This window comes from Ictidomys tridecemlineatus, chromosome 3 (genome assembly GCF_052094955.1).
Source record: "Ictidomys tridecemlineatus isolate mIctTri1 chromosome 3, mIctTri1.hap1, whole genome shotgun sequence".
Classification (NCBI taxonomy): Eukaryota; Metazoa; Chordata; class Mammalia; order Rodentia; family Sciuridae; genus Ictidomys; species Ictidomys tridecemlineatus.
The window spans coordinates 52,014,786-52,295,961 of record NC_135479.1 but is presented as its reverse complement, the minus strand read 5'-3'; the positions used below and the strand labels follow the sequence as shown (position 1 = coordinate 52,295,961).

At 44.8% G+C, this 281,176-nt stretch overlaps 12 protein-coding genes, 1 long non-coding RNA gene, 2 other non-coding genes and 1 pseudogene across 69 annotated transcripts in view; 7 read left to right on the top strand and 9 right to left on the bottom strand.

Moving 5' to 3' along the window:
• Positions 1–7,155, bottom strand: part of Gucy2d (guanylate cyclase 2D, retinal) — a 15,991-nt gene extending 8,836 nt beyond the window's left edge. Inside the window, exons 1-9 of one of the 2 annotated variants that reach the window (XM_078042854.1) lie at positions 7,037–7,155; positions 6,786–6,854; positions 5,969–6,678; positions 5,584–5,888; positions 3,203–3,554; positions 2,616–2,700; positions 2,220–2,322; positions 1,701–1,802; positions 262–342 (exon numbers count right to left, since the gene is read on the bottom strand). In XM_078042854.1, coding sequence (XP_077898980.1) covers positions 262–342; positions 1,701–1,802; positions 2,220–2,322; positions 2,616–2,700; positions 3,203–3,554; positions 5,584–5,888; positions 5,969–6,678; positions 6,786–6,854; positions 7,037–7,113 — 1,884 coding nt within the window. In that variant the 5' untranslated portion in view covers positions 7,114–7,155. Of the gene's footprint in view, positions 1–261; positions 343–1,700; positions 1,803–2,219; positions 2,323–2,615; positions 2,701–3,202; positions 3,555–5,583; positions 5,889–5,968; positions 6,714–6,785; positions 6,855–7,036 lie in introns of both variants that reach the window. The other variant, XM_013361764.3, reaches the window with a different exon arrangement.
• A 44,423-nt stretch (positions 7,156–51,578) lies between these two features.
• Positions 51,579–67,850, bottom strand: Cntrob (centrobin, centriole duplication and spindle assembly protein). 11 transcript variants are annotated; one of them, XM_040269401.2, is made up of 20 exons: positions 67,604–67,847; positions 66,661–66,799; positions 65,354–65,442; positions 65,019–65,100; positions 64,390–64,546; positions 63,729–63,845; positions 63,394–63,510; positions 62,963–63,061; positions 61,601–61,837; positions 61,106–61,252; positions 57,806–57,939; positions 56,971–57,096; positions 56,513–56,675; positions 55,156–55,414; positions 53,937–54,091; positions 53,607–53,670; positions 53,288–53,458; positions 53,047–53,179; positions 52,044–52,116; positions 51,579–51,782 (listed from the first exon to the last, which is right to left on the bottom strand). In XM_040269401.2, the coding sequence occupies exons 3-20, from the start codon at positions 65,439–65,441 to the stop codon at positions 51,678–51,680; spliced, it is 2,427 nt and encodes an 808-aa protein (XP_040125335.2). In that variant the 5' UTR covers position 65,442; positions 66,661–66,799; positions 67,604–67,847; the 3' UTR covers positions 51,579–51,677. The 11 variants fall into 11 exon arrangements, 10 of the variants coding, with proteins under 10 accessions (XP_040125335.2, XP_005332888.2, XP_021587055.2 ...); XM_005332831.5 differs by having other exon boundaries at positions 65,358–65,442; positions 66,661–67,848; XM_021731380.3 differs by having other exon boundaries at positions 52,064–52,116; positions 65,358–65,442; positions 66,661–67,848.
• Positions 67,851–67,982: 132 nt separating this feature from the next.
• On the top strand, positions 67,983–69,570 carry Trappc1 (trafficking protein particle complex subunit 1). Of its 2 annotated transcripts, XM_005332830.5 has the most exons (4): positions 67,984–68,223; positions 68,379–68,449; positions 68,770–68,908; positions 69,198–69,570. In XM_005332830.5, exons 1-4 carry the CDS (start codon positions 68,125–68,127, stop codon positions 69,324–69,326), a joined length of 438 nt encoding a protein of 145 aa, XP_005332887.1. In that variant the 5' UTR covers positions 67,984–68,124; the 3' UTR covers positions 69,327–69,570. The 2 variants fall into 2 exon arrangements, with proteins under 2 accessions (XP_077898979.1, XP_005332887.1); XM_078042853.1 differs by lacking the exon at positions 68,379–68,449 and having other exon boundaries at positions 67,983–68,223.
• A 154-nt stretch (positions 69,571–69,724) lies between these two features.
• Positions 69,725–77,863, top strand: Kcnab3 (potassium voltage-gated channel subfamily A regulatory beta subunit 3). Of its 2 annotated transcripts, XM_005332829.4 has the most exons (14): positions 69,725–70,720; positions 71,962–72,005; positions 72,093–72,130; positions 72,363–72,442; positions 74,639–74,683; positions 74,769–74,813; positions 74,997–75,040; positions 75,216–75,302; positions 75,574–75,659; positions 75,805–75,925; positions 76,010–76,104; positions 76,190–76,310; positions 76,500–76,588; positions 76,866–77,863. In XM_005332829.4, exons 1-14 carry the CDS (start codon positions 70,479–70,481, stop codon positions 76,941–76,943), a joined length of 1,215 nt encoding a protein of 404 aa, XP_005332886.1. In that variant the 5' UTR covers positions 69,725–70,478; the 3' UTR covers positions 76,944–77,863. The 2 variants fall into 2 exon arrangements, with proteins under 2 accessions (XP_005332886.1, XP_040125336.1); XM_040269402.2 differs by having other exon boundaries at positions 71,962–72,130.
• Positions 71,721–76,015, bottom strand: LOC120884191 (uncharacterized). 2 transcript variants are annotated; one of them, XR_013436327.1, is made up of 3 exons: positions 75,460–76,015; positions 75,191–75,293; positions 71,721–73,895 (listed from the first exon to the last, which is right to left on the bottom strand). It is a non-coding gene; the product is annotated as an uncharacterized LOC120884191 (long non-coding RNA). The 2 variants fall into 2 exon arrangements; XR_013436326.1 differs by lacking the exon at positions 75,460–76,015 and having other exon boundaries at positions 75,191–75,319.
• On the top strand, positions 73,765–73,883 carry LOC120884653 (small nucleolar RNA SNORA54). Its single transcript, XR_005727075.2, has one exon. It is a non-coding gene; the product is annotated as a small nucleolar RNA SNORA54 (small nucleolar RNA).
• Positions 77,864–84,163: 6,300 nt separating the features above from the next.
• Positions 84,164–87,257, top strand: Rnf227 (ring finger protein 227). The gene is made up of 2 exons (XM_005332828.5): positions 84,164–84,970; positions 85,042–87,257. The coding sequence occupies exons 1-2, from the start codon at positions 84,457–84,459 to the stop codon at positions 85,095–85,097; spliced, it is 570 nt and encodes a 189-aa protein (XP_005332885.2). The 5' UTR covers positions 84,164–84,456; the 3' UTR covers positions 85,098–87,257.
• Positions 87,258–87,867: 610 nt separating this feature from the next.
• Chd3 (chromodomain helicase DNA binding protein 3) lies at positions 87,868–114,250 on the bottom strand. Of its 15 annotated transcripts, none has more exons than XM_078042820.1 (40): positions 113,961–114,250; positions 109,323–109,435; positions 108,691–108,861; positions 108,339–108,463; positions 106,803–107,086; positions 106,462–106,592; positions 106,166–106,316; positions 105,741–105,934; positions 105,204–105,437; positions 104,827–105,030; positions 104,017–104,228; positions 103,200–103,331; positions 102,744–102,843; positions 102,142–102,333; positions 101,789–101,989; positions 101,347–101,484; positions 100,910–101,031; positions 100,579–100,752; positions 100,310–100,451; positions 99,957–100,088; positions 98,967–99,084; positions 98,629–98,753; positions 98,208–98,439; positions 97,716–97,882; positions 96,538–96,715; positions 96,050–96,115; positions 95,379–95,464; positions 95,088–95,221; positions 94,222–94,366; positions 93,887–94,049; positions 93,306–93,427; positions 93,048–93,180; positions 92,836–92,937; positions 92,516–92,641; positions 92,047–92,155; positions 91,724–91,856; positions 91,166–91,407; positions 89,978–90,141; positions 89,604–89,730; positions 87,868–89,130 (listed from the first exon to the last, which is right to left on the bottom strand). In XM_078042820.1, the coding sequence occupies exons 1-40, from the start codon at positions 114,229–114,231 to the stop codon at positions 88,890–88,892; spliced, it is 6,336 nt and encodes a 2,111-aa protein (XP_077898946.1). In that variant the 5' UTR covers positions 114,232–114,250; the 3' UTR covers positions 87,868–88,889. The 15 variants fall into 15 exon arrangements, with proteins under 15 accessions (XP_077898946.1, XP_077898947.1, XP_077898950.1 ...); XM_078042821.1 differs by having other exon boundaries at positions 92,516–92,638; XM_078042824.1 differs by having other exon boundaries at positions 105,741–105,916.
• LOC120884671 (small Cajal body-specific RNA 21) lies at positions 94,638–94,776 on the bottom strand. The gene has a single exon (XR_005727093.1).
• On the top strand, positions 113,305–140,856 carry LOC144376168 (uncharacterized). Of its 3 annotated transcripts, none has more exons than XM_078042851.1 (3): positions 113,305–113,878; positions 115,716–115,801; positions 140,656–140,856. In XM_078042851.1, exons 1-3 carry the CDS (start codon positions 113,320–113,322, stop codon positions 140,779–140,781), a joined length of 771 nt encoding a protein of 256 aa, XP_077898977.1. In that variant the 5' UTR covers positions 113,305–113,319; the 3' UTR covers positions 140,782–140,856. The 3 variants fall into 3 exon arrangements, 1 of the variants encoding a protein (XP_077898977.1); XR_013436324.1 differs by lacking the exon at positions 140,656–140,856 and adding an exon at positions 133,317–133,508 and having other exon boundaries at positions 113,723–113,878; XR_013436325.1 differs by lacking the exon at positions 140,656–140,856 and adding an exon at positions 133,317–133,508 and having other exon boundaries at positions 113,723–113,878; positions 115,716–115,818.
• On the bottom strand, positions 136,045–140,177 carry Cyb5d1 (cytochrome b5 domain containing 1). Its single transcript, XM_013361758.4, has 4 exons — positions 140,018–140,177; positions 139,839–139,915; positions 139,484–139,702; positions 136,045–138,841 (listed from the first exon to the last, which is right to left on the bottom strand). Exons 1-4 carry the CDS (start codon positions 140,175–140,177, stop codon positions 138,611–138,613), a joined length of 687 nt encoding a protein of 228 aa, XP_013217212.1. The 3' UTR covers positions 136,045–138,610.
• On the top strand, positions 140,761–141,563 carry Naa38 (N-alpha-acetyltransferase 38, NatC auxiliary subunit). Of its 2 annotated transcripts, none has more exons than XM_013361759.4 (3): positions 140,761–140,896; positions 141,049–141,232; positions 141,404–141,563. In XM_013361759.4, the coding sequence occupies exons 1-3, from the start codon at positions 140,816–140,818 to the stop codon at positions 141,514–141,516; spliced, it is 378 nt and encodes a 125-aa protein (XP_013217213.1). In that variant the 5' UTR covers positions 140,761–140,815; the 3' UTR covers positions 141,517–141,563. The 2 variants fall into 2 exon arrangements, with proteins under 2 accessions (XP_013217213.1, XP_021587047.1); XM_021731372.3 differs by having other exon boundaries at positions 141,049–141,302.
• Positions 141,564–142,113: 550 nt separating this feature from the next.
• On the bottom strand, positions 142,114–143,210 carry Tmem88 (transmembrane protein 88). Its single transcript, XM_005332824.5, has 2 exons — positions 142,939–143,210; positions 142,114–142,762 (listed from the first exon to the last, which is right to left on the bottom strand). The coding sequence occupies exons 1-2, from the start codon at positions 143,146–143,148 to the stop codon at positions 142,493–142,495; spliced, it is 480 nt and encodes a 159-aa protein (XP_005332881.1). The 5' UTR covers positions 143,149–143,210; the 3' UTR covers positions 142,114–142,492.
• A 226-nt stretch (positions 143,211–143,436) lies between these two features.
• On the bottom strand, positions 143,437–165,042 carry Kdm6b (lysine demethylase 6B). 18 transcript variants are annotated; one of them, XM_078042839.1, is made up of 24 exons: positions 164,891–165,042; positions 158,141–158,253; positions 153,322–153,484; positions 152,886–153,036; positions 152,653–152,794; positions 152,392–152,490; positions 152,072–152,291; positions 151,889–151,981; positions 151,624–151,785; positions 151,345–151,539; positions 150,903–151,256; positions 148,612–150,815; positions 148,392–148,518; positions 148,185–148,290; positions 147,117–147,322; positions 146,944–147,008; positions 146,789–146,863; positions 146,543–146,691; positions 146,289–146,403; positions 146,015–146,202; positions 145,732–145,873; positions 145,128–145,254; positions 144,868–145,038; positions 143,437–144,764 (listed from the first exon to the last, which is right to left on the bottom strand). In XM_078042839.1, the coding sequence occupies exons 5-24, from the start codon at positions 152,787–152,789 to the stop codon at positions 144,741–144,743; spliced, it is 4,959 nt and encodes a 1,652-aa protein (XP_077898965.1). In that variant the 5' UTR covers positions 152,790–152,794; positions 152,886–153,036; positions 153,322–153,484; positions 158,141–158,253; positions 164,891–165,042; the 3' UTR covers positions 143,437–144,740. The 18 variants fall into 18 exon arrangements, 16 of the variants coding, with proteins under 16 accessions (XP_077898965.1, XP_040125330.2, XP_077898961.1 ...); XM_040269396.2 differs by having other exon boundaries at positions 153,322–153,444; XM_078042835.1 differs by lacking the exon at positions 164,891–165,042 and adding an exon at positions 162,689–162,895 and having other exon boundaries at positions 153,322–153,444.
• Positions 165,043–165,584: 542 nt separating this feature from the next.
• On the bottom strand, positions 165,585–275,098 carry Dnah2 (dynein axonemal heavy chain 2). 7 transcript variants are annotated; one of them, XM_040269373.2, is made up of 88 exons: positions 274,961–275,094; positions 271,800–272,069; positions 269,322–269,383; positions 266,530–266,700; positions 258,257–258,485; positions 256,669–256,779; positions 256,268–256,506; positions 254,858–255,049; positions 254,036–254,193; positions 253,517–253,604; positions 252,930–253,135; positions 252,354–252,483; positions 251,708–251,890; positions 250,389–250,603; positions 237,370–237,516; positions 236,018–236,174; positions 235,447–235,686; positions 234,969–235,157; positions 234,144–234,291; positions 233,477–233,669; positions 231,836–232,036; positions 231,593–231,749; positions 230,856–231,030; positions 230,199–230,362; positions 228,972–229,133; positions 228,764–228,867; positions 226,841–226,997; positions 226,624–226,706; positions 226,327–226,507; positions 225,800–225,938; positions 223,723–223,940; positions 223,361–223,462; positions 222,864–222,989; positions 222,441–222,551; positions 221,920–222,108; positions 221,042–221,145; positions 220,757–220,946; positions 219,856–220,036; positions 218,964–219,091; positions 218,468–218,620; positions 218,065–218,190; positions 210,531–210,749; positions 210,236–210,353; positions 209,881–210,017; positions 209,139–209,276; positions 208,889–209,047; positions 206,763–206,915; positions 206,468–206,559; positions 205,939–206,137; positions 205,568–205,792; positions 204,384–204,488; positions 203,067–203,255; positions 202,785–202,870; positions 202,520–202,650; positions 202,213–202,362; positions 201,732–201,899; positions 201,346–201,506; positions 200,955–201,094; positions 198,926–199,058; positions 198,689–198,828; positions 196,269–196,479; positions 195,951–196,067; positions 195,645–195,786; positions 194,835–195,004; positions 194,584–194,700; positions 183,672–183,836; positions 183,029–183,154; positions 182,547–182,695; positions 182,407–182,473; positions 182,128–182,278; positions 181,732–181,880; positions 181,419–181,552; positions 181,124–181,268; positions 180,779–180,978; positions 179,140–179,266; positions 175,987–176,173; positions 175,644–175,792; positions 175,359–175,542; positions 174,983–175,173; positions 168,662–168,853; positions 168,312–168,496; positions 167,841–168,069; positions 167,619–167,770; positions 167,379–167,493; positions 166,533–166,709; positions 166,362–166,436; positions 166,042–166,192; positions 165,585–165,912 (listed from the first exon to the last, which is right to left on the bottom strand). In XM_040269373.2, exons 2-88 carry the CDS (start codon positions 272,053–272,055, stop codon positions 165,758–165,760), a joined length of 13,620 nt encoding a protein of 4,539 aa, XP_040125307.1. In that variant the 5' UTR covers positions 272,056–272,069; positions 274,961–275,094; the 3' UTR covers positions 165,585–165,757. The 7 variants fall into 7 exon arrangements, 4 of the variants coding, with proteins under 4 accessions (XP_040125307.1, XP_040125308.1, XP_040125310.1 ...); XM_040269374.2 differs by lacking the exon at positions 166,362–166,436; XM_040269376.2 differs by lacking the exon at positions 195,951–196,067 and having other exon boundaries at positions 196,350–196,479.
• Positions 272,646–272,722, top strand: LOC120884660 (small nucleolar RNA SNORA40; annotated as a pseudogene).
• Positions 275,099–281,176: the final 6,078 nt, after the last annotated feature.

The following is a 281,176-nucleotide window of genomic DNA, read 5'->3' as shown; positions in this document are numbered from 1 at the left end:
CTTGCAGTCTATGAAGGAGGCAGCAATAAGTCAGGCCATAGGTGAACATATAACTTATGTATAAATTAATGTGTAATTTATCACATATAAGTTGTGATAAGATTATCAAAGAACTAGTGCCATGAGACAGAATAATGAGAAATCTGCTCTAGAGTGGAAGGAACACTTAACTGAAACCCACTACTGTATGCTGCTGTAAAGAGAAGGCAAGAAGGGAGGGACTGATGACCACCCTGCATCAATCATAGGATCACCTCTTACCTTGGAGAAGGCTGTCTTAGTTGCTGGGCGGATGGCTACATGATGATCCCCTGGGAATTTCTTTAGCCAAACCCAATCTCCCTGCAGAAGAGAGGATGAGGTTAGGGAACTCAGTTTCCTAAAGCCTCATGATACATTTCCATTGCCCACTGTCCCAGAACACATCTGCTATGTGACAGCATCAGAAGCAGGAGTTTGATATCTGTCTATCTGCTTCTCAGCCAGTTAGATGAAAACCCACCCCTAGGTGAGAGAGATGCAAAAGACCTATACAGTTGTCCTCCCCACCCTAGACGCACCCATTAAGTGAACTGTTACAAATACAATGTCACTGACATCACCATCCCTTGCCATGACAGAGCATCATGCTTTGAGTCAGGCATCTGGGCAGATGAGGCTTTAATGTAAACTATATGGGAGGGGTAGGGAGCCTCCTTGTCTTCAACTATTGGCAGGCTCGGTTCCTAGCATGTAATTCCTGTGGCTGCTCAGAGGGTCCAAGCTTGATTCAATGATCTGCTGCTATCATCTCAAATGAGTGAGGGGTCTCTCATACTTATTTTGTCCTGCATCGTGCAAATTATATAAGTTTCCCTGACTGTTGGCAAGGAATTTGAACTAGAAGGGAGTTGTGAGAGTTTGGCATTGATCCTTACAGAGCACTTGGAAATAAATGTGAAGACATTTTTAATTGTCACAAAACTGTATTTAGTGGATAGGGCCGGAGACAAGAGAAACTAAATATTCTTCAAGGGAAAAGGTCATCCTGTGCAACAAAGAACAACCTGTCCAAAAGTAGTGCCTTCTCTGAGAAATGATCATGATGGTCTCTAGGTGACATAGTAGGAACTTCTGCATTCTCTCCATGACCTGGAGCTTGGGTGCTCTAAATTTCTACTCTCTTTCTGATTAGTTGAGCTCTTTCTAGGCTCCCTCTGAATCTTTTCTCAGTATCTCTCATCCAGCCCATCATATTCAGATTTCCTGGCCTCACAGTGTCCTAATGTCCTTTTGTGACATTCTTACTTCACTCTAGAGCTTGCTGTTTCTGAGTCTGATCTGAATTGGATGGGAATTATGAGGGGGCAGGGCCAAGGGCTCCCTGGCCTCAGTGGCCACACCAGCCTGCATGCTAGTCTCAGCACACTGCTCAGCAGCTCTGGCCTGCGGTCACTGTGTCTGGCCTTTGAGGAGTCCTCACTTCGATCATGACTAAGGGAAAGTCCTGCAGCAGAGAAGATTCCCAGATGCAGAATCAGGTCTGGATTGAGGAATCCATAACCTCTCCCCAGGTCCCACTTGGCCTCCCGCTGCCTGGAGTCTGCAGGATTTGACATGACTTCATGCCTCCCTTGAGAATATGCCTACTCTCTTCCCAGACCTGAGCACCTTTTCTCACTTCCCCTTCTGGAGTACAGCTCATCCTGGCTCATGCTCACCTCATAGAGGCCAACGTTTGTGCTGTCTGAGGGCTGGCTGCGGATGCTTCGAATGTCTGCCGTGCTGAAAGCAGCCAGACTGGATCGACTCCCCTGGATCATCTGGGAGGCAGAGGTGCAAAGAAAGAGTCAATATACTCTGACCCCAGAGTATATTTTAAACCCTTGGATTGAGGTTAGGCTGAGTTTTGTGAATTAAAGAGGGGAAGGGAAGAACTTTCAACGAGGGAAGATGATAATGATAATACTTCTGAAGTGCACAACACTTTACAAAACAAATATATTCATTTTCTTGTTGCACCTTCACACCACCCCAGGAAAGTAGTGAGGACAGAGGCTGTCACTCCTATGGCACAGATGAGGTTGCTGATCGCCAGAGCTCAGACCTCAGACACAGCTGGGGCAAAAATCAGGCTTTCTTCCTGGGGTCTGGGAGTGGCTGTGATGAGGGCTGGCTCAGGGAAGGGAACAAATGTATAGGGAGAAGACAGTTGGTTCCTGGCTCCCTGCTTTCCTGACCTTTCGAGAGCTACCCCCATGCGGATGGAGGAAGGTGATGTCCTCCAGAGACAGGATGATCTTGTTGGGGCCAGAAACCATTTGGATATGAAGGAGCCGGTGCCTGGTAATGGAAAGAGGTCATACTGGCAAAGAGGGCCAGTTTCATCTGAATAGGCCAGTAGGAATTAGGATGAAGGGATGAAGTGAGCTCAGGGGAGGTATACTGGAGGGCCGCCATCCCCAAACCAGACATTTCCTTGGGACTCTGCCAGCCCTTCAGGATCCCTATCCTCCCGCCCCAGGAAAAATCCTCCCCTCTTCTACTCTTGAGTAGCTGCTGTCTTTGCTGCACAATTTCATCCCTGGCAGTGGAGAGCCATGATCACGTGGTACTTACCTGGCTCCCCTACTCACCTCACACAGTGGGCCAGGAAGATCCCAGCAAGCCCCATTCCTACCACCAGGAGGAAGCCTAGAAAGACAAGAGCCGGCTCCACTCCTGAAGGGACAACAAAAGGATGGTTACTCAGGACCTTGGTAAGAAGAGGTTCCCTTTCGAATCCTGGAGTTCCAGGAAATGGGGATAGTAGCTGGGACAGCCTCTAAGGAAAGTCACGGATTCCTCCAAGTCTGGAAATGCTAGAAAATTTCTCAGAGGGCTTTCAGACTAAATGAATCAGGGCTTGAGCAAAGGGATCCTGAGCAAGTCTGGGCTTGGAGGAGGGCCTGGAAGGGTCAGGAAGGGCCTGAAAGAACTGAAGGGCAGGGTTGGTGCTCAGTGATACAGTGATTGCCCAGCATGTGTGAGGCACTGGGTTCGATCCTCAGCACTACATAAAAATAAATACAATAAATAAAGGTATCCTGTCCATTTTCAACAACAAGAATATATATATTTAAAAAAAAAAAAAACCCTGCAGGGCAGGAGTTCACTCTCTTTCACAATTTTGTGGACAGGCTATACTGACTGTCCCAGTGGGGGCTGGGATGCTCGCCCTCACCTCCATTGCAGACAACGTTTGGCTCAAACCAGCACCAGGGATCTGGCCCTGGAGCGGAGCCTCCGCGAGGGAAGTGCACTGGGGTCCCTGCAGAGCGCAGGGAGCCTCGGTCAGGGTCCAGCACATAAGTGGTGAACAGTCGGTTTCCAGAGGCGTCCGTGTCCAGCAGTACATAGGAGGGCTCCTCGGTTTCTCCTAGGGTCCCACAGAACCCTGGGACTGGGGCATTCCCGACGTGCCTGGCTACGGCTGCTCCAGATACCCAGCCCCCACCGGCGGCTGCCCGCGCTCCCGCCATGCCCCTTGCCAACAAGAAGACCGCGTCGTAGATGGTGCCAAACAAGGGGGAGACCTGGAGAAGGACAGCAGGGACTCAGATCTGGAAGCCACAGCCCACAGATAGATGGGAATTCACCAGCCCCGCCTATTCTCTCATTGGGCCCTTGGAGCCCGGCCCCTACTGACCAGTTCCCATCTCCTAATTAGTGGTTCCCCTGAGGCTCTCTCTTCCTCTCTCCCCATTGGCTGTCCCACTTGGTCTGTTCCTCTTTTCAGGACTTGGGTTCTTCTCTCATTTTTGGTTGCTTGTAACTCTCCATCCCCTCTAGTTCTGTCCTTTCCTTTCAGTTGGTTGCCCTGCATATAGTTTTAATCTTATTATCTACCATTCACACAAAAGCCTTCTTTCCCATCCTTTGTTTGGCTTCTATTTCCTATTTTCCCCCTTGCTTCCCCTTAAGGTTACCTCCTGATCTCATCAGGCCACTCTCCTATTGACAGTTCCCATCTCTCAGAGTGCCAGACACTGTGAAAAGCCCTAGAGATACACTGGTATATGAGACCATCTCTGCCCAGAGAAAATTTTCATCTAGTTAGGAAAACAGACATGGTTGTGAAAGCAGTGTAGTGAGTAGAGGCAGGAGAAATCGAGAAAGCTTCCTGGATAAGAATGAGGGTCTCTAACTCATGTGGTGAGGTAGAGCAGGAGGCTTCTAGAAGTAGTGGCCATCCCTCAGGGGATGAATCATAATCATCCAGGGGAGGGATGGGTAAAAGAGAGGAAATCACAGCAGCTCAGAAGAAAAAAAGGACATATTTCCAAAATCCAAAGTAATTCAGCAGGGTTGAAGTTCACAGAAGACAGAAGAGAAGGGAAAACACAAGTTCTGATAAACCTTGTGAAGCAACCTGCATCTATATAGGAAAAGTGTCCCCAACCCAGGCTGGAGAAAGGGTACCCAGAAGCCACTGTGACATGCTAGAATTTTCCAGATTTCTAAAGCTTGATCTGGTTGTTGGGTGAAAAGAAAAGGCCTGAGCTAGGTGAGAGTTGAAACAGAAACAATTTAGGAAGATTATGTTGTAAGATTTGGGCCAGAGGTGCTATGGCTTGAACCAGAGCAATGATAAAGAGGCTGGAGAAAGTGAATGGATTTAAATGACCTTTAGACTAACTTCATGTCTAGATATGGGGTGACAAAGTGAGAGGAATCAGGGAGACCTTCTTGCATCTGGCTTGAGCAGCTGGTGGAAGGTTTTGTTACTCGCTGAGAACTGAAGAGTTTCCCTTCACTTTCTTTGCCCCTCTTTGTTGACTGATTCTCCCTCCATCCCATCTCACTCTCATTCTCTCATCAATTATTCTCATCCTCTCTATCCATTGGCTACTCCAAATCCTCTTGGGAAAGACTGGGGACATTTGTGGGGACTATTTCAATTCCCCTTGACCCACAACCCTCTCTGATGTAGTCCCTTTCAAGTAGGGTCTTGGTGGTGGTTGACTTCCTGCAATTGATATCTAAATTCCCTTCTATCTCAATGGTTTCTAAACCTCCCTTTGTAATTGGGGTGGATCTAGATGGTCTGAACTGGAATTCTGGGAACTCAGAATCCTGAATATGAGCTGGATGTTGAGAATAAACTTTGGATCTGAATATGGGAGCCCTTGGCTCCACCTGGGGATCTTTCTGCTCTTGCAAGATGCCAAGGCCCTCAAAAAGTTAAGACTACCAGATGAGGTCCTAGAGGAAATACCTCCCATGTGGGCATGAAAAGTTGAACACCAACCATTTATTGTGTTTTGTGTATTAAGGTAGTGGTGGAAATGGGTTTACTTTGAAGCATACTGGAAATGATTTTGCGCTTTAGAGTTTACTCCTTGGAGCTGGGCTTGAGAGGTCTCATTGCCTATTCTCTGGAAAATAATTCCCCATATAACAAGATCCCAAACAAGACCAGAGGATCTATCTACATTACCCAGGAAATTCCAGAATAGCTAAAGCACCTGTTCTCTCCCCATTGGCTCCATCCTCCTTTCCTCACTTTGACTCTTTTCCTGGCCCCTTCCCTCACTCTCCTCCCTTCTTCCTTGGCCCATCTACCTGCTGCAGATTGAGGTCAGGGGGCAACTCCCGGTGCTCTTGGGCTCTTCGAAGGCTGTCCAGCACACTGCCTTCGGAAGGACAGTGGCGGGTGAGGGTGAGCACAGCATCATGGGCCCTGCGAAGCTGGGAGCTGTTGGCCAGTGGGGCCAAGGCTTCTGGGCCCGGTGACAAGGCATAGTGGAGTGTGTCGAAGGGCAGGAAGACCAGGGAGCCATCAGCCAGGCCCAGCTCCTCTGCGGCTTCCAGTAGATAGCGCTGCTCCTCTCCACCCAGTAGCACCGAATGCATCACCATGATCACCACTGCGGACAGGTTTGACTCCCTGAGGTGCCCAGCTGCACGCAGGACCCACCATCTCCCCGTACCCCGCTGGAGAACCTACCTCTGACCCTGGGCCCGTCCCGGACCCTCTTGAGGGCCTCCCGGGCTCCAGACAGGTCGGAGGGCTCAATGGAGGTCACCAGCGTGACCGGCAGGCCCCGGGCCCTGAGTGCAGTGGACAGAGAGCGTCCCGCCTCCACCCATAGGTCCTGAGGGGCTGTCACCAGGGCCACGCACGCCCAGCGGAAAGCTCGAAGGAGGACGTAGAGAGCATCCGCCGCGGGAGTCACGGCAGGGGCAGTGGTGCCCGCTGCCTGCGACCCAGGGCAACCCCAGGGCAGCAGCGCTACCCCAGCCTCTTGCGCTAGTAGCTCCGCGGGCCGGCAGGCTGCAGGGTTCACCGGTCCCACCAGGCCGGAGACGCGGCTTAGCGCGGAGGACACAGCCCCCAGCGAGCCCGGCGTCCGGCATGGCTCAGGCAGCAGCGCGACCTCTAAACGAGGGCCGCCTTCCCGAGCAAGGTCACGGTTCAGGCGGGCGGCTGCCAGAGCCGCGGCCAGGTCCGGGCGGGCACTGGCAAAGATGGGGTCGCAATCCCAGGGGCCCAGGACCCCCACTTTGAACACCGCGGAGAGGGCAGAGGGCGGCGGGAAGAGAAGCAGGAGCAGGAACCGGAGCAGCAGAGGTCCGGGCCAGGGCAGGACCCGCGGGAGGCTTGGAGGGGACCCATCGCACGGCGCAGGGGCGCAGAACCCGACGTCAGGAAGCCCCCTGGTTAGGAGGGTGCACGCAGTCATTGCCAGCTTCTGTGAGCACAGACCGAGCAGGATGAGCAATTGAGACCCCCCCGAAACTCTCGTAGGGCTTTCCCTGCAAACCTGTTTCTGAAAGCCTGCTTTGAGAAGTTCAGAATATCAGGTGAGGTGTCTCTGCTTCCAGAGCCCCTTCTGCAGACAGACGACTTAGATGCGGGCCAAGAGCAAGTCCTGGAAGCCCTCTCCGGCCTTCCCGCCTTTCCATTCCCAACTTGTTTGCCCCTCCCGCCTCATCAGGGCTGTCGGGGGTCGATGGGGACACGCCCAAGCCCTCAGTCCTGAGGAGTAGGTGTCTAGGGGCATTTGCCACTCACCGGAAAGTCCGGGGCTCGGGCCCCCCGGGTGAGGGGTCACAGGGTCGATCCCCCTTCTCTCTCCCCTGCCATCCCATCCCAGGGTGGGGGTGTGGGAACAGCCGGCCAGAGCCCCTAATCTCCCCAAGCTGATTAGGGGCCTTTAATCAGTCAAGGAGGCGCTGACTAGTGGAGGATGGGAGCACCTATTGCACCCCTTTGGTATGGGATCTGTCTAGCTTCCAGGCAACCTGAAGTTGATTAGTGTTAGTCATATTGGCAGGGGTCGGGGTTGGGGGTAGAATTAGATCCCTATCTCACACCACACACAAAATCAGTTCCATGTGAAACCAAAAGTTTTTAAATGATTCATTTTTTCGATCATCATGGCAAAGATTGGGTCTGGTAAGAATCATCTGTGGGTGCTAAAACTAGGTGAAAATGTTGAGGAGGGGCAGAATATTTGTCTGGTGTTTCCCTACAGATTGCTTATGAGTTGGACAAGAGCAACCATTGTATAATTACAGCTCTTTTGTGTGTGTCCCTCTCTCAGAGTATAACGTCTATAGGCAGTTGATGTCCATATGTACCTTATTGATTCATTCGTATCACCTGGACAAATTATCGGCCCATTTCTCCATTTTCCCCATTCTACACTGCCTGTCCACACCCTTCCAACTCATAAGCAATCTGTAGGGAAACACTTTAAACTTATACTTATAAAAATGCTGTAGTAAGAGAAAAAAAACAACTGATATAATTGGAATATGGATTAGAAATTTCCTAAAACTTATCAATGTAAATTTATGAAGTTAATAACTACAGTAGTTATGTTAGAAAATATCCCTGTTCTTGGACAATACACACTGAAGTATTTAGGGATAAACCATCATAATGTATGGAACTTACCCTCAAATAGTTCAGAGGAATATTACATATGATATATAATATGTTGTATAGGCTGTATATTTATAAACAAATACAATAAAATGTTAACAATAGTTGCTTAAGGCCTCTCTAAATTGCTGAAACTGGCCTTGAACTTGCAATCCTCCTGCCTCAGCCTCTGGAGTTGCTGAGATTATCAGTATGTGCCACCACATCCTGTAACACTTTGTAAGTTTACAGTTCTTTTCCAATAAAAAGTTGATAAAAATTTTGTATCTGGTCGTGGTGGCACACGCCTATAATCCCAGTGGCTTGGGAGGCTGAGGCAGGAGGATTGTGAGTTCAAAGCCACCCTCAGCAAAAGCAAGGCACTAAGCAACTCAGTGAGACCCTGTCTCTAAATAAAATAAAAAATACGGCTGGGGATGTTGTTCAATTGTCAAATGCCCCTGAGTTCAATCCCTGGTGTGTACACACACACACACACACACACACACACACACACACACACACACACAAAGAAAATTTAAAAAGAAGATGTTTGGATCAACTCAGGTTAGGAAAGGAGTTCTTAAGACACATAAAGTACATGTCAGAAAAGGAAAGATTAATACATTTTAAAACATTAAAATTTAAAATGTCTCAAGCCAGGTGCAGTGGTGCCTGCCTATAATCCCAGGTACTTGGGAAGCTGAGGCAGGAAGAATACAAATTCAAGGGCCAGCCTGGGCTTGATTTGCCAACTCAAAATAAAAACAAAAAGACCTGGGGATGTAGTTTAGAGGCAGAGCTCTTTAGTAGGATGCCCTTAGGCTGTGAATTCAATCCCAAGTACTGAAAAACTGTTTTTTTAAAAAAATGTTTTTAGGGCTGGGATGTGGCTCAGCAGTACAACACTCGCCTAGCATGTGCAAGGCCCTGGGTTTGATCCTCAGTACCATATAAAAATAAATAAATAAATAAACAAACAAATAAATAAATAAAATAAAGGTATTGTGTCCATCTACAACTAAAAAATAAATATTAAAAAAATTTTTAATCTGGCACAAAAAGCACACGACAATGAAGAAACATAAGCTAGACCAGAAAAAAATTTGCAAAACTCTAACCATGGATTGGTATAAGCACTCTCTGCTTATCTGAACCTATAACTATCTATATCTACCTGCATTTACACCTCTATAAAAGATAAACAGCTCCGTATAAAAACAGGCAAGGATATGAGTAGCAGATCAAAGAAAAATCCTAAGGAAAATGCTAGGCCTCGCTATTAAGCAAGGAGATGCAAAATAAAACAACAAAACAATGAAATAACATTCACACCCATCAAATTGGCAAGAGCAAGGCAGTGTGATAATATCAAACTGTGGAAACACAAACTCTTAGATATTAGTGGTGATAATGTAAATTGGTGGGCAGTTTGGCAATACTTAGCAGAGGAGAAGCAACCTCACTTGTAGGAATCCACCCAGGAGAAACTAACATTTGCATATGAGAAGAATTGTTCAAGGAATCATTAATTCATTCATTCAAAAAATGTATTGAGAGCTGAGGTTGTAGTTCAGTTGTAGAGCATTTGCCTAGCACACACAGTACTGGGTTCAATCCTCAGTACCACTCAAAAATAAATAAATCAAATAAAGGTATTAAAAATGTATTAAATTTCTCATTTGTGACAGATGATATTCTAGGCTATAGGATACAGCAATGAAATAAAGAGTTAAAAATCTCTGTTCTAGTGAGGATCAATGATAATAAGCAAGATCTGGGCTGGGGTTGTGTCTCAGTGGCAGAGCCCTTGTCTCTCACATGTGAATCACTGGGTTTAATCCTCAGCATCACATAAAAATAAATAAACAAAATAAAGATATTGTGTCCATGTATATCTAAAAAATTTAAAAAGATATCTATAGATAATAATCAAGATCAAAAGATAAAATATATAGTGTGTATGATAAAGCATGAAAACGTTAAGTTTTGACAGACAAATAATTGCTATAATTGGGGGATTTTCTGTATATTCAAAATATTTTCTCATTTAAATTTTTAATATTTATTTTGGTACCAGGGATTGAACCCAGGAGTGCTTAACCACTGAGCTATATCCCCAACCCCTTTTTATTTTTTATTTTGAAACAGTGTATTACTAAGTTGCTTAGGGCCTTACTACAATTACTGAGGCTGGCTTTGAACTTGAAATCCTCCTGCCTCAGCCCTCTGAGCTGCTGGGATTAACCACCAAGCCTGTCTAAAAATTTTTAATTATTTTAAAATAAAAAGTAAATGTCTAAATTGTAATGGAGCCAATGTTCATTTATAGAGTTCTGTGATTTTTACCTTCCATAGGATTATTTCCCCACATCTGCCCTCTCCTACAATGCCTCTTGGAATCATGAAAACTCCACCAGATCTTCCATTTCTCAGATGAGAATGAGGCTCAGAGGCTGATTTGGCTAAATCAGTAATCAACCAATTTTCCTCTAGAGTGTATGCACTGACAGATAATGTAGATAAGGATGAAGAGCAGATTTTTAGACATTTTTATAGTAAAATATATTTAACATGAAATGTGCCATCATTACTATTTTTAAGTGTCCATTTCTGTGGCATTCACTACATTCACTTTTTTGTGCCCCCAGAACCACCATCTGTCTCCAGAACTTTTTCATCTTCCCCATCTGCAATTCTGCAACCATGAAACATTAACTCCCTGCTTTCCCTTCTCCTCATACACTGGTGACCATCACTTTTATGTCTTTACGAATTTGACTATTTTAGATATATTATGTAAGTAAAATCAGACAATATTTTCCTTTGCTATCTGGTTTATTTCACTTGGCATAATGTTTTCAAGGTTCATACCACATTGTAACATGTCAGAGTTTCATTGCTTTTCAAAGCTGAATAATATTCCATTATGTATGTATATCAAATTTTATTCATCCATTCATCCACCACTGGGGTTACTTCCACCTTTGGCTATTGTGACTAATAGTGCTATGAACCAACAGATCTCTGAGTCTCTCCTTTTTGTTCTTTGGCGCATAAATACCCAGAAGCAGAATTGCCAAATCATATAATTTTTTTTTCCTTGCAGTGCTGAGGATCAAACTATGATTCAAACCATGGTCATGCTGGACAAGCACCCTACCACTTGAACTACATCCATAGCCAAATAATTCTATATTTGATTGTTTGAAGAGCTGACCTATGGCTTTCTACAATGGCTGCAAAGTACAATCTGTCAAATCCTGGTCCTCAGGCCAAGGTTACACTGACAACTTCCACATACTATGTGGCCCCTCCCTTCCAGGGTTGCTTATCAGAGCTTGCATACTTCTTGTCCGTTGCCTGCTAATTTGTATTCCATCTGTAATGTACTGAAACAAAACAAGCCCTCTTACATAAAGGGCGGCACCAAATCTTAAAGTAGCAGTCACTAGAGTTACCAAAGGGCAGAATTATATTTAAATCCAACTTCTATAAATAACCTTAGCTCCAGCAGAGTTTCCTACTCAGGAAGCTCCTGTTTTCTCTTTTTCTTTAGATGCAAAAAGAAAATGTCTGTCTCTCTGGGATTCTCAGTCTCTCCCCTGGCTCAAGAAAAATCATGAAATTTGGAGGAGTTGACAGAAGGGGTAAGAAGTTTCGGTTTGTAAAATCAGTGCAGCAACATATAAGGAAAAGTTATTTTTTAAGTTTAATGAGGTGAAACAACGTTTGGAAGAAACCAGTTTGTCCTGAATCTCAAGAGTAGCAGACAATTCCTGAAGAGTGGGGACAGGGAGGGTCTGATTCTAAAATAAACAAATAAATAAATATGGTTCAAGTTAAATTAGAAAGGGGTACTGAAGCAAAAATATTGGGTGAAAGCCAGGATTCTACTAAAGTGCCGTTGGTAATTATTGAACGGTGAGGAAGGAAGCTGTGGTTGTAGCTCAGTGGTAATGCGCTTGCCCAGCACGTTTGAGGCACTGGGTTTGATCCTTAGCACCACATTAAAATAAATAAATAAAAATAAAGGCATTGTGTCTATCTACAACTAAAAATATGTTTTAAAGAAAGAATATCAAGGAGGAAAGATATATCATTTCTCCATTAAATTAAAAATGCCCAGCATGTCCAAGGCCCTGTAAATAAATAAATAATTTAAAGTTGTTTTCATTTATGATTATAGAAACAACCATATCTTGTACTAAAACATACAAATTTTGTAAGTGAAAAAAAAAAAAAAAGAAAAAAGAAGAAAGACCAGACTTCAAGGTCACCATCATTAGCAGCTTTTTTGAAGGCACATATGAAGCCTGGAATGGTGGCAGGCTCTGTAGTCCCAGCTACTTGGGAGGCTAAGGCAGGAGGATCACTTGAACCCAGAAGCCTGAGGGTAGCCTGGATAACAATGGGGAGATCTTGTATCAAAAATCAAATAAAACGCATACATGAGAAAATACCTCACTATATGTACTGCTTTACAAATTTTTTCCTTCCTTAAAAATGTTTTATATTTGTTTTACGAAAATAAAAAATATAGTGAAAAGTTCCTCCCTCCCTGTCATCTCAGTTTCCCTGTGAGGAAATCACCTAAATTTGTATCTTTTGGAGGTTCTTCTGGATGCACAAGAAAATGAGGGTGCATTTTTTTATAGTTTCTTTTTTACATTAAAGGTAACATCATTCTGTACCTTGCTATTTTATTTTACCAATACCTTGAAAGTTTTGCTTCTTGTTTCAGAGAGAGCTGATCATATGTGCATAGTATTCCATTGAATAGAAACATTATAATGTGGTTAACCAATTAATCTTTGTTATTAGCAATATTGCTCCAGTAAATAACCTTATACAGACTTCATTTTGCATGTGTGCCATTCATTTGTAAGGCAAAGTGCCAGGGTAAATACACTGTAATTTGCAGAGATAAAGTTAAGTTGTCCCCTGTAGGGATTATAACAATATATACCCCAAAAGCAATAACTAAATTATTACTTTGGCCACAGACTGGTTACACAATGCATTTTATAATTTTTTTTCAATCTGATATCTGGGGGGTGGGGAAAGACATATCCAAAACACTAGTTATCATTATCATACTCTTGAGATTTTTACTCTTGCATTTTTTTTTGCATGAATGAGTCTGAACATGTTTTCATGTTTGCAGTCTATTCACATATCATGTTCTGAGAACAGCCTATTTGTACCTTTTGCTCACTTTTTCTTTGGGTTCTTGGTCTTTTAAAAGTTTTTTGGGGGGAGCACTGAGAATTGAATTCATGGCTTTGCACAGGCTATGTGAGTGCTCTGCCAACTGAGCTATATCCCTAGTTCTCTTTTAGAGCTCTTTATATGGTCAGAGAATACACACTTGCTGGTATGATCCACATTTTGTTTTGGGGGGGGGATGGTGCTTGGGATCGAACCCAGGGCCTTGTGCATTCAAGGCAAGCATTCTACCAACTGAGCTATATCCCTAGCCATGATCAACAATTTTTTTTCTAGTTTGTATATATTGTTTGTTTAAAATGTGGGTATGTTTTTCCAAGCTTGTTTTTAAATGCAGTCTTTTAAAATTCTTAATTGCCTTTTTGTATTTTAAGACATTAAAAAACTTGAGGTTATAAACCAATTCATCCTGAATGTTTCCTTCAAGGGCTTCTAGTTTCTTTGGCCTTTACTTAAATCATGAGCCCTTTGGAATTTATCCTGAAGTGAGACCTCAGGTATGAACTCAACTTTGTTTACTTCTGGCTGGCTTCCAGTTATCCTACAATTGTTCATTGAATTAACTATTTTTAGTTAACAAAGAGAATTAGCCCCTGCCCACCTCATTGTCTCCTTGCTCCTCCTTCCCAGATCTTTCTTGCTATTCTTTTTTTAAAATTAAAAAAGAATTTTGTTTTTAGTTGTTGTTGGACCTTTATTTTATTTTATATGTGGTGCTGAGAATCAAACCCAGTGCCTCACACATGCTAGGCAAGTGCTCTACCACTGAACCACAACCCCAGCCCCTTTCTTGTTATTCTTGTGTGTTAACTTTTTCCTTGTTTTGGTGGTACTGGGGATTGAATGTAAGACCTCAGACATGCTAGGAAAGTACTCTACCCCTGAGCTACATCACTAGCCCCTTGTGTGTTAATTTTTATTTTGCATCATCTTTATGATCAATTTCCCTAGTTTTTTTTTAAAAAAATCACTAGTAATTTGTTATTATGTTAAATTTAAATTTAAAAATTCTTATAGTTGTAGATGAACAACATACCTTTATGTTATGTGCTTATTTTTGTATGCAGTGCTAAGGATCAAACCCAGTGCCTCACACATGCTAGGCAAGTGTTCTGCCACTGAGCCACAGCCACAGCCCCTAAATTTAAAAATTAATGGAAAATTTTTTATAATAATAAATCTTTCTATGCAGGTATATAGCATATGCTTTTCATTTATTTACCTATTTTTCTATCCTTCTGCAATGTTTCAAGTGTTTCTTTAAATTGGTTTAAGCTTCTTGTTATTAGAAGGTATTTTATCTTTTATAGTGCTCTCATAGGTTGTTTTTTTCTGTTATATTTTCTAAATATCTATTAATTGTTAATTTGTATTTTTCATTTTACAGTATGTTTTGGACATTGCCTATGTTCTTAGCTATAGATTTACTATATTTCTTTTTTTATTTATGTATTTTTGAGTTGTAGGTGGACACGATATCTTTATTAATTTTCATGTGGGGCTGAGGTTTGAACCCAGTGCCTCATGTGTGCTAGGCGAGCACTCTACCACTGAGCCACAATCCCAGCCCCTGACTTCATTTCTTAAATAGCATTTCCCCCACTTGAATGCATATAAAGCATGGAATATAGCTATGTGATGAGAAAGTTGAAGGATCTTGAGATGGGGAGATTATCCCAGATTACCTGAGTGGGTCCTAAATGTAATCACAAGTGTCCTTATAAGAAGGAGGCAAAGGGAGGGCTGACACAGGAGAAGAAGGCCATGTGACATGGAAACAAAATGCTCGGCTGCTAGAGAAAGAACTGCAAGCTAAGGAATACGAGGAACACAGCTCTAGGAGCTGGAAAGGACCAGCCAATGCATTCCCCGTAGAGCTTCCAGAAAGGGCACCTTTTGGACCTTTGGCTTCCAGAACTGTAAGAGAATAAGCTGTGTTGTTTTAAGCCACCAAATTTATAGCAATTTGTTATAGAAGTCATAGAAAATTAAATGCAGGTCTTTCTTTAGTTTGTGCTGCATGTCACACCTGAAAATATGAACTCAAATCTAAAGTGACAAAGTTGGACTTACAGGCCATCAGGAAGGATCTCATCCTAAAAAATGTCAATATACCAAATCATCTGACATCAAGTCCCCAATAATGGGGCACATAATTTTTTTGTGTGTGTGTTTGGTACTGGGGATTGAACCTGGGGCCCTGTGCATGCAAAGCAAGCATCATATCAGCTAAGCTATATCCCCAGCCCTAATGTAGCACATTTGAGACTCAGTCTTCAATGTTGCATTTCCAGAATTTTGTGTATTTTTTTTGCTTCCTTGACAACCGAACACACAGTCTACAGGATCCCTCAGCTTAATCTAGCAAACACCCTGCTATTGGGAAACATTTTTACCTTTGACTCAATTATATAACGTTAGGAGAATTTTGCTCTCAGTATTCCCATTTCCCATAAGATAACTATTTTTGAATAACAGCAAAACAGGCACTGCTACATACTTTCCAAAATGGAAAATGAGGTTGGTTGACAGAACCACTGTGGGAACCTTCCAAATATTTATCAGCTAGTGTCCAAAAACCTGAATTCAGCATGAATTGGATGCTCTAAAGTTAATGAACCTGAAGGAAGTTCCACAATTAGAGATGGCATCCAAGTAGAGGAACCAGCTCATACAGTGGCAGCCATGGAGGGAAAATCTCCATCAAAAGCTTGTGTTGGCAGATTCTGGGTCTTTCTTATTGGTCCAGATTTTCCATAGCCAGGTATGCAGAAGGTGTTCAGAAAGTGCTGGCAGAATGTTACCAGGCTACCTTGCAGGGGGAGTTTTTGTCCAGACCACAGGGCTGGGGTGACCTCATACTTAATTCAGGACGAACCACATCTGTGAAGCCTCATCTGCATCTGGACCTGAATTGGTTGCTGAAACCCTAGACTTTGAGTTGATGCCATAATAGGCTGAGACTTGTATTTTCTTGTGGGAGGAATGTGAATCGTTGTGACCAGAGGGCAGGCTGTGGCAGATTGTATTTTCTAAAGCTGGCCACAACACTATCCCTCATGTCACACATATGTCCCACAATGTGATTTTGGCACTCTGCCTTGGGAAGCAATATCTATGTCCCATTCCTTTGAATCTAGGCGGGCCTTGTGGTAATGGCAAATGTGATGTCATATGAATTTTTAGGCTAAGTCATAAATGCCACCATGCAAAGCAGTCTGAAGACCCTGAGGTTGCTGTGCTGCAAGGGAGCTCAAATTAGACAAAAGAAAGAGGGAGGGAAAGAGAGAAGAGGGGCACTCTGCAAGTTATTGTTTTGTTTTGTTAGTTTTGGGGTACTGGGGATTGAACCCAGGGTCTTTACCACTGAACTACATCCCCAGCCCTTTTTATTTTTTATTTGATACAGGGTCTCTCTAAGTTGCTTAGGGCCTTGCCTCAGTTGCTGAGGCTGGCTTTGAACTTGCAATCCTCCTGCCTGGGCCTCCCAAGCCACTGGAAAGTTGCATTAAGTTTTCCAAACATTTAGCTACCAAAAAAAAAAAAAAAAAAGATTTAACCAGCACACTCAGATGGACAGACAATGAAGACTCCTTATCCCTACAACTAATCTTTTCTTCCTTACTTTCTCATGAAAGTGACAAGCAGAAGAAAATATATTAACTTGATAATCTGCCTCCTCCAGATTAGATGCTCTCTTTGATGCTCTTCTGGTTTGAAACTTCCATGAGCTCCCACAATACCCACTTGATGGTTTCACCATATCAGGAGTTCCCAATTCTAAACCAAGAAGGGAACATAACATATGGCCCTGATCTCTCTGACCTTCTTCTTTCTTTTCCCCTGTGTTTATCAGCTTTCTCTTGCTATGATAAAATATTTGAGAAAATCAACTTAAAGAAGGAAAGATTTACTTTGACCTATGGTTGAGGTTTCAGTACATGATTAGCCCTTCGGTAAGGCAGCACATCGTGACCCAGGAGCGTGTGGCAGGGAAGGCTGCAATGAGAAAGCAAACAAAGAGAGACAAGAAGGAGCTGGGTAAGGGCCTGTCCCCAATATCCTAACTTCCTCCCACTAGGCACCACCTTCTAAAGTTGCCACCACCTCCCAATGGCACAATAGGCTGCTGACTAAGCCTTCAACCCATGGCCATTGGGTTGAAAAATCTAAACCATAATACCCCTTTCTATGGCCTCCAGGACCTGAGGGGTTGGGCTTTGCTCCCTGAAGAAGCAGACTTCAACTCTTCCTCTCAGCTGGCATTTCCCCCCATCTTACCCTTCTCTTAGGGGCTCCATCATTGCCCTTCAGCCCTGAGGAGAACTGGAAGGGATGTTTTCTTTACATTCTGCAATAAACACTGTGCTTTTGAGTTGATGCCTGATTTATCATACTGGGGCCGTAGACGGTTTGGAAATAAGACTTACTAAAGATGGAAATAATTATAAATCAAAATAGGGTCCTCAAAATTTTTCTAAGAGAGTTCTTGGCTGGTTGGTTGGTTTGTTTGGTACTGAGGATTGAACCCCCCGGGCACTTTAGCACTGAACCAAATCCTTTTATTTTTTATTCTGAGGCAAGGTCTTGCTAAGGTGCCAAGGATCTCCTTAAGTTGCCCAGGCTGCCCTCAAACTTGGGATCCTCCCGAGTCACTGGGTGCTGACTCCTAGGCTGGTGTTCTAAATCATGATGTATTTTGAGTAGATTCCATTTCATTATTCTCTGCTTCTATTTAGTTTCTCTTTATAGTCTTTATCTTTCTTTCTTTTCTTTTCTTTTTTTTTTCCTTTTTATCATTAGGTTCTGAATTCCCAAGAATTCTTTCTTGTTCTTTGCTCCTTTTTGGGGGGGAGAGAGCTTGGTAAAATACACATAAAATTTACCATTTAACCATTTAAAATGTTTTTTAGTTGCAGATGGACACAATACCTTTTTTTTATCTATTTATTTTTATGTGGTGCTGAGAATCAAACCCAGCACTTTGCATGTGCTAGGTGAGTGCTCTACCACTGAGCCACAACCCAAGCCCCCATTTAACCATTTTTTAGTGTACAATTCAATGGCATCAAGTCACAATTTTGTGTAATCATCCCCACTATCTATACCTGAAACTTTTTCATTATCCCCAAGAAAATCTCCATATCATTAAACAATAACTTCAGCATCCCCCCAACTCTTCAGCCTGGTAGCTTTTATGCCACTTTCCTCACTATATGTTTGTCTGCTCTAAGTTCCTCGTATAACTAGAATCGTGCACTATTTGTTCTGTGTCTGGCTTATTTCACTTAACATAATGTTATCAGGGTTCATCAGTGTTGTAACATGTTAGACTCTCATTCATTTTCATGCTAAATAGTACTCTATTACATGGATGTACCACCTTTTGTCCCCTAAGTTTTTTTTTTTATTAATGTAAGGTGCTCCATTAATATTAATGAGGATATGAATTTGCATATCTTGCATAAATTTCCCTGGAGGTTGTTTTTGAGTGATCGTTCTTCCTTTTCCATTTTTCCAGAATGTTTGATGGTCCTTACTTCTGGCGTGGTTCTCCACTGACTGTTCACAGTTGGCGGTGGAGGTGGAGGCTAATGGTGTTAGAAACTTTGTACAGATTTATTTGCTTTCTCCATCCGGCCCTCTCCTCCCATGGGGTTCCACAGCGAAGGGCTTGGTATCTGGGCTGTCAGCCCTCTGGATTCTGGGAGAGCACTGATAAACTCAGTTTTTCTGCAGAGACCAGATCAGCCATCAGGGGGCGCCCCGAGGACAAGACGAGGATCGGCCTGGGCTCCAGTTGCATTTAGACTTAAGGGCATCTGGGACTAATCTGCCTACTGCTTTGTGGAGGACAGGGTGGTATAGGGTCACTCTCGCCCACCTCCCCTCCTCTGACCACAGTGGGTGGGCTTCAGACTGGTCTGGTACTGCAGGTTCCGGAAGTAGGGGTTGGGATGGGTGACTGGAATTTACAAGGTGCTGCGCCCTTTCTTCTCTGGCTTCTGCACCAGCCTCCGCAACCTTCTTCCCATGACTTGGTGAAGGAAGGCCAGTGCGATGGCTCCATCACTAAGCAAGCAACAGTGCTGCTCAGAAACCCTGCTGCCTGGGGTACTTGGACCCCACTCCCAGACCCGCTTCTCTGCTGGGAAGACATTTCCACCTTCTTCCCGGGAGTCCCTCAGGTGAGCGCTCAGCCTACAACTGCTTGATTTTGCTATCAACAAAAACCAATAAATTTCTAGTTATGAAAATTATTTCTTAATATTCTAGTGCATTCAAAACCCACTGTATGATTCTGGTATATATTTCATTTGGGATTATACTTCTGAACTACAAAATATCTAAGAATGGGCTGTGTCCAGGATTATAAATAAAAGCAATTACGGTTTTTTAACTAGGAAAGATGTTCTAAATTGACCTAGATCTACTACATAATAGACTACAGGGACCACACGCTGGATTAAAATTAAGGCCTGTTATCTAGATTCTTTAGAAAAAAATTTCCACTAGGGGGAGCTGTAGACTATGTCTGAAGCTTTTTCCTTCCCTACCCACCCATTTCTTTGTGGTGTGAGTGTGTGTGTGTGTGTGTGTGTGTGTGTGTGTGTGTGTGTGTGTATGTACCTGAGCAAATTGAACCCAGGGAACTCAACCACTGAGCTATATCCCCAGACCTTTTTATTTTTTATTTTGAGACAGGGTCATGCTAAATTGCTCTAGGTGACCTTAAACTTGTCTTCCTGCCTCAGCCTCCCAAATTGCTGAGATTAATAGGTGTAAACCACCAGGCCCAGCTGTTTCTTTTCTTTTCTTTTCTTTTCTTTTCTTTCTTTCCACTTTAAAATGATCTGATAAATTCACTGAGAGCCACAAGACCAACTAGACTTAAGGTAGAAAGCTTGAATGGGTAATGGTAACTGAAAACTTAAGTTAACCAGATTCAGGCATTGACAACCGCAGGTCTGTTAGGGGTTTACCCTCCTCTGTTATCAGATTTAAAAGGCCCTCCTCTCAGTGGCAAATTGGCTGCTGCAGCTTTGGCCTCCCAGCCTTTCAGACTTAAATCCAAGAGGCTCCAGTTATCTAATGGCTTTAATAAAAATATAAGAATTGAGTGTCTTGATTCCGTTTGGCCTGACTTTGGTTAAGCCCATCTGTCAATGGGCTAGGGATGGATTGACAATGTCTGGGTCTCATGGGGCTGAGGGTGGATCCAGTTTAATCCAGATGACAAGGGCTGAGACAAAACTTACAGACAAAACCAGTCTCTTCTACTAGAAGCTGGAGGAATAGTGCTAGGCAGTCCTTTGGAAACAGGTGAAAGAGAAGAAAAAGACCCAAAGTAGACGGGGATTGTGGGGTGGGGGGAGAACGAGGAGGACGAACCGATTTCAGGATTAGTTTCAGATAGGAGAGACCTCTCACTAAGCCCTTGTGATGAGCAGCAGCCAGCCTGAACTAATAACTTCAGAGGTGGGGCAGTTCCAGGAGATGGCACAGTTGGGGGCTGGTCCTTAGACGGGGTGACTGATGGAAGTGGAGGAGAAGGCAACCTAAAGTGGCTGGTTGATCATGGGGATATTGAAGTCACAAGAATGAGAAGCTCTTTATGAAATCTAAATACAGATCAAGTATTCCTGATAAAAAGTTTAGCATTAGTGTTGACATGTAAGTATAAAATTCACCCTGGGTTTCAAAGACTTGGTATGAAACAAATGTAAAATATAAACAAAATATAGTTAAAATCAGTCTCAAAAAAAAATAAGAAGAAGAATGAGAAGCTCAGCTGGTGTGGTAGCCCATGTCTATAATCCCAGCAGCTCTGGATGCTGAGGGAAGAGTAATCGCGAGTTCAAAGCCAGCCTTAGCAAAAGCGAGGTGCTAAGCAACTCAGTGAGACCCCGTCTCTAAATAAAATATAAAATAAGGTTGGGGATGTGGCTCAGTGGTGGAGTGCCCCTGAATTCAATCTCCCATAACAACAGCAACAAGAAAAAGAATGAGAAGCTCAAAAGCTGATGAAGAGGATGTGCACAGCTGGGTGTGGTCGCACACACCAGTAGTCCCAGCCACTTGGGAGGTTAAAAAAGGAGTATCACTTGAACCCAGAAGCTGGAGGCCAAATCCTTAAAAAAAAAGGCCCGAGGGTTTAGCTAAGTGGTAGAATGCTTGCTAAGCATGTGCAAGGCCTTGGGTTCCATCCCCAGCACAAAATAAAATAAAATAATAAAAAAAAGAGGAGGGAGGAGGGTGTGCTGTTCAGTCAGTGGGCAATGGATGATCGTGGTCCCCAAGGATGGTTGACAGGGGGAAGAGATGAATGGCATGCCCCTCAAAGAAGTACTGGAGGATGAAGAGGACACTGAGCCCAAATCTCCCCTGTCTGGGGTTTGTGGAGTCTGAGAGTTGTCTCTGAACAGAGTCAGATCAGCAATAAAGAAGAAGTAGAGGGAATATGTTGTGAGTAAGAACGCAGGAGACACTTTTAATAGAACAGATTAAATAGACCTATTTATCTCCTGTCTCCCCAAACCCCACTAAAAGCACAACAGAAGGATAAAAATTAGGCATAAACCCACAAAGATAAGAAGAATGAGGGAGGAAATAAGAACAGACCAAAGGAGTGAGCAATCTGGAAAGTGGGGAGAGGGTGGATGGCAGAATCCCATGTTTTGTCTATTTATTTCTAGCAAATAAAATACCACAATATTGAGTGGCTTTAAGCATTTCACGATTCTGTAAATGTGCTGTGGTCACCTGGGCACTTCTGCTCCACATGGTGCTGGCGGCGACTTCTAGGATGGCTCACAGACATGACAGGCAACCGGTGCTGCTGTTCCCTGACAGCTCAGCTGGGACAGTGATTTAAAGACTTCTCTACTTCTCTGTGTAGGTGTCTCCATGTGGCTTGGGCTTCTTGAAGCATAGTAGCATAGAAATTAGCCAATGGTTAGCCAAATCCATTTCTTTCTCCAGGCCAATCATTTTCCCAATACATTTGATTATCCATATCAGTATTATCACAAGATCTGTTCACATAAGATGTTTGAATCTTAGCAACAAGGTTAACATTAACACAAAATTAAACTGACAGTAGATATAACCTGGAAAATCATTGCTGAGCAAGGGCTTGCTGCCCAAGCCATGAAGATCATATTGTGGCATAATTTTTTGATCATATTGTGGTATCACTTTTTGCAGAAAGAGTTTTGTTCTAAGTCGACTAAAAAGAAGATAGGAGGCATGCTCAGATCTACCTCCTGATCAGCTGTTTGGCCAGTGGTAAAAGGAATTTATTTCCAGACTTCCAAATGGTTCCAACAGGTTCTAAAAGCAGCACCCATCTTGGCCACATTTGGCTTTACCCCTTCAGGCCTCTGTATAGTTAAGCTAAGAGACAATGACATCACACGCTCTGACCTTTTTGCGAGGTGTTGTTGGAGCATTGGATGTCCCTAATTTCATGCCCATTTTTTTTTATTCTTTTACAACCATTCTTCTCTCCATTTATATCCTACCTTTTCCACTTTTGAAGGAGATGGTAAGTTTATCTGCTATGCAGGTCCAGAATGCTATTGGCTATATTATTCTAGCAAGTGTCCCTCTCAGTCCACTCCCATCCCTTCAGTATAATTGATGCAGGTACAGAAATAGATAATCACCTTGAATAGAGGATGATAGCTATATTCACTGTTAACCCCCAATTTTTCCAGATGGATAAAGACACAATCCACCACTGGGCTCAGTGGAGAACACCTGTAATTCCAGCAATGTGGGAGGCTGAAGCAGGAGACCCTGTCTCAAAAAAAAGAAAAAAAAGAAAGAAAGAAAGAAAGAAAAGATAAGAAAAGGATTGGGATGTGGTTCAGTGATAAAGCATTTCTAGGTTCAATCCCCAGTATCTTTCCCCCACAAAAGACACAATTCACCTCATTTAGCCCTTGGAATTCTGAATTTTAAAACTTTATGGTTTAAAGAATAATTGCAAATTCTCACCTTGGAATCATCCCTGTTTCTGGTACCCACAGTTGCAGCCCCAGTCTAAAAACCACTTCATCTGGTTCAAAAAAAGAAAGTAAGGTGGGGTGGGAAAGCATTGGGTAATTGTGTCAGCACCCCACCACGCCCTTCCCCCAGATCCCCCAGAGAAGTGGAGGAATCCATTCCTTGGCCTCATATTGAGGGCGAGCACATACTCACAAATATGTATCAGACTTCCATGCTCTTATCTCCTCTTATTTTAGACAACAAATGCTTCAATTTTTTATTCTAATTCCTATCAAGCAGAGCACAGTGATGCACACCTGTAATCCCAGCTGCTTGGGAGGCTGAGGCAGGAAGAGCATGAGTTCAAAGCCAGCTTCAGCAACTTAATGAGACCCTGTCTCAAAATAAAATATAGGGCTGGGGATATGGTTCAATCCTAGCATGTGCGCGCGCGCCCGCGCGCATACCCACACACACACACATACACACAATCCTATCAAAACATTACTCTGAAGATGAAAGTGTTTTCCATGGTCTGAAGAAATATGACTTGACAGTCTAAATTAGTGTGGTAGTCTCTATTCCAGTCCTTTTGTGGTATTTTAAGCATTTGCATTTACCACTAGGCATGCAAAGCCTGGTCCAGAGTGAGTGTCTATTCTGTTCAAGACCCATTTATAACCTCCCTGGGCTACTGGAATCATCCAATTTGCCAGTTATATGCAGGCTTCCCCCAGAGTTCTCTACCATCTCTGTCTCTTATTGGTAGACAGGCTGTTTTTATTGACATTTTGTGCCTGAGAGAGTGCACAAGGCTGTTCAGATTCATCCCATCTCTGTGTTGCTCTAGTTCTCCCTTGGCCACTCATTTTGTGGACCCAGGTGGCCATCTCAAGCAAGTATAGCAGAAAATCCACTGCATATTCCAATTACCTTCTAGTCCTGGATGGACTTTCTTCTGATGAACATTTACATGTCCTACTTTAGTATTGCTCTTAAATTTCCATAGTAATTTTCCTTGTGCCTTGCTTCTCATGAGGATCCCCTTTCATAGTCCACTTCCCATTGCCTTTCTGCCTGACCCTATGGCCAGACCATTAACTACTACCCATGAGTTGGTAAAAGCTCAAATCCAAACATAGGGCCAGACAGTATGCATTTTGGCCCACAGAGCTGATTTGTTTTTACATTCTTTCTTTTTTTTAATATTTAGTTTTTAGTTTTAGGTGGACCCAATATCTATATTTTATTTTTACGAAGTGCTGAGGATCGAACCCCATGCCTCATGCATGCTAGATGAGCACTCTACCTCTGAGCCACAACCCCAGCCCCTGTTTTTGCATTCTTTAATCAAAGTGATGATCTTCCAAATAGAATGCTGTCTGTCCACCTTGGAACTCCCTTCCATAAATCAAGTAGCTTTTTGTTGGCCAACAAAGAGCTGTTCATAGGGCATCGCTTAAGTGGACTAAGTGGCTATTAGATCCAGCAGAATCTGAGATGGCTCTAAAGTTAGCCCTCAGGGGAAAGAGCATAACTGCTCTTGAGCAACTCCTTGCACTCCCATGGTGGTGTGTTCCTCTGTAAAACGTTTCCATTTTGTGGTGGAACTATTCTGGGCACTTTCCTTCCTGTTACAACATTTCCCTAACAGCACCCAAGACATGGGTATTTCAAGTTTTGAAATTATGTCCTTCAATTATACAGGCAGTTTCAATCCATGCCCAATAGCAAGCTTGTAACTGTCTCTCCAATGGAAAGTTTCTGGTTTAAAATCCCAGTGGTCAGGGCTGCAGATGTGGCTCAGTGGTGGAGCGCTTGCCTAGCATGTGTGGAGGCACTGGGTTCAATTCTCAGCACTACATATAAATAAATAAGAAAAAAAAAGGCCCATTGACAACTAAAAATAATAATACAAAACAAAACAAAAAAATCCCAGTGGTCATTGCTGGTTGGTGCTTTTGCCATAGCCCAAGTCTGATACTGGTTCAGATTAACAACCTGTGTAGGCTTGGAAAATTTTTATAGGTCATGCCATTTAGTATGATCAATAGATATTGGCAAAAGGGCCTTCTGTTTTACAATGCTAGGTAGGGAAACTTTCCCAGTCAGGCACTTTCAGCTCCATAATACCACCAAGTAAAGGAGACAAAACCACTTCATATAAAGTATGTCTAAACATTTCAATTTTCATCAAACCTTCACCTTAATCCCATCAAATATTATATTTCCATATCCTCCAAATCTATCTACAGCCCCCATTAGGATTCCCCAACAGGTTGGAACCATAGTATGTGGATTTCCATGTTCAAGAGCCCCAGAAATCTCTCTTCTCCATTTCCTGACCATTTTACCTGTTTGTGTATATATGGTCTTGGGTCCCCATCCAGGGTCAGGCTAAAGGACTGAGGCTCTTCAAAAGTCCTTTGCTTGATTAGAATGTGGGGTCATGTCTCAAGCAATTCAAGGTCAAGTTTCTCATAATCTTTATCTTCTGGCTTTTCAAAATGCTTGAGACTAGGATAAATTAGGCAGATTTGCTTAGGGCCCCTCAAAGTTGGGAGACCAGCAGGGACTCCCATTGGTCCACCCAACTTCCAAGAGTACTTCACTAAGACCTTTGTTGTGACCCCATCAAGATCTGCATGCTTGCTTGCTTGCTTTATTTTTTTATTTTGGTGGTACTAGGGATTGAACCATTGGCCTTTGTACCTACCAGGCAAGCGTTCTTCCAGAGAGCTACATCCCTAGCCCTGCTTTCTTTCTTTATTTTGCTACTGAGAATTGAACCCAGGAGCGCTTATCTGCTGAGCCACACCCCCAGTCCTTTTTAATTTTTATTTTGAGACAGGGTCTCACTAAATTGCTTAGGGCATTGCTAAATTTCTGAGGCTGACCTTGAACTTTGATGCTCCTGCCTCAGCCTCCCTACTCTCTGGGATTGCAGGTGTGCACCACCATGCCCAGCAATGTCTTCTTTATTCATACCACTTCTTAAGAACCATTTAATGAGTCCATTGACTCTCCATTTTCTCCTTCCTCATCCTCTTACAAATCAGTCTTTCTTTCCAGTTATTTCAGCTTAATTTTCACTATCTGTAGCAACTCCAAGATTAGCAATTATAACTCAGACTAGTTAGAATCCAACCTTGGCTTCAGTAAGATCTGCCCCAACACTCTCCCTTCATTTTAACTATTTACAGAAAACAATAACCAAAAGATTATATATTTGTTTGTTTCTTGTTACTTTTCATTTTCATATATACTCAGTATGCCAACTACTCAGGGGTTAGATCCATCATTTCTAAATTCTGTTACTTTTACCTCCAATTGCTGACCACAGTGAAGTTACATGCAGTTCTATAACATGGGCAACTAGCAATAAAAAAATTTAACAACCCTCACCCTCTCATCTTTTCTCTTTTTCCAAACCACATGTTATAGTGAGTTAGAATCAATCCCACTTCCGATGCCAACTGCAAAATTTAAGCCAACTGTACGGTTAGAGGAAATAGTCCCCACACAAAACTGCCCTCACCTCTGACACTGCTTGCAAGTTTGAGGACTTCTCAAAACCACTGTGTGTGTGTGTGTTTGGAAAAAAAATAGTTTATGCTATTTGTATGAGAAAGTCAACAGATAATTTCTAAAATGGAAAAATGAAAAAAAGAGCAGTAACTGCATATTATTTAAAATTAAGAAAATAAATACTAAAAGAAGCTACTAACAAAGACCTTCCTCTGTGTGGCAGGCCTAGGCAGGAGGAAAGGACAGGATGGACTACTCTTGCTTTTACCATGAACCTTTTTTTTAATTTTTAAAGAATTTATTTTTATTTTAAAATATTTTTTTAGATGTTGATGTTGTTATTTCATTTGTTTATTTATATGTAGTGCAGAGAATCGAACCCAGTGCCTCACACTTGCTAGGCAAGCACTCTACCACTGAGCCCCAGCCCCAGCCCATGAACCTTTTGTTGTTGTTGTTCTCGTTAGTTACATATGACAGTAGAATGCATCTTGATACATCGTACATAAATGGAATATAACTTCTCCTTTTTCCAGTTGTACACCATGAGCCTGTTAATAGTTTGATTAAGTGAATGACTAAGTGAATGCCTGACCTAACCATAGAAGTCATTTTTTAAATCTATGTTGAGAGGTTTGTTTACCATGTTCAGTATTCTAAAGGCCATATCATGAAGATTTGGTGATGGGTGAGTGATGGGTAAGAGATGGATGCAGTGGAAGGCTGTATAGGGAGCAAGGAACAAAGACCAAAAAAGGAGAGGGAAGTTGGTGAGAGGAGCCACAGCTCAACTGGATTTCCATTTGCCCTGAGCAAGTCATGATGGTGGCCAAGCATGGGAGTCATGAATTTTGACCAGGGGGAATAGAAAGAATTTATGGAGACTAGGACTCAGAAAGACCCTAAAGAACAGCTTTTTCATAGATAAGGGGCTTCCAAAGATTTTCCAAATCTTTTCAGTTAGACTCAGGTGTTGCCAGGCTAGGGAGATGACAGCTGAAACAAAGGACAGACAAGCTACAAAAATCAAACGCAAGAGCTTAAAAAGAAAAATCTATTAGCAATGAGGAGGAAAGACTAACTTGCATACAGTGGGAATCCCTGGTAACCATCCTTTGTCATAATCCAGGATAATTTTTTTTTTTGAGGGGGGTACAGGAGATTGGACCCAGGGACACTTTATCACTGAGCTATTTTTCATTCATTTTATTTATTTTTTGTTTTGTTTTGTTTTGATACAGAGTCTCATTGAGCTGCTGAGACCAGCCTCGAACTTGCAATACTCATGCCTCAGTCTCCCAAGTTGCTGGAACTATAGGCATGCAATATCGCTCTTGGTTCAGGGAGATTTATTTTTATAATCATGGTATCGAGTCATTAGGAAAGTTGATTTATGTTCAGTGGGCTCTGCTTTTAGGACAGGAAGTGTTTTAGAACTATGTCCATTGCAAATGGCTTAAATTATTTACAATGTGTTATCCTCATTTGTCTGGACAATCTGCCTTTTTTTTTAATATTTATTTTTTAGTTTTCGGCGGACATAACATCCTTGTTTGTATGTGGTGCTGAGGATCGAACCCGGGCTGCACACATGCCAGGTGAGTGCGCTACCGCTTGAGCCACATCCCCAGCCCCTGCCTTTTTTTTAATATTTATTTTTTTAGGTGTAGATGGACCCAACACAATGCCTTTATTTTTATGTGGTGCTGAGGATGGAACAAGGTCCCACCCATGCTAGGCAAGCACTCTACCGCTGAGCCTCAATCCCAGCCCCCAATCTGTCTTTTTTTCCTCCTAGTTCCCTTAGGAATTTCCCTTGCCCCTTTGCCCCTGAGTGCAAGAATTGCTCCTCCATCTCCATGGGTCTCCCTAGCCTTGCCAGGACTGAACAAATCAGTTCCATGTTCTTTCACCTTGATATAAAGCCATTCAGTAAGGGCCACTCTCTGGCCTTCCTGGTCCTAAATGACCAAGATGCTGGAGCTAAATACCATGCAGAACCTGTAACCCACTCAGCTATAGGGTGATCAACTTTCTGGATAGCACCAGGCCTCACCTGATGTATACTACCTGGTCAATGATAAAGACTTATTGCTGAAGAGCTACTTTCCTTAGAAATCAAATCCAGAGATTATTTCACACTATTCACTATGAATCATTAGACAAGTGAATTCATTCTCTGCTCAGGTCTTAGGTGCCCTCATTTTTCTGAAAAATAAGAATACAGAATTACGGGGCTAGCGATGTGGTTTACCAGAGCACTTGGCCAGCATGCATGAGGCCCTGGGTTTGGTCCCCAGAAACACACACACAAAAAAAAAACAAGACACAAAATTAGGGAAATTAGATGATTCTTAAGGTTGCTTTCTTCCCTAATATTGTCAGACTCAACTATTCCAGCCATGGACTCCTGAGTTCCTCATCTGCCTTCCCCACAAATGGGGGATGAGATTCTTCTGCCCTTCTTTGTGGACCATCTCTAAATTTGAGAATCTTTTTTTTTTTTTTTTTTTTTAATTTTGACAGGGTTTTGCTAAGTTACCCAGGCTGGCCTTGAAGTTGCAATCCTCCCAGCTCAGTACTCGAGTAGTTGGGATCACAGGTGTGTACCACTACTATGTGGCACACATATTTAGCCCACTATGTGACTGGACTGTAATCTGTTCAACTGCTCCCTCATTACTTGATACTTGGATTGTTTCCTCCCTTTTATTATGACAGTGAATGAATGAATATCTCTGTACTTATGTCATTTTTTGCATGAATCTGTATCTTCTGCACAAAACTTAGAGATGCGTCTTTCAGGCTGCACCAAAGGGAACAGTCAGAGAGCATTTCCCTAAAGCCTCACCAATGGAAAAAAGTTGTTAGGAAAAAAATGTGTCTCACTAGAGTTTTAGTTTGCATTTCACTTCTATTCATGTGCTAAAGTGTGTGTGTGTGTGTGTGTGTGTGTGTGTGTGTGTGTGTGTGAGAGGGGGGTGGTCTCGCTGAATGACTGGTATTCTCCTTCTTGTGATTGGAAGAGGCTCTGTCAGTGACCTCCTCTATATTGCCCCCATCCTCAGTAGCAGAATGTGTCTTTAATCGTAGGCAGTAGGCGTGCCTTCCTGCAGCCCCAGGGGTCCAATTACTCTCACCTGTCCTTGTAACCCTGCCCCTCCTGACCTTTTTTGGATGGAACTTTCTAAAGAATGAGAGTCCCCCCAATAAAAGCTCACTTCCAAATGTCCTCACTCTCCCATTTGGGGAGCTTGAGGCGGAGAATGGAGGAGCCGTCCTGAAGCTTGATTTAAAGGTAAAGTGTGTGTCTGCATTTTAATTGGTATTCAGGAAATTCACAAGAGCAACCTTAAGTTCAGCTGCCTGTACTGGTCAGAGGCGGCACTTAAGATATATATTGAGGTTGTGGTTGTGGCTCAGCAGTAGAGCACTTGCCTAGCACATATGAGGCACTGGGTTCAGTCTTCAGCACCGCATAAAAATAAATAAGTAAAATAAAGGTATTGCATCCATCTACATCTAATATAGATATAGATATAGATACATAGATATAGATATAGATTATCTCACCATGACCTTTGCTTGTTTTATTTTTTTAATTGAGCTAATATTTTTTTCTTAATTTCTTGAAGCTCTTTGTATTTTATAAAGTAAGCCCTTGGTCTTTGTTATGAGTTGTAGATGTTTACCCTCAGATTATTGTATGTCTTTTGACCTTAAGTGTAGATCCACATTAACAATTGTTCAGAAATATGGCACATCTTATGTCTCCTTTGCCCAAATCCCCCAATGGTAACATGCTAAAAAATGATAATACAGTATATTTTTGCCACACAGAAAAAAATTTGTTGTTGCTGTTAATTTAGTGGAATTAATCAGTCCTTTCAATTGTAGCTTCTGGATTGACAGTTACTGACTCCCTTGCAATACTTATGTCACCAGTAGAGGGAGCCATCACTTCCGTCACTCAGTTTAGTAGGGAAATACCTAGAGATGTCCTTTTCCCTGAGAGGGGTCTCTCCCTCCAGCATGACTTTTGCTCCCCGCCCCCCCCCACACACACACACAGAGCCCCCACTCGTTGTAGCTCCATGCTCTGGACTTGGCCCTGGCCTGGGTGGTGCAGTTTCTGGTGACACAGACAGCTCAACTCAGCTGAAGATGGCAGTGCTGAGAGCTCTTGGGAAGGCCTCATGTGCCTGCCTCTAAGCCCCTCTGGCCCATTAACTACCCAGTCAGGGCCAGTTAACTGGGTAGGCAGGTGTGGGCAGCAGTGACATTGCAGTGCCCTGTCTGTCCAGAATCTCCCGGGCTTGGGGCAAACCTCTCATGGATGGTTCTTCAACTCCACAAACTTTGCTTTCCTTCTCGGTCCTGCTTTTTCTTCTCACTCTGGAGTCAGGGGCTGTGAAGTCAAACTCATCCCCAGGCTTCTATCGACCACCTGTCATTTCTGCTGCTTAAGCCACAATTACCGGGCTTCCTACACTTGACCTGTAATTGAATTTCCTTGGGAACTCAATGACAAGATTGATTCAGCCTAATTGAGTCAAAGATCAACTCTCCAAGCCATTCATCTAGTCCTTGTTTCTGCCTGGGGCTCTCTGGGCCAGGGCTGTGAATTTCACAGTGTTTGTTTAAATAGTGAAGAACCCAACTGACACCTTTTAAACACCTTCAAAGGATCCTATGAATGCTGACCTTGTTTTTCCCCCCTTTCCCTCTTCCTGGCAGCTGAGGGCAAAGGAAACTTCTGCTGTTAAATTTGTATTCTCTTCACACGAATGTTCAAATGCAATTCTAAGAAGAAGAAAAAAAAATCTAGACTTCAAAAACAAGTTTGGAAATGAGTAAAAACATCAGCTTCTAGGAAGTTAGCAGCTTGTTCTTTTTAAAATTTTTCTCTATATGACTCAATAATTAAAAGACAAATGGGGGAGGGAGGGATGGGGAAATGTTGATCAATGGGTACTAAATTACAATTAGTGGAAGTAAGACGTTCTGGTGTGACTTTAGATAAGGACAGTGAGTACCGTATATTTTAAAAAGAGAGATGAAAGGACGTTTAATGTTTCCACCATAAATGATAAGTGTTTGAGAAAATAGATATGTTTAACCTTATTTAAATATTATGCAGCATATGTAGGTATTAAAACATCACAGGGTATCCCATATATATGTGCATATATATATGATTTTTATGTTTTTATGTATCACTTAAAAATAAATTTGAGGGCTGGGGTTGTGGCTCAGGGGTACAGCGCTTGCCTAGCATGTGTGAGGACCTGGATTTGATCCTCAGCAGCACATAAAAATAAAATAAATATATTTTTAAAAAATAAATAAATAAATTTGAAGTCAGGCATGGTGGTACACTCCTATAATCCCAGCTACTTGTGAGGTTAAGGCAAGAAAATTGCAAGAATAAGGCCAGCCTCAGCATAGTAAGACCCTCAGTAACTTAGCAAGATCATATCTCAAAATAACAAGAATTAGGATGTAGCTCAGTGGTAGAACAAGCCTGGCTAGTCTGTGTGAGGCCCTGTATTCAATCCCTAATACCTAACAAATATATAAATTCAATTAAAAATTAAAAATATAAATGACCCAATTTTAAAATGAGCAAAGAAGCCTGATGGGTTGTTGCATGCCTGTAGTCTCAGATACTCTGGAGGCAGAGATGAGAGGATCACCCGAGTCCAGGAGCTGGAGACCCATCTGGGTAATATAGTGAGACACTGTCTCAAAAATAAATAATAATAAAATGAGCAAAGAATCTGAATAGTCTTCTAAAGAAGGTATTTTAAAAAATGGCCAAAAATCACAGGAAAAGATGCTCAACATTATTAGCAACCAGGAAAATGTAAATTAAAACCACAACAAGATATCATTTCACAACCACTAGAATGGCTATCATAAAAAAGACAAGAACAGGTTAGAGCAAAGTTGTTGAGAAATTGGGACCCTTATATGCTGCTGGTAGAAATGCAGAATGGCATAAGCCCTTTGGAAACAGTACAGCAGTTCTTTAAAAGGCCAAATGCAGTTACCATATGACTCAGGTATTGTAAGCAAGGTATGTGTATATACACAAGAGAAATGAAAATATACTCCACATAAAATACATACTTATATTTAGAGTAGCCTTATTTATAATAATAGCCCCAAATTGGAAACAACCCCAAAGTCCATCAACTGATGAATGATAAGTTTGAATTTCATTCATTATAAAAGATAATGAAGATACAGGCTACAAGATGACCTTGAAAATATAATGTTATGTGAAAGAAATCAGACATAGAAGACACACATTGTATGATTCCATTTACATGAAGCATCCAAGATAGAGAAACAAAGTAGATTCTAGCAAAGCCTGAGGAAGTCATGGGGATGATGGATAAAGGGTGTGGGGTTTCTTTTAGAAAGTGTGAAAGTGTTCTAAAACACATTCTGGTGATGGTTGTGCAACTCTTTGAGTATATTAAGAAACTTTGAAGATGGATGTGGTGGCGCACACCTGTAATCCCAGCAACTCAAAAGGCTGGGACAGAAGAATTGCAAGTTCAAGGCCAGCCTCAGCAATTTAGCAAGATACTGTCTCAAAAAAATAATAAAAATAAAAAGGGCTGGGGATGTGTCTCAGTGGTTAAGTGCTCCTGGACTCAATCCCTACTATGCCCCCCACTAAAAAAAAAATTAATTGAACACTTTAAATAGATAAATTATATGGTATATGAATCACGTTGCAAGATGGCTGTTAGGGGGAAAATAGTTAATGCCAAGGGAGGACCTTTCCCAGGAAAAATCTCAAAACAGAAAAACAAAACAAAAAATGATGAATAACAAGTACTGAAGACTCAGGCCCCTCCCAGACCAAGGATTCAGAGTCTGCATTTGAACAAGAGCCACAGGCAATGTATTCACAGTGAAGTTTGAGAAGCACTGGATTAGACAACATTCTACTGTGGAAATTTTAAAACTATTTTTGCAACTTATATGAGTGCAGTAGACAGTCTCCAAAGAATAAGGCAGTTTTTGGGGCTAGGGATGTGGCTCAAGCGGTAGCGCGCTCGCCTGGCATGCGTGAGGCCCAGGTTCGATCCTTAGCACCACATATAAACAAAGATGTTGTGTCTGCCAAGAACTAAAAAATAAACATTAAAAAAAGAATTCTCTCTCTCTCTTTTGGATGGTGGTAAGTTCAAGGCCAGCCTATGCCCTAATCAATTTGGTGAGACCCTGTCTCAAAACAACAACAACAAAAACCAGGGCTGTAGCTCAGTAGTAAAGCACCTCTGGGTTCAGTCACCAGTAATAAACCAATAAAACAGAAATAATATATAACCAGAATGACTGTACTATTCTGAGGCTGGACATCTGAATTTGGAGGCCATGCTTAGTAAGTTCTATAACCAAGTAGTAATTATGTTGTATGCCAAGAACCAGCGACTTGTTTTATTGCCTAAATTTAAAACCTCGGGGCTGGGGATGTGGCTCAAGCAGTTGCGCGCTCGCCTGGCATGCGTGCGGCCCGGGTTCGATCCTCAGCACCACATACCAACAAAGATGTTGTGTCTGCCAAAAACTAAAAAATAAATATTAAAAATTCTCTTAAAAAAAATAAAACCCCTTACTGTGTCTTTCCGGCAGTTTTCCAGTTCAAGATATCACCAAAGAGGCTGGGAGTGTAGCTCAGGAGTAGAGCCCTTGCCTTGCACGTGTGAGGCCCTGGCCTCAATCTCCAGCTCCTTCATAAATAAAATGAGAATAGTATAAAAGATAGAAGAGAAAAGGGACAGCAGAGGAATGGGAACAGCATAACAACCTAAGTGCCAGAAAAATAAGTGTTCAAACCATGTATATATTTGGTACCAGGGATTGAAACCAGGGGCACTTACGCACTAAGCCACATTCTCAGCCTTTTTTTCTATGTTCTTTACAGTCAGGGTCTCGCTGACTTGCTTAGGGCCTCCCTGAGTTGCTGAGGCTAGCCTTAAACTCATGATCCTCCTGCCTCAGCCTCCTGAGCAGCTGGAATTACAGGCATGTGCCATGATGCCCAGCCGTTTTCAAACTTTCTTAAACAAGATGTTAATACTATCCACATTTGATGAACCTCTATCAGCAGTGCCTGTAAATAACTGATGAGTAGAAAATAGAAATGAAAGACATTTATGAATGGAAAATATAAATGAAAGACAATTCCAAATAAGTTCCAAATAACCAGGGAGGTCTGGTTTTTTCTGCCACCAGATGAAGCCAAGACTCAGGAGACAGAAAGATGAGACTTAGAAGGAGTTTTAATGGCAACAAACCAGCAGATAGAAGATGGGGGGTTTTGGTAGGAGTGCATTAGCCACGGTCACAGGTACACAAGCTTATGTGGGGAGCCCAATTTTAGCCATAGCCTGGTGGGTGCAGAAAGCAATGGTCCTTAATTCCTGCAGTGATCATTTCTCTTGACTGTAGGTTTTCACGTTGGTCCTAGGTCACTAGGTGTCCTTATAAACCTAAAGAAAGATGACTGATAGGGAAATCATATGATGGTGGTGTTCTCTGATGTTTTCCTTTATTCTTCTTTCCAGGCAAAGCATCAGGCTTAATTGGTTAATTATTGGGGGAGTGAAGTAAAACAGAAACTGTGGAAAAGCAGTCTTACTAGACCTAGAAGCTTCTTAAGTCATTCACTGGCTTCAAAATCAAAATACTAATCAGTGCCTTATTTTATTTTTTAAAATATTTTTTTACTTGTCAATGGACCTTTATTTATTTATTTACTTGCAGTGCTGAGGATGGTACCCAGGACCTCACACATGCCAGGCAAGCACTCTACTACTGAGCCACAACCCCAGCCCTCAAGGCCTTATTTTAAATATTTGAGAACCAAAAAGGTCAATGAACTGTCAAAAAAATATTCCATTTCTGATCACAATAAAAACCTTTAAATACCTGTAGAAAAAATAATTAGAAGTGTCCAGGACCCATAGCAGTAAAATTATGAAGCTTTACTAAAGAAAAAGGATTTTAAAAGTGGGGCGAAATAACAAAGATGAGAGAAGCATCATCGTGAAAATAAACATTCTCCCAAATTAATTGGTATCACATCTTATTTTTTCCTGATGCTTTCAGTTGTTATCTCTAGCAACTGCAAAGTGATTTTCACTTCATTTGCAAAATATGATAGTTTTACTTCTTCCCTTTCTTTGTGTATCTCTTTCTCGGATAACTTTGTCAGAATTTCTAGAGCTAAGATAAATAAGGAAGACAATATGGCCTTGTTTTATTCCTATTTTCCAGAGGAATAATTCACACTTCTCCATTAAGTGTAATTTTGACTTTTGGTTTTCAATAGAGTCCTTTTGTCATGTTAAAGAGGCAATCTTTTATTGCTTTTAGGAAGAATTTCAATGAAGAATCCCCTTTGGGCATTTATGGAAAAATCAGAGGCATTTTTATAATTTTTCCAATAATATTATTGGAAATATCATTATGCTGACACTTGAGCTTTGGTGGTGAAGAAACTAGAAATGGTTAAAGCATATGTTCCTTTTAAAATCACATTCTATTCTGATTGCTAAAATCTTATCTCAATTTTTTACATGTCAGGTAATTCATGACATTACCACTTAAAACTACTTTTATAATGTTATTCTTACTAGATGTGATAATCAAAATCTGCTTCATCTGGGCTGGGTTGTGGCTCAGCGGTAGAGTGCTCACCTGGCATGTGCGAGGCCCTGGGTTTGATCCTCAGCAACACATATAAATAAAATAAAGGTATTGTGTCAACTACAACTAAAAAATATTTTTTTAAAAAAAACTCTGCTTCATCAAAGAAACTGAAACAATTTAGAAAGAAAGGTAATATCAATAGCAACAAAAAATTTACACCCACCTTGCTAGGAAAAAAGAAAAGAAATGCTAAATAAAACCATAATGAGATACCCAAATTGACAGCAAGTTTTAAAATAATTCCAGTTCAGATAAAAAGGATACTTTCCTTGCACAGAAGTATAAATCAGTACAACCTTAAAATTTTATGTACGTAGCCCAAATCCAATAAACTCAGGAAGGGGAAAAAAGATGGTCAGATATGAATACTTCTTGATTTCTTCTTTCTTATACTTTCCAGATTTTCTACATATATAAAATATTTTCCTTTCATAATCAAAATGATGCATAGTCAGATTACAAACACAGTGAAGCACTTTTGCACATCCACCAGAATGGATAAAACAAAAAGAAATAATATTAATGTTGGTAATGATGGGGGACCCCTGAACTTATTTTATTTGTTTTTGGTAATGGGGATTTAATCCAGGGGTCTTTCACCACTGGGCTACATCCCCAGCCCCCCTTTTTTTACTTTACTTATTTTTTTTTTTTTATTTTGAGACAGAGTCTCACTAATTTATTTAGGGCCTTGTTATATTGCTATATTGCTGAGTTTGGCCTTGAACTTGTTGTTGTCCTGTCTCAGTCTCCCAAGTCACTAGGATTATAGGCATGTGCCACTATGCCAACCGCCCCTAAAATTCTTTTTTTTTTTTTAATATTTACTTTTTACTTATAGGTGGACACACGTCTTTATTTTATTTTCATGTGGTGCTGAGGATCGAACCCAGGGCCTCACGCACAGTAGGCGAGTAATCTACCTCTGAGCCAGAACCCCAGCCCAGCCCTTAGAATTCTTGACCATTAGTTATAGGTGTATAAATTGGTTCAACTACTTTGGAAACCCCTCTGATAGTTATTTACTAAATTAAACCTAGACCTACGAGCAATTTCACTTCTAAGTCTATACTCAGCAGAAATAAGTGCACACATCCACCAAAAGACTTGCGCAAGAATGCTCACCACATGCTCACACAGGTTTATTTGTGATAAAAACTTTAAACAATTCAAACGTCTGATGAAAAGAATAGATAAGTCTGGTACATTCAGTCAAACACAACCCTGCAAAACAGAAGAAGGAATTCTGAATATGTGTAACAAAAGGAATGAGTTTCACAAACATGTTACAACAAAGAAGCCAAAGGCAAGAGTGCATATGGGGGGACTGGGGTTGTGGCTCAGTGGTAGAGCCTTACCTAGCATGTGTGAGGCACTGGGTTCAATTCTCAGCACCACATAAAAATATATAAAATAAAGGTCCATTGACAACAACAACAAAAAAAAATTAAAACAACAACAACAACAAAAAAGAGTACATACTGGTAGTTCTTTTAAATTAAGTTCAAGAACAGACAAAAGGGAGCTGGGGTTGTGGCTCAGTGGTAGAGCACTTACCTGGTGTGTCAAAGCACTGGGTTTGATCCTCAGCATCACGTAAAAATAAATAAACAAAATAAAGGTATTGTGTCCATCTACAACTAAAAACATTAAAAAAAAAATACCGACAGAAGTATTCATTAGAGAAGGTAATGGTGGTCATCACTGAGGGGTGGGTGAGCCTTAAGTGAGAAGAGATAGCAGGGGACTCTGGTTGCAGTGTTAGAAATGTTCTGTTTTGGTTCAGACTGGCTACTTGGGCGTTCACATTTGCAAAAGTTTATTAACTTTATTTTAAATGTATACACTTCATGAAAGTTATTCCTCAGCAGAAAGAGGAATTATGAGACGTATTTACTCCCCCCACACATACTGGAGATTGAGTCCTGCCCGTATGCATGTGATAGGCAAGAGCTCTATCACTGAACTACACCCTCAGCCATTTTTAAATTCATTCATTCTTCTAAGAATTCTGTATTCGATGCTTCAGGGAAAAGGGGGCACATCTGAACACACTAAAAAAAAAAAAAAGATAAAAATCTTGCTGGCTTATATACTTTCAAAGTCTAGGCCCTGTGGAAAACAGGAAGGAGTTTGGCCACCAGTCGGCCAGGGCAGGGCTCTCCATTCCCCACACGGAGGAGAGAGGGGAGGGGAATGTGTGCAGAGTGCCCTTCACCCTCACACCAACATCTGGCTGCTCAGGGACAGAATCAGAAATCCCAGATACGTTTGGGGGATTGTTGGGGTGAAGGGCAAGAATTGCAGAGAAAAATTGGTTGGTGATGTGCTCAGACCAGGAGCCCAGTACAGAGGCCCCAGGGGGCCCAGGGGGTCTAGCCTGTGAGAAATCCAAAAGGGCCTAAGGAGCCCCCTAGAGTTTCCTCAGCACAGAGGGCAGCTCAGAGGGCCACAGGAGCAACAGACGGTTTTCCCAGAGGATGTGGAGGTTTGGAGAAGAGTCACCAGCCTTGAAGAAGGCTCTGGGATGGGAACACAGCACAAGCTGTAGCAGCACCTGGGGCTCCAGCGGGGATGGCGACTGGAGGGTGATGTGATAGCAGGCACATTGGGACAAGCTGGGAGTGTTACCAGAATAAGGTCTGTGTTGCTGGCTGTTCAAACAAGAGTCAAACAAGAGTCAAACAAGAATCAGGTTTATTAAAGGGCCAACCCTGAAGAAGATGGTGGAGCTATTGTTCTCAAAGCTTCATCTTCCAGAACTCAAGGACACAGAGGGTTTTTCTTTAGAGGGAGAGGAGGTACATGGAGACAAGGGGCAGGCATGTTGAGCATGGTCTTCATCATCCAGAGCATGTCTCTCCTTTGTTTTTTTGTGTGTTTTTCTCTGACCTGAGCGCCACATCACAGTGGACCTTGACTTCCTGCAGACTAGTTCCTGCATTTTCTTAAAATAGACATGATTTTTTCTACAAGTTAAAGCTCACAGCAATGTACTTGCTTTGGTGTGTGTGGTGCTGGGGATGGACGCAGGGGCCCATGAATGCTGGGCAAGCGCTCTGCCACTAAGCACATCCTCAGCCCTGTGGTGTTCCTGCTTTGTGTTAATTGATGCGTGAAGACTGAGAAGGGGTGGTACAAAGGTCGCCAGATGTCTGGGATCTATGAAATCTAAAGAAAGTTTATATAGCACTTATCTTAACCATTGGGATGCAGCTTCTCTTTTGAAGGTAGAATCCTGGCCAAAGGGTTGGGGTATAAACCTGTGAAAAGATTAGAGAAGCCTGGCCTGGTAACGGTCACACACCTGTAATCCCAGCTACTCCAGAGGCTGAGGCAGGAGGATTGAAAGTTCAAGGCCAGCCTGGGTATTAATAAAACCCTGTCTCAAAATAAAAAATATGAAGGGGTGAGGGTGTAGCTCAGTGGTAAAACATCCCCGGTTCAATCCCCAGTACCAAATAACAAAAACAAAACAAAAACCCTGTCTCAAAATAAAAAGCACTAGAGGTGTTACTCTGTGGTAGGGTGCCTGCCTAGCATGCTAGAGGCTCTGGGTTCAATTCCCAGTACTGTGGGGGGGGGGGGAAATAATGAGATACAATTATAGGGAAAATGTATGATGAGAACTACATGCACAGAAAAATTACATGTGTGCATGTATTAAAAACTGGAAGATTGCCATTCTGATTGGAGAGAGATGGAATCTCAATGTAGTTCTGATTAAAAGCAACAACAAATGTTGGCAAGGATGTGGGGGAAAAAGTACACTTATACATTGCTGGTGGGACTACAGATTGGTACAACCACTATGGAAAACAGTATGGAGATTCCTAATAAAACTTGTAATAAAATCACCATTTGACCCAGTTACCCCACTCCTCATCATATACCCAAAGGTCTTAAAATCATCATACTAGAGTGATGCAGCCACATCAATGCTTATAGCAGCTCAATTTGTAAACTATGGAACCAACCTAGATGCCCTTCAGTGGATGAATGGATAAACTTTAGTATATATAAACAATGGAATATTACTCAGCCTTAAAGAAGAATGAAATTATGGCATTTGCTGGTAAATAAATGGAACTGGAGAATATTAAGCTAAAAAAAGTAAAATAAGCCAATCCCAAAGAACCAAAGGCCAGATGTTTTCTTTGATATGCAAATGCTAATTCACAATGGGGGTGGGTAAGAATAGAGGAATTTTGGACTAGACAGAGGGGAATAAAGGTTGGGGTATGGGGGTAGGAATGATAGTGGAATGAATTGGACATTATTACCCTTTGTGCATATATGAGTATGTGACCTGTGTAACTCTACATCATGTAAAATCAGACAAATGAGAAGTTATATTCCATTTATGTATGATGTGTCAAAATTCATTCTACTGCCAGGCGCAGTGGTGCACACCTGTAATCCCAGTGGCTTAGGAGGCTAAGTGAGGCAGGAGGATCTTGAGTTCAAAGCCAGCCTCAGCAATGGCGAGGCATTAAGCAACTCAGTGAGACCCTGACTCTAAATAAAATACAAAATAGGGCTGGGATGTGGCTCAGTGGTTGGGTATCCCTGAGTTCAATCCCAGTACCCCCCCCAAAAAAAATGCATTCTACTGACATGTATAACTAATTAGAACAAATAAATATATTTTAAGGGGCTGGGGTTGTGGCTTAGTGGTAGAGCACTTGACTAGCACATGCAAGGCCCTGGGTTCAATCCTCAGCACCACATGAAAATAAATAAATAGAATAAAGGTATTGTGTCCAACTACAACTAAGAAAATATTTTATTTATTCACTTTTTTTAATGTGGTGCTGAGGATCAAACCCAGGGTCTCCCACATGGGGGGCAAGCACTCTACCGCTGAGCCACATCCCCAGCCCTAAAAAAATATTTTAAAAAATATATATGTATATTTAAAACTGGAAGAAAATATGAATCATCTATAATAAATAAGCTTTGTAGGAGAAAAATCAAGTTTTAAAAAATCCAGTTAATAATGATCAATTGAGCTGCTAGGCTGCATACTTAAAGCCTGTAACACAAAGCTAAAGAATACAGCCCTGTTGTAATCCTAGTGGCTCATCCAGAACATACATGATACTTAATTTTACATCAACTTGTGTGGGCCAAGGCACCTATTTGATCAAACATTATTCTAGATGTTTCTGTAAGCATCTATGAATTTCTTGCTTAGACTTGGGTCCGATACCCAAGACATCTCATCATTTGTGTGCAAATATTCCAAAATCTGAAAAACATTCTGAAATCTGAAACACTTCTCAAGCATTTTGGATAAAAAATTCTCAACTTATACGCATGTATGTATGTACATATTTACATGCACATTTGAGATTAACATTGAAATCAGCAGACTCTGAGTAAAGCAGATGATGCTCCATAGTGTAGGGGGGGCTTCGTCCAAATGGTTGAAAGTCTTTCTGTGTAAAATATGAACTTTTCCAAGCAAGAAAGAATTCTGCCAGCAGATAGCCTTTGGTCAAACTGCAACTCTCTGTTCATATACAGATACACACAAACATACACAAGACACACATACATAATATGTATACACATAGAAGATAAGAATTCCTTATCCAAAAGTGTTTCCAATTTCAGATCTTTTTTTTTTTTCAGATTTTGGGATATTTGCATACATGTAACACAATCTTGGGTATGGGACCCAAGTCTAAACCTGAAATTCATTTATGTTTCATACGCATTTCTTTTTTTTTTTTTTTTAAATTCATATGTGGTGCTGAGGATCAAACACAACGCCTCACATGCACTAGGCGGGTGTTTTACTGCTGAGCCACAACCCCAGTCCCTCATATGCATCTTATACACATAGGCTGAAGGTAATTTTGTGCAAAATTTTGTGCATGAAACAAAATTTCACGATGTAGAATTTTCCGCTTATGGAGTTATGTCAGAGCTCAAAAACTTTCAGATTTTGGAGCATTTTGGATTTCAAATTTTAAGAGTAAGGGTATGCACACATGTGCATACGTGTGCGTGCACACACACACACAAACACACTCACACCTGTTGGTTCTGCTTCTCTGGACAACCCTGATTAATACACCCTACAAATACTCATCTCCCCTATTTATCCTCACTGAAGATCCTCCAGGTTAAAAGAAACCTTAACAAATTGCTGCACACACTTAATTTGTAGCTGTTGTGAGTTCTTCCAAGAGAGCACAGACTGCCTACTCTGAAGAGGTAACAGTACAGCTACCGGTGCTGAGGCCTAACCAGCTGGTTGGAAATCCTGGCATTAGAGCCTAGAACCTGCCTTAAATCATTTCCAAAAGGAGACAGTAAGATATATTCACTAAATCTTCCCTATCCATCATGATTATTGATTTGTTGTTGCTGCTGCTGCTGGACATGGAACCCAGGGCCTCTCAAATGCCACCCAAGTGCTCTGTCGTGGAGCTATATCCCCAGCCCTTACATTGTAATTTTTAAAGAAAATCCCAGTGAATGGTAAGAGTCAAATTTAAACAGTGAAAAGCAATATCAAATGAAAAAAGAAAAAAATCCTAGTGTAAACTGATCAGAAGACAAAGGAGGCCCAAGACACTGCCTTTTTTTTTTACTCCTGAAATGTCAAAAATAAATTTAAATAAATAAATACAAAGAGAATAATAAAAATCAAACTTTAGATGAATTTTTAAAAATTTCTTTTTGTAGTTATAAATGAATGGATGCCTTTGTTTCATTTTTATGTGGTGCTAAAGATCAAACCCAGTGCCTCACACATGCTAAGCAATTGCCCTGCCACTGAGCTATAAAAGACTCAGCCCTAGATGAATTTTTTGATAAAAATTTTTGATGAAAATTTCAAACTTTTACATTAAGAAACAAACAAACAAGGATTGAACTCAGAGGCACTTGACCACTGAGCCACATCCCCAGCCCTATTTTGTATTTTATTTAGAGACAGGGTCTTACTGAGTTGCTTAGTGTCTCACTTTTGCTGAGGCTGGCTTTGAACTCTCAATCCTCCTGCCTCAGCCTCCTGAGTCGCTGGGATTATAGGCATATGCCACCGCCTCTGGCTTCACCTTGACTTTTAAAAACACACCCACAACTTAAGGTGCTACTTGTGAGAGAATTTGAAAATTAAAGGTCAATAGTTTTGAAGACTGTCCCACAGTTTTTGTGTGTCTCATGTTTCTTCATCACTGAATTCATATTATGGGCCTTAGACAGGAATATTGAAGAGATTCTGTCCATTGCCTCAGCACCCTATCATAGCCTATAATTTAGATTTGACCCATTAATGATGAGGTTCACTTAGATCACTTGACCAAGCTGGTTCAGACAGAGTTCTCCACTGTAAGATTACTCTCTCCCCATCATAATTAGTAAGTACTTTGTGTACATGGTAGGGGGCTTTATTTTTATTTGTGTACATGGTAGGGGGCTTTATTTTTTATTTGTTTGTTGATTGATTACAGCACAAGGAATGGGACCCAGGTCTTTGCACACGTTAGGCAAATGCTCTTTCACTGAGCTACATCCCTACTGTTCCCCCTAAGGGTACTGTAAAACATGAAAATACCCTTTACTTTATCAAACCATGAATTTATTAACATTTATATTCATAGGGACTCCTGATTTCTTATTTTTTTCAATGGAGTAATGCCTTGCTATCACGATTTATTTTGAAACTCAAGTTGTAGAGCTGGCTTCTGTGATATTTTGCCAAGTCCCTATCTTTCCTTGAGCATATCCTTATTTTCCACCTTGACATGATTTTCCGGGCTTATCTTATATTTTCCCTAATGGGAAGTAAGTCAGCCATTTTCCCAAGGAGGCCTGCTTACCATTTTTTTTTTTTGTAGAGAATGATATTTAGATCTGGATGCTAGGAGTCTTCATTATTAATGGTGTTATTATGAGTTGAATTATGTCCCCCTGAAACTTGTTGAGATTCTAACTCCCATTCCCTGTCTTGTGACATTATGGTAGTCCCCCTCTTGTCCACAGGGGATGTCTGAAACTACAGTCATAAACCCTGTACAGACTATGTCTTTCTTTCCCTATGCATATATAACAAAGTTTAATTCCTAAGTTAGGCACAGTAAGAGATTAATAACAATAATAATAACAATTATAATAATATATGATATTATAATAAAAACTGTGCAAAGGTTCTTTCTCTCAAAATACCTTTGTGTGTGTGTGTGTGTGTGTGTGTGTGTGTGTGTGTGTAACTGGAGATTGAACCCAGGACCTCACAAACACTCCACCACCGAGTTACATGCCCAACCCCTCAAAATATCTTACTATACTATACTCAGCCCTTTTTTTCTTGTGATGATGTGAGACGATCCTATGCCTTTTTGAGGAGATGAAATGAGGCAGTGTTACCCTACTACCTGAGTCACTCGAAGCTAGGTGTAGTGAGACGCACCTGTAGTCCCAGCTACTTGGGAGGCTGAGGCAGGAGGGTCACTTGAGCCCAGAGGTTTGGGGCCAGCCTGGGGGATCTTAGTGAGATCCTGTCTCTAAACAACAACAATAAAGAGTTACTTATATTATTTATTTCTGGAATTTCCCTTTTAATATTTTTGGACTGTGGTTAGCCAAGGATAACAGAATGCAGAAAGTCACACTGCTGCCAGGTGTGGTGGCATATGTCTGTAATCCCAGCAGCTCAGGGGGCTGAGACAGAACAATTGTGAGTTCAAAGCCACTTAGTGAGGCCCTAAGCAATTTGGTGAGACTCTGTCTCTAAAGAAAGTATTAAAAAGGGCTGTGGATGTGGCTCAGTGGTTAGGCACACCTGTATTCAATCCCCTATGCCAGAAAGGAAGGAAGGAAGGAAGCAAGCAAGCCAGCCAGCCACACTGCTTATAGGAGGGGTTTACTGTATTTGGAAATAGTGTTTTGTAATCAAGTAAAGATGAGGTCATACTGGATTAGGGTCAGCTGTAAATCCAGTGGATGGATCTCCTTATGAGAAGGTCATGGGAGGATACAGCGACATGAAACATCCGATGATGGAGGCAGAGATAGGAGTGATGCTGCTATAAGCCAAGAAACATCAAGGATTCTGGCAACACCAAAAGAAGCCAAGAAGACACAAGGAACATCATTCCCTAGAGCCTTCAGAGAGGGCATAGCCCCTGCCAGCACCTCAATTTCAGACTTAAGTCCTCTAGGACAATAAGAAAATAAATTTACTCAGGTTTTAAGCCACCCGTGATACTGTGGCGGGGGGGGGGCGGGACATGGAGGAATATTACTAAAGATTATGTGAATGTATGCACACCAACTTATTTTACCAGTATTTCTATCTCTATATACATTACCTCTATCTCTATACATTGAAGACCCTAAGTCTACATAGATGTGTTCAGTTCTAATGCAACACCAGAGTTCATTATAGTTTTTACCTTTCCATATCTGTAAATTCTATATCCCATAATGAGAAACCTGGCTCCCATCATTTGCCATCCATGTGTCCATGTATTTGATCCATCTTTCATGGGTGACAATCTCCACCACATCCTCCTTCACACAGCTGCTCTGACTCACTCTGCCCATGCTCAAACACATGGCCAGGTCATTCTGCCAGAGGGACATTCTCCTCAGAGCCTGACCATACGTGTAGGTCCCCTCCTTACCCTGCTCTGGTTCTAATACCCCAGGCCACACTGGACTGCTACATCCTGGTTTTGAAAATATTATCTCAATAATACATTGTGGAATTTTCTTCTGCAATCTGCATTTTCCACTCAACATTATTCTTTTTTTTTTAATTGGTTCTTTTTAGTTTCACTCAACATTGTTTTAGCAAACTTCATACACGTTGATGAAAAGAAGTTTAATTCATCTAGCGTTCAGTCGTGGGATACTTCATTTCTCTGTATGGACATTCCATTGTTTGCAGGTTTTTGCTATGACATCTCTGTCATCTGAATAATTGTCCCTTGGTGCACACTCAGGCAGGAATTTTTCTAGGGCACATCCCTGGGGATGAATTCACTGCATTATAGGGTGTGTGCTTCATCACATATACTAGGTAATGCCAAAATGTTTCCCAAAATGGTCTGATTCTCTCACCAGCTGAACTCAAGTAGAACTTCTATTGCTCAGCATCCTCAGCAAGACTTGATACACTTAGATTCTAAAAATGTTGCATGGTGTGAAGTGACAGTTCCCTTTGATTTCCATTGCCCTTGTTCTCCTTCCTGAGCATCTTTCCCCATGTTTCCAGGACATGAAATACCTGTTGATGTCTCTCCCTTTTAAATCTTTTGTTAAGCCAATACCTTTTTATTGAGATTAATTATACTAAAAGTGACCTATTTTCCATGAATTTTAATACACCATTTAAATTTCAATGTGTCGCTTATCCTAACAGTTAACATAGCATTATGTTAATTTATCATTTGAAAATACCCATAAATTCAGTGTCACTTAAATATATTTTAAATATCATTTAACAATCATTTGCATTGATATACTGCCATGAAAATGATTATGCAATCTGTGAATATTGGTACTATCATTTCATGTTTTCCAAGTTTGCATTATATTGCACAAGCAAGGATCTTACCATATATTAATAAATGCAATAATGAAGAGTATCTTTACCCTAGAAACGTTACAGAGAATGCTTCCAACATTCCCCATTAAGAATGATGTTTGAAGTCCAGCATGATGGTGTACTCCTGTAATCCCAGCAACTCAGGAGGCTGAGGCAGGAGAATCACATGTTCAAGGTCAGCCTTAGCAACTTAGTGAGGACCTAAATAACTTAGTGAGACCCTGTTCTCAAGAAAAATGGGGGGGGGGGCCACTGGGGAGGTAGCTTAGTGGTAGAGTATGCTGGGTTCAATCCTCAGTACAAAAAAAATAAATTAAAAAAATAAGATTCTTTCTATTTCTCCTGGCTAGAAGTTTTTGTTTGTTTTGAGATACTGTAAGTTAGTTATGCCAGGGCCTCATGCATGCTAAGCAAATGCTCTACCACTAAGCTACATCCCCAGCTCTTTTTAATTTTTACTTTGAGATAAGTCCTCACTAAGAAGTCTGGTCTCAAACTTGTGATCCTCCTGCCTCAGGCTCCCGAGCAGTTGGGATTCCAGGTGTGCATCACTACTCCCAGTGTGAGGAGGGTCTGGGGTTTGCTTTTGTTTTATAGTCATCAGTAGTCGCTGAGTTGTATCAAAGGGTCTTTCTGTAGCTCAGATGATCATATATTTTTCTCCTTTAATCTGTTAGTGAGGTAAATGTGGTAAATAATTATAACTGTAGGCTTTCCAATGTTAAACTACCTCATATTTCTGGGATAAATACAATTCACTCACACATGCCTGTGTGGGTGTGCTCACAGGCACACACACCACTGAGGGACCAAATTCTACAAATACCCTTTATCTGAAAAGCAAGTGTCCCATTTAAATTCTCATGTTCCTGCATTTATTTGAGGCATCGATTTTGCTGATTTATCAACATATTTAAGATTTTGAAAAAGTAATTTTTATCTTTTATTTTTTTTACATTATTTCAGCAGGAAGGTCAGTTGGATTTTGTAGATTCAACTTATTGTGAGAAAAGTGCAAATTCAATTTCCCTTATTTTCTAGAAGCACAGGCATGCATTAAAAAGTCTGTCTTAATAATGATAGGATATAGGCCTAGTATGTGAGGCACTGGGTTCAATCCTCAGCATCACATAAAAATAAAAAACGTATAGTGCCCATCTACAACTAAAACTTAAAAAAAAAAAATAACAATGAGATATAGATATAATTTAGGAGGGGACTTTGAATTATCCATTCAACCATATTTTCAGAATCAAAATTTTCTAATATTTATCATTTCTAGATATTTATTGTCTAGTAATTTTATTTATCATTACTAGATATATATTTATTGAAAACTATTCTTTTTAAATTTTCTTTATTAACATATTTTTTTAGTTGTAGGTGGACACAATGCCTTTATTTATTTTTTTTAAAGAGAGAGAGAGAATTTTTTTTTAATATTTATTTTTTTTTTAGTTTTCGGCAGACACAACATCTTTGTTTGTATGTGGTGCTGAGGATCAAACCCGGGCCGCACGCATGCCAGGTGAATGCGCTACTGCTTGAGCCAAATCCCCAGCTCCTTTATTTTTATTTATTTATTTTTATGTAGTTCTGAGGACTGAACCCAGTGCCTCACACATACTAGGCAAGCTTTTTTACCACTAAGCCACAACCCCAGCCCCTAAAACTTTCTTTTTTATTGTTTCTCTAATAATTTATATACTTTGTCCCTTCTAAACCCCAAATCTTTGTGCTACAATTTCTTCTTTTTCATACCAATTTTCTCTTCTCCTTGAGAATACTGGTTAAAATTGAAATTTTTTGCTTTTTCCTGCACTAATCCTGTTGTGTAGGGGCTAGTTAGTTCAATCCTACATCTTTGCTAATTTGTCTGTTTAATGAATTTTTTTCATTAATCACTCCCAACAACTGGCATGGATTATCTCAGCAATTACTAATTTTCAATTTCTCTAAAGGAGGTCCCCACCTTCAATAGGACAGACTCCTATTGTCCACCAAGGACTAGATTCTGAGGAAGGCAAGGCCCCTTTAATTTGACCCTGAATTATTTAATTAGACTCAGAACAGGCATAATAGGATATAGATTCATAGTGTTTCATATTGATAAACGTTCAGGTTTTATTTCCTTCCACCTAAACCCGAGGGAAGGGGAAAAGGAAGAAAAGATGAAGGACCTAAATAACTTAGTGAGACCCTGTCTTTGTTCTCATATAGTAATAGCTATAGGTGCATACAAAAAGACACATTTGTGAGTCTTTTGCAATCAGATGTGACCAGGTGACCAAGGTTTTGCCAATGAAATACAAGAAAAATGGATGTGGGGCATTTCCAATGGTGGGCTTTAAGACATTGAACATAGCTCCTTTTCCCTGCTTATCAGATGAGAGTTCCACATGACATGACAGTGATCTAGGCAGAGCAACAACATGGAAGGAAACAGGTCTGACCTGACCATGTGGAGAGTGGCTCCCCCACTATTCTGAACTGTAATCAGGGAAATATACCTTTTCCAAAAGCCGCTGTGCCTCTGGGTTTGTTACAGAGATCAGGCTTCACTCTAATAGATTACACCCTTTTGTATGCCTTCAACTCCAGCCCAGACATGCCAGTGAGAGTTCTCAGGCGACAAAAATCCTATATCAACACCATTATCTACTCTGAGAGAAACCTGAGCATTGAGACTACACCCATTTCCTCTGCATGTTGAGTTTTTTCTCTTGAAAAACATTATTCATTTTCTTATTTATGTTTGCCCTCCTCAGAATATTCCTAAAATGATTATGGAGCTAAAACCTGGTGGACTTCTTGGCTATGGGTTTTCTCTTCCTACCCAGACTCCAGGAAGTTATTCAGTGAATAAAACGAACAGTTAATACGAGTGCAATATATACATTAAAAAACCAGTTGGATGCAGTGGTGCACACCTGTAATCCCAGTAGCTTGGGATGCTGAGGCAGGAGGATCACAAGTTAAAAGCCAGCCTCAGCAACTTAGGAAGGCCCTAAGCAACATAGCGAGATCTTGTCTCAAAATAAAATATAAAAGGGGATGGGAATGTGGCTCAGTGGTTAAGCATCCCTGGGCTCAAATCCCTGGTACCAATAAAGTAAAATAAAATAAAAGTTGTCTGGTTATAATGACCTCACAAAATAGCCAAGTCAGCACTGTGCTCTTTTCCAATTTTTTTTTTTTAAGAGTTGTTTTAGGAAATATTCTCCAGATTGTGCTTCACATCAAGAAAAATGTAGGGCATGTTGACAATGGTGGCAGGCTAGAATCCAGGACATAATAAAAATGAATTGGATGCTCATTTTTCCAATTTAAAAAAAATGGTAGAAAGCCATCTCTTACCAATGACAGGGTGCCACAAACCAGCACACTAGTATGTACGAAATACCATTAAGTTGATCAAACCAATTGAATGCACTTGTGGCAAAGAAATGGAAATGCAAAAATTGTCATAGACAGGTATGCAGTCAGGCTCAAAAAGCCCCCCAAGCCTGTGCCACTCCTGTTCCCATTTGCACTATATGAGTCTATATCTTATTATGTCTGTTCTGAATCTAATAAAATAATTCAGGGTCAAAATGAAGGGCCTTGCCTTCTCAGAATCTGTGCCTTCTCAGAATCTGTGTCAACTCTATACTTCAAATACCCTTGGATTTGCACACTTCTCATCACCACCACACCATGATCCAGAGCAGAAGTGCTGCCATGTCCTGAGGCTTCATCTTTCAGTTTAATTGAAACTGGACTACGTGCTTTTCAGTGTTTGTTCCTTGAAGTTGGGGCTCTTAGTTTCATGTAGATGTTATCTTCTTCTCTAATGTTATTTTACTTTGTTGATTTTTGTAAGTGTTAGAATGGTTTTAGAAACATGGCTTTTTTTTCCCTTCATGCCAGCATTCTAGTCTTTTAGACATGTTTTAAAGCAATTGAGTGAAAACTTGCCTGATGGCTGGAGCAGAATCTGCCAAACTGAATCCAACTATTGTCACCTGGAAGACTTACCTGCTCTTAAGACACCTCCCCTGGCTGAGTGCAGAGGCCCATGCTTATAATCCCAGTGGCTCGGGAGGCTGAGGCAGGAGGTTATGAGTTCAAGGCCAGAGTCAGCAAAAGTGAGGCGCTAAGCAACTCAGTGGGACCCTGTCTCTAAATAAAATACAAAATTGGGCTGGTGGTGTGGCTCAGAGGTCAAGTGCCCCTGAGTTCAATCCCCTATACCAAAAAAAAAAAAAAAAAAAGAAAAAAGACAGCTCCCCTATCCCCTGCAACAACCACATTTTTACTCAAACTTTTTATACCATAATTTACTCTTTTATTAAAAATTAGGGTTTTTTATGATATTAAAATAACACATAGTTGTTTTAGAAAACTTGGAAAATACAAATATATATAAAAAAGAATAATCCATAATTCCACTTCCAACTAGAATTAATCATGCCATAAATTATAAACACTGAAATTTATAGTTCACTCAAACTTCTAAAATCTAGTCATGGACTGTCTTCTTCCAAAGCATGTCTTTTCCCATAGGAAATAAAATATAAATATATGACATAAAAAAAAACCATACTCAGAATAAGGTCTCTTTACAAAAGTAGTTTCCTACAAAAATCTCCATTTTCCAAATTCCTCTGAGTTAGACTCTAATACAGACTACTGCACATTTATTAAAATAACAACGAGAAGAGAACAAAACAGAGGAAGAAAGGCAGGAGCTCATCTCCAGACTCCCCCCCGACTCCTCATGCTACCACTTTTCTTCCGTGCAGGTTTTTCAGTCTTAGGGACTGCAAGGCGGCGAGGGACAGCCTGGGAAGGAATCTGAGAGTTGGGGAAAAGAGAAGGAAAAGTCAGTGTGATATACTCCCAATCCCCCCACCCCACAGAGGAAAGGCATGGTGCACAGAGAGGACCAGAAGCAATCACCAAAGGGAAAAGAAAATCTATGCTCTAGCAAGTGGGAACTGGGATTGGAGGGGCCAGGCAAGGGGGAACTGGAGCCAGCCAGGGAGTATCAAGAGCTGAAGAAACTGGGCAGTGAGATATCTGCTCTCCCCTGGTCCCTGCTGGACTTGCCCTCACCTCTTTCCGGGGGATCTCACCCAAGCGGGAGTCTGTGTTTCTTCTGGGGATATTCTCCCCTCGGCCATCAGTCCTGCCACACACATCAACAGTATGAAGATGCAGGAGTTATCCCCCCAACTCTACCCAACAATGGATGGAAGAAATACTCCCCAGTCTGTCTCTCAAGAAGAAATATCAGGCCAGGTGTGGTGGTACACACCTATAATCCCAGTGATTCAGGAGGCTGAGACAGGAGGATTACAAGTTTGGGGCCAGACTCAGCAATTTAGTGAGGATCTAAGCAACTTAGTGAGATCCTGTCTCAAAATTTAAAAAAAAGGGGGTGGGGTGGGGGGAGGGATGTGGCTCAGTGGTAAGTACCACTGGGTTCAAAGAAGAAATGCCAGATGTGGTAATGCACACCTGTATTCCCAGTGACTTGGCAGGCTGAGGCAGGAGGATCACAAGTTCAAGGCCAGCCTCAGTATCTTACTTAGTGAGACCCTAAGCAACTTAGCAAGACAAATGTCTCAAAATTATATGTGTGTGTGTGTGTATTTATGAGACTGGGGATGTATCTCAGTGGTAGAGTATCCCTGGATTCAATCCCCAGTTCCAAAAAGTGAAATAAAATGAGAACAAATGCAATGAAGCTGGGAATCAAATTGGAGGAGATATTAGTGGAATCAAATAATAAATTATATTAGATAAGTAAAAAATCCTAGGATTCTGAGATTTGAGCTGCAGGGGAAAGAACAGGAAAAAAACTAAAGTGCAGAGACATGGGGAAGAGGGTTTTGTTATTGTCCTGTTTTCAGTAAAGAAAAATGTAGTAGAAAGGAAGAGGTAAATTAGAGGTGGGAATAGTGAGAGAAGATTTGTGTGCCTTTGTCTCATCCCTCACTTTCCTCCCCAGAAAGGAACGGAAGACTCTATTCAATAAACAATATCCCCCTGCCTGATCCATCTTCCTAGTGCATATTCCACCCCCAAATCCCTCCTCCTCCCTCCCAGGCTGTACCCGCTGTTTTCCAGCCTCTTCAGATAGAGCAGCAGGTCCTCAGCAGGCAGAGCCCCCCAGCCCCGAGCCTGGTACAGTCGTAATAGCTGAGACACCTCCATCAGCTGGCCTGACGAGCTGAGACCATCCATACCTGTGAGACATGTCAGTGATTGTCATAACCCTGGGACACTTCTTCTAGGATCTCCCTAAGAATCCAAATCTGGGACTTTCTTTCTCTGACAAAACATGAACAGCTTACCTCTCTCTGGGGAACCAGTGCTGGGACCATTGCCTTGTGAATGGGATGAGGGAAGCTCCTGGACCCGGAAAAGACTAGATGCTGTGGCTAAGGGGACTTTAGTTTTATGGACAGGGGGTGGAAGGCGTGGCCCTTGTGGAGCTTCCTCCCAAGATTGGACAGTTGGAGGACCTAGCAACAGAAAAGAGATCCATAAATAGAGAATGGAGCCAAGAGCCAAAGGAGTTCTACCACATAGTAGCTCCTCAACATCCATCCTAAATCACTAACACCCACCTGTCCAGGTCCAGCCCCAACCTCCTTGAGGGCTGGAACTTACCAGACTTAGGGAGCAACGGGTCAACAGAGGGGTTCTCACTGCTCTGGGGTACTGTCTCCAGCAGCTGGGGGGATAAGACAGTAAGGTTCCCTAGGAGACTGATAAAAGAGGGAGATACCTAGGTATTGAGAGAAGTAGAAGCTGCTGAAGTAAGGGCTAAGGCTTAAATTCTAGAAGAAAATTATGCACTGGGGATGAGAAAGACTGAGAGAATATGACGATGGGACAAAGAATTAGCCGTAAAAACTGAAGGAAGCCAGAGTACTGGATTCCCAGAGTGGGAAAGGAAAGGGAACAAATAAATAAGGTGGTCTGGGTGGAATCTTTTACCTGCTGCAAAAAATTCTTGAGGCCCTCCAGCTGTGGAGGAGGTGGTAGCCCTTGCTTTGCGAAGCCATCCCCATCGGATCCAGGATCTTCCTCAGGAAATGGCCGTTCTGCTGTGTGATCGGGATGGAAGGCCCCAAGGGCAGAGAAGGTCCCAGCTGTAAAATGAAATAGGCATGCATGGGTGCATGTGTGTGCTAAGGGAGAGGGGCCGCTCCACAAATGAACTCACCAAATCCTCAGAAGAAAAGGGCTTATTAAACATAAGAAGTACATCACAGCAAGGAGACAGACAATAGAAATTTAAAAGAGCTGGAGTAAAAAGGGTCAGAGGGGCCTGGGAGATAGTACAACTGTATTCTAAGACACAAGTGTAGACAGAAAAAGAAAGCAGTGTGGCTCAACTCTAGATAAAAACACCATAAACTCCTCAAAGAACAGAAAGAATTCTGTTGCTTCACCAGAACATGTCCCTAATCTTTTGTTACTATTATTATTATTGATACATAATTTAAAAATTATAATAAATTCATACCTCATTCTTCTGTTTCTTATATTTTTAGTTGTAGATGGATACAATACTTTTATTTTATTTTATGTGGTGCTGAGTATCGAATCCAGTGCCTCGCATGTGTTAGGCAAACATTCTACCACTGAGCCATAACCCTAGTTGTCCTGTTTATATAACCCAGGACACCTCTAACCACAGATGACCAAACCTGGGGTGGACACCCACATCCAAGGTCAGCCAATACAATGGAGGGCTACCAACCCATCCCATGGCCTCTGTAAATAGGACTTAAGAAGCTGATGCCAGTGTCTCTGTAAATGTCTAGAGCCTGGCTAGAGTCAGTGTCAAGGCTGGCCAACCCATGTGGAGGCCAAGGGTAAGAGGAATGAGAACCTTGAGTAATTTATAAGAGATTGTTGGTCTAGCAGGAGAAGGAGCAAGTGTGCAGGATGAAGCAGAGTCAAGAGACTATAATAGGGAGAGCACCCCTATTCCCAATACTAGTTCTCTTTCAGTCTAGCTACATCAGATTCCCATGAGATTGCCCTCTCTCTATCTAATCAATGTGAATGGGTTTCTGCTCCTTATACTTAATGATTATTAGGTTGTCTGGGAAACCAAATGTTCAAGTCCCAGCCAGAAAGAAAGCTAGGTAAAGAAGGCCATTCTGTGCATGAAAGGGGAACCCCAGTGACTTCTGTCCTCAGTTACCTGTGGGTGGAGTGAGATCTGGTTTGGGCTCCAGGGGCTGGAAGGAATGCTGGCTCTGGAAAGGGGGGCCCAGCAGGAGGCTAAGATCCGGGGAGGGGGTGCAGAGAACAGGAGGCACTCCAGACAGTTCATCCCTTGTTTCCCTGCTCTGCTGCAACACTGGCTTCAGGGCCACAGCTACAGAAGGCATGGTCCACATCCTCCTCTCTCTCTTCTCTGACTCTGGAAGGCCAGGACTACAGGGTCTGGCAGAAGGAACCTGGCCAGGAGAGAGGCAGAAACAAGAATCAAAGCCCAGTGGGTTCAGGGATGAGACATGGTTCAGACACTTGAACAAAATTATAAACTACTTCCTTAAAAGAAGATTGAGTAACATCTATTCACTTTCTATCAGTTTAAACTGTTTATTTTGGATTTTATAATTATTTCTACAGATCTTATGTAGTTAACAAAGACATATACTGTATTTTAATGATATTTACTATATACTGTTTACAGATGTAAAATATAGAAAACAACTTTATGGTCATCAATAAGCACTTGGTTGAATAAAAAGTTATACAGCTGTAGACATAAGGCAACCATTTGGGATGTGGGGCAAGCACAGTGGGTACAAGGAAGGATGGGAGATGCTCAAAACACCAGTTCAGTGGTTGCTTCTTTGGAGGGGACTTGAGAACCTGAGGCACAAGGTTAGGATGGAGATTACTTTTCATCATCATATATCTTTTTTTTTTTAAAGAGAGAGAGAATTTTTTTTAATATTTATTTTTTAGTTTTCGGCGGACACACCATCTTTGTATGTGGTGCTGAGGATCGAACCCGGGCCGCACACATGCCAGGTGAGCGCGCTACCGCTTGAGCCACATCCCCAGCCCTCATATACCATTTTATTGAGTTTTTATTTTTATCATGTGCATATGATTACCTATTCCAAAAAAACATTTTAGCTAATAACAAAAATTTCAAAATTAAGAAAAGGAAGTAGGAGATGCCCACATAAGAAGGGCTAAGGGGAAGACTCCCTACTCTACTGTAGGGTAGGACTTAGCAACAATTTTTAGTCCTTACTCCCATAATTCATTCAGCTGTCATTCCATCATATGAGTATTGCATATTATTCATCACCTCTTGGTACTAGGAGAAGACAGTTACGTTCAATGGAATGGGTTTAGTTCTGGGTGAGCTATGGCCATAGCAAAAAGGTTTGTTTTGGTAAGACTTTTGGAAAAGTTCACAGATTTTTTCCCCTGTGATGTAGACCTTTCTTATGATTTCCCTTGGGGGGAAGCTAGACTTCCATAAATGGAATCTAGAACACAACCCTGAGAAGCTTAGCTCACAGGGCAATGCCTACCGGAGGGTTAGGAGGTGGAAGGGTAGTGCCGAGCAGTTGGTTGGCCTCCTCCCAGTGGGCCTGCAGCATGGCATGGAGCCGCTCCACCAACTCCACCCTTTGCTCCTCCAGCTGTTGGTTCCCACTCTGCAAGTCCCGCACTCGTGCTTGCTCCCGTGCGAGTCTGAAGAAAAGAAGAGAGGGTGACTCAGGGCTTCAAGGATGCACACACCTCATAACCCAGGTCTACCTTCCATTCTACAAAAATTTTTCCCTCTGCTTCCAAATGCCACCCTCTCCTTATTCTATCTGAATGAAGAGTTGGAATAAAATGTCAGACATATGAAATTCTGAAAGGTGTTATGCCAATTTAGAAGACAGCAAATCTACTGAGGGACAGCTCTTTATCAATTCCCAGCCTGGGCTTTACTAACTAGGAAGGGACTCAGGACTAAAAGAAACATTCCAGGGACCAGTACCTGAGTTCATAGTCCTGAGCCACCTGCTGCTGCCGTTCTTCTCGTTCTGCCATTTCCACCTTGAACTGAGCCAATTGAGTAGCCAGTTCCTGCTGGTGCTGTCCATTAAGATCCTGCAGCTGCTTCCTAGGAGAGCCAGGGTGAGAAAAGGAGGGATGAAACTGGAGACAGAATAAATGATCATGGGCTGGGGATGTGGCTCAAGCAGTAGCGCGCTCGCCTGGCATGCGTGCGGCCTGGGTTTGATCCTCAGCACCACATACAAATAAAGATGTTATGTCTGCCGAAAAACTAAAAAATAAATATTAAAAATTCTCTCTCTTTAAAAAAAAAAAAAAGAAGAAGAAATGATCCATGAAAAAAAAGACAAAATATGTGCAAGAGAGGGAGAGGTGAACAGCCACAGTCAGCCAGCCTGGCCACAGCACAGAAGAGATATGGAAAAGCTGAAGGTCTGAAGATGGGCTCCCCAGAAACAGACACTGCAGTGAGGATTTATGGAGAGTGATTTATTTAAGAAGTGTTCCCAGAAAAAACTGGTAGGAGAATGAGGTGCAATCCCATGGAACAGCTCTATATATAGCACAGGTCATATCTCAGCATTGTCCCAACAAGAGAGCTGAACACTTTCTAGTCTGGCACCCTGGATGAAAGTCCCAGAACTTCTGACTCTCCCTGAACATCTGATGCAGCACTCCAAAGAGTACTGAGGTCCTGATTGAGGGGAGCAAAAGTACACTGGGGCCAATGTTTGGAAAATGGCAAAGACCTCTGAGAGAACATATGGGCACAGCACTAACAACACCTGCTGCAGCATACAGTAAGTCCCAAGTACCTGTGATGCTCCCTGAGGGAGGCTGCTTGCCGTAGGTTGCTCTCCTGAGCCTGAGCCAGCCGCTCAGTCACCCGCTGCTCCAGCTGCACAGCCAGATCTGACTCCATCTGGATCCGCTGGCTCTCATACCGGGCCTGTGATTCAGTAAAATAAGGTGGGATAATAACTCAATTCTGTTGAGCTTAGAAGAGAATCTAGGATATTATGTAGACAAAATCTAAGACCAACTCTCCCCTCACCTGCATAAGGGATGAAGAACAAGAATTTTGCATTAGGAGTAAGAGGCTTTCTTAATAAACTATGCATAGCAAAAAAAAAAAAGCAAAAATGACTTTGGACAAAAGAAACATTTTATTAACCCAAGGCAATGTTTGACAGAACAAATAAATCTATGATATACATCTGAGATAACGTATATAGTACCCCTAGTACAGTACTTGAAACTCAGTAGGCACTCAAAGTCAGCATCTCTTTCTCCATAAGCAGTCAGTTTATAATTGCTATCTCCATTTTCTCACAACACATTCCTTCTTCAACTCACTGAAATCTGATTTCTGTTTCAGTAGGGTTTAATTCTAAATTCTATAGTTTTCAATTCTCAGTCTTTGTCATATATAATCTTACTGCAACTCCTGGCACCACGGGTCTATGCTCCCTTCTGCAAACTTTCTGCCTCAGCTCTCCTTATACCACTCTCTCCTAGTTTTCATTCTCTCTAGAGTCTTAGATGACTGTTGTGCCTCCCATTGCCTGGAAAGGTATCCTTCATCCTCTTCTGCCATATGCTAACATTACAGTTGCTGATGATTTTACTTACACATACATGATAAACTTTAGCATTTAGGCCAGATTTTTGCTACAATTTTATCTTAACACTTCCTAAATCTCCCCCTTTTATTTTTTATTTTTTTGGTGCTAGGGATGGAACCCAGAGCTTTGTGCATGTTAGGTGAACACTCTACCATTGAGCCACATATCCCCATCCCCATAAATCTCCTTTTAAAAAATATATATATTTTTTGTTGTAGTTGGACACGATACCTTTATTTTTTTATTTTTATGTAGTGCTGAGGATAGAACCCAGTGCCTCACACATGTTGGACAAGTGCTCTACCAGTAAGCTACAGCCCCAGCCCATTAATCTCCCCCACCTTTTTTTTTTAATATTTATTATTTTAGTTTTTGGCGGACACAATATCTTTGTTTATGTGTGGTGCTGAGGATGGAACCTGGGCCAGACGCATGCCAGGAGAGCGAGCTGCCGCTTGAGCCACATCTCCAGCCCTTCCCCACCATTTTTTAATATTTATTTTTCAGTTGTAGGTGGACACACAATATCTTTATTTCATTTTTTTTAAGTGGTGCTGAGGATCAAACCCAGTGCCTCATGCATGCTAGGCAAGCACCCTATCACTGAGCCACAACCCCAACCCCTGTAAATCTCCCCTTTTAACATAGACATTTTATTTAAGATTTAAGCCCATATACTAGTAACCAAATAATGAGTTAGACACACCTCAAATAGACCACACCCCAAATTCAGTGCATTTAGGTGTTTTTCTTTCCTTTTTTTTTTTTTTTTTTTGGTACTGGGGATTGAACTCAGGGATGCTTAACCACTGAGCTACATCCCCCCAGCCCTTCTTTCTTTCTTTAATAGAGATTGAACCCAGGGGTACTTTAACACTGAGATACATCCCCAATCCCTTTCATTTTTGATTTTGAGATAGGATCTCACTAAATTGCTGAGGCTGGCCTTGAATTTGTAATCCTCCTGCTTTAGCCTCTCAAGTTGGGATTATAGGTGTACACCATGGTACACAGCTCTACTCTCTTACCTTCTCTTCCTATTATATTTCTTGCCTTAGTTAATGGCACCTCTGCCTACCAATATATACCTGAGCTATGTGAAACCTGGAGTTGTCCTTGGCCCTTCTTACTTCTTTACTCCCTACTGGTCATTCAATTTGACTTCTTGACTTGCTCTCAAAAACCCATCAATTTGCTCTTACCACACAGTTTACACATAAAAAGAGGTCCATAAAGGCCAAAATTCTAATTAAATGTAGAATTGAATATCCTGACTTCCAATTCAGTGCTCTTTGCTCTTCAATATTGTGTCTTCACTAGACTCTGTTCAACTTTTTCCTCCTTTCAAGGGATAAGAAAACTACAGCCCAGCCCTCCACTGCCTGCTTTGTAAATAAGCTTTACTGGGACACAGTCATGCTACATGTTTACAGAAGTATCTACAGCTACTGGTGTAACAGCATAGTCAAGTGGTTGCAACTGAGACAACACAATTCACAAAGCCAAAAATATTTACTGTCTGGCCCTTTACAGAAAATTTGCCAAGTCTTGCTCTATTAAATGACAAGGGTCTGTCTATTTTGGTGACTTTAAAATTCAAAATAACACTATGTGGAAATTACTTTTCCAAGTTTAATTATATCTGACAATTTGTGGTACTATTCTGTGCCAGGCCATGAGCTGTTCTGGGACTTTCATAAGTAAATAAAGGAATCATTGCCCTTCTGGGTCCCTAGCCTACTCAAGAGGAATTAATACAAGTTATTCAAGTAATCAGAGTTACACAGCAGACTGTTAAGATTGGAATCAGGTCTCTGACAAAAGCTTTCATCTGCTCTTATGGCTGGCCATTAGGTGAAGTGTCATCTCTTTTAAAATAACATGAAGTTTTGTTTTGTTGTTTTGGTACTGGAGAATGAATCCAGGGATGTTTTACCACTGAGCTAAACCCTTTTATTACCTCCAGACCCTTTTATTTTTAAATTTTGAGACAGGGTCTTGCTAAGTTGCTGAGACTAGCCTTGAATTTGCAATCCTCTTGCCTCAGCTTCCTGAGTTGCTGGGATTATGTATCTGGCATTCCGAGGTATCTTAAATAGATTTCACTCTATTCAAGTCAATTTTCTGCTAAAAATAACACTAGGTCAGTCCGATATTGTGGGAAACCATCACTCAGTGGAAAATGGCCCTATACTTTATTTTTTAAAATTTTAGTTGTAAATAGGCATAATAGCTTTATTTATTTTTATGTGATGCTGAGGATTGAACCCAGTGCCTCACACATGCTAGGCAAGCACTTTACCACTGAGCTACAACCCCAGCCTGGCCCTGTGTTTAAGATAGAACACTATTCACACTACCTAGAGACCACTGATGGAATGAATCCAAAATACCTGCAAAAAGATTTTCTGACATGACTACTGAGAGGTACTCTGCCTCAGACCTACTTCTCTCAACCAGAAAAATCCTCAAGAGCCCTGGGCTGCTGACCTGCACCAAGCTCATTTCCAGCTGCAGTGCATCTCTCTCTCTCCGTGCTGTGTCTAGCTCCCCTTCCAACCGCCGCACCTCAGACTGTACCAATGCCAATTGCTGCTGGGCCTCTCGGGCTGCCTGGGCCTCCCTCTGGCTATTCCCCTAAGAAAGAAAAATCAAATGTAAGAATATACCTCACATCCTATCTCCTGGTTACCTCTACTCCCCAATTCATTATCCCAGGCCCTAAATAAAACCCAATTTTTCTCTCTCCTCCCATTTGTCTTATTTCCCATCCTTGTTTAATGTTGCTCTTCAGTCTTCCACATATTTGATATTCCCAGCCCTTCTTGCTAGCCCTATACTCTCAAGCCTGCTTTCCATGTATAGCTCTTCACTTTCCACCCCGTCCCTCTGTCCCTATTTATAACTCATATTCTGGCATCCCAATCCATCCTATAAATTTTCCCTTCATCTGTTCCCATTCCCCAATTCTTCTGCTACTTTTACCTTCTCCCTTTCCAGCTGTGCCTGGCCTTCCCCCTGCAGTGCCTGGTAGCGTTCCTTAAGCTGGTGTTCCTGCTGGGCCCAGGCCTGCCGCTCTTTTTCTAGGGCAACCTGAAGTGCATCCAGCTTTAGATGCTCATTGAGTTGCCCAGCCCGAGCCTCGTCCAGTTCTTCCTGCAGGGCGCGGCACCGCTGCTGTTCGACCTCCAAGCTCAGGGTCAGTCCTTGCCTCTCTTCTTCCTAAAGCCCCAGGAGAAAACCAAGATCCCTAGTAAGCCCTTAAGAGATCATCAGCTTGCCACTGCCACCTCCATAAAAGGTGCCCACTAAGAATTATGCCCATTAAAAATATGACAGTTGACAAGTTCACAGGATTATAATATAGTAGATAAGAACTCCTGTCCTAGAGTTCAGTAGACCTGGATTCAAACCTCAGTCTGAATCATAGTTCTAGCATTCATTTATACTATGTGTTCTAAATCACATTATTATAATCCTGTTAGCTTGTCAACTATTATATTTCTAATGGATATAATTCTGAGCAGGCACCTTATCTACAAAATGTAGATAACAAAAGGGTCTGCCTTGTAAGGATTAAAAGAAAAAGAGTATATATGTAAAGGATTAGCACAATATCTGGCACACGGTAAGTACTAACACTTAACAATTACCACCACCATCATCAAAAGGAATTCCACAAAGATTAGAAAAATCCAACCTCTAGTCAGGAACCAACCAAACAGCAGCCACCATCAGCAATGTCAGAAGTGGCCTAAGTTGGCAAGTGCCAGCCTATTGGTAGCAAGTATTTATGTGTCACAAAGCACCAAGTTCCAAACATGACCATTAACTCACATGGGCAATCACCTGATGACTTTAGTGCTAAGAAACTTGAGTCTCATCCCAGACCCTTTTTGGTTATGCAGAGATTTACCAAACTAGCTGAACAAAATCATCTAGAAAACTTCTGAAAATGTTCCAATTCACCAACCCACAATATAACTACTGAATCAAAATCTTTGGGGATGGGTTCCTGAAATCTGTATTTTAAAACAATTCCCCAGATGTGGCTTAGTGGTTGAGTGTCCCTGAGTTCAATTCCTAGTACCCGTCCCACTCAAAAAACAATTCCCCAGATGATTCTAATGTTCTAATAAGGATACCATTTGCATCATCTCTCAACCTTACTTGGTGGCAAAGACTTTTTTGGTAGAATACCTAGCAGAACTAGTGTTCTAAGGAACACAGCTTGGGCAACACTACCCTGGTGCAACTCAAGTTATAAACTCCCATAACCCACCAATAGCCCATAGTGCTCTAGAAGTAACAGTCTCCACTGGAATTACCCTAGCCCAGTCTTCTCACCAGTGCCTCTCTTTCCCGTTGCTGCAATCTGGCACCTTCCTGCTCACGATTCAGGGCCTCCAAGGCCTCAGAAAGACTTTGTTCCAGGCGAGTTACTGTCTTCCAGGGAGAGAGAAATACAGGACAGAGGAAATGAGGAAAATCTCTCTATACTGTGCTTCAAAAAATCATTAACAATATAAACTTGAAACTTCAGCATTAACTAAGTGACATGAGGGTCAAAGAGGAAACTACACGGTGTGGGGAAAACTGAGAGGCCAACTGGGATAGCAGAAACAAAGAAGGTAGAAGAAAGAGAGGGCAAAAAAAACTGTCAGAGCAGCACTACAAGACAGAGGTCCATCTGTTGGGAACTCTTTACTCCAAAGCTATTTATTTCCATCTAGAATCTGTGACTTAAGTTATAAAGCCATATGACCCAGGTCATCCACCTCCTGCTGTTTGCCTCTAGTGAGTTCTGCTGCTTGGCGTTCCTCTTGAAGTCCTCGAAGCACTTCTGTCCGTTCTGCCTCATGCCGGTTCCAGCCCTCCACCACACGGGCCAGGGTCTTGAGAAAGGCAAGTAAGATAGAATTTCAAAATAACTTTTTTGTCCTCTTTCCACCCACAGGGGCAGGGTCAACAGTCATCTTATTCCAATGGTCAGTAAACCCACCCCTCATCCTAACTCTCGGCATGCATAAAAAAACAAACCCTAACCTCCCTTAATTACTATTCCTTAATGATCTCCATGGACATACCCACCCGCCTTTTGCTACCCTGGCACCTTGTCCAGTTGCTCAATCATGATATCTTTCTTGCGGTCAGCAGCCACAGCCACAGCTAACTGCTGCTGTAGCTCTAGCACTCGGGTCTGCAGGCTCTGAATGTGGCGCTCACAATGCTGGGAAGGAGAGTGAAGAGTCTGGGTATTGCTTATCCTTAGCACCAAACTTTCTAGTTCCTCTATAGAGAAATGGGCTAGAGAGAGGGAGCCTAGGTCCCAAGAACAAAATACGTTTGGAGAGGGAGAATCAGTAATTCTAAAGCAGGAACCTTGAGGCCTAAGATTTCTAGTACCTTATAGGTTTTTCCCTTTCCTGATCTCCTGAGAAAAATTTCCATAAACCTTTTGGCAGAGGTATAGTAGTACACACTACAAAGCACAGTAAGCTCCTTAAGGAGCTCATCAGACATAGTGATTAAACATAGTAAGGATAGTGGGCATGGTGGCACATGCCTGTAATCCCAGCAACTCAGAAAGCTGAGGCAGGATTTCAGGTTTAAGGCTAGCCCCAGTAATTTAGTGAGGCCCTATCTCAAAATTTATTTAAAAAAATTTTTTAAAAGGGCTGGAATGAAGTTCAGTAGTAAAGTGCTACTGAGTTAAATCCCTATTACCAAAAAAAAAAAAAAAAACAAAAAACAAGGAAGCCTTTATATCTCACCTTGCGACGGGTATGCTCTGAGTCTAGTGCATCTTTCAGCCCCTGAAAATCTGGGGGATTGAGTGGGGGCCCTGGCCGAAGGCTAGTATATCGAGGAAACAACTCCTCCAGGGCCTGGGCTGAGCTGGATGGAGATAAGTCCTGCAGGGGCCGGGTGCTGAGCAAATCAGATAAAGAATGTTAGGGTTGGAAATGCCTTTGAGATCCACTAGTCCTACAATGACAACTTATAAATAAGAAAATTGAGACCCAGAAAGGACAAGAGGCTTCCCCAAAGTCATAAAGCTACATAGTGCTAGAGCCATAAATAGCAAGCACATTAGCCTATGATTCACTCTATAATGCTCCTTCCTCTATCCACACTCTCTGCAGTAACCATCCCAGCAGAAACAAGCTAACTGTTCTGGAAGAAGAAGGGCTGATGTTAAGAGACAGCCAGGTAGTAGGTGGTGGCTGCCCAGGTGCCAGAGGGGAATAAAGGAGAGGTCAAAGGTAGGAAAGAAAATATGAAAACTGAAAGCTAAGTGACTTCTTTCCTAAGAAATCCAAAAGCAGTCAGGAGAGAACTAAGAAAGAGAACACATGGATTCCTAGTAAACACATACAACAGGAGGACCCCAAGAACTCACTTGAGTAAGGTAGCTGTGCTGTCACTGTCAAAGGAGTCTTCATCTCGTCTCTCTGAGGCAGCACCTGAAATGAGGGAATCCCCTGCACACAGCCCAAGGGGACCACATAGCCAGGGTCAGATAAGGATCAGAATAGTGACTATTTGAAGAAGAAGAGAGGAGAGGGACTTCCTTTCTACTTCTGCCACTCTTCACCCTCTCCCCCAAAGAACAGGTGCCTTTAATCCTGAAATCTCTTGTCTCAGAGGTCTCAGTTTGCACCCAGTCTTTCTCCTCTAGTTTCTCCTACCCCTTACGTCTAGGCTGTCCTTCAGAACTGTATGGAAGGGGTTTACTCACGATAGACTGCATCACGTGAGGTTTGGAGCATGGTCTGAAGCTGACCTCGAACACTTTCCATCTCAAAGATATGCTTAGAACCATCCTAGAAAAAAAAGCCCCATGGAAATATAACCTTATAATCTACATTCTACCTACTGTCAGGGTAAAATTTTTATTCTAGCACCAGGAAAATCTAGAAAAGTGAAACCAACCCATAAGGTCTTAACCTTTCTTTTTCTTTCTTTCTTTTTGGTTCAGGGATTGAACTCAGGGCACTCAACCACTGAGCCATATCCCTGGCCCTATTTTGTATTTTACTTAGCGACAGGGTTTCACTGAGTTACTAAGCACCTCGCCATTGCTGAGGCTGGCTTTGAACTCACGATCCTCCTGCCTCAGCCTCCCAATATAAACGTGCGCCACCATACCCGGCATGGACTTCTTAAATCTTGAGTCAGAAACCCAAAGGCCTATAGAAACCACAAAAATTCATGCAAATGAATAAAGTGGGTACATGTAAGAAAAAGGTAGTAGAAATTCTTGCTAACTAAAGAGCAAATGCCCTAAAAGTCATGTAGCTCATAGTTATCAGAGTTCAAATTCTGGAAGTCCTAACCAGTCTGTACATTGATTATGACATCTTTTCTATCCAACACAAATACCTATTTTCTTTATAACAGATATAATTGATTAAACCATGATTCAGGGGATTTATATGCCAAATTTTGATCCATACAATCAAAACAGTACTGAGCTGGAAGGATCTTAGCATATTTTGCTGCTATTCTTAAGTACCCAGTTCCCTCTTTGGACCAAGAAACCTTATCCCCATTCCCATGTCCAGATACTAGTTATAGGACACCAACCTACCCCACAGTGTGCATGTCTCTGATTTAAAAAATAAACAAAAAATAGGGAGCCAGGAGTGGTGGCATATGCCTGTAATTCCAGCAGCTGGGGAGGCTGAGGCAGGAGGATCTCGAATTCAAAGCCAGCTTCAGCAAAAGCAAGGTGCTAAGCAACTCAGTGAGACCCTGGCTCTAAACAAAATACAAAATAGGTCAGGGGATGTGGCTCAGTGGTCGGGTACCCATGAGTTCAATCCCCAGTACCAAAAAAAAAAAAAAAAAAGGGAATTTTTCATAATTTCCCAAATTATGTGTTCCATATCATTGCCTGCCTCATAAGCATTTATTCCCAGGAACAAGCATGACTGAATATGTAGTGTAAAGAAAACTGAAATTCAATCAACAGAGCTAACTTGCAATCCCAAGGCTCTTGTGTCTAGTACCTTTGGGGTTCCTAAGACACACCTCCTCACCTTTTTCTTCAAGTTGTTCTCCAATCCCAGGGACAAGCTGTGACTCAGCTCTTGGGCCAAACCTTCTAAGGCCTCATGAGGAGGTGAGGAGGCAGAGGCTAAATACAGCTGGGCTCGGGCTGTGGCCTCCGCTTGACGGCTGAGTTGCAAAGAAGCATAGAGTTGGGAGGTCACCTCAGAAGACACTTGGTTCAGCCCAGTGGGTTCTGACGAATCACTCAGGAGATCCTCTGGCCGGAGAGGTGAACTGGGTCTGGTAGCTGAGGTTGCCATAAGTATACATAAAAAATAACCGGTGACAATAGAATGCTGAGAACTCCTGGTTCAGCTTTGAGAGAGTCCAATGGGAAAACTTCCTTGGAGAAGGAAGATTTGGGAGAAGGAAGGAAGACTCCTTGGTGGATCCCGGCTGAACAAGGGTTTCAAGGCTTTCTGGTCGGATGAAAGATTTCCACCGTTTCTAGAGGCCATGGAGAGGGTAAAAGCATTCCTTTTCCCAGCTCCTGGGAATGGTGGAAAAGGAGGGTGCAGCACAGGGGAGGTAAGGACATAAGACCTACAGCGAGGAAACAGCACCACTGCAGCTCCTCTTCGCAGCTAGAGTGCTGGAAGCTGCAGACCAGTTTCGGCACAAGTTATCTCTAGTCAACTGGGCTCTTAATTCTCACACCCAGAACGTGCAAATTGAAAGGGACTCCAAACCAGTAAGGTCCAATGTCTATACCACAAGAGCTCCAGTCTCGCCCTTTGTCCGTCCCCGCCCACTTCACCTGTTCTACCCAGGGTCAGTTGCCTTGTATATCTCCTCCAATCCCTCCTAGAAAGTCAAAGAGAGGATCCCTAGAATCACTCACAATTGCCCCAAAAGAAACCTTGTGAACTTTCAGTCACACTCTGAAACATCCCTAAAAAGCATGTCGCACTTAAGTTTGAGTTCCTTTACCGTGACCACCCGATTCCGACCACTCTCCGCGACTCCAGTCCTCAGCCCCCAACTTGCAAAGGTGGAGAAAGGGACTGTGGCCCTAACCTGAGCCTGGGTTGGAAAAGACCAAGGTCCCCCGATTTAGCGCGGTCCTCCACGCTCAAAACCGTTGGCAGCCGCCGGCCGCCGCCCCGCCTCTTGCCTTAAGAACGTCACCACGCTCGCAGAGGCTCACACCGCATTTGAAGTCTGGGAACCTGATCGCGCGTGCGCAATCCTGGCGGCCACGGATTGGTTGATGGAGGGAGGCGGGGTCTGATGAAAGGTGTTGAGGCGGAGTTAATGCCCCGGTTTTGCAGTTAGAGCGCCCAATGGGGCGGGGCTGCTAGGAAACCGGAAGTAACTGCACCACGACTCAGAGCAATTCCGGTGAATCCGGGGTTGGAGTCTCCACCTAGTTGGAGGGATCTGCGGCGGAGAATCCGAGCCTACTGAGTGAGAGCGGTCCTGGAACGAGGTTTACAGTCCCTGTCCTGTCGATGACTGTCCACAACCTATACCTATTTGACCGGAATGGAGTGTGTCTGCACTACAGCGAGTGGCACCGCAAGAAGCAAGCAGGGATCCCCAAGGAGGAGGTGATGAGATGGCCCCGGCTGCAGTCCGGGTGACCTCGCACCTCCAAACGTACATAGTCCCAGCCCAACCCCTCTTCTCCAAATCCCGGCTGATTCTCAACCTCCACCTGGTCTCTTCCGACAACCAATACCTAACTCTGTCCCTCTCCCTCTAGGAGTACAAGCTGATGTACGGGATGCTATTCTCTATCCGTTCGTTTGTCAGCAAGATGTCCCCGCTAGACATGTACGCCGTGAGAAGGAGGGCTAGTATTGGGAATTTGGGGGCAGAGGGGCTTACTTTGTAGAATGAAAGGGAGATTGGCTCCCAAAATGGGGAAGAGAAATTAGAGAAGCTTAGAACAAGAATGTTGAAGTTTGCAGGAAGGGGAGTAGGGAAGTGGTGAGGTGGTGAAGAGGTTGGAGGTGGGGGCTAAACTGAGGGGTGGAGATGGGAGGTGTCTACTCAACTGGGTTCCTACAAACTGTATGCTTAAACAAGAGGGAGTCGACTTTGAAGGATCAGAAGTATTTCTGCCATCTTTAACACCCTCCTCATCTCTGCAGGAAGGACGGCTTCCTGGCCTTCCAAACTAGCCGTTACAAACTCCATTACTACGAGACGCCCACTGGGATCAAGGTTGTCATGAATACTGACTTAGGCGTGGGATCCATTCGAGATGTGCTGCACCACATCTACAGCGCGGTCAGTGTCCCCTTGAGGGATCCTTTCATCAGAACCCCTTAATAGCCACAGACAGAAACCCCCCAAAATCCCTCAAGTTTCCAGCCCTAATCCTACTGTGTTGTACATCTGTTGAATTTAAGAGTTTTCTCAGAGGTCTTTAGATCCTTAGACAGTTTCTCTTAAGGGAGGGCTTGCCTCCCAGTCTTGGTTCCTTGTGAGTTCATACACCCTTGAGGTTATACTACATTTGGGGTTGAAAATTAGAAATGTCCAGAAAGCCAGGATTTTACACCGTCTTTTTCCACAGCTGTACGTGGAGCTGGTGGTGAAGAATCCCCTATGCCCATTGGGCCAAACTGTGCAAAGTGAACTTTTCCGCTCCCGGCTGGACTCTTACGTCCGCTCTCTGCCGTTCTTCTCTGCCCGAGCGGGTTGAAGCGAGCTACTTAATTCCTCAGGAGAATCTGAACTGCTTGGGGCCCTTCCTAATTTGTGGCCCCCCGCTGTAAGCCCCTCCGTCTACCCTCCTCAAAAGCAAAAGCCCGTCCTCCATCCCGTCCCCTCCTCTTCACAATGAAGCCCACAGGAGTCCCTATATCTCCAACTCGTCCTCTTTCCAGTTTTTAACCCTTATATGACTCCACGAGAAGCCCAGAATAAACTTTTTGTCACCTTCTGCAGCCTGAGCATGTCTGTTTGAGTGGGCCGCCTGGTCCTGCCCCAGATAAAAGCAGAAACTAGGGCGGCTGTACCCATCAAGCCTGCAAAGAGGTTTTGCCCAAGGAATTTTCAATAGCCGCACTGTTGACACTTTGAGCTGGAAATTCTTTTTTTGTGTTTTTGTAGGATTTTAGCCGCAACCCTTTTTGCTAAAGGGTACTAGTAGTGGTACATCCTTCCCCACCCCCAGTCGTGACAATCAGAGTGTCTCCAAACCTTGTCACATGTTTCTTGGGGGACATATTCCTCCCGACAAAGAACCACTGAGTAGAGGGAAGGCTGACATGCGTCGGGTCCAGAAAGTATGGCAACTACGTGCCTAGGATGGATCTCTCTTCTGAGCACACGGAATAATCAAGTCACTGAGCCTTCAGCAGGCGGGGCTCATGCAGATGTGCCCCTGGTCTGGCTGGGAGGTGGGCGGTTCTATGCAGAAGAGGGGGCGGTGCCTGCATGTTGATAAGCTGGGCCGGCTGCCGACGCGGCTGGGAGCCCCAATAGGTCCCGCTGCGGTTCCGGCTAAAGTGGCATCCCTCTCCCGCCACCCTTTGTCCCTGGGTCCCCACCTTCTGAGGATCGCCCTTGATCTTACCCTCATCCACTTCCTACTCCCTGAACAGCTCCCCCCGTATCTGAATATCTCCACTCCTGGAGCCCCCAGCGTTTCTCTCTTCCCGCCGCAAACCCCACGACCTCCAGCAGCCCGCCCCCGCGGGCCCGATCTGCCAGGCGGCTCCCGCCGCAGCCACCTCAGCCTTCCCGCTCTCCCAGGGATCACCTTATTACAACCCCAGGTGTCCGCGCTGGGGTGTCCCTGCTTCTTCCTCCTGTCCCCTCAGAGCCCCCTCCCTCGCCCTGGCCAGCCGGCATGCAGGTGTCTATCGCGTGTACCGAACAGAACCTTCGCAGCCGAAGCAGTGAGGACCGTCTGTGTGGACCCCGGCCGGGCCCCGGGGGCGGTAATGGAGGGCCAGTCGGCGGGGGGCATGGGAATCCTCCGGGGGGTGGCGGGTCCGGCCTTAAGGCCCGAGCCGCTCTGGTTCCCCGACCTCCAGCGCCCGCTGGGGCCCTGCGCGAAAGCACCGGCCGAAGCACTGGCATGAAATACAGGTATGGGGTGGCCGGGCAGCCTGCCCATTTGCTCCCGGTTCGGGACCCCTACGGCGTCCTTGGGATGGCCGCCAAAACCCTTTCAAACTTTGGTAAAAATGTTCCTTCCGGTCACTGACACTCTCTTACTTGGTCCTTTTCTTGTTCTCCATCAATACTCCCAACAGGATCAAGTTTAGCAAGGTTGAGTCCTGTCAAACCCAGGGGATGCTCCTGAGTTTCCCTCCTTACCCCTAGGAAGGTTGTGGATGCACGGACCTCCAGGCTGCGCCCCCTTCCAATAGTGTCCTTGGGTCGGTGTCCTGGGGAGAGGAGGGAGGGAAACGACTTCTCACTCTGGCCTGCTCTGAGTGTCTGACCCAGATATTGCCCCCACCATCCCCGAGAGCTGGGTTTCTTTTGACCTCTCAGGGGTTAGGAAGGGGAGGGGACTGGGGCCTGTGGGAAGTAAGGACTACTATCTTAAGTCCTCAGGATAAAGGACTGGTCTGGATGGAGGGCGGGCTTAAATTTGACATTATCTTAGAGAACTGAGAGACAGGGGCTCCTGATTGGTAGTGAGTAGAGGTCACTGATCTGACCTGGCTTTGTCACCTGAGTAATCTCATACCCTCCATGTGTCTGTCCCAATTGGGAAATTGAGCTGACTACCTGGATGGGACCCCTTGGGAGGAGAAATGGGCTCACTGGTTAGGAGATAGTCTCCACAAGACAATGGGAGCTGAGAGATGGAGAGGGGAAGAGGCTTTCATGTCACATTCCCCGCCAGGTCTCCTGTTATGTCTTTGTGGGTATAGCCAGAGACCCTGGACTGAGTACCTGAACTTGACTTGGTTTACCTCTGCCATCCTGGAGTCAACCTAAGCATGCCACTCTCTGAAGGGTCTGTACTCACCACAACTATCCACATTCCCTGAAACCCCCTACTCCACACATCCCACAGATGATTCAAATACAGGCAAGAACTCACCCAGAAGAAAGACAAACCAGACAGCACATCTTCAATACGATAAGAGGGAATAGAGGCATCCAGCCATTTATTGTTCACTTGTTCTTTTAATAATATTCTTAGGTAATCTGCTATGGTAAGTACTGCCCAATCCCACAGGCCTACTGGGTCTAGTTTCTTTGGACTGAGACACCTTGAGGGCTTCTCAGTCTGGAAGGAAAGGAGCTGGGGGCTGATGACCTAGGTTCATAATGGAAGAGCCAGTCTTTCCCTCTGCTTCTGTATCCTACAGGAATCTAGGAAAGTCTGGTCTTCGAGTGTCCTGTCTTGGCCTGGGTGAGTCAGAACAGGAATTAAGGGAAGGGGGCATTCTTTCATGGCCCACTTCACACAGTTCTCATGTATTTGGCTTCTCTCCTGCAGGTACCTGGGTCACATTTGGTTCTCAGATCTCAGATGAGGTATAAGTGATGGAACCTAGAAGCAGGGTGGGGTGGTGGTAAGGAAATCAGAAAAAGGGACCTGGGAAGGGGTTTGAACAGCAAGCATGGGGAAGGAGGGATGTGAGGCTGGAGACTGCAGAAAAGGGAAAGAATATAGAAATAAGGGATGAGGTGCCATGGGTTGGAGTACAGCAAGGGAGGTTACTGAGGGGCAATGGGTGATCTTCAACTCTTTCTCTCACCTTCCTAGACAGCAGAAGATGTGCTGACAATTGCCTATGAGCATGGTATAAATCTGTTTGACACCGCTGAAGTGTATGCAGCAGGAAAGTAAGGACTGGGGAGAAAGAACTAAGTTACACTTGGAAGGATGAGGGAACATCAGGGTTTCTTATTTCCCACTAAAGAACTCTAGGATTTCTGGGAAAACTAAGGTCCAGCCTTTCAGGACATGGGCCCCCAAAGCATTATAGGAGTTATAGTCCTAGCATCCATCCCTCTCTAGCTTACAGGCCAGTAGGCATACTGTGTAAGTCACATTAAATAAAACTAACAAAATTTTTATCTTGAAGGAAAAAAAAAAACCCTAACAGCTAGGTGCAGTGGCACAACCCTGTAATCCCAGCAATTCAGGAGGCTGAGGCAAAAGGATCCCAAGTTTGAGGCCAGCCTCAGCAACTTAGCAAGACCCTGTCTCAAAATAAAAAAAATGAATGAGAATGTAGCTCATCCCTGGGTTTTACCAGTAACAAACAAAGAAATAAACAAAACCCCAACAAACATATCTTGAGTATCATTATGTACAACTACATATGAACTACAAAGTTGTATTTTCATCAGGCCAAATAATATACCTGTGGCTTCTCACTAGGAATAGCCAAAACCTAGAATGCCTATTCTGCCTCTTCTCCATCTTGCAGACCCTTTTGCTCATCTTTAAGACTTAGCCTAAATATCAGTTTCTCTAAGAAGCTTTTATCCAACTCCCTAAAATTGGTCACCATCCCCTATAAGCTTACTGCCTTCTGACACAATTAATTACTGGTTTAACTATCTATATTTTCTGCTTATATCAGAGGCTTTTCCCTCCATGGAACTTGTCTTGCTTTTCCCCAACTCCCTTCACAGAGCCTAGCACAGAGCAGGCATTATTCTGCTATAAAATCAACATGCTCTCAAAAAGTGCACAGTGTAATCCCAGCAGTTTGAAGGCCATGGCAGGAGGATCGAAAGTTCAAAGCTAGCCTCAGCAACTTAGTGAGGCCCTAAGCAACTCAGTGAGACCCTGTCTCTAAATAAAATACACACATAAAAAAGGGGCTGGAGATATTGCTCAGTGGTTATGGGCCCTTGGATTCAATTCCCATTAAAAAAAAAAAAAGTACACAGTGGGCCAGATATATAGCTCAGTGGTAAAGTATTTGCTAGCACACATGAAGCTCTGGGTTCCATCCCCAAGGCCAGCCTCAGCAACTTAGCAAGACCCTGTCTCAAAATTTAAAAAATGAATGAGAATGTAACTCAGTGGTAAAGTGTCCCTGGGTTTTACCAGTAACAAACAACATTGACATAATGTGTATGGTCTAAGTGGTTACAACAAAAAATACAGGAAATCAAACAATAGTAAAACATTTCAGTAAGAGTTCACTCTATTGCACTGTTCGTAACACGTCAGCCTGGTTGTAGCTGGCAGATTCCATTTCAGTGCCACAGCATCTCCAGCAATACATAACTGACCAGTGGCTTTCAGTTTCAGGTCTTGGAGTCAGTGTTTTATGAGGTGCTGTGGGTTAAAAAAAAAAAAGAAAAGAAAAAAAAAGAGTTCACCATAACAATTTAAGATTTGGGCTAGGGTTGTGGCTCAGTGGTAGAGCGCTCGCCTCGCATGTGCAAGGCCCTGTGTTTGATCCTCAGCACCACATAAAAATAAATAAATAAAACAAAGGTATTATGTACAACTACAACTAAAACATTTTTTTTAAAGAAAAGCAACTTAAGAATTGACACAAATTAGCTCATAATTATGTGCTAAAGAATTGTGTAACCAATTCAAATGAAGCTAACAAGAAGGACTGATCCATAGACTGTGGCCATCAGAGCACCTTCTATGAATGAGGCAGAATCTGAACTGAGCTTAGAATGAATGAGGCAGAATCTGAACTGAGCTTAATGGTGGGAAGTTCTGAGAAGGGGGAAGGCAACCCAGATGGTTGAAACCAGACAAGGCAGTGTTCTCCCTAATTCTACCAGTCTGTTCCATTTTTCCTCATCCTATTCTTTCCCTTTAGCAACCCACAATAGGGCTTGATACATAGTTGATACACAAGAGGTATTTGTTGAATTGATAAATGAATATTGTATGACTATACCCCTAGCTCCAGAAGCCACTCTTATTTAGTCCAAAAGAAATTGAGAATCCAAATGGGCTTCTGTTTTTTGCTTTACAAAAGAGCAAAAGGTGGGGAGGAGGGGAAAGAATTGATCCACCTTGGAGAGATCAGTGTCTTTGCATTGTTTTTCTTCCAGAGCTGAAAGAACCCTAGGTAACATCCTCAAGCACAAAGGATGGAGGTGAGACCATGTTTTGGAGGGTTTCTGGGGACATGATCATCCAAACATCCTTTACTTTTTGCTTCTCCCATTTCTCTTTTGCCAGGAGATCAAGCTATGTCATCACCACCAAGATTTTTTGGGGAGGACAGTAAGTGACTATTCCACCGTGACTGGGGAGAAGTGTATGGGGCGGGTGAGGACTGCTGTCCCATACTTGCTATTGTAGGTTCCAGTCCTGCCTGTGAGGACTCATGCAATCCTCATGACTCCAGGCCAACCCTGGTCCCCTATCTTTGTCACACCTCTTCTTTGACTTACCTTTTTCCTATAGGGCAGAAACTGAACGAGGCTTAAGTCGCAAACACATCATTGAAGGTGAGAGTTAGAGACTGGGGAAACTCAAGTGGATGGGCATAGAAATCAGAGGAGTTGGGAACATTTTCGAAAGCTTTGAATTGGAGGCTTTAGGTGGCCATGGCAATGGGGTAGTCAGAATTCATAGGAATCAGAAACTGAGGAACTTACCGTTTTCTCCTCACCCCCTCCTAAGGCTTGCGAGGATCCCTGGAACGCCTCCAGCTGGAATATGTGGATATCGTCTTCGCCAATCGCTCAGACCCTAACAGTCCTATGGAGGGTAAAAGTACCATTCCCAAACCTGATAGCCCTTCAAAACTGGGCACTTCCTTAAACCCTCAAGAAGTTAGCCCCAGCTCAGAAGGCCTCCCACACTCCACAGCAGAAGCTTAGACTCCAGGACTTGGACAAGGGAGGGAGGTGGAAAATAGATATACCTTTTTGGCTGCATGGAGATACCTGGGGGGATCTTGGTAGGGCAGGCAGAGGTCTGCAGATCTGGTAGATTCTAGGGGTCTAGCAGTGAAGCTCTTCCTTTCCTGTGTGCCTAGAGATTGTGCGAGCTATGACCTACGTCATCAACCAAGGGCTGGCCCTATATTGGGGGACATCCCGATGGGGGGCTGCAGAAATCATGGTGAGTCTGTGACCCCACTTCCCCCATCCCAAAACTGGTTCCCACTTTTCATATGGCTACTCCAGACTCCACTGCACTGGAGGAGGAAGTGAGGAAGAAAATGGAAAGGGTATTCTGACTCCCATGTCCTCTCTACCTCACCCAGGAAGCCTACTCCATGGCCAGACAGTTTAATCTGATTCCTCCGGTGTGTGAACAAGTGGAGCACCACCTATTTCAGAGGGAGAAAGTGGAGATGCAGCTGCCTGAGCTCTATCACAAGATTGGTGTGCAGCCCCATATCCCTGCCTTTCACTCAGCCTCACTTGTGGCCTAGGTACCTTTCTCACACCCAATCCTCTTGCTCTTAGGTGTTGGTTCAGTCACTTGGTCTCCTCTGGCCTGTGGTCTCATTACTAGCAAATATGATGGGCGACTCCCTGATACCTGCAGGGCCAGCATCAAGGTGAGATCTGAGATGGTGGAACTGGGGCCATCTGGCATGCTATGGGTGGTGGTAAAGTCTTTTACTGATACTCCTCGTCTTCCAGGGCTACCAGTGGCTCAAGGATAAAGTACAGAGTGAGGATGGCAAGAAACAACAAGCCAAAGCCATGGACCTTCTGCCCATTGCTCACCAGCTGGGCTGCACTGTGGCCCAGCTTGCTATTGGTGAGACACTGCCAGTCCTGGACCCCTGTCTTCTCTTGAAACCTCAAACCCCTGTCTTCTCTTCAAACCTACCCTAAGACTGGTTTGTCCCTAGGAATTACCCTCTTCTTCAGAAATACCACTGAAACCAGTGTGCTCACTCATCCCCATCAGTTCTTTTGTTTTTGTTTTTTCCTCCTCTGGCTCCAGCCTGGTGTCTCCGCAGTGAGGGTGTCAGCTCGGTTTTGCTGGGGGTGTCCAGTGAAGAGCAGCTGATGGAACACCTGGGCTCACTACAGGTGAGTTTGGAGACTAAGTGGCAAGGTTCATCTCTGTCCCCTTCCCCAGGAGTCAAAGCTACACTGTCCAACCCAGAATAGCCCGATGAAGTTAGCCACTACAAAGTCCTCACTTTGCAGGTGAGAGGTCCAAGATGACAAAGTGCGGCAGGGTCACAGCTGTGACTTGCTTTTTGCTAATGGTCCCTACTGTGGTGCTTCCTCGGGTCTCTGAACCTCTTGACTTTCCTCAATACCCGGGATGTACGGCCTTGTCCACCACCCCATTCTCCTCCAGGTGCTGAGCCAGCTTACACCGCAGATGGTGATGGAGATAGACGGGCTCCTGGGGAACAAATCACATTCCAAGAAATAGTCCCTGGGGAGTGCAGAGACTCAACCTGATGCCGCTGCAACCGCCCAAGAATCGCATCTCCGCAGCCGCCCCTTTACTCCACCCCCGTATCCCTCCACCCAGCGGCAAGAACCAGGGTAGCCCCGCCCACTACAAATCTGGCTTGAGTAGCGATGCGCATGAACAAAGCCATATCCTTCCGCAGTGGGGCTTGAGAGAAAAAGTAATCCGCCCACCCCGTGCTGCGTCCTTTTTAGGCCTTCTTCCTAATCCTGGGCATGAGCTATGGGCGTACACTCTCTGCCGTTTGGTCTCGCTCCTTTCTCTCTTCTCCCTTGTGCCGGGGCTCAGGAAAAAACACGGCAGATGCAAGAACATGCAGAGTACCTCAAAAGTGACCCTTGAAATGTCATCAAGGGGTAAGGACCTAATAAGTGAGTTATAATGTTACCTGGGACATAGGAAATGTGGTTTTACGATATTCCACACAAAGGCAGCCAGGCTGGTCCTGGCTGGAAGAAAATGAAAATCTCTGGGAAACCAGAACTCTACCTCCCAGCTCGGAGGTGCAAGACTTCAATCTAGAACTACTGTAATACCTTGTTCTTGCAGCGAGGGGCCAGAGTGGGGAAAACAGTGACAGCACCGGCAAAAGCAGAGGGAAATTTGATAGCAGATGTACAGTGTGATCTGGCCAAAATTGCCCAGGTGGCTCTTGGAAAACAAAGTTGGGTGGTCCTCTTGCATTAATGATAGTCTTTGGGCAGAGAGATGGGGCTGACAAAGACCTGGGAACAAAGTTTTGAGCCTTGAGCTGGACTTCCTGTCTGCCAGTAGAGGACTGTAGTCTTCCTCCTGCAATAACCCTAAAGCAATAATGATGGCCTATCTTCTGTAAGATTTCCCAGGGAACTGTAAATAAAATTTCAGCTTGATCCTCACAGCGTCTGAAATTGCAGGGGATGGAGGGTAAGGTTTTAGCCTCACATATATGGTCCTCTTGCCCTCTGTCATTAGAAAACTCTCAGCACCAGTTTTCTCTTCATTCAGCTCAATGATGCAGGAACGCGGCTCCTGGTCACTGCTAATGAAAGACTTAGGCTCTAGGTACCCCAGGCATGGGTCTTAGTCCTTCCTTTTTTAGCGCCTAGTGATCTGGCTTCCTAGTTTTGTTGCTCCTCTGGTTGGCCATTCATCCAGAATGAAAGTCAGTTGCCTGACCCTCTTGCCCTTTTTGTGTTTTTAAAGTTTTATTAGTTATACTTTTTACTTGACTTGTACTTCTTTCTCACCCCGTACCCACACATCTAAAGAACTATAAGAATAGTTTTCTCATTGCTAAGTAAAAGACTGTTCTGAAGTAGAGGCTTCAAGAGCGGCACAGCGGTGGCACACATCTGTAATCCCAGCAGCTCAGGAGGCTAAGACAGAAGGATCTTGAATTCAAAGCCAGCCTCATCAATGAGGAGAGGCTAAGCAACCCAGTGAGACACCCTGTTGGGCTGGGGATGTGGCAACCCTAAATTAAATCCCTGGTACCCCCCACCCCTCAAAAAAAAAAAGATTTAGTGGAAGAGAGGTCAAGTGCAGAGAGAGGGAAAGAAGTGTGTGTGGGGGGGTGTATTTGTGTGTCTTTGTACTGTATATTGATCTCAGGAGTGCTTTACCAGTGAATTACATCTCCAGTCATTTTTATTTTTTATTTTGAGACAGGGTCTTTCTAAATTGCTAAGGTTGACCTTGAACTTGAGATCTTTCTGCCTCAGTCTCCTGAGTTGCTGGGATAATGGAAGAGTTATCATTTTAAAAGGAAAAAAAAAAAGAAAACCAGTGATGTGAGGGTAAAAGAAAAGCAGAATCAAATGGTGTGATGTCAGATACTGCTCCTATTTTCTTCCCCAAAGGACTCTGATTTCCTGGAGACAGAAAGTGGGTGGAAAGTTACAACCCTCAAAGATCACAAGGCAGAGGAGGATGAGATCTGCCTTCCTTAAATACAACCTCACCATCTCCCTTCTATCCCCCTTCATCCTGCCTTGATCCTGAAGCTGGGAGCACAGAGTAAAACCTATTTCCAAAAGAGAGAACCCAGGAGCATGCCATTTACTGGATTAGCAACCAACAAGATCAACTAATTAATACTTACATCCACCCCTATCATCTCCCACTCATTTTGGAAGACTGTGGAGGAAACAAAGAAGTAAAATGTATGACTAAACTATGATTAGTTCTTCTGTAACAAACACACAAGAATTTATCAATTCAAAATAGTATTCTCCTTAAATAGTTCTCTTGGAGAGTTATGCATTTCTTATAATGTTGCCTACCCCATTGCTGAATACATTTTAAAATTCCTCTTAGAATTGCTTTCAGAGGCAGTTTAGAAGCCCCTTGGTGGGGGGGGGGATGCCAAAAATAAAAACCTTCCTTTACTGTCATACCTCCTATGTATATAAACATTAGCCATATTTCTCACCCACCTTATTCATGAATTTAACAAGTATTTGTTTATTGAGTTCTGCTATAGTATGGCACAGGACACAGTGGTGAACAAAACCAGACTCAGAACAACCGTTGTGCAGTTTACTGATGGGAGAGAGAAACAATCAAATGACCACCAACCAAATACAAACTTCAGTTGTCCAAAGTCCAGAGGGGGAAAAGAGGGGAGGGATGAGGGGAATAGCATACACAAAGGCCTTTTGAAGAAGGGAACTTGCAAGCTGTGTTAGCTTTTCGTTGCTTTGACAAAATGCCTGATTAAACAAATTTAAGGGAGGAAAGATATTTTGGCTCACGGTTTCAGACTTTTCAGTCCATGATCACTTGGTCCCTTGCTTTTGGACCTATGGTGAGGCAAAATATCATGATGGAAGCATACTGGAGAGGAAACTCTCATCTCATGGTGGTCAGGAAGCAAAGGAAAAGGAAGGGTCCAGGTCCCAATATCCCCTTCAATGTCCCTAACTTCCTGTTATAAGGCCCCACCTTTAAAGGTTGTACCCTGATAGCACCTCCAGCTGAGGACCAAGCCCTTCAACACATGAGCTTTTCTTTTTTTTTTATTGTTGGTCGTTCAAAACATTAAATAGTTCTTGATATATCATATTTCACAGTTTGATTCAAGTGGGTTATGAACTCCCATTTTTACCCCGTATACAGATTGCTGTATCACATCAGTTACACTTCCATTGATTTACATATTGCCATTCTAGTGTCTGATGTATTCTGCTGTCTATCCTATTCTCTACTATCCCCCCCTCCCCTCCCCTCCCCTCTTCCCTCTCTACCCCCTCTACTGTAAATCATTTCTTCCACTTGTATTATTCTTCCCTTACCCCTCATTTCCTCTTGTATGTAATTTTGTAAAACCCTGAGGATCACCTTCCATTTCCATGCAACTTCCCTTCTCTCTCCCTTTCCCTCCCACCTCTCATCCCTGTTTAATGTTAATCTTCTTCTCAAGCTCTTCGTCCCTACTCTGTCCTTAGTTACTCCCCTTATATCAAAGAAGTCATTTGGCATTTGTTTTTTAAGGATTGGCTAGCTTCACTTAGCATAATTTGCTCTAATGCCATCCATTTCCCTCCAAATTCTATGATTTTGACATTTTTTAATGCAGAGTAATACTCCATTGTGTATAAATGCCACATTTTTTTATCCATTCATCTATTGAAGGGCATCTAGGTTGTTCCACAATCTTGCTATCGTGAATTGTGCTGCTATGAACATCGATGTAGCAGTGTCCCTGTAGCATGCTCTTATTAGATCTTTAGGGAATAGACCGAGAAGGGGAATAGCTGGGTCAAATGGTGGTTCCATTCCCAGCTTTCCAAGAAATCTCCATACTGCTTTCCAAATTGGCTGCACCAATTTGCAGTCCCACCAACAATGTACAAGTGTACCCTTTTCCCCACATCCTGCCAGCACTAACACATGAGCCTTTCTTTGGGTGACATTTAAGATTGAAACCATAACACAAGTCAAAGGTTTCCAGAGCCCAGGTTTCCAAGGCAAGAACAGAAGAAAAATGTGAGGCATGGGTGGAGTCGGAACACACAGAGCATTACAGAGCGCTTTAGAATATCTTTATCATAAGGACAGCAGGAAAATCTTTATATCAGTTATCTTTTGACACACAACAAATCACTCCAAAATTTAGTGGCTTAAAAAGTTATTTTTTTCCATGATTCTGTGGGTTAGCTGGGAGTTCCTTTCTGTTTTCACCTGAGTTTGTTCATGAGGCTGTGTTCAACTGGCTGGTTAACAGCAGAATTCCAAGATGGACTCATTAGCATGTCTCATAGTTAGCACTGACTCTTGGTTGGGGCACCTCTGTTCTCCTCTACGTGGCCTCATCCACCATTGGTCTAGCCTTACTTCCTTGCATGGTCTCAGGGCAGCCTCCAAGGAGACAAAGACATAAGCTGCAAGACCTTGGAAAGACCCAGAATGTACACATCACTTCTGCCACATTCTATTAGTTAAGGCTGATCACAAAGCCAGCCCAGATTCAAGGTATAAGGAAACAGACCCCAATTTTTGAAAGAGAAGCGGCAAAGCTGTGTTGCAAAGGAAATGGGGGCATTAAACTATCACATTAAAAGATTTTAAACAGGAATGGAAGGACTATGTGGTAGGACATGATTGAGTCTGACATTTGTAAATATCTAAAAGCCTACAGAGGCCGGAGTGCTTGTGGATAGACTGATTAGGTGGTTTTTGCTAAGGTCTAAGCAAGAGATGATGGTATGGGATGGGAATGGGAAAGATGGTAGAATGAATCAGACATAATTTTCCTATGTTCATAGATGAACAGTGTAACTCTACACCATGTACAACCACAAGAATGGGAAATTATACTCCATGTATATATAATATGTTAAATTACATGATGGGCAGAAGGTGGCAATTAATAAGTAAATGGATTAGAGAGATGAATTTAAGCAGCAAAATGACCCAAGCTTGGCAATGGATCAATAAAAGAAGGTAAGGGAAAAGGAGGTGTCAAGGGTAACACCTTGGTTTTTGGAGTTGGGTCAAGGAAGGGTTGGGAAACACTAGAAGTACTAGCTTGATTAGGGAGATAATTACTTTGTTTTTTGTTTGTTGTTTGATTTTTTGGTATGGGGATTGAACCCAGAGGCACTCTACCACTGAGCTAAATCCTCAGTCCTTTTAATTTTTTTTTTTTTGTACCAGGGATTGAGCCACATCGCGAGCCCTATTTTGTATTTTATTTAGAGTGCCTCACTTTTGCTGAGGCTGGTTTTGAACTTGCAATTCTCCTGCCTCAGCTTCCCCAGCCACTAGAATTATAGGCGTGCACCACCGTGCCCTCCAAGTCCTTTTAATTTTGAGACAGGGTCTCAGTCTCATTAAGTTGATGAAACTGACCTTAGACTTGTGACCTCTCATCCCAGTCTCCCAGGTCGCTAGGTTTACAGGCCACCACACCTAGCTATCAGTCTGAATTAAAGATAAACAAGAAAGGCTGTGGAGCTAGCAATGGGATACATAAATCTGGAGCTTGGTCTGTTGACTGTCAAAAAAATTGGGAATATTTATATAATAAAATCTACCTTAAAAGACTAAGATCTGGGGGGAGGGAGGAGTGGAGGTTCACCAGATTGGACAGGGGAAATGGGGGGGAGGGAGAGGGAATGAGAGTGGGAAAGACAGTAGAATGAGACATAATTTTCCCATGTTCATAGATCAATACATGAACAGTGTAACTCCACACCATGTACAACCACAAGAATGGGAAGTTATACTCCATTTATGTATGAAATGTTAAAATACGTTCTGTCATGTATAACTAAAAGAACAAATAAAAAAATACAAGAAACTAAAATGAAAAAAAAGACTAAGATTTATCACCAGTTGAAGATATTTAAAAACGTGAGGCACACCTTTTCAAAGGGTAGTTCCAAAACGTTTTGAATTATGATAGCATAAGTAGATGGAATAAGTAGACAGGTTCCAAGTGACCATGAAGATAAAAAACTCCAAAGTTCTGAAATGTTTGCTTAAAAATAATGGTATACCTCCTCACAAGACTGTCTTCTAGGTTTAAACAACTTAATGAAAAAAATAAAACCAGCTCTACATTGTAATAAGACCATAAATACCTTGGGTGGAAAGAAGCCTATCTTGTATTAACCAAATATAAGATGCATGTTGAAAATATCTGGTATTGAGAAGTGAATATAGGTAGGGAGCACACGATGACAATAATAATAGCTAATGTCAGGTGCAGTAGCATAGCCTGTAATCCCAGCAACTTGGGAGGTTGAAGCAGGAGGATCACAAATTCAAGGCCAGCCTCAGCAACTTAGTGAGGACCTAATCAACTGAGCAAGACCCTATCTCAAAATAAAAATATAAAAAGGGCTGGGGATGGGGCTCCGTGGTAAAGTGTCCCTGGATTCAATCCTCAAGGCAAATAAATAGCTAATACTTGGTATTTACTATGCAATAAGCACCATTTTAAGCCCCTATTTACACAAACTTTTCAGTCCTCACTATTGTTATCCACATTTTGTAGACGAGGAAATCAAGATCCAGAGAGATTACTTGCTCAAAGTGCTGCAAATGCTGGTGGAGGGTAGGGTTTGTACTCACGCCAGTTGTTTAGAGGCTGAGTTATTACTCTCTCCAAGAGAACCTGGGAGGTAGGTCCAAGAGAGCAGTGTGAGGAGGCAGCTGAGTGTGGGTGCCACACAATGAAGGAATGCAGGTTGTGAGTACCATGTCCTGTTTACCTGGGAGGAAGTCAGACTCCTGAGTCAGAAGTCATGTTGGATTGTTTTGCTAGAGCCATCACACTGTGTGGGTGTCCAAGCCTGGATACTCTGGAGGGTACAGATTCCCAGCATTCCTAAGTCTTAAGGTCCTGGAATCTAGATCCCTCTCTTAGGCTGAGAAGTGGGTTGAACAGTTTGGGGAGGATGAAATTTGAGAAATCAAGTCTTAACAAGAACAAAGGGAGGTCCTTTGAGGGCTGAGACACTGGGTAGCATCCATGCAGATATCCAGGAACCCACTACAGATTGGCAGAACAGGCACTATAACTGGCTTAGTAAATCTGTTTGAGGAGACTCTTGAAAGAGGGAGTAACTTAAAAATAAGGCTGAGGGACCTTTGATGCCAGTGACTGAAGGCAAGAGTGCAAGAAGGGGCCTGGGGAGTTGCAAACAGTATAGTTAAAGAGTGCTGGCATTGTGCTGGAGGTGAAGAAGTTCGCGTAGGGGACAATGCAAGGTGTGCCCCCCAGAATAATCCCCACACCTCCTGGCCCTCCTCCCGTATTCCGCCAACGCTGGCATTCCGGGCCTCGCGCCTCCACCGCCCCCACGCGTGCCGCGGAAGGGAGTGGCCACACAGCCACCTGACGCCTCGAGGGCAGAACCTCACTATTAAAAGAGACGAGAGGCCGCGGCGCGGGCCCCAGGACCGGACCCGGGCCACAAGAAGGTTCGCTTGCTCTGTCCACCGCTGAGTGAGCGGCACCCTAAAATCTGTGGCGGGTACGATGCAGCTCCTAGTGAGGGTGCCCTCTCTTCCCGAGCGAAGCGAGCTGGACTGCAATATCTGCTACCGGCCCTTCAACCTCGAGAGCCGCGCGCCCCGTCGCCTACCTGGCACAGCGCGCGCCCGCTGCGGCCACACGCTCTGCACCGCCTGCCTGCGCGAGCTGGCGGCGCGAGGCGAGGGCAGCGGTGCGGCCGCGCGCGTGGTGCGCCTGCGCCGCGTCATCACGTGTCCTTTCTGCCGCGCGCCCTCCCCGCTTCCGCGTGGCGGCGTCACGGAGGTCGCTGTGGACCCAGGCCTGTGGTCACGACTGGAGGAAAAAGCGCGGGCTGCGCGCGAGCGAAATGAGGCGGGGAGCCTGGCCAAGGAAAGCGGCGAAGGAGAGGCAGACGACGAGGAAGAGGAGTGCGAGGAGGGGGCGGGCCCTAGAAGCGCAGGGTGGCGCGCTCTCCTGCGGCTCTGGGATAGGGTCCTGGCGCCCGCGCGCCGCTGGCGGCGTCCGCTGCCTAGCAACGGTGAGAGCAGATCCTGGGGGAACGCTAGGGTTCGGTTGCTTCCTTCTGCTACTAAATCTTCTTTCTCATAGTGCTCTACTGTCCAGAGATCAAGGACATTGCCCACGTGACCTGTTGCACGATGTAACCGAGTAACAGAAGCTATGGCAGAAGAAAAGTGGGAGCTGCAGCCTCAGGCGTGCTTTAGTACAGGGGACTGATGTCAAGACTACCCCCTCCGATCCCGGTATTGGCACGTGATGGAGTTGAGCCAGGGCAGAAGGAAACGCCTTGGGAGATGTTGATGCTGAGCTGGGAGCCTCCTAGACAAACTCGCCCCCATCTACTGATTGCCAGCATTACATTTTCAGGCCCAGGGATGATATAAACAAAGCCTACATTGCTGTGGGAAGAAAACAGACTGTTTTCTTAGCTGTGGCTTTGGCTTTTGTCCAGGGCCTCTGTGGTGTGTGGGAGCAACAGGTCCCATTTTAGCAGTTGTCAATGGTTTGAATATTTTAAAAAGATGGAATGAGAAAGAGGCTAATTTTCATGGCATGTTAATTTCACTTCTCTGGCATGTAAGGATGTTGGTATGCCTGTTGTCTCCCTACTCCTAGTCTGTTCCAGAAATTACTGAGATGCCTCCCTGCCTATGAATAGGTCCTTGCTTCATTTCACAATCTCTCTTCAGTCTGCTAGGGCAGGTATTCGACGGGCTAGAGCACATCATATGAGACACCTAATTAGGGTTTATCAAGGGTAGCTCAATAATAGAGCGCTTGGCTCGCACGCGTGAGGCCCTGGGTTCGATCCTTAGGACCATATAAAAATAAATAAAGATATTGTGTCCATCTACAACTAAACACCTTTTTAAGAAGACGAAAGGAGAGTCATTTGGTAAAATCATCAAAATATAAACTTTTTATATTATCTGTATTTTTTATAGTCACAGGGACACCCTGGCACTACTGAAAAAAAGGTGCTTTTATAATTTTAAACTTGTGTCCTGTAATGAAAACCTTACCTATTGCATGCTGTGAATGCTATTTTATTACATACCTATAAATATCTTAAGAGTAGAGTCATGGTCAAGGACCGGCAGTGTTGGTGTCAGTGTGGAGCTTGTTGGAAGTGTAGAATCTCAAGATCCCAAATTTACTGAATTAGATTCTGATTCTGTGTGATCTGTGCGCATGAAAAGTTTAAGAAGTATTGGTCAAGATCCTAGACACTCTTAAGATATCGTCTGTGGACAGATGATTTAAAACAATCCATATACTATCTTATTGAAAGGTCTAAATATCATTCTATTGCTGAAGAAGCTATTGTATTACATTTTTTTCTGAGTTATAAAATGTGAACTTAAGCTGGGTGTGGTGGTTCGTACCTGTAATCCCAGCTACTCAGAGGCTGAGACTGAAAGAGGTTGAGACTGAAGGATGGCAAACGCCATCTACTCCACCTCAAAAAAGTGATAAGTATGGATCCTGGTTGTTTAGCTTTGTCTCTAAGCTTTATTATTATTGACAAGTTGTGAAAGTATGCATTTATTTTTAGACTAGAAACTTTTTGTGTGCTACTAGGGATTGAACCAGGCACTCTACCCTTGAGGTACATCTCCAGCCCCCCCCCCACCTTTTTTTAATATGTTGAGGCAGGGTCTCACTAAATTGCTGAGGCTGGCCTCCTCAGCCTCCTGAGTCACTGGAATTACAGGAATGCTCTACACCTGGGTAAATCTCCATGTTCCTGGATTTATTTTGCTTGTTTTGCAGAATTGGGGATTGAATCCAAGGTACTTTACCTCTGAGCTACATCCCCAGCCCTTTATATTCTGACAGGATCTTGCTAAGTTGCTTAGGGCCTCAACTTGGGAATCCTCCTGCCTCAGCCTCTCCAGCATCTGAGATTACAGGTATGTGCCACTGTGCTTGGCTTTTAAAAAATTTTTGATTTTGAGACGGTCTTGCCAAGTTGCCAAGGGTGGCCTTGAACTTGTAATACTCTTGTTTCAGCCTCCTGAACTGCAGGGATTATAGGCATGCACACTACACCCAACTAAACATGTATTTGGTATTTTCCTGTTCTTAACTCTCAGTTTAAATGTTCCCTTTTTTGAGCACTATTTTCCCCATCCTTTGTAACATATTGGATTTTTCCTTTTATTTTCTCATATTTCACATTTTATGGGTGTACTCTACTAAGTAGAAGCTACATGGGAGCCTTGACTAACTTGTGACTTTTATCTCCAGGGCCAAACACAGTGTTCATGTACAGTAGATATTCAATAAATGTTTGTTGCATATCTCTTATTTTTTGAAATAGCCTTAGGAATAAAGGGTTTGGCCTTGCTCAGCTTCTGAAAGCTTCTGTTAGTGAACAATACATGCCAAGGTAGTGTCTTAGCAGTTCACATCTCTGGCACTATTGCAGGTCTGACCCCTAACCCTTAAAAACAACAACAACAACAAAAGTACCTGTACTTCATATGAAATTGAACCTATGGAGCTGTAGTGACCTCTACTGACTCTTACGGGAACTAAGCATTAAAGGGAAGAGGATGATCAAAGGACTTGAAGGCAATTTTGACTCCTTGTCAGGCACTCCTCCCACTGTACCTCTGTCAAGGAAGCCTGCTCCCTCTCTATACTCCATTGAAGCCACAAAGCCACACAGGGATCCTGCTCACCCTCCTCTACACTGAGCTCATCACACAGCTGACGTTGGAAAAAGGGTCCAGTTTTAGTGAATGATTCAGAGACAAAAATGAGGTAAAGGAAAGTCACAAGTTAAAAAAGGTGGGGGCGGGGGAGAAAAAGACAGATGATACAAAATGGCAGAAAGCAATACTTTTTTTTTTTTTTTTATCCCTTTCCCACCCAAGAACTCCCTCAGCCAAAATAACAGAGCACACAGAAAGGAAAGTATAATTTATATGTACAACCAATAAACCTGATACAGAAGAGGGGACTGGGACAGACCAGGAGTGGGTGTGAAGAGACTGGGAAAGGGGCAGCAAGAAAGTGAAGGGGCAGCAATGAGGAAGTGGGAGGTTCGCCATGCAAACTGCCACTCCCCAACCCCTCCTAGAAAGGGGGAATGCCCACATCTCCCTAGCCTGCCCTCCACTATGTTGCTCTGGTCCCACAGGCAAGGTAGTCCCCTAACTAGGTCCCCCTGCCTGGCTCACTCACATTTAGTCTGTAACCAGGCTTTGAAAAGGAAAGGTAAGTCCCTCAGGAACCTGAGTGGCAGAGTTGGGGGCTGCCCCCATGTCTGGCCGGCTTTTTCTCTCCCCGCCTTTCTAGGTTACCTGGGTTCCTAGATCAGATTGGGGAGCTCCTCTTTGGCTTGAGGGAGTATCGCCCAACCATTACTTTCTTTGTGGGGGTGGTCCTTGGTACCTAGGGAGTGGGGTAAGTTTCCCAACACAAGATGGCGGTACACAGGAGGTAACTGAGCCAGTGAATGGCGCCTTTATTCTGAGGCTGAACAGCAATAGACTCCCTCCCTCATAGCTGCTCCACCCTTCATTTGGGGAGAGGTAGGGGAAGGTAACATGCAGCCACCCTTCCTCTTCCCTTCTCCCTCCCAGGACTCATTTTCATTCCTCTCTAAAAGTACCCCTCCTCTCTTTGAAGCTCTTCTTCCCACAAAAGTTCCTAAAGGCCAGGCAAGGCTAATCCCCCACTTCTGCAAGAGGTGAAGCTGATATGGCAGAGGCTCCATCTCTTTCCTCCTGACAACCATTTACTGGGAAGCTGTGTATATTTGGCAGTGGGGGGGATAAAGGTACTTGGAAGACCCAGCTAACCATCTCCCACCCAGACCACTTCACACCAGCACAGCCTTTAAAGCTTGGTGGGAAAGGTGTATAGGGATGGAAAGACAAGGGTCCCTTCTTGAAGAGAGGAGTTATAGAGGGGCAAAGGGGCTTTTAGCCCAATGGCGGCCCAAGGGGTGGAGAAGACGGAGAACTGGCAGCAGGCCCCAGGGCCTGAGCAGGGGGTCGGCCTCTGGGACGGGGCCTGGGTGAAGGGCAGGCCTGGGATCCAGTCAGTCGTCTATACAGATCACCTCCCCGGCTCTGGGCTCCTTCCGATCCAGCCCGTCTGACACCAGTGCCCCCACCATTTCCTTCTCCTTCTTCACCAGCACTGGAGGGCCGTTGGTGGCGGCTGTTTGGAAAGGAGTAAGGAAAGATCAATCCCCACATTGCTCTCAAATGTTACTTCTGAACATTAATATACTCTTACCACTACCACTTCCCAATTTTCTTAGGTAAGGGTGGGAAGACCAGGGCGAAGCTCCCTCCCTCAGATTCTCCATATGACTGAATGCATGTTCCAACTCTCACTCTATCCCTCTGAATTCATGTTCACTTTCCCTTGAGGTAACCCAGATGGAGGAGGCTGGTATGGGAGATACCAAGCCACAGAACCACTAAAATACTGGGTGAGGTTTTTTGACAATGGGGACAGAAGAAGAGTTAAGAAAGGGATGGGTAGAATGAAGCCCGGAACAACTCCATTCCCTGGTACTGGACACATGCAAGGAAATGAGATAGCTACAGCAGGACAAGGAAGCTGAGCAGGGATGAGGCTTGGCAAAGAAGAAGTGGGAGAAGCGGGAATTAGAAGCACCAGCTGACCTGTGATGAAGGACCCTGCAGGCATCTGGCTGTAATTGGCGCCTGCGGCAGCCAGGGCCCCTACGGGTGCGGCGTTGAAGGCCGCCCCGTACCCCGGAGGTGTGGCGTAGGGACCCGGGGGGAAGGCCTGAAATAGAAAGCAAGCTGAGGTTAGTTAATCCATAGTCTTTAAGAGGAAAGATGGATGTATGGGAACAAAAGCCACATTCCAGAACTACTGAGGGGTGTAACACAGGCAGGGAGACTCACTCAAGGGTGAAGACTGAGGTCTAGCAGGTGGTTTTTCCATATGGTATAGGATTCTGATGGAAGTGTTTGTGTGTGTGAAGGAGGTGCACCGAGAGGGAAAACAAGTTAGGGGGAAAGAGGGTTACCGGTGTGGGGTGAGGCTCCGTGCCCTTGCTGGCCAGCCGGCTGAGGATGCTGCGCTCGGACATCTGAAGGCGGGCTGCGATGGGGGGTATTCGGGACAGCGTGGCTGGCAGGCGGGTCACATCCGCCTTCATGTCGCTCAGCAACTCCTCCAGCTGGTTCAGAACTGGGGCCCGGGCCACGGAGAAAGAAGGGCAAGAGAAAGACAGGGAAAGAGAGAGATGGAGCCAGGAAAAGTGACAAGGAGTCAGATGGACAGATACAGTCAGAAAAATAAAGAGGAAGACACAGACATCAAAGAACCAGAGACAAGTGACAGAAGCAATAGAAGAGAGCAATAAAAAAGTAGACAGAAAAAGAATGACTCAGGAAAGTGTCAGGAAAAAGAGAGACCAGATCATCACAGAGGACAGATGGAGAGAAACAAGAAAAAGGAGAAATGGGAGAAAAGAGAGGTAGGGGAGGATATTGGAAGACATGGGGGCGGGGAGTTGTCAGAACATCCCATACTGGAAGAGTGAGGTTGGGGGATTGGGGATGATGGGGAGGAAATAGTCAGGAGGTGTGGGAGGTGGTCAGTGGTATCCAAGGTTTCAGAAATCCAGGTTTTAATATGTAAGGGGAGAGGAGGTTAGAGGGTCAGCATTATAGATTCCATGAATAGAACAGGGATCAAAGGGGCCAGGAGTCAGTCACTATACCAGGCAGGATTAGATGGTTAAAGGGCTTTGGTATTTAATCTATAATCATCAAGGTAAGAGGGTATGGGAAAAGGGTTGAAGGTCAAAGGGAAGTTTCACAGGGTCAGAGGGTGGATGGGTGGTAATTTCTGCCTCACAGGGTGAATATGTGAGGGAATATGATCTGTGAGACAAGAACTAAGGACCTTTGTGGTGTATACATAGGCCAAGACCTCAAGTTGGATGGCATTAGCAGTATGACAGGTGTGTGAAATTCTACCACACAGGAAGAGGCTCTACTGTGTAGACAAGACACGCAACCGGAGGAGTACCTCTGGTGGGCACTGACATGACCACTATCAGGCATGGAAGAGGGCTGACTTGCACAAGTGCTAAAAGCTAAAAACTAAGGGGTCAGGGATAGGGTTAGAGGTCAGAGGGGGATGGTTCAGAGGGTAAAGGGGGTCAGAGGGGTGGGAAGATTTTGAGGGGTGCGGGGTGAAGACTTACGCAGCGTTGTGGGCCCTCCCCCGCGCGGGGCCGCCGCGGCCCTTACCCTTGTGCAGGACGGCGTTGGCCGGCTTGTTCCCCGCCAGCGACTCCTTGGAGAGGTGCTGGTGGCTCTCGGCTAGGCACTCGGCCTCGGCAAAGCGGGCGTGGAGGGCCATGGCGGGGTGCGCCGGCTCCTGTGACAGGTTCAGGTAGGCCGCCCGCCGCAGCTGCTCCTCGATCACCAGCGCCTGCTCCAGGAGCTGAGGGCACAGGGTTGGGGTGAAAGCAGGGCTCTACTATTCAGAGGTGAGCAAGATGATGGACCAGACACAGCACTGGAGACCCATCCTCCCTCACTGCTGGACCAGGGTACCTGCTGCTCCATACTAACTGCAACCCCAGTGTCAACCCTGATTCAGACCTCAGTCCCCAACACAAAGTTACACTTTGGAATTGGCCTCAAACTTTGCCACAACCCTCAAAGTATTAACTTTCCTTCCCTGCGTTCCAATCAGATCTGGTCCCAATTTTGACCTGTTTCTCTTCAACCCTATTCCTTTCTTCCCTTGTTCCCACCTTGAACCTCCGGGCCAGGAACTTATTTTTCATCTCCAGAAAGTTCCCCTTATTGGCTTCAGTTTTAAATGGTTCATTAATAATGGCAAATTGAGCATCATTCTGGATGTCCTGCCACCGTGCATAGCCGTGGCTGTTGATTAAGGAAAGGGGACCATCAAGGAATTTAACAGGGATGTTTTGGGCTATAAATGTTTTTTCCTTTTGGTCTGATCTTCCGAAGTGTGGTACAAGCCTCCCTTCCCTGTGTGTGGACTCATCTCCTCCTGTAGTTACCCTCTCTCCTGGTTAAGAGAACCTTTGGTACTTGTATCAAAGGATACAGGACAATCCCAGCCAGAAGCCAGTAGTCATGTCTTCGGTGCCAGATCTCATTGAGTTTCCCAGAGGAAATAGCTGCCCGTTCTTCATTCTGCCACAGGGTATGAAGCTCTGGAGGGGACAGCAGACAGAGGCATCAGGGGTTTGCAAACCACATCCTTCCTGACAGACAGGTATAGATGAGAAAATGAAAAATTATAGAGTACTAAAGTCTACTTAGGGGGAATGAATAAAGCTGGCTTAGAAATGAGGAATAAAATTGATTATGAACAAAGTCATATTCTAAGATTGAGAATAAAGGTGAGATTAGAGACGTGTGGAGTTTGGTAGTACACTTAGGAAGACTTAAAGCAAGGATCAGATTCAGCATTCACCATTTTAGAATTAAAAGTAGCTTCAGGCAAAATGAGAAACCCTAGGAGGTTGGGCAGATCCCAGTGAGAAGCAGATACTAGGAAGAACCTCTCCCACCTGTGAAACCACCGTCAGCAATATTGAACATGAACCGTGGCTTCTCCACCTTCTCCTCACGGCGCCCGTTGGACCTTGGCTCATGAGGCCCAGGTCGAAGCTCCCGGTCCCCTTTTATATCTTCTGCTAGGGCAGACAGGGCAAAGCTCACACCTCAGGACACCTCCTTCCAGTTCCCAAAACTACTTACTACCTGTACTGTACTGGCCTTTCCAATAGCTACCCACCCAGGACCCAGGCCATTTGGTCTCCCAGACTCCACCTCCCCTGATCCCCTCAAGGACCCAAGCGTCCAAGTGTCCAGTCCTTCCACCCATTACCTCTCTTGCCCAAATCCCCTGTTTCCCCCTCCGGCCTCTCCCTGTGTTCCTGTCCATCCAACGGCTTCTCCTCCCCCCTTTCTCCTGGCGTCGACTCTGTGGCTGTGGGAGGGGGCAGGGGATAGGAAGGATGTCACCTTCATTCCCCTGACACCAGAAAAGGGAACTCCCAAATTCTAATCCTCCCATCACCCTTAGGGCCAAGCACCCACCTGACTTATCTCTGTCCCCTCGGTACCCAGGTTCAGGCTCCATCTCTCCAGGCACTGGCACTTCATCCTCTAGGGGAATCTTCCTTGGCTCCAGTCGCTCCCCAAGTGATGGGGCTGGGCTTGGGGCATCAGTCTGGAGGAGGATAAGAGAGTCAAGATCAGCCAGAGGACTGACTCCCAGGTACCTGGCTACTAAGATACATCTCCCAAGACCCTTCCTCCCCTCTCCTCAGAGGAGAGGATAAAGAGAAGGCATACCTCTGTCTCCATCTTCTCCCCAATTTTGCTATTCTTCTCTGGCTTCTCCTCCTGGTTGCCAGCTTCTTCCTTATCAAGAGGTGTCCTTATGCCATCTCCTTTCTCACTTGGAGCAGGAGTAGCTATAGGAGGAAGGCAGAACAGTACTATGGTTTGGATGTGATTGAAGTGTCCTCCAAGGGTTCACATGTTAAAATTTAATCCCCACTGTGAGGTACTAGGAGGGGGGACACTTAATCCAACCATGGTGTGTAGAGGAGGATCTTTGGGAAGTGATCAGGATTAGGTGAGGTTATCAAGGTGGAGCCCCATGATGAATCCTAGGGACATGCACTCTCTGTCCCCTCCTCTGTGATGTTTTACCCTACCTTGGGACTGTGCCAGCAAGAAGGCCATCACCTTTGTGTGGCCCTTTGACCTTGGACCACCATAATCATGAACTCAAAACTCTTTTAAAAAGTTAGCCATAGGTTTCCTGTTATAATCATGCAAGATTGACGAATACAATGAGGAAAGCAGGGGTTCCATCTCTGACTCTTGACCCCATCTCTCTCTCTCCTGCCACCTGGAATCCTGATTACCAGGTTTAGAGGTGCAAGGACTATTGGTAGCAGAAGCCTCAGGAGTGGTGGGAGATGTTTTGGTAGGAGAGGAAGCTCTAGAAGAGCGCTTGGAGTCAGCGCTGGGATCAGGCATCAGCTCCGGCATTGACCAGCGCCCATTGATGTGCTCAAATTCCTGTACCTGGGGAAAGGTTATTGTAGAGACAGGGGTTAGCTCCAGGCACTAGACAAACAGGATGCTCTGGTCCCTTCTGTCTACAACCAGCCTGAGCCCATAATTTGAGGACAGAAGGCAGAGGAAAAACAGAGTCTAAGTGGTTGCCCTGATTCTTAGGGTGAGGGAAGATTGATACCTTCTTCTTGACAAGAGACATGACTCCAATGCGGGTCAACACCTGCTGGCGACTCAGTCCCTCCCGAGGGACTCCATCAGCAAAGGTTTCAGAGCCATCTGCACCAGGCTCACACAAATGGCGCATGAACAAAGACACATAGGCCCTGAGGAGGATGGGGGTAGGAGGAAGGTTAGGGAGACTTAGAAAGGATTTAAGGCACAGATTATTGAACCCCTAAACCCCAACTCCCCAGGTACCTCTAGGGCTCTCATCCCCATGGGGCCTCTCAGCTCTCAGCCCTCCAAATCCTAACTCTCCTATTGACTTCTCTCTCTGTATATGTATCCTGGGCTTTGATACTTTGTTCCTGGGCCCCATCAGTCAGTTATTCATCCTTTCCACCAGCTCCTCCTGCCAGGTTATCATGGCCAAGTAAATGTGAGGCTAGGCCAGCCCAGGCGAGGCGCCTTCCTTAAATACCTCTCCCATGAAGGAGGGTGCCTGGCCCCTCTATTCTAGGCTCAGCTGAGGGGAGGTGGTGTAGGCTGAGCCCACCCCCAGGAAACTGAGCCAGGAGACACAGCATGGCAGGGTAAGTGGTGATCAGGTGAGTAAGATAACATCATATGGTGGCCCAGAAAATCAAAGTAGGGCTGGGGATGTGGCTCAAGCGGTAGCGCGCTCGCCTGGCATGCGTGTGGCCCGGGTTTGATCCTCAGCGCCACATACAAACAAAGATGTTGTATCCGCTGAAAAATAAATATTAAAAAAATTCTCTCTCTCTCCCTCTCTCTCTCTTTAAAAAAAAGAAAAAAAGAAAATCAAAGTAATACCCAAAGTTCTTACCCCGTCAACTGAATCACCCCTGAATCACCCATACTCACTTGAACTCCTTCTCAGTCTTGCCCCTCAGGTCTCGTACCAGCCACTGTGTGGTGAAGGCATCCTGTGGCGGCATTCCCCAGCGCATCACAGCATTGAGGAAAGCCTTCCGCTGACGGGTGTTGAATCCCAACACCTGAGGATAGAGCAAGAAGGCAGGGGTTATAAATGACCAGGTTTTAGGTCTTGGTCCTTTTTACTTTAGTGATCCAGACCTCAATTTTCAATTCTCTCTCCCTGCAGCCCTCATTCTCTCCTTAGAGAATACACAGGAGGCTGGGCCCAATTCTCACCTCAATGTTGCCCCCAACTCGAGCCAGCAGTGGAGGCAGGGGCTTGTCCTTCTCATTTCGGAGCTGCCTTTTTGACTGTCGACGTCCTGAGGATGGGGGTGACCCTGATTAATAGATCTACCTCCTCTAAGACTCAGACCTCTTCCACACCCCTTCCCACAGATTGACACATAGGAATAGTTGTGTCACATTCATTTCTAATTTTCTTCCAACTACTTGCAGAACTATCAACCCAGTAAATCTAAAAGAATCAAGTCATGTCAAATATTTATTTGACACAGGCAAGATTCCTTCTGGAAAGGTAAAATGATGTAACCACTTTGGGTTATTTATTTATTTATTTATTTATTTTTGCAGGGGGACAGGGTGTTGCTATGTTGCCCGGGCTGGCCTTGAACTCCTGGGTTCAAGTGATCCCCCTCCTGACTCAGCCTCCCAAGTGACTAGGATTACAAGCATGCACCACCATGCCTGGCTGTAAACTCCAAATTTTAACAGTGGGGAGATTATCAGCATTTTTTCCTTTTTGCTCATCTGCAATCTAGTTTTTCTACCCAAACCCCCCCCCCAAAAATAAAAAAAGCACTTTTATTTGTTCAAAAACAGTAGGCCTAAAAAGAAAGTTGGGAAGTGAAATGGGAAGAGCTGAGGGAGAAAGGAAAATGTGCCACCTTCAGGACGCTCATCAAAGTCTTCATCTTCCTCCTCTGACCCTACTGAGTATTCTGATTGGTTATCTGTGAGGGTAGAAAAGACTCAGTGGTGACTCCTGGATTAGCCATGCTGGGACCCTTTTTGCTTGGATTTCTCCCCTCCACCCTGGCCTTAGCCCTCATGAGACACTGGGGTCACTGCCCACAGCCTGACTCTGGGTCATGTATCTTGAACTATTTGTATTCACTATTTGGTCCCAAGGCATCTTCTGCTCCACCACCCTGCCTCCTGCCAAAGCTACTATAAACAACCCACTGGTAGTTAAATTGCATGCCAACCCACCTGGCCTTTGGGTAGTTTCTACTGATCCTTCCTAACTACTTTCTCTTTCTGCAGGAAAAGACCCTGACTTCTTGACTTCTCTTTCCCTCTAAGCAGACCCAGCCTCCAAGTTCCTACTCATCATCTCTTTCCTTCTCATCACCTGCATTGGTGCAGTCCTTACCTTGGTCCTCCTGAGCAGCATCGTTGTAGTTGACTTGCTTGCGAACCCTTTTGCCCTTGCCTAGGTTCCGGGCGAGGTCTTCCTGCTGCTGCTCATAGTGATGCCTCAGCAGCTTTTCCCAGTAGTCAGGGTCTACATTCTCCTCCTGTTTGATGATCTCTCGCTCGATCTCCTCAATCTGAAGGGCAGCAGAGTAAAGGCTGGCAGTCTCCTTCCTCACCAGTCATTTGGCAACATCAAAAGCCCTACTCTCCTGCCTCAATCAAATCCTGCTTGCTGCTCCTAGATCCCTTTCTCAGCTCTGCTTCAAGTTTTTGGACATCAATCATTTCCTGTATCATTTATTCTATGCAAAGTACTTCTCCTATCTTTTTGTTTTTTGGAGGTACTGGGAATGGAACCCAAGATGCTTTCCCACTCAGATACATCCCCAGCCCTGTTGATTTTTTTTATTTTGGGTCAGTCTTGCTAAGTTGCTCAGGCTGTCATTGAACTTGCCATCCTCCTGAATCAGCCTCCTGAGTAGCTGTGATTTTAGGTGTCTGCCACTGTACCTGGTTCTCTGCCTCTTTTAGCCCTCTTTTCTAACTTCTTCTATACTTCCATCTTCCTCCTACATTGACTCAGGAGATACTCTCCTAGGTTTACCAGAACTTTCTATGTCCAAGTTTCTCTCCAAAGTCTGGTTTAACCTATTAGATTAATAATCTGTTTGACAAAAGGCCAAACATTCTGTCTGAAATGTGGAAGCTAATACACAATGGGTGGAGGGAATAGAAGTTCATTGGATTAGATAAAGGAAAATGAAGGGAAATAAGAGAGGTTGGGAATAGAAAAGACAGTAGAATGAATCAGACATAATTTTCCTATGTTCATATATGAATACACAACCAGTGTAATTCCACATCACGTACAGCTACAAGAAGGGGAAGTTATACTCCATGTACGTATAACACGCAAAATACATTATAATGTCATGCACAACTATAAAGAACAAGTAAAAAAATATTTTAAAAAAAGAAGTTCTTTGAGGTTCACTATTGCTCTTTGCTAGAGGCTAACATGAGAGAATAAATAAAAAAGAGCAAAGGAGAATCCTACTTCCAAGGTTTGGTGAAAGGACACTGCCCTTGAAAGACGACCTGTGATAGACAATGCCTGGCCCCCAAACCTCTCACCTTGTCTTCTTCCCGAACAACATACTGTGCCACCTTGAAGGAACTGAGATACTCATTCATGTTCTGTACATCAGTATCCTCAGTTGCATCCTGGTTCCTGTCCAACAGCCGAGCAATGGCCTCATTGTCATAGTGGATCACACTGCTGTCCTCCTCTTTGTTCTCCCCTGGTGGGGATGGGGAACAAAAGAGAACTTGGGGTTCCAATCAGAAGCTCAGGCATCACCTTTTCAAAAATGGAGAAAAGGATATACTCTGGGGGCCCAGGAAGGAAGGCTTTTTTTCCTGGAAGCAATGTCAAGGGGTTTTTCTTTTGTTTGTTTAGGAGGCTAACCCTCTTCCAAGGACCACTAGAAAGAAGACTCTTCTTCCTTCACAGGCTACAGAGGAGTATGCTTTTCTCCCAGGGTGGGCTGAAGTAGAGAAGTGCTCAAAGGACCTGGCTTCACGGAGAAGGGGCTGGCTTCAAGGAGCTGCAGAAAAGGCTCTCACCTTCATTTTCATCTTTGAATAGCTCCTCAGTGCCAAATTTGAGGATGTCATCAAGCTCCTGCTTGGACATAGACCCTGCCTTGGAGCCCAGCCCGGGCCGCACCACCAGGTGTGTCAGCATCATCTTTCTCTTGGCTACCTGTGTGATTCGCTCTTCCACGGATGCGCGAGTCACAAACCGGTAAATCATCACTTTGTTGGCCTGGCCGATCCGGTGAGCCCGGCTGAAAGCCTATAAGGATGAGAGAAAGCAGGGGTGGGCCAGGGGAATGGCAGGGAGAAGCTGCCACATGCTCGGGAAAGGCCCTCTCCACTCCCCAAAGAGGTTTATTTCTAAGCCAGCCCACAGCATGATACACTTTTCTGTGAACCCACATCTCCTTGTTGAATGGCACAGGGGCTCCAGGATGCAAGTTCCCACCTGGATGTCATTGTGGGGGTTCCAGTCAGAATCAAAGATGATAACAGTGTCAGCAGTCGCCAGATTGATGCCTAGGCCCCCAGCTCGGGTAGACAGGAGGAAGCAGAACTGTTGGGCCCCAGGAGCTAGGAGGTGAGAATTAGGAGGCTAGGTTTTTCCTGTACCCAGTATTCTGTCCACCTGCTGTAGATGTTCCTTGACTACAAATGACTATGACTCCAACTCAAAACCTAAGTGTCCAATATCCCCCTGTACCAGCTCCCCTTTTGTCCCAGGGACCTGGCACAGGTTTCTCAGGCCTTACACACCCACCAGCAACTAAGGGATCTCCCTCTTACCATTGAATCGATCAATGGCTTCCTGCCTCAGGGCACCAGTGATACCACCATCAATGCGCTCATATTTGTAGCCTTCGTAGTCTAAGAAGTCTTCTAGCAAGTCTAACATTTTGGTCATCTACAGCAAGGGAAAAGGAAGGAGTCTGAAATACCAAGGCGGTGGAATGGGCCAGTCTCTTCAAACTATCCCTTTACTCAAATTTGACCCCAAGCTTTACACCTGAACTCCTGCCCTGTCTTAAGCATACCGAGTGTATTTCCTCCTCCTATTCCCAGCTGCTCACTATTCTGCATTCTTGCCATATTCTCTTGATTAAAGACCATTTCTACTAAGACAGGTTCCCTGAGACCTAAGAAAAGGGTACATAAAGCTGGATGTGGTGGCACACACCTATAATCCCAGCAACTCAGGAGGCTGAGACAGGAGGATTGTGAGTTAAAAGCCAGCCTCAGCAATAGTGAGGTGCTAAGCAACTCAATGAGACCCTGTCTCTAAATAAAATACGAAATAGGGCTGGGGTGTGGCTCAGTGGTAGAATGTCCCTGGGTTCAATCTCTGGTACCAAAAAAAAAGAAAAAAAACACAGGGTTCATAAGATTTCTAAAAATCTGTACAAAAATGATATAACTGTATGTGCAGTTTTCTGGAGAGCAGAAGTGTAGCTTTCATAGGACTTCTAAAAGGTCTTTGTTCCTTGACCCCACCTATCAAGAAGGTTAGGAAATAGCACTAGTTCCAGAGGCCTCCTAGAGGCAGATGGCTCCACCGCACCCTGCCCCTAACCAGCTAAACAGGAGCTGGACTCTAACTTCCAAAAGCCTTAGGAACATGGACCAGAAGCCAGGAATGAAGTAGCTGTGCTAGGCACTCTTATGGGTAGAATCTCCTAATCCATCACACCATAGCAGTCATAGAAAAGACATCAAGAATTAAGGTCTGGCTAGAAGGGAGGAACAGAAAGCAGAAACAGAACAGAGGGGATGGGTCACCTGCGAGAAGATGAGCACTCTGTGTCCTTGTTCTTTCAGCTTCCGCAGCATCTTCTGCAGTAACATGAGCTTCCCTGATGATTTAATAAGTGCTCCACCCTCATAAGCCCCACTGGGAAGTTTTGGGGACTCCTGAATAGGAAGCAAAAGGAAGAAAGGGTCAGGAAACATGCCTCCTTATCCTTAGTGTGCCTGGAAAGCCAGAAACCCAAATCTACCCCACCTTTCAAATTCCTACTCCTCAAGAATCAATTCTTTGGCCTTCTGGTCTAGTTCCACCCTCATGCAATATGGTCTCTCCCAGGTTTTCAGAGTATTAGCCATTTTATCAGTTCCCTGCTCTTTGTATCTACCATAGCAGCCACAGGAAAGAGGTATGGGTGATTGCAGCACTTCTTAAGATCCATCATGATGTTAAGCAGTGACACTTGGTTCCCACCGCCTCGTGAATTCAAGGCCTCAAAATTTCGAGTCAGGATGTATTTGTAGTATTTCCTAAAGACCAGGTCAGGGGCATAGAGGAGATATATAGAGGAAGCAATTATGATATTGTATTTGGTCATTAACTCCTGGAAAGCTACCACCAAATCCCCAACCCCCAGTAGCCTGCTTTATGTCTCACTTCTGCATGGGGCTCAGCTCCACTCGAACGATGAGTTCTGTCTTGGCTGGCATGTTCTTAAAGACATCTGCTTTGAGCCTCCGCAACATGTGAGGTCCCAGCAAATCATGCAGTTTCTTAATCTGGTCCTCTTTGGATATGTCAGCGAACTCCTCCAGGAAGCCTTCCAAGTTGCTAATAGACAGGAGGAAATAAGGAAATGAACAACTGTCAAATTCTTTGACCCCAATCTCAGGCTTTATTCTCCAATCTCCATCCAAGATTCATTCTCTACCAGTTCCTGAGCCTCTGTGGCTTTCTCTATGCAGACTACCCTTAGTGAGCAACTTACTTAAACCTCTCTGGGGTGAGGAAGTTTAGCAGATGAAAGAGTTCCTCCAGATTATTCTGCAGTGGGGTTCCTGTCAGTAGCAACTTGTGATCTATCTTATAGCCATTGAGGACCCTGAAAAACTAGAAAATGGGGCAAAAACAGGCAGGAGAAAAGGCTAATCAGTGACAAATGTTTGATCCACCACATTGACTGTTCCCTTCCCCCAACTCCTGTTTCCCTCAAAAATCAGAGGACATAAAAAGAAAAAAGAAAAAAAAAATCAGAGAGGACAAATCCTTAGTCTTCTCCCTCCTCTAGGCAAGACTTTCCCTGAGAAGTTCCCAGGAACTCTACCTCCCAGAACTTGTTTTTTATTTGTTTCATTTTGTTTTCAAAGACCAAGGCAAGTTGGAATCCACAGTCTCAAATTTCTCAGGTCTGGGACTCTCACTCACCTTGGACTGGTTGTTCTTGAGTCGATGGGCTTCATCCACCACAAGACAGGCCCAGCGGATGGAGCCAAGAGCTGCCTGATCAATGGTGATCAGCTCATATGATGTCAGGAGAACGTGGAATTTCACCTGTGCCTCCCTCTGCCAACACAACCACTGCATGTTCAGCTGCCACTTGATATCCATGCACCTATACCTCCAGCCCTCATTCTTTACTCAGATATTCTGTGCTCCAACTTGGGACCCCAAGCAGAGGTCACTGAATATGATCCCTAAACTTTTACCCACCAGTCCAGCACACAGATCCATGGGGGTCAGAGGCATGAGAATAGGTGGAAGAAAGGATAGAGAAATGCAAATGGAGAATACAGGAACTAAATTACTGGTTGAGGTATAGAAATGACAGATCTGAGGGTCATAAGAGATGTGAGGTAAAGGGGCTTACCTTCATCTTAAAAGCTTTCTTGCCGCCTTTGATGGCATTGTCCTCAAAAGAGAACTCATTCTCACGAATGATAGCCCGGCTGTCCTTGTCACCCGTGTATGTCACCACGTAGAACTTGGGTGCCCACATCTGGAACTCCCGCTCCCAGTTAATGATGGTAGAAAGTGGGGCACTGACCAGGAAGGGACCTTTTGTGTGGCCCTAGGAGTCAAGGGTGGGGAGCACATTAGTCTAGGCTCCAGGGTATACAACCCAACCTGCTATCTGCTATGTAAGTCCATCCTCCACCCCTCTTCCCTATTCTAAACTAGGTCTTAGCCCAGTTGCCCACTTAGAGGCCTAGAATGTAGCACCTCCTTATAGAGTGAGTAGAGGAAGACGATGGTTTGAATGGTCTTTCCCAGCCCCATCTCATCAGCCAGAATTGTGTCGGTGCCCTGGGCCCATGAAAAACGTAGCCAATTCAGCCCTTCCAGCTGGTACATGTGCAGTGTTCCTCCAGTAGCTGTGATAAACCGTGGCTGAGTCTCATATTTCACTGTAGGCTGTAGAGTCAAGAAGTCAGAAAGCTCAAGGGAATAGTCAGGGCTCCTCTGGTCTTGGTCTTCCCCTCCCTCTCTGGCACCAGTATCAAGTTGGATTATAATTCTCTCTGTTATGTCCTGAACTTATCAAAGTTCTAATCTTTAATTCCTCTCTTCACTCCTTAAAACAACATGCAGCAGCACCATGAGGAAAGGCTAGATGGTACAAGAGCCCTACTGGGCTGCTATCTATAGTAGCTCTCACTCTTATGCCAAAATTCCTAGCCTCTCTCAAGACAATGCTGAACACCGAGAGAAGAGCTACTATTCAAAGAAGTTGCTAAAACCCTGGGAAGCTGTGTCAAGAGTCCCATGAAAAACTTCAATCACCATGGCTCCAGAAAAGAGAAAGGCCAGCTAAGAGAACTTACATCATTAGTAGGAGAATTGGGAGGCCCGTCACCCTGCAGTTCCTTCTTCTTCTTCTTATACTTGCGGGGTTGGGCAGGGTCCTCCCCCATAATAAGTTCTCTGGGAAAAGAATATGTCTGAGTGAGGCCTAGTCCTTGAAACCCCTCCCATTTTCCTGAACCCACTGTTCGTAACCTAGATTTTCTTGTATTTTTTTCTCCCAGTCTCTATACCATCACTTTTTATACTTCACCCTGAAAGCTAACCTTCTCCACTCCCAAGCAACTTCTTACCTATTGCTCAGGACAGATCTTATTTCTGTTACTTGTACTGGCTGTTTTCTGACCCCACCCAAACAACCCAGCCCAGGTGGCCACTTCCCTAAACTCTAGCTTGGCTGTGTCTCTACTTCATCCTCATTTAGCTTTCAGGTGCCATCCTTACTCTCCCTCTAATCCATGACCTGGTTCCCTCACCGATGTCTCCAGTAACTTTGCTTATGGTCTTCATATTCAGGAATGTTCATTTCGTCTTCTTCCCATGTGGACTGGTCATAGGGCAAGTCCCTCCATTTCACAAGATAGTGGTAATTCCCTTTTTTATCCACACTGTGTAACAGGAGGAAGAAAATAATCACAAAGAGCAAGAAGTCCTGATAAACACAAGTATCAACAGACATGAAGCATTTGTCACCTCACCCTCAATGGCAGGCCAAAGGAAGGGAATTCAGAATGATTTAAGTACTATCCTAATCTTTTAGGATGGCAGGTAAATATCAACTTTCACAAAATATTCCTGAAGAATCCTCCAACCTTCATTCTTCCAATTAGTATTTACTGAGCATCTACTATGTGCCAGGCACTGTTCCAGGTACTAGATCCAGCAGTGAACAAAACAGACAAATGACCCTATCAGAGAGCTCACATTCTACTGGGAAGGCAGCAATGAATATATAACATAACATTAGGCAGTAATAAATACTATGAAGAAAAAAAGAATCTGGATGAACTGTGCTTCTCGTGTTTCATTTTCTTGCCCCCATTCCCAGACCCATGTGGGAATCTCTTATGCTATTGGGAAATTAGTGACAGCAAAGACAAATGCTGGGCTGGACTTTCCTCCTGGGTTCTCCTACCCCATAGAGGAAGCTAGGCCAGAAGGCTAGAGCTTTAGCAGGAGTAATCAAGTTTCATTCAGTCACTTAGTCTATTAACAGACATTAACACAAGATCATCTCCACAGTAAGAACAGTATCATATCCCAGATTGGCCTTCCCACAGACCAAGGACTCACCTGTGGTTGATGATTCGATGGACAGTCATCCACTCTGGCTTGATGCCGAAACGATAGTACTTCTCCTCCATCTCTGCATAGTGTGGATCTTTCACCTTGCGCTTGTCACTCTTCCCATCATCCTCACCAGAGCCATAATCCAGGGGCGGAGGCTCATCCATGTCGTTCTTCCGTTGGTAGTTTCGGTACATTACCAAGTGGAAGATTTCCAGCTGATGCACAGAGAGAAAGAGAAGAGATAGTTCCAACATCCAGAGAGGACGAAGGGTGACAGAGAAAAGGCCTGCTGGGAGAAGAGAATGACTTTAAAAGAGAATAGATGAGCAAAAAAAAGCCAATGCCAAAGCAGGAGAACAAATAAAATGAACAGATGGAATAGTCAGAAGACAGGGCCTGGGTGGGGCCAGGAAGAGCAAAACACAGGCAGAGAATATGGTTATTAAGAGTGTGGATGGGCTAGTATAGCTCAGGGGTAGAGAGCTTGCCTAGCCTTTGCCAGGCCCTGGGTTTGAATCCAACACACACACACACACACACACACACACACACACACACACACACACACACACAAAATCGTGGAGATTGATAAAACATGAAATTAAATAAAGTGAAGAAAGGCTATTTTATCTCTAAGGAAAGAAAGCTAATGAAAATGAAGAGAAAGAAGACTGGAAACCTATGAAAACCATGGAAGTTGCAAAGATATGAGAACAGAAGCCTAAAATGAAAGAAAACAAAGGAAATGGAAGACCAGAGTAGAATGGCAATAATCAAGGTCCCAGAAGAGGGGCAAAAGAAAGGCTCTTGTACCTGAAGCTCCTTGGCCCAGGAACAGTGCCAGTAGGATAGTCCTACCCACTTGACAAAAAATTCTCGCTCAGATCTGCCTTGAAGAGGGCGGGGGGGTGGTACATCTGGATTCCCATCTGCCTGTTGAGGGGCTGGCACTGCCACAGGTGGCTCCCCCCATCGCCAATGCAGGATCTTCTGCACACGACCCTTCAGCACTGGACACTTCAAGTTGGACACACATGAGAAAGAAGAAAGGCAGAAAGAACCCCTTGTTAGGAGAAGAAAGGTGCCAGAAGGGGAGGGGGCAGAGAAAGGAAGACCTAAACATCTGGGCCCCAGAGAGGGACAAAGGGGTCAGGCCTCATGGTAAATGCCAAGAAGGTGGTTCTACTCACTGTGCATCGGGGACACAGCCATTCACCATTGGGGATGTCAGGCAGGGGAGGGTTCAGGCAGTGGATGTGGTAGGAGGATATGCAAGCGTCACAGCACAGGAGCTCCCCACCATCCTTGCACACACGGCAGTACTCCATGTGATCATCCTCTTCCTCCTTCTCCCCTTCCTCCTCTCCCTCCTCTTCATATTCTTCATCTTCCTCCTTGGCCTCCCACTGTACCCCCTCCTTCTCCTAGAAGGTCAAGTACAGACATAAAGGAAAGGATTAAGGAGTGAGACTAGAGAATAGAGGCAAAAACAGGATGCCTGAATCCTAGAAGTGCAGAGAAGACTGGTGGAAACTAAGGAATAGAACACCCCAATTTCCAAAAATGTTGACTATGGGGGCAAAGAGATGGGGGAAAGCACCCAATTAGGATCCTGGATGCTGAGACATCCATTACTGAGGAGCCCAGGCATTTGGGGGTGAAAAAGAATAACTGAAAACAAGAAGGAAAAAGAGGTGGGTGGGTTCCTAGGGGCATGAGGTACTCACACAGTGGGGGCAACTCCATTTGCCCTCAGGAGCCCGGTCAAGCTCAGGATCAAGGCAGACGAGGTGGTAGGCACGAGGGCAGGTGTCGCACAGAATAATTTCCCCACCCTGCTGGCACACCTCACAGTAATCCTGGTGATCCGTCTCGTAGCCATCAACCTCCTCCTCCCCGGCCACTGCAGGACAGCCCAGGACTGTCATATACCCCAGTGAAGGCAAGGGGAGAGAGAGAGAAAGCACAAGCAAGAGAGAGAAAAAAGGGTATCCAGGGAGGAGGGAGGGAGGGAGAGAGAGAGAGACACACACACACACACACACACACACACAGAAGAGTTGAGTAAGAAGTCAAAATTGGAAAGAAGAAAAATGGCAAAAGGAGGGAAAAAGGCAGAATGACAGACTCACACAGAATAAGCACCCCTTACCCTTCTTCTTTTTCCTTCCTGGCCGGCCTCTCTTTAGTTTCTTGGTGCGGACAGGGCCATCAGGCCGGCCTGAAGCACTGTGGATACTGCCACTGTCCAGGTCTGACTCCTCAGCCTCTGGTTCAGGGCCCTCATCACTCTGAAAAACATACTGCCGGTGGTTGTCAGTGAGGCAGACTTAATTCCACTCCCCTCCCCAGGCCTTGGGGTCCCAGGTCCAGCTTCCCTTGTAGACCTGTCTCTGGACCCTAGCCCTTGATGCCCAGGTATTTAGCAGAAACTAAGGGGTCACTCACCGAGCCTCCCTTTTTCCTCTTGCCACCAAGAAGCCCTAGTTTGATTTTAAGTGGTGCCATCTTCTTTCCCCGAAGCTTCTTACGTCCATCAGGCACTCGGGGGCTCTTACTCCGCCTCTTATGGCCTGGACCTGAATGAGGGTAGAAACGAGGAGAGAGAAACCAGAAGTCATAGCACATCCTGGTAAACAAAGGTCATGGGGATTACTCTGTGGGCTATGATTTCACTAAGACCCTCTTTCTGGAAAATGTTTTTCTTCTAGCAACTGGGGCTGGGAAGGCAAGAGTTCTAGGCAGTTTGGAGGGTGGAGTGACAGTGGTTGAATAAGTGCATTTCCTACCTTTGCCCTCTTTGGTTTTGGCTCTTCGGATGGGTGGGGGCTGGATATCAGCAGCAGGGGGTGGTGGAAGGGCAGGGGGTCCAGAAGGTGCTATGGGGGTGGCTGAGGAGACAGCAGCTGACACCTGCTCAGCCACAGCTGCTGCTGCTGCTGCTGCTGCCGCAGCCACAGCAGCTGCTGACCCCTTAAAGGGGTTGTTGGCGCTGAACTCTCTCCACTTGGCCCCAAGGATGGTCATCATCTTAGACATTGGGATCTTAGGATTCTTCTTAGCAATTAGGGGCCTGTAAGTATAGAAGCAGAACTCAAACCCTTCACAGATGGTCTAGGAATACTGCCATCTTCCCTCATCAATAGTCTGTAGGATTTCTGGGTGATAAAAATATAATCTATTAAGAAAAAAATCAATTTAAATAATAAATAAGTGAAAGGAAGTTTAAAAAAACAGTAAGAAAAAAGCAAAATAAAATTTCAAAGCCAAAAAGAAGCTAAAAAGAATAAAGTAAAAAAGAATAATATAAACTCAAATGATTTACTTCTGTATACTATTTCACAGTTTAAAACACTTTTATATAACATCTCATTTCATTTTCACAATAATTCTTGCTATAATTCACTGCATTATACTAGTTAAACTCATGGAACCTGAAAAAAGGTTCCAGTAGGAAGGAGTCTGATAAATGAAGATTTAATAAATAAGCAAAGGAAATTCTGGAACACTGATGGCCACATTGTTCTGCTCTGCTATAGGGTGGTTAAGCTCTGGTAAAGACATATGTGGCCCTGAGTGACAACAAAAGCACCATCTTTAGCAGTAAGGTAAGTGAAACTTTACTAAAGACAGCTATCAGTTAACACATCCTGGGGCTAGATACCAAATGTACTGGGCTTTGTACTCACTATCCCATCAAATCCACAGATTCCTGTCAGTAAAACCATTATTATTCCTATTTTACAGGTGAGGAAACTGAGGATCAAATAAATTAAGTTACTTGCCCAAAATGAGACCAGGGCCTGAACCTCATAATTGCTTCCAGGATAATAATTTCTGTTAAAAATGCCTCCTTCCCCAAAAGACTATTCTATACTTTGAAGGCCATTGTAGCTTAGGCCCACTGGCAGCAAAGCATTCTCCATTGTTACTGGGACTTAAGGAAGATGCAGAGACTCGATAAATGACCAAGGGAAATTCTGAAACAATGATGGTATCTCCCAGAATGAGTTTAAAGAAGTCATAGAGGGGAAAATGGGAATGCTGGGCTAGGAAAAGACTCACTATATTCTGTTGCTAGACAGTTCCCTAACCTAGGACTGGAATCATGATCTCTGTCCCTCACGCCCCTCAGTGAAGTATTCTTAACTGGAATCCTGGGATACTTAGGAGTCCAAGAATGCCTTGAAATTACGATGTGAAATTTTGTGAGCATGGGCTGAGAATTTCTCTGGAGAGTAATTTCTTTGCAATGATCAAATTCCAGAGGGATTCAGGACCTCCCTAAAATTGTCTGTTCAAGAGGACTCCCAGTTCCATCCCACCTCATGAACTGGCTGAAGGCTTTGTAGTTGGTGAGTGTGTGGTAATCCTCCTCAGAGAACACATGCTCCACATCCTCCAGGCCCCAGGTCAGAAGTAGAGTTGCTGATGACTTCTGTTCCACCTGCTGAGTAGGGGGAACTTCAGTGAGGTGGGCACTCCCCGGGCTCTCTCCTGGGCCCCCACACATGCCTCAATACTTACCTACCAGCTTCTTGCTCCCTTCTCTAGTCCAACCCTATCCCTCACAGACTACGCCTCAGGGAATTCCCTTCCTGCTCATGCCTGTTTCTCAGATGTTAGATATGCCTCTCTAATGCTGACTACTCACCCTTGCTCTCTAATCCTACTCACCTTTTGGCCCCCATCACCCTCCCCCTTTTTCCTCCGCTTTGTCTTCTTTTCCTTTTTTTCTCGGTGCTTCCGTCTTCTTTTCCGACCTGGTCCAGTTCCATATTCACTACCCCCACTCTCTGACTTCTCCCGGTACTCATCTCGCTCTGAGCCAAATTCTTCCTCACTGTCCTAGAGAGAGAAATAAAAATATCATTTATTCATCCTTACGATGTGCCAAGAACTGTTCTTAGCACATTACATTTTATTTCCATCTCCACAACAATTGTATAATAACTGATTCATTGATCCACTTTACAGATGAAGAAACTGAGGCACAGGGAGCTAAATAAATTGCCCAGGAAGACAGAGGGGTCTGAACTCAATACAGTTTTCCTCCAAGACTGCTTCTGTTGGATGTTAGGGCAAGTCACATCAACAATTATCGGGCTCTTCACCAGGTTGTAGAGAGTGAGGTTAGGGTCCTAGATCCAAGAGATACAAAGTAATGGGGTGTGGGGGAGTGTGAAAGGGGTCAAGCCTCCTTGACTTCAGGACACCTCCCTACCTGGATAATCAGGAAAAAAGAAAATGTGATTCTCTGGGAAAGGTCCCTGAGGCTTGCCACAAAATTAGGAATCCCTGTCACTTACAAGTTTCTTGCGTTTGCGGGGTTTGCCTGGCTTGTTTTCCTTCTGTTTCTTGGGTCCTCGCTTTCTCTTCTTCACACCCAATGCTGAAGGCAGCAGCCGAATGTCATCCTTATCTTTGGAGCAGAGAACATCAGAAAACATAAGCCTCTAGGTTCCTAATCTCTAAGGCCCTTCCACACCCCCTTCCCCACTGCCTCAGTCCCACTCTCTAGGAACTGGGCATTAACTCCTCCAAACCTTGCTGCCTTTCACTGGATGCAAACAGAGTGTGTTGAGTACTCTGGGATGCTCTGGTTCTGAATGGGAGGTCAGGGGTCAGAAAGGAAGAACGCCAAACCACTCCCTTCTCTCCCCTCCTACTAACAAGGGACCAGGCTCCAGGCCACGGGCTCTGACTGTGGCAGGTCCTTTCAGTCGCCGCCAGGACTCCTCCTGCCTTCCCCTCACTTCGCCAGCTGGCATCCTGCCCAGGAACTGGGGGAAGCCATGCCCAGCTGCTGGCCTGGCCTGACCCCAGCACTTGGAGTGGGGAGACACAAGCTGGCAGCTCCCTAAGCCAGATGCTGAGAAGGGAGAGCCAAAGGTGGACACCTGGGTTCTCACACTAACACCCTGGGGGCTGACATGCTTTTTGCCAAGAGGGAGGCCTCTATTTACATTTCCTGGGATAATCACCGGCATCTTGTCACCCCAACATAGTCCTAGAGGAAAAGAAATCCTCAGCCAGTCATTTTCATTTCTTGCCCACAGGATCATAGTGTCTGCCTGCATTCTAACCAGAGAGGAGGAAATCTCCAGAATTCCCTTAATGACTTGAAATCTGCTTCCAAATCTATTCCCATATTCTTGCTCCCCTTGAGAACCCAGGGGCTGCACCCTTTATCCCCTGATTTTACTCTTCCCCTCTATTCTCTGTTCCAGACATCCTGATCCATCACTATACAGACAACCTAGGAGTCCAAATGAAACAAAGATATGGGTAGACAGAGATGCCCAGCATTTGTGTTCTCCAATGTACACACACTCACGGGCACAAATCCAGGAGTCAGCCTGTACCTGCTTCTGCAGGTCAAGATCCCTGACTCTCTCACCAGAAGCCTCTGTCAAGTGGCCCTGGGCAGGTTCTTCCCTGATGTCTCCTCCACCCTATACTCCATGACCCCTGCCAGTCTGCTGAGGCTTGGGAGCCAGTGTTGCTCCTAAACAGGAAGACGATGTGCCATACAAACTGATGCCACACAGACTGGGCCCCTGTTAGCCTCTGGCACCTAAGCACTAGACTAACCAGCCAGACCTGTCTTGTCCAGGCAGAGGCAGCTGCTGCAGGAGGGGAAAGCCTGGGTTTGGCCCAGACCCTTGCTCTAGGACACACAATCCTCTTTCCCTCAACAGCAAGGAAAATTAGCCACAATTAACAACCAGAGGCCTGGGTTTCCATTCCCTCAAATTCCTGGCACCTCCCTCCTTTCACACTACTTTTTCTCCTAACTCTGGCAACCTGTGTCCTCTTGCGCTGAACCAGGAGGACACTCTAGCACTGGCTGTGGACGTGAAAGGGGGCTGCCTGCCTAGGACCAGGGTGTGAAAACCGAGGTGGGGGATGAAGGGGGAACTGTAGTAGGAAGTCAGGAGGACGCCAGGCTCCCCTGAACCCCAGGGACTTGGGTTAACACGAACATGGAAACGGAGGCTGCCGGGGCAGTGGCAAGGGCAGGCCAACTGGCGAAGGATCAGGAAAGTGGCCTGGGTCACTCCCAGCTGGGGGTGGGGGCCCGCACAGCCTGTGAACTCCACTACCCCCCCCCCCCGCGCAGCAGGAGGTTCCCGAACTTGGACGGACGTCCGCGGCGGGGAAGGCAAAGGAGAACGGGCGAGGGGAGGCAAGGGAGGGTAATAAAGCAAATCTAAGTCCTAACCTCTGTCTCAGCAGCCACTCAATGCTGGCCTGGAGCCCAGACTCTCCCACATCCCAGCTCAGATCTCGGGAAGGCGGGGAGGGAGGGTGGAGCCTGGCTGCTCAAGCCCGGGGGAGGAGCCTGCGCGAAAGCCTCGCCTCCCACCCGCCCCTCTCTCCTAATCTCACCATCAATCTCTCACACATATATTTATTTTTTCTCAAATTCCCCTCCCTCCCCCACAACGAACCTCCATAATAGGTCTGCTGCACATGCGTACTGCACGCAGGGGGTGGGTTTGTATTTTCAGACCTTTTGCAAAGAAACTACCAGAATTTTCCGCACCACCCACAATCATTCCCCACCCCCACCTCAAGGAATCACATCTATATATTATGTTATATTATTTCTCTAGACTTGCCAGAAGGGGGAGGGAGAAGAAATGAGTTTTTTTGGCTTCCTGCTCCCTTCCCCCACCAACACGAGTGCTATTATTTTAAACGTTTAACAATGTAAGGAGACTGGAGCGAGGGGGAAGGGATAAAATTGGTCTTGAGTAAGAATGTAAAACAAAATGGTGAGAATCAAAGCGGTCGGACTGAAAAACAATGGAAAGCTCTCAGATGTACAAATTCATGTTCCAGAAAAGGATGAGGGAGGGCAGCCTGAGCAGATCTCCTCTGAGGAGGCTTATTCTCCCCACACTTAGGTAGACAGAGATAATGAGCAGGCTAAAAATATTTTCCCAAAGTTTTACCTCAGAAAGTCATCTGAGGGGGTGTATCTGGGTCACTCATTTGACTCGGAGGGCTGAAAGGGAGATAGCATTGCCCAGGGAGAGAGGAGAGGTGCAATTTCACTTTAGATGTAACACTTTAAAAGCGTCTGACGTTTCTTCACGATTCAGAAAGCAAAGAGGGAAAGGGGGAGGGAGTAGGACACAAAGACCCATCTCAACCTTAGATTCTTTCATGCGCCCCCCTCTCTGAAACCCAGATCCGGGATCAAAAACACCCAAATACCAGATTCCAAGTTCAGAATACAAAATAGGTGAGGGCTGCTATTCCCCTAACTCACCTGACATCCTTTCTTTCCCTCTTTCGGCACCTTGCTGGAGGCAACCCTACAGGCAACCCTTTCCCCACGACTCTTTTATTTCTTTTTCCTCCTGTGAATTCTGCCGGCTGGCTCTCTGGGATAACTTTTTAAAAACTTTTCCCTTTATAATATAGACAAGCCTGGGGGCACAGGGAGACTTTAACCAGTCTCCATTAAACACACACCCCCACCCACCCACACAAGAAAGCACTCCCTCACTGCCTCCTCAAAGGTTGCCTCAACTAGATAAGAACATGTGCCACATAAGCCACACGGATCAATATGACAGTTTTACAAAGAGCATGATGGTAGACGTTTTGAAGTCTGGGGCATCTGTACTGCTCTGCAGTCCCCAAGCAGCGGGTGCAGACACCATAAGGCTCACCTATCCCAAGGAAGCCCCAAAATCCCTCCACGAGGAGGGTGGTCTGAAGGGAGCCACTGCTGGGCTCCTGATGCCAGGCAGCAGTCTATCTCCATCACTCCCGGAGAGTGCCGCCCAGAGCGCCGGGTGACTTGTCATTCAGGGAGAGGGGTGCTGAGTGATGGTCAAGCTGCAGACCAGCTGGGTGGGCAGGTTACGCCCCCCCCAGCACGGTCAGGGTGTGGGTGGTTTCGGCCAAAGAGTGAGTGACAGTGAATGGCAGCCACGTGAGAGTCACAGCTGGGCAGTTCGGCCAGCCCAGACTGACAGGAGAGGGGGAGAGGGGGTCGCACTTGACACAAAAGAGCCCGAAACAGAACAGAGATGAAGGGGGTGGGGCCGGGGACATCTGGCTCCCCACTTTCCTCTCGTCCCCCAATCTTAACTGACTCTCACGATCCCCCAGCTGGGGAAGTGGGGGGTAGCTCAAGTCTAACTCCAGGAAGTGGTCTGAGTGGAGTGTTGCCGCTACCTGCCTCGAGTCATCAGCCGCCCACATGTACGCGACCCCTTTCCCGCGTGCCACCACACGCCCCAGAGCTGGAGGGCACCGAAGTCCCCGCAGGTGGAAAGGGGTCCGATGGACACTGTCATCTTTCTGCCGGCCCAAGTACCGAGTGGAGTGGGGTGGGGGGTTTGCGCCACACCACACATAGAAACCTCACCCTGCCTCGGTGCAACCCCACCGGGGTCGCAGCCCGCGGGGCGCTCGTTCGGCCGCCCCTCCCCCACGCGCCCCTCCCCCCACGCAGCCGTCCGGCCGCCGGGGTCTCCGCGGTCCCTCGCTCGGCCAGGGAGGGGGCCCTGGCTTCGCCTCGGCCGTTTCCTGCCTACCCCCTCCCCGCCGAGGGTAAAAAAAAAGATCTCCTCCTCCTCCTCCCCCGAAAGCCGCGACCGAGTGGCCCGGTCCGCGCGCGCAGCTCGCGCCCAGCGCTCTCCAGCCCGGGCGGCAGCGGCAGCGGCGGCGGCGGCAGCGGCAGCGGCAGCGGCGGCGGCGGGGGAGGGGTGCGGCGGGGGAGGGGAGGAGGCCCGGCCCCGCGGCCGCCGCCGCCCGGACCGCCGGGACCGCCAGGACCGCTGCAGAGCGCCGGCCCTAGACGGTGGCCCGCGCCCCGGATTCTCCTCGGCTCGGCCGCGCGGTGGGTGCCCGGCCCCCCGCCCGGCTTCGCGCGCCCGCGGCTCCCACTCGGGCTGGGGGGGGGAGTCGGGGCAGCCGCTTACCTGGCGGCGGGGGCGGCGGCGGCGGAGGCAGCGGTGGCGGCGGCGGCGGCGGCGGGAAGAGGTGGCAACCGGGGGGGCTGTGGCGGTCGCGGCCCCGGTCGTGGCCCGGCCCGCGCCCGAGTACTCCCTCGTCGTCCTCCTCCTCATCGTCCTCGTCGGCCGCCTCCACCTCCTCTTCCTCTTCGTCGCCCTCTTCTTCCTCCTCTTCTTCCTCCTCCGACACCACCATCTCCTCCTCCTCCTCCTCCTCGTCCCTCAGAGGGGAAGCCATCCTGTGGCTCTGGCCCCCCCACCACCCCCCCACCCACCGCCCGCCCGCCTCCCCCACCGCTACCACCTCCTCCTCCTCCTCCTCCTCCTCCTCCTCCTCGGCGGCGGCGTCCTCCTCTTCACCGCCTCCCCCAGCCCCCCAAACCCCCGGGCCACCCCCCTCCAAAACCCCCACCCTCGGGGCCGCCGTCTGAGGAGGGGGGCCGAACCACCCCCAAAAATGTTCTTGGAAAATTTTGAGGAGAGACTTTTTTCCCCCTTCTCTTTCCTCCCAAGAGAACAAGAAAGGGGATTTTTTAAAAAGAAAAAAAAATTATATATATATATATATATATATTTATATATATATAAAAGTTTTCGACTTCTCTCTACCCCCCTCTCCGTTGCTTTAAATATATTTAAATTCTGAGGGGGGCGCTCAGAAATATTTCTCAGAGCTGAGGCACTAAGATGGCCGCCTTGAAATTATTTTTAAAACAACCCCCCCTCCAGCACCGCCACCCCCTCCATAAAGAAAGAGAGAGGGGGAAAAATCCCCTTTTAAAACAAAATGGCTGGCTTAATATTTCATTTTTCACCCCCCCCCCATTCTCCTCCCTGTTACACCCCCATCTCCAACCCTCTACCCAGAAACCCACAAATTTCTTCCTTTTTTCATAACTGATTAGTGCACAGATTAATAGAGATATTTTCCTTGTGTACTGAAGTGTGTGTGTGTGTGTGTGTGTGTGTGTGTGTGTGTTGGGGGGGCATGAAGGATTTCTGCATAAAACAAAAATGGCTGCTGTGACTAACTCCCCCCCTTATAAAAAATATTTGGGGGGGGCATTAATCAGTACTCATGCTCAGTCTGACATCAGCATAAATTGTTAAAGGTTAACTAGTTAGATACTAGTCCAACTAGATTGAATTTTTTTTCTTTTCTTTACTAGTCTCTTTCTCCCCACCTCCCTTCTCTAAAGAAAAGCTTTTTTTTTTTTTTTGAATACTTCAGAAGGGAGTGGTTTGATGTGAAGGTTTTTTTTTCCCCTTCAGGCATTGAAAAGGAAAAAGATGAAATATATGTTTATATATAACTCTGTTTCTACATACCTCATTGAAGTCAAAATGCATTTAATTGTGTACGTATCTTTTAAATGAGAAGCGGTACTGAATATTTTTCTTATTTCTTTAAAAAAAGTGACAGAAATCCTAGTGACTTTTGGGGGAGAGATATGAATAGATACGATGATTGAGTTTTTTTTTCAAAGGAGTCCATGTTTGATTCTCCCCTTTGCCCAGCCTTTTCAGTGATTTATAATTGTGGTAAATTTTATCTTCACTTTTTTTCCCTTTCCCTCAGCCTCCCCTCCCCAAGTTGCTAGCATATAAAATTAAGCTGACTTGAGGAATTAATTTGGGGCTAAATAGAACAGATTTTTAGAATAAAGGGGAGAGATAAAGTCTGAAGATTGTGAAATTATTTTCTCTTTTCTCCTGTTTCAGTATATTTCCCTTCCTCCATGATCTCCAGCACTGATAAAGTAGAAGAAACTGAGGTACCAGGAAAGAGAAAAGTAACTGGGACTGAGGTAGGGGTTACACTCAGGTATTTTTGTCTAACTTGCTAACCCTTGGTTTCCTCTACCCTAGTGTTTATTTTAAATGTGGTATCAGGAATCAGATGGACAGTTGAAAAGGAGTCCAAAAAGTAGCTTTCTCAAACAGATTTGATCAGAGAGGTCTAGACATAAAATACAGCTTGCCAATGAATGGAGCAAAGGAAGGAGGTGAATTAGCTTTAATTCTACCCTTTTTGTACCTCACCTTTTTCTTACTCTAGTTTTCTCCCATTCTTTTGATCTCACTTTGCCCCTCCCTTGCTTCCCATCCCAGGCCAGTAGAATAGTCTCTTTCCTGGGCCATTTCTCACCTCTGAAATATAATTGCTGGCCCCCAGCCGTGCTCAAGAGCACAGCAGTCAGAAAGCATTAGTGACAAGGGAATACAATATAAATTTTTGTTTATAAAGCTAAACTAAAATGTTCATTGTTGATATCCTACCCCCCTCCTACTACTGTACCTTATTGAACATTGGTTCCCCCTTTTTTCCCTAATAATTTGAACTGTGAAACTCTCTTTCCTATGCTCCCAAATCATTCCTCTTCCATTCAATTTAGCTCTCTTGTCCACTCTCTGATCTCTGTACTAGTTCATCTGGGTATCTCCTTTTTTCTGAGTATGGCTTTTCTATGTGTGCATCTTTATTGTTTGCTAATACTGTCTGTCTTGCCTTTGACTCTCAGTCTCCATCACCTGCAAGTGACTTTCCATCTCTGTCCTCTGTTTTCTTCTGTCTTCCTGTGTCATCTCTGTATATGGCTCTTCCTTGTATGTGCCTGTCTCCCCCTTTCTGGTCCCCTCTATATGTCTGTGGATCAAACCAAGGTCTAGAAAAAGTGTCTCCGTGTGTGTGTGTGTGTGTGTGTGTGTGTGTGTGTGTGTGTGTGTTGGTGGGGGTACACTATGCATCATGTGGTACTCCACAAGTCTCTCTGCCTTGGGTTCTCTCACTCTATGCTGAATCTCTCTGCCCGCCTGCCACATGTGGCATGATCTGCAGGTGTGGGTGGCTAAAGGTGGCCATGTGCATCCCTATGCAGGCCTTCATCATTTTTTCTCTTGAGTGTGCTTTATATACAGATTTTTTAATCTTCCTGATTCTCTCCTTGTCCATCTGCCCCTCTGCCTGTCTGCATCTCTTTCCTGATCTTTTTTCCTCCCTGCTGACCTCTTGATTTGTCGTCTTCTATCCTTGTTTCTGCCTGCCTCTTTACCTGCTTGCTCTTGTTATGGTGTCTGCCTGCCTGCCTGTCTGCTCCTTCCTGACTGGCTGGCAGCCTTTTTCTCTCTCTGGTTGTCTGTCTGCTTCTCTGGCTGTTTGCCCACCACTCTCTCTCTAGCCATCTGTCTCCCCGCCTGCCTGTCTCTATCACTTTTTTTAGCCTGCATCTCTTGGTTTGTCTACTTCCAGGTCCTGCTATGGCCATCCCCATCTTGGTTTGCCTCTTATCTTGCCCTTCTCCTTGTTCCTATTTATCTCTTTTCATCATTTTTCCTTGCTTCCCATTAGTTCTGTCTTCTTGCCTGTCTTCCCTACTTGCTCTCTGTTCTCTTACTGCTTATAAAGCCTGTATCTTTTCCCTCTTTCTGTTTATCACCTCTTTCTCCCTTGACTTGCTTTCTGCCAACATCCCATGAAGGGGGATGGTCTCTCTCTTCAGACTTCTCAGTAACCCCTTCCTCCAAAGTCTTACCTGCTTTTGTATCATATCCCCTACCCTGTCTTCTCTCACACTTGCTTCCATTTCAGTCATGTCTTTTTCTTTCTGCTTCCTAGACAGGCTGCCTACCTCAGTCTTTTTGCCATTCCCCTAGTCTCTATTTTCCTGCCTTTTTACTGTCTGTTTGATAGGCTCTTTCTTTATGTCCACAACCCTGCTTGCTTTTCTTTCTTTTTTTGTTTTAGTCCGATCTTCCCCAATCAGCTTGTGTGTGTATGTGTGTGTGGTGTTCGGGATTGAATGAAGGGCATTGCATGTGCTAGGCAAGCACTCTATCACTGGACTATATCCGCAATACATTTTATTTTTTGAAACAGGGTCTCATTAAGTGGCCCAGCCTGGTCTCGAACTTGAAATATTCTGGTCTCAATCTCCTGAATTGCTGGGATTACTGATTTATGCTATTGTGCCGAGCCTCAATTAACTTTTGAATAGACATAACTGTGGTATGAAAATGTAAAAGTATATAACTAGCAGTGTGCAAAGTAAGCCTCCCATTTATTCTCTCCCTGGCCATGATTTCCTCTCCCGAGAGGCAGCCACTATGTCACATTTCTTGGATAATGCCTGAGAGAAGAATCTATACATACACAAGTCTACTTGGTTTTGCTGTACTCCTTATGTTTTTTTTCCAGTTTTGCTGGATGCTCCTTCCTAACTTTACGTGACTTGCCACCTCTTGCCTCTTGTCTTTCTGATTCTACTTTATGGAACTTCTGTTTTTGATTGACTGTTGCTAATTACCTGCTTTTACTACCAGTACCAAAGGAATTCTTATAAAGGTCTTGTTCTCTCCTGATCTCCTATTCTACTCTACATAATTGTCTGGAAACACACTCTTGGTCTCTTCATTGCTGAAGTATGTATTAATTGAGAAAAGAAAGACATGAATGCATTAAATGAATATACTAAAAACTACCAGATAAATAATAGTACAATTAATAAGTACAGATAGTTTGTAAGCTGTGCTTACACACAAATAGACAGTGGCCTGCTCTATCTTTCCTTTTTATCTATATGAATTCTATGAAGTCATACAAATCTAGATCCTTTGAGAGTTTTGTACTATTTTGCTTTGGTACTGGGGATTGAACCCAGGGGATCTTTATCACTGAGCCACATCTCCAGGCCTTTTTACTTCTATTTTGATAAAGGGTCTCATCAAGTTGTCCAGGCTAGCCTCAAACTTGTGATCCTCCTGCCTCAGCCTCCAGAGTATCTCAGATTACAGGCATGTGCCAGCTCCTTTTAGGTGGTTGACTTGGGCCTATCCCAGAAGTTTCTTTCTCCTCATCTCAACAGCTTTGCTCCTTATTAAAATTTCTCCTTTTTCATCCTTCCTTCTGGATCTTCTCCCATGCTGCCTTAGAAACATTATAACTCTTTAGCAGGGAGACAAAGACTCAGCTTCTAACCAGGTCTCTTTGAGAAAGATGATAAGACTTTACAGGATATACTGTTCTTTCATTTCTGCTTATTTACTGTATATTCCTGAATTCAACTGTTTTAGCCTCTTTGTGTTGCTCTTCTTTCTCCCCCCACCACCCCTTCTCTTTTATTTGTTTGTTTATTCTTTCCTTGTATCTGTCTTGGTCTTCATTCTAGCTTTTCCTTCTGATTGGCTACCTCTCCTCTCTTCTGTGTGACTGACATATATCTCTCCATCACCCTATCTGTCTGCTGGATTCTCCCTGTCTGCCTGAAATAATTATAAGGCACTCTGTTGTATAAAACACTATTATCACTTTGTCTTCCTTCTTACCTTATAGTTTTCTTCATCGGTGTGTCTTTCTTCTCTCTCTTCTCCTTTCTGTTCACTTGTCCTTTGGGACAAGTGTTTCCCTTGGTGATCTTGCCTTCCTCACTGTGGTCATTTTTTTCTGTCAACCTGTTTTTCTGTATCCTTCTTCTATACCTGGTCAGTTCTTCTGTCTTCCCTTCTGTGTTTCCAAGTTTCTCTATATTTCTTTCACATGTCTATGCTTATTAGGTCTTTTATCTATACCTGTATATCCTACTGACTAGCTGCTTGTCTCCCTGCCTGTCAGTTTCAATGTAGGCATCACTCTCTGCCTTTTTCTGTCTTTCTGTATTTAAAAAAAAAAAAAAAAAAGACTGACTTTTTTTTAGCTGGGTATGTTGGCACACACCTGTAATACCAGTGGCTCAGAAGGCTGCGGCAGGAGGATTGCAGGTTCAAAGCCATCCTCACCAACTTAGCGAGGCTCTAAGCAACTTAGTGAGACCCTGTCTTAAAACAGAGAAGGCTGTGGATATGGCTTAATGGTTAAAAACCCTTGGGTTCAATGCCTGGTACCAAAAAAAGATTTTTTAAATTAAATCCAGGGCTGGGAATGTAGCTCAGTGGGTAAAGTGCTTGCCTTGTGTGTGTGAGGCACTGGGTTCGATCTTCAGCACCACATAAAAATAAACAAATAAAAAATAAAGATATTGTGTCCATGTACAACAAAAAAATAAGTAATTAAATCCCTATGATTAATGGATAGAGACTTTTTTAAAAAAAATAGACTTGTTAAGGTGAGAACAAGGAATTCAGATATGCAGCTATCAAATGCAAACCAGAAATTAGATGCTCCCCTGCACACATACAAAAGGGAAAAAAAGGAAAAACACTGAGGGGACTCCCCATCCAATAATATTATTATGTAAAGAAAAATCAAGAAATTTATTTGGATTAGAAATTATTTTTCCCCAGGAAAAAAAATATATATATATGTAATATCATATATATGTTCATGATGTTATGAATACCCTGAAGTCTGTGACCTCAGGTTAAAATTGATATAGGAAACTAATAAGTAAAAATACACAGAATTGTGCTCATACAACATGTAGATTGAAGTATTAAAAACACTGTAATCTATGATTTTCCAAATATGTTACTGATAATAATGAAAGGCATGTAAATGCTCAGGATATTTTAGACTCAATCATGGAATTATAGAAATGGGGAGTCATCTAAATCATTGGTTGCCACTTGTCCTTTCCCAAAAGCCTATCCTTTATTCTGAAATTTTTAATTTCTTCTATATAATTTCATGTAGGATAAATATATAACATGCTACATTTAGCATATAATAAATATATGTACATATATTTTTATGTTACATATTCTATATATCATATAGGTATTATATATATGTACACACATATTTATAAATTAACAATTACATATGCACCCAAACTTTTATAATACTAAAAATGTCCTTTGAAAAGTAAGATAGATCTATATGGAAGAAGGTCCGTGAGTGGATTTTAGAGAGCAAGAGAATGGCTTTAAAATTTTTGTTTAGTTACTTATTACAATAGAGGGATTTGAACCCAGGGGCATTCTACCATTGAGGTACATCACCAGTTCTTTTATTTTGAGACAAGATCTGGCCTGCAACTTGTGATCCTCCTCCCTCAGTCTCTTGAGTAGCTGTGCCACCATACCTGGCTGAAAATGACTTTTTAATATTTCCTATACAATTTGAAAATTTTTTCAGACTATATTTACATGTTTTATAATTATAAAACATTTAAAATATCTTTTTTATGAAGTAATGATGATGAGTATGTGTGTCAGGGTTTTGTGGTTCTTAATGTCCTTAACACAGTGAAAAGTCAGGAACCCCACATTGAGCACTCAACCACTGAACCACATCCTTGGCCCTTTTTTATATTTAGAGATAAGGTCTCACTGAGTTGCTTGGGCCTCACTAATTTGCTGAGGCCGGCTTTGAACTTGTGATCCTCCTGCCTCAGCCTCCCAAGGTGAAGATTACAAGCATGCATCACAATACCAACCCAGCTGATGAATTTTTCTTTAACTTAAATGAATTTTTTAAAAGTAAATTTTAGGGCTGGGGCTGTAGCTCAGTGATAAAGCACTTGCCAGGTATGTGTGAGGCACTGGGTTTGATCCTCACATAATATTTATTGTATCTATCTACAATTTTAAAAAAAGGAAATTTTATATTAATGGAAATAATATCCATAAATCTTTTATTAGATTTGGTAATTATAGCTTCCTGATTTATTTTAAATTACAACTAATTATTAAAATAAAATCAATAAAAATTAAAGTGGGGCTGGGGTTGTAGCTCTGTGGTAAAGCACTTGCCTTACATGTGTGAGGCGCTGGATTTGATTCTCAGTACCACATATAAATAAATAAAATAAAGGTCCATGGACAACTAAAAAAAAAATTAAAGTATCTTCCATGCTACCCATACCACATTTTTAGGTTCAGAAATTGGGGCTTAGATATTGATAGGATTGCCTAAGATCAATTATTATTAGTTAAGGACAGAACCAGGACTTGAATCTATCAATTGCTATTCTAGTGTACTTTGTATTATATACTATATGACTTCTAAGTCAATAGGATGTCCTATGGTTTTAAAGGAAACCAAAATTGAAGGTCACCTTGTGTTACTATTATTAACTTATAACAGTTATATCACAGAATTGGCAAAGGTCAATTTAATTGTATTTATTATACTTTTTTTTTTTCAGTAGTGGGATTGAATACAGGAGTACTCTAGCACTAAGCTACACCCACAAATCTTTTTAAAAATTTTTTTCATTTTGAGGCAGGGTCTGACTAAGGTGCTGAAGTTGTCCTCAAATTTGGGATCCTCCTGCCTTAGACTCCCACAGAGCTGGGAGGTATGCACCACCATGTACAGTTTATACTTACAAACTATTTTTTTGACACAGGATTCCACAACTACTACTACTACTACTACTACTACTACTACTACTACTACTACTACTACTATTACTACTACTACTACTTCTTCATCGAATTTTTTTTTTTTTTGGTAGTTGTAGATGGACAGCCCTTTATTTTATTTATTTTTATGTGGTGCTGAGGATCAAACTCAATGCCTCACGAATGCCAGGCAAGTGCTCTGCCTCACTGAGCTACAGCTCCAGCCCACAATTCAACTTCTTACCATCTATTCTCTTTTGTCTTTTTGTAGTTCTGGGGATTGCACCCAGGACCTAGCACATGCCAGGTAAATGTTCTACCACTGAGCTATATCCCTAGCTCTTTTAGAATTTTGAGACAGTCTCACTAAGTTGCCCAGGGTGGGCCTCCTGCCTCAGCTTCCCAAGTTGCTGGGATTACAGGTATATGCTACCACATCCTCCTTAGCACCTACTTTTGGGAAACAGTAGATGTTTCTCATCACACTTGTACATAAAATGACATGTGCAAAGATGTTCATTATAACAGTGTGTAGCAAAAACTTCTGAACACCCTAATAGTAAGAAATAGCTAAGCAAACTACACAACAATCATGAAAAATGAGTTACACCTGTATATATAAATAGGGTCAGATTCTTCAATATACAGTTGCATGGAAAAAAAAACAGGCTACAAAATAGTATTTACATTATGATACTTGATAATTTATTTGTGTTTTTAAAAAATTAAAAACAATTCTAAATATTTCTAGAGATATGTTTTTATTTATAAAATTGCCTTTTAAAATTCTGAAGGTACACATATCAAAGATTTTTAATTTGTTAATTCTGAATTTTTACAATGAGAAAGTTTAATTTGTGTAAACACATTTAATTGATCACATTAGCAAATGGAGCTAAATGAGATAAAAAGTAGTCTGATTTCTCTAAAGAAATCACTCCTTATTAATCTCTGGTCCTTTGAAGAGAAAAACATGTAAGCAAAGTATAATCAGTGGATATACTGATATGCTTTTGAAAACATTAGAGAAGTTCCACTTTAAAGACTAATTAAAGTATGAGGAGGAAAAGGAAAGATATAGAAAAAAATATATATATATATTTATAAACATGATGCCATTTGTGAAAGAAAAAAATATGTGAATATCCACAGGGTGTACTTAGAAGAATATACAAGAAACTATAGTAGTTGCTATTGGGAAGGTAAATTTATTTTTTTATCTTTTCAAGCAACTTGAAAATGTTGTCAAGCAACTTTTTAAGTGACCAAGAGATTGGCTGGGTAGAGGGAGGAGATCAGACATAAACACAAAAAAAGCTAAATATGAATATGTGATTTTGATTATTGCTATGGGCTGTAAAATCTAAGTGTTTGGAGAAGAAATCTTGCATGGGGGTGGTGGGGTGGAGAGTAGAGGGAGTCAGTGAAGAACTTTCATATGTAATTGTGTTTATGTTTGAAGTTGGCCCCAAAAGATAACTAGGATCTATATAGCAGACAGGAAATGCAAGGGCAGTCTAGGTTGAATAAGAAAGCATTTAGCAGGTGGCATTGGAAGTCATCTGACTGGAGTGGTAATTTCATAATAGAAAATTATAGTAGAGTAAGAATGTTGGAATATAAAGTGAAGAGTAGAGGCCAGAACCTTGGGGGAACTTTGAAAGATGGAGGCAAGGAGGAGAAGAGAAACAAACCAAAGAAAAACAAATTGTTAGGATAAAAGATGTACCAGATATTGTTACTATAGAAGAATAGAAACATAGCTTCCAAAAGAAAGACAGGATACTTGCTGCCAGATGCTTCGTGGAAGTCAAGAACAATACAAACTGACTATTCCTCAAAAATTTAAATATTGGCCAAGTATGATGACACATGACCATAATCCCAGCTACTTGGGAGACTGAGGCAGGAAAATCTTAAGTTCCAGGACTCAGTGGTCCAGCAACTTAGTGAGATACTATGTCAAAATAAAAAAATAAAAAGGACTGGGGTTGTAGCTCAATGGTAAAGCACCTCTAGATTCAATCCCAAGTACCACAGGGAAAAAAACAAAGTTACCAAATATAGTCTGGCACAGTGGTACACACCTGTAATCTTAGCGAGTGGCTCAGGCATGAGGATCCCAAATTTGCATCAGCATGGGCAATTTAGCGAAACCCTGACTCAAAATTTAAAAACAAAAAGGGGTTAGGGTTTTTTTTAGCTCAGTGGTAGAGCACTTATCTAGCATGCACAAGGCCCTGACTTCAATCCCCAATACTGGCTGGTTGGATAAATAAATAATCCAAATATATATATATTTTATCACACACACATACATACATATATACACACACACCAGAAGAAGGAAGAGAGTATGAATAGGAGACAGTGGTCATGAAGTTTGGTAGTCCCAAATAGATATTGTAAAGTAATATATAAAATTGACCTGGAATCATCACATCACATACCTGAGTGAATCTAATTTTTTATCTCCAGGGTTACTTCCACATTCCCCCATCTTGTATAAAAAGCTTGTATTCCTTGAAGGCTCCTGCAGTCTAGCTGTATATTCCTTAATCTCTCTCCTATACTGTCAACCACTTAACCTCCTGACCATTCCTCTTATTCACAGAAGATACTGGCTTAGTTCTGCCATCATCATGGGTCGGTCACCTTAGGATCCTATATGAAAGATCCTTTTATCACCCTCTCAATTCCTCGAATCCCTGATTTCCAGAGACCTTATTCTCCCTCCTACTTTTGTATCCCCAGCCTTTGTACCTACCTATTTTGTAATATTAAATTCAAGCCTCCGCTTTGGCTACAACTTTGTATTTTTCTAGCTCTCTCGTTTACTTATATCTCACTATTCCTGGACCCCCATGAGACATTCTATCTGCTTAACTCTTAATTTTCTCCTAATTATTTCTCCTCCATTCTGTCTTCACCTCCTTTCCTGTCCAGTTTATTTTTTAAAGTATTTATTTTTTAGTTGTAGTTGGACACAATACCTTTATTTTACTTATTTATTTTTATATGGTACTGAGGATCGAACGTGCTAGGCGAGCGCTCTACCACTGAGCCACAACCCCAGCCCCTCTTGTCCAGTTTAAAATCCATGGTCTTTCATTTCAACAACTCTCCCGCCAGTGCTGGTGCCCATTTCTCATTTTCTTTCTTGGAAACCCCTTGCCTTGGTGCACTTCAAAGTGCTGTGGAAGAAAATACCGTAACCATTCGGACTAGTATCCCTGCTCAGAAAACCTTATTCCAAATCAGTTTCCTTTTTGAGTCAGTTCTCCACAGTGACTTATTCAAATTCTTGAGGCTTCTTCCTTATACTCATTTGATCTTAGTCAAAAGGCTATGTTTTAGTCAGCTTTTTCTCACTGTTGTGACCAAAAGACTTGAAGAAAAGTTTATTTAGGGGGCTCACAGTTTCAGAGTCTCACTCCATGATAGCCAACTCCATTGCTCTGGGCCCAAGATAACTTAGAACATCAAGGTGGAAGATTGTAACAGAGGAAAGCATGTCTGAACAAGACCCCTGAGAAGCACAGAGAGAGTTCCACTCCCCAGGGACAAATATATATTCAAAGGCACCCTCCCAAAGACCCATCTCCTCCACCCTGCCTATAGTTACCACCCAATTAATCCCTATCAGGGGATCAATATACTGATTAGATAATGTTCTCATAACCCAATAATTTCACCTCTGAACTTTCTTGCATTGTTTCACACATGAGCTTTTGGGGGGTACCTAATATCTAAACTGTAACAGGCTGAGAAATGATCTCTTTCTTACACTCAAATTAGGAGTCTTATCTACTTCCAGGAAATAGGAGGAAAGAATGAGAGCAAGAGCACAAGTGAAGGGATTAACTTCAGACAGGTCAGAAGGGAAGAAGGAAAGGACAAACATGCATATTGTTAAATATATAGATTTAACATCAGTATTTTGAAGGAGTTCTCTTCTGATTAAACAGCTATATTAAAAACAAAAATTTAAAAGAACTAGAATGTGACATAAGAAAATATTTTCCTGGAGGTAAAAATGTCTTAAACTTGGGGCTGGAGTTGTAGCTCTGGGATAGAGTGCTTGCCTCGTATGTGTGAGGCACGAGTTCGATTCCCAGCACCACATCTAAATAAGCAAATAAAATAAAGGTCCATCAACAACTAAAAAAAAATTTTTTTAAAGTCTTAAGCTACAGGGCTGGGGATGTGGCTCAAGCAGTAGCGCGCTCGCCTGGCATGCGTGCGGCCCGGGTTCGATCCTTAGCACCACATACAAACAAAGATGTTGTGTCCACAGAAATCTAAAAAATAAATATTTAAAAAAAAAAGTCTTAAGCTACATGAGTAACAGCCATAAAGGAAAATACTTTCAGATTTACTCAATAAAATTAGCTGGGCGTGGTGGTAAATACCTGTAATATCGGCTTGGGAGGCTGAGGCAGGAGGATCATGAGTTCAAAGCCAGCCTCAGCAATGGTGAGGCGCTAAGCAACTCAGTGAGATCCTGTTTCTAAATAGAATATAAAATAGGGCTATGGATGTGGCTTAGTGGTTGAATGCCCTGAGTTCAATCCCCAGTACAAATAAATAAATAAATAGATAGATAGATTTACTCTATACAAAACATCACAAACAAGGTTAAAAGAAAAACCAGGAAAATATTTATACCATTTATGACAAACTGCTCATTCAGTAAGTAATGTGTGCTTTAGAGAACTTGGAGGTAACAGAAGCAATTTTAGTTTCTTTAAGCAAAAAGGGATTTTATGCAGGAAGTTAGCTTACAAAATTGTTGGATAGGCCAGAGAAGCACTGTAGTCTGGGCTTCCAGAGTGAACAGAACATTGCAAAACTGACCCACCAGAAATCTACTTCCTGTCTGTGCCACCACACTAGCTTTAGTGTTTGTTTTCTTGTTGAAATAAAGACTTCAGATAAATCAAAATATAAAGTAAATAAATTATGTGTAAAAAAAATGGATGATGATTGCTATTGGGGGATAGGTACTGGGGATTGAACCCAGGGGCACTCAACCACGGAGCCACATCCCCAGCCCTTTTTTGTATTTTAATTAGAAACAGGGTCTCCCTGAGTTGCTTAGGGCCTTGCTAAATTGCTGAGGCTGCCTTTGAACTTGTGATCCTCCTGCCTCGGCCTCCTGAGCTGATGGGATTATAGGCATGTGCCACCACACCCAGGTATGATTGCTGATTTTTATGAAGTTTTACTTCGAAAGTGAAATACCCTAAGTAAGTACTTAATATGTACTAACTCACTTATTCCTTCCAATAACCTTGTAAAATAGAAATTATCAATCTCCATTTTGCAGATGAGGAAGCAGAGGTAAAAGAAGATTAAATAAACTGGATTCGGTGGTAAAAATCTGTAATCCCAGCTACTCAGGATGTGAAGGCAGGATTATCACAAATTCTAGACCAGCTTGGGCAATTTAGAGAGACTCTGTCTCAAAACTAAAGAGGGCTGGGGATGTAGCTCATTGTAAAGTGGTAAAGTGCCCCTGGGTTTGATTCCCAATGGCCTCTTCCCCATCCTCAGAAAAAAAAGAAAATTAAACATCTAAGACCAGAGCTACTAAGAGGTAAAACAGGCATTTATATACCCAAACTCATGGACCAGGGTAAGCCTGAAGAAAAGGTGAAAATTCAGATGATATGATAACTCAAGGATTGAAATGCTATTGTTAAAATCACAGGAATTGAGATAGAAGTTGGCTTTAAGGGGGTAAAATGTATTTGTTTCTAGATGTCCTTAGCTTGATATGTGATGGGTTTTTTGTTTGTTTGTTTGTTTGTTTTTGGTAGCAGGGATTAAACCCAGGATGCTCTACCACTGAGCTACACACCCAACCTTTTTTATTTTTTTATTCTGAGATGGGGTCTATCTAAGTTCTGCTCCTCCTGCTGCAGCCTCACAAATCACTATAATTATAAGCATGCTGCTTAACATTGCCTTTTAACAACTTCTTGATGTAGGTTGAGCTCACATCCCTAATCCAAAATCTGAAATGCTTCAAGATCCAAGAGCACCAACATAATGTCCACAGTGAAAGGTTCTTCTTGTGATGGGTCACAGTCAAAATGCAGGCACATTAAAAATATTTTATCAAATTACCTTCTGGCTATGTGTATAATGTATATATGAAACATAAATGAATTTCATGTTTAGAATTGGATCCCATACCCACAATGTTTCACTAGTGTATTCAAGTATTCCAAAACCTGAAAAAATTCAATATCTCAAATGTTTGTTTCAAGCATTTGGGATAAGGATAGCCTAGGTTTCTCAATAGCTGGCCAGTTTGAAATGTCTTGCTCTTTCCATCTATTGTCAAGCCATAGTAGTCCCAGTAATATTGCCCTGACACTTTTCCCACTGATTACTCTTCAGATTATAGATGTGTTATAGTGCTAACCTGAGCTGTCATCCTCTTGCCCTCCATTTGCTCTTGGCCTTTTGCTACTATCTAACTTTCTATGTAGGGAATTATATTAATTTCAGACTAAATTTGATATAATTCCTAAGTTAAAATCAACTAATGTTTTAAAAAGATTCTATGTCCCCAAACTTCTGAAATATGTCCCAGAGCCAATAATGAAGCTACCCAATCTGTCCATTAGAGGAAGCGTTGGAGCTATACAGTCAGAGAGATAACCAAGCTCTATACTTACTAACTTTCGCCCTGGGAAAGTTGTTTATCCCTTAGGTGTCAGTATCCTCATCTGTAAACCAGCCATCCTCACAAGGTTGTAGCAAGAATTAAATGAGCTAACTTACATAAGGCATTGGGCATAATAAGGCACTTGATAATTGGTAACTATTATTCTAAACAATCAAATTTACCATTTAGCCATTTCTCACTTCAGAATGATTCACTTAAGATGACTACAAATTGAGAGGACTCACAACCTGGATTATATAGCACCTTAAACTGGAAGGAGCAAAGAGGCTGACTTTAGTTACTCTTGTTTCTTATAGTTAGCCCTGTTTCCTTGCTTTCTCTCACTTGGTGTGACATAAAACTGCATTTTACTTGACTCAAATTTTCTCACAGAAATTCTAACTGAAATGTTAGTCACAGACATGGTCTACTAATTTTTTAATCATGATAGATGGACCTGAATGCTGAATGTTACCAAATCTCAGGAATTTCCAAGGGAAGTATTTGTTACTAAATAGTGATTAACACAAGGAATGGGAAAGAAAACTAAAACTGGTTAGTGGTAGTGTCTTTTCTAAGGATGTTTATAGTGCTGGGAATTTTACCATACTTTATCTCATTTAATCTTTTCAACAACATTATAAGAAACTTTCATTTAGGGTGAACATGTCCAGGGTTATGTCTATTGTCCTTACTGTTACCTTCTATCATCCCTATTTTATGATTGAAGAAATGGAATCTAATGAAAGATTGGTATTCTGTATATGTTACAAAACTCTCTTCTGCAGTTGGGTTTTTAGATTCTCATATCCCATGTGTATCTTATGCAACTATAGCCTAACAAAACCACCAATGATCTACTATTTGCTAAATCCAGATACTCCAGTCATCATATTACTATTTAACCTCTGTGCAGTATTTCACACTTTCCCTCCTCTCAAGTATTCTCCCTTTAATTTGCATGGCATCCTTTTCCAGTTTCCCTGTCACTCTCCAGCTCTTCCCTGTGAGTCCTCTTTTCCTCCTCCCCTCCCTTAGATATTGTTTCTCCTAGGTCCTCTGCTTAGATCAGAATTCACTTTTTTTTTTTCCCTTGAGTAACAGATATTGAACCCAGGATCACTTAACCACTGGGCCACAACCCCAGCCCTTTTGTTTTTGAGAAAGGCCCTTGCTAAGTTGCTGAGACTGATCTTAAACTTTCGATCCTCCTGCCTCAGCCTCCTGAATCACTAGAATTACAGGCGTGCACTATGGCACCTGACCCATACTGCATTCTTGAGATGATCTCATCCAGTCTTTGGCTATTATAACTATCTGCTAACAATTCCCATACTTGTAACTCTGACCCAGAGCTTTCCAATCCCAGGGTTTGGACATGTGTACTTTCATGTCCCAGAATATAAGGATATAGCCAACTAAAATTTCATTTTTTCATCTTCCAGCATTCTCCTTTTCTATCACTGGGCTCACCATCCTCTCAGCTGCCCATACACCTGGTGTCGTTCTTGGGTCTTCCCTCTCTCTCAGTCTTCTACCCAATAAATTACCCAGTAACTTTGGTCCATCTTCTCTGACCACTACCACTAACCTAGTTCCAGTTGCCTTCATTTGTCCCCAGACCTGAAAGGGCATCAAGCCACCCTGTCTCTACTTTTTCCTCTCCATTCCATCCCTTCTTGGCAATGTAATTAAGTCACTTTTTTTTTTTTTTTGGCGGGGGGAGGTGGTACTGGCAGTTCAACCCATGGGCACTGATCCACTGAGCTAAAACACAACCCCTTTTTAAATTTTATTTATTTATTTATTTTCAAGACAGGATCTCACTAAATTGCTAAGGCTAGCTTCAAACCTGTGATCCTCCTGCCTCTGCCTCCTGAGCTACTAGAATTCCAGGTATATGCCACCATGCCTGGCTTCAAGCCACCTTTTTAAAAGGCAAATCTGATTATGTCCTCCCTACAAAATCCTTAAGCCTGATTGAATACTTTTAAGTATTTATTTATGTATTTATTTTGTGGTGCTGGAAATGGAACTCAAGTTCTCATGCAAGATAGGGAAGTACTTCAGTTGTATCCTTTAAAAGGGTGAATTTTATGGTTTGTGAATTATGTATCAATTTAAAAAAAAATGACCTGGTTTGGCTTTTATATTCCTCATTACCCCCACAACTGGCCACATCCCCCTCCTATTTGAGCTTACATTATCACCTCTAATGTTTCCACATGCTATTTATTCTCTGCAGGAAGCACTCTCTCCCCACCTCTCTCCCTTACCCTCCTCTTCATTATTTGGCTAACTCCATGCCCTTTAGCTCTCAGTTTGAGAAACCTCCCCAGAAAGCCTTCCCCAATCCCCCTGAAGGGATTAGGTGCTCCTGCTGTGTACCTTGAGGCATTTCATACTTGGCTCTTCTATAGTATTTATTACATATTTGCTCATTCTATGGAGAGCTACTGAATAGCTGCTCTGGGATGGGCAGTGGGCCAGGTGCTAGGTTTTGGTGGCAAGTAAGAGCCGTCCTCATGGAGCTTACAGTCTAACAAGGGAGGAAGATGGACATTAAACAATTATACTAAATGTTTTAATTATAGTTAAGATGTTTCAGAACACTCTTGAGAGGGTATGACAAGAAATGTGACACTATTTGAGGGATCAAGGAACACTGTCTAGGAAAGTGAAATTTGTTTAAGCAACTTTAATAGGAGTTGACCAAAGGAAGAGTGGAAGGTGGAGTGTTCCATGCAGAGGAAGAGCATGTGAAAATGCTCTGACATGAAAGAGCTTAGGGGAATTTCAGAAATGGAAAGGCCAATATAGGAGACCAAAAAGAGCCTAGAAAGCCAAATCATGCCAGTCCATGTGGAACATGATAAGAGTTTCTATTTAAGAGAAGTACAAAGCCTTATAAGGGAAGTTTAAAATTCCCCTTGACTACTGTGTAAAAATGGAAACAGGGTAACAAGAGGCTCCCCAGTGTCTCAATCTCCCACCAATCTGTAAGCTCTGTGAGGGCAGAAATTGTGTTTTACTAAGTTCAGCACCGTGCCTAACAAATCAGAGAGTTATTTTAATGAATAAATGAATGATTGGGGCCAACATTCCAGCTTAGGTTTTCAAGAAAGACCATGCTCATTTCTCAAAATCCCATTTACCCTATATATAACCCTGCAAAGACCAACTCTTTATCCCACTCTAGACTGGCTTAGCATGTACCTCCTTTTGTTTCCAGTGTATCTGTGATAGATTGTATTTTCCCAAACTGGCCAAAATATCTCACAACCCATCTTCCAGTGCAATGTTGATACTCCCTACTGAGAAGTGAAGTCTTATTCCCTCTCCTTGAATCTGAAGTTAGGTCATATAATTCATCTTCCTCCTGATTCTCTTAGGTAGCTCACTCTTAGAACCATGCAGTGAGGAAACCCAGGCTTCCCTGTAGAGACCCACACGGAAACAGATAGCCAACATCAAATTTTTAGCCATGAGCAAGCTATCTTGAAAGTGCATCTTCTAGTTCCTAGTGATATACCCCAGTTTACAATTTTTGGAGTAGAAAAGCTGACCCTACCAAACCCTGCCTAGTTTCATTAGTAAAATAAGTAATGATGGTTGTTACCTTAAGCCACACAGTTTGGGGATGGTTGCCTAAACAGCAATAGGTAACTGAAACAGCATCCTACATTCAACACACAGTGATGTGATACAACTCAATGGTTAGGTAAATGGGCTACAACTACCTTTGTTCAAAGCCTACTTCTATCACTTTGTTGCATGACTATTGGTGAGTTGCTCAACATTTCTGTGCTTTCGTACTCTTTTGTCAATATAGTACTTAAGTTTGATGAGAGAAGTGATTTAGTACAGGTAAATGTTTAATGAATATGTATATGAATACATATATATGTGTATGTATAAATGTAAGTATGTATAATTTTTAATACTAAAATGATCTTATCTGCTTTATTGTTCATCTCACCAGAGTATAAGCCCCAATAAAGTAGGAACCTTGTTTGTCTGATTCACTACTATATCCCCAGTACCTGGAACATTGCCTAGCACAAAGTGCATATAATATTTTTTGTCAATGAATGTATGCATAGCACTTTTCACACTACTTGTGGAAGATGTCTCTGGTTCCTATCTATTCTCTCCTTCCAGAGTAGTAGATCCTGCTTTTGTTGTGAATGTCAAGAAATACTATCCCAGATTCCTTGGAATCTAAGGATCATCATGTTATGAGTTTTCTATCAGTAAGATATAGTCAAAAGTCTGCTAAGGATATCTGGGAAATTTTTTGCTGTCTTAACCTAAGTATTACCCTTTCTTCTGTCTCCTTTCCCTCCTTCCTGCTTTTAATACAGGCTAAAAGTAGAACAGCCAAAAAGTTTATGAGCATGAAATCAAGATGGAGAAATAGGAGATACTGATGATCTAGTGAAGTCACTGTTCCCACTAACTGCAGACTTCTAAGAAGACACTTAGCAACCCTTTGTATTTAAACTCCAACAGCCAGGTTTCTGTTACATGTAGCTAAATAAATGTTCTGTTATGGAGTCCTATCTACTCTAGACCAATCATTAAGGACAAGCCTATGCATTTTATTTACCTTACTATTCTATAGGAGAACCCAAAGAATTTATCAGCCCAGAGCTAATTCAATATACAGATCTCTAGCTCACTTCACATAGTGACACTGGTTAAGTAGCAAGGCACACTACATTATCTACATCTCTTTAACTTGAGTTCAACGTATTTCACTGTGTGTATGTGTTATGTGTACCATTCATTCATGAAACAAGTATTTATTTATTGCCATTCTATGCCAGACACTATGTTGCTACAAGGAATACAAGGATGAGTTAGTCAGGTAATTGAAGCTGGATGCCCAAGCTCCCACTAAATAGCAACTCCCCAAAGGCAACAGCTGAGCTGCTCTCGATAAGGGACAGACTCAAGTCTAGCAGTCCCAACCATCTTATTCCTCATCTCATTCTTTACTCCTATCCCTACTTCACTTATTCACACATCTGCTTTTTTATTTTAATGTTTTTAGTTGTAAATGAACACAATATCTTTACTTCTTTTTATGTGGTGCTGAGAGTTGAACCCAGTGCCTTATACAGCTAGATAAGCACTCTACCACTGAGCCACAACCCCAGCCCACACTCATCAGCTTTTTTAAGTGCTTCTCATGAGCATAGAATACCCATTACTAAGTTAGCATATGTTTGTATTTTGAATGCCTAACCTTCCAAGGTAAGGATCCAAGGTTTTAAACTGTTTTCTTGGCAACTAAGTCATGTGCTCTTGCTAATCTATCATTAAGTGGCTGTTCTCCCAATATCAACACACTTGTATGCTGTCCTGTAATTCAGCAGCAGTACTGGATATTTTAACCTTATCCCAATGTCATGATTGGGTATTAACAGTCCAAAGCCCAAATGATGGATCCTTTCTCTCGCAACATGGCACAGTTAGATCAAAATTTGGAACTGTAGTAAAACACTTCAGATTAGTCATTAACTTATCCCCAAGGTTAAAAGTTTTAGGAATTTCTGCCATGGAAACACAGCAGGTATGACACAGTTGAAGCAGACCATTGAAACAGGTACCAGTGATTCTGGGACCACATTATATTGTCATTTTTTTATATTTTACTTTTGGAGGCTCTTTAAATTTTTGTTACTGTGTAAACTGTTTTTAGGGGCAGAAAGCTAGGCCCTTTTGAGAGTTGATGGAACTTATAGTACTCTTCTCCAAATAAACACACACACAACATTTAGAGTTTTAAGGATTAAGAAATTACCTGTGATTTGCCATGAGGATGGAAACCTTTTCTATACCATCATTTGGCTTATCATATCCTGTTTACATTTTTTTTTTTTTTTTTTTGCTGAGGATCAAATCTAGGGCCTCATGCATGCTAGGCAAGCACTCTATCACTGAGCCACATCCTCAGCCCTTTCATATGTGATGTTTGATCCCAATGAATAGGTAGGTTTTCTGAAATAACCTGCTCTTTTTTTTTTTTTTTTTGATACACCAGGGATTGAACCCAGGGGCTTTTGACCACTGAGCCACATCCCTAGCAGCTTTTATATTTTATTTTGAGTCAGGGCCTCACCGAGTTGCTTAGGGCCTGGCTAAATTGCTGAGGCTGACTTCAAACTCAAAAACCTCCTGCCTCAGCCTCTTGAGCTGCTGAGATTACAGGTGTGCACCACCATGCCCAGTACATATGCCTTTTATTATCCCCCAGGAATGTATGTGTATAGACTCTATGGTTGTAGGAAACATTTGTCAAATGAATCTTTTGAAGCTGCTGCTATTTACAAAGTCAGGCAGCTTTTAACACTTCTGCCCTACCTCCCTCCAACACAAGAGATCACCACAAGAGGACTTGGACCCTACTCTCATGTTCTATTTACTTTCAAGGTTTTAGGTTCAGACACATCTCATGCAAATATCCACTCTTAGATATTTAGAGAACAAAGTGGTGTGTAGTAGAAAGCCTTATACAAAAAGTAAAAATAAATGCAGTCTACTATCATAAAAATTTGTGGATTTTTTATTCCTTAACTCTGATACCTTGCCCCATATGTCACACACCTATAAATAGGACCCATATTCACCCTTTCTCAAGAGTTACTTCTCAAACTACACTCTCTTCCTGACATGTGCTTATGGGGAAAATTTTAAAATAAAGAAAATTCTAATGCTACCAGAATGGTGCCCATGTAGTTTTTCCTTTTTCCCCCTGATCTTTCCCTCCTGCTACAAATCTCCAAGGGCCACCTTCAATGCTAACTTGTTTGAAACCTAAAGGGTTTTCTTTTCTCCCAGAGGCTTTCCCTGACTCTGTAGGCAATTGCAGCCACCTGGTGGCCATATGGGAAAAGGACAGATTGAGTGTCCCAAAACATCTCTGGTGAGGAAGAATTCAAGGAATAACTTTCCTCTTGGGTATATGGGAAGCAGGGAAAAAGAAACCTGTGGATAGAAACTATTGACACTTATTATATCTCTTGGTTCCATCATTGCCTCCCACCCACTAGTCATTACAAACAGATTAATTCCTTGATATCTGAATTCATTCAATCAATATTTATTGAACAGCAACTATGTACCCAGCAATGGGAATACAGCAAAGACAAAATATATAAGATCTCTGCCTCTATGAGCTTACAATCTAGCAATCAGCTGGTAACATCTATAATTTTACAATAGTTATAAGAACCTGACAAATTGAAGGTGCTGAGAAGATTTAACAAAAAGTCTAGATCTATATTGAGAAATCAGAAAAGGACTGCCTGAGGAAGAAACATTTAGGATGAGCTAAGTGGAAAATGGAAGGGTGTGGTGAGCAGAGAGAACAATCTTTGTGAAGGCTTTGAGGAAAGAAGATACTTTATGAAGGCCAGCCATGGTGTCTGAAGCACAGGCAACAAAGAGGTATATTATGAGACACACAAGGTAGGCAGGGCCTTATTTATGCAGAGTCTTTTAAATTAGTATTTTATTCTAAAAGCAAATGGGAGCCACTGAAATATCTGAGCAGGAAAGTGAGATGTTGAGGTTTGTATATCACTCTGATGACAGCATATAGAAGGCAGAAGTAGAAATGGAAGGACAGATTAGGAAGTTTTCCCAGCTGTCTAAACAAGAAGTGTTGGTAATTCAGAGAAAAAAAGATAGATTCCAGTGATATTTATCAGATAGAATCTACTTGGTGAGTGTCTGGGTATGTGAAGAAGGGTGTGTGTTTCTGGCAAGATGTACTAAACTAGGATACTCTGGAAGAGGGACAAATTTGGGCAAATTAAGCACATACCATAGGCACAGCCTTTGAAGCTGGCAACAAGAGGAACAGCATAGCTTCGATTCTCAAATAATTTAAGGTTTAGTTGAGCAAACAAGATACATATGAGATCATTGCAGAGTTGATTAAATATCACAATTATTGATCCAGATAATTCAAGTATTCTTTCATTCCATAGGACTAGATTCTATCAATCCCAATGAATTCAGAAACCTGAAGCCAATAGGGATAACCCCACCTTTGTTCATGCTTCTCATAGCCACTTAGAAAACTTCTGTGCAACCCACCCAATGTCTCTAGAGACCACCTTCCTCTGAGCTGGGTTCAGAACCCAACCAGGAAGATGTACTAAACTCTCCTTGGTTCATTTTTGCCTGCTGCTACCAGTAAGTTCACCTCTCCTCCTCCATTTCCCTCCCCTGCTTAGGTTACAAGGGGTGAAATCTAGCCATTGTTCCTGGTTGGTTCTCTTTTGGTCATTGGGAATTTGTCCACCTTACTTAGTTCTCTCTTCACATGTCCCCTGTCAAGTCACCTCTTTTGGAATTAGAATCTTTCAAAGTCAACCCTGTTTTCCTCACCTCCTCTAAGTGGAAAGGTCCACAGGTGAAAAAGATGCCTCTGTTGTGCTCCCTCACCAATATAACCCAATCTACAGGCCCTTTTCCTACTCCAGTTTTTCTAGGAGTTAATAAGTGCCCACATCTTTGCCTCAAAAAAGTCAGAAGAGAAATTTTACTATGGAATGAACAAGAAGCAGCCTCAACAGCTATTCCTAAAGAGGTCTTCCTGGCTTACTCTTTGCCTCTGGTGTACTCTGCTGATTAACTCTTTCCCAACACAGTAACTGCTGACTAATTAATAGGCCTACAGTTTCTTATTGTGCAACAAATTCAGGACAAATCCAAATACCAAATACTTGGTCAGAGGTAGCATTTTAAAATGTTACCATGAAGTTAAGAGATTGAGAACAGTCCCTTTAGCCTTTGGAGTTGGGAAGACTTGGATTTGCATCCTGACTCTAATGGTAACTAATATCTCTTTGCTAATGAACACTTCTAAGTTTCAAAAGTCTTATCTGGGAAATAGTGTTAATAGTATTCACTTTATGGGGTAGTTGTAGTAAAGAGGGTGAATAAAGTACCCATTATAATATCTTGACTGGATTATCTGATGACCATTTATTTCCTTTCTTTCCCTTGGGTTTCAGCTACTAAATACTTTTCTAAAAAGACAATAAGGGGGGAGGAAGTGGGTAAGTGCTAGGGAATGATAATAACCTAATTACATTGTTATATTGTGTGCATGTATGTAACAACAAATCATCATCATGTACAACTACAATGCACCAACAGAAAATATGGAAAGAAAAATTTAAAAAAGAGACTAGCTAGGTTTTATGGTCAATGACAGTCATTTCCTACTCCTATCTTTGTAGATCCCATCTTTCTACAGCCATCTCATTTCCGCCATTGCCGAAAATGTTCCTCCACCCCTCATCCTTGTGTAGGATTTCGTTCTCTTACTATCACCTTCTACCTGAGCTCCATTTACCTCTTCTCCCCTACAACTCCCTATCCAAGATACTGTGCCTTCTTGTGTCATCCCTAAAGACTAATTCACTTCTAGCGTTCTCCCTAATTTTCACAGAGCAAATCAGAAGGGAGCCGGAGAATAAGATTCATACTTCAGAAGGTCACGAGAACTACAGTCCAGATTCCAAAGGGGAAAGGAGGTCTGAATCCAAGCACCCCACACCCTCACCTCTTTTCCTCAAGGACAGAAAAAGGCAAACTCAAATTATGTCTTAATCCAGACAAGCACACATCTCCTTTCCTATAGCTCTGTGAGGTCATCACTGAAGTAGAGCAGTATTGCAGGTATGTAGTGTGTACCATCCATTTTGAGATAGTCAAATTCTTCCTCCTCATCCTGGATCCCATTCTCTTCCAGGGTATGATCCATGTTCAGGGTCTTCCCTTCATATTTCCACGTGTAGCTGGCAGCATGTGCATTATAGGGAAGATAGCGGTGTAGGATTTCCCACATTGACTCCAGAGCCCCCACCTGGAGAACATGGAAGCACCCACCTCCAGAATTCTGGATGGAACATATGCTCATGTACACACACACACACACACACACATATACACACACACACACACACACACACACACACACACACACACAGAGCAAAGGCCAGGAGCCCAAGATATACAGAGCTAGGATCAGAATGCCTCCTTTGGCAGATAGTAGCTTCAGGCACTCCACAGTCCCAGAAATAAAGTTGGAAGTTTCAGCATGCAATGAAGGGTGCCAAAATCCTGTCATCTTTATGGCAAGCCACTTCTAACAAACAGATGACCCCAAAGGGTCAAAGCTAGTGTCCTCTCACTTCATCCTTGGCATAGAATAGTCTTAAGAGTCCAAAACTGTCCCAAACAGCCTGTAGGAGCTTCCAAGGACAACCATTACTAAGATGCTGCCCTGGACTTATGAAGGAATGTCTTGTACCCTGTAACCCAGACACTCCTAGAATTCCCAACCCTGGAGACCTATGTGGTCTGCTTTCCTCAGTCACCTCAATTTAAAAGAGAGAAAATTCGGTTCTCACCCAGTTATGGCAAACTGATGGCCTGAAGATCTCTTTGGAGATCTCCTGAAAGTATCAGTTCCTTCTCTAACCTGTCCCCAGGCACCAGATCTCACCTCCAGTATGTGCTGCTGCGACGTGAGAGTGTTAATGATGCGAATATTCCGGGTCTTGGCAGACAGCTTCCCCACCTCGTACTGCGACCCTTTCCACCAGGGATTCCCAAAATCATTGGCCCAGTCCGATCGGGGCAGCTGAGGTGGGACGTGCACGAAACGGCCCCGCGGGGTGCGGTACCTCAGGCAACCAGTCAGGGGATCTATGTGCTTGCGGATCTTTAAAGAAGGGTTTGAGTTTGGGGTGAGGCTGGGCGCGGATCCTAGCCGTTACTATTTCAGATTCCAGCTATTTCCCGCTTTTCCTCCCTATCACCGCTTCCCCCACCAAACCCCATGTTCCAACAGAACTTACGTCTCCGGTGTTTGGATCAAACCAGTGGCTGATGTCCTGGCCTGCAACTTCCACAATGGGTTTCAGCAGCAGGTTCCCTGGGAAGGAGGAGCTGTTGTCAACGCTGGCTACCCAAGAACCAGCCCCGCCTACCTCCACCCCACACACACCCCAGTCCTGGTCCAACCTGTGTCCCTTACCCTTGTACTCCTGAGCCAATGGCGTTAGGTCGTACACGTATCCCAAGTAAGACACCCAAAGGTCTTCGGGCTGGTTATGTCTGGCCACTTCTTCCGGCGTGAAAAAGCGACGCTGGAAGCCCTCAAACTCTGGCCCAGCCACTAGGCCCCGGCGCGGCATGGCTCTTGCTCTATCGGGCACTGGGTCTCTTGGCTGCTTCCTCGCTCCTCAGAGCACACACACATTCTCCGCGTCCAGGAGCTAAGGTGAGCGCGTTTACCCGCTCACATGGAAACCATTGTCCTTTCCCGGCCACCGTCCACTGAGATTAAACACTGTGAGGGCGAGGAAGGGCTTGGTCTGTGCGAGCTCACGGGAAACGTAGTCTGATTCCGACATCGGTCACATAAACATTGAATAATTTGAATTCCAGGGAAAAGCGAACACATTCCGTTTTAATCCAGAGGTCTGGGCTACACGGGATATTCAGGAAGAACTATCTTAAGGCAGAAAAACAAGGTGAGGAAGCAGGATGGAAGAAGGTATTCTCGCTAAATTTCTGGGTTTCTAAAAGGTGTAAGAAAATACAAGTAAATTTCTCGCGATATTTTAAGTCACCCGGCGTAATAGGTCTCGGTGAACCATTGCCCTGGAACAGGAGAAGCTCGCGAGATTTCTGCAGTTGCCGAGGGGACGAAGAGGAGAAGGAGTGGTGATCTCGCGAAAGGAAAGACGTCGGGAGCGCTCGCGAGATCTCAGACCACCGGACCCGAAAGGTTTTTAGGAAGTTTAAGGGCCCAGAGGGGCCCGCGGGGCAAATGGCTGGAGCTGGGCCGACCATGCTACTACGAGAGGAGAATGGATGTTGCAGCCGGCGACAAAGCAGTTCCAGCGCCGGGGTTAGCGCGGGCTCGGGTTCTGGGATTGAGGGGCTGTCGGGCAGCAAGATGGAGGGGGCGGGGGGGTGCCCCGTGGGTTGCCGGGAGCTGTGGTTTCGCAGACAGGCGGGCAGCAGAGACTGCAAGGTCTGAGTGTATTCTGCCCGGAGCAGGACTCGGATGGGGAGCGCGAGGACTCGCCGGCTGCGCGTGCCCGGCAGCAATTAGAGGCGCTGCTCAACAAGACTATGCGCATTCGAATGACAGATGGACGGACACTGGTCGGCTGCTTCCTCTGTACCGACCGCGACTGCAATGTCATCCTAGGTTCGGCGCAGGAGTTCCTCAAGCCGTCGGGTCAGTGCCCAGGGGATGCACACCCGCTTGGGAATGTGGCGGAAGTTCACGCAAGGCATTTTCCCTCAGGGTCTGACAGCACTCCTTGTTTTGTGGGGCGTGTTTTCGTGGCTCAGAAGGGGCGGGACCGACTTTGGCCTGCCTCCCTGATGCTGTGACCCTTCTTTCCAGATTCCTTCTCTGCCGGGGAACCCCGTGTGCTAGGCCTGGCCATGGTACCGGGACACCACATCGTTTCTATTGAGGTGCAAAGGGAGAGCCTTGCAGGGCCTCCGTATCTCTGACCATAATTAGGCATGTCTTTCAAACCTCATTAAATTTATGACTGATGTGCGTTGTGTCTGTGTGTAGCTTCGATGCCAGGACAGAGAATACACCCGACCGCTAGAAACGGGAGTTTATCTGAGGCCAAGAGCATTTTCAATCCTCCCCCAACCTTACTCCCAGGGATGCCAAAATTTCCCTTCAGTTTGAGATTGGGGATGGGGAACAGGCTGTAGACCAACAGAACTGGGGTGGACCCTAGCATCTTCCCTCCCACGCTCCTGCTCCAGAATTGTGGCGGGAAGGGGTGTCATCCTGCTCCGGAAGGCCCATTGTTTCCCGCCCCGGCCTGGCAACACTGAGTTCCTCTATGCTGGGGTCAGAGAACGGGCTCGATCCCCAAGGGGAACCGGGTAGGCGGGGGTGAAACAAGGCCCCCTCTACTATTGATGTGGAGGTGACTTTGGGGTCAGGGACAGAACTCTGGGGTCTAACCGGGAAGAATGGACAAATGCAATAAGGAAATGCCAGGAGGCTGAAGGATGCTTCCCGCCAGAGTATTTGTAATCTCAGGAACTCGTTTCCTGCTCCTGGGCACCCCTCTGCTCACAGCACACTCCTGTTCATAAATTCTTTATTGATGTGTTTTTCTTCACCTCCAGCATTGCCCCTCAGCCCTGTAATATTCTAGAGGAGCTGAAGCTGAAAAGGATGGCACAGGTTCAGTTGTCCTGATCACGTTAAGGGAGTGGGAAGGAGGGTGTGCAGGGTCCAGCCCAGATATTCACGATTCAAATGTGGGTAGTCACAGGAAAGCAGTTTTTCCGGGGCGTGGGAGTTTTCGCCAGCACTGGGGTCCAAAAATGTTGCTGTCCCCCAAATGGATGCTAGAACCCGGCTCAGGTAGGGGTGGGGGTAGGGCAGAAGATCCTGGCTTCGAGTCCTTGGGCCCCACGGGAAGGGAGGACTGCACTATTGTTCTTGACTCGAGGCTCCTCAGACCCAAACCTTTCCCGGCGTAGGAACTGCTTGAGACCCTGGTGAGCCCCGGGTTTGCCGCGGCTGCGGGGCCCGCCGGCGCCGATAGAGGGCCCGGCTGTAAGGCACGAGACAGTCGGCCAGGCGAAGGCGTAGACAGAGGCGGCGGTAGCTGGCCAGGGCAAGCACGAGCAGCGGAACGAGGAGTAGGAATCCGGTGACCAGCAGGGCGGTGAAGCCCGGGTCCCGTAGGTGCGCGGTGCAAGGAGGTGCCTGAGAGCGCAGGAACTGGGAGGAGAAGAGGCGTCAGGCCCAGGTCGACCTGAGCCACATGGTGCCCAGAGTGGGAACAGCCCAGCCCACGGGGTGGAGGGGAGAAGTTGTAGCCCATAGACCCCGCCGCGAGCATCACCACACTGGACTGTGCCACACGCGCGGACACACACACAGGGGTGCACGCTTACCTGGGAATGGCAGAGGAAGCCGAAGCCTAGCATGGTGACAGCGGGTAGCAAGATGGTCCCCAGCACCAGCGCCAGCAGGAGTAGATTGAAGGCAGCCACCATTAGGTTCTGAGCAGTTACCAGCACAGCGCAGGCCCAGCAGTCCAGGGGATCGCGGGGCTCTGGGCTGCCGCCGAGAACCGGTCGCTGCGCCCCGGGGACATCCGCCATGGCCTGGCTGGCTCTCGCCAGCCTGGGCCTCGGCCCTTATAGCCTTCTTTCCTGCCCCTCCCCCGACCCATCCTCTCCCCACCCCACCCCCCCTTATCCTGGAATGCGGCTCTAGGATTAGGCACCCCCATCCCAAGGAGCGGTCCAGAGCTCTGGACATTCCACAGGCGCCTCCGGGAGGGGTTCGTCCTTGTCAGGGCCTGTGCAGTTCCTCCCCATCAATCACTTTCTTGCGGCCCTCCTCCCGGTACTCTCCCCTGCTATCACCAGCACGTTATCAAAACAGGATTTTCTTTCTTCTTTTATTTTTAATATTAATAATCTCACACAAAAAAATCACCGAAAATAGGAATAGGGTTGGGAAGACCCCTCTGCCCCTGGGGCAGAGAGACAGTGCAGTGCGAGGGGGCGGGACTGTAAACCCCCCACCCCACCACAGCCCCAGCGGGGAGGGAAAAAAAAAACAAGAAAACAAAAAGAGAGCCCCAGAGAAGCTCGTCCTGGGGTGTCCCAGCCCCAGTGAGGTCCTGGGCTTGGGCTGTTTCACACTTAAAAAGAAAAGGGGGGGGGTGTGAAGGTGAAGGTCTTGTTTTAAAAATTGGCCGGGGCTGGGGAGGACGGGGTTCCTTTTCCTCATAGTTCTTTCTTTAAAACTTTTTAAATTTTTTATTTATTTATTTATTTATTTATTTTTTTACAAAATACCATTTCAGTTCCCACTTCTTCCCCTACAGTACAGGAGTCGCTCACCCTCAGGCGGGGTTGGGGTCAGGTCGGGAGTCGGGGACTGGTCCGAGAAAGTGCAGGACGTAGGGGAGGGGAGCTGGTTTGAGCACCATGAGAGCCCGGCTGGAGCCACGGACGGACGGGCGGGCGGAGACCGACGGGCCGAGCCCAGAGGACACACATTGGGGTGGGGGGAGAGCCCAGGGGCGGGCAGTCCCGGAGGGGCGGGTGGGATGGCTTGGGGGTAGCGGGAGGTTGGGTTTTCCCAAAAATGAATAAATAGAGGTGAGTGGGACTGTTATAAATTAAAAACCAAAAACAAACAAAAAAAATACAAATCATAACCAAGTGAATAAACAGACATGTACAGGGGGTCACAGCTAGCATTGGAAGTAAAAAAAAAAAAAAAAAAAAAAGGAGGTTCTGGGGGAGGGGTAAAGCCCATAGAAAGAATCTCATTAAAAACCTCGGCTGCCTTAACGTTTATGTACATACACGAGCCGCGTGCATCAGCGGGCGGGCGACTGGCAGGCGTGAGGGAACCCGTATGTGACCCCCGCCGCCGCCGGAGCCTGGTCCTTGTGTCTGTTGCTAGAAAGGCCAAAGTCGGTGAGGGGAGGCGCTGGTGGACAAGGGGCTGCCAGCCCCCTCCCCCGTCTCCCATTTTTTTTTCCTTTTTTCCTCATATTTGTTTTAAAAAAATTTTTTTTCTTAATAAATTAAGTGAGGGGAGCTGCCAATAGGGTGGAAGGGCTGGGCCCAACCCCCTTCCCGGCCAAAGGCGGGACCTAGGTCCAGCCCAGGCATGTGCTGGTGGCCCCGCGGCGCCCTACAGAGAGGCGGGCGGGCGAGCGGGGCATCCGGCTTCATCGCGACGAGCTGGTGGGGGCCTGCGGAGAGAAAAGCGGGCGGGGCTCAGCGGTTGACGCTAAGCGGTCCCCAGGCCACCCGCCTAAGTCTCCTCCTCAGCCCCTCATCCGCGCCCGCGCTCACCAGCGTGAAGGCGTCATAGGCCTGAGCCAGCTCCTCAGTGCGGTACTGCTCCAGCACCACAACGCCCTGTAGGCCCGCGCTGCGGCGGCGCGCACAGCCCTCGCAGTGCACCAGGTACGTGTTGCGGCTGCCGTTCTCACTCGTCACGAACAGGATGTTGAATACCTCCACCTGGTCGGGACAAACTGGCAGTCACAAAGAGGGCTGGCCACAGTGGACACCTCCTCAGGGGCAAATGAGAGGAAGAACACTTCACTCACATCGCACTCGTTGCAGTAGTAGGCGGGCTCGTCCTTGACTCGGCCCTGGTAAGCTATCTTCTTCCCTGCTCGCACCAGGCTCTCACGTTGCACCTGACAGTGCTTCATGGATTGCAGGAGGCAGAACCTTGGGAGGGGCCGGGAGGAAATGTTGAGGCCAGGCTGCAGTAGGGGCAGATGGGTTAAGAGCTCAGACAGCCCCATAGACTTCCCGTGGGGAGTCTTCCCTCTCCATGGCTGGGTCACCTGTCCTAAGCATCTGTCAGTTTAAATTTCAAAGGCCAGGGGATGTACCTCAGTGGTAGAATATTTGCCTAACCTAACCTGCTCCAGGGCCTCAATCCCCAGCTCCACAAAAAGAAAAGAAGAAAAGAAAGAAAAGAAAGGAAAGAAGTTTCAAATAGTTTTGCCTGTTTTATCTATTTAGAAAATGAAAGTCCTGAGACCAGAAACTTTGCCAGTCTCCCCAACACAGTAACACTGTAGGCACATGGTAGGCATGGACAGAGAAACAGATAAAGAGTAGAGTAACATCAGATACCAAGAACAAAGTCAGGGACTAGATAAGGTGGAGATGGGCTCCCACCCCAAACAGGGCCCTCACTTGATCATCTTGAACAAGTCGGGGTCGCTGATTTTGACAGTGCGCGCCACATTCCAGGACACATGAATCATGGGCACAATGGATTTGACGTTCTTCACCTCGTTCCACTCATATCGTTCCAGGGCCAGCTGGTACTGATAGGCTGCAGGTCAGAGGGAGTCACCACATATTCTCAAACAGCCCCCAGCCACCTAGGCCTGAGCCCCTTCCCTGGCAGATGGGCCACCCTCCATGCCCACTCCTTCCCAACAGAGCTCACACTCCATGGGCCCCACCCTCTCACCGGTGAGGGGCCCCACATTCCAGGCAATGTTGTTGCACCAGCCAGTGGCCTGCACCCAGTGCACAGTCCCTGCATTAATCCACACAAGGTCTCCGGGGCGCTGCACAAAGCGGTACACAGGGATATTGGAAGCGTAGAGGTCATCCAGAATTGGCCACCAGGAACCCGTCAAGTAGTCCACGCCATGCCTGCAATGTGGGCAGACAAAGGGTCAGGTCCTTAGGGGCCCAAAAATGGAAAGCAATGAGGTGACTAGAGAGGGGGCGGTGCACACCGGTCACAGAAGGCGCTTATGGTCTCCCAGTAGTGCTCGTGCACTGCGAACCATTCGCAGTCACCAGGACCAATGTTAATGTTGACTGAGCAGAAATTGTTGTTCTCTTGGTGGCCTGCAGAGGGAGACAGAGAATAGCATGATTGGCCTGACAGCAGCCCATGCTCCGCGCAACCCCGCCCTTTGCCTTTATTGGCTGACGACTGAGGGCCGCCACTACTCCCTCCTCTGGTACACTTGAACACAGTGAGCACCTGGAGTTCGACTGCCCGGGACTTTCATGTACAGCTGTACGGTATTCATGCCCAGGATGGTGTGGCCCACGTGGCTGAGCATGTTGCCTGTGGATGTTACCCGCATGAAGGCGGGCAGCTTCAGCAGCTCCTGCAGCTGGGGCTTCCACCTGCAGGGCGAAGGAGCAACCCAAATGAGAGGGTACCCTCCACACTGCTTTCCCAGCAGCGCTTCTGCCCCAGCTTTGCTGCCTCAACCCCACTGACCGTTTGGCATCAGATAGATCGATATTCGTGCCAAATTTGATGATGTGATGGTTCTTCGGGTCTGGTGCACTGCTGCTGGAGCAAGAGCATAGGTTGGTGGAAAGCACAGGGAACAGGAGCCATTCAGGGAGGAGACACAACAATGCCTTCCTTACCTAGGAGGGGTTCCTGTGGTGCTGTCTGGCTCTTCTGACTCCTCATCCTCACTCTCCTTCTCTTCCTGCTCAGCCAGAGGGGCAGGCATTCCTGGATCAGTGACCTTTCTGGATCCCTCCCACTACAGCCTCTGATCCCAGCATACCTCCTTCTACCCACGTTCCCCCATCACCTGTAATGACTCCTGGAAGGAGGAGGCCTGGTACTGTGCATACTTGGCAATGGTGGTGTGGGAACGAGAGCTCTCACAGGGCCAGATCTGTCGTGTGCCGGTCAGGTCCCAGTTCTCATCTGAGGGCTGCTGCACTTGTGTGCGCACTTCCACGGTGTGCTCGCCACTAGCCTCCACCAGCGTCTTGGTGGAGAAGAGGCCTAAGTCTGCAAGGAAGGGCAGAGCAGGGAGTGGGCAGGCAGAGGCAAAGGACAGGGACTGAAGACCCAACTCACCCTTTCCCTTCCTACCACCCAAGTCTCTGACAGGGTGGGCACAGGTTTGACAGAATTCAGTCCAAAGGAATGGACAAGAACCCAAGCCCCAAAGGAGGCTGACAGGGCTAGCCTCTCTCTGGATCCTCACCAACCCCAATCCTCCCACAGCTGCTCCAGGTCCTTAGCCCCTCAACCAGAGTCCTCAGCTCTGGATGTGACATGTGCACAGCACTTGGCACATAGCAGGTACTCAGTGAACAGCAGCTTAAATTATCATTGTGTCCAATTAAACATTTAGTCAAATGAAAGTCTGGTATGTGCTTCAAATAACTCAGTGGGGATAAGGGTATGGGTATAATGGATTGACCTTTGTATTTCCATGTTTCATATTTTTCACAATGAAAGGTTGAAAAGAGAATCCCAAACCACGGGTCTCTCGGGGTTGTCTACAATCTTTTTTTTTTTTTTTAACAGGGGAGGGGGAGTCAGTGCTGGGCAAGTGCTCTTTTCATTTAGCTATATCCCCAGCTCTCATTCTCAATCATGAAAAAAAAATTATAAGTGATTCTACATAGACCCTGAGATACATCCCCATCCCATTTGGTCACTGCTGGGGACAGATAAAACAGGAGAAAAGCCTGAAGTTGGCTGACACATCACTCAGTACTATTCAAATAGTCTCCATGTGACTGAGTAGGCAAACTCTATATTCATTGTCCTGATTCTCCAAGTTACGGGGATTTTCAAAGGGTTCCCCACACCCCAGATCCTTGTAGTCTTCCCCATACTTTCTGCACACCCCCATACTCACTGAGCCGCAGGGAGCCTGCCAGGCCCCGGATCACTGTGATGGGATTTCGGGGGTCTGTACAAAACTGCAGCAGCACTGGTGAGAAGGCATCCCGTTTGCTCTCCAGCTGAGAGATGACCAGGAACAGCTGGAGTCAGAGCCCTATCCCTAGGCTCTGAGCTCCCCAACTACCCTAACACTGTCCAAGAGGACAGATGGCTCACATACATAGATGCTGGGTGTAGGAGGGTTAAGTTTTTCCCGGGGCAGCTTCTCCTCAGTGTTGATCTTCGGTTTCACAGACTGGGCAGGGGAAAGGTAGGACTCTCGAAACTTCCCTTTTACCTTGGCATTCCTGTGGGAGGAAAACAGAAACATCAGGGTAATACGGGGAGGAGTCTATCCCTGGCCATGTTTGCAGCCTTGGGGTTAAGAGCACCCAACTCACTTGCTGGCACGCACGACATCAGCAGCACAGTGGCTAATGGTGAGGTCTGCCATGCGCAATCGCCGCTCTTCTACCTCAGAGGCTATGAAGGTCTCCTTGTCACCACTTTCTACCTTGATGAGCCGGATCTTCAGCTCCTTGGGGGGCCCCTCACTAAGTGAGCGCAACTTTAGCATGTCAGCACGACTGACACCTGGGGGCCCTGGAGCTTCCTCTCGAGTCTTCTTTCCAGGGACAGAGGCTGACGGGGGTGTGGGCTGGGCAGAGGGAGCAGGAGTTGGCGGAGGAACGGGAGCTGTGGGTGGCTTGGCCTTGGATGACCCACCAAGATCAGGACGGGCCTTCTCCCGACCCTGGATCTCCTCGCTCTGCAGGTCCAGGTTCCCTAGCACCCGGCGGCTCTTTTCTTTGGGGGTCTTGGTCTTGGCTTTGGCCCTCCCCTCACGGGGCCGCCGACCCACACTGTCCTTACAGGCTCTCCTGTGCCTACGATGCTCCTTCTGGTGCTCCTTCTGGTGTTCTTTCTGCCGCCGCTTGCCACTGCCTGGTCCTGTTGCAACCACAGCCACCACCCCACCACTTTCCTCCTTGGTCTGTGCAGAAGGCATCAGTCGCTCAGTTCCACTGTCCACTGGGTCTGCTGTGTCCACTGGGTTGATGGCACTCCGGCCCACCCGCTCCACAAGGGTCTCACAAGCCCGACTGATCTCTTCTAGCACCTCAGACTCAGAGCGAGCAGGGGGCAGTGGCAGGGGTGGGGGCGGCTGGGCAGGGGTCACCGGGCCGGGAGCTGGCTCTTCACCAGCCCTGCGTTCCCGGGCCCAGGGCCCGCCTGAGGTAGAGAACTGAGATGACGAGGAAGCGGAGGGCTGTGGGGAGCCCTGGGCGCTAGGGACCACTGAGGTGGGTGGCGGGGCAGTAGCACCTGATGGGGGACCAGGGGAATACTGAGTGGTGGGTAAGGGCCCAGGTCGGGTGGAAACAGCTGTTCCAGGCCCCCGATAACAGTACTTTTGTCCCTCCAGCACAGAAGCCAAGGATTTGAGCAAGCTGGCTGGGTTGGCTGGTGGGGGTGGTGGGGGCTGTGGCGGTTGTGGCTGGGGAGGTGGAGGGAACTTGGCTAGGGGCGGTGGTGGTGGCAGGGCTGGTGGTGGCTTCTTCTCCTCTTCCTGGGTGGTGGTGGTGGTGGTGGTGGTGGTGGTAGTGGTGGTGGTTGCAGCAGCTGTGGCAGCAGTGGTGGTTGGGACTGTGTCGCTGGGGAATGGAGGCTGTAGAGATGCAAAGGGTTCCTTCAGCGGGGGTGGGAGGACCACGCCTGCCTCCTGCTGCTGCTGCTCCTCCTCCTTTCTAATTGATTCATCCAGCATCTTCATGATGTTAGCCAGCCCATCGGGTAGAATCTTGAACTCAGCTGGCTCCTCAAACTGGTCCTCCAGCGGGGTTGGGGGAAAATCAAAGAGTCGTGGGCCTCTTGCAGGCAGCTCCCCAACCCCAGGAGGCACAGGCTGGGGGGCTTTACTCAGGGGGCCTGGGGGTGGCCCTGGCCCCACCTCGGGGGTCTTTGGGAAGGAGACCCTGGGCCGGGGGCTCTCCGAGCGCCTGAAGCTTCCTGAGGTATTTTGGTGGCAGGAGGAGGGAGGGGTTGGAGGCAGGGCAAGAGTCAGGGGTGCAATAGGTGGGTCCTGGGGGCTTAATGTTGGGCTGGGTGGCCGGGGAAGGGAGTCCATATTTCTGGCCAGATAAGGTGGGGGGAAGGGCACAGGCCCAGTAGGACTGCTGCTGTGGCTGCCATTGTTGCTGCTGCTGCTGCTACTGCTGGTGGTTGAGGGAGTGGGAGGGGTGTGAGAATCCTGAGTGCCCACAGAAAAGCGGGGGGCTGGAGGCCCCAAGAAGCCCTCTCGGTGGGGAAGTGGGGGAGGGCGAGGGGGCCCCTCAGCCCCAAAGAAGAGCTCTTCTAAGATCTCTCCATCCTCTCGGGCTGTCCTGCAAGCCTGGCCCTTCAGCCAGGCAGGGGGTGGGGGTGGGCGTAGGAGGCGGGGACAGGGGGGTGGAGGGGAAGAGGAGGGCCCAGGTGGCAGGGACAGGTGGGGAGTGGCAGCAGGAGCTGCCAAGAACGGTTTTCGACTGTTGTGTGCCGAGGACCCTAGGCGACCCTGGTGAGGGGAGACCTCCAGCGCAGGAGTTTGGTAATGGTCAGCGCCAGGCTGTAATATAGAATGGAGTGGTCAGAGTGATGCTCTGGCCACCTCATAAAAGCTTCACCCCATCTTCCACCACAGGTGATCACTCACAATGCCTGGGCTGGGCTCCACACCACGAAGACCGGTGTTGCTGCTGCTGCTGCTGCTGCTACTGCTGCTGCTGGTGGTACTGGGGAGGCCAGGGGGCCGGGAAGGGGCGTAAGGCACGCAGGCGGTAGTTGCTGCTGGTGAAACGCTGGAGTCCATCCGCGACCTCTGAACTCTGCTCTCTCTAAGGTCACTTCCGGGGGGACGGGTGGCAGGCAGGCAGCCATGGCTCTCTGCTCCTGGGGGGCGGGGGCTGGGGCCTGGGGGTGTGGCTGGGACCAGCCGGTGGCTGGGGGGGTGCGCAGTGTAGGCTGGAGCTGGGTATGGATATGGGTGAGGCAGTGAGTGCCGCTGTTCCTATGGGAGATACATAAGGATGCAGGATAAGTATAGAAGGTACTGAACTTATAGGTAAAAAGGCCTCAAGCAAGAAACCTGGGCTCACCTGACGCTCTGGGGGTGCTGAACTCTTGCGGTCGGGGCCCCAGGTATCTCCATGCAAGGTACTCCATAGCCCTGGCTTGGTCAGCTGAAATGGAGGGCTCGTAGCCAGGCCAGGCAGCGGGGGTGGTGGTGGTGGTGGTGGTGGTGGTGGTGGTAATGGTGGTGGAGGCAGTGGCAGCCCTGGGGGAAGGCCAGTCTAGAAGAAAAGAGTGTGTTGAGAATCTTACTCCTTGTTCCAGACCTGTGTACTCTCTGCCTGCTGGCCTACCTACAACCATACCTGTTCAGAACTGCAGCCTCTCCTGCGCTTGCCTCCAGGGCTGAGGCCCTCCTCCCCTGAGGGGCCTGAAAGTGCTGCAGGAGGAATAGGCTGCACTACTGGGGGTTCGGCAGCTCGCTTCACGGGGGGACCCCCTCGCTTGGCTCCATAGTTCCGCTTGTGCTGAGGACAAAATGAAGAGAGACAATGGCATGGGTGCAGGTCTAGCCCAGCCCTCTTCCCTAACCCACTTATGTTATATGTTATGTTATATCCCCATCCTCACCTCAAGGTGCAGCAAGTTCCACACTTGCTCCAGAGGAGGAAGGATCTTGGCTCTGTGCTGGCAGGAGCCAGCATGAAAGTTCCAGAGCTGAGCCTGAGGGGTCAAAGGGCAGAAGAAGGCATAAGGTGGGGGCACTGAGACAGAAGGCACATTCTTAGCCAGCTAGGTCCTGCTTCATCCCACCTGCTGTAGTCGCCCAATGCGGGGCCCCAGCTCAGAGAAGCTTCCTCCATATCGAAGGGCGCTGTGGTAGCAGCGTATAGCCTCCTCACTGTCATGTTCTGACTCGTACAGCTGCCCAAGCTGTTCCCACAGTCCTGGCTGGGCTGGCTCCCGGAGCAATGCCTGCACACATCCATGCAAGGATTCCAGCTTTCCATGGAGGGGTCTTGGGGTGGGTGTCCTAAAGAATAGAAGGGATTCAGAAAGGTTAGGCTTCAGGGAAATATTTCAAGGCCCCAGTCTTTACTTCCCATTTCAGAACTTTTGAATCCCCCACTCACCCTGGAGCATAGTATGGTTTGTTGGGATGTCCAGAGCTACTGCCATGCGAAGTGGGTAGGGGAGCAGGGAGTGGGGGTTGCCCGATGCTGGCTGAGCATCTGGAAAGAGAAGGGTTATATTATATACCACAAGAAGGAATAAGAGCACTGAAAATAGTACTGAGGCCCATGAAATGATAGAAACCATACAGAATGATTCAGAGATTGAGGGGTAGAGAAGATAGAAAGAAGAGTGCTGGAAGACACAGTTCAAGTGCTTACCTGCCTCCAGGCAGCCATGCGCCTCGAGGAGGGGGATGGGGCGGGCAGGAGCTCCAGGCCCCAGCACAGCTCAAGCCCCCAAGGGCAAAGGCTTCCCGTGCAGTGCGGGCCCCTGGAGGGTCCACTGCCCGATGCATCCAGCCTAAGTAGGGGATAAGATTGTGTTCTTACTGGAGGCAAAAGCAGAGCTGCCAGTGTACACCCAGCCAACCCAGGCCCAGTTTTTCCCTTACCAGGTCAGCAGTGGCCCCAGGAGCCCTGGAGATCGGGCACGGCCCCCTGCCCCAGCTCTCTGGGAAGCTGGGAGGATGGACCGGCTCCAGCCGCTCTGACAAGAGTGCCCACTGTACCCAGATGGCAGCCACTAGCCTTTCACAGCCAATTCTACAGAAAGAGGCAAAAAGAGTGCAGTGAGCTGGCCAGCACACAGGCCCAGGGGTTGGGTTGGAATGCTTGTAGCACCCCCAGGTCTGCTTTTTTGTGCAGGAAGTCTGAGGGGAGATCTACAGGGCCTAAGGGTCCCTGAAGTCCTGAAAAGTAGTGTCACTATAAGTTCAGAGTGACAGGGAGCCAACTGTGGGGCGACTGTGTGGTTGCACTACCTACTAGGTTTCAGCTCCAGGGACATGCCTGCTGACCCACAAACCCCGCAACGTTGCTGCTGCTTACCCGGCCTCGGCGGGAGCGTCCTCTTACGCGTCGGCGAGCTTCAGAGATCTGGCCAATCACAGGACTTCCTCTTTCCCCGGAAAGCCAATCATCACCCGTGTCTCCGCCTCAGTAACAGCCCGGCTGGAACCAATGGGAGCAAGGTTAGCCCGGCAGGCAGCGCCTGGGGAGGAGGGGCGGAGGAGCCGGTCAGACGGGATCGGCCTGGGGTGACCCCGATGTGACCCCTCGGCTCCCACCAAGGGTCCCATCTCGGATGTGATACCCGGGGTAGTAGGGCAATAGCTACAAGCAGGTGGGCAAAGCACAACAGGCACGGGTGAGGACGGTGAGTCGCACACTTGGGCAGGCATGGCATTACCGGCGAGTCTCACGCACCCACGGAACTATTCGTGGTCTCTGCCACCCCAGGACCGATGGGGTGCAGATGGATCCAGAACGCAAAGACATCTCTTCCCATTCTCATTTTGCCTCACCTAGTGACTGAGCCAACCACCCTCAGCCCCTCTTTGAACTGCTTAGGGCTAGCCAGCTGTGCCAACTAAGACACCCAAACCCATCCGTGCCGCTAAGAGCACTCCACTCCCAAGGCCTGACACAGTCCCAAACAACAGTCAAGTCTCCAACCTCATACCAATTCCTTTGGCTCCTCCACTTCCCCAGGCTCTCTGGGTCTTCAATACCAACCGACCCCCCAAGCCAGACACCCCCCACACACACCGCTTTAACACCAACTTCTGAGAAGTTGCGCACCGTGGTCCCGAGTGGCCCCTCTCGCGTGGCTCCGGTATCCTGTATGCCCTTTCCCCGCCGGGGCCACGCGGTTCCCCACGGCCCACGTGGCCCCCACCCCCCCGAGGGAGGGGGGATTTCGGGGGTTGCCCGTGACGTGGCTACTTGCGCAGCGGAAGCGGAGTGTGTAAGTGTACTGAGGGGGGGGGTGTCCTTCGGGAGGGATGAGGCGGGGCCCGACGAGCAGTGACATCACCCTTGTCCCACTCTCACCGCCTACTCCCTTAAAGAACCCAGAACCCGTTTTACTTCCTCCCTCACGCGCCCCCCCCCCTGCCCTCGATGCTGGCGTGACCCACAGTAGACACAGCACTCCCCTCTCCTGGGTACCTTCCCTTTAGCCTCAGCTCTTCCTTCTTGCTCTCTGAACCCAGGAACTAAGTCCCCGCGCCTACCCCACATTCTCCCAGGTAGGAAGCCGGCTGTGCTCCCAGGATCGGTCCATTGAGAGTCTAGAGTACAAAGAGCTGTGAGAGCTGAGAGTCGAGTACAAAGCGGCGGGGGCGGGGCTAGCGCTCCAGCTGGAGCCAGAGCCGAGCAGGAAGCTGGGGGAGAGAATGTGGCGAGGGGCTGGGGGCGGCTGGAAAGTTCGCCTTTGCGTTAAAGTTCTGAGCTGTGGGGAAATTTCCACCAAGCCCACAAGGGCAGAAGGGTTTCTGGTGAAAACAGCCCTCCCTCCCGCAGAGGCAAGGTCGACTGTTGCAGGGAAGCACTCTGTCAGGGTGCGCCACACTGCGGCCAACCCTGGTGAGTGCCTGCGCCCCAAGGACCCTCGGAGTTTGTCAGAATTCTCCACTCCAGAGGCAAGTAAACACTTCACTGTGGCCGAGCAGAGCCCAAGCTGGCTGCCCCCACCCAAGTCCTGCAGGGACCCATGGAGTAGACGTGGGCAAATGGGGACCTGGGACACAAGATACCAGAAGCAGATCTCTGCTAGGGAAGTGGTGCCCAGGGCGCTACCAGTTACCAGGAAATGAAGCTTCCCCTTCTGCGATGATGACACTTCCCCTCTGCCACTTCCCCTTTCCCACGGGGAACTGACTCAGCTTTCCCTAAACTAGCGAGTTCTGTCCCTCCAGCCCCTGATCTTCAACCTTTATTCACAAACCCTTACACAGGCACCTGGGACTATAGAGCACACACTTAAGGACAAAACTTCCTATATACTAGTCACATTCACTTTGCCAGCCACCTCGGATCCTGGTTCCCACCCAGGACCCAGAAGCCTAACTCCCACCCACCCCCTCCCCCATAGCCCTCCCTCAGGGTCTGATTCAGGCTTGGGGTGGCAGAGCGTGAGTCACCCAGAAAACCTTCTTCCCTAGTTCCCACTGACTCAGCCCCCGCCTCCCCGAACTCACACAGACACACAGTCAGAGACAGACACAACTCCTCAGCCCACACACTGCTCACCACTGGTCCGGTGGAATTTCCCCTCTAGTCTCTCTCATGACAACCCCTCCCCGCGTCGGGCAGCCCCGTCGCCGCATTCACACCTGTTCCCCGGCGGTCGGGTCGCAGTACACTCTCACCTCCACTTTCGCTTCGGAGTAAGAACAGCCCTCCCCGACTCCCAGTGTCCATACTAACCAAAGGGAGAGGACAACCACTGACAGGCGCAAAGACAAGACACCCACAGACTTCTTGAAGACAGACAAGAGGTAGACGCGCATGGCCAGAGCCAGGTTGGGAGGACGACACTTCGGAGACAGACATTCCAGCCTCTCCCAACCCGGCCCACAATCCCCAGAGTCAGCGGCTCTGAAGGGGTTAATTCCACTCCTGCAGAGACCACGCCCTCTCCATCCGGGCACTCCCGGCAAAGCCCAGCTCCTCCCCCTCCATCCGGGCTCTGGACTCCGGGACTTTGACCGACCCCCTCCTGGTAGAGCCCCAAGAGAGAACCACTCCATCAATCACACCCACTTAACTCTCTCTGGGCTTAAGGTGGAGGAGCCCCTCCGCGCGGCGCCCGAGCCGTACGGACGCATGGTCAGAGACCTGCCGTGCCCATGCAGACTCAGTACCGCCAAGGACTAGACCCTGCAAATGGGGTTTTTACCGAGCAGATAGCAGACTGCAGGAGCCCAAGGTGGGGTTGGTCCAGGACCCCGCTGCATCCCGCTCCCGGTCTATTCTACCTGGTGGAAGCGAGGAGTTAGAGACTCGCTTCCTACCTGGGAGAGGGGGGAGGCGTTGGGGAGGGCCGCCAGCGGAGACTACGCTGTGACTCAGCCACCCGGGCAGACCGCCCGCCCGGGATTCCCTTCCCCAGCCTTCCCCCGCCGCCGGCCCCTCCCCGCCTCCCATCAAGGAGTGACACTGCTGGCCCTGGCCCGCTATGTGTCACTGCGGGCCTTGTGTCTGCTTCTGACTGGGCGCTGTGTTCACCAATCTGTCTGACAAGGTCGGCAGTGAGTCCCGGTGTCTGTCTCCGCGTGCACCTGCATATCTGCTCATCTTGTCTCCTCAGTGCCTGTGTCTGACGCGTTCCTGTCATTATCCCTGTCTACATGACTCCGCAGGGCTGTCTCTGTCTGTGTGTCTGCCTGGCTCCTGTCTCGGTCTTTTGTCTGGGTCTGCCTCTGCATCACTCGGGTGATCACGTGTGTCTCTGCACATGCCCTTCTGTGCTTGCCTTCATGTTCCTGAACAGAGTCAGGGAAACACTGGAGCAGGCTTACCCTACTGACTCCACGCCTCACTCCCCTGAATCCTGACGTCTTGCAGAATCAGCGATCCTTCTGTGAGTCAATTACTTGGGGGTCTGTCTGCTTTCAATCAAGTTCTGTCCCATTTCTTAACATCCTTGCTTATCCTCACAGCTCCCTGAAGCTCCTATTATGACAATAATTGCGGCATTCATTGACTACTTATTAGATGCCAGGCACTGTTAAGCATTTTACATACTTTTTTTAAACTCTTCCCCAAAACTTTACTATTGGAAGCACTCTGATTATCCCATTTTGTACATGAGGAAATTGAGGCTCAAAGAAGTTAGGTAACTTGACCAAGGTCATTCTGCAAGTGACTGGGACAGCTGCTTTCCAGAGCAACATTCTTGCCACTCTTCTATGCTGCCTCTGTCTTATTCCTTCTCCCTTGGTCTTATCCTCACAGGCCATGTCTGAGCCAACCTCCCTCTCAGCTTCACCCTCTGTTATCATCCAAAATGTCTCATGTGCTCCAGAGAAGGTTTGGGTAGGAGGATGTGCAGCAGATCTCAAAAGCCGTAGGTTTCTTGGCAATGAAGCTCATTCAGTTAACACATTCATTCAACACAAATCCACAGAGGCACCCCAATGTGCAAACCGCCATACTAAACAGTGAGAGATACATAAAAGAAAACAGTCCCACTCAAGAAACTCAAGTGAGTAATGGGGAAGAGCAACACACACTCATGAAACTTAAGTCCCTGGCTTAGACAAGATCTCTTTCTCCTATAAAGGAAAAGGGAATATAGCCGAGCCTCAGACAGAACTGGGAGAAGGAAGGAGGGAAACAAAATGAGGATTAGGACTTTAGGTGTGGGGAGCAAATGCATGGGACAGAAAGGGATTTGGAAGGAAAGATGAGATGCTAAGATCGCCATGACAATAGTGTTGGGGCAGTGATCTCCAATATCTCTCCACTTCAATTTCTAACATCCTTCATAAGCCAAGTTATCAACAACTCTTACAGGAGTAAAGCCCTCTCCCTCCGAAGAATTCTTCTTCCATGGTATCTGACATCTACTTTCAACTTACAAATCCTAGCTTAATTCAATCAGCAACTGAGTTGCTGAGTTGGCATGGGGTAGAAGATTTTTTTGGTGGTAGTAGAGAGGTTGGTGAAGTGCAGGGTTGAACCATTCATAGGAGACAAGGGGAGCTTCATAAACCAGGAGGGCTGAACCACTCAAGCACTACAAGGTGGGGGGAAGCTCAGAGTTGGACTAGACCATTCTGAGGAGTTGGCATGATCCAGATAATTTTTAAACATGGGGTGCAGGGCTGGACTTGGGGCACACTCAAGGGAATGGACTTACCAGATGGAGTTTGGTGTGCCCTGTCTCATTAGAACAGTGCCCCAGCAGTGGGGTGCAGCAGACCACAGTGGAGTGGGTAGTATTATGGGGCTGGCATGGTGCCTGGGGGGAACCTAAAAGAAAAAAAGTCATTTAGAAGTGGGGTTCTCCCAGACTGAAAGGTTTCTCTGTGCTCCCTATCCCCCTTCACTGAGGAGAAACCTGGCTCTAGTGGTCAGATGAGATGGAAGAATTGGTTTCCATGGCAACCAGAAAAAGCCATCCCCAAAGTGATCCTCAACCTTCCCTTTGAGGAGGCATCCTGACCAGATGATAAGGAGGCATGCTATGGAATGTAAGTCTACAATTGGGCACCAACTGACTGGACCCCCCTGCTGACTCTCTAGCCTCAGAGTAGTTTCATCTGCCCCTGACAGCAGTACCAAGGCCAGACTCAGTTCTGGACCCAAGGCATGCAGACTTTCTTCCTCCCAAAGGTTCCACTCTCCTTATCAAGACACCAAACAGTCAACCCCACCCTCTGGACTCTGCCCCCTCCCCTTCCCCTAGGCGGGTGCAGGCAGGTCTTGGCGAGCAGCACAGGTGGCCAGACTAGATGAACGGGCCCAACAGGGAGAAGCCTTCCTCCTCTGTAAGAGCTATGACTCTGGGCCTGAGCCTGGAAGTGGCCTCTGCTGCAAGCCCCCCTCCATCCTACCCCCAAGGACATATCCTGTTTCCCCATCACCTCCTTCCTCTGTGTGGCCCAAGAAGGTGACAGAGGCCCATCCCTTCCCTTCCAACCCTCAGAAAAAAAGAAGTAGGTATTTTAACCTAAGACCAGGGCCAGGAACCAGGTGTCCATCCAGGGGTCAGAACTCAGTTAACCCTCAACTCAGACTCACTCCTCAGGGGCTTACGTGTTCTGTTCCCCTCTTCAGTTTTCAGCCCCTACAGACCCAGACATTTGGTTGGACTCCCAGTCTAGTCTCTCCATTCCCTGGTCTTCCAGCCTCCATCCTTCCCCCTGCCCTAGAGACTCAGGCCTGTGGCCCCCAGCCTCCATGATGCAATGTGCTGCAAGTCTCCATGGCTGCTGATGACACTGCCCCCAGGGAAGTGTTATTTCTGACCCAAGCAAGGCCCCTCATTCAGCCAGGGCAGTGGTCAGCTGCAGGCTGGGAAAACAAGGCAAGTAAGGTCCTTCTGTTGGAAAATGGAACTTGAAGCTAGAACCCTCCAGAACAGTGAGACTCAGAATACAGCACTAGGGAGTGTATGTGTACAGTTGACAGCCTTTGTACATGTGGTTGTGTAGTGGGGAGGGAGCATATGGGTCTAGCCTAGAGAGGGAAGTGAGGAGGACAGACTGAGATGAGGAGTGAGGGGCAGCCAAGGTAATCAGATGGGTGTGTAAGGGGCATCTGGACACCAGAGTGGGGGAGGGGCCAAAACCATTTAAAGGGCCAACCCCAGAGCTCTAATCCCTCACCAGCCCTGGCCCCAAGCTGGAGGCTGTAATTCATCTGTCCAACAGCTGGGGTGGGTGGGTGTGGGGGGGGCATGTGAACAGGAAGGGGGATCTGGAGGAGGGGCTGGGGCTTTCTTGTGCACAGAACCAAACAACAAAAGGGGAGCTGAAGGGCCAGTTCCAAAGTACCCAGGCCAGGCTGCTGACCTGTAGACCTGCTGGTGTCCCCTACCTGATGGCCAACAGATTCCATAGTTTAGACTCAAGGATTCTTGGCCAAGGAACACATGGATCCAAAAGTGGGGTCCTGACTAAGCACCCCCCAGGCAGGCTGTCACCTCTCCTTGTATCTTCTAGCACAGCACCATCCCAGACCTGGCAGGCCCTGCAACAGACAGCCTCAAATGCCCTGTTCACCAGCCAAGCCTCCCCAGACAGGCCCTGCCGGCTCCCCCTCCTGCCGGCACAGGGTGGCATCGGCCACACCAAGGCTGTCCCTTTAAATCATTACCACCCCGGATTGTGTGGACAAACCAAGGGCCCTGCCCCCCAGACAGGCGCCTAGACCCCCCCCCCCACACACACACACACACATCCCCAGAAATGTGAGGGCCATTTAAAGGGACAACACAGAGGCATCTTGGTCTCTAACGGCTCCTCTTCTCCACCCCATACACACTCACCTCCCCTTTTCCCAGCAACACACAACCCCTGCCCCTCCATAGGGCCCCCCAAATTCCGGTTCTCTCCCCATCCCTAGAGACATTTAGAAAGAGAAAGGGGGCGGGGGGGGGGCAGAGAACTGGGGGGGGAAGAAAAGGACAGGACTACCTCCTCCCCCAGGGCCCCAGGGAATAGGTCTGAAGGGAAGAGCCCAGAGAAACAGCAAGATAGAGCCTGGAAAGGTGCCTCGGGCAGACCTGGGGAGCACAGGCTGAGCAAGAGGAAGGGAGTCAGGCTGCACGAGACCGAGACCGCGACCGCGGTTGGTGCGGCCAGCAGGCGACAAGCCCAAGTGGGGGAGATGGAACCGGAGGGCTAGGGAAAGAAGGCCGAGGAAATCGGGGAGACGGAAGGGGGAAAGGGGTCATCCAGGAGGGTGTGGAGGAAAATCAGAGGCGGGGAGGGCGATCCTGGCCAGGGTTACCTGCTGGGTGTCTGTCCCCCGGCGGTGCCCCCAGAGTCCGGGTAGGGAGGGGGGAAGCAGCAGGGAGGGGAGTGGGGGCTGGGGGGGCGGGGGAGACGGTCCCTCCTCTGCCTCCTGGGCCTGCCCCGGCGCTTGCAGCCTCTGCCTCCCTCCCTCCTCCTCCCCGTCCCTGAGTCCCGGAGTCAAACAAAGAACTGTAGCAGGCTCTCCCCAACCCCCTCCCTCCCTCCTCCTCCTCCTCCTCCTCCTCCTCCTCCTCCTCCACCTCCTCCCCTCCCTCCCTCCCCACCAGCAGGCTCCCTCCTCCTCCCTTCCGGTCTCTTCCTTTAACTACCAGCACCCCCAGCCCCCAGCACAAGTCTCTCTCCACCCACCCACCCCAACCTTTTACACACCCCTCAGCCTAGCCCAGTCCCTGCTAGGGAAACTGTGGAGTCCCTTTGCAAAATGAAAAGCTCCAGATAACAACATGGGGGGTGGGGGGGGATTGGGGTCTTGCTTCAAAATCACCAACCACAGCACGATTATTTTATTTTCACAGTCAAAGGAATAGTCTTAGCTATTTCTTCTCCCAAAGGGGAAAAAAATTATAATACTAAAGAAAGAATACATGTCTTACTAAAGCCCTCATCAAATAAAGTGCACAGAACAGGCAAAGCAAATCCCCAGCACAGCACCCCACCCCATCACACACACACACACACACACACACACACACACACACACGATTACACAAACTCTCCACTCCTCCCTAACTCCTAAGGTCATGGCTAGTTTAGAGAAGGCCCACCAAATATAATAAAAATAACAACACTATTTAATAATAAGTATTTCATAACAAGCATTCATTCAATGTTCATTTGGAGCCAGGCACTATGCTAAGTGCTTTGTATAAATTATCTTTTCCCTCCCATCTGCCTGGGAGGTGGGTATTAATATTTAAATTTCCTAGATTAAGAATTTGGGGCTCTGGTAGGTTGTGACCTTTCCAAGTCTCAATGGCCACTAAGAATTGGGATTAGAATCCAGGTCTGTCCTAAGAGTCCAAACTCTAAGGCACATGGAAACAAATACTTATTTTTTTCCAATACCACCACCAAACCCAGGACTTAACAGAGAAGGGCAGCCATAGTTATAACTAAGTCCCTCTTCTCCAAGTGGGATGCCTCAAAACTGATCCATCTGCCTTACAAAGAATAAAAACCTATTTTTGACCGTTTCTCAGTTTGGGGAGTGTATTGAGCCATCGGTTAAGGGGACGTCAGAGATGAGCTGGTGTGTATCCCCACACACACAACTCTTCTCCTAGGAGCAGATGTCTTGCAACCACTCCCACTTCAACTCTAGACAGGGAAGGGGGCAATAGGAATCTGGGCCATGCAGCAGGTGGAAAAGTATGAAGGCTTGTAGGAAGCTCTTTCAAGGAGGGAGGGACCCGGAGAGGAAACTCTCTGGTGTCAATCTAGGGGAAAGTGACCCAAGATTCTCTCAGTCCAGCCTAGGGGCAAAGTCTTTCAACTACACCACACCCGTGCCCCTCCCCCTCATAAAACTCCATGCCAGGGTTTCCCACCTGCAGAATGCTAAGGCCAGGGGAAAGGAGAGGGGAAAGAGATGGCATGGGACCGGGATTGGATTCAGGTTAGAGGTGGGAGGGTATGGAAGGGGGAAGAGGCCTCATTGCCTGGCAACCATCCCGGGGCACGTGCACTGGTGACATCATCCTAGGCCACCTCTAACACAGACCTTTGACCCCTATGGGGGTGGTGGGGTGGCGCTGACTAAGCTTCCTGGGAAAAAGCTTTAGGAATTCTGGGAACCCGAAAAGCCGACTAAGAACCCAGGCGTTCTGCCCTTATCTCTTTTGGCCCCAATACGACTCCAATCCTAGGGATTTGGGCTTCTCGCTTGCCTCCTCTTCTCCGCCTCCAGCCCTGACCTCCCAACCCACATTTCTGACGGGAGTCACGACACGCCCCTCGGATACTGTGCCTTCTCACTCCAGGGCGAGATCTCTGGTGGGGGCAGGAGGCGGGGGACGAAGCGCCTGGTCCCACGGGGCTCCGTCTCCTATCTGCGGGATCCCATGTGCCCCAGCCGGTCGGAATCTGTCTGGGTCCCTAACTCTCCCTCCCCTCCCGTACAGTTCCAGGGCGGAGTCAGTGGAGTTGAAATCAGGACACGGCGAGAGGAAGAGTTATATAACCCTGGGAAGCAGAAAAGGACGAGTGGATATGGGGACAGACAGTTCGAAAGGGGCCAAGAGAGGTGCAAAGAACACTAGGGAGGGTGAAGAGGAAACGTTAGGGATTGGAAGGGGTTTGGGGCACATCAAAGAGCAGGAATTCACGCGAAGGGGCGTGACGGCTTGAGAAGCGTCTCCTGGGTCGTACGGGGTTTCCCGCAGCGCCCTCCCTCGCCAACAACAGCTGGCCCGGGGAGGCAAAGCCTCTGGAAGGGGCGCTGTACATGCTCCTTTTCTTTTGGGGAGGCAACCTAAGCCAGAGCCCGGGAAGGCAGCGACTCAGCATGTGGGGCCGGAAACCACAGCTCCGCCCAGCCCACCTGGGAGTGTGGGGCGCCAGCTGGTGGTGGGGGGGGTAGTGGGAAACAGGTAGCTGGCCCTCCGATGCGAAGATAGGCATTAACAGTGGAGACCCGGCAAATGAGTGCAGGCCGACTCAAACGTCTGGGTCAGAAGGAACTGAAGAGAGTACCACGGACCACTTTGCAAACACTCAAAACCAGTAGGAGGGGGAGTGCCCGACTCCCGCGCAGGCGCAAGGGGGTGTTCGGGCGCGTGAGGCGGAGGAAGGGGTGGGCGCGAGCGTGTGGGAGTGCACGTGCAGATCCTAAGCAGCTGCCTCCTCCCTTCCACCACCTTTTCCCCCTCTCCCTCTTCCGGTCGTTCCATAATGCCCGCTCCCCATTGGCTTCTAGAGCCGTGACGTCAACCACGTCCATGCAGCGGATTGGGCAGAGAGAGTTCGGGAATCTGACTGCAGAGTCTCGCTCTCCAGTTACTCTGGCAACAGGGCAAGCAATCTCGGGAAGGGACTGGGAGCCGAATTAAGATCTGTGACTAGGGTTCCGCCTCCCTCCCTTAAACCACCTAGTCCATTTCTGCCGCGCCGCATCTGGCAGCTTCCCTTCTTTCTTCCCAGGGTTCTCCGTGCCCGGGAACTAGACATTCTGCCCTCGACTTTCCTCACAGTCTCCCTGCTCTCTTCAGCCCCCACCCCAAGACACAGCTACACGCCACAGCAGACAGGAAAGCGAATGGCCTTGCTTAATAACCAATCCGCGTACCCCTCCCCACCCCACTAAATCAGTTTCAACCAGGCTGAAACAGAGTCCCCCGCTCCCTCCCCACTCTAAGCCCAGTGCTCTCCCACACATAATTTCCTGTGGGGGGTCCTAGATGACAGGAAGTCTCAGCCCATCTTTCCCTCAGGCCGAGGCGGGGGGCTTCAGTGCTTTCAGGGTCACATCCTCCACCTGCATGCCCTTCAGTTCTGGACTTCTGTGTCTCGTCCTCGCCATCTCGTGGCTATGCTGCAAAGGTTCGGCACTGAGATGGGCCCGAGCCGGGAGAGGGCTAGGGAACCGAAGACCGCAGAGTAGGGGCAGGACGCGGGGCGGCGGGAGGGGGGGGGTAGGGGAGTGTGAAAGGAGGTTCACCGGAGTGGGGGGAAGGCTACCGCTGGGGCTCTCTGGGTTCCTGGTAGGAAGGTGAGGGCCGCGACTATATACCCCACCTGTGGGAAGAACTGGAGGTCCACATCTGACCTCAATAGGCCATCGCATTGACCTGACTGCAAACTCTGCCCTTTAGTTTAGCCCTTCAATTACGACTGCCGCGCCCCACCCTAGTATCAGGAAGGGGAAATCCCAGCCCAAGGGGAGACTGGAAATCCTTTCTGGCTCGTCTTGACATCTGGAACCCAAGATATCCGCCTCCCAGTTCTTCCCCCACCCGCCTCACTCTTTTCAGGGGAACCCGGATGTACTGCACCCCGGTGGTCTTCCCAGAGCCTTTTCAGAGACTCAAACGTCCATCCCAAGCTCTAACCCTCCCGCGATTCTCACGTCCCGCCCACCTCGTACAGAGACGGTTTCCCTCTTTCCAGACGCCCTCGCAGTTCCTCGTTACCTGGTTCTGGGGGGTCCCAGGTGTTTAGGGTCCCCAAGGTCTCCCGAGGGTCGAGCGGGCCCCCCCTCTCCCAGGCCGGGGCTGGGGGGGCCGCTCCGCCCGGTGGCGCAGTTGGATTTTCCAACACAAACACTCGTACCCCCCCTCCCCAGCCCCGCCCCCTTCTTGTGGTCCCGCCCCTCCTTGCGCTGAAGTCCTTCTCTTCGGCTTCGCCCCGCCTTCAGCGGGCCCGGCTCGCCCAACGCCAGTGCTGGGTAGAATACCGGGGGCAGGGCGCGGGGTTCAGGATGCAGTTTATCGGGCCCACCCAGGATCCCTGCCTGATAAACCCCAATTCCATTTGGATCCCGCGCCCTTCCAATGTAAGCCCCGCCCCCTCTTGTGTCCGGCCGAGAAGTTTAGGCCACACCCTCTTTAGGCTCCACCGCTCTGCTCATTGGTTCAAAGCCACGCCTCCTTTCCTCTAGAGGCCTCCCCACTTCCCTTGCTCCTTTTCCCCTTACAGTAGGAGCTCACAAGTCATCCCTGTCTTGGGCTGCGGGTATAGCTCAGTAGGTAGAGTACTTGCCTCGCAAGCACAAGGCCCTGTATTCAATCCCCAGCACCACATACACATAGTAACTCCTGTCTGCTTTAGAACCCCAGAATAAAGGCCGGCCTTAATCCCTAAATCACCACCATTCCATTAAGACACTTAGGGCTTGTGCTGTTTTACTGCACACAGCTCCAATACAACTCATCCTCCTTTATGGCTAGAATGACTAGTTATCTCCAGGGCCCTATACACGCCAGATTCAGCCAAAGCCAATGATCTTGGCTTCCAGAGTCCCCAACCCACTCTCAAGCCAGGAAGAAAAGGAAGCCGCCTCAGTTGTCCAGGCTCATGAGTAGAGCAGTTCCCCTCTTAATCCAGTGATCAGAAGTCATAGCCCCAGATCTTAGGTCGATGCCAATAACAAAGGAGGCTCTGTCAGCGCTGCCTGCCCGATTGGGATAGTAATAGCACGGACAAGAATACATGCCTGAGAAAAAAGAAAGGAAAAGCAATCAGATCCCTGAAGCCCCTGGAAGAGAAACTGAGGACTGGAGCCAGTGATGGATTAGGGTCCAGACAAGGAATGGGGTAGGCAGGCCTCAGGAAGCTGTCCCACCCTTGGCACTCTTCTTTCGGCTCTCTGCAGGTCGGAAGTGGATCGTAGGCATAAGACAGACCAGCTGCATGGGCTCTGCTTCCACTAAGCAGGAGTTCTTCCGGTCCCAGCCGGCACCCTCTAGGTATAGGCCCCGAACCCAGACACCATCCTACAGAAAGATGAGGGTAGGTAGGAGGAAGTTTAGACCCTAAGTTGCCAGCACCCTTGACCTAACTCTATCCTCCCTTCTGTTCTGATGAACTTTTCACTTTTGCTCCCACCACTCTCCTCCACCAAATCCCCTTTTTCTCAGAGCCCAAAGCTTATCCAATTCCCACCTTGGGTGGATATACTAGGTTGCTGTCATCCACTGTGGAAACAATAAATTCCCAGGAGAGACTGTCCACTGAAATCTGAGGGTTGAAGGTGAGAATAAGGGAGGCCCAGAGAGGAGAGTAAATACATATCCCCCAGCATCCCTCCCACTTCCCCCTTTCCACATTGCTCACATTGTTTTGGCGAGCTGATGACTGCAGCACAGCAGTAAGGAACCCAGTGGGAAAGGTGAAACTAGAGAGCCAGAAGATCACAGGAGGCCGTGCCCGGCTAGCCCACAGCTCAAACTGTTCCACACGCATGGCCAGGTCCCGGGTCCATGAAGCCAGTGGCTTTTGTGAGGGATATGCCTGGGGGAGGAGGGAGTGCCTGTGCTCATTCATTCCATCATACATTTAGAACTTTATTTGAGCACCTGAGCAGCTATGGGAAGACAATGTGGTGTCAGCCCCTGCTCTTCAACCAAAAACTCTCCAAAACAGTTGGACAACAACTCTCCAAAAGCCAATTCCCAAGAAAGAAACAGAAAATGACAACAATTAATAACAGTGACCTCAATACAGGTTGAGCATCCCTTATCTGAAATGCTTGGGGCCAGAAGTGTTCCAGATTTTGGAGAATGTTTGTTGTTTTGGATTGGGGAATATTTGACAGACTTTACCAGCTGAGTATCATTAGTCTGAAAATCCAAAATCAAACTTTTCAAGCATCATATTGGCACTTAAAAAAGTTCCAGATTTTTGGAACATTTCAGATTTCTCAATCTGTACTATTAATAAAGTATCTATTGACTATTATGCACAGTACTGGAAATCTCTTGAAACATACTTGGAGAGGTTAGTAACTTTCTCTGAGTAAGTTTGTAAGTTATTAAATTGTGCAGAGTCTCACAGTCAGTGAATGGTAGAGCCACAATGCAACCTCAAATTCTGGCCCTCCCTAGAATCAGAAGATGAGGGTGTGGTGAGAGGAGAGCTCATTGGTTAGCACAGGTTTAATCAACAGTAGTATAATCTTGCCTTTCCCCAGAGTGGAGGAACGTGGGCATCAAAAATGCAATTGAAAATCTCTTCCAGGCTTGTTGACATGACGATGAGGCCCTGGATGCCCTTCTCTAGGTCTGTAAGTGAGAACCTAAGCAGGATGAAGTAGGTGGAGTGTTTGAACTTTGGCTGGGCATGGGAGAGCCATACCCAGCCAGGAGGTGAAGGCCTTTCCCTTCCCCTTCTCCCATTCCACAGAGCCCCTCTCCATATTACAGGATGGTCTCCATGAGTTTGTTGTATCTCTGAATCTCCTGCAGAAGGACCACATTGAGTGGGGAGGGGTCGAGAGCCAGCAGTTTTCGGGTCCCCTCATAGTCAATCATCTCCGGGATCTTTTGTTTCACATCAGTAGCCAACTCAAGGACCTGAGGAAGCATGAGCTCAGCACAGCCTTTCCTCCTCAACACTCCCAGCCAGGGGTCTGCCTGATCCTACCTTCTCTTCCCGGGTCTGGCCACCAGCACTGATGGGTGTGATTTGGGGTTGCAGAGAAAGCAGAGTCTCAAAAAGGGTTCTTGCTTCTGTGATCTGGGAGGCCACATCAGCATTGGGGTGCTGGCCAAAGGCCTCGGGAGGGTCCATGCTAGGTAACAAGCTGATGTATTCCTTATAAGAGGCGAGGGTTCCATCTTTTGGAATGAAATAAGTCTCTAGGACTGACAACCTGGGGAGCCACAGCATCATTGTCACCATGTCACCAGAACTTGGGTTTCTATGCCAGACCAAGACCCCAGTCCCTGTGCATGTCCTGTTTGTCCAGTTCCTGGCTCTTGTTGCCCCTCCCAGACCTACAAACTTGGTCTTCTCTCAATCTTACGCTATCTGCTCAAACACTTCCCCTGCCCCCAATCCTTGCCACTTGGTCTGTGTCCTTTTGTCCCCTGCTCAGTGTCACCTTCCCCTTACCGGTAGAATGGAGTTGATAGAGATTGGTCACAGAAATAGTCATTGATGTAGGTTGTAAGCAGGCGCCGGTCCCAGTCATCTGTGACATGTCCACCATAGTTGACACCAGCGATGAGGTACTTGAGTGCATCCCAGGGCGTATCCTCATACTCATCCAGATAGAGACTCAGCAGGTTCTCTGACACCTGTGCATTGTCCCAACCCCAGCCCCACATACAGTTATGACAGGTTCTCTCCTAGAGGGGCTTTTAACACAGGCTTTCTGTCAGCCAATATTCCCAAAGGGCTGCCATGGGGCAGGAAATATAAGGAAAGAAGACTGGGATGTGGGACCCCTGGCTAGCACAAACCTCAAAATCAGAGTCATTGAAGCCATAGATGATGTTCCAGCCAAGCTGCAGGAACTTTTTGCGTTCAAGTAATACAGAGTGGAAGAAGCAGAGTGCAAATAGCAACTTCTTATATTTGGCAGGTTTGGTGCAGTGGGAAAACTGTGGTTCCGATACCAGGTGGTAAAGACGTGTCATGTTGGCCTTTAGTCCCTAGGAACAATGAAATACAGAGGTAAGGTGACATATTTCATGCCTAGTCTGGCCACTAGCACAACCTTGTACAGTTGTGGAGGTTGTTCTCTGCACAGAGGCACTGGTTTAAGAGGTGAATGGAGTTTGAAATCTAACCCTTGATCTGCATGCCAACATGTGCACCCATTTACAAAATTAAGTACCTTTTTCTACCTGATTCACACATGGGCCCTGTATAGGTCAGTGGCTTGTACATTTGATCCTCTACATTTGATACTCTCAGCTGTGGTGTTCTCAAGGATAGGTCAACCAACTCAATTTGGGAGTGTCAGAAAATATGAACAAAAGCAAAGACAAATACATGCAACTTTGTTATGTTTTGTTTTTGTTTTGTACTTGGGGATTGAACCACCCAGGGGTGCTTTACCACTAGCCACATCCCCAGTCCTTTTCTATTTATTATTTAAGACAGGTTCTCACTAAGTTGCTGAGGATGGCTTCAAACTTGTGATGCTCCTGCATCAGGGTCCTGAGTCATTGAGGCTACAGGTGTGTCCCACCACATCCAGTTCAACTGTTTGTTGTTGTTGGTGGTGGTGGTGATGGTTTTTGTTTTGCTTTGTTTTTCAGTGATGGGGGCTGAAATCAAGTTGTTGTGGTTTTTAGTGGTTCTCAGGGCCTTGTGCATTCAAGGCAAGCACTCTACCAACTGAGCTATGTCCCCAGCCCTAAAATCAAGATCTTGCATATGCCAGGCAAGCACATTACCCCAGAGCTACACCCATAATCCCATGTAACTGCTAATTGACAAAAATGTGCAGAATTAAGTGCAAAGGTTCACTATAGATTTAAAAGGACATTGTATATCATCAGTATGATTAAGGAAGAACATTCTGTGTGATTGGATTTAGCAAGCTCCTTGAACAAGTTAGGAATTGAACTATGTCTTACAAATGAGTAGGATATGATTATGATTAGACTTGAGAGGAGGATCTTGGTTCCCTGAAGATAGAAGGAATTAAAGGAAAAAAGGCCCAAAGAAGAAACTAAGTGAGAAAATGAGTCTGGATGAAGTCAAATGCAGATGCATAGGTGGGGAAAGAAGGACCATGTTATGAAGAATGATCATTTGAGCCATTTGGACTTGATTTTCCAAGCATCATGGAGCCACACTCTATCTTGAGTAGGATTTATTTTCCCCTGTGGTACTGGGATTGATTTAACCCAGGAGCACTCTACTATTGAGCTACATCCCAAGCCCTTTTTGAGACAGCTCTTACTAGGTTGCCCAGGCTGGCCTTCTGCCTTAGCCTCCTGAGTCACTATGATTACAGGCAGACACCACCATTATACCTAGCTGGATGAGTGATATGTTAAAGAATGGTTTTCTTGGTGCTGGGGATTGAACCCAGGTCCTCATGCATGCTAAGCACATCCCTTTGGCTACATCCCTGTCACTTAAAGAAAACTTATCTAGGGGCTGGGGATGTGGCTTGGGCGGTAGCGCACTCGCCTGGCATGCGTGCGGCCCGGGTTCAATCCTCAGCACCACATACCAACAAAGATGTTATGTCCGCCGAGAACTAAAAAATAAATATTAAAAATTCTCTCTCTCTCTCTCTCTCTCTCTCTTAAAAAAAAAGAAAACTTATCTATGATAAATAGGATAGAGCAATGAGAAACTTGAAGTGAGAATACTGGATAGCAATAACAAAAATGTGATTTTTAAAAATGCTATTTACAATGTCATCAAAATATGTAAAGTAACTAGAAACAAATCTAATTAAAATATACAAATACTTATGGAGAAAATTACAAAATGTTATTGACATTAAAAAATAGCAAAATATACTATACTCATGGATTAGGTTCACTGTTCTAAAGATGTTAATTTTCCCCCAAATTATTCAATAAATCTTTTTTGGGAGAATTTGACAAGCTAATTCTAAACTTTATATTGGAGAATAAAAGGCTGAGAATACCCTGAAGAATAGTAAGTTTAGAGAATTTGCCTTACCAGTTATTGAGAATCATTATAAATCTATATAGTGAATAAATCTATAAGTATTGATCCCAGAATAAAAAAAAACTTGACCAATGAACAGAAAAAGGACCCCAAAACCCATACATATATTAAAGCATGATTTAAGGCTGAGCAGTCATTATGGATCAGAAAGATAATTGTGAACTATTCAATAAATGGTATTGGTTATCCATGTGGAAAAAAATAAAATTTCAAGACTGAGGATATAGCTCAATGGTAGAGCCTATACTTAACATGTACAAGACCCTGGGTTCAAAGCCTAACACTGAAAAAGGAAGATTGGTGGACACACAAGTATTCTTGAATCATGATCCTTATATCCTATATATATCTTGTAAATATTTGTGTTAAGCAGATATAAATATGACTTACTTAATATCTAATAAAAACACTAGATAAAAGGAAGTAATCCAAGTATATGCTCTAGAACCATACCTTACACTGGCAACTGGCTGTGCTTGTAGGGACGTGTGTTTGTATGTGTGTGTTGCTGGGGATTTAACACAGAACCTAGGACATGCTAGACAAATGCTCTACCATTGAGCTACATGCCCAAGTTTTTTTGCTTTTTATTTTGAGACAGGGTCTTGCTAAGTTGCCCAGGCTGGCCTTGAGCTTGCAATCCTCCTACCTCAGCCTCTGGAATAGCTGAAATTACAGGCATACAGCACCAAGCCCAGCTTTAGGGACTTTCTTATTTAAAATAAAACTCAGATGAACCTCTGTACCCTTAACTATCTGGACTGCCTTTGTATTTCCTGATGCAAAAATTGGCCTTCTTCAAAGGACAAAATTGGGATATCTGGTCTTAGGATGGATTTAGTGGTGATTGTGGTAGTGTGTGTGTAGGTGGTGGATTATCAAGGACATTGTTGGTTTATTTCACAAGATTGGAATATGTAGAATAGGTTAAATAAAAATATAGTATTGGTGTTAAATTTATTGAAGAAGCTGAGCACATTGCAATCATGTACAACATCCTGTTCTTAGGATTGGATTCTTCACACTGAAATACAGTGAAGTATTTAGTGGTAAAGAATTATGATATATGTAATATACTCTAACATGGCTCAGACAAAAAGTCTGTGTGTGCATGTGCATGTGTGCATGGCTGCCCCTGATGAGAGGTAGAGAGAGAGAGGGAGGGAGGGATTTATCAATGATATAGCAAATGGAGCAAAAAGTTAACATATGAATCTGTGTAACATAAGTGGGTGTGTCCTTGTACTATTCTTATTCTTACAGCTTTTCTGGAATAACATGTGACTTTTCTATTTAAAAATATTAAACTGATGAATATCTGTCAGCTCCTAGAAGAAATTCAGTTTTACCAAGTATACCCTGAACTTTCTGCTCTCATTGATGGTTTGGTGGATCATGGGGAAGTCACGCATCTGCAGCAGAAAAAAAGCTCTCTTGGACCCAACCAGGACTAAGGACCTGCTCTCCACTGGATCCTCCTCATTGCAGAGCCATTCTGTCTCCCTCCTCTTAGATTCTCCTTCAGACTCATCATTGTCTTTCACTTTTATTAAGCACTCCTCAGCATCACTTCCTCCAAATTTACACACCTCTGCTCATCACAGGATGCACATTTTTCTTATAAGATCAAAAAAGATTCTAAAATTAAAAAAGAAAATAAATGGATTCTTAAAAGAGAAGGGGCTGGGGATGTAGCTCCGTGGCAGAGCTTCTGCTTAACATAACTGAGGCCCTGGGTTTCATCTCCAACACTGGAAAATGTGTGTGTGTTGCAAAATATCCTGTTATGTTGGTGACTAATTTCTGGACTATTTGACCTGATTTTTTGTTTGTTTGTTTTTGTTTTTTTGTACTGGGATTGAACTCAGGAGTGCTTTACCACTGAACTATGTCCCTAGCTCTTTTTATTTTGAGCCAGGTTCTCGTTAAGTTGTTTAGGGCCTCAGAAGTTGCTGAGGCTGAGACTGAGGCTGAGGCAGGAGGATCACAAGTTCAAGGCCAACCTCAGCAAATGAGCAAGGCCCTAAGCAACTTAGTGAGACCCTGTCTCAAAGTAAAAAATAAGGGTGTAATGGTGCATGCTTGTAATCCCAGCAGCTTAGGAGGCTGAGGCAGTAAGATTGTGAGTTCTAAGTCAGCCTCAGCAAAAATGAGGGGCTAAGCAACTCAGTGAGACCCTGTCTCTAAGAAAAATACAAAATGGGGTTGGGGATGTGGCTCAGTGATCAAGAGCCCCTGTCGTCTATCCTTAGTACCCAAATAAATAAATAGGGCTGGGGATTTCACCTAGTAGTATAGCACTGCTGGGTTCAATCACCAGTCCAAAAGGAGAAGGGGCACAGAATACTTTTATTGGCAGAAAAAATAAAGGCAAAAATTTTTTACATATTATTATTATTTTTTAAAATAGTAGTGCCAGTAACAAAAATGGGAAGAGAAGGTAAACGATACTGAAGGAGCTGATATCTTCTATTTAAGAGTGTGAGGGCTGGGGATGTGGCTCAAGCGGTAGCGCGCTCGCCTGGCATGCGTGCCGCCCAGGTTCGATCCTCAGCACCACATACCAACAAAGATGTTGTGTCCGCCGAGAACTGAAAAATAAATATTAAAAATTCTCTCTCTCTCTCTCTCCTCTCTCACTCTCTCTTTAAAAAAAAAAAAAGAGTGTGAGGTTTGTGGGCCTGGTATGACAAGAGAAAATGCTTTGTAATTGGATGGCAATTCAGATCTAGAACTGAGCTTGGCATTGGAGCCAGAGACAAGAATTAAGAGTTGAAATCACAAAAACGACAACTTCTCCATGAACTTGTGAAAAGAGGAAATGTAGAATGAGAGAAGTCAGGAATCAAGGACTACATCCCGAGATAGGACCACAGGCAAAGAGGAAAAGGAAACAGAAGTAATAAATGATGTGTCAACAGACAGATGGAGAAACAGTAGTATTGTGTCAGAGAAGCCAGGGACAGTCAACTGTGTCAACTACCCCAGGGTGGGCAAGGAGGGTTAGAATGATAAATGTGTGAAATGTGTTCAGAGTACTTCTTTGTAGGTAACTGACAAGCAGGTCCCTGTGCTTTTCATATGGTGTGATTTTTGAACTCAAGGAAGAGCAATAAAAAGCTACCAAAATAACTTACTAGGGGGTATGTGGGTGGGGTGTAATGACATGAGCAGATTTTAAAAGATAAGTATCATTGCATTTCAATGGTGAGCTTGTAATATTGGAGATAAAACTTTTTAGAGCACTAGAAGGAAGGAGAAGGAGACTAGGAGTCCAGGAAGTGTGACTTTAAGAAGGGAATGTAAGGAAATGTTGGGAAACAGGAAGTTTCTGCAATTTGAAGGAATGAATTGGGCTGGGCATGGTGGCTTACTCCTGCAATTTCAGAACTCAGGAAGATCACAATCACAAGTTTGCCTTGGTAAATTAGCGAGATCCTGTCTCAAAATAAACAATAAATAAAAAGGAACCCCTGGTACAATCTCTATCACCCACCGCCACACACACACACACACACACACACACACACACACACACACACAGAAACTATGCTGAGCACAGACACCCATGCCGGTAATCCCAGCTACTTGGGAGGCTGAGGCAGGAGAACCACAAGTTCTAGGCCAACCTTGGCAACTTAGGGAGACCTGTCTCAAAATATAAAAGAGAGGGAGGGCTGGGAGTATAACTTAGTGGTAAATGCCTCTGAGTTCAATCCCCAGTACCCCACTCCCCACAAAAAGAATTTGGGAGCACAACTACCCATATTCTGACTCTGGAATACTCACTCACATTTTTCTGTGCTTCAGTTTCCTATCTGTAAATTGGGGGTGACAGTTCTTACATGATGTTGTATGTGTATATGTGTATTAAATGAGTTAACAAATGAAAAGAATTTAGAAAACTGCTTGGCACATAATAGTCACTCAAGAAATGTTAGATGTTACTATTATGTTCTAGGAGTTTGGCACAAAGAAGAGAGATTCAATGTTTTTAGAGGACACTAAAATCAAACAAAGTTGTGTTGTTATTATAGTTAAGACCTCTCTCTCTGATGCCATCAAGAGGAAACACAGACCAGATGACTCTGTTGATGCCAGTCCTCGATAGCCACCCATACCTTTGGTGGCTCTGTGGTCATCTTGATGCTGGCCTGCAGGATTGAGATAGGGAAGTCTGGGTGGGGACTAGAGCTGAGCCAGAGACGGAAGGAAGGGTGAGGGTCCTCCACCTGCAGCTGTTCCACCAGTTTGTCCAGATTAGGCATCCAAGACAATGACAGGTGGCAGTTTGCCAGAAACACCCAATGTCCTGTAAGGAGATGCTGGTGTCAGAGGGAAACATTCCTTATTCTTTCCACCTGGTGGCAGTGGGGGTGGTGTCCAATACCCAAGTCTGCCACTCCTGGGGCCTTCTGGAAAAGTGGGAGCTATTAGAGTCACATACTATGACTGGAGTCAGAGGACCAGGGCTGAGTATGAGGCATGGACACTGACCCTGAATCACACCGTCTCGGAGGAGCCGAGCAGCAATAGGGGCCTGGCCCTGGCCCAGGGATAAGGCATGGAAGCGCTGGGCCATGCCTGTGTGCTCTGCCAGCTGGAGCAGGGCACTTGTGGGGTCCACTCCCGGGGACAGGATAAAGACCAGTGGGGATCTCGGAGTTGAATCTTCCATTACCTAGAAACACAAGGATAGCCTCAGGAAGAAAGCCCCAGAGCCGAGGCAAGACAGCAAGCTTGAGGAGACCACAACAGAGCACAGGAGGCAGAGCCACTGACCAACTTCATGTTTAGCACAGGTGGCTCAATGAAGCGGGAGCCAAGATTGGAGACGATGAAAGAAGTGACACAGAATGCCACCCGGTCCTGGCGCAGGGAGCGAACAATCAGCATTCGTTGCATCTCATTGCAGGCATTTTCCCATTCACCTGGGGATGAGGAAAATAAATGCAGAGGGAGAGAGTCTGAAAGGACCCAGAATGGAAACAAAGAGGCACCTGTGGGGAGAGCAGCCAGTGGAGGGGAGCTGGGGAGAGGGAGGAAGAATAAAGGGAAGGGCAAACAAAGGCTGAATGGAGGGAAGGAGAATAGCAAGCAGGGGGAGGTTCTGAGGCCTGGGTACCTGGCAGCATGGCTTTCTCTGGGGTAGCACTGGTGTACCACAGGTGCCAGTCCCGAGGATACTGCTCAAAAGAATTCATGAGTCCATGGAAGTTGGTCAGTTTATCCAGCTCTGTAATGTTGTCCCAGTAGGCATCCGCCAGCCAGCTCGTACATGGGTTATCCATTTGACCCTCCCGATCCAGGACCTTGAAGGGAAGGAGAGAGGCAGAAGAGACTGATGAGAACACCTCAAGAGTTATTGATTTTGAATGTTACTAGAAAAGAAATGATAAATGTTTGAAGGGATGCCTATGCCAATTACCCTGATCTGATCTTTACATACTATATATTCATATTGAAGTATCACAATGTACCCCATAAATATGTACAATATCACCAAATCAAAACTACACTGAGATTTCATCTCACAGCAGTCAGAATGACAGCAATCAAGCATACAAATAATAAATACATGGAACCAGCGTCCATCAGGTTAAAAAACAAAAATAAGTCAAACTCGGAAGGTTAAGGATTGTATGTTTTCTCTCATATGCAGAAGCTAGAAAGGAAAAAGGAAAAAGAAAGGTGGGGGTGGATCTCATAAAAATCAAATGGAGATCAGTAGAGGAAATGGACCAACTGGTGGGAGGCGGAAAGGGTATAGAAAGTACTGGTGAGTGATATTGGCCAAATTACATTGTTATATTGTATGCATGTACAAATATGTAACAACAAATCTCATTATGCACAACTATAATGCACCAATAAAAATGTAGAAAAATGTGCAATTGCTGTCTATCAAAAATCACATATATTTTGAAGTTAACTATTCTCTCCCATTTCTCTTTTTTTTCTTCCTTTCTCTTCCCTCCCCTCCATCACCCTTTCCTCCTCCTCCTATTCTTCTTCTTCTCCACCTTCTTTGTAAGAAAGCCAAAATTGGTCTTGCATGAAATAGAGTGAATGAGGAGATGAATCCAAGATGGATGGGAATTCTCCTTTATCCAGGAATAAATAGGACCAGCTGCAGTTAGGACTCACTACTGTCAGCTATCACAATTGAACTCTAAGAAGCTGGCGCCCTCTGGTGGTTTGATGGCCAAACTTTATTATTATTATTATTTCTGTTATAAAAGGCTTTATTTTATTTTTTTTATTATTAGTTGTTCAAAACATTACATAGCTCTTGACATATCATATTTCATACATTTGATTCAAGTGGGTTATCAACGGCCAAACTTTATTAACGTTTTTGTTTTTGCCTTTTGGTGGTGCTGGGTATTGAACCTAGGGTCTTATGGGTGTGAGGCAAACATTCTACCAACTGAGCTCTATCCCCAGCCCTCAACCTTATTAACCTTAATTGATGGCCTTACTCTACTGAGAAGCACAAACCGTTTCACAATTCATTCACACATTCATTCATTTTACCAATTGTTTTTTGGTGGTGCTGGGGACTGAACCCAGGCCCTTGTGCATGTGGGGAAAACACTCTACCAACTGAGCTATATCCCCAACCTCTCTTTTTACCAATTTTTTTTTTTGAGATGGAGTCTCGCTATGCTGCCCAGGTTGGCCTCAAACTCCTGCATTCAAGCGATCCTCCTGCCTCAGCTTCCTAAGTACCTGGGGCTACCACAGTGCCCAATATTTTAACACATATTTATTGTTATATGTGTTTTAAGCAGCTAGCATATGTCACTGAACAAATCTGATGTATATCTATGCCCTTGAGGAAGTTATTTTCCAACATGGGGTTAGGAACCCATGGGCAGGTTACAAACCAAGAATGTAACAAGAAAGTAAATTATCTAGTATATTAAAGATGGCAGTGCCAAGAAGAAACAGAATAAGCTGAGGGGGTAAAGGAGATTGGAAGTGCTAAGAGGTAGTGTGAAGTATTAAATAAGAAGATCAGAAGCTGGGGATGGTGGCGCCCTCATCCCCAGCCTTGGTCACCCACGCTGAGATGTGCCCTCTGCTCCACTCACCACACCCCCACGTCTGTAATACCAGCAGCCTGGGAGACTGAGGCAGGAAGATCATGAGTTCAAAACCAGCCTCAGCAACTTAGTGAGGCACTTAGCAACTCAGTGAGAACCTGTCCTTAAATAAAATACAAAAAAAGGGATGGGGACGTGGCTCAGTGGTTAAGCACCTATTGGATTCAATCCCTGGTACCAAAAAAAAAAAAAAGAAGATCAGGGCTGGGTTTGGGTTCAATCCCCAGAACAAGGGGGGGGGGCAGGGAGAGATAAAGAGAGAGAGAACTCCACAAGTGCAAAGGCCTCCTTGAGGTAAGGCTTGTAAGAGAGGGCCAAGTGAATACCTGGAGGAATAGTTTCCCAGCACACAGGGCACAGCCAGGGCACAGGCCCTAAGGTGAGATGTGACAGAGCTATAGAGGAGGCAAGGCAGCCTGTGCATCTGGAGTGAGGAGCTGGACAGTGGAAGACATCAGTGATGGGGAATCCTCTCCAGTGGTGCCCACCTTAAAAAGCCCTCTGGAGTTACTGATTTGAGAGCTTAGTAGAGGGTGCTGGAAGGCTGTGGCTAGAATCCAATTGAGAGATAAAGGGAAGGTGGCCAAAGAAACGAACTGCTATCCTAGAGGGAGGGAAAGGCCGCCGGGTTGTCTGGTAGCTTTAAATGTCCATGTGAAGCTCATGATCATGGATTTAAAGAGAATCTAGTCAGTGTGGATGTGCTTTTCTCCAGCCATGCTCAGCTGCCTCAGCTACACAGGGTCAGAGAGGGAAGAGGAGCTAGATCTAGCAGACTGGTGGTTTTGCCAAGTATATACAACACAAAAGACAGAGGAACAAAGGGTGGAGATGACTGGAAGGGACAGACTGTGATAGTGACCATGGAATTAAGACTGAGAAAGGAGTGGACAGAGAGGCAGCAAAACAGTGGCAAGATCACAGTGAGAGGTGGGTCACAGGTGAGACGTGCCCCAAGGCTCAGACTGTACTATGTGTGTGTGGGGGAGCAAGACAAGTCACCTCCACAGTCCCAGGGAACTCACTGGGCACCTGCTCCTGGCATGATTTTTCTCAGTTCACATGCTGAAGGCTTGGGCCTAACCCCCTGGGTCCAGTGTCCTCGTCACACCTGCCCTCATCCCCAACCTTGGTCACCCATGCTGAGATGTGCCCTCTGCTCGACTCACCACACCCCCACGCAGAAAGAAGTTGTACTCATCCATATTGAGCTTGCCAGAAGTCTCCAGAATTTTGGCACACATGTGAAAACTGAATAGTAGCTTGTGGCGCTCAAAAAGGGTGCGGCAGGTGTACCTGGGAGAAGGGGACAGGGAGGATGGAATGAGTAGGGCGAAGTGGAGATGGGATATCCAACACAAATGCTCACTGAATAAAGATCCTAGGAACACAGAGCCTTACGCAGAAGAAAGGCCTTAGAACTTAAACCGAACCTCCTGGCAACAGCCAGGCACTATGGGCCTTGAGAGGTGGCGTGATTTTCCCAAAGTTCACTGGAAATTAGGCACTCAGTTCTTATTAGGAAACAAAATATTGATCCCCCGCCCCCCGCCACTGTCCTGCCAGGCTCTCTGCTAAGTCTTAAAGACAAAGATGATCAGCCTCTGTTTCTGTCCTTGTGGAGGTCATGGCAGAGTCAGGAGGCCACCTGCTCTGACACAGAGACACAGGAGCCATCTGTTAGGAAGGTGTGCAGAGCACTATAATGAGGTGGCAGGGGTGTTAAGGGAATACAGGATGGGGACGCCCAGCCTTATCTGGTGGATACATGGGGAGCAGCAGGTTGACTGGGTGGTGAGAGAAGCAGAGAGGTGAGCCCTCCCAGGAGAGCTCAGAGAGCACAGGCAAAAGCCAATGGGTGAGAAGAGCATGGGGCAGGGGCAGGGGCAGGGGCTGGATTAGGCAGTGGTGCCAGGACAGTTGGTGTGAGCTGGGGAAGAGGGAGGCCGAGGCAGGTGGAGGCCAGGCCACAGAGGGTTTGTGGGCCACTGGAGATGAGACAATCACCGAAGGAGTGACAGGGTCAGCTTTGTGTATTTGAAAGGCTCACATGGCATCTCTGAGAGGACACATGGAGAGGGACAAATTGAAAAGTAGGATGACATGTTGAGGGACTGTTGTGCAATTAAGAAAGGAAGATAATGAAGACCTGCATCAAGGTCCAGCTATCGCAGTCAGTGGGGAGAATGAGGTGGGTCAGGGGAGTGGTTTGCAGAAATATTCATGAGCAGAACTGGGTGACTGATTTGAGAGGAAAGAGTCAAGGACAACTCCTCATTTCTGGCTTGAATGACTGGGTGGTGGGTATTGGTGTCATTTGAAGAAGAGGTCCCTGGTAGAAGAGGGAAGATTTTGAGTCTGATCTGAAACAAGTTGAACTTGAGGGATCTGTAGAATGTCCAGGTAGAGAATTCAAAATATGATCAACTGACCAGAAACAACAGCTCCTCTGGGAGTTTGATAGGGATGCAGAATCTCAGGCCCTGTCACAGATCTCCTAAATCCCAGTTTGTATTTTAACAAGACCCCTGGTGCCTTATGTGTGCATTAGCATGAGAGAAGTGCTGGTATAGTAGACAGATGTATATCCATATCCAAAGTGCAATGGGGAGCTAAGGGTATTAAAATGAACAAGCAACCTATAGATTATTCTAATGGATGAGCTTCCCAGGAAAATTGTAAGGAGAAGAGAACAGTGGACCACGGAAGGTGTCCTGGGAAAGTACTCTGCTAGAAATAGCCCGAGGAGAAGAATTAGAGGCAGTCACTTGGCCTCCTGCCTGGCTCATGTGGGGCAGACCATCAGACCTGTAGACAGCGTAGGTGTGGTAATCATTCAGGTAGTCAATGCGGTCCTCCAGCTTAGTGCTTCGATGGCTCTTGTCAATGCTGAGGATAAAGAGGCTGATGTAGGCATCCAATGAGAACTGGTACATGGGGTCGATGTGTCCCATGTCATTGAGCACAAAGAACAGCACTGACGCTCGCTGAGCACACGGGCGGTAAGCCTGCATCAGGAAGGACAGAGTCAGAGTCACAGAGGGGCAGGGCATGCAGCAGAGGCTCAGAGAAGGAAAAAGGACCTTTAGTCAACATCATCAGAGTTGCTTCTTGGTGGCTAGCTAGGGTCAGCTGCAGGGTGCTGGAGCCTACCTCGCGGGCCATGTCAATGTTGATCTCCGTGGTCTCACTGGTCTCCAGCTGCTCTGTCACCTCAGTAGCAGTTATCTTGGATGTCTGCAGGGTGTTCACCAGCTGCACGTCATCTAGCAGGGAGCCTGTAGCCTCATTCAACAACCTAGGGGAAGCCAAAGGGCACATGGATTGAGGGGTTTGGGTACTGAGCTGGAGAGAAGGGGATCATCCGGCCTCTGGGATGCTAGCTAGCTTTGCAGGACCAGCTGGGAACAGACCAATGGGACGGTGGGCAGGAGGGGCAAGATCTCACCGGAGGATCTCGTCCTCCAGCTCCTTGAGCTTCCTCTTGCCAGCAGCGATATTGATAACCAGGGAATCTTTCTGCTCCTCCAGTTCAGGCCGCTCCTTCCGAACCACGATGCCCAGCAGTTGGGCCTCCAGTCCCTGGAAGTAGCAGCACTCATGGTGAGGGTCTCACTCCTTTCTTCCCTTTATGCCTCCCAAGACCCTCATCCTCAGTTGCCAGACTCAAGCATAGCCTTTTACTCTGAGCTTCTTCCATCTAAACTCTACAGCCTTTCCTGCTTCGTCCTAGCTCAGTCTGGGCATCAGTTCTTATCCACCTGTTCTTTAACAGCGAAGTTGACGATGGTGGTCTTGGCTGAGGTCTCTGGGCTATAGTGGGGATTGGAGAGCTTGGTGGTGATGTAGAAACGGAAATTGGGATTGTATTCCACCTCCTTGTCACCAATGCGCATCAGCAGCCGACCACCTGCAATCACAAAAAGGGTCAAGGACAAGAGTCCTACATGACCAGGTATGAGCTGATCCATTTTCCAATAACATCTGGGGTAGTGGTTGAGCCTGTTTTAAAGGCCCAGTCCAAGCCTGTCTGTGCGAAGGGACATGTAAGTAGAAGACACAGCCAAGGAGCCACCCTTTCCTCCCCAGTGTCCCACTTGGCTGCTCTCTAGGACTTGTCCCACAATCTAAGCCCACAGTTAAGCCTGGGATCTGACCAATTCGAGTTACAGATTTGTTGAGCACTGGGTTGAGTGTGGGGTCCAGAGATTCCTGCACATTCTGAAGCAGCACTGGGTGTCCAAACTGGATGGCCTTTTCTAGGACTCGAAGGTAATCACTCATCTGCATGTCAATGACGCTCAGGCCCTAAAAGCAAAGGGGAAAGATCGAAATGAACGAACATTGAGGAATACCAAGTCCCAGGATAGAACCTCAGGAAGAGGCCTGGGAGAGGATTCTATTGGGGTGACCCAATTAGCCCCCCAGTTTTATACCTGGCTTCCCTCCATGTTCTTAATCCATTTCAGGGCCTGGGCCTGAGGATCGATCATGAGGGCCCACCTGAAGGAGGAAGTGTCATTTAGGAGATAGGCTCTGTCCCTCCTCTGCTTCTCACTCCTTACGACATCCTTACCTGTTGCCACGGGTAACAATGATACCATTCTCAGTGGAGAAGGAATCTGAGGGCAACCCCTGGATGTTCCAGTCCCGAACTTTGGTAGGATTGGTCAGGAAGTTCTCAATGGCAAAGTTAGGTGAGCAAGGAACCTGAAGCTCCCAGATCTGGGGAGAGAAGGATCCCAAACTTCAGCTTGAGTCCAGCAGTATACTTATACCTCTTAATATTCCCACCCTAAGAGCTCATTTTTTTTTTAAAGAGTGAGAGAGAGAGAGAGAGAGAGAGAGAGAGAGAGAGAGAGAGAGAGAGAGAGAGAGAGAGAATTTTGATATTTTATTTTATAGTTATCGACGGACACAACATCTTTGTTTGTATGTGGTGCTGAGGATCGAACCCGGGCCGCACGCATGCCAGGCGAGCGCACTACCGCTTGAGCCACATCCCCAGCCCCCCTAAGAGCTCATTTATCTTCCATACCTAGGCCCCACGCATCTCACCTTCTTCATCCAGATTTGGTTGACAATCTCATCCCTGTAGTTAGTCAAGAAGGGTCCCATATAGGACAGGAAGGCAGCTGCCAGGAGACAGTCTCCCACCAGGTATCCCAGGTTCTCCTCCAGGCCCTGGCAGACAGTAGGCAGGTATAAGCTGTCTGGGCCCCAGGCCTTTGGGAGACACTTGGAATGCTTTTGAAGGCACTTCCCCCTGGACCCCATCTAGATCAAAGAGACTCTTTCCTTCCCTTAAACTTTTGTGCTCTGAAGATCTCTAGCCTGATTGTAATCACTTTGGAGTTTCCCACCTCTGACAGCCATGTTTACGCTCTGGTGATAACAACAGAGAGGTAGAGACAAGAGGGCATATATCTATGGTCTGTCAGGTCAGCAGGCTGTTCTTCTGTGTGTTTTCAGCCCTGTCCAAACACTGAAGCAGACCCCCAAAGGTATATAAACACCTTTCCTTCCATATTTTCCCCACAAGTGAGGAGAGGGAGGGGAGGATTCCCACCCGCCTATTCTTGGATTTCTCTACACCCAGGTGACCTTGTTTTCCCTAACTGTCCCTCAGAGGTAAGGGGATAGATATCTAGGAATGGGCAGGATGAGCAGAAGGGGAGCCTGGTGCTGTGATCCATCTCACCTTTGCTGTCTCCTCCCATCGGGCCTTTTCACCAGCCAACCCAGACACCAACATCCCAGCCCGCTCCAGCTTGAGCTCCATCTCTTCAGACTTCTTGCGAAGCTCCTCCTTCTGTGCCAGCTTTTCATCGTACTGCTTCTTTAGCATCTCCAGCTTCTCCGCCACCTTGGAGGGATTAGAGAACAGAGCATGGAGTGCTGGGCTCAAGGCCAGATGGTTCCAGTTCAAATCATGTCTGCCACTTGGTAGCCTTCTGACCTTGGGTGAAATACTCTCTTTGAATCTCAGTTTCCCTCATATGGACAATAAGAATAATAACTATCCTATAGGACTGACATGAGGAGTAAGGGAAATACAATAGTCTCCTTTCCCTTCTGTCCACTGCCCTGTCCTAGAGCCCAGAAACTACTTGGGCAATAAAACTCAAGGCTGGGTATGGGACAGAGACCTTCTTGAAGCATGATAAAACACAGAAGAAACTGGAGATATGCTCAGTGGTAAAGTGCTTGCCTAGCATGCACCAGGCCCTGAGATCCATCTCCAGTACTGCAAAATAAAAATAAACCACACGGGGCCTGGGGATGTGGCTCAAGCGGTAGCGCGCTCGCCTGGCATGCGTGCTGCCTGGGTTTGATCCTCAGCACCACATACAAACAAAGATGTTGTGTCTTCCAATAACTAAAAAATAAATATTAAAAAATAAATAAATAAATAAATAAATAAACCACACGGTATATACAGAGATACGAAAAATTGTGCTCTATATGTATAATGAGGATTGTAATGCATTCCACTGTTGTCGTGTATTTAAAAAAATAATAAAATCAATAGAAAAAATTTTAAAAAATAAAATAAGCATAATAATTTTTTCTCTGAGTTATAATTGTAAAGATTTAAAATAATATAAACATGTTGAAAGAAATGTCTATCTCCTAATAAATCAATGGATAGATATAAAAATTGTTATTGCCAAAAACTATTTGAAAATAAATGAACTATTCCTGAAGTCTTAAAAAATAAAATAAACCACATGGGCAGAGCACTTGCCTCACACATGTGAGGCACAGGGTTCTATCCTCAGCACCACATAAAAATAAAAACATAAAAAGATACTTATCCGGGCTGGGGTTGTGGCTCAGTGGTAGAGCGCTTGCCTAGTACAGAGCCCTGGGTTGGATCCTCAGCACTTCATATAAATCAATTAAAAAAATAAAGGTGTTTTTTAAAAAAGGATACTGTATCCATTTACAACTAAAATAAATAAATAGATAAAACACATTATATAGGTTGGCAAGCTAGGTTCAGATAGTGTAGAAACAATTGTTGCTCTATGCCAGAGGCTATATCTCAGGAAGAAACTTAAAAGAGGAAGTAAAAGCTAGAAACAAACTCTTAAGAAGAGAAAGTCCGGGCAAGAGAAAGAGCCAAGTCTTAGGCCCTGCCCACACCAGAGCTGGGCACCTGGGAAGACCTGTGTATGTTGGATAAGCCTGCCTCAACCCACGGCCACTAGGCCACCCACCTCATTCAAAAGCAAAGGACTGGTGCAGCCTTGTCCAAGATCCTGTGTGTGGGCCTTGATGGCCTGCTGTCACTGGGCTGGGGTACAGACTGTATTGCCTGCTCTTTTTGCCATGAGGAACATGGGGGTGGGGTGACACACTGAGTGCATACTATAAACATTAAGTCCCTCCCCAGTTGTGTCCCACTCCCCACTCGGAGAATCAGCTTGCAACCTTGGAAAAATTCCCACTATTATAAAGGAGAAATAACTCGGTTCTTACTGAGTGATACCAAGTGAGTTTCAACCCTCTGGAGCCTTGTCTGGGTTGTTGTAAATGAGAGTCAATGTGAATCGTAGCACAATGCCCAGATAAGCAAGCAGTATGGGAGCACAAGCACTTGGAAAGGGGTGAACAGCTCTCCAAAAAATATTTTTTAAGACAAAGTGGAAATTCAAAATGTCACCTCTAGGCCTATAGGTTCAGCTTCAGTGTCAGAGAGTTATAAGATATTAATGTCTAAAGAAAAAAAGTGTCTGGGCTAGGGTTGTAGCTCAGTGGTAGAGTGCTTGCCTAGCACTTATGAGGCACTGGGTTCGATCTTCTGCACCACATAAAAATAAATAAATAAAAATACAGGTATTATGTAGAAAGAAAAGAAAGAAAGAAAGAAAGAAAGAAAGAAAGAAAGAAAGAAAGAAAGAAAGAAAGAAAGAAAGAAAGGAAAGAAAGAAAGAAAAGAAAGAAAGAAAGGTGTTAGGCTAAGAGATACAGCTCAGTGATAGATTGTTTACCCAGCATGCATGGGAGTTCAATCCCCAGCACTACAAAAAAATAAAAGAAAAAGAAAGAAAGAAAGTATCACCCAGAGTGGGCATAGTCAGCTGGACCATTCAGAGGGAATGCCAGCTGTATGGGGGCCCCCACAGTAGAAGGTGTCCTGGCCCCTTAAACATGTCAGGTCTAGCCCTGATGGAGCATGCATCTGGTGGCTTTTGCACTGAGAGGCCTGTCACCAGGATCATGTGATCCCTTCCTGTACTAAGGCCACTCTCATCAGCAACATTCTGATAGTAATTTGACTTCCTGTGGAGATATGTCTCTGGGGAGGCATCCATACCACTTGATAGTTCTATATTTTGTTTAGTTTGCATGTGGCCTTGTTATCTTTTCTGGGTTTTTTTATGAGATATATACGCACAAAATGAAAAACCTGTTATAAGAAATGGGCATGGTGGCACGTGTCTGTAATCCCAGCTCCTCAGGAGACTGAGGAAGGAGTGATACCAAGTGAGTTTCAACCCTCTGGAGCCTTGTCTGGGTTGTTGTATATGAGAATAAATGTGGATTGTAGCACATTGCCCACATAAGCAAACAGTATGAAAGCACAAGCACAAATAAATAAATTTAGAGACAGGGCCTTGCTAAGTTGCTGAGGCTTATCTTCAATTTGGGATCCTTCTGCCTCAGCCTCTTTAGTGGCTGGGATTACAGGTATGTCCCACACTGCCCAGACCCAAATGGATAGAATTCTAAATAAATGGTTACACACTATGATACTGTTCTGCACTTTGCTCCTTTTTATTTATTTTTTTTTATTTTAATCTTTTCTCTTTTTAATGTGGTACTGGGGATTGAACGCAGGGGTGCTCTATCAGTGAGCTACATTCTCACCCTCTTTATTTTTATTTTGAGACAGAGTCTTGCTAATTTGCACAGGCTGGCCTTGGACTTGCTATTCTCCTGCCTCAGCCTCTTGAGTTACTGGGATTACATGCACGGATCACAGTGCCCAGATTACTTTACTATTTGGGGGGTGTTCTTATTTGTTTTTTCAGTGCTGGGGACAGAATCCAGGGCCTTGTGCATTCTATGCAAGCGCTGCTCTCACCACTGAGCTGTGCCCTCCCCCACCCCTGCCTCATTCTTTTTAACAGCTGCAAAAAAAAAAAAAAAAAAAAAAAATTCTTGTGATTGATCCATAACTTGTTAACCAATCTATGGAGACACATTTGTCTTTTTCTAACCTTCTATTATTCAGCATGCTGTATAATAAATATCCTTGAACATGCCTAAGCACACCTTTATACTGCTTTTTCTTTTTACGTTTAATTGTTTACTCTGTGAATAGAAATTTAAAAATTCAAAAGGCACAGAACACCAGGACCAGGAAAGTCTTTCTCCAGATCTTGTTCCTACCTTCCACCTACCCAGACCTCTTCTCTAGAGGCAGCCAATGTAACCCGCTTCTTTATCTCCTTCCAAAGGTCTTCTATACACACAAGAGTATATTTAATACTGCTTTTCCTCACATATTAATTTATATTATTGAACCCAGGGCCTTATACCTCCATACCACTCTCCTTTCTCTTTACTAATAGTTTTAGTTCTTCTACTGGTTATCTTTTCTTCTCCCACCAGGACTGGGGATTGAACTCAGAGACACTCTACCACTGAGTTACATTCCCAGCTTTTTTTTTTCAAGTATTTTCTAGTAGATAGATACAATCAATCTCTCTCTCTCCCTCTCTCTCTCTCTCTATATATATATATATATATATATATATATATATTTTTTTTTTTATGTGGTGCTGAGGATTGAACCCAGTGCTTCACACGTGTGAGGCAAACACTCTACCACTGAGCTACAGCCCCAGTCCCCATTCCCAGCCTATTTATTTATTTTGGTACTAGAGATTGATCCTAGGGCTGCTTTACCCCAGAGGTACAATCCTAGTCCTTTTTATTTTTTTGAGACAGGGTCTTGCTAAGTTGCCTAGGCTAGCCTAGAACTTGTAATCTCCTACCTCAGCATTCCCAGTAGCTGGGCTTGGCATGCACCACCATACCTGGTTTCTACTGGTTACCTTTTTCGCTTTAAATAACGTTGAAAACTTTAGTTTATCTGGGCATGGTGGTGCATGCCTATAATTCCAGTGGCTCAAGAGGATGAGGCAAGAGGATCACACGAGTTCAAAGCCAGCCTTAGAAACGTAGCAACGCCTTAAGCAACTTAGCAAGACCCTGTCTCTAAATTTTAAAAAATACAAAAAAGGGCTGGGAATATGGTTTAGTGGTTAAGTGCCCCTGGGTTCAATCCCCATAAAAATACAAAAAAAAACCCTCAGTTTATGGGGTTGAGAATATAGCTCAGTGGTATAGTATATGCTTAGTATACACAAGGCCCTAGGTTTAGTCCCCAGCATCATAAAACCTTGGGGCTAGGATTGTAGCTCAGTGGTAGAGCATTTGCCTTGCATGTGTGAGGCCCTGGGTTCGATCCTCAGCACCACATAAAAATAAATAAATTAATAAATAAAGGTATTGTGTCCATCTACAACTAAAAATACACACACACATATGTACATATTCAAAACAAACAAACAAACAAAAAAACCCTTCAGCTTCAGGAGTATTGCCTATTCTTTCCCTCACCAACCCCTGAACCCCCTTCAACTTTTTCAGCTGTACTTTCATTTTTACATTGTCAGGGTTGACCACACCTACATTCGGAGTGTAAGATGAGTCCTCATGTTTTGTATCCAGGCAGATTCCAAAAGTTGAATGTCACAAGCAGTGTTGGTGGTATCATGATCTGAGCAGATGCCCAGATGCTGAGCACCAGTGTCTGACTCAGTTGCTTCTGACCCAGGCATACTTGAATCAGTCATGTACACTCAAACCGATTGCTAAATATTTCTATGTTACCCTTGATTCTGTATTTTTCTTTCAGAAATTCTCATTGGTTGGATTGTCTCTCATATCCCTATCATATTTTCTGTCTTTTTATATTATATTCGTTGACACTATTTTGCCACTCTTCTTTTGGATGTCATACTTCAATAATATTAAAATATCCCATAGGGGTTGGGGATATAATTCAGTAGTAGAGCACTTGACTAGCATGTGCAAATGCCCTGGGTTCCATCCCCAGCACTGTCGGGGGAAATTTTTCCCACAAATTTTTCTTTCTCTCTGTTTGGACTTTCCCTCTTACCATTCCAATCCTTGTTTTGTGTATATGATTTCTTCATTCTGATGGTACCAATTAGATTAAGTTTGCATTCTTTTCTGTAAACTGATGTAATGTTTTCCCTTCTCTGGGATCATATTTTGTTTGTATTTGTAATGGCATTGTGACATTCAACCTTTGTAACCAGCTTGGAGATAAGCATGGAGGACTGATTTTGTACTGGGGATTGAGCCCTACCTCTGAGCTGAACCCCAAGTCCTTTTTCTTTTTTGAGACAGGATCTCGCTAAGTTGCCCAGTCTGGCCTTGAACTTACAACGCTCCTGCCTCTCTGAGTCACTGGGATCACAAGTGCGTGCCACCACACTCAGCTTGTTACAATTTTTTATCGTGTTCCCTTGCTTATTGGAAGACTTCTTCCACCCTTTTACTCACTTACACCTTCTTCAGGAAAGGCATAGGACTGCTCTAATTGAAACTGGGAAGAATAAACTAAGGATGTTCAAATAAACTCACTTTCATTTTAGGAATGAGCAGAACACAGAAAGTACAAGTTCCCCCCAGCTCCATCAGGGTGTGGGGGGCCTGCCCAGCTCAGCACTGCCTAAGATCAGGCAATTCCATCTAAAATTTGGGGCTACTACCAGTGGGGCCACTTGCCTACAGATGTTATATCCTTCAACTTGTGTTCCTACAGGTTATAAAGGGGACATTTTGGCCAAACTTTTTTTTTTCTTTATTTTTGTTTGTTTGTTTGGTTTTGTTTTGAAATGGAATCTTGCCCAAGTTGGCCCCAGACTCTTGGGCCCAGGTGACATTCCTGCCTCAGTCTCCCCGAGTAACTGGAACTATAGGCACATGCTATCATGTGCTATCAAACTGCTTCTCAATTTGTTTAGAACCGAGGCATAGAATCTGGCTACTAGTTGGATCTTCTCAAGAATATATCTGCAAACCAGAAAAAAAAACCCACTGAGAAGATTTGCTTGGGGCTAGAATTTGTAGGTGTGCACAGTTGTCTGGACTAAAGTGGTCTGTAGAGGCTTGTATGAGATCATATGGGGTTGACCTTTAACCACGTAGCCAGAGCAGAAGGCTTTATGCCAACCATGTGTTATTTGACCTTGGCAGGGGACTTCGGCTTTGTTCACAGGTGAGTGCTGCTTCTACAGAGGCAGCACAGTTTGAAGCAGGGCAGCTTCAAGGAAACTGGGCTTGGATCACTTTGCCCTGGGCAAAGGGAAGAAATATTAAGGGTGACCTTAACACAGAAGGGGAAATCTCAGGATAAAGACCGCTAGAGCAACAATATAGAACCACAGCCGTTATTGCTGATGAGGTAGAAGCAGGGTTAGGTCATTTTAGGTGCCAATGGACAGAATATTAGATTTGCTGCTTCAATGTTGTCATTTAGACATACTGCCAACCTCTGGATATACTATGTTGAACCATGTGACCAAACATAATTTGGAATGGAAAATAGGAATGAAAGTGAATTTTCAACACTGGGGCTACAGGTGCCTTGAAGTAGATTAAGATCCTGTTCTGATCCATCTCAGAGCCTTCTGGGGGCAATCTCTAAGCCAGTGGTTTGTAACCCTTGCTGCTTATCAAAATTGGGCTTGGGTATTTAGGAACTGTGACCTCCCCAATCTTAGACAAAATAGTATGTTTATTTATTATTTATTAGCCCTTCCCTGGGCAAATAACATCTGGAATTAAATTCAAAGTTTCAATGTAAAACAACAGATTAGATCATATCTAGTACAAAAGCTTTAGAGTATTCAGAGGCCTGGCATATTGTAATCTGTAATATTGATGATCATAATAGCTACCACTTATTTATTTAGTGCAAATATTGCACATTGGTTATCATGGAATTTAAATAAAATCTCATAACGTCATGAAGAAGAAATCTATCACGATAAACCTATTTTGGAGATGAGGAAACAGAGATTTGGTGCGATTCAGTATTGTGCAAAAAGTCTGCCAGCTAGTATATGCAGAACTAACGGCGTGTAGATTTTTCACTGTCTTCATTACGTTGTTACTTGTGTGTGTTTGGACTCAAAAGGGGAAAGAAGGTGCTTAGTGTTTAACCAAGACTTACTACCTTCATGAAATTGAAGGCTTCTTATTCATTCAAAGAGAAGACCTTGAGCATTAACAGGGGAGAACTGCTGTAGAGAATGCAGATGGAACCCTTACCACACACATGCTCTCGGACTCTGTAATAATTCTCTCAGTTTTCAAGCATGGTAGTCTTTGCAGATTGAAGCAAAGCCTGCAAGCTTGTATCTCTGTGAGATCCTCGAAACCAGGGGGCCCCAATAGGTTTGGTAAAACAACAACAACAACAAGTGAAAGTAGTTTTGTAAAGTGTCATACAGTTAAAATAAAGGACTGAATTATTTTTTAAAAATTGGGGGCCTGGGTTTGTGGCTTAGTGGTAGAGTGCTCTCCTAGCATGCATGAGGCACTGGGTTCAATCCCTGGCACCACATAAAAATAAAATAAACATAATGTGTCCATATACAACTAAATTTTTTTTAATTGGGGAAAATATATTTTCATGACCCCAAACAAGTAAGTATTAACTGTTCATTCAGGATTGGCATTGATATGTAGTCTAGCGGGGCCCTAGCACTGTGTTCCTATCCCTGGTTGGCTCTAACAGGGAAGCTCTTAAAATGAAGATTCCTAGGCTCTTTCAGGGATTATTACTTGATGGGCCTGGGGTGGGGCTCTAGTATTGGCACAGTCCTAGATCTTAGATTCTGCTAAAAGATGCATTTGGTTCTTAAACTATACAGCCTTTTATCAGTAATGGGGAGAACATTAGGTTCTGTCTGCCTAAACTCTTTTTGTTTTGATCTATTTTGTTTTGAGATGGGGTTTTGCTATGTTGCCCAGGCTGGCCTTGAATCCCTGAGCTCAAGTGATCCTCCTGCCTCAGCCTCCCAAGTAGCTAGTTCAACAGGTACATCCCACTGCGCCCAGATCTCCTGTCTGCATACTCTTATCAATTAGGGATTCTTGGGTATAAATGGATCCTCCACCAAGAGACCTAACACTGAGCGCGCTTGTCCAATGAATGAACTGTTGGCAGTTTACTTCAGAGGTCTCATCTTTTCACATGCAAAGGGAACAACCCCTAATTAGTTAGCCCAGGATATGATTCATCTGAATGAGAAATCTTTCCAAATGAATTGCCACACCTGTGACTATTCACTCTCAGAAAAGAGAGAGTAAAAAGAGTGAAGATTTCCTGAGAGGTCGGGAGGGGCCAGTGTAGGCAGGAATGGAGCAGTGGAGGAGCAGGTACAGACACAAGCCTGTTTACCTGGCCTGGTAGGGTTCTCTGCACAGGCAGGACCAGAAGAGGCCTAAGGGTAGCTCTACTTCTGACAATAAAGACTCCTACTGCAATAAAAGACAGGAACAAACCCTGGGCAGTGTACCATGGAGTTGGAAACATGAGGTCGAACCCCTGCTCTGTCAGGAAATAGCCAGTGACCTAGGCAAGGTACTTCATCTCACTAAGCCTCGGGCTGGTCAGCCCATTTGAGAAAGTTGGATCAGATGTTTTCCAAATGTTTTGAAGTATTTGAAGGTGTATGACCAGCTGGGATTGTGGGTGGTAGTGCTTGCCTAGCATGTGTGAGGTACTGGGTTTGATCCTCAGCACCGCATAAAAATAAAGGTATTGTATCCATCTACAGTTAAAATTTTTTTAAATGACTATATAAAGATAACATCAACAAAATTAGAGGATAGTGAAGATCAAAAGATTGGAAACAATCTTGTCCATCAAAGGGAGAAAGGTTACATAAATGATGGTGTAACTATCCATTGGGATATCATGCAGCAATAAAAAGAGAGAGAAATTCTGTAATATGTTGATATAAAACAAATCTTCAGTTTATAGGTAAATAAAATAGTAAGGTTTGGACTAGTGTGTATAATGTAAGAAAAAAAAGAAAAAGAAATATATGTATTTACTTATATAAGCTTAGACACCTTTGGAACAAGAATTTGTAATATCAATTGCTATCATTGGGGGAAAGTGGGTGCTACAGAGCAGAAGTGGGAAGGAGACTTCTTATCGGATATTCTTTTGGGCCTTTTGAATTTCAAACCATGTGGCTGTATTACTTTAGCCATATAGTTGTATTATCTATTAAGTCAATAGTAGAAAAATCAAATGATAGACTGGCAGAATTCTGAGAGCTTTTTTTATTATTTATTTTTTAGTTTTAGGTGGACACAATATCTTTATTTTATTTTTATGTAGTGCTGAGGATGGAACCCAGTGCCTCATGCATGCTAGGTGAGTGCTCTACCACTGAGCCACAATCCCAGTCCCTGAGGGTTTTTTGTTTACATTTGTTGTTGTTGTTGTTGTTGTTTTGGTGGTGCTAAAGATGGAACCCAGGGTCTCACATATATTGTGCTCTACCCTCAGCTACATCTCTGGTTCTTTGTTTGTTTGTTTGTTTGTTTGTTTATTTAAATCTTAGGACAGGCTAAGTTGACCAGACTGTGGCTCAGTGGTAGTGCTTGCCTAGCATGTGTGAGGTACTGGGTTTGATCCTCAGCACTGCATAAAAACAAAGGTATTGTGTCCATCTACAACTAAAAATATTTTTAAAATGTTATAAAGATAGCATCAACAAAATTAGAGGATAGTGAAGATCAAAAGATTGGAAACAATCTTGTCCATCAAAGGGAGAATGGTTACATAATGAAGGTGTAGCCCCTGTAAACTTGCAGCCCCTGGGGCCTTGAACTTGGGATCCTCCTGCCCCAGCCCCCCAGGTAGTTGGGATTATAGATGTGTACCATCACACCAAGCTTGAATTACTCTGGTAAAAGCATTTGACCATTATGCCTGGTTTGAGAGTTACTTGTCTGTACATCTTGTAGGAAATCACCGTCAGGGTTGTCTAATCCCCTTGGCATCTGACACAGCCACAGCCCTACCCAAGCACAGGCACAGGTATCCTCACATGTGCCAGGGCCATGGAAATGGTTCTCTCTCTCTCTCTCTCTCTCTCTCTCTCTCTCTCTCTCTCTCTCTCTCTCTCTCTCTCTCTCTCCCTCCTTCCATTCTTCTCCAGGCAAAGACTGATTTTCCCTACAGATTTTATCAGTCAATAACCCAGGGCCTATCTCCAAACACTGTGACAGAGGCCAGTGATTCCAAGTGGATCTCTGAAAGGACTTCCTGGGTGACAGTGCCCTTTGAGCCTTTTCAACACTGCAACTGGCTCAGCTTTCTGAGCCAGAGGCAGCCCAATGTAAACAGGGCATATAGTGGGAGGGGGACAGGACTGGGGAAACACAGGTCGCAGGAGAGCGGGGTGGAATCAGATGGGGAAGTGTTCCAGAAATCAGAGTGAGAGACACCTGTGGAAAAAAACAGGAGTGAGGCTCACCTCCCGCAGCTTCTCCTGGGCCTCAGCAAGGGCGGCTTGCTTCTCCTGAAGCTGGGCTAGGGCAGCATTCATTCGGATCCTCTTGGGCTCCACCACCCGATACAGCCGTCCATAAAGCTGCAGGGAGAGAATCAGGCTGAGGGTCACCCACCAACCCACTCACACACAGGGGAGCCTCCCTCTGTCTGGGTCTGCTGCCCCCCCCCAGCTTTCTCCAGGGCCTGCCTCCAGCCACCTCAACCACAGCTCACCTCCATGGCCCGCACCCACATGCAAAGGGACTTGGCGGCCAGGGCGACACGGCCAATGATGTCAGGCTGGAAGTCAGGCTGGGCACAGTAGGCCCCGATCTTCTTCAGCACTTTATCTGAGATATTGTCTTTATCAAAGTTGATCAGGGACTTGATGAAGTTCTGTTCCCCTGTGGGGTGACAGATGTAAGGGCCTCAGCAAGAGGCTTAACCTCATCCTCAGTGTCACGCTTTACTGCCACTACTTAGGCATAGCCAGGCTTCTCCTGGGCTCAGTTCCCAAGGCCAAGATATCTGACCTCCTCCCTAGTTCACTTCTCTGGCCTTGCTCCCTTCTTTAGTAACCTCGCAGCCCCTAGGGCCACCACAGTCTCCCCAGCCTTATCTCCTATCACTTACCTTTAAAACACTGAGGCCTACACACCCTTCTTTCTATGTGGTTTGCATTTTCTTCCAGGGCAGAAAAAAAAAAAACACTGAATGAAAAGAGTCTATTTCTCCTTCCCTGATTCTTGTCCCCTTGGGGTGGAGGAGGGGATGCCAAAGATATTCCTGTTCTTGGATTCTGCAATACATTCCTATATTTTTTATGACAATCTTTTTGTTGTTGTTTGTTTATAGTAAGATAGCTGTTTCTTTTACTTATAACCAAAGAATCCTAACTGATATTTACATCTTCTCTTTCCTCTTTCGCTCTATGCCCTTGAGGGTGAGTATGATGCCTCATCTATTGCTCTTTCTGATGCACAGCAGTGGATAAATGAACACTGGGTGAACAGAAGCCAATTGCCTTCTGGTTCTCTTGCTTACCTAGCTGCCGCTTGGCCTCTGCCCATGTGGGCTCATTGCCCCGAAGAATCATGACTGCCTGCATCACTATCTCCACTTGGGCAGGGGGCCGTCCGTAAGACTTGATCTCGCCTATATCCTTCTTGTTCAGAGATTCCAGGGCCTGGGAAAAGGGGTTCACTCAGGGAGCTGGGCCAGAGTCAACTCAGGCAGTAAGATACAGGGCCTAACTGAGGAACCACTTCTTCCTACTTTCCCAGGGACTTTGAGACAAAGGCCAGCCTCTATCCCACTCCCAGCACATATCCTGGCACCAGCCCCTGGTACCCGCATGGCCTCTTCCAGAGCAGGCAATGCCTCCTCTAGATCCTTCTGGGCATTGTCAGCCAGCTGCTGACACTTGACTTCCTCAATAGCAATCTTCTCACTGTTGGCTGTTACAGCCTAAGGATAAAAAGAGAACCAGGGGGTCTTGTGTTTGCTTTGGGGAAAGGTAGGGGTGACGGGGTAGGAAGGGTGAAAGAGAAAACTAAACAAAATTTCCAAAGTGGAAGGAGTATTCTCTAGTGCAGCCACTGATGGGGACTCCAAAGCCTCTTCCCAGAGGACCCTGGAGGAATGGGGCACAAGGGGCAGGGCTGGGACCTTCTGCTGTTCATCTGCTTCCCGTTTCTGTTGCACAATAATGACCAGGTACTCCTCACACTGCTTCTGGAACTCAGCCACCTTTCTCTTGGCCTCTTCCAGCTCCAAGGACAACACTTCCACCTTTTCCCTAGTTTCATCAATCTTAGACAATCCCGTCCGCAGCTTATTGATTTGGTCCAGTAGCTCCTGCCTTTTTTCTCCCAGCAGCCTGGGGGTGAGAGCGGGATAAGATGTGTGGAAAAGCTGGGGTCCCAGGAAGGGGGTGCTTACATCATCTTCCTTTCCTGTGTGTCTTGGACCCTGTTATTTTTCTGTTGCTACCATCAACCCCACCACCCGGTTTCTTATCCTTTCCTGCCTGGATGGTTGCCAACAGCTTCCCAACCAGTCTGTCTCCTTGTCCTTTGAGTTATTCTATATACCACTTTCAAAATTATCATGTTAAAGATGATTTCCATCACACTACTTTCTCTCTTTGAGAATCTCCCCCGTTCCCCAGTATGTAGTAGGCAGGTGAGCTGCAGTGAACCCGAAAACATGAATCCCCCAAAGGGAGCAGTCATTCCTCACTCCAACCTGTCCCCGCCCCCCGCACTGGAAATGAATGGGAGCTTAGGATTGCCACCATTTCTGATGTTTAAAGAGAAGCTAGAAATCTGGATTTTTCAAAGTGTCTCAAGTTTTCGACATTCTTCAGGGCAAAAAAATAACTTCATGGGTATTCTCTTGACTAGGTGAAAATGTAGCCCAAGGGCTTATCACAATGAATGACAAATAGAAAACAGAAGGTAGAATGTAAGCCTAGGTCCCCAGAGATGGCAGAATCTCTGGCATCTTACAAGTATCTAAAATAGTGCCTAACATATAGTAGGTGCTCAAAAATACACAGTAAATGAGTGAATGAATTGACTATCATTATCACATTATTACAAATAACTTTTTTTCTAGACAGGCATGGTGGTGCACACCTATAATCCCTGCCATGTGGGAGGCTGTGGGGTATGGCTCAGTGGTAAAGTACCCTTGGATTAAATCCCAGTACCATAAAAAAAGGCTTTTTTTCACCTTAATTAAAATATTGAATCCAATAAATGGGTGGTTTTTCTTTTACATTTATCATATTCTTCAAAGCAAATTATTGTGCTTTGTATATGAAAAGACACTCAGCAACTTAATAAATAAAAAACTGTTGGGAACTTTGGTATGATATTGTGCTTTAAAATAAGATATATATTTATATAGTCCATATGGCATACAGCTTCTAAAACCCTTGGACTCTTCAATGTAATGTGTCTTTTGTATGCTAGTGAGATTAACTGGGGGCTTGTGGATAGCCTCAGGTTAGGGGCTGGCTGCCAGGGAATCAATCCTGTGATTAGAAGATTGGAACTTCCAGCCTCACCCCCTGGCCTCCAAGTGGAGAGGGGCTGAAGGTTGAGATGATCACCAGTGGCAAATGAGTTAATCAGTCCTGGCTATGAATTGAAGCCTCCATAAAACCCAAGAGGGAGGGCTCAGAGAGCTATCAGGCTGGTGAACATCCGTGTACTGGGAAAGTGACGTGCCCTGGCTCCATGTGGACAGATGCTCCTGTGTTCCAGTTCCTTCGGAACCTCACCCTATGTTCACACATATCCTTTAAAATATACTTTGTATTATGTATAATTATAATGCACCAATAAAAATATCCTACGTAGCAAATTCCTGAGTTCTCTGAGCCATGCTAGGAGGTCAGGGAAGCCATGATTTAGAGTCAGCTGGTAAGAAGCTGAGGTGAAAACAATCTGAGGCTTGGGACTGGCATATGAAGTAAGGAACAGTTTTGTGGAACTGAGATCTTAACCTGTGGGATCTGATTCTAATTGAAGGTAGACAGCATCAAGACTGAGCTGGATTGTAAGACCTCCCCCCCCCCCCCCCCGCAGCCTGTGTCCACTGGAAAACTGCTAGGTATGTGGGGGAAACCCAATGCAATTTACAGTTGTAAAGTACTGTGTTGAGTGTAAGAGGGAACATAGTTTGTTTTTGCTGCCTGCCCCATGCAGGCAGCAAGTCTAGAAGACATCAAAGGCAGAGGTGAAAAGACTAGGTATATGGTAGCAATATTCCAATCATATTATGTTCAGAAAAAGAGAAACATTGTCCAGAAAATAAGGGCAGAGAGGATGTAGAGAGGGTTCAGAGCCTGGGGAACACAACCAGGGCACTCTAGCAGCAGCCCTCCCATTTAAGCCCCACCTCTCTCTCATATTAACTTCTGGGGCAGAACTAAGACCCTTTGCATCTGATCATCCTATCTTGGCCCCCAGGTCCCCAAGCTGGTCCCCTTGGCCAGTTCCTGAATATTTCCTATGACATCATTTTGCCAGTTTCCCTCATAAGGCTCCTGGCCCTCCACCACCTGCTCTTCTTCATACTTCTTGTATCCAGACACCAGTTCCAGGTAGTTGGTGGGTGTGACATAGTTGTATCTCCGCAGTTCCAACAGCATCTTCTGAGAATACCTAGCCACTGACCAGTGCATAGTGACAAAGATCCAGGCCACCTTCCTGTGGATCTGAGGCCAAGAACAGAGAATGAAAGACAAAAGAGATGGAGGTGAAGTGGGAGGCAGGTCAGGGGTGTAATGAGAGAGAGGAGGAGGAAAGACTCACATTTTCCTGTGTCCCCAGGTCCACTCCCACGAGGTACTTCTCAGCCACCTCTAGCAAGGCCTCTTGGGGCCACTCTGAGAACCAGTTGATGGTTGTACCATTCACCAAGGCTGGGTACTGGCGGATCCAGTTCCTGAGGAAGGAAGGGTTTTTAGAGACAATCAAGCCTATTTGCAATGTAGCCTCCAGCTCCTGGGTTTAAAGCTGAACAATATCCCCTTGCTTTCCAGGAACTTAAACACCTATCCTCTTGCAAATTTGGTCCCCTCAGAGCTAGTCCAGCATGGCATTTAGAAACAGGCTCTGAGTCAGGTGCTGTAATGCACACCTGTAATCCCAGTGACTCGGGAGGCTGAGACAGGAGAATTGCCAAGTTCAAGGCCAGCCTCAGCATCTTAGCCAGACCCTAAGCAACTTAGTGAGACCTTGTCTCAAAAGAAAGAAAGAAAGAGCCAGGCACAGTGGTGCACGCCTGTAGTTCCAGCAGCTTGGGAGGCTGAGGTACGAGTATTGTGGGTTCAAAACCAGCCTCAGCAAAAATCAAGGTACTAAGCCACTCAGTGAGACACTGTCTCTAAATAAAATACAAAATAGGGCCAGGGATGTGGATTAGTGGTTTAGTGCCCCTGAGTTCAATCCCTGGTATCAAAAAAAGAAAGAAAGAGAAAGAGAAAGAGAGGGAGAGAGAGAGAGAGAGAGAGAGAGAGAGAGAGAGAGAGAGAGAGAGAGAGAGAGAGAGAGAGGAAAGGAAGAAAGAAGGAGGAGCAAAAGGAAAAGGAGAAGAAGAAAAGAAAGAAACAGGCTCTGGGGCCAGAAAGTCTTGGATCCATTCTTGCTAGGCGTGAATCTTGAGCAAATATCTATCTAGCCTCTTTGAACATCAATTTCCTCATTGCTAAAAGAGGCATAATAATACAAACTAAGGCTGTTGGGGGATTCAACAAAGTAACACGTGTAAAATACTTAGCATAGCACTTAGCACATGATCACTTCACCATATGCCATAATATTAAAAGCACAAATGGGTATCTAGGGCTGGGGTTGTGGCTCAGTGACAGAGTGCTTGTCTAGCATGTGTGAGGCACTGGGTTCGATTCTTAGCACCACGTATCAATAAATAAAATAAAGGTCCATTGAAAACTAAAAAAAATTTTAAAAAATGGGTATCTATAATCACTGTGACCCAGGAGGCTGAGGCAGGAGGATTGCAAGTTCAAAGTCAGTTTAAGCAACTTAGTGAGACCCTGTCTCAAAATAAAAACTAAAAAGGGCTGGGGATGTGGCTCAGTAGTAGAGTACCTCTGGGTTCAATCCCACTACCAATACATACTGCTACAAAAGAAAAACAAAAAACAGTAACCCAAATTGTCTTTACATACTTGTGCCTTTTTTTCTCTCCCTTCTATCTCCCTCCCTTTCTTTCTTCTTTTTTTCTTTCTAACACTGAGGATTGAACCCAGGGGTGTTTTACTACTGAGCTACATCCCCACACCTTTTATTTTTAATTTGAGACAAGGTCTCAGTAAGTTGATGAGACTAGCCTGGAATTTGTCATCCTCCTGCTTCAGCTTCCAGAGTCACTGGAATTATAGGTGTGCCCCCATCATGCCTGGCAGTGTGTGTGTGTGTGTGTGTGTGTGTGTGTGTGTGTAAGCACGCACACACATACATTTAAACATTAAAAACAACTAATCAAAAAAATTTTTTAATCACCAACCAAATTAATAAAATTTATTATTAATAAATTAATAACAATTAACTATTGATTAATAATTAATAATTAGAATAATAATTTATTGTTAATAATTAATAATAATTAACAAAAGGGATGAAGAACTCCCATCTCAGCCATGGGGATTTCCTGAAAGAAGGCACAGTCTATGGAAAGGAGATGGGGTGGAGCCAAGTGGGAGAGCATACTGCTATTCATGACCTTAACTTCCAGAAGGCATGGAAGGCCAAAAGAGGGAAGGAGACCACGTGAGGAGTACTGGGGTACATAGGAGAAGAAGGTTATAAGAGGAATCACCTGAAGGGGTCCCCCACAGGGCTGAGGCAGAGCACAATGTGCAGGTTGTTCCGCACACGCTCGATGAAGTAGGCGAAGAGGCTGTCTGAGGACTCAGGCACTTGCTCAGCCCGGGCCTGATCTATGATCTGCGTCTGGATCTGGAGGAGCCACACAGTGTCAGAGGCAGCATCAGTGGGCAGCTGATTAGGCTGGACTGATCAGGGGTGGAGGTAAAGTAGCCCCTCCCAGTCATCATTCCTTGGGGAAGATGACTGAAGAGGAACCATCCTTTAATCTCCTGCCCATAAAATGGATGGTGGGGGTTGCCAAAGGCATATTCTGGATCTATAGTTCCTCAGAGATTAATTAGGAAGACCAAAAAACCCAAATGGTGTGGAAGGCATCCTACCTCCTCAAATTCATCAGGCTTGTAGAGATTAGGGACCTCGCCTGAGCTGAGGATGTTGTTTATGTCCTCTAGGAAGGATTCATCAGCAATTTGGGTGTCCACAAAAAGGAAGGACGTGGTCTTGAGCTCTATCCCAGCCTGGCGATACAGACACTTGATATCTAGCCAGATGAGGGGAGGAGAAGAGGAGAGGGACCAGACTCACTTCAGATTCCCTATTCTGCCCTTGATTCCTTTTCTGACATTCAGGAACCCTTCCCCAGCCCACACTCACACAAGCCAGGTGCTTTTCTCTCTCCCCTCTTGTCATTGCAGGCACTGAAGCATCTCATTTATCATTCCAAGCCCCAACCCCCCTTTGTTTCAGAAACCAAACTGTTCAGTACCATCTCGGAACTCTTGCTTCCGATAATGTTTGGTGACCTCAATCTGGAAGGTGTCATAATCACACATGGATGAGGCCAAGCGGGCTAGACTCTGGCGTCCACTGCCTCCAATGCCCACCAAGAGCATGTTGCCCCGAGGCTGTCCAATCACCCGCACGATCCGTGTGACTGGGGACCAAAGTGAAGGTAATAAATTGGCTGAAAAACTCAAAAGAGGACCTCCAAGCCCCTGGCTAGGGATAAAAAAGCCATAAAACTGAAGTGGATGAGCCAAGAGGTGTGAGAACACCGGATAGCAATTGAAACTTTTAACCTTCTCCCTGTGTATGAAACATCCATCCACAAAAGGCCATCTGGGGCCAGGAAGCAGGGCACCTTTTGGGACCCAGTTTGGGAGAGACCTGGGAAGGAAAATCTATTTTCTTAGAAATTCCCTTTCATTGGAACAGTGGGTGAGGGCCTGGGGGTAGCAAATGCTTACTGTGTTCAATGGCCTCTCGGAAGAGCACCAGCTGCATTGGTACAACAGTGGGGGACAGATTGTACTCATTTAATGCAGTCTCCATGGCTGCCTTCAGTACCGACAGATCTGTCAGGTCTTCATAGACCTTGGGCTCCTTCAGGAAGTCCCCTGGGCCAAGAGAAGAGGACATCAGTCTCCAGCGTCTGATCCTCCCCAGAGTTCCCCTAAGGGTTCTCAGGCATCAGGACTCCATGTCCTGTGACCCTCCCTCCAGCCCCAATCTCCTGAGACTATAGTCCTACAACAGTCCCAGCTCCCAGCTCACCAAAGATGGGAGGACGTTTGTTGGGACAGAGATTGTGAAATGTAAGGTCAAAGAAGGAGCCAAGTTTGTCACTTATGATGCCCACAAAGGCTTCCATGTCTGTTGCATCAACCAGTCGGTCAGAGAAGACTCTGTTGGGAGGCAGCTGGGATGAGATCTGAGACTAAGGAGGAGAATGGCCCTGGAGAAGGGAGAGTTGGGCAGAGGTGAAGGAAGGGGTTAGGAGCAAGGTTGAGGAAGCCTAAATCGGACACACTCCTGTCACCTGAAACACTCATGAATCCAGAGTCGTGTGATGCTGGACTTGGTATCGTGGAAGTCCTTGTTGGCTCTAAGCATGCCCTGGAATACCTGGGGAAGAGAAGTGACTGTTGGGGTGGAGGGAGGAAACAGATTCCCTGTCGGAGTTTTGGCTGCAAGGGTAGAGAACACGGCATTTTAGGAAGGGGTGGCTTTGAGTGTTCAGTTTGCTATGAAGTTCCAAGGCTTATTTTGAGAAGATATGCCTATAAGGAGATAAAAGAGGCAAGATCAGACTGATGTTTACCTTGGAGATATCTCGAAGGTTAAAGAGGTAATGAATCTTGGCAGGTGTGGGCAGGAAGCGCTGTACCACCGTATTGTACACATCCAGGGTGGCCTCTGTCACCACGATCCCAATGGGTTTCACCTCTTCCTCAAAGTCCTGAAGCTTCTGGTTGATCATGGTGCCAAATATGCGGATGATCTGGGACTCCTAGAAAGAGATCTCAGACTCACTTTCCAAGGCTTCTGGCCTATGGCCAGGATTGGAGCAGAATGAGGCAGGGCACGGCTTGCCATATGGGCAGAATTTAAGGGGGCACCAAAACAAAACAGAACAACAACAAAAAAAGTAAAAGGAAATTAGAAATTCTGAAATCAAGAGAAATGAATCTTGGGCTAAGGGTGTAGCTCAGTGGTAGAATGCTTGCCTAGCATGCACAGGGCCCTGGTTTGATCCCTAGCACCCCAAAGAAAAAAGAAAGAGAGAGAGGAAATTTAGTACAATATTTAAAAATCAAAAATTATGCAAAATCTCCATGATGAATAAATACAAATCTTCTAAATAAAGGCTGGATCAGTATTATGGATTTCTCCTTTTGCCTTAAGCTTCACTATGGCTAAGCACCACACTGTGCTGATCTTGTATTTATATAAAATTTCAGTATCTTCATCATGATTTTTTGGTATTGATTTTAATGTTTTTACAAATATTGCTAGACATGGTAGCACACTCTTGTAATCCCAGCTTCTCAGAATGTTGAGGCAGGGGGATCACAAGTTCAAGGCCAGCCTAGGCAATGTAGTGAGACCCTGTTTCAAAATAAAAAATAAAAAAGGCTGGAGATGTAGCTCGGTGGTAGGAACCCCGGGGTCAATACTCAGTACCAAACACACACACACACACACACACACACACACACACTTTGCATTAAATGTCATTTCTCTTGAGACTTACTTTTTGTTTGTTTCGGTTTTGGTGACCCTTAAATTCTGCACTGAGGCAAGTGTCTCACCCACCTCATGCCTCACCCTAATCCTGGTGCTGCTTTCAGCTCTCAACTTTGCAGGATCTACCTTCCTAAGTCTATTTGAGCCCCCAGGCTTTCTCTGCCCATTGGGGCCTCAAGGATCCATACTCCAGAGCCAGTAAGCCACACTCCATCCTATAGCTCTCCTGGTTCAGAAGACAAGGGCCCCACCTCCCTGTGTCACAGCTCCCTGAATGCAACTCTGCTCAGAGCTCCTTAGCCCTCTCCTCAATTTGCTCCCTCATTCTCTAGTACAGGGACAGTTTTGTACTGTACAGTCCCCCTCGTGGCAGCCCCCACTATCGCCTCACTGTGGGGAAGGTCATGTTGATAATGTTGAAACGACTCTGAAGCCTTGGGGAGATGACAGTCCGTCCACCGCCAGGAGGGCCCATGGCAGCCATCAGGAACATGTCCTATACAGCAAAGACAAGATTGGGCAGAGACAGGGGGAAGATAGGATGAGATGAGGCACAGAAATAGGGAGGATGCTTCAAAAGACTAGGACAGAGGATTTTAAATGTTCCCAACGCACATGATAAATGTTTGAAGTGATGGATATGCCAATTTCCCTGATCTGATCATTACACATTGAATATAAATATCGAAATGTCACACTATATCCTATAAATATGTATAATTATATGTGTCAATTAAAACTTTTTAGCTGGGCATGGTGTCACATGCCTGTAATCCCAGCGGCTCAGGAGGCTGAGGCAGGAGGATCGAAAGTTCAAAGCAAGCCTCAGCAAAGGTAAGGCGCTAAGCAACCCAGTGAGACCCTGTCTTTAAATATAATATAAAATAGGGCTGTGGATGTGGCTCAGTGATTGAGTGCCCCTGAGTTCAATCCTTGGTACTCCCCCCAAAAAAAAACTTTTTAAATTTAAATATCCAAAAAGAAAAAATAGAATAGAGAGGATAAAAAAGGAGTAGAGAAGAAGATAGGAAATTGAGGGAAGAGGGACAGGGACAGAGTAAGGAGGGAGAAGCATGAAGTAATGTGGGCAGGAAAGATCCAGAGAAAGAAGAGGTTGGGGAAATTTTCTTTTAGAATTATTAAAATAACATATTTGCCTTTATTTCATCATTAAAATCAATGTACCCAAGTTATAAAATTCAGATAAGTAAAACATTTTCATTTTGTCTTTTAGATCTTATCTTTTTTTTGTTTTTAAACTGTATATGTTTACACACATGTGGATGTGCATGTGTGGGTACTCTCAGAAACACATGAATATATTATTAGGCAGATTTTTAACCCTGAGTGCCAGGTGGATGGGCACCCCCCAAATCAGAACTGAACGGGTACTGTCCATTGATTAAAGAAAGAGAAACAAACAATATGCTCAGAATTTCATGGGAGAAAATGCAGGGTACCCCTGTGTAAAAAGGAATACAGGGTTAGAGGATTAGAGCCTGGGGTCCCAGGAGTAGAGACTGAGCCTATCACAGGAGGGAACAAAGACCTGAGCACAATTTCTCAGATACTTACTCGAATGTACTTGATGGTCTGCTTGGAGCGATCATACCAGAAGCCATAGTCAATCCAGAGACGAATCAGCTCCAGGGGTGGCTGGGACCCAAAAGTGTCCTTAGCTGGCATATTTAGCTCATCCATAAAAGTGATCAAGCTTTTGCCCCCAAATGGCACATAGACACCCTTGGTTCGCTTTTCCACCCTGCTCTCAATGATGTTCTGCACGTTGTTGGATGTGGTCTGGTGGAAAGGCATAAAATGGGTGCTTGAATCTTCCAGGAGAAATATGGGGTCAGAGAGGAGTGTCAACCAGGCAATTGGATCCCAGGGGAAGATAGAAGGCAGGGAGAGCTCAGGGAACTGGTGGCCTGGGAACCCCAACACACCTGTGCAGACATGTTGACAATGAGCACTGTCCACTGGCTCGGAGGCAAGGACTGCAGAACGCTCTGGGCTATGGAGGTCTTTCCGGTCCCCACAGGACCCACCAGCAGAACAGGATTCTGGTTGGCCACCAAGGTGCTTACCAGGTAATTGTAACGAACAGTATCAACGGTGGGCACCATGATCTTATAGAAGGGGATGCTAGCCAAAGAAATGGGAACTATGTCTCAAGGATCATTCACTTCTTTGCAGCTCCCATTCCATTATTCCCCCCAGTGTTTATCTTCCTCCAGTGTCACCATGGTCTTGGTCACTAATCCTGCCTCCTGTGAAGCCTGGAGAGAGGCATCTTCCTTAAAGACCCCGTCCCAAGTCCTCTAAATGCTGCTTCCTCTACTCAAGAATCATCTCTCTCTGGCATACACCTCTCCTTCTATGGCTCACTGTTGCCTCTGGACCCCATCACTCTTGCAACATCTCCCACCAACTGCAGCCTAGGGTCCCTCTGCATCCCCCAGACCATGCTCTTACTTTGGAGCATAGCGCCAACTCTTAGGGAGCTTATCTTCAAATGGTGTCCAACTCCGTGTCTTGGGGTTCACAAAATACTCATACACTGTGTCCTAAGGAGGGCATGGGTGTCTGGTTACCAAAGCTTTCCTCCAGCCCTCCCCAGCCCAGAGCCATGGCTCACAGAATGTTCAGGGGCTGAGGGAAATAGAGCTGGGTCCACCGTCAGAAGATCAGGCAGAGTCTGAGGATCAGAAATGTCAGTGGGTTCGGTAAAAACGGGACAAATAGGACAGCTGGGTTTGAGGGCACTGACCTTATTGGGAAAGGAGCCTTCAACTTCCCGGAGGTAACTGTCAATCTTTTTGCGGCCCTCCTCATCCACAGAGGCACACACAGACCAGATCATACTGAACACAAATGTCATCTCTACCATAGTCGCATAGAATTCACTATCAGCTAGGTTCATCTGAGTGGAAGAAGATTAGAGGACACTCCTGTAAGAGTCGGAGGGATCATCATGGAGGCCTAGAGCCTTTCTCCATTCCTGGTTCTAGTTGGAAAACCACATATTGTCTTCCAAATGTGTGTATTAATCTACAACTACTGAAACATTTCAGATAAATCTCAAGCTCCCTGCAGCTGCCTGGAGCTTCCTCTGTGACAAGTCATAACAACACAACTGTCATTTGGCCATACCAGACCTGCACTGGAGAAGCACTCATGGGTGTTCAAGCAGACAGGCCCAGGGCTATGTGTGGTGACTTGTCTGCAATTGTAAAAATGTGGAGATACCCTAAACATTCACCAGGAAAGGAATGAAAAAATAAAACACAAGGTTCTATTGTGAAATAGTACATATCAGTTAGAGCAATTAAATAAATCTACACATAGCAATACAGAACCCAAAAACATATTGTTGGTTTACCATGCAAATTGTATAGAACATAATCCCCCCCCCTTTTTTTTGGCACCAGCGATTAAACTCAGGGGCCCTTAACCACTGAGCCACATCCTGGCCCTTTGTTTGTATTCTATTTAGAAACAGGGTCATACTGAACTGAGTTGCTTAGCACCTTACTAAGTTGCTGAGGCTTGGCTTTGAACTCGTGATCCTCCTGCCTCAGCCTCCTGAGTCACTGGAATTATAGGCATGTGCCACCACGCCCAGCAATATAATCCATTTTTTAAATACTGCATTTTCTGTAGATACAATGGATTTGTATGTAACCGATTTATTTATTTATTTATTTATTTGGGGACACTGGGGATTGAACCTGAGCTACCTCCCCAGCAATTTTCATTTTTTGTTTTGAGACAGGATCTTGCTAAATTCACTACTCTGGAACTTGCAATCTTCCTTCCTGCCTCAGCCTCTTGAGCTCCCAAGTTTACAGGCATGTGCCATTGGGCCTGGCTTGACAATAGGCTCTGAATGAAGATGTTTAAAATTACAGCTGTCCAAATACAGAATGCTGGATTTGGTTTCAGAATAATCTCCTACTCTCAAAATATGGGTGGGAAAGTATATTGAAAATCTGCAGTCTGCTGTGCTTAGCCAGAATCCTAATTCTATCCTTCCAGCTTGACCCCAATATGCAGTTGTCATCCCCCTCAGCTCCCCAGGAAGCCGCCCCTCTCCAGGCAGTTCTCCTTGACACCTGAATGCCATTAACACCATGTGATTTGTTTTTATCCCACACATTACCTTGCAAGTGCATCTACATATTTTAAATCTGTATTAACTGCACAAGGAATGACTCACACTGTTACAGATCTTAATTGTTGTTCATAATATATTTAGTTATCTGGCAATGTCCTTAAAAACAGTAAGAACCATTTCTAGGTAGCAATTTAATCTCAACAGAAAATACCAAATTTTAGTCACTATTCCATAAATTCTAAACTGGGCAAAATTTTCCTTAAATATCAATTCATCTGAAATGTTCTAGAACCCATCCCTTATCAGATTTAGCTGGGGGCTCCTTCTAGCCAAAATGGTATCCCAGGGCCCCACATGTATCAAGAATTAATATATTCATAGCTTGAAAGGGTGGAGAAATGAGAAGCTGAATGAACTATCCTCAGCTCCCAGAATATTGGTGAGAAATATCAGTGAGACCCCATTGTGTGTTATAATTTACTGTTCAAGTGTGTTGCTTGAGATGAAACCCAAAGCCTTATGCATGTTCTGCCATTGATCTGCATCCTCAGCGCTTGCTATATGCAATTTAGAATCTCTAATCTGAGCTTCCAGGTCACCATGTACACACACACACACACACACACACACACAAACAGCCCCCCTTCCTCCACAGTCATCCCTGAGGCCTCCCCTTGGAGTCTCTGTTCCACTCAAGCCTGGTGCTCAAACTGAAGCTATCCCCATGAGATTGTGAGCCCTTTCTCCTGCCCCTGCCCTGGCCTGGGTCCACCCCTTACCCCATTCTCTGATGCGGTCAGGGCTGAGTACAGCTTGCAGAGGGAAATGATGCCACTGTACTCCGGCACAGGCACCAGCTCATTGCAATTATCCTTCTTAAAGGCCAGTATCTTGTTGATGAACTTTTCAAACATGCGTTGAAGTGGCTCTACCTCAGTCTGGAGGTGAATAAGAAGGGAATTTTATTTATTTGCTCTTATGTCTGGTAGGCTGCCCTGGTCACTTCCTCTCTCCTCAGTTCCCTTATACCTTTGGCCTCTTCTCTAGCCATGACTGAACATAGGGCTTCCAGCCCAGGTCAACATAGTCAGTGTAGACCATCCCACAGCGAGAGACAGTTGCTGGAGAGGCCACTGCCAAGTTCTCCACTTCAAACAGGAGAGACACCTAAGGGTATATATATTTTGGTCAGAACCCCATTTTCCTCTGACTCCCCATTTGTAGTAAAAAAAAAAAAAAAACCAATATCCCAGAACCCTGATGTCCCAAAATGTGTCTCTACTAAAATATGGCAAGAAGAATAAAGACCTGAGGTTCATAAGTGATTCGTTTTTGTAAAAAAAAAAAAAATTAGAGGTTATTCCAGGTTATCCTTAGGAAAAATCACTCTGGCTTGCATTGTGGGAAAGGGCGGGCATGGTAGCCCATGAACTTATAGCCGAGGTGCATGACAAACACATGCCTTATAGGCTAAGGAGGGTCAAAGTCTATACACTGCTTTTGTACACAAAGTTACTTTCTGTAAAATTCTTCCCACCCTCCATGATAGGCCTTAGGCACACCAGACCAACATTCTACCACTGACCTGCACCCCGAGCCTAAGCAAAACATTTTTTTCTTTATCACAGCTTTCCCTGAATCCAGGCATCCTCCTCCCCAGCTATACCCTATGGAATTCACTCTTCTCTTAGGATTCTGGTCTCCTCCCACGCCCTCCTCATGCCCTCCACTGTCTCCTGGGCAGGGCCTAGGCAGGACCACATCCCCCTACCTGCTCAGGCATTGCAATACGCTCTCCATTAATGAGGGTCAACACTTTGTTGTCATCCATGACGGAGTTCATGCTTTCAATCCACAATGTGTCCACAGGGCCGTCGAAAAGTATCCACTTCTCATCAGGTTTCTCGTCTTAGTAGCAGGTGGATGATGAGGACTGACCCAGGAGCCTCCTCCCCTTGCTCTTCCACCTCCCTCAGGCTCCTCTGAGAGCCAAGCCCTTGTGCTTCCTTATTCTTCAACATTCCCCCTCTACTTCTCTCCCCCAGTGGAACCTCCTATCCCCACACTCCCCACTCCTTTAGGAGATCCAGGCATCTGATCTCCCTACCCCACAATCCTTTGGATACCTGCACATGCTGCCCGCATGACACTGGACAAGATGCCATCTGTCCACTCATTAGTGCTGAGGTCATATTCCCCATACAGCTCTCCTAGGGACAATGCCTTGGGGTTCAAAGGGAACTCCTGAAAGTGACACACAAAGGATTTTTGAGCTGCTGGTAGACAAAACTCTCAAGATCCCCCTTTACATCCAGCTCCCCTTCTCTCTCTCACGCTTTCCAGGCCTCCCTGGCTCCCAGCGTGGCCCTCCCTGATACCTGAGCTTTCTCACCCCCAAGGTGAACTGTCCCAAATGCATACTCTAACAATGTTGAAGTTGGGTTCTCCAGCACGGCACAGGGAGGACAAGGAAGCCTGCAGGATTCGCCAGGAGGTAGTCTTGCCGCTGCCCGTGCCACCCACAATCATGGTGGAGTGGCGGGAGTTCTTGGTTTCATACAACTGGAAAACCTTAGTGAGGGTGAATGGCGTGATCTGCAGGCCCATATCCCGAATCTCCTGTTCAATAGCCTCTTGCAGCTGCGGGAAGGGAAAATACAGGAAGTGGAATAATAAAGGACAGAGCCTCCAACGGACTTTCAAATTCCCTCAATTCCTGGGAGGATATGTTCAAACTATTAAAAGTGGCACTAGAGTTCTTTGCACTCTGACCATGTTCATTCACTGAAAAGCCGGCCAGTCTCAGAGTAAAGACACTGGGCTCTGGAGTCAGCCAGCCTGGTTCCTCAGCTTTCAGTTATGTGATCCCGAGTGACTTACTTCTCTGAACCTCAGTTTCCGCGCATGCACAATGTCTGACACATAGCTCTACACATTTTTTCTATTATAATTCAACACATATTTAGTAAGTCTCTACAGTATGTGCTGAGCACTGTGCTGGGTGCTAGGGATATGGCCGGAAACAAAATAGAGTTTAACTTACAGCAGAGCTCACAGCATGGTGGGAAACCTTAATCAGCTTTTGTTTGTTAGTTTTCCGGTGCTGAGGAATAAACCAAAGGCCTTGTGCATGCTGGGAAAGCACTCTACCATGGAGCTACATCCCGGCCCTGATTTATTTTAAAAACCTAAGTTAAGAAGTAATGCTTATAGAACTGTGACCCATATGGATCAGTCCCAGAATAGCATAACACTGTTAAACACAGTTCATGCAACCAACTGATTTCAAATAGGTGCATGATCTTTACTTAGATTTCTTTGTGTGTGTGTGTGTGCTGGATTTGAACCTAGGGGTGCTTTACCACTGAGCCACATCCCCAGCCCTTTAAAAACTTTTTACTTTTATTTTGAGACAGGATCTTGCTAAGTTGCTTAGAGCCTTACTATGTTGCTGATACTTGCCTCAGACTTGCGATCCTCCTACCTCAGCCTCCCAAGTTGCTGGGATTATCGGTATATGCCACTGCACCCAGCTTTATTTATAAATCTTAAAGATCACTAACAGGTCTCACTAACAGTACTTCCTTCAACTATCTGAGAATTAGTTTTATTGGTATATTTATATGTGTGTGTGTTTAGTGCTATACTGAAAGTGTAATGATATATTTTCTATTTATTCACTTATTCTCTAATTCCTTCTTTGACCCAGGAGTTATTTTGGATTGTATTACCTAATTTCCAAATATTTGGGCCTTTTCTATTCTATTACTGATTTCTAATTTAATTTATATACAGATCATCCTCTGTATATTTTCAAACATTTGAAATTTATGAGACTTATGCTTTAATAAACCAGCATATGGTAATTATGGCCAACTTTTCATGTATACTTGAGAAGAATGTGTATCTGCAATTGTTAGATACAATGTTCTATGTGTTTCAGGTCAAAATCTGTTAAAAAGCATTCAAATTTATATCTTTGTGGAATTTTTTATCAATTTATCAATTCTGTTTTATCAATTTCTAAAATGAATATGACCAGATCTTCCACAAGGGTTATGAATTTATCTATTTCTCCTTTTAGCTCTGTCAGTTTTGTTTTATGAATTGTGTAGCTATATTTAAGGGTATACAAATGTATCACTGTTATATCTTTTTGTGTATTGGTCCTTTTACCATTATGCAATGTTCCCCTTTACGTTTTGTGACAGGATTATACCTAGCGGTGCTCTACCACTAAGCTACATCTCCTGCCCTCTCCATTTTATTTTATTTTTTAAATATTTATTTTTTTAGTTGTAGTTGAAAACAATACTTTTATTTATTTATCATTATGTGGTGCTGAGGATCCAACCCAGGGCCTCGCACATGCTAGGTGAGCGCTCTACCGCTGAGCCACAACCCCAGCCCTCCATTTTACTTTGAGACAGGATCTCACTAAGTTGCCCAAGTTGGCCTTCAACTTGCCATCCTCCTACCTCAACCTCTGGATTGCTGGTATTACAGGTGCATGCCACCATACCTAGCTCCCCTTTACCTTTAATACTGCTTTTCTCATTAAAGTCTGCTTTGCCTAGTATTTAGAGTTGCTATTGTGATCAGAAAATATGGCCTGAATAAATTCCTTTAAAATATTTGAGGTTGGGCTGGGGATGTGGCTCAAGCGGTAGCCCGCTCGCCTGGCATGCGTGCGGCCCGGGTTTGATCCTCAGCACCACGTACCAACAAAGATGTTGTGTCCGCCGAGAACTAAAAAATAAATATTAAAAATTAAAAAAAAAAGACTTTCCCTCCCAAGGATAAGGGAAAAAAATCTTTAAAAAAAATTAAAAAATAAAAAAAATAAAATATTTGAGGCAGATTTATGACATTTGGCCTAATATTCTATGTATGCTTGAAAAAAAAGACTATTCTTCAATTAGTAAGTGAAATTTATATAGATATAAATTAAATCAAGATTGTTAATTGTTCAAATCTTCTATGACCTAAATTATTTTCAGTCTGTTTGACCTATGAGTTACTAAGATGTTACGAAATCCACTATGATGATAGATTTGTTTATTTCTTCTTGTAATTCTGCAACTTGTTTTGAGTCTATTTTATTAGGTGCATTCAAATTAGAATTGCCATGTCTTCCTGGTGAATTGTACCTTTTGTGATTATGTAGGGACCCTCTATTTCCAGTAATGTTTTTTGCCTTAAAGTCTCTGCTGTCTGATACCTAGCCTAGCTTTCTTTTGATTAGTATTTACATCTTTTTCTATTTTATTTTTACTTTTAACCCTTTGTCCTTAAATTTTAGGTATCCCTCTTGTAAACAGTATCAAGTATTGTTGTAACAATGTGTACCACTCAAGGTGTGATTAACTTTTCCTTTCTTATACAAATTTTTCTCCCAGTAGGGGCTAATAGTTGCTATGTTTTTCATTTGCTTGGTTTTTAATACACTTCTCTACCTCAGCTCCAAATTTGGGCCAACTGACTAAATTTCTCAAAATTATTTGTTGCCAGGTATGGTAGCAACTTGTAAACCCAGCGGCTTGGAATGCTGAGACAGGAGGATTGCGAGTTCAAAGCCAGCCTCATCAAAAAGTGAGGTGCTAAGTGAGACCCTGTCTCTAAATAAAATACAAAATAGGGCTGGGGATGTGGCTAATGGACAAGTGCCCCTGAGTTCAATTCCCAGTACCAAAAAAAAAAAAATTATTTGGCACGTCAGGTATTATTATTATTATTATTATTATTATTATTATTATTATTATTATTTTTGGTGGCACTTGATATTGAACCCAGGGACATTCTGGGTCTGAGTTATATTCTTCACCTTTTTAAATTTTGGAGACAGAGTCTCACTAGATTGCCTAGGCTGGCCTCAAACATGATTCTCATGTCTTAGCCTCCCAAGTCACTGGGATTATAGTTGTATGCCACTGTGCCTGGCTCAATTTTTTCTTTTTGAAGAATCTCTCCTTTAGATTTGCTCCACTCTGTATTGGTTTCTCTCTCTGCCCTGTGCATGCTGCTACCTGTGATCTCCATTCACCACCATGGCCAGCATCACTTCAGCCTCTCTTGCACTGAATCTTCTGTTTCTCCTTTGCTCTATTTCTCCTTCCATGGTGTACTTCTGCATTTTAGCACAGCACGTTCCCTAGTAGCTGCCTGAGAAAGGAGATATCAGAGGGGATATCTTCTTTGTTTCCTTTGTTGTTGTTTTGAGAGTCAGCATGTCTCAAAATGTTTCTAATCTTGCCTCATACCTGACAGGTTGGGTAGATACAGAATTTAAGGTGGGGAATCATTTTCTTGCTCTTTTTTTTTTTTTTTTTTTTTGGTATAGGGATTGAACCCAGAAGGACTTTACATATATATATATATATATATATATTTTGAACCCAGAAGGACTTTACATATACATATATATATATATATATATATTTTTTTTTTTTTTTTTTTTGGAGACAGGGCCTCACTGAGGGCCTCCTAAATTCCTGAGGCTAGCTTTGAACTTTCAATCCTCCTGGCTTAGCCTCCCAAGCCTCTGGGTTTACAAGTGTGCGCCACCACACCTGGCTGGAAATAATTTTTCTCCATAATTTTGAAGATTTGTGCCATTGATTGTTTATAAGTTTAATATTGCTATTGAGAAGTCTAGCATTCTGATTATTTATTTATTTATTTAGGACTGGGGATTGCACCTTAAGGTGCTTTACCACTGAGCCACATCCCCAACCCTTTTTATTTTTTGAGACAGGGTCTCTCTATGTTGCTTAGGGCCTCACTAAATTACTGAAACTAGCCTCAAACTTATAGGTGTGTGCTACCATACCAGGCCTAGCCTTCTGTTTTTTTACCTTTGGAATATAGTTTTTTTTGTTTGTTTGTTTGTTTTTTTTTGTCCTCTTTGGAAGCTGTACTTGTCCTAGTGTTTTGAAATTTCATATTAATGGGCTTTCATAAGGATGTATTCTTGTTCATTATGTCACACACTTATGGACATTTTCATTTTGTAAATTTCTATCCTTCAGCTCTTGAGAGTCTTCTTGAATTATTTCATTATTATCTCACCCCCAATATTTCCTTTGCTCTTATTTTTGTAACCCTTTATTTGGACAGTCTTTCCTAGATTTGCTTTTGAATCTTCTCTCCTTCCCCTTTCTCTGCTCTATTCTCTGGAATAGTGCCTTTTAGGGTTTTTTATTATTATTATTATTAATTTTAATTAGGTATAAATGACAGCAGAATGCATTTTGACTCATTGTACACAACTGCAGCACAATGTTTAATTTCTCTGGCTGTACATGATGCAGCATTGTACCATATGTGCAGTCAAACATGTACCTAGGGTAATGATGTCCATCTCATGGAATAGTGCCCTTTAAATAACATTTCACTAGCATTTCACTCTCTGAGAATATTAATGGTAGTTTCTGCTTGTTTGCTTATTGCTTTTTTATTGGTTTTAGAAAGGGTCTGGCCATATTGCCCAGGCTAGGCTTTAACAACTCAAGTGATCCTCCCATCTCAGCCAACTCCCAACCTACAGAGACACCTAATTTCACAACTGCTGAGCCTTCTGAAGATTGCCTTTCAATTTTCCCCAGTTTTCTCAGGCTTGCTAAGAGAAGCCACAATTTACCCATTTGTTTCCTACATCTGACATTTGGTTGTTATCTCCTCTCTCATTCTCCCCATCCCTTTATGTGTATGACTTACAAACTTCTTTAGTGTAGCTGTAGTGTGTTTTAATCTACTTTCATTACCTGTAAGTCCTTTATTTTTTTAATATCTTTATTTTGTTTATTTAGTTTTATGTGGTGCTGGGGATCAAACCCAGGGCCTCACATATGCTAGGCAAGCACTCTACCCCTGAGCCACAGCCCCAGCTCTGGAAGTCCTATCTTTCTATCGTGATTTTTTGTGCTGCTTCTCTAATAATCTTTTTTTTTTTTTTTTTAAAGAGAGAGTGAGAGAGGAGAGAGAGAGACAGAGAGACAGAGAAAAAAAGAATTTTTTTTTAATATTTATTTTTTAGTTCTCAGTGGACACAACATCTTTGTTGGTATGTGGTGCTGAGGATCGAACCCGGGCCGCACGCATGCCAGGCGAGCGGGCTACCGCTTGAGCCACATCCCCAGCCCCTCTAATAATCTTATTTTTCATTTCTAGAAATACTATTGGTTTTTTTTTTTTCAAATCTACTTGTTTACAAGTCTCTTGTTCCTGGTTCATAGTTTCAAGCTTCTCTTTTATTTCTTTAAACATTAAACACAGATTTTTTAAAAAATGGGCTGGGGATGTGGCTCAAGTGGTAGCGTGCTCGCCTGGCACGCGTGCAGCCCGGGGTTCGATCCTCAGCACCACATACCAACAAAGATGTTGTGTCCGCCGAGAACTAAAAAATAAATATTAAAAATTCTCTCTCTCTCCTCTCTCACTCTCTCTTAAAGAAAAAAAATTCTGTATCTTTTTGTTTCAATACCTGAAGTCTTCATGGATCTGGTTTTTCAAGCTTCCATTTATGGTATTTGCTTTATGTGTTTTGTGATTTTTGACCACAAGTTGCTCATTTTCTTGGGCTTTTATCAGTGTGGATTCCTTTAGGCCTAAGTTAATGTTTCATTCCTCCAGAAACAATTTGCTTTTACTTTTGCCAGTCACCTGGGGGCACCAACAACCTAGAACTACTTAAAATTAAAAATTCAAGCTTGAGTGGGGTACAGTGGAACACCCCTATAATCTCAGTTACTCAGAAGGTTGAACAAGAGGATCACAAGTTTAAGGCTCACCTCAGCAATCTGTTGAGATGTTATCTCAAAATAAAAAGGACTGGGGATGTAGTTCAGTGTAAAGTGCCCCTAGGTTCAATCCCTAGTACCAAAACAAAACAAAACAAAATTTGAATTTTTTTGGCATACAGTCAAATAAATTATGACCATAAACCATGTGAGGGATTATCTTGTGGCTAAGATATATCAAAGGAGATTTTTGCCCCTTCCTTCCATCATCAGAGCTCAAACAGGCAAGTTTCTTTTCCATATACATCTTTTCTAAATGATGGTTGTCTCATTTTTCCATTTATTGGAGTATTATTCTTTGTGGCCTGAGGTTTATGCAGCACTAGGCTTTTGTTATACTTCCAAACTTGGGCTGCTTTATCTCCTATCCCCAGTGCTTTAGATTTCACAGAAATTTCCAGGGAAAAGTCATCTTTGGGAACTCATTTACATCCCTCCCAGGGTTCTTGCCTTTACCCTCCCCCCAACACATGACCCCCTGAAATTTTTGCCAGTTAAACAATACATTTTAAAAAAGGGTGTTTTTTTCTGTTTTTATTCAGCATTTCAGTGGTTTCAACTGGAAGGACCATTCAGGGTAGCTAGACTATTGTAACATTGGAGAAGTTTCTTTTTTTTAATATTTATTTATTTTTTTAGGTTTCTGCGGACACAACATCTTTGTTTATATGTGGTGCTGGGGATCGAACCTGGGCCGCATGCATGCCAGGCTAGCACACTACTGCTTGAGCCACATCCCCAGTCCCAGAAGAAAGTTTCTATCCTTTCTAAAAGTCCTTTTTATTTCCTCCACTTCATGTTTCCCTCATATCAAACAGCTCTCCACAGTTACTCCTCAAAATCCCCAGATGAAGAGATATGGAGAGACAGGGGAGGGCTAGTGGATATTGAGAAAGTGAAAAGGCCAATGGATTCAAGTTTTCAATGAAATCAAAGAAGTGTGTCATGGAAGTAACCTGAATGGGTAAATCAGGGGGTAGGGAGCTGTAGTCAGAGAGGAGAATATGCATATCATATCATACATAAAAAAACCTAAGGAGAGGTCCACTATCTTTCTCAAAGTCACAGCTAATAAAAGGCAGAACAAGGCCTGGAAGCCAGGTTCCCTGTTTCCAAGATTCACATATGAAGCTAGGAGAGTGTTAAGGCATACATACCTTGCCATAGTCAATGACTGGCAGTTCAATGTTGGGGAAAAGATCTTGCACAATAGCATTGAACAGTGGAACATCAACTGATGTAAGCTTGGCAATATTCATATCTCTCATTGAGAGCAGCAGAACCTGGATGGGAAAAGACAGAGACTCAGCCATGAGGAGAGAGTTCCTAGGTTCTTATGAAGCCTTTCTCCAAAGGGCTCAGGGGTGGACACTAAAAACAATGGATACACCAGAGTGAGTCCTTAGCAACACAACAGGTAAAACTCGAGCAACACAGGGTTTAAGGCATGAGGGTGGGAATCTCAATCAGGGGCAAGAAAGGGTCTGAAAAACATTAATGAAGGCACACAGGACCAATGGCAATAGAAGTTAAGGTCCAAGGGCCATGTCCTTGATGTACCTCTTCATCAGTCATTTCTGGCCGTAGGCGACGCTTCTTGCCAGCATAGCGTAGGAGGGAGGTGAGGGCCCGGAGGCCAAAGTCATAGTGGTCCTGTCTGGAGAGCTGCTGCACAGCCAGTGAGTAGAGCGTGTACACCTTCTTGGCCAGGACCTGAGAACCAAACGGAGGAGGAAACAACCCATCTCCCCACAAACCCCCCTCTTCATCTAGGGATAGTTACAGATACCAGAAGGTGGATCAAGGACTTGAAGCACCTGGGAGGTGCTCTGTGGACAATTCTGATGGGAAGATCTGGTGAACTGTCCTATTATTAGTTAGTGACATGGTGGAAGGCAGACCTCCCTCCTCTGAATTCTTCTGCCTTCATCCTACTGTTAATGGTCTAGTTCCTTGTAGGATAAGTTGATTGTGAGACCTTCAGGGGGTTCCTCTGTTCAGGGAATAATTATAGAAGGGAAGTAAAATAACTGGAATAAAGGGATTCTAGAGATACCTTGCAGTTTCCAAAGCCCTCTCCAAAAAGAATGATTTCTGCAATAAGTACAGAATCAGGCACCACCATGGCAATTGGACGAAACATGGACTTAAGATTTTCAGGAAGCTCTGTGCGACCAGCATAACCTGGAAAACAACTCCATTTATTTTGAATCCCTGCATTTCCTTATTTTGACTTGCTTCCCAAAACCTACTTCCCTATCAATTCCATTTTGCCCAACCCTAGCTCTATCCTTAACTTTCTCTCCAAGTCCAACTCTAAGATTACAGCCCTGAATCTTCCCATTGAACTTTGACCTTCTTTCCTCTCTGTCCTTTCCTTACTTCCTGCATGGGCCTGTTTCAAATTGAAATTACAGGGCTGCTTATTTCCCATCTCTCCAAGTTCTACATAGTTCAACATCAATCCTGATAGAAATCACAGCTGTTTCTTTCATTCTTCTCAGGACCTCAACTCTTTCTATGCCTGTTCTCTCCTACACCTTCCCCTAGAGCTATGGGATAGTAATGAGAGACTCCAGGCCGAGCACTTTAGGAGATTCTGCTTCCTACACAAGGGACAGCTGGTAGACCAGAACCCTGGGAGTTAGCCCAATAGGAGAGGATAGCTAAGACTAAGGTTACATATAGACACATAAGTGGTTATTGATCCCTTTAGAGAGACTGTATTCCTCCTTCTAGAAAACTGCATGTATATCTTTCTCTTGCCCTTTGTAGCCTTTAGCCTGGCAAGCACTCTAGCACCAAGCTGCATCCCCAGTTTCACTCTCTGTTATCTTTAGCCAGATTTTCCCTTGGAAGGGGGAAACAGGAGGTGCAATTATTTGCCCTGGACAACCACAGCTCTCCAGTCACATTCCCAGAAGTCCTATCCACTCCCTTATACCTACCAGGATTCATGGTAATAAAGATTCCACAAGACCACACTAGATTTATTTCAAAGCCTTCAAAATGGAAACGAGTGAGGTTAGCAGCCAAAGCAGTTAGGATGGACAGGATCTGCTGGGCCACCACAGACAGTACCTCGATGTTGATGCGGTTAAACTCATCAAAGCAGCCCCAGGCTCCGGACTATAGAGGGAGAAAGGCAAAGTCACTGGGAGCAAGAAAATTTCCCCAAGATACTAGAAAGCACAGCTACCATACTCTTCCTTAAAATGTTCAGTAGATGAGGTGGCTCCAAAATTGGAGATGCCACAGGGCACCAGAGTAGCACTATCATGGCTTCTGGACAGAGATTTCCATCCAAAAGGACAGGCTGGGTTGCAAAGAGACTGGGGCAGGGAATTTGTGTGTACTGAGTTCTACTGTGTGCCAGACAGTTTCTGTGTATGATTTTTTTTTTTTTTTGGCAGGGAGTAGGGAAAGTGGGGAAGGATTGGAGGGGGGGTACCAAGGCTAGAACTCAAGGACACTCAACCACTGAACCACATCCCCAGTCCTATTTTGTATTTTATTTAGAGACAAGGTCTCAGTTGCTTAGCACCTCACTGTTGCTGAGGCTGGCTTTGAACTCACAATCCTTCTGCCTCAGCCTCTTGAGCCACTGGGATTATAGGCATGCACCACCACACCCAGCTATTTGTGTATGATCTTGTTTAATCTTTATATAATCTTGATTTTGTAAACAAGCAACATGAAATTCAGGGAGATACAAGGGCTTCTCAAATTTTTAGAATTATCTCAGGTTACACAATGATGGAAGCTATGAAACACTGAACCAGAATTGGATTTCAGTTGATTTTCTGATACTAAAAGATGTGGAAGGGACAGGTTAATCAGGATGCTGACCTGGGCCAGGCCTGAGTACATTCGGCCCATGGATTTATAATCCAGGCCCTCCGAGCAGTTGACCACAATGACATAATAGCCAAGAGCCTTTCCCAGGTCCTTGACAGTCTCTGTCTTCCCAGTTCCTGCTGGGCCTTTAGGGGAGCCCCCTCGATGTAGGTGCAATGCCGTGGTCAGTGTCATGTAACACCTGGGAATTGAGGACAGGACTTGGTAAGACTCCTAAAAGTCTCTCTCAACTCCACACCCCAACCCCAACCACCTCCTTCCTCCCTGAGAGCAGACCTGTCTGTCAGAGGGGTGATGACCAGCCGGCCAGAGTTACCCAGGTACTCATAACCATATTGAAACTGTGTGTTGGTCTGGCGGATCATACAATCATCAAGCTCCTGGGGAAAGAGGTGAGAACAAGATGGAAATTGTCTGTGGTAATGGATCCAAGAGGGAAGGGGGTTGCAAATAGATTAGGATTTCCACTTTAGAGCTAGAAGGAGGGAATGGTTTATTATTGTTATTATTACTACTACTACTAGGGATTGAACCCAAAGGTGTTTAACAACTGAGCCACATTCCCAGCCCTTTTTATGTTTTTTTTTTTTTAGAGAGAGAGAGAGAATTTTAATATTTATTTTTTAGTTTTCAGCAGACATAACATCTTTGTTTGTATGTGGTGCTGAGGACCGAACCCGGGCCGCACGCATGCCAGGCGAGCGCGCTACCGCTTGAGCCACATCCCCAGCCCTTCTGTTTTGTTTTTGTTTTTAATTTGAGACAAGGTCTTACTAAGTTGCTCAAGGCCTTGCTAAGTGGCTGAAGCTGGCTTTGAATTCTTGCCTCAGCCTCCCAACTTGCTGGGATTACAGGTGTGCGCCACCATGCCTAGTGTAGGAGGGAATGGTTTATTATCAACATGGAAAATGGGCTTCAGATTGCATGTCCACCCTGATCCATGGCAGCAGCTAAGTCCCAATCAAGCAATGCCTGTTGTGAGCACTGCCTAGAACAATTATTTACCCCTCCTGAATTAAGAGGTGAAACACTATTAAGAACTGAAGTAGGGTATTATGAGAGGGCTAAGGGTTGGGTTAGATTGTTATTGCATTTAGGAAACATGATTTTAATTCTGGGAATAAGATCAGTTTTAGGGTAAGAGAGTAGGATACCTTCTCCCAGTAGAATCGAAGTTGGCTGAGCCAGTCAAAGGCATTGACATCCATAAGGCCACTTTTATAAAGCTTCTCTAATACATCCCGGGCATGAACTTCTATCGTCACCAGAGCCACGATTTTAAGCCGCATGATCTTGGTCAAGTTCCCCCTGATGGCTTCTGAATATTTATTTAGTATTGACACCTGTGGAATGAGGCAGCAGGGCAGAACAGACACAGCAAGGCTCCCAAGCCAAAATGCACTTATCCCAATTGAACACTTCAACCCCAAAGCTGATCCCATCCACACAGCCACATGGGAAAATCAAATTCTGCTCCACACCAAACTCTCCTCACTGGAATTCTGTCAAAAGTACCCTCATTCTAGCCCTTTTGCACCAGCTGCTCCTCCCCCTCCTCCTCCTCCCCTTCCTCCTCCTCCTCCTCCTTCTTTTTGTCTAATTTTCTCTCTAGCTAATCACCTCCCTCCCAGAAATTCCTACTCCAGGCCTATCCCATACTTAAAGAGCTTCCTACCTGTTTCTTCTTCATGACCTTGAGGATTTTCTTATCTCCCCGATCCTTAGCTGTCAACAGGCACTTGGTGACATCTGCTGTCCACTGGATCTGACTGGCGGTGATCACCATCTGAGCAGGCGCGGAAGCCAATTCTAAGGCCCTGCTCTTGGCCACCCACACAACACAGCTCCTGAGTTCCAGCCTCTTCGTGGAGTAGAGGCTTCCTGAACCAGGTTCTCATTGTGCCTATTCTGCTCTAAAGGATGGAGCATGTATGTGCCTCAGGTCAGGAACTATAGGTCCAGCATGTAGTATACCCACCCACAGCCCACAAAGTGGGGCAAGAAACCTTTCTTTGTTTTGTGCATCTCTAGAATCTGTTTATCTACTTGCTGGTGACCTCCATCTTCTTATTTCCCATTTTTGTTGAAAACAGCTTACCTGTCCAGCCCATTCCTTCACCCATTTGTCCCTTTTATTGAGGAACTTCCTGAGGGCCATGCGGCAGTTCCGGAGAAGATCACGCAGGGTCACCCTCATGGTGCGTTCCACATCACCAAGCCAAGACTGGGGAGAGGTGAAAGAACAGGATGGTGTGGCCTCAGGGTCAGAGGCAAGACTCCCCAAAGGGAAGGTACCTGGGAAATAGCACTCCAGGGCTTAGGAATCAGGAGGAAAGCAAGACCTGGGCAATATCTGGCTTGGGTCACCAAGAGAAATGGAGGCCAGGAGTGCAGAGTATCTGATTTTCAAGAGGAAATTTAAGTTCAAGGCAGAGGTTATGATTGACAAGAAATAGTCGGTGGGAGGGGAACAGGTCACTGAAAAAGCAACTAGCATTCATCTCTTCATGGAGATGTTCTCACCTTGTAGAACCAAGCAGACTTTCTAACAGGAAAAAGAATCAACTTGGTTCTTAGACCCTCATCACCACTCACCTCCACAGGACCGTCTAAGAGTACTGAGTGGAGGAAATCAACATATTCGCCATCACCTGAGAACATTCCCACAGCTTCCCATTTGCCGCCGGATCCCCCAATCTGTAGAAAAGAGAAGTTCTTAATAGACTGGCCTGCCCAAGTTTGATATCTGCCTGGAAGTATTTGGGCCTTTTGAGGGTAATTTCTTCTTCTTACCCCTCCTCTCAATATTACCAGTTCTAAAAAGTTCGGCACTGTGAAAATCTAGAATCATGAACATCACTCCTGTTGGGAGGGCATGGTCCCCTCCAAAACCTTGGACACCTTGACATCACCATCCTTTCCCTGCCCTCCATCCCAGCATGGCCACCTCTACTGACCTTCTGGATTTTCAGCAATTTGATATTGTCAAAGCATTTTTTGAGATGTGGTTGCACAGCCTCTGGGTTGCGAGACTGGCCCAGAATCTCCAGTAGGTCATCGTTGGATAAGAAGTAGAAGCGGGGGAAAATATGGCGCTTGGTCTCTAAATACATATCCAGAGACTTCTGAATGTCCTCCAAGATTGTATTCATTTCTATCAATTTGTCCAGGAGCCCTGGGAAGAAGAGCAGTGAATGACATTTGGTGGTCTTTTCACCATTGTCCTGAGTAGATCTGGAGTGCCCAACTCTATTTTCTTTGCCAGATATGGAATTTTGGGTTATAGATTGCCATAAAGGTTTTTGAAAGCAGAGAAATATCCCCAATCCCTCTGTCATATTTAGCCCATGCTCATCATTAACTCATTATTAAGTATTCGTTACTCACTATTATACATTCGTTATACATCGTATGTGATTTCACAATTTCACTGTCCCATCAGTCTTGGAACAACTATCCTATCTACCTAAGAACTTGGGGCTCCACGAGTCAACCCAGCAGCTTCTGAAAATTAGAGATTATTCTCCATTTACATAATCCAACAAGTTAAATCAACCAATTTAAAAACCTATCACTTGCACACAATGAAAGAGGTCTGTAACCAATGCAGTTGCCAGTGTCCCTCATGACATAGTAAAAAGGGTACTAGACTAGGAGACAGAAGACCGACACTCTAATGGCAGTTTTTACATCTACTAGCATGTTATTAACCTTGTTGAGTTTTGACCTATTTGTCTCTAAAACAGCAATGAGATCCATCTCAAAGGACAATTCAAGATATTAATAAAATGTATTCCCATTTGTAGGTTCCTGATTGTCTTCACTTTTCTCCCAGCCTATTTCGCTATTCCTTAGTTCTTGGTTTTCCCCTGTCTTCCCAGTTTCTAGTCTTTTCAAGATGCTGTGATTTCAAACAGTGTCTCCAGGCTGTTGGAGCCTTGAGAGATCACCTGAGTAACCCTGAAGACCATGGGGCCACTCAGTAGCCTCAGACCAGATGGATTTGATCTGTGCATTCAACAGGAGGATTGATGTTCTTAGAGCTTTGCTAATAAATTGTTCCAAAATATAATCTTTTTAATTATCTCAAATATTGTCAGTTGTTGTCACTCACTTTGCATGTTGTTGACTTAAATTTTATCAGGATAATTAAAGTTACATTTTTGGATGTGTACACTCAAGTTGCTCGGGGAAATGAAGAATCATTAGACTAGTCCTAGGCAAAATAAAGAAGTCCTCCATACGCCCTCTGGAAATGTTCTTCTCAGGGTATCTGTCATTATAGGTGCTCTTTGCCAACCCTGACTCCCTGATTCTTTACCTAATTCACCCCAGTCATCTAGGCCTCAACATGTATACCCCTGATCCTTCTTCCCCAGTCCCTACCCCAACCCCATGTCTGTCAAAGCATCTACAATAAAGACGAGTTCATTTGATAAACTCATTAAAGCCAATGTAATAATAACAATAGTTAAAAATAACCAAGGGTTTTCTAGGTACCATTTACGGCTAGAAGTGCTTCACTTGTGTTATCTCATTTCCCTACAGCACCTTACTAAGTGTACTCACTGAATGAATCAGCTAGAGAAGAAGAATGGTTCTCCTTCAGGGCCACTGAGACACGATGCTGTTAATCACACACTACCTTTGTACCAAAAACTATACTGGGACTGTTACATACTCCTTTATAATCCTTACAAAAACCTGGTGAGACTGCTATCCTAACCTCCTAGAACAGATGAGGAAACTGTAGTATAGTCAAGCTGCCCAAGACTACATTTCAGATTTGAACGCAGAGCTGTCTGATTCCAAACCCCATACCCCGTGTTCTTAACCTCTGTGTTGGATTCCATTCCCGTATTTATTGCATTTGATTTGCTAAATTATTCTTATTCAATGCTTAGAAGAGGCAATGGTGACAGGAAGTGTTATAATGGTCAGGTATAAAATCAGTCTTTCAATAAATAAAACATGTGGCCATATACACAGACCCAACTGAAGCTATGTCTAAGCAAGAAGCCATGGAGCTCTGACCTGGGTGGTGGGTGCTCCGAAGAGCATTATTGTCCTTGTTCATTCGGTCCATGATGGATTTCCAGTTGTTGTTGACCTGGTCAAATAAGGCTGATTCATTCGGCAGCTGCTTGCGGATGTCCTCTCCTAGGAAGATATTCTAAGGGGCCATGGAATTGGGGTGAGAAACCGTATCTCAGATACTCTCCTCTGTTCCCTGCTCCCAGACCAGGGATGATAACTGAATAGAAGACACAGAGCTTTAGGAACCAATGGGCAATATGTTCAAGTTCTAGAAGGGAAGTTGGGATTGGAAAGTCAGGTGGGCTGGGTCCAAGAAGAAAAATGAAATGAAACTCTGGGAAGAACTAAGGCCTGCCAGGAAGGGAAGCTAAGGTGAGGGTTAAGAACCAAGGATTGGACTGCTGGATCCTAGATAAGGTGTGAACTTGAGAGACAGAAAAATGAAGTTGACAACAAGACAGATGTCTAGGTCTTAAGCACACAAAGGTGTAGAAGTAGGAAGAGCTCGGGCACCGTGTTCTGACCTCCAGGTACATCCACTGACGCTGCACTGTGAGCACCATCTCAATAACCTCCAAAATGAGGGAGAGGCAACGTTCCCAGTGGTCCACATCCTTCTCAAAGGACTTCACAAAACGTGATGCCTTCATGGTCGACAGAGCTACCTGGTTATCTTCCAGTGCCTGGAATACTTCTTCTGTACCTCTGGGCCACAAGGGATCAAAGTCACAGTCCATGCCCATCTGCCAAAACTGGGTCCCCACTCCACTGCCCAGATCACATGGCCCTCCCCTCTCCTGAAGCCCTGGGTCCCTCTCTACCTGAGGCGGTGATGGCCCTTATCCTTGTAGGGAATTATATCTAGCTGGGTCGTGTCCCAGGTCTTGGCAATGTTTTGTAATGCCTGTGTAGAGAAGTTGAGGGCAGAAAGAACAATCACTATATAGTCCCCAAGGGGAAGACTAGCCGAAAGGGGCCCTCAGATTAGAAACAGTTGAAAGCCTGTGGGAGCGACAATGGGAGAGGATTGAGTCATACCACTTCTATGGCCAGCTCTTTGGTTGCTGAGGCAGAGATTTCTGCAATCTTCTCCACATGCTGATCCATCCCAAGCGCCACAATCTGCTCCAAGGTGAAACTTTCAGATTCCTGATCAAAGTCCCGTTGGATCTCATCCCTGATCTGGTCCCAGTGCCTGCAGCCCAAAACAGGAAGTCTGACTGAGAGGCCAGACACGAGGCCTCTTGAAAGGGTCAACATCATCCCTAGGGCTCAAGCGATAGAACATTTACCTAGTATGCTTGCGGCCCTGAGTTCCATCCCCAGAGCACATGCAAGCGCACACAAACGCGCGCGCACGCGCGCACACATACACACACACACATATACGAATAAAAGAAAATCACTCCCTGTGCTTCTACCCACTGGGACATTATGATCTGGGTATTTATTAATTCATGATTCAACAGATTTTACTAGATAGGCTCTAAGGTGCAATCTTAGACACCCTGAGGAATACAAAGATTGATGCCACCCTCTAGGAGTTGATTCTCTGGAGAGGGAATTAAGACAGGTGTGCACACGGAAAGCTCAATAAATCATTGCAGGTTTACACGGATCATGTGCTGAGACAAGTGCTTTATGTGAAACAGCACATTTAATCCTTACAACTACTCCATAAATTAGAAAGTATTACTATTCCACTTTGTAAACAGAGAAACTGAGGCTTAGAGAGTTAAATAACTTAAGAAAATAAAGGGATTAAGTTATAATGTTTTGAGCAGTTTCATCACATAGGTGAAACGTTGCCAAAAACATTACACTGGAGGCAATGCAAAAGAATTAAAATTATTACTCCAAAATAGGTGAAATCAACATAAGTGTCCATCAAACAGATAAAGAAAATGTAGCAGAATATTATTACACCTTTAACAAAAAGGAAATTCTGCCATTTGTGGCATCACGGATGAACCTGGAGGACTTTATGTGAAATGAAATAAGGCAGCACAGGAAGACAAATATTAGATTATCTCATTTATATGTTCAATCTAGAGAAGTCAGATCACAGAAGCAGAGTAGAATGGTGGTTCCCAGGGGCTGGGGGTGGGAGGAGGGAATCGAGATGTTGGTCCCGTACAAAATTTCAGTTAGATAGGAGCAATAGTTTGAGAGATCTATTGTACAACATGATGAAGATAGTTGATAACAATGTGTTGTATGCTTGAAAAAAATCACTGAATAGATTTTAAATGTTCTCACCACGCACACAAAAAATAAGTACTGAGGTAATTCATATGTTAATTAGCTCAAGTTAACTATTTCACAATGTATACATATTTCAAAAAAGTCAAGTTGTACGTTATAAATATAACGAAATTTTTGTAAATTTGGGGGCTGGGTTGTGTCTCAGTGGTAGAGTGCTTGCCTAGCATGTGAGGCCCTAGGTTCGATTCTTAGCACTGTATATAAATAAATGAATAAAATAAAGGTCCATCAAAAACTAAAAATGTAAATAAATAAACAAATAAGTAAATTGGGGGGGGGGGGTTGGAGGTATAGCTCAGGGGCAGAGTGTTTGCTGAGCATGTGTGAGGCCCTGTATTCATTCTCAGCACCTTGAAAAAGATAAATATATAAAAAGTGAAAAACAAAAACATTTAAATTTATTATTATTTTTTATTTGTAGCTGGACACAATACCTTTATTTTACTTATTTATTTTTAGGTGGTGCTGAGGATGGAACCCAGGGCCTCGCCTGCCTTGGGCAAGCGCTCTATCACTGAGCCCCAGCCCCAGCCCTGAAAAACAAAAGCATTTAAAACAAACAAAACAGATGCACCCAAGAGGCCAGAGGGAATGCTCAAGCTGTGGATGCTGTGGCGGGGAGGACTGAAAGGAGCAGGAGGTAGCCCAGGCCAGGCGAGCAGAGCGGTCGCCCTGGAAGCCGAGGGGCAGCCTCACCTGTCTCTGAGGGCAGGGTTCCGCAGGTCTGAGATGAGAGGCATGGTCCTCTTGAACTGCTCTATTTTGGAGCGAGTGGTTTCAATAATTTCCCAGTTTTTGTCCTGAGCAGAAGTGGGAAGAATTAGAAGACCCAAAAGGCCTTTTGGAGACCAGTCCCCCTTCCTCAGATGGCCCATCTGCGCGTCCCTGTCCTGTCTCCACGCACCTTATACTCTTTGGCTAGTCTAGTGAGGCGACGGAACAGCCCATGGGCCATAGACTCCATGGCCTCCGTTTGCAGGGTCAGGAACCGGCCGGTCTTCCACTGGCTCCAGTTCTCCTCCCAGTCCCGGGTGATCTCCCACACTTGCTGCAGTGCATCGAGCTCCTGCAGGGCAGGCAGCAAGTCATCAGGGAAAATGGCCCCAGTCTAGTTCCTCCCTGACAGTTGCTCATTTGCTCCTCTCATTCCTCTAGAGCTGGTCCCTCCAGGGTATAGCACTGCCTCCCCAGTTCATTTCGCTTGCCTTAAGGGCTCATCAAATGATAAGCACATAAAAAGATCCTCAACATCATTAGTCACTAGGGAAATGCAAATTAAAAACCTCAGTGAGAGATATCACTTCACACCCACTAGGATGGCTAGAACCAAAAAAAAAAAAATTAAAAGAAAAATAAGCATTGGCAAGGACACAGAGAAAAAATAGGAATCCTAGTACAGTGCTAGTGGGAATATAAAATGGTGCAGCTGCTATGGAAAATAGCTTTGGCAGTGCCTCAAACACTTCAACAGAGTCACCATATGATCCAGCAATTCTATTGCTAGGCTTACACCCATGAGAATTAGAAACAGGTGTTCAAGCAAATATAAGTATACCCATGTTCGTAGCAACACTATTCACTACAGCTGAAAGGCTGAAACAACCCAAACACCCACAACTGGAGAATGGATGAACAAAATGGAGTGAATAAAAAAAAAACAATGGAATATTACTAAGCCATAAAAAGGAATGGAGTACTGATGCATGCTACAACATGGATGAAAATTGAAAGATACTATGTCAAGTGAAAGAAGTCCAGAGGCAAAAGGCCACATGTGGTTCTGTTTGTGTGAAATGTCTAGAATGGGCAGATCCATATACATGGAAAATAAATCAGTAATTGACAGGGGTGGAGGAGAGAGGGGATGGGAGTGACTGCTAAGGCATTCGTAATCTCCTTTGGGGGTAATAAAATGTCTTGGATCTAGACAGAAGCAATGGCTGTGAATGCCACTGGATTGCTCATTTTAAAATGGTTAATCATGTCATGAGAATGCCAGTACATTCTAAAAAAAACCTACAAGTGAGCTCATCTCCCCAGGCCAGCTGTGTTTTCAAGACCCTTGGGTACCGTTCTCCTGACCCTTGCTCCTCATCCCCGGTTCCCTCAGGGGCCTATCTCAGCAGGACACCTTCTCCAGGTTCTGAAGGTCCTTGGAGGCCGGTTGCTCGATCTTGAAGATGCCCAGGTTGGAACGGAGAGTGTTTTCTTCTTCACGCATGGCCATCAACATGGCCCGCAGCTGTGCGATCTGTTCCAGGGCCACCACGTAGCCCACGTTGCTGGTGAAGGGGCCTGGGGAGTTTCAGGGGCAGCTCAGTTTCCTGCTCAATTCCCTGGTACCCTGAAAGGATGGCTATGGTTCTCCTATCTCTTTGTAGGCAAGTCTCACTTCTTACATGAGAGAGGGAAAGGATGGAGAGTAAGAGGGAATACAGGCAGCACTGAGAAAATGACAAGTGTGGCTGGAGAATCAGAAACAGATGGAATATGGGCAGGTGAGGTAAGAACACTGGAGATATGAGCCGGGCTGCGGCCTTCACCCCAAAACCAGTGACAATAGCTGCGCTCATCCTCTTCCCTGCTGAGGACTCTTTCCTCCTCCCATTCTGTTCTCTCCTTCCCAGGACAGAGGCTGAAGAAGGGAAGAGGGCTGGGGCTGGGGCTCAGGGGTAGAGTGCTTGCCTAGCACTTGTGAGGCACTGGGTTCGATTCTTAGCACCATCACATAAATAAATGGTCATTATGAAAAAAAGAAGAAGAAGGCGGAGAGGTGGCGCAAGAGTACCTTTGAAGCTGAAATCTTCCAGAAGGTTGTGTGCTTTCTTCTTGAAATCATCAGCAGAGTGAATAAGGCCTGTCTTGAATTTTTCCTTGTGTTTCTTGAGCATTTGTTCACTTTCCATCAAAGTTTGTTGGAAAGCGACCCACTCCCCATTCAGACTGTCCAGCATCTCTAGCACCTGGGTACATCAGAGACAGGAGGAGGAGCCATGAACAGGACGACTGTCCTTCTCACAAATGCTTTGTTGTTGCTACAATGGAACCCAGGGCCTTGTGCTGCTAGGCAAGCGCTTGACCATTGAGATCCACCCCAGTCCCTCGCTAATGTTTTTAAGGTCTCTTTTTTGATTCTCTAGATTAGAGTTCATAGACAAGCTTTTTGGGGAGGATGGGGTCTCACTGTGTTGCCCACGCTGGCCTTGAACTCCTGGGCTCAAAGGATCCTCCCAACTCAATCTGAGTAGCTATTACAGGCTCATTTCCCTACATGCAGCTCATGGATGAGTTTCACAGGGACAATGAGGACCCAAGAAATCAAGCAGGGAGTTGCTGGGCCTAAAAGAACCCTATACACTGGACAGAAATACCATTTGAATTAGCCTTGCTCTCAGGGGTTGAATCTTGAGCCTCTTCCTCCTCTCTCTTCTCTGCACTGCCCCCTGACAGCACCACAGTTCCCCACAAACTGCTGCCACCGGTATGGGTCTAACTTGGGTGCACCAAAGAACTGCTGGAACTTACATCATCTGGAACCGGCACCTCGTACTTTTCCAGAATGGTAAATTGCTCGTGGATGGGAGGGATCTGGCTCTCCACGTTGGGCAAATCGTGCTGCAGTGTATCCATGAGCTGCAGACTGACCCCTAGTTCCTCTAGTGTCTGGGGAGGGTGGCTGATTCTAAAGGCCAGCAAAGGGAGCACCGTAGGCAGAAAGCGAAGGACCTCCCCCGCCCCCACCTTCACACCTGCAGGAGCCTGCCCTACTTCTCTGCATTCTCCTTCAGGTAAGTATGCAGCTCCAGCAGGCGCCCCGCTGCCATCTCCTTGAGCAGAGTTGTGAACTTATTCTGCCACTCATTGCAGTGCTGCACCAGCGAGAACTTGAGGTGTGAACAGTCCAGGAGCACGAACTGGATGTTGAGGACCGTCTCCTCCTTTTGCACATTGTTAGCCACTTCTGTGTAGCTGTAAGAACCCCAGATTTGCACTAGCATGTTTTCTTTCTTCCCAGATGTGCCCCTTGTCCCAATACTGGTTCAAGTTCTTATTTCCTTCCATCTCTAGAGGGTTCTCTTACTTCCAGGTGTCTCCTGGGCCAACCCATCCCCAGAAGACAACTGTGACTGTGTCAACTTCCCAATCACCCACTACAAGGGACTGGAGATGCAGCTGAGTGGTAGAGCCCTTGCCTAGCATGCACAAGGACCTGGGTTTGATCCTCAGCACTGCAAAAAATAAAACAAAGCCCAACCACTGGAGATGAAATAATGGTCATACTCCTTCTTCTGATATCCAAGGTCTTAGAGTTGCATGGGTCTGGATTGAGCTCATGTTTTGCTGCTTTCTAATTTGTGACCTCAGGCAGGGTCTCACTATGTTGCCCAGGCTGGCTTTGACCTCCTGGGCTCAAGCGATCCTCCTGCCTCAGCCTCCCACCAAGTAACTGGGACTACAGGGTCCTGCCATTGTGCCTAACCCAAGTATTTTTTGTTGTTGTTGTTTTGTTGTTTTTTAACTGTCCTAAATCTTCGTTTCCTCTTCTGTAACATGGCAGTGATAATGGAACATATCTCAAGAGGTTGTTTAGAGGACCAGCTTCTGAATATAATCCCTTCGCATACTTCCCATGCTTTAGATTTCTCACTATGTGAGGAACATGCTTCTGGAGCTCAACTTTACCTCTGCTTGTGCTATTTCCTCTACATACAATGCCCTCCCCTCTGTGCATGCTGAAATCCTACCTACCCTATAAAGAGCAGCTTCAAAGTTACTTCATAAAGCCTTTCCTGATGCCCCCGGTTGAAATTTTTTTTTTCTGCTGTAATATGGATTTTTAAATGTCCCCACAAAGGTCCATGTATTACAAGCTTAGTCCCCAGCTTGCAATATTGAGAGTGGTGGATACCTTAAGAGGTGGGTCCCAGCAGGAAGCCTTCTGGACCCTGAGGTTTACTGCTTTGCTCCTGCCATCAGAGACATCAGACCCAAAGCAATGGAGTCAACTGGTCATGCACTAAAACCTCCAAAACTATGTTTGAAGCAAACATTTTCTCTTTATAAGTCTATTGCCTTGGGTATTTGTTACAGTAACAGAAAGCTGATATCACAACTTCCATTGACCTGTCCTGGCACCTTATACACCTTAGTCATAGTGTGCATCACACTGAAGCTTGCGGAACCACAACTAGTCCATTTGCACAGTTCCTTAGAGTTCACAAGGTGTTCTCACATATATTTGATGATCTCACAATGTCCTAAGGTAGGGAGCATAATATCTAATATCTATAGACACACAGTGCCTGCATCTGCCCTCTCCAGACCCTTTCCCTGGTTTCTGGGTTCTTTCCTCCTCCTCCAATTAATTCTTTACCTCCTCCAGATACTTGTCCCACCTTATCCACTCACCGAGCAATGTCAGCATCAAAAGAAGAGACAGGGGGGTTAAGGCGCTGGTAACGACGAATAAAGGAGTCCTTGTTGATTTCCCAGATTTCCCGATACATATCCCAGGTCTTGAGGTAGTTCTGCAGCAGACTGGCATTGTTAGTCATGCCACTGCTAATCTGGGCTTGGATCTTCTTAATGTCCTCATCTCGCTCTTGAAAGGATCCAGAAAGATACTTCTCGTTGATATCCACCCGAGCCCAAGTTCCAGCCTAGCCCCTGGGCACTGCCCTCGATCTTCCACTGTAACACTAGTTCCCAAAAGAAGTACTGCTCAAACATGACAATTATAAAACAATGGAGGAGGAAGAAAGTGAAAGTATGATTCTTAGTGTTTCCTCCACAAGATCAGAGATCTCTCCTGTGGGACCTCTTCAATTCAAGCTACAGTCTCAAACTTGTGTCTGCTCATTTCCCACCCAATTCCCAAATATCATGAGCATCAGTCACCTAATCTCTCCACCATCCCACCCCTGCTCCCTTCCCTGATCTGGTCCCCTGACTGGATATTTCATGGAGATGACTGGCCCAATATGTCTGCAAACATCCCTGGTCTCTCCTTCTAGCTCCACCGAGGCCTAAGCCTCTGATAGTTCCACCCCTGACACTCCCCCTAGTGCTCACTCACCCACAATTATATGGATGGGATCCCGTTGAAATTTGCGCTTGGAGAGGATTTCGGGAAGGTGGCGGAAGACAGAGATGGTAGAAAAGAGGTGACTGCCAATGTCATTGACTACACCTGCCAAAGTCTGCAGAGTGGGTGAGAATTCCACCTGTGAGGAGCACAACAGAGAGGACCTTAGCACAGCCCATGGAGGAGACAAGCCTCAAGATTAATGAGGCATGCATAAAGAAAATGTGAGACACATAAATATGTATGTGTGTGTGTGTGTATATATATATATGTGTGTGTGTGTGTGTGTGTGTATACACACACACACACACACAGAGTTTTATTCATCCATACATAATGAAATTATGTCATTTGAAGGAAAATGAATGGAACATGAGAACATTATGTTAAGTAAAATAAATCAAACTCAGAAAGTCAAGGCTCATGTTTTCTCTTAAATGTAGACGCTAGAGAGGAAAAAGGAAAAGAAAGTTGAGTGGGGGGAATCTCATGAAAATTGAAAGGAGATCAATAGAGTAGAGGAAAGTGACCAGGGGAGGTAAGGAGGAGAAAGGGGAAATACTGGGGAGTAATACTGGGAAATTATATTGTTACAATGTTTGCATGTACAAATATGTAACAACAAATCTCCCCATATAATTATAATGCACCAATTAAAAAATATGGAATTTTTAAAAAGACTGGTAAGGCTGAACGCTTCAGAACCAGATCCAGTGGCCACAGCTGAAAATCAAGGACAAGGACCAAGTTTAGGAATCGAGGGAAATTGGTAAATAAGGTGTGATAGCTTTGGGATGTTGACACACTGGTCCCTACCTTTGCTACACCTCCCTGCATATCATTCTGCAAAATGACAAGGACTCGGAAAAGTGGGTTTGGAGTGGACTTCCCATCCCCATTGATGGCCTTGGATAGTTCCAGCAGCGACCACTTCACATTCAGGCGCAGAGCATCCTCCATCATGTGGTCTAGCCGGATGGTGTACAGCATCCACTGCTGCTGAATCTGGTGGGAAAAGAACCAAGAGCAAAAGAAGCCCTCAGGGGGAAACAGGGAGAATCCTGGGAAATGAGAAACAGCCAATATGGAAAGGAACAGGTGCTTAAATAAAAAGGCAAGATGCTGAGTTTGACAGGAAGATTGAAAGTGGACTGAATGCAGGACTACAGTAGGATGTTTGAGAAACACACACTGTTAAAAAAAAATGGAGGGTGGTAAGGACAAGAGAATGGTCCAATGGGACTTGGAGACTGTGGCTTTTTTAAACCACAAAGCCCTAGCCACAGGAGCCTACCTCAGGGCCATCATTCTTGAAGACTTCATAGGAGTTGGTCATGATGGCCACCACATCCTCATGTAGGCTCATCAATTTCTGCTGTATAGCTGCCCGATGTTCTTTTTGGTCCTCCTCAAATTCCAGGTCCCTGTATACTCGTTTGCCACTAATTCGAACCAACAGTGTCTCTGACATCTCTTGGGCCCGCCAGCCAATGGTCAGAGTGGAAGCCTTGAAGTCATTCACAATCATCTGCACCTGGAGTCAGACCCCACCCGTGGTCTGTAGATGGCCACTTTCTAGGAACTAATATATCTTCCACTGAACTGCCCCAGCACCATGCATACTTGGACACACCTCTGTTGGGGAGTTTCAGCTGGGAAAGAGACCCTCTGGAACTGATTCTACCCTCTCATCTGTCCTCCACCTAGAGTTGATGACTCACGAAAGTGCTTTCCTAAGCACACTTAATTTCTTTTACAATACTCTCAGGTCTTTCCACCATTACCTAAGATTCAGGTATGGGTTACCATGCACCAGCCTCTCCCTCAATCTTGCAGCCCTTTAGGGTCTCCCAATTATGGCTTACCTTGCTGGCATGTATGCGGCAGTCCGTGATGAAGAAAGCACTGGCCCCCTTTAAGGCCCAATGCAGCTTCTTGAGTCCAGGGTGAATCTTCTTATCCAGGAATCGAATACGTTCTTTGAACAGGGCCTGCTCATCTTCGGACAGCAAGGCTATAATCCTGCATATAAGAAAGGACTGGTAGCTGGTGGGGACAAGTTCTGAAGACCTCTCCTCCACACCTGGAAAGATCAAAGTTCAATTCTAGACTAGTGTTTTCCCAAGAAACTTTCTGTGGTGATGGAAATGTTCTACAATATGTGCTATTTGATACTGTATCCACTAGTTGCATGTGACTATGGAGCCCTTGAAATGTGGCCTGTGGGATAAGTACCTGAAATTTTTATTTATTCATTTACTTACTTACTTATTTACTTATGATGCTGAACATTGAACCCAGCTCCTCATTCATGCTAGGTGGGTGCTCTTTACCACTGACCCACATCACTCATTATTTTTTAATTAATTATCTTAAATGGAAATAACCACATGCAGGGAGAAGCTCCATACTGAATATGGCAGGTCTAGACACTCAGATGCTTTGTTCCATCCCCTTAGACTTTCACTAGACTGAGAAAGATACCTTCTGTGGTCTGAATTATTGATTTCCCCAAATTCATATGAAATCCTCACTCCCAAGGTGACTGTATTAGGCAGCGGGGCCTTTAGAAGGTGACTGGGTCATGAGGATAAATAGAGAAGGCCTGAGAAAGCTCCCATCTCACATGGGGACACAGTGAGAAGGTAATCATCTATGAACCAGGAAATGGGCCTTTATCAGACACTGAATCTGCCTGAAACTTCACCTTGAACTTCCCAGCCTCCATAACTCTGAGTAATGAATTTCTGTTGTTTATAAGTCACCCAGTCTATGGTATTTTTGTTATAGCAACCTGAACTTACTAAGACAGTACTTAACCCAGGACAAGGCCTCACTCCAGAGATGGGTAACAGGGGGTTCAGAGACCAAAGGGATAGGAGTGAGATGGGAACAGCATGGCCTTGATTCAATGACTCTGCTGTCATTCTGTGTCCATGACCCCAGTGTGGCCCAGTTTCATTCTTAGAGAAATGCCCTGTGAGGTGAGAAGGAATCTGGTTGTTTTTGCTCTCTTCTCTAAAGCTGAAAAACATAACTACAAAGGACAGGAATCATTATGGGGCCACAAGAGAAAGCATAGGGAAACTTCTGTGTGTGTGATGGACAAAATGTAAAAGACAAACTGTAGGAAATGGACAACATCGTGGGGCAGAGAAGACAAAGAAGAGGAATGAAATAGCATCTAGAAGGGCTGCAGTGAGGCCTGGAGCCCTACCTGTTGTAGTCTCGAGCAACGAGTAGCAGATTCTCCCGCAGAATGCGCAGGTCCTCTGCTCGTTCAGCTACATTCACCACGTAATGGGGTATCTCAAACAGCAGCCGCTCCCAGTAGTCAATCTCCAAAAACAGAATCAGAAGGGTCCTTGAGAGGAAAAAAAAAAAAAAAAAAACAGCAGAGCACTTGAGGGGACTGCTCAAGGGGACAAACTGGAACCAACAGTGGAACAAGGGGCTTGGGACTGGGAAGCACAAAAGAACAGAGTGAGGAGATGAAGTGGAACTTCCAAGTGACAGACTGACCAGACACAGTTACATTTGCTCTTTCCCCAAAATATCAGAACAACAGTAAAGTCGATTTCTAGGTGTCAAAGACATAGCCCACAGGTGTGAGGAGATGACAATTAAGGAATTCTGGAAGTTGAAAAGCTGATGACTAAGGAGGAGGGGGAATCACAAGCCAGGGGTGGGGACAAGCCCCAGGGGTGGGGCTTTCTTTTTTGAAAGGGCAGGGATACTGGGGATTGAATTCAGGGACACTCAACCACTGAGCCACATCCCCAGCCCTATTTTATATTTTATTTAGAGACAGGGTCTCACTGAGTTGCTTAGTGACTCGCCATTGCTGAGGCTAGCTTTAAACTTGTGATCCTCCTGACTAAGCCTTCAGAGCCTCTGGGATTACAGGCATGTGCCACCGCACCCAGCTGTCAACTGGCTTTCTAAGGGCCAGGGGATGGTGGCTTCAAAGAAATCTCTTAGAAGAGCAGTTGAAGTTGGGACTCAAAGAGGAAGACCAGTGGAAAGTTGAAGAAACAGTTCTCTCCCTGTCTCTTCCCTACTAGGCACAGTAAAGAAGTGCCCTCCCCTTACCCAAGAAAGTCACTGAAGGTTTATTGTCTGGCAGAAGCAGTACAGAGACAAACAGGGAGCCTTTGGTTTGGGGGCCCCAGATGGAGTTGAAGGAGAGAGTGAGTTACTGAAAGCAGAGAGAGTTACATACTGAACATTAAGACCCAGCCTTCTTTCCCACTCAGAAACCCACCCTCTGGAAGCAGGACCTATGCTCCCAGGAACGGTTAGAAAATTCTTTTCTGTGGCCTCTGACCAGCCTAAAAGAATAAGTCTAAGGATGTTGACCGTGAGAGTCACCCTGAAAACAGCCTACCCAGATGGCTCCACAGTGAGGTTCACAGTTGACAAGCCCTACCTGTCTCTCACCAGAGCTTCCAATGGCTTCCAATTCCCTTCCTTAAGAATGAACACAAGGGCTGGGGATGTGGCTCAAGCGGTGGAGCGCTTGCCTGGTATGCGTGGGGCCTGGGTTTGATCCTCAGCACCACATACAAAACAAAGATGTTGTGTCCGTGGAAAACTAAAAAATAAATATGAAAAAATTCTCTCTCTCTCTCTCTCTAAAAAAAAAAAAAATTAAAAAAAAAAGAATGAACACAACACCAAGGATCACAAGACATTAGATTCTGCCTTTCCTACCACTGATGGTAGAGGCCCAAACAAACAGAAGCTAGAAGGGAACAAGAAGACTGCTCAACTCAATAAGAAAAGCCAACAAGATTGTCACTAATGTCCTCAGAGAAATAAAGAGACAGAGAAGAGCATCCATGAAACAAGAATATGATGCTACAAAAAGGAACACTAAAAGGGTTGGGGTTGTGGCTCAGTGGTAGAGCACTTGCCTAGCACATGTGAGGCACTGGGTTCAATTCTCAGCACCACATAAATAAATAAATATTTTTTCCTTTTTTAAAAAGGAACATTATAAAAACTCTTAGAAGTTAGAAATAATATTAGAAACATTTAAAAATCAAAAGAAAGATCAGGCATGGTGGTACACACCTGTAATCCCCATTAACCACTGGGGAAGCTGAGACAGGAAAATCAAAAGTTCAAGGCCAGCCTCAGCAATTTTGTGAGACCTTGACTCCAACTTAAATAAAAAGAGCTGGGATGTAGCTCAGTGCTTACATACCCAGTATATGCAAAGCCTTGGATTCACTCCCAAATACAGAAAAAAATAATTGAAAGACATAAAATTGATAGAAATCTCTCAGAAGGTAGAGAAAAAGAGTGGGGGGGGGGGAGAGGGCTTTCTGTGGAAAAAAGAATAGGAAACATTTCATTAATAATGTTGGGTTTTTAAAAAATGTACTATAATGGTAATGTTTGGGGAATACTGGGTTGAATATTAAAAATTACTTTTACTTCTTTTTCCCTTATTAAATGGCTGCATTTTAAGCTGCATATGCAACCATCATCCTAAGTGCCTGAATTTTCTCACATCTGATGAATTTCTCCTCCTTCCTACTCCAGTTGCCACTACCCTGTCACATCCTGGAACTTGTTCACAGTTCCTCCACATCTAACACACCCATTCACACAACCCCAGTCCAGATGCGTCCTCCTCCCTCCCACTCCAGAACTTTCCTCAAGTTTTCCCAGCCCACCAGTTCTCTGACCTCAGTGGGTCCTTTAGGCCCACAGGCCATGGTACTGGTTCTCAGACCAATCCTATCTTCACTTCTTCCTCCACAGTCTCAGCTGTCTTTTATTTTGTTATTTATCTAATTATTTATTGGTGCTTATGATTGGAACCAGAGTCTCATATATGCTAAGCACACATTTCCTCTACTGAGCTACACCCCAGCGCTTGCCCTTTATTTTAACCATTCTCTTGCCAAACTTCACTCTTCCATCTCATTGCTTAGTCTAAACCACCTAACATAAACCCCAAACTGGTGAAATCCACTGTCCTTCACACCGAGCCCTGAGTAATGCTGGAGAAAGCTACCAGGCCATGAAGACTAGCTCACTGCCCTCTCAAGGTCCCTCTCCCACCAGGCTCCCCAGGCTGCCTCCTGCTCTCTCAAGGGACTATTTGCAAGTCCTTTCCCCTTTTCTCAAAGCTGTTCTCCCACACCTCCAACAGAAAGCCTCACCTCCTAGTCACAGGGTGGTGGGGGGGGGGGACCTCCATCTACTTCCTGCTATAAAATTTGTAAACTTAACCTATCTCCACAGCTAGACTCTTTCCATTTATGACAGGAAAGCAGGAGAGTCCCTCCTCCCACAGAAGTTGAACCCTCCTCCGGGATTCTGGTCTAACGCTGTTTCCTGCCATCTTCTCGAACTCTCCTCTACCTTCAACCTACTTGTTTCTTCCCATGATTGAAATACAGCCAAGTTTCTATGGCCTTAAAAAAGAAATAAAAGAAAAGCAACCCTCTCTTGACTCCTATCCTCCTGCAAGCAACACATTTTCCTCCCCCTCACAACCTGCCTTCTTTAAAGAATCCTCCTAAAAGATTCTCTTTTATTTCCGTTCTTCCCATTCACTCTCACCCCCAGAGAGGAGGCTCCCCACCCACCCCAACTCTAAAACTGCTCTCATCAAGCTCACCAAGGATTCTTATAGCTAAGATTCCCTTGGGAGTGCTTCTCAGCACTTCTCCTCATCTCTCTGTAGGTCTTAACATCCCAATGAAATACTCCCCACCTTCTTCCAACTCTCTTCTCTGACATGTGGAACACAGTTCTCCCCCACTCTGCTCTTGCCTGCGTAGAAGCACCCTCCTCTCTCCAGAGTCCCTGGAAATCATTCATCTAAGTGCTGGATCACAGTAAAGAATCTGCTTTCCCTGATGCTTTCTTTAACTGTGGGCTCCTCAAGGTTCTTCATGTCCAATAATTCTCCTTGGGTGGCATTATCCACTCCTGTGGCTTCAGCCACAACTACAAGCTGATCAGTCCTAAATGGCTGAATTCTGTATTTGCATGTGCTCCTGTCTGCTAGACATCTCTTCTGTTTGTCCCAGAGGCACCTCAAACTCAATGCGCTCATAAGCAGATGAATCATCTAGTTCAAAAACTTGGAACACCCCAAGGAGAGCAGCACTAACCTACACCAGAACCAAGTCTTCTCCTTCAGCCTCACCTTCCAACCTCCTACCAGCTCCTTTTGGTTTTGTATTCTAAAGCAAACTTCAGAAATTCTGAAATGTCCAAGGAAAGTGTAGCTTCAGTGTGATGATAAATGGCAACTGACACTTGGCCTAACGCTGAGCTAAAAAGTTGCACACTCCATCTAAAAGGGCCATGGCCACAGGGCTCCTTGCAATTGTGGCATTTGGGAATGTGGCCCCAATGTGGCCATGCTTTCTGATTTTTCAAGAGAAAGTGGATCTTTTTGTAAAATCTCCTGAGTTTTAAGTATTTTTTAAAATTCTTTTTGTAGTTGTAGATGGACAGCATACCTTTATTTTATTTATTTTTATATGTGGTGGTGAGGATCAAACTCAGTGCCTCATACATGCTAGGCAAGTGCTCTGCCACTGAGCTACAGCCCCAGCCCTGAGTTTTAAGTATTAATGACCAATTCTATTGAAAATAATTATTAGGGATTTCTGGATTGCTGGCAGTATTCTGTCCTTGAATAGGGTGGTAGATGCAAGGGCATTTATTTTATAAGACTATTTATTAAACTGAACATACAAATTTTAAGCAGGTCTCTATGTATATGGTATGCTTTATGATAAAAAACATCTTTTACAAGAAAAAAATATTTTAAACAAGATATTTGTAGAAAGTGGCAGGGTACAAAATTAACATAAAAATCAAAGCTCCTGCCGTGGTGTGTAGCATTTGTAGCGGGGCATGCCTGTAATCCCAGCAACTCAGGAGGTAAGGCAGGAGGATCACAAGAATACAGCCAGCCTCAGCAACTTAGTGAGGCCTAAGCAATTTAGCAATACCCCATCTCAAAATAAAAAATAAAAAGGGCTGGGGATATGGCTCAGTGATAAAGACCCTGGGTTCAATCCCTGGTACCAAAAAAAAAAAAAAAAAAAACAAGCTGCCAAGTACAAAAACTGTAACCGGTTAGACATTATCATGTGAGGAAAGAAAATAATGATAATTAAAACAATAATTAGAAGTTATTATACACACCCTAGATACATCAATATATATATTGACTTATGAACAAAAACCAGGTCTTAAAAAGAAAATGCTATTTGGGGATAGAAAAATACTGAAAATCATGAAGATATGCATTAATCTAAAGTTAACCTATAAATTTAATCCAATCTCTATTTTTATAAAAATAGGAACGAAACTATTTTTTAGAACAAAATATATTGGTTCAAATTCTTATGGGAAATAAAGATTAAAAATAGCCAAGGAAATGGAAAAAAAAAGGAGAGTAATGAGGACAATAATTAAAACAGTGTGGATCCTGCACATGACTAGACAGAAACTCTAGACCAGAACAGTGAATTTCAAAATAAGAGATAGATGTGGGAATTTGTTATTATAAAGATAGCAGTTCAATAAAAGAGATTAGGGTGCTGTGGATGTAGCTCAGTGCTAGATCTCTTCCCTAGCATATGTGAGGCCCTCGACTCAGTCCCTGGCACCACGCACCACCACCACCACCACCACCACCACCACCACCACAACAACAACAACAACATAATAATAATAATAAAATAAGTGAAATTAGGTCTATTGGCTAGCAATCTGGAAAAACATACAAAAATTGGGCAGGGGTTGTAACTCAGTGGTAGCCCTTGCCTGGCATTTGTGATGCACTGGGTTCCATCCTCAGTAAAAATAAAAAATTTTAAAAAGGTATTGAGTCCATCTACAACTACAAAAAAATTTTTTTTTAAAAAATACAAAACTCTAGTTGAATCTGTACCTTTCTCCCTAACCAAATAAATTTCAAAAGGATCAAAGATCTAAATGTAAAGAATAAAATCAAAGAATACCTGAAGAATATTAGAACATTTTAAAAATATTTAATAAAATCACTTGACTTAAAAAATCTTTTTAAATAAAATTTCACCATTTAATCACAAAGGATTAAAGAATTTTCAACCTGAAAATATGCTTATAAAACTGCACTCTGAATATTACTGAAATATTACTTGGAAAGAATATTGAGGTGAAAATTCCAGAATATTTTTTTTGTCTGTTCTACAGGCAAGCCCTGCAGTAACAATATTGGAAATAATGTCCACTTTAAACTTTGCAAAGGATTATATTTTCATCTTCATTATAGGAAAATAACCTAATGAATGAAATTATTTTCAAGTGTTCATTTATTTGTGATACATGCATTAAGACATTATAGAAAAAATGCTTTTTTTTTTTCACTTTGAAGAACTACACTGAAGTATGCATTCTTTCTGAAACTGTCAAAATTTCTTCAGAGTGAGTAAAACTCTACCAAGTACAAATGACCAATGGATCACCAGACATTTGAGAAAAGCTTCTGAAGTAAAAGTAGAAAGTCGAAATGAAGGAAAATTACTTTCAAACTAGAATTCCAAACCCAGGCAAATGTCTAGTAAATAAAAGGCAGAAAACAGTTGTTAAAACAAACAAACAAAACAGTTATTACCAATCATGCAAAAACTCAAAAAAATTAACTCCTTTTCATTATTGCTTGGAAAGCTACCAAAGGATGCACTCTATCTAAAGGCATAAATCAAAAGACAGAGGAAACAGAACATCAAACAAGGGGGCTGGAGATGTAGATACATGGTAAAGCACTTATTTAGCATAAATGAGGAATTCAATCCCCAGAACCACAGAGGGAAAAAAAAAAAAAAGATCAAACAAGAAAAGAGACTCGGGGAAGTTCCAGGATGACCCCTCCATAACAGACCTTGAAATCAACCAGTCAGACCAAACATAGGAGTGACGGATCAGATCTGAGAAAACTATGCAACAGCACATCTGACATGTCAGATTGCAAGGAAAAATATTATTCAAAGGAATTTTGTTGGTTTGTTTGCAAGAACTGCTAGTGAATAGTGTGCTGACAAAAATAGTAACTATCCATCTCAAAAAGACAAGATAACAGGGACTGGGGTTGTGGCTCAGTGGCAGAGCAATTGCCTTGCACATGTGAGGCCAAGGGTTCAAACCTCAGCACCACATAAAAATAAATAAACAAAAATAAAGATTAAAAAAAAAAAGACAAGATAGCATGTAAACAAGGAAAGAACTACAGGAACCTCCATTTACAGCCATGTGGGAAATGTTTCAAGGCCACCAGTGGAGGCCTGAAACTACAGCTATGCATACTATACTATATTTTTTTGTTACACATCAATACATACCTACGATAAAGTTTAATTTATAAATTAGGCACAGTAAGAAATTAATAATAAACTGGGCGCATAATCCCAGTGGCTCAGGAGCAAAAGGATTGCAAGTTGAAGGATAGCCTCAGCAAACTTAGTTAGGCCTTAAGTAACTTGGAGAGACCCTATCTCTAAATTTAAATAAATAAATAAATAAATAAATAAATAAAAGGGCTGATGATATGGCTACACCCCGGGTTAAACCCCCAGTATCAAAAGAGAGATTAACAACAATAATAATGAAAGAACAATTATAACTATATACTGTAATAATCATTTTCATTATGTGTGATCTCACTCTCTCAAGTCAAGACTAATTAATATTTTCTGAGCGCTGTTAAGGGGGAACCACTGTGTATCAATATATAATCACTCAGCTCAGCAGTGGACAATAAAATAGAATCATAATAAAATAAACACAGAATATCAATTTAACCAGAAATTGTGTTACAGCTACTGAGGGGCTTGAATATATATGGGCACTTCTAGTAACAAAAGTCTATTCTCATATGTTCTTCAAACTGAGGGCCTTGAATTTGTCCCTGCTCATAAATATCAGGACACACCCACTTGAGTAAGTATACTGGCCAACAATATATCAAAATATTTCTTGATTTTTCTCATCTTGACCCAATTTTCAAAATAACACAAATTATCAAAATTTAATTAGCCAACAGGATAAATTCAGACAATATCTTCCTGAGGTTGAACTGAAAATCCTATAAGGAATCTTTTTTATAATGACATTCAGTCTTTTAGAAATTTGTCAATAAATTTTCAGAATGTAAATTTTATTTTATTTTATTTTAGTTATAGATGGACACAATATTTTAATTTTATTTACTTATTTTTATGTGGTGCTAAGGATCGAATCCAGTGCCTCATACATGCTAGGCAAGCACTCTACCACTGAGCTACAAGTGCAGCCCCAAATTTTATTTTATTGACAAATATAATTTCTCTTTAAAAAAATGCATTTGGGAAATTGTTTTTGCAAAACATTTTATAATATATGCCCAGATATACAGTTAGGTAACAGAGGTAGGACAGGTGAGGCCAGCTGAGCTCAGTGCTGATTAGTCAGAATGAACAGATTAGTGGCGAATGTACTGGATAACAGGGAAAGAAAGAGAGGGAATCCCTCAGAAAAAAAATCAAAGAGGCGTCAGTGTCCCCTCTCCTGCTCTGGGGAAATTCCACTCTGCTATTCAAAGAGTGATAACAGGGTATAGACGACATCTGGAATATGTTTGTGTTAAGTGCCATCTGCAAAGCTGGTCTGGTCATAAAATGTGGTAAAAGCTGATTTGGACCTCAGAGTTCAAATATTTGAGATATAAGGTGGGATAACAAAAGCACTTGTGGCATAAAATAAATACTATTAGGGACTGGAAATCTCCTAGAACTAAAAAAGAGTCAGTCTGAAGACCATCAGGACATTTAAAAAAAAAAATGCTTATTTCAAGATCTTAACCAGACCTTGAACATGAAGAGTAAACCTGATAAAGTTATCTGTGCTCCTGGGGAGTGTTAATAAGGTTTGGAAACTGAAATTCTCTTAGATTTCTTTATAGGCTTAATGAGCCCTAACTTTTCAAAATCCTTCAATACAATCATGTTCTTTCTCATCTATTATTTATGGGATTGAGGCTTATCTTAAAACCACAAAGTATAAAGCATCTTATATCTCTCTAGAAAACAACTGCCAAACAACTGCCTCTATTTGGAAGAAGTGTCTATTATTTGGGTTTCAGACAAACCCTGGTCATAAATATTTGGCCCAAAATTGCCTTGTTAAGCTCTACTATAAAGATTATGCACTGGGTGTGGTAGGGGAAGCCTCTAATCCCAGCCATTCAGGAGGACCAGGCAGGAGAATCGCAAGTTCCAAGACAGGCTCAGCAATTTAGCAAGACCCTGTTTCAAAATAAAATATTTCAAAAAGGGCTGGGAAAGGTATCTCAGAGGTAGAGGTCTCCTGAGTTCAATCCCCAATAGTCCAATACCATAAAAAAGATAAAGATTGTGCAAAAAGTGTTCCAGATCAAAGATTACAGCAGAAATTTTTCCTACCTAAAGGACACTGAAATCAACCTTCCAGAAAGCACAGCACTGGAGAAAGAAGGGGAACAGGTTCAGGAAGCCCAGCAGAAATCCTCTGGCACAGAATCTTGATTGAGAAACCAGGAGGCCAGGTGTGGTGGCGCACGCCTGTAATCCCAGTGACTCAGAAGACTGAGGCAGGAGGATCAGGAGTTCATACCCAGCCTCAGCAATTTAGCAAGGCCCTAAGCAACTAAGCGAGACCCTGTCTCTAATAAAATATATAAATAGGGATGTGACTCGGTGGTTAAGCAACCCCTGGATTCAATCCCTGGTACCAAAAAAAGAAAAAGAAAAGAAAGAAAGAAAGAAACCTGGAAACTACAACTTAGAAAAAGTCCATCAATAGTGGATATGTTGATTAAATTACAACAGAGCCCTACCTTAGAATACTATCAGCCATGAAAGAGTCAAGTAATTCTATACAAACCAAATGGGAAAATTTCACATATATAATAACTTTTTAAAAAATCAAATTGCAAAAATATTTTTAATGGGCTGGGGGTGTAGCTCAGTGGTAGAGTATTTGCTAGCACATGCAAGGTACTGGGTTCCATCCCTAGCACCACAAAAAACCACAACAACAAAAAACTTCTCATAATGTGATCTTATTTTGTGTGTGCAGTACATTTTGTTTTAGTGTTGGTTTGGGGTTTGGTTTTGGTAATTATATGGTCATCATTGGGATTGGGACTGTGTACGGGATTTTTACTTTTTCCTTTACATAACTTTTCTATTTTCCTTTAATAATGAGCATTATTTCAAAATACCTAGTAAAAATTAAAAAGATTAAAGGAAAACAATTATACTAAAACAGGGAATTATATATGTGTGTAATATATATATATATATATATATATATATTTGTATGTGTGTGCGCGCGCGCGCACACACACACACACACACACACACACACACACACGGGCAGAGGAGATAGCTCAGTGGTAGAGTGTTTGCCTAGCACGAACAGGGCCCTGGGTTCAATCTTTAGCATCATACACATATAAACACATAAAACAAAAGTGATTATCTATGTGGAAATTGTTTTTTCTTTCTTCTACTTTCCTTCATTTTGCAAATTTTCTAAAATGGTTGATAATTAATTTTATAATGGATATATTAAATATTTATAAGCAAATATTTTGAAATATTAAATATTTTGATTATACAGAACAAGATGTATATTATGCTACTATTTATATAAAAAGAGGATACTTCTGTGTGGGCATATACAATTATCTCTGGAATGTTTCAAGAGAATCTGGGAATGCAGAGTCTTCAGAGAGAAACTTGATTACTGGGAACAGCAGCAGAGGGAGATTTTTTAGCCTCTACCATCTCATAACCTTTGAATTTTATATTACATGTATGTTAGCCCTTCTAAAATGCCTAAATGTTTTAGAAATTAAAACTGTTATTCCAACAAAATTTGATTGAGGGGTTCTGGTTTTTTTTTTTTTTTGAGGTGCTGAGGATTGAACACAGGGCCTCTCCCATGCCAGATAAGTGCTCTACCACTGAACTCCAGCCTCAACCCTTTTTCCTTTTTTCATTTTTTTAAAAACATTTATTTAGTTGTAGATAAACACATAGTTCCTCTATTTTTATGTATCTTTTTTTCATTTTGATACAGAATCTCACTAAGATGTCCAAGGTGGCCTCAACCTCATGAGTAGCTGGAACTACAAGCCCACACCACCTACTGTGTTCCTAAATGTTTGAAATTAATGTGTTCACCGAATTTTATGAAGCAATTCTTTAAGGGAAAAAAATGCTGATTGATCGTTTATTCTTTGTGAGGACTCCTACATATGTCATCTTGCCTCATGACAACCTCAGAAATGTTTTTTTTTAAGTAAATGAGGGAAACTCAAATTCAGAGAAATTAGGTGGCTTGCCTAAGGCCACATGGCAAAATAGACACGTCACTGCAGAGGTCAGACTCCAAACTGCCTGGGATTGAAGGCTGTACTATAGCCACTCTCACTGGCTGGCCCTGAGGATTAGAAGCAAGGAGCCCCAGCCAGTGTCACAGAGGGCATTTCTCTGCCTCAACTTTTGTTTTTTTTCCCCTCATATCTAAAATGTAAATATCAATCATCAATGTTCAATAAAATTCTATGATTTAAATACAATTTCTTATTTTGTGGGAAAAGGGGCAACTGTTGGACTGTGTGTGCCCACATTCATATTAATCTAAGGGTGTCAAAGTGGCCCCCCAGCACAGTGCCTTCAGGGGTACGAAGCTTGGTGGGAGAATACGTCCTGTAGATTCAATCACATTGTGTGCCTGCAAATGTTATTACCAGGGTAACTCTGGCCTAGTGATCTTTCTCTTCAGAACTTTATCATCAATTTATGAGGCAATTGTCATAGGGTTCTAATTGGCTGTACTTCAAGCCACAGATCACAAAACCAAATCCAGTCCTAATACCCATCACTGTCATAGTCTTATCCCAAACCTCTTACCCTTTCCTTTCTCACACTTTGTTCCTTAACGGCTCCCTCATGTGTGTGGTTTCTGACAGCTCTGTCTTCCTCCCTAATGCTTCACGTCAGCCCTCTTATATGAGGCTCCATGTTGGTTCTGTCACCTCCTTTCTCAACCATAGTATGCATGTCCCCCAGGTTAGGCCTCCTTCAGCTGCCCAGGACAGACACTTACAGTTTCCTCTGGGACTCCATCTCCATACAGGCCTTCTCTAGCAAAGTCCCTTATACATCTGTCCCCAACAAGTAAGGATACTTTATGAGCTAAAGCCAATGCTGGAGCAACAACTTAGGAGTATAAGAAGCAACACTCCTACAGGGCAGAGCTGATAACAAGAGCTTGCCAAAGCCAATCAAATGGAAAGTTATTTCATTCTGATTAGGAAAACCCTGTCACCAGAAGGTCTGCAATCTTGTGGACACATGCCTTACATAGCTTCTTTGTTGTTTTTTCTCTTCTGCATCTCTTGTGGACAGGAAGCCAGCTCCATTCCATCAGTAGGACTGTTGACTTACAGAGTGACAGCTATGCCTCCTCCTTTGCCATCCGCACATTCCCTGGGTCTACCCCAGTTCCCAACACGTGGACGACACTCACTGTATGTTTTTGAATAAATTCATTAATGGACTGGTTAAATCTTTTTAAATTATAGTATGAAAATATCATAATTTTGAAGCTGGGGGAGAGGGCATGATCTTCCAGCCCTATCCATCAATTCTCAGGCAAGTCCAGACCGTGATTCAGTGTTTGAATGACTTAGCTGAGCCATCATGGCCATCTAGTGGCAGAACATCTGTATCACTGGTTTATTAGGTTAGTGTTTTGGTTGGGTTTATCCTTTGTTTTTGTATTTTATGTGTGTGTGTCTGTGTCTGTATGGTGTGTGTTACTAGGGATTGAACTCGGGGACGTCTACCACTGAGCTACATTTCTAGTCCTTTTTATTTGACACAGGGTCTTACTAAGTTGTTCAGGCTGGCTTTAAACTTGCAAGTCCCTGCATCAACCTCCTTAGTTGCTGGGATCATAAGCCCGTGCCTCTACATCTGTCTATTAGATCTATTTTTAAAAGATAAACTGTAAAGTTAAAATTCAGAAGCAATAGCAATCATATTACAGTATGAGAAAGAGAGGGAGACAGAGAAAGAGAGATGAACAGAGAGAGAAATCAAAAGATGGGAGTTAAGTTCTTGGGAGAGTTGAAGAGGAGGACTGGACAAGGATAGGAAGAAGGGATCAGGTTGGGTCCTGTACTTGTCAAAGTTGACATCCAGCATGCCTGCCTTCTCCTGGCTGATTCGTAACAATGGGGTGTCCAGTCGCCGAATGCAGTCCTTGTCCAGCGTGGCTGTCCAGTCTTGGAAGGTTTTTCGAACCAGTTCATCAATGGCCTGAACCATCTGCTGATAGGTATGTACACTCTCCTCTCCAGTCCCAATATGGGGCAGGAAATGGGCACCAGAAAGGCACTGAGTGGGGAGAACAGACAAGGTTGGCTTATTGGCACATTCTCCCAGGAGGAACAACCCCCCAACACCTCCTACACATGTACACTCATGCACACCCACGTGCACTCTCACAAGCACATGCACACCCCAACAATACATGCAAGCCTTACTATGATTTTTTATTGATTCTATTAGGGGAAGACAGAGCCAAACAGGAATGTGAAGGAAGAGACCAAACAACAATGAGAAAGGGAGTCAAAGTGAGAAAAGAAAAACCTAGAGATTCAGCACAAGAGAAAAGTTGAGGAGCCAAAAGTAAATCACAGAAGGTGAAGGATCTAAGAGGTACAAGATTGAAAATGAGTCTCAGCCCTTCTATGCCTCAGTCTTAGCCCGCTCATCTGCAGGCTGCCTTATTTTCTCCCAGAACCAGAATCAATCAGACAATAGCAGGTCAGTACCTAAAGTGTTCACCCTATATTCCCAAAAGGGTTTTAAAGGTTGCTGTTTTTTGTTTGTTTAATTACCTTTTTGATTATTTATTTATTTATTAGTACTTGGGGTTGAACCCAGGGGTGTTTTACCACTGAGCTACATCCCTAGTCCTTGTTATTTTTTATTTTGAGGCAGGTTCTCACTAAGTTATTGAGGTTGACCTCAAACTTACTGTTCTCCTGCCTCAGATTCTCAAATTGCTGAGATAACAGGTGTGAGCCATTGTGCCTGGCTTTGCCTGTTTCTTTGAGCTTATTTTTCCAGACAGACCAGACCCTTTAAGTTCCTCGCCTGTCCAGGTCTCTGGATCACGAAGTTGTAACATCTTTCTCCTCACCCAACTTCCCTGACACTACTACTATCACTATTCTTCCTCTCCACCTTGACATGAAATTCCTAAAATGATCCCTGTTCTACCAGCCGCACCGTACATGCCACCTCTGCAAACCAGACCCATGGCCTGCCTTACTGAACTAAGTCTGCTCCCACCCTGTGCAGCTTAGTCTCTGGTCATGAAAACTCTCTGGGGAACCTCTCTGGACCCATTCCCCATCCTTCCTAGCCCATGGCATAGCCCGCCTACCCTGCCATCTCAATGAGGACAGATTTTGGAAGAGGACAGGCACCTACATTCATGACTCTGTCAATGCGCCGCCGAAGGATCCGCATCCAGTATGCCTGTCCAGAATACTGGGCCATGTAGGGTACCAAGTATGGCCATTTTTTGCTCAGTTCACGGTTCACAAGGGCCAATTCACTGTTGAACAACATGTAGAGATCCACTGCCTTCTTGTCATATGTCCGCTTGATGGCCTAAATGATAATAAGAAACAGGTGCCATGCCCCATGGAGCCAGATTCCCTCAGCCACTTATCCCAGAGGAAAGTGGCCCTACCATGAGAGCTGCACTCGTTAGAGACATGGAAGCCAGGGGAGCAGATGGAAGAAAAGAGGCTCCTGGGATTTAGCTTGTGGGAAAGGGCACAGGTGTGGGCTGCATGGCATCTGTTTTATTTTGTCTTGATTTTGGTGATAATGGGGACGGAACCCAGAGGCACTCTACCACTGACTACATCCCCAGCCTTTTTTATTTTGAGACATGGTCTTGCTAAGTTGTCCAAGATGGCCTTGAACTTGTCATCCACCTGCCTCAGCCTCTTAAGTCACTGGGATTACAGATGCACACCACCACGCCTGGCCCAAATGCCATCTGGAAGGCTAGGGAGGAACTAAGGGAGGCAGAGAGACACTCAAGGCAGGGACAGAAAGGACACACCTCCCGTGCTGCAAGCCTGTGGAAGGTGTCCAGCAGCAGCACCCCGTGCTCCACATCTCGAACCAATTCGAAGGCCGAAGTGATCAAGTTCTGGGTCATCACCTCCAGGTCTTTGATTCCAGCACGAAATCTGCATCATCAGAGAGGCATGTGAAAGTGTGGGGAGTGCCCTCACCTGTTTCCCCAAGTACATCACCCTAGGGAGAATCATATGTTGCTGTGTACTGGAGTTTTCTGCATGCAAGTCATTGACTAAGTGATTTACATCCCTGAATCCTTTCATCCTCTAAACAATGCTACGAGAAAGGTTCTACTATTTATTTTATAGTTGAGGAGTGAGGCCACCAACTAGTAGCATGATTTGCCCAATGTCACATACCTAGATGCGGCAGAACCAAAACTCAGTCCTAAAAGGTGAACCCTGAAGCTGATCAGCCACCTCCCTCCGTGGCACTCTCTTGCGTCTTCCCATCCCTGAGCTGTTCTTCCTTCTACCATCTTCTTTGTACATGCTGCCACTCCACCCATTCTCGTGTCTTCCTGCCTGACCCTGACATCAGCCTGTGAACCACCCACTTATTGTAGTCTTCATGCCAAGAGGTGTTCTTCACATCCAGGATCCCCCCACGAACAGCTCTCAGCACGTGAAGATTTTTATGAAAGATGTCCTCAATTTCCAGCAAGTTTCGTGTAATCTGTGGCCCCTGGGCACCAAAGAAGCAAGGAAGGGGACCTTGATTGCCATCTTCCCAGCGGGCGAAGTGGTACTGACAGTCACAGACCTGAAAAGAAGTCAGCATGATGGTTCCTGCTTTCTTTTCTGAAAAGTGAGTCCTGAGCTCTTTGATTTAGCTTCAAATATCTAGGCACTAGGGAGGACCAACCAGATGTAGGGGGGATGCTGGGATGAATTTGGCCACACAATGACATATGAGATGCTAAAACAGTGGTAACAGGCAAAAGCCAAAAAGAATGTGGTGGTGGGAAAGCACACAGTTTTGCAGAAAGAGCCAAGAGGTAAGTTCTACTTATAGCCACTTAATCAGAACCTCCACCCCATCTGCCCTGGTTCCTAGGGGGAGGGAAGCAGGATTCTCGAGGGCTTTTGATTCTGTTGTTGGCTTTTGATTCGCCTTCCCCACCTTCCCCGACAGTCTTCTCACCTCAATAAGGTCCTTGCAACGCTGCACAAAAGCATCAACCTGAGCAAATATGCTGGTCTGGTCTAGGACCCAGCCCCGACTGGAGAACCTGTGTTAGGAGAAAAATGAACTGAATCAAAAAGCAGAAACACGAGGGATCAATCTGCCCATTCAAAACTAGACTGCAAGCCCTGGTTTCAGAAAATAGAGACCCCGAGAAGCACCTTCCCTGAATCCTGAATCAAAATGTCAAGAACCAGAGAAGAGAAACAGCATCTAAGTTCTAGGAGAAGATTTTTACATACTGAATTTTAGATTGTGGGACCAAAGGTGACTCATGTCTCCTGGAATCAGGAAGGAAAGGTTATGAGAATAAGGAGAACTCAAAGCTTGGAGCTAGAATATCTTGGCTGGATGTAGAAACAGCTAGGTCTACAAAAATATAATCCATAGACTACAAAAAAGTGCTTGTGAAAGAAATTGGAATCTCCCCCTCTGTAGGAATGACAAGGTAGTAATGGTAGGAGAGACCCATCATACTGGGTATGCATCTGTACAGCCCGCAGGTAGTGATCTTTCCAAGCATGGCAACAGGAAATGCAGCCTTGTAAGTCCTCCTTGCTGGAAGAGACATATCCCTCAAAGATTCGGTCCAGGGAAATGGCATGGCAGCACAAGCGGATGATCTCATTGCTCATCTGCAAAAGGGAGCCCAACAGCCTCAATTCCCAGCTTCATTTTCACCCAATCTCTTCAAGCTCCCTCCACCTCCTCCACATTGATTTGTCTCCTGAGACCCATCTCACCCCTGGTCCTCCACCACTGGGTTCCCCACACACTCCTGTCCTTGTGGTCCCTTGTTCTGCCCCTAGTGGTCCTCAGCTCTACAGTCTCACTGACCCAGCAAGTCAGCCAGTGTCCCCACTCCCTCTCTTTAGAGCTATTACTCCAGATGAAATGCACCAGGCCCTGTTCCTCAGGAGCTGTGTTCCTTGATAAATCTGCCTCTGCCCCACCCTAGGAAATGAGGACAATGAGATATTCCCTTCTGCACACCTCAGCAGGTCTGTCCTTTCTGCCTCCCTTTCCTATGCTCATCAACCTTTCTTCTCACAGCCCCTCCTCCTGAGTGAGCTACTTCCATCTGGAAACTGAAGCTCAGCCCAGGCCCCAGCTCTGAGCATCACTAAAGCCAAAATGCAGGTAGAAGACTTGAGTGTCTGTCAAAGATAAGGGCAATTCTTACCACCTTGCCACCAGCACGTCTTCTGCCAGGGAATTCCACCTTCTTCTGAAAGTCTGAGCCCTATCATTTCAGCCATCCTCCTAATCCCCTCCCAAAGGCCCTCTGCATATACACACCTTTCGGAAGAGAGAAGTCAGTCTCTCACGAGTGTTGTAGTGGGGAGAATTGACCCAGATGATGCGGATGAGACTGATTAGATTAGGGAGCTTATTAGATATGTCCTTAGGCCGCATGAAAGCCAATTCCTGATAAGGTTCCTTCAGGATTGACAAGAAGGTCAGGTTCGACTGTGCTTGGCGAGAGCCATCCTGGTAGTAAAGAGAACCCAGGAGGGCATTTATCCACTGGAAAGAGCAAATTTAGAGCATGCATATCATTTCCATCTTTAAAAAAAAAAAAACTTGTAGATGGACCCATACCTTTATTTTATTTAGTTTTATGTGGTGTTGAGGATCTAATCCAGTGCCTCACACATGTCAGGCAAGCGCTCCACCACTGAGCCACAACCCCATTCCCTTCTTATCCATCTTAAACACCTTCTTGACTCACCTCTACCAGGAAGCCCTCCCAGTGAACTGTACCCAGGAGCCATCATTTCAGGTCTTGGCATCCCTCGGGAACAGTTTGCACATATCAACTTTTATTCATTTACAACTTTTGTGAAAATGTTTCAGAATGGGAATTCCTCAAGTTTAGGTCAGCTGTCTACTCCTCTTTGTTCTCCAGTTGAATTCAGAACTCCATACCAAGTGGATATTCCATAGCTGTTGATCCACTATCAGATATCACTCCCATCCCATCGCCCAGTTCCCTTAGCTGCCTTGTTTTCAACCAAGGCTTTAGATTTCTCTTGTTAGTTATGGCTCAATTCTCTTAATATCTAGTTGAAATTTTCACCTGGAAAGAGAGGTCTTTGATCTCTATATCATACTGACCATTTCTTGCATGACCCTACACTAACATAATCAGGTTTTTAATCAGGTTTTTGTATCTTTTTTTTTTTAACAGTACTGGGGATTGAACCCAGGGGTGCTCTACCACTGAGCTACATCCCTATCCCTTTAAAAAATTTGAGACAGAATCTCGCTAAGTTGCTCAAGCTGGCTTTAAGCTTATAATCCTCTGCCTCAGCCTCCCCAGTCACTGGGATTACAGGTGAGCACCACCACACCCAGCTTCAATTTTGTTTTTGAAGTATTTATTTTTAAGTTCTCTTGACTGAACAATACAGGTGTAGTTTTACTAATTCTATTTTTGTAAGTCCTATTTTCTCAGCTGCATTGTAGGGATTAGATTCACAGAGGGTAATCAACATGTAATCAACATGTAGATGTCTCCCTTCCCTATGAGTTCTTTGGGGACCCTGTTCAACTATTCTTATCTTCTCCCACAAGTATGATTCCAAACTGTAGACTGGTCAGTCTGTGTTGATAATTACGTTGGCTCCCCGCTCATAGTCCCTCTTGCCACTCCAACCATTGCCCATTTTTTGCTTTAAGCTCCCATCTACTGATCCACTCACAAACCTGGATCTGCTGGGCCAGTTTGATAAAGGGTGTCAGGTAGGATGACTTGGCAAGGCGCAGGATGGACTCAATGTGTTTGACTCCTGGCTTTACCAGCTGTTTGCTGATACCAGATAAGTCCATGCATCGGTTGCGCCAGAACTCAATCTCTTCCAAAGGTCCTGAGTTTTCTCCTGTCTCCACCGTCTCCTGGGAGCTGAGCACCTCCTTGATCTGCCGGGTCCAGTGGATCATGGAGGCTGCAGGTGAGAACCAAACCACTTGTGTTTCTTTGTGCCTTTGCTCAATTGTGCCCTTCCCTTACCACCCTGCCCACCTAACCCAGCTCCTTGATTAGCATAGGGGCTGCCTCTTCTCTCCTCTGCAATCCCCACTGGACACTGGCAATGCTGGCCACTCACTCTCCAGCCGCTGCACCAGCTCTTTGTCCTTCACCACCACCTCCGGCTGCATGGTCATGGCCTCCGTGGGGATGTAGAGGACAGTGTGCCCCTCCAGTTTGTACCGAGTGTCTAAGGAAAGGACCGTGTGAGTTCAAAGAACGTCAATTTTTGCTGCCCAAGTATCAATCATGATTGATGATTGGTCAGGGGTGGGGTGGGGTGGGAGGGTTGAGAGTTACAGCTGTTTCACATCTGCAGACTCAACCAACCATGGATGGAAAATATTTTTTAAAACTGCATCTGTACTAAACATGTGCAGACTTTCTTTTTTATCATTATTTCCTAAGCAGTACAGTAGAAAACATATTTACATAGCATTTACATTTTATTAGGTATTATAAGTAATCTAGAGATGATTTAAAGTAGGCAAGAGAACGTGTGTAGGTTATATGCAAATACTACACCATTTTACATAAGGGATTTGAACATCCATGAAGTGGAGTATCTGAGGGTGTCCTGGAACCAGTCTCCACAGATACTGAGGGACAAACTACATATGCATTTGAGGACTGCAGGCAGGGGAAATTATGATTCATGCTCTTTTGATATCGAAAAGGGAAATAACAGAATGCAAGAGAAAAAAACTCATTGAGGTATAACAAGACATTGCCATAAAATAATTCCAAAGATCTGTATGGCCCTCCAGAATCTACCATGATGCATGCAAGTCTCCCTCTGCTCCAACACCACCTACATTTCTCCTTACCCCAATTGTATTCTTAGAAATTTTCAATTCTAAGTTCCAACATGTGCGGCCAACCAGTTCTACAGTAGCAAAATGTGTCTGGATTAGAAGGCAGATTTTTTTTCATTATGATAAAATTTATTTATCAGAGACTTATCTTCATTAATCAGTAATATTCAAGATGTCTCTTGCTCTTTTTTTTTTTTTTTTGTACCTGAGATTGAACTCAGGGGCACTTAACCATTGAACCACATCCCCAGCCCTTTTTTTGTATTTTATTTAAAGACAGGGTCTCACTGAGTTGCTTAGGGCCTCATTAAATTGCTGAGGCTGGCTTTGAATTCCCAATCCTCCTGTCTCAGCCTCCCAAGCTGCTGGGATTATAGGCATGTGCCACTGCACCCAGCTTCCCTTGCTCTTTAAGTTAGCAGATTCGTAGTTTTGATTTAGGACACTTAGGCAAAATGCTTCTGTGTGTGTGTGTGTGTGTGTGTGTGTTTCAAGTGCACATGAGTGGGTATACACAGTGAGATTTCCTTTCAAAGATTCTTTTAAGGGCTGGGGATATAGCTCAGTGGTAAAGCACTTGCCTAGTATGAAGTATACCCTGGTTCAGACCCCAGAACCTTAAAAAGCAGATTATTTTAGATGTTGATTTGAATGTCAGTTACAGCTAGCAGTGTAGCTCAATGGTAGAGAACATGTGAGGCCCTCAGTTCAATCCCCAGCTCCACCAAAACAGAAGGAGAAAGAGGAAGAAGAACACTGATTCTGCACCCTTTTCCACTCACTCAGCAAACACAAACTGACCAGGATCCCACCTGCCTCACGAGTCCTACTAAGGAGAAATCAAGCACTCACCTGTCAGACACGCCAAAAACCTGTGCAGATGTGAAGCAAAATGATTTCGAATGCTCTCAGGCCAAGTTACATTTGTAAAAATCTGAGGGGCAAAGACACCAGTGAGCAGCCGGAGCAGGGCTGGGATATAGGAGCCCCGCACTGTCCCAAACTGCACAGTCGCATCAAAGTTCTCCGAAGTGATGGGGACAGGTGCTTGGCGAATGAAGTAGACAATCTGATTCTGGGTCTGCATGAAAGGAGGAATCAGAGTTCAGTCTCCAGGCCCCACCATGATGCCCACCATGATTCAAGAGAAATCTAAGGCTCCCACTGTGAAAGCCTGGCTGAGTTCTTTGTCACTGACCCCTAGTATACCCTGATCCTTCTCCAAATGTGTATAAGGTATTTTCTGTTCTTCTCAGGACGTAATCGATTCAGTACCCATTAATACGGAGAGGAAATGCAGAGTGAGCCTTAAAGGTAGGGACTCTGCATTTTGCCCAACTTGACTCCAGAACCTAGCACAGTGCCTGGCACATAGTTTATGCTCAATAGATGTTTGTTGGGTGGATAGTCCTAGGGACATTGTAGAATGAATGAAGTACTTGGCCCAGTGGAAAAGCAGAAATAAGAAACTTCTAGAAGTAAGAAATAATTGTCTAGGATTTCCCATTTGGGTTGTATATGTTTTCCCCCCAATTTTTTCATTTGTTCTTTGATTTTGCCTATCATGAGTTTTTGCTGCTGCTTGTGTTCAGAAATGCATAACTTTCATTAATTATATCTAAAACATTTCAAATTTAAAGATCTGATGGCTACCTGCATAGGCCATTCCTATCCTAAGGTCAGATTCACTGGTTTGGTTTTTAGTGCTTTTGTAACTACTCTTTATAATTTCTTTAATTTTAAAAACTGAAAATTAAACACAAAGAAGAAATTAATAATTATCCATCCGCCCACCACTCAGAACTACTTCCTGGCATTTTATATTCTTTTGTTTAAATCTTAACGATTATTATTTTTGTTAAAACGATATATGTTAATTATGGAATGACACAGAAGAGCTGGGAGTGCAGCTCAGTGGTGGAACGTGTGCCTAGCACGTACATGCTGGGTTCAGTCCCCCGCACTGCAAAACACACACACACACACACACACACACACACACACACACACACACACACACATAGTCGCGCGCGCGCGTGCGCGCGCGCACACACACACTCTCTCTCTCTCTCTCCCCAAATATAAAAGTAAAAATATCTAAAATTCCACTCCCCAGAAATTAAATATTGTTAGCATTAGGGAAAATATTTTTCAGACATTTTCCTACAGACATAGACAAGTAGAAAATTTAATTGAAAGTTGATTTAAGGGGCTGGGGATGTGGCTCAAGCGGTAGCAAGCTCGCCTGGCATGCGTGCAGCCCAAGTTTGATCCTCAGCACCACATACAAAGATGTTGTGTCCGCCGAAAACTAAAAAAATAAGTATTAAAAATTAAAAAAAAGAAAGTTGATTTAAAATAGGATTGTGCTATTTTAGTTAAAAGTATTGCCAGTTAATTATAATACAATTTAATAGGAAAAAAAAGAAATTGAAGTAGATATAAGGCATTGCTGAGGCTTCAAATAAATATTTTTTCATCCCTAAGAGGTAGTTCTTCCCCAAAGACCAAAAGTTTGTGACAAAGAAAGATTATTAAAGCATTGAGTTTTCTCAGTGCCATTCAATTTTTTGTGTGTGTGCTGGGGATTGAACCCAGAAGGGCTTTACCACTGAGCTACACCCACAGCCCTTTTTTTTTTAAGTTTTTTTTTTAATACTTATTTTTTAGGTGTAGATAGACACAACAGAATGCCTATTGTTACATGGTGCTGAGGATCGAACCCGGGTCCCACCTGTACTAGGCAAGTGCTCTACCGCTGAGCAACAATCCCAGCCCAAGTTTTTTTAATTTATATATTTTTAGTTGAGATAAACACAATATCCCTTCCTTCCTTCCTTCCTTCCTCCCTCCCTCCCTCCCTCCCTCCCTTCCTTCCTTCCTTCCTTCCTTTAATATGATGCTGAAGATTGAACCCAGTCAGGGCCTCACATGGGCTAGGCAAGTGTTCTACCACTGAGCTACAGTCCCAGCCCCAACCTTCAGCCCTTTTTATTTTTTTTTATTTTGAGACAAAGTTGCTGAAGATGGCCTCAAACTTGTGATCCTCCTGCAAGTTGCTGGGATTACAGGCATTTGGCCACTGCAACCATTACAATTTTAAATTCTATTGTCTCACCCTTTGAAAGACAAAGGCCAGAGGTAACATCCTCACACTCCCTCTCACTTTACTAATACTTGCCCATTTTTGTTATAGTATCACTTTTACATTGTCCAGGTTTATAACCTTCACATTCTATAACATAGTTATAAGTTCCTAAGGTTATTTAATATGAATTTTTATTTAAATGAATTAAATGTTCATTAATTCTCTATTCCTGAGTCCTTTATTTGGTTCATATCTTGAACCAAACTTAACTGGATTTTAGCTGATTTGTTTGTCTTTTTGCAGGGATAGAGCTCAGGGCCTCACATTTGCTAAGCAAGCACTCTACCACTGAGCTACTCCCATCCCTCAGTTGATGTTGTTTTTTCTTTTGTTTGTTTTTTTTAAATAGGAGTCATTCAAGGTTGAAAATGAGTGCCTATTTGTTTATTTTATCCTTAAGCATCTTTTCTGGGAATAATATGCTTATCAGACATCTTTCCCAGAAAACTCTGTAGGAATGGTCTGGGTTTAGAAAAGTCAGAGATCAGCCTGATATTTTTCCCTGGGTAGATAATTTGGGTTGTTTTGGAGGAGATGTCTATTAACTTTTCCTTTTTTTTTTTTTTTTTTTTTTTTTTTAATGTGGTGCTTCAGATCAAACCCAGGACACACTAAGCATGTACTCTACCACTAACTACATCTCCAGTTCTATTTCCCAATTTTTCATTCTGAAAAAAAAAAGTCAATTCATAGAAAAGTTTCAAGGATAGTATATACCCTTCACCTAGAATCACTGTTAATCCTTTACTGTATTTTCTTCCCTCTCTCTATAGCTGAGCCATTAGAGAGCTGCAGACTTCACAATACCATACCCTTTAACACTCCAGCACATGTCTCATAAAAGCAAGGATAATCTCCGACAGTAATGATCACACTCTGAAAATTTAAGCTTGTCCACATCATCTCCCACCACAAGAATGAGATCCTAATTAGAATAAGTCATACTCTATGTGTGAGTAATATGTCAAAATACACTCTACTGTCATGTATATCTAAAAAAAAATTATTTTAACATCTGCGTAAGATAAAATTCACTATCTTAAACAAAAGAAAATTTAAGCTTATCTGACATACAGTCCATATTCAACTTTTCCCAGTGGTCCAAATATCATTTATTGCTGTTTTTCCCCACATCCACAATCCAGTCCAGTATCACACATGGTCCTATCCCCTTAGTCTCCTTTCATTTCAAACAATTCCCCAGCCCTTTCGCTCTTTCACAGGATTGATATTTCTAAGAATCCAAGCCAGTGGCTTTCCAAAATATCCTTTAATTTGGATTCATCTGATTTCTTCCTCATTATTACATTCAAGTTATATTCTTTTTAAAAATATTTAATTTTTAGTTATATTAGGACACAATACCTTTATTTTATTTATTTTTATGTGGGGCTGATGATGGAACCCACGGCCTCACACTTGCTAGGTGAGCGCTCTACCTCTGAGCCACACCCCAGCCCTCAAGTTAAATATTCTTGGCAAGAACAGCACATAAGTGATGTTCCCAAAGAATTAGCAACCTTGAATTTTAGTATTGTAACTAAGATAGGTATTGATATTAAAACTTGAGTAACAAATTTTGTTTGTTGGTTCTTTTGTATTTGGGAGAAATTCTTTGTATTTTATCTTTAAATGTACATTCAGTGTCATTTGCTGGCTCTCTATACTCCCCTAGATCATCTATGCTGGTCTTCCTCTTTAATTATGTTAATGACTTTGGCCTTCTCTCCTGCACGCCCTGTGATTACCTCAAGTCTCTCCTCTAGCTTTTCAGCATCATTTCTTCAGTTCCTTGCCATTTCAAATCTACCAGATTTGTAACATGCAGCTTTATTTATTTTCTAAAATCTATAGTCTCCCTTTTATCTCATTCTCACCTTTTATCATTTCATCTCTCATTTAAAAAAAATTGAATGTATGTTCATATTAGGTTACTCTATAGCATAATGCTGTTGTGAGGAATTTCCTTCTGTTCTTTCAGTTATGTCTTCCTTCTTTGCATGCTTTGTTCCTTTTTTTTTTTTTTTTGCTCTTGATATAATATGCCTGCCGTTGCCATGCAATTTCTCCTCACTTTGCTCATGCTCGGGCAGCTCTATGAATTCATTCTTTTGGCTGTAACATACTGTGGGCGACTTCTAGATGTCCCACTGTGAAGGACCAGTTTATTTTGCCTCTTGAAGATAAAGTGAAAGGATTGGGTATTTTATATTGTATTCACTTTTCTCTAGCCTACGAGACCTGATTGAGGGAATGAGCAGGTGGTCAAGGCTAATTTAAGGCAGCATCTAATCTTTGTTAAAACGCTGAGGCTTGAGGCTTGCTCTCTCTTTCAAGATTCTGTAAATGATCCAAGGTTCCCTCCATTCAGCTGGGGGGGGTGCCCTTCCTATGGGCAGGGTGGGTGCCTGGACTCAGTGCTAAACCTTGCCATTGATAAACCTTTTATTTTTGTTTATTTATTGTCTATTTTTGTTGTAGTTCTTTCACAGTGCTGGGTATGGAATCTAGGGCTTCTTCCATGCTAGAGGAGTCTATGGCTGAACTACATCTCAGCCTGGGGTAATAATTTTTTGTTTGTTTTTTGCAGTGCTGGGGATTGAACCCAGAGCCTTGGGCATGCTTGAAAAGCAGCTGTACCACTGAGCTGTGCCCACATCTCTTCAAGGGTAATAGTGTTGTTGTTGCTGTTGTTGTTGTTTTTTGGTGGGGCGGGGGTACCAGGGATGAACTCAGGGGCACGTGACCACTGAGCCACATCCCCAGCCCTATTTTGCATTTTATTTAGAGATAGGGTCTCACTAAGTTGCTTAGTGCCTAGCTTTTGCTGAGACTAGCTTTGAACTCACAAACCTCCTGTTTCAGCCTCCCAAGCTGCTAGGATTATAGGCATGCGCCACCATGCCCAGCTCAAGGCTATTTTTTTGTTATTGTTTTATATATAAATATATATGTGTGTGTGTGTGTGTGTGTGTGTGTGTTGTAGGTGGACACAACATCTTTATTTATAAAATATTTATTTTTTAGTTGTAGCTGGACACATACCTTTATTTTATTTATTTTTATGTGGTGCTGAGGATCAAACCCAGTGCCTCACTCATTCTAGGTAAGCACTCTACCACTTGAGCCACAACCCCAACCCTCAAGAGTAATAATTTTTTTAGGAAGTTTCAACTGACCATCTTAACCAGGAGAATATAATTAAACTGATAATCTATTTAGAATGTATTTCAGCAAGCTAAATAGATTCTTTTTTAATTGGAAAACTTAATCTTGCATGTTTCCAAATTCTGTTCATTGACTAATCCATTCTTTGCCACAGATTTTAAAATGCCATATTTTTTGTAGAAAATGCTTACATATCTGTTTCTCTACTTCTATTTTCTGTATTTCCTATGCTTCTGTACTGTTACCAATAACATCTATTTTTGCACTTTCTACATTTCTGTACTGTTGCTATAACATATTCCGACTTAGTAGAACTGTTTTAATTACTGTAGCTTAATAAAAAGGATTTTATATTCATATGTCTCCTCCATGATTTTCCTTCTTCAACATCTTTGCTATTTTCCTGGACTTCATTTAAAATCCTTGCCAGGCACAGTAATGCATGCCTGTAATCCCAGGAGTTCAGGAGGCTGAGGCAGGAGGATTGCAAATTCAAAGCCAGTTTCAGCAACTTAGCAAGGCCCTGAGCAACTTAGCAAGATCCTGTCTCTAAATAAAAAATCAAAAGGGCTGGGGATGTAAATCTGTGGTTAAGCACCTTTGGGTTCAATCCCTGGTACCGAAAAGAAAAAAAAAAAATCCTTTACACAGGAATCTAGGACTGTGACATTTTGGCACTATGACTGGAGCTGCATTAAAAATGATACATTTTTGTCAGGCATGGTGCCATGCTCCTATAGTTCCAGCTACTCAGGAGGCTAAAGTGGAAGGATCATTTGGGCCACAAGTTCAAGACCAACCTAGGCAACAAAGCAAAACCCTATCTCAAAAAACAAACATAAAAAGGTAAATTTCTAGATTAAATATCTCTTTTAAAATATTTTTTAGTTGTAGATGTACACAATACCTTAATTTTACTTATTTATTTGTGGTGCTGAAGATTGAAACTAATACCTCACATATGCTATGCAACTGCTCTACCACTGAGCTACAACCCCAGGCCTAGATTAAATATCTTTTACAGTTTTTTTTTTCTTTATTGTGGTACTGGAATTTAAATCCAGGGTGCTCTACCACTGAGCTATATTCCCTGCCCTTTTTTATTTTTTTATTTTGAGGCAAGGCCTTGCTAAGTTGCAAGGCTGGACCTGAACTTGAGATCCTCCTGCCTCAGCCTCCTGGAGTGTCTGGGACTACAGGTGTGCATCACTATGCCTAGCAAAGTATCTTTATGCTATTAAGATTCCCACTTAGAAACAAGCTATCGCTCACCATTTATTCAAGTCTTTTTTTATGGCCTGTCACAAAGTTATTTCCTTTTGCATAAATCTCACTTTATATTAAATATTTACATTCAAATAGAAACAGTTTTCCAAATTTTTGTGGGTTTTGTGTGTGAAATCATTTTTTCATTATGTTTTGTGGCTGATCATTGCCAACACAGGAAAACCCATGGCCTGTTTATCTTTGTTTAATATGGAATGCTTCAAAATTGTGTCATCGTGGCAGAGTCATGCTAAAACTTCATTATCATTTCAAGTTTTGTGTATGTGTTGCCAATAAAAGCAAAGCAACAACCTCTTTTCCCCCCAATATTTTATTTCAAGTTTTTTCAAACGTACAGAAAAGTTAAAAGAATCTTAAAATAGTGACTCAGATTCTACCATTAACATCTTACTGTGTATCTTTCTTTTACTCCCTACCCTAGGTCTTTTTCTCCCTACTCTAGGTCTACCCTTCTGTAACATATCCTCCATATTGTTGAAATAATTATCTAAACCAAAAAAGACTTTCAATAGCTCTCTCTGGAACACAGGCCAATTTGTTTAATATAACATATAAGGCCCTAAACAAGCTGACTCCAATCCACTTTCTCAGTATCATACTCTTCTGTGTAAATTAAATATATTTGGGGGAGGTTTTTGGTTCATTTGTTTTTGTTTTCTGGTACTAGGGCTTGAACTCATGGGCCCTTTACCACCGAGTTACATTCCCAAATCCTTTCTGGTTTGGATTTTGAGACAGGGTCTCACTCAGTTGCTCAGGGTCTCACTAAATTGCTGAGGCTGGCCTCCAACTTGTGATCCTCCTGCCTCAGCCTTTTGAGTCACTGGGATTACAGGCATGAGCTACCATACCTGAAACATTATATGTTTTGTTTTTAATTTTTTTTAGTTGTAGATGGACACAATACCTTTATTTTATTCATTTATTTTTATGTGGTGCTGAAGATTGAACCCAGTGCCTCACACATGCCAGGCAAGCACTCCACCACTGAGCCACAACCCCAGCCCACATTAAGTGTTCTTTACTGAACAGTCTTCACCTGGTCTTGATGAAATCCTACTTACCACCTTCATGCCCAGCTCAAATATCACCATCAAGTTTTCCCAGAATTCTACTGGCTCTATTAGTTGCTTCCTGGAATCTCCTATAACATTGTGCCCATGCATCAAAATACATCATAGGGTATAGCTCAGTGGTAGAGCACATGCTTAGTATGCATGAGGCACTGAGTTCCATCCCTAGAACTCCCACCAAAAAATAAAAAATACACACACACACACACACACACATACAGATATAGTAAATATTTATATATCTGTCTTCCCCACTAACCCATGTTATATTAAAAGCAAAGTGGTGTCTCATCCTTCCCTGTACCCCTGCTTCCAGATAGGACAACAATATACAATGGGGCTTCATGGGCCTTGGCAGAGAAGATAACAAGATTCAAGGTTGCTGGAGCTATGAGGAACTCTCAGCATCCTAGAAGACCACCCCTGATGTGGGAAAGTGGAATACCCACCTGTATGGGCATGCCCAGTTCCAACTTCAGCCCCAAATAGGGATCAACGAAGATGGTAAGGATAGATTCCGTGGGTTCCCGGGCAAAATGTTCCAGAATTGCATTATGTTCCTCTGTCCAGTCTGCATTTGCCAGTCCTGTCATTGCAGCTCGGGAGAGGAAGAGGGGCTTCTACCAAAGGAGAGCAGACAGAGAGGCAGATCAGTAAGCTATTAGAATGAGCCATTCTCCCCGCCACAATTATACACTAAGACGTGGGATATGAGAGGAAAAGCCAGACAGGCTCAGAATTCAGCAGCGAAAACTGAGGATGACTGAATGATAGGTTTCAGGCTTTTGAAAAAACAAGACAATAGATCCTCCTGCCTCTGAGAGTGAAAACAGAATGTGTCATAGAGGAAAACGATGGGCTATTATCTTCCCAAGATATTTCATTTATGCCTGTAATTGCAAAAAAATGCTTTCTCAAGCAACCCTCAATCTCAAAGGTAAAAGGGAATTATGGGAACATGTAGGATGTTAGCCTAGATCAAGCAATTAGGAGCAGGAGATGATGAACCAGAAAAGGGATAAGAGTACCAGAGCAATTTCTTCTTAAAGCAGCACCCCCCACACACACAGATGCTAAAATAAGTATGATACCAGGTAAAAGCCAATCAACAAAGCATTAAGGAAGAAGTAATGGGTGGGGGTTCTGAAAAGCACCAAAGAACATACTGGTAAGATAGAAAATAAATTGTAAAACTGGTGGCTAGAAAAAAAAATTAATCTATAGAACTCTACTAAATAAATGAAGGAAACTGGAAGAGACAAAGATATAGTTCAGAGGGCTGGGGATGTGGCTCAAGCGGTAGCGCGCTCGCCTGGCATGCGTGCGGCCCGGGTTCGATCCTCAGCACCACATACCAACAAAGATGTTGTGTCCGCCGAGAACTAAAAAATAAATATTAAAAAAAAAAAAAAAAGATATAGTTCAGTGAACTTGAGAAGTCACCCTGTCCTTCTTCCCCCAGTGATCCTAAAAGATGAGAAGGAATTGCTCTTGAAGTTTCCAAGTCAAGACAATTTAATTGGCAGTGATCTAATACCTTTCCTATATACAATATGAATGAACCAATAAGAAAAACACCAAGGGCTGGGGATGTGGCTCAAGTGGTAGCGCGCTCGCCTAGCATGCGTGCGGCCCGGGTTCGATCCTCAGCAGCACCACATACCAACAAAGATGTTGTGTCCGCCGAGAACTAAGAAAATAAATAAATGTTAAAAAATTCTCTCTCTCTCTCTCTGTCCCCCCTCTCTCTCACTCTCTCTTTAAAAAAAAAAAAAAGAAAAAAGAAAAACACCAAGACCCAAATAAATAAATGGACCAAAGGGCATGAAGAGATGTGTCATGTCAAAAAATAGAGGAAATGCAAATGTGAAAAATTGATATGTTTCACTTAAAGTCAAAGAATACAAATAAAAACAATAAAGACATCATTTAATGCCTATATTTTTAATAAAATCCTTGCTAACTTGATAACCCCTGGATTTGAAAGGGTTTGTTACTAATGTGAGAGCAAAAAATACAATCAATTTGGAAAACAATTTGGTTTTAGATAGCAAAAACATTGCAAATGCTAGGTACAGTGGTACATGCCTGTAATTCAGCAACTCAGGAGGCTGAGGCAGAAGGAATCACAAGTTCAAGACCAGCCTCAGCGGGGCCCTAAGCAATTTAGCAAGACCCTGCCTCAACATAAAAAATAAAAAAGACTGGGGATGTAGCTCAGTGGTATAAGTGCCCCTACGTTCAATCCCTGGTACAAAAAAAAAATTAAAAAAATTAGAAGAGCAATCAAATTACTCTTTGATTTGGTAATGCCACATATAAGACTCTGTCTTAAGGAAATATTAAGTATTTCAAAAGTATTAGTTTTATGTACAATATCTACCACAGTATTATCATCAAAGAAAAACATTAGAAATGGCAAGACATACTAGAATAATGGCCTAACTAAGGTTCATACACCTAAGAGAACAGTATACAGCCATTAAAAATGGTGCTTACAAAAGCTACATAAAATCATGAAGAATGATAAAATATTTCATGAAAAATCTGAACACAAAAGTCGTAATGTGTGGTACAGTTAGGATTACACAAAAAATGCAAATTTATACTCAGAAAAAAAAAGACACACATCAAGATCTTAATCTTGAATGAGTTTGGGCAGTAATGCTATTTTATTTTCCCTTTCTTTGTATTTTCTGTCTCTTCCAGTTTTTAAAAACGGGAGATTATTATGTTTCTCTCTCCTTTTAAAAAAATGTCCAAATCACCACCCTATTCTTCTCACCCACAACAATATGGATATGCCTCAGCTCTGCTGCAACTGGTAAGTAAAGATGTAGAGGGCAGTTAGTGCCAATTTCTCAAGGTGATTGAGTCAGCTTCTGAAAATTCTTCAAAGAAAAGAACTGAATGAAAGGAAGAAAGAAGTCTTAGAAACTAGTGTCTAAATAGGATGATATTATTCAGCTTGTTCAAGTTGTTCCCATGTCCACCCATAAAACCCATCAAGGGTGGGCAGAGAAAGGAGAGCAGTTCTTCACTGAAGGCCCTCTTCTGAAAGGAGCTTAGACCATTTTGTCCTTTACTCATGGACTAGATCTGTGGTGAGTCAGCTACCAGCAAAGATTAAGTAGGGAGAAGTGACATTATTGAAAATTCCTCATACATATTTCCACCATTGATCCTTTGATTTACCCTTCTTGGGGGAGAAATATTAGCCTCAGGGAAGACTCAAGCCTACCACATCCATCTCAGATTCTTCCAATTGTTGTTCCTTTACTTCAGGTTCCTCCAAAATTGGCTCTAGGAAGAATAAAGATAGAGAAATTAAGACTTTGCTCAGAAAGATAAACATGGTCACCATATCACCCAGCAATTCTACTTCTAGGTTTGTACCCAAGAGTCCTGAAAGCAGAGCTCATATAAGATGTTGGTATCTCAATAGGCAAAAGGTAAAAACAACCCAAATATCCATTAACACTATGAACAGATAAACGAAAGTCATCTTGTCATAACAGTGAAATATAATACACCATAAAAAGGAATGTGATTCATGCTACAACACAGACAAACCTTGAAAACACGACGCCAAGTGAAAGTCAGTCACGTAGACCACATTATTATATGAGTTCCTGCGTATGAAATATCCAGTATAGATAAATTCATAAAGATAAAAAATAGGTTAGTGGTTCCCAGGATCTGGAAGACAGCTACTAAAAACGAGATTCTGGACAGGGGGTGTAGCTAAGTGGTACAGCTCTTGTCTAGCTAATTAATTTAATGAATAAAAAATAAAACGCAAGGTTCTGACGCAACTAAAAAGTAAAGACGTAGAAGTCATCTACTGCCAATTTGTCAAGGTGGCTTTCTTCTAAAGGGGAGAAAATGTTCTAAAATTAGATAGTAGTGATGGTGGCACAGCTTTGTGAATACATCAAAACCCAGCAATTTGTACACTTTAAAAAGTTGAATGTTAGGGGCTGGGGATGTGGCTCAAGCGGTAGCGCGCTCGCCTGGTATGCGTGCGACCCGGGTTCGATCCTCAGCACCACATACCAACAAAGATGTTGTGTCCGCCGAGAACTGAAAAATAAATATTAAAAATTCTCTCTCTCTCTCTCTCTCTCTCTCTCTCTCTCTCTCTCTCTCTCTCACTCACTCTTTAAAAAAAAAAAAAAAAGTTGAATGTTATAGTAAGTGAATTATCTCTGAATGTAATTTAGAAAGCTGACCAGGGGTTGTGGGTATAGCTCAGTGGTGCAGTGCTTGCCTAACAATGTATGAGAAGCCTTCTTTCATCCCCAGCTCTGAAAAACAAAACAAAAAAAGGCTCTCTACTCTTGAACCCACAATCTTCCACCAAGAAATATTTTAGGCCCCCTCTTTCTCCAGTAAATAGGCCTCAGTCCCATTAAAGGGATTAATCTTGGTTTCAGGGCTGCCTGGGAGGCCCAAGTCCTCTCTGAACCTCTACCCGGGTTGCTGGGCAGCTGGAAGGCTCCATATCAAACAATAAGGAAGCTTAGGGCTATGGTGAGAGAGATCCTTGATGTCTGGAGGCCAATGAGTTTCTTTGGAAGCGCCTCCCTTCCCTTTGCTCCCCAGCAGATTCTCCCAACACAACTGAACCTCCTTAAGTTCTCTCCAACCTCCCTCTACTATGGGTACCCAGATTCATTTTAAACTGCTTTCAGATAAGCACTTAAGAACTCAGAAGAAAAAATGCTACACATTTCTAAGGTCCTGGAGCCTAGGTCAGGTCCCTATGTCTCTGGACCTTTCTCTCACATCCACCCTTATTCTCTTAGCCATTAATATTAAAAGGGTATTCTAACTGGGAATGTAGCTCAGTGGTAGAACACCTGCCTAGCAGCACAAGGCCCTGGGTCTGATCCCTAGCACTGCAAAAACAAATCAAAACAAAACAAAAAAACAGTGGGGCAGCAAAGATACTATTTTTCTCCATCTTTTTAGGTTATTAGCGGTGTCAAGAAGCCCCAGTCTATACTTAGCTCAGTCCTATCTATGCTGGCCAGTGCTCTAAGCAAAAGCCCAGTGACAGTAACGGCTACCAAAAGCTTCCAAACCTGCTGGTTCCTGGATCAAAGCCACAGAGGCAGCCTCTTTAAACTCTTTGCCCCCTCCATCTAGATTTCTTTTCCTGTCGCCCTGAACCTGAACCTCCACAGTCTACCAAGTCCCTGCCAAAATGAGGGCGGAGATACAGAAGCCTTCAACAGATGGTAGAAAGCATCAGCCGGGCTTAGGATTCAAAGGGTGGCAAAGCAGGCTGAGTCTCCATGGTGATGGGCTTAATGGGAGAAAAACATTATTTGTTTTGCCACCCAGGGTGAAAATGGGAAAAAGGAAGAGATCAAACCCTCTGCAGTGAAGTGGGAACAACCAGGAACAGTTGAAATAAGGAGGAAAAGGCTAGAGAAAGGATTGGCTGATGGACTCCTGGTGCATTGGTGGGAAATTTCAAGACAGAAAGAATAAGGCTGAGCAGGAAGAAGAAGCACAGAAAAGGGTCCCCGCAGAAGGCCTGAGGTTCTGCTAAATCCTCATGCCCGGACAAGAGTGAGGAGAGACACAGAAGCGAGAGTACCTGCTCCTCAGCCCTAAGACACTCAGGAAATACAAACATTCTACCTTCAAGCCCCTCCAATTTTCTCCTACCCTCCATATCTAAGAATCCCCTTCCTTATCAAGTACCTACCAGGCTCCTCCTTGAGTGGCACAGGCTCAGGTTCAGATTCTGGTCGAGTGGTGGCCTGGTCATTCTCTGCATCCCGTGCAGCCAGAGCAGCCTGAGAAACTCGACTTGCCGGGCCTCCCCGGGGGCCTCCTCTGGCGCCTCCTCGGGCACCTCCTCGGGCACCTCCTCGGGCACCTCCCCGGGCGCCTCCTCGGGTGCCTCCCCGGGTGCCTCCCCGGCCACCCACTCTCCGCTTCTTATCAGCTTTGCTGGACATGGTTCAGGCAAAACCTAGAGATACATGGAATGGAGAGTCCACCACCAGATCTCACCCCAAAACCAGATCCCTGATACACACAGACCCTTTTGGATTCACAAATTGAAAGAGATCCCCCAATAGAATCATCTATTCTGGGTACCCCTCTACCCCGCTCCTCAACAACAGACCTGGACTCTATGGGGCCATGGAGACTAGGGGTGTAGCTAGGTGGTAGAGCTTAGCATGTTCAATCTCAAGCACTGCAAAAGTAAATAACACAGGAGCCTTGGGGTCCTTGCTTTTTTCCCTAGGATACCCTACTTTCTGTACAGCATTTGGTTAAAGTCCAAGTCAGGCTGGATGTGACAGCATGCCTATAATCCCAGCGACTCAGGAGGCTGAGGCAGGAGGATCCCAAGTTTGAGGCCACCCTAGGCAATTTAGTGAGATCCTGTCTCAAAATAAAAAGGTCTGGGGATATATGGAGATATAGCTCAGGGGCAGAGTGCTCCTGAATTCAATCCCCAGTACAAAAAGAAAGAAAAAAATCAAAGTTAGTCTCTCAAGATATTAGTAATAACTAGAGTTGAAAGATAACAGTAGACAAGTGCAAAAAATAAATCCCCTTTTGCAATCCAGAACTCATTGTTCAGTATGAATTCTGATACATATAAACAGGAATACTATATCTAAGATAGCTTAAAATGATGGGATATTGATAAATGAAAAGGTTGGTTCTAAGACTAAGAAGTTAACAAAAAGCACAGATCATGAGAGAATCTCAAAAATAAATAAATAATAAAGATAACAGACACATGGGGTGTGGTGGTGCATGCCTGTAATCCCAGTGGCTCAGGAGGCTGAGGCAGGAAGATTGCAAGTTCAAAGCCAGCCTCAGCAAAATCGAGGTGCTAAGCAACTCAGTGAGACCCTGTCTCTAAAGAAAATACAAAATAGGGGTGGGGGCCTGGGGATGTGGCTCAAGCGGTAGCACGCTCGCCTGGCATTCATGCGGCCTGGGTTCGATCCTCAGCACCACATACAAACAAAGATGTTGTGTCCGCCGAGAACTAAAAAAACTAAATAAATATTAAAAATTCTCTCTCTCTCTCTCTCCTCTCTCACTCTCTCTTTAAAAAATAAAAATAAAAACAAAACAAAATAGGGGTGGGGATGTGGTTCAGTGCCCCTGAGTTCAATCCCCAATAGCAAAAAAAAAAAAAGATAACAAACACCCCATTAATGAGGATTTGGGAATCCCTGTGTCAGCCCTGGGACAAAGAGAATATATGAATGTAGGATAATCCAGAAAAGATCTATCAAGGGCTGGGTGTAGTGGCACATGCCTGTAATCCCAGTGGTTTGGGAGGTTGAGGCAGGAGGATCGCAGATTAAAAGAGAGCCTCAGCAATTTAGCTAGGCATTAAGCAACACAGTGAGACCCTGTCTATAAATAAAATGTAAAAAAGGGCTGGGGATGTGGCTCAGTGGTTAAGCCACTCAATCCCTGGTACCAAAATTTAAAACAATCTACCAAGCTGTTGTATAGAACCTTGGGTGAGTGAAAGACCACTCACAGAAGGGAAGACTGTCCCCAAGTACCCTGCCTTTTGTCAACATGTTAATGTAGCAAACTAAATGGTTTTCCTATGTACCACCTCAGTTAAATGGAAAAATGTTCCTGTTATCCACATTAAAATCTACAACAGCCTTAAACAAAGAAGAGTAGTATTTGCCACTCATCTTTTTAGCTTTTTAATTGCTGAGGGGCAGGAATCCTGTTTTGTGTTTAATAAGATTTCTTGGCACAGTTGGCTGACTCTGTGTTGATAAGTAAGATCAGGATCATTTAACTCCAAATGCCCTGAGAACATACTGAAGAAGGAAGGACAAAAGCCATCAAATAATGAATTGTAAATTGTGTAAGGGGAAAAGGAAATGAAGGCATGAGGAAGGCCCGGTAGTGCCTCAGAAAAGTAGGATGTCAGGAAAGAGGCACCTCTGGCAGAACTCTGAGGGCAGCTAGCCATGAATCCCAGCTACTTGGGAAAATGAGATAGGAGGATGCCAAGTCTTCAAGGCCAGCCTCAGCAACTTAGTGAGACACTGTCTCAAAATAAAAAGGGCTAAGATATAGTTCAGTAGTAGAGCTCTTGCCTAGGATGTATGCAGTACCAGGTTCAGTCCCCAGTTGTGGGGTGGAGGGGATCCCAAGGGCCATGTTGGACTGGCTGGCCATTCCCTCTTCATTCAACTATAGCCTGACAGCCACCTGTGGCTTTCCTGCCTCATCCCTACAGGCTACCACAGACATTGATCATAGGTTATGAATTTCAAACTTGAAGGAATTGTACTTTGCTCCAAGGAAAATGTTCTGTTAGGCCAACAAATCAATAAAACCACTGCTGCTTTCTCCACCAGCCTCCAGGGAAGCATCAAACTGCCCTTTGCTTCAAACTGAAGCCTCAGGAGCATTCACTATGGGGCTCACCCCTAGAACCTGCACCTCAGACCCCAGGAGACGCTGTCAAACTAGCCTTGGGATTCACTTTATTACTGGGAAATACCTCAATGGCCTCTCCTTAAATTGGTTACCAGGAGGCAAATTTCTCTTCACAATAGCTTCCCCGGCCAACTATTACAACTGTCCCCTCCTCAATGGCACCATTGCGCCTTCTTGTTCCTCTTCTTCCACATCAATCCCTTCTTCTCCCTCTCCACCCACAATTACTTCTTCCTCTCCCCTCAACTGCCCATTTCTCTCCCCTCCCCCCCAACAACTGCCCCTCCTTCTCCCCTCCCCCAACAACTATCCTTTGCTTCCTCTCCCACAACTGCCTCTTCCCCGCCACAACCGTCCCTTCCTACCCTCTCACTACTGTCCCTTTTCCCCAGCATTCCTTCCCTCTGACCTGACACACACCTCACGACGCCGACCCTCTCCTCCCTAGACCGACCGATGGGGCCAACACCAGCTAAGAAGTTGCCCCGCTCGGCCCTCTGAGGCCCGCGCCTGTACGCGTCGCCATGGCAACCCCTGGCAGAGAGGACTGAGTGGCGGGTTCGCAGTTCCTGCTCATGCGCCGTGGATCCTTGCTCTGCGGCCGCACCCCGCGCGGGTCTACCCTGCGTGGACCCAGGGCAAAAGGGCTGGAGGGACTAGGGGAAAGCAACTAAATCCGGAGGGCTGGAAGGTATGGGGGCCGTGTGTGAGGACCAAGTTGGAAAGACGGTGACTGGAAACAATGCGCTGTGGTCCCTCAGGACCTTGAAAAGACTAGGGAACCCAAGTGCCCGAACCCCGCTCCCAGGTGTGTGGGCTACAGCCCAAACGGGTCCAGCAGATGGCGCCCGGAGTCCCGCCTGCAAGGCTCTTTCGCCATCTAAAAGGTGCTCCAGGATTTCCAGGCAGCCGTGGCTGCAGCTGGGTCCGGGAGAAAAACCGGGGCTGGAGCACCCCTGCCCTCCAGCGCGTTCCCCCTTCTTAGTCCGGACTGGGATCTAGGATTCCTGGGTGTCGCGGGCGGGGAAAGAGAAGGAAGACTGGAACTGGAATTTTTGAAATAGGAGGATTGGCTTTGCAAAACATGGGGTTTTTTTTGGGGGGAGGAGGTGGGGCGGGGGAGACTGGAGGCGGGGACTCCCTGGGGAAGGTGACCGGGCCGAGGAGGGGCTTTGCTCTCCATAGGAACAAAGGCTGCGTCCTGGGGAAGCGAGAGGAAGGGGTTGTAGAAGAGGGGCAGACCCCAAAGGATGCTAGGGGGCGCTGTGGGCTGGGGCCGCTTGAAGGCGCCTAGAAGACCGAGCTATACCTGGGCCCCGGAGAAGCTTTGGGGAGACGTGGGAAACACAGGGAGGAAGCAGAATCAGAGGGTTGGGGAGGTGCTCTCCCTGCTTCCATCAATAGTGCCTAATTAAGACAAAGCCAGCAGCGAGCCCACTGATTACATTTCCATGAGGAGCTAAATTGATGACATTTTCTTTGCTGGATGAGGAGAGAAGCTGGCACCTCAGTTCCCCGTTTTTCTGATGGGTGTTCACACCTGACAGGTCTCATTATGCCGATTTGTTACTACTGACAGGCGGGTGGATTAATCCACACCCTGACCTCACCATCCCCACTACCCTCCATCTTTATTTCCAGAATCTATAGCTCCTGCCCTTGTCCCATCTCTGTCACTACCATTATCTTTAAGGTAGATTTCTGGGCTCCAATTTTAAGGCCTCCAACACAGCCCAGACTCTTGTTGCTGACATCAGGGATTGAAGGAAAGAAAGTTCCTGCCACACCCCAAAACCAGCTACAGGGCATGCAGGGCAAAGATGGGACATGTAAGTGATCTTCCAGCCAGATGGCAGAGAGAGCTGATGTGATTGGTCAGAACCCCCAGGGAAAAGCCCCAAAGGAGTAAAAATTTGAGGGGAGGCATGAGGTGAGGAACCTCAAGGGCAGGTTCATGAGTCCCTCAGGGAAAAGAACTTTGCGTAGACCCCATTTCTTTTCTGACTTCCCTCTCAACTGTGGCTGTGCCTAGGGATCCCAGCCCCCCACATTATGCTAAATAGGTAATCAAACATCTCGCTTTGCTAATTACTGCTCAATCCGATTAAACGCTGCTGAAGCTCATCAACAGAGGTGGAGGTAGGGGGAAGAGATGAAGGGGGGCAGCCACAGCTGTGATGGGGGTCTTGTGCCCAGGGGATACTGGGGACAGCTGAGAAACAGTCAGGGTAGCAAGATAGCACATCCCAAAGGAAAGGGATAGAACAGTTGTACTCTCAAGTCCCTTATCCTTATATATCCTTCCAGCCACAGGCTGCCTGGAACCTTCATAACCCTCAGAACTCAGGCATCCGGCCATTCCCACAGCTCCCTCACACTCCCCTGTCCCACATTTAATAAGTTCTGTTCTCTCACTGTCAATATTTGATTTCTCAGAGCCATCTCCACGGAGAGGGGATTGGGAGAAGTCTTCCCTTCTTCCCCCCTACCTTGGCCTTCTCTGGCCCATCCCCAATCTCTTTGTGCCCCCAACCTTCTCTAAACTTACTGACTTAATGAAATGATATTAAAGTCTTAAGCAACTCCAAAAAGAATGGTTGTTATGGAAGAGAGTGGGCAGGGCGCCTGGGTCCCTGAGGGGAGCAAGGGCTGAGAAGAGGGAGAGGGAGCCATAGGCTAAAATCTAGAGGATCAATGGGGAGCATCAGATTTAGGGTCAGCTGGGGTGCCAGACTTCCAGATCTTGGCAGGAAGCAGGACATGAGGGCTGGGGGCTAGGAGAAGGTGGGAAGAGAGGACATTCAAAGGGTCAGGGTCTCCGTCCAGAGCATCCATCAGGATGGAGAGGCCAGGCAGTGGGTGGGGACAGGGCCTCTGTGCCAACAGCCTCCCTGCTGACTGTGCTCTGGGCTGGTCCCGTGAGAACTAAAGTGGATTCCTCTGCAACCCTGACTCATCCCTCTTTTCCCTTTCTCTCCCAGCAGCCCCCCACAGGTGATTTGTAGCTGATGCCCCCAGGATGGCAGGGGCCAGGACTGTCATTCCATGACATGAAGAACTAAGAGCTTCCAGAGAGAAGAGAACAGAGGCCAAGGGATGGAAAGCCAAGCACCACCCCTACCGTCCCCCCCACCTCATCTCTCTCCCCTGGGGACCCTGGCCCAGCCCCAGTCCCCTTGGGGTGGTGGGAATGCAAGGACATTTGGCTGGGGCTGATTGATGAGGGAGGAGGCAGCCACTGGGCACTGAGGCTGCTGTTTGCTGAGCACACAGATTCCTCCCCACTCACCAGCTGCCGCCCCCTGAGGCTGCTCAGTTCCCTACCACCACCAGCTACTGGGTTTGCGGGGAGCTGATGCCTGAGTTTCTGATGGCAACAGGGGGTAAGAGGGAGAACCTGGAAATCAACAGCTACTTTAATTCCCTGTGATAATCCGAAGTACCTGGAACTGGTCCCTTCCAAAATCCCTCCAGGACTCTGCCTTTCCTGCCACCTTCCAAACATCACTCTCCATGCCCTGTTGTTATTGCCATTCATTTTGAATCCTTTTTTCTTGTCCCCACCCAATTCTCTGAGCCCATGCCAGCCAGCCCCCTGCCTCCAAACCACCATGCAGTACTTCTCCTGGCCTGCCTACAGACCTCAAAAATCATCCAATAAGAGGGATCCCTATGTCCATGGCTGTCTACATAGCCCTGTAGGAAGCTCTCTCTATATATCTTTTTCATTCTAAACTAAAATTCCAGATGTGATATCAACCATTCCCCATCAAAAAGTTCCACTGTGCCGACAGGTTAGCACACGTCTATAATTCCAGTGGCTCAGGAGAGGCAGGAATATAGCAAGTTTAAAGTCAGCCTCAGCAACTTAGCGAGACCCTTAACAACTTAGCAATACCTTGTCTCAAAAATCAAAAATTTTTAAAAAAGGTCGGGGATGTGGCTCATTGGTTAAGCACCCCTGGATTCAGTCCCTGGTACCAAACAAACAAACAAACAAACAAACAATAACAACAACAAAAAAGTCCCACCGCAAGATGGGCACATGCCTATAACCCCAGCAGCTCAGGAGGCTGAGGCAAGAGAATTCAAGTTCAAGGCCACTTGGGTAACTTACAAGACTCTGTTTCAAAATTAAAAAATAAAAAGGAGCTAGGAATGTACTTCAGTTTTAGCCCTTAGGCTCAATCCCCAGTATAACAAAAACAAACGAAAAAAAACAACACACACATACCCACAGCCCAAAAACATTGCAATCCCTGGCCACATATCTCTTTTTTTAACACCCCTCACCCTACGTGGAATTTGTATCTCTTGGCAGCTTCTGTTTGGAAAGATGGCAAAATCTGCACTCTGTCTTTAGCTCAGCCCTCAGGACAACTTTGATCCTATGCTGTTTGGGACCACTTTAGCTTCATGGTCCTCTGCCCTCTTGGTCCCTTTGCTTCCACTCTGCCTGTCTCCTTGGATTCTGTGCTTCAGACTTTGTGTCCTAGCCCTTGAAAACTTATCATCCTTGCCCTCCCAGATCTCAAAACATACTTGAAGAAAACGCAACTACTTCAAACAAAGGAGCAGAAAGGAGATTGAGTTGGATCAGCTCGCTAAATGTGGGTTCTCGACCCTAAGTAACTTGCTCCCCTACAGGCGGAGGCTAGGGAAGAACAGGACATAGCTGGACCATATGTATGGTATGATGTCCTCCTTGCTATTCCCAGACACACCAAGATTTCACCTCTGTGCCTTTGCACTTGCTGTCCCCTCCGTCTGGCATGCTCTTCCTCATATAGTGCCTGACTTACTCCTTCTCATTATTCCAGGTCCTCAATATTCCAGTTCCTGGTTATTTCAGAGGGGTCTTTCTGACCTCCTAACCTGAAGCATTTTACTCTCCATCCTGTCACTCTACTTTCACTACCTGAAATTGCATTATACTGTTCGCCTTCAAAAACAATGTAGCCAGATTCAAGCCTGTAATTCCAGCAACTTGGGAAGATGAGCCAGGAGGACCAAAAGTTCAAGGCCAACTCAGCAACTCAGTGAGACCCTGTCTCAAAATAAAAAATTAAAAGGATTGGGGATGTAATTCAGTAGCGAAGTGCCCCTGGGTTTAATCCCCATTTAAAAAAAAAAAAAAAAAAAAAAAGAAAGAAAAACACCTGTGACTTCAGAGATGGGGTGTAGCTTGGTGGTAGAGTACTTGGCTAGCATGTGGGAGGACCTGGGTTTAAATCCCAGTACCCTCAGGCGGGGGGGCATAAAAATATAAAACAAAACAATGTGGTATCATGAAAGCAGGGACTTTGTCTTATTCACCACATATTCCCAGTGCCTGAAATAGTACCTGGAACAAAGTAGATGTGACGTTGAGTGACTGAATGAGTGGACAAATGAATGTCTTCCAGCCCCTCTATTCTTTCTTGTTGTATTTGTTATCCTACGAGGGTATTTATTTACTTGCACCCAAAAAGCCAACAGGATGTCATGTGTCATTCTGTGTGGAACACAGGATTTTCAAAAAGCTCAAAAGATTCGCAAGTCACTGCACACAGGAAAGGCTGTAGGTGTCGTGTTGATAATGTCAGGTGGTTGGCAGGGAGTCTATGGATGCCAGTGCTCTGAGGGGGTGTGTCCCAGGGCACTGTGGGTATGTGCTGTTCCTCTCCCCAGCTGTGCATCTGTCCCCAGGTGTCTTCCTGTCTCTCAGCCGTTATGATGTCTTGGCTGCTTTGGTGAGGTGTTTGTCACAGAGACTATTTGTTCCCACTTCTCTTCCCTCTTGTCTCTCCACCTGTACCTCTAGATGTATGTGTCAGGGAGACTCTCCCTCAGCTCCCTTGCCCCCTCACACACACAGCCCTGCCCCAGTCTTGGACCCCTCCCTTTCGCAGTGGGCCCTGTTGCTGGGCTCTGGGTTGCCATAGTGACGGTTGCCAAGTCCCTGAGGCTGATAGCCAGCGATGGGGCTGTCGGCTCCATCCACGCGGGAGGCTGAGGGGGGCTTCCCATTGTGTGGAGAAGGGGATGTTGCCAAGACAACCAACCCCCACTAAGGGCCAGGGACCAGCCCTTCCACCCCCCTCGAGCCTCCCCACCTCGGGCTGCTCCAGTGTGGGCTCAGAAGGCAGGAGTAAATTCCAGACAGCCCAGCACCTGGCCTCCCAATTTTCAACACCCCTCCTGCAGTGCCTGCACCTCTTAGGACCCAGACCTCTTGCTGAGACAAGGGGAAGGGTCCCAATGGATAGAGGAGGAGAAGGGGGACCCCTTGACCTCCAGGCAGATGGGAGACAGCAGGAGGGGACCTAAAGTCAGGGGCAGGGTGGGGAGGGCAGAGGTTGTGACCCCTGCTGACTCGCTCCAGTGATGCTCCTGACGGCTGCTTTTGTGGTTGAAGAATAGGACTGAGTCTGGGGGGCTGGGCACCTGGGCTTTTTGGGGGAGAAAAGCCTGGGCTATGGGTACACAAGCAGCCAGGAGATGGGCACTTGACACCTGACTCCTTCCTACTTTCTTCATGCTTCCCCATGTGAGTCCCCAACAGCCAAACTCTGAGTTAGAGGTCCTCCAAGTAGGGACGGGAGGGAATACTTTGACACATGACACATTTCCATCACTTCACTACTAATTGTAACT

Excerpts from the sequence above, each read along its gene's own strand:
- Cntrob (XM_021731377.3), bottom strand. The coding sequence starts at position 66,933 with ATGGCAACCTCAGCTACCAGACCCAGTTCACCTCTCCGGCCAGAGGAT. Across the intron at positions 56,676-56,970 it reads GCTCAGGACTATGAACTCAG|ACTCGCACGGGAGCAAGCAC; the intron begins GTACTGGTCCCT and ends TCTTTTCTTCAG. Across the intron at positions 55,415-56,512 it reads TTCCACCTCCTAACCCTCCG|GTTCCTTCTGCCAGACCCTG; the intron begins GTAGGCATTGCC and ends TCTCCTGGCCAG.
- Trappc1 (XM_005332830.5), top strand. The coding sequence starts at position 68,125 with ATGACTGTCCACAACCTATACCTATTTGACCGGAATGGAGTGTGTCTG. Across the intron at positions 68,450-68,769 it reads AAGATGTCCCCGCTAGACAT|GAAGGACGGCTTCCTGGCCT; the intron begins GTACGCCGTGAG and ends TCATCTCTGCAG. Across the intron at positions 68,909-69,197 it reads TGCACCACATCTACAGCGCG|CTGTACGTGGAGCTGGTGGT; the intron begins GTCAGTGTCCCC and ends CTTTTTCCACAG.
- Kcnab3 (XM_040269402.2), top strand. The coding sequence starts at position 70,479 with ATGCAGGTGTCTATCGCGTGTACCGAACAGAACCTTCGCAGCCGAAGC. Across the intron at positions 75,926-76,009 it reads TGAGCTCTATCACAAGATTG|GTGTTGGTTCAGTCACTTGG; the intron begins GTGTGCAGCCCC and ends TCTTGCTCTTAG. Across the intron at positions 76,311-76,499 it reads TGTGGCCCAGCTTGCTATTG|CCTGGTGTCTCCGCAGTGAG; the intron begins GTGAGACACTGC and ends CTCTGGCTCCAG.
- Rnf227 (XM_005332828.5), top strand. The coding sequence starts at position 84,457 with ATGCAGCTCCTAGTGAGGGTGCCCTCTCTTCCCGAGCGAAGCGAGCTG. Across the intron at positions 84,971-85,041 it reads GCGTCCGCTGCCTAGCAACG|TGCTCTACTGTCCAGAGATC; the intron begins GTGAGAGCAGAT and ends TCTTTCTCATAG.
- LOC144376168 (XM_078042851.1), top strand. The coding sequence starts at position 113,320 with ATGGACACTGTCATCTTTCTGCCGGCCCAAGTACCGAGTGGAGTGGGG. Across the intron at positions 113,879-115,715 it reads CTCCTCGGCTCGGCCGCGCG|TATATTTCCCTTCCTCCATG; the intron begins GTGGGTGCCCGG and ends CTCCTGTTTCAG. Across the intron at positions 115,802-140,655 it reads GAAAAGTAACTGGGACTGAG|GAGAAGCTCGCGAGATTTCT; the intron begins GTAGGGGTTACA and ends GCCCTGGAACAG.
- Chd3 (XM_078042820.1), bottom strand. The coding sequence starts at position 114,231 with ATGGCTTCCCCTCTGAGGGACGAGGAGGAGGAGGAGGAGGAGATGGTG. Across the intron at positions 101,990-102,141 it reads TCTACTCACTCTATAAGGAG|GGCCACACAAAAGGTCCCTT; the intron begins GTGCTACATTCT and ends CTTGACTCCTAG. Across the intron at positions 97,883-98,207 it reads ATTCAAAGATGAAAATGAAG|GGGAGAACAAAGAGGAGGAC; the intron begins GTGAGAGCCTTT and ends CATCCCCACCAG.
- Cyb5d1 (XM_013361758.4), bottom strand. The coding sequence starts at position 140,177 with ATGCCGCGCCGGGGCCTAGTGGCTGGGCCAGAGTTTGAGGGCTTCCAG. Across the intron at positions 139,703-139,838 it reads TTGATCCAAACACCGGAGAC|ATCCGCAAGCACATAGATCC; the intron begins GTAAGTTCTGTT and ends CCTTCTTTAAAG. Across the intron at positions 138,842-139,483 it reads CGCAGCAGCACATACTGGAG|GTGGGGGCTCTGGAGTCAAT; the intron begins GTGAGATCTGGT and ends CATGTTCTCCAG.
- Naa38 (XM_021731372.3), top strand. The coding sequence starts at position 140,816 with ATGGCTGGAGCTGGGCCGACCATGCTACTACGAGAGGAGAATGGATGT. Across the intron at positions 140,897-141,048 it reads AAAGCAGTTCCAGCGCCGGG|GACTCGGATGGGGAGCGCGA; the intron begins GTTAGCGCGGGC and ends TGCCCGGAGCAG. Across the intron at positions 141,303-141,403 it reads GCAAGGCATTTTCCCTCAGG|ATTCCTTCTCTGCCGGGGAA; the intron begins GTCTGACAGCAC and ends CCTTCTTTCCAG.
- Tmem88 (XM_005332824.5), bottom strand. The coding sequence starts at position 143,148 with ATGGCGGATGTCCCCGGGGCGCAGCGACCGGTTCTCGGCGGCAGCCCA. Across the intron at positions 142,763-142,938 it reads GCTTCCTCTGCCATTCCCAG|TTCCTGCGCTCTCAGGCACC; the intron begins GTAAGCGTGCAC and ends TTCTCCTCCCAG.
- Kdm6b (XM_078042839.1), bottom strand. The coding sequence starts at position 152,789 with ATGCATCGGGCAGTGGACCCTCCAGGGGCCCGCACTGCACGGGAAGCC. Across the intron at positions 147,009-147,116 it reads CCTTCCAGGAGTCATTACAG|GAAGAGAAGGAGAGTGAGGA; the intron begins GTGATGGGGGAA and ends CTGGCTGAGCAG. Across the intron at positions 145,039-145,127 it reads ACTACTGCAACGAGTGCGAT|GTGGAGGTATTCAACATCCT; the intron begins GTGAGTGAAGTG and ends TGTCCCGACCAG.
- Dnah2 (XM_040269373.2), bottom strand. The coding sequence starts at position 272,055 with ATGTCCAGCAAAGCTGATAAGAAGCGGAGAGTGGGTGGCCGGGGAGGC. Across the intron at positions 179,267-180,778 it reads CACACCTACGCTGTCTACAG|GTACACCTGCCGCACCCTTT; the intron begins GTCTGATGGTCT and ends CCCTTCTCCCAG. Across the intron at positions 175,543-175,643 it reads CTGTGCTAAACATGAAGTTG|GTAATGGAAGATTCAACTCC; the intron begins GTCAGTGGCTCT and ends TTGTGTTTCTAG.